Source organism: Loxodonta africana, chromosome 16, assembly GCF_030014295.1.
Source record: "Loxodonta africana isolate mLoxAfr1 chromosome 16, mLoxAfr1.hap2, whole genome shotgun sequence".
Classification (NCBI taxonomy): domain Eukaryota; kingdom Metazoa; phylum Chordata; class Mammalia; order Proboscidea; family Elephantidae; genus Loxodonta; species Loxodonta africana.
The window spans coordinates 47,420,591-47,708,948 of NC_087357.1; the positions used below are offsets into that span (position 1 = coordinate 47,420,591).

General features: G+C 39.8%; 2 protein-coding genes and 4 pseudogenes across 8 annotated transcripts; 1 reads left to right on the forward strand and 5 right to left on the reverse strand.

Moving 5' to 3' along the window:
- The first annotated feature begins 8,498 nt into the window (after positions 1–8,498).
- On the forward strand, positions 8,499–94,579 carry ATAD1 (ATPase family AAA domain containing 1). Of its 3 annotated transcripts, XM_023546950.2 has the most exons (11): positions 8,842–8,961; positions 13,751–13,862; positions 14,648–14,822; positions 23,709–23,807; positions 26,173–26,293; positions 52,894–53,094; positions 55,273–55,379; positions 66,728–66,817; positions 71,731–71,781; positions 85,701–85,834; positions 87,686–94,579. In XM_023546950.2, exons 3-11 carry the CDS (start codon positions 14,661–14,663, stop codon positions 87,804–87,806), a joined length of 1,086 nt encoding a protein of 361 aa, XP_023402718.1. In that variant the 5' UTR covers positions 8,842–8,961; positions 13,751–13,862; positions 14,648–14,660; the 3' UTR covers positions 87,807–94,579. The 3 variants fall into 3 exon arrangements, with proteins under 3 accessions (XP_023402719.1, XP_003409299.1, XP_023402718.1); XM_003409251.4 differs by lacking the exon at positions 13,751–13,862 and having other exon boundaries at positions 8,833–8,961; XM_023546951.2 differs by lacking the exons at positions 13,751–13,862; positions 85,701–85,834; positions 87,686–94,579 and adding an exon at positions 72,062–72,826 and having other exon boundaries at positions 8,499–8,961.
- On the reverse strand, positions 72,470–207,361 carry PAPSS2 (3'-phosphoadenosine 5'-phosphosulfate synthase 2). Of its 5 annotated transcripts, XR_010318101.1 has the most exons (13): positions 126,573–126,703; positions 123,355–123,472; positions 118,946–119,181; positions 118,133–118,271; positions 116,900–117,018; positions 116,665–116,778; positions 114,834–114,945; positions 110,694–110,899; positions 100,124–100,259; positions 98,749–99,017; positions 97,237–97,466; positions 79,261–82,495; positions 72,470–73,152 (listed from the first exon to the last, which is right to left on the reverse strand). XR_010318101.1 is itself a non-coding variant. In XM_064269607.1 (12 exons), the coding sequence occupies exons 1-12, from the start codon at positions 126,651–126,653 to the stop codon at positions 82,489–82,491; spliced, it is 1,767 nt and encodes a 588-aa protein (XP_064125677.1). In that variant the 5' UTR covers positions 126,654–126,703; the 3' UTR covers positions 79,223–82,488. The 5 variants fall into 5 exon arrangements, 4 of the variants coding, with proteins under 4 accessions (XP_064125677.1, XP_064125678.1, XP_010587432.1 ...); XM_064269607.1 differs by lacking the exon at positions 72,470–73,152 and having other exon boundaries at positions 79,223–82,495; XM_064269608.1 differs by lacking the exons at positions 72,470–73,152; positions 79,261–82,495 and adding an exon at positions 88,794–91,387.
- LOC135227923 (small ribosomal subunit protein uS14-like) lies at positions 117,025–118,125 on the reverse strand (annotated as a pseudogene).
- On the reverse strand, positions 132,329–135,295 carry LOC111750361 (diphosphoinositol polyphosphate phosphohydrolase NUDT4B-like; annotated as a pseudogene).
- A 13,730-nt stretch (positions 207,362–221,091) lies between the features above and the next one.
- Positions 221,092–222,181, reverse strand: LOC100661426 (alpha-endosulfine-like; annotated as a pseudogene).
- An 11,353-nt stretch (positions 222,182–233,534) lies between these two features.
- Positions 233,535–233,741, reverse strand: LOC100659989 (short transmembrane mitochondrial protein 1-like; annotated as a pseudogene).
- Between the last annotated feature and the right edge of the window lie 54,617 nt (positions 233,742–288,358).

Here is a 288,358-nt window from a genome sequence, read left to right on the forward strand (position 1 = left end):
AAAAACAAACCAAAAAACCATTGTACTTTCTTACTTTAAACCAAAACCAAACCCATTGCCGTGGAACTGATTCTGACTCACAGCAACCCTACAGGACAGAGTAGAACTGCCCCGCAGGGTTTCCAAGGAGCAGCTGGTAGATTTGAACCACCAACCTTTTGGCTAGCATCTGTAGCACTTAACCACTGCATGACCAGGGCTTCATTTTTTTACTTTAGACACCACTTACTTAAACTGTTTACTTCTTTACTTCCAAAATCCCAAGGAAGTGGGGGAGGCTCCTTGAGCAACAACATGATGATAGACTATAGAAAGCTAGTTTACCTAGCGTCTGTGGGATTAAGTGAAGGATGGATTGGAATGTGGAAGGTGGGGCACGGTCTAGCCAGAGGTTCAAGAATATCTAGACGGAATTCTAAAGCTGCTTTTAGCCAGTTGAGAATCGTGAGCATCTCTTCAGCTTTTTGCATAATACCATAAGGGGAGAAAATACTGTTGGGGACTCAGCCTCTTTGTGTCCTTTCCCATACTGTCCTGTTTTCTGATCCCTTTCTTACCTGAGAAGCCAGAAGACATAAAGAAATGGGCGTGGGGCATGTCTCTGGCCCTGGGCCCTACTCAAGCATTCAAAGCTCTCAGAATGGTTTGAGTATTTAAACTTAATAAGCAGCAGGCCAGAAAGAAGAAAGGGCTTGTGAAACTCTACCAGGTATTCTATTTTGATGTTGAGTGGGACTTTGACCACCGCCAACTTAGTATAATTTGTTTCCTGCACTTTTGTAGCTCAAGTTACAGGCTTTGCTTTTTTTTTTTTTTTTTTCCGTATTATCCTTTTATTTTCTGGTTCCAAAAACAATGACAATTAAAAAAAAAAAAGTGGGAAAGGTGATTTTAATGTTGGCCTGCTAGTGTTTTGCTGCTGGGCCCATGTACGTGAAAGGAGAAGGTCTAGAAGATATTTCATTTTTAAACACCTGAAATTGGCAAGCTTTGCCTATGACTTTGTCCTTGGAAGGCAGTGCACTCAATCACTGGTCAAGATGTACCATTTCTTTTGCTTAGTAAACCTTTCTCATTTCTGGGAAAGTTTCCATGAGCTGCACATAGGAAATATTAAGAAAACATGTGTTGTGCTCAAATGAATTAAATTTTATATGAAGAATAGTAGGTTTGACGTAATGATAGCTCCTGAGGGCAATGAGAAGGTTGCAGTTTGCAGAGAAAATATAAGACATGCAAAGTCTCAACTCCTAAAATCTCAAATCTGGATCAGCAGCTCACTTTCATCCATTGAACTTATTTCTTTTGCTTGTGCAAAACCCACTCGGCAACATAAGCAAGGAAGTTTTTCACTAAACAAACAATGAATAGGGATGAGATATGAGACAAACCTCTAGCGTAAAAAAAAGAAAAAAATCAGCAGCTCTATGAGAACTTGCATTTTGGTAAGATGTTTTCATCTTTAGAGCTCCATGACAGCAAGGACTATAACCTTAATAAATGGCAGTTATTAAACAGATGAGAATAACAGCCAACATTAATGATGACCTTCAGTGAACTGAGAAGTATCTACATAGCTATTTTCACGGATTGATCAATAATTTAAATTTAATTGTCTTCAGGTCATAAGGTGGAATTTTATAGGTTTTATACAACTATCATAAATGGCTATAAGTCTCAGCCAGATGTCATGGTTGAAAACTTCAGAGGTGATGTTCTCACACAAGCACCAGAGAAAATATGAAGGAATCTTTGTACTTACAGACTTCTGGGGATGAGAGAATATCTCTTATTAGTATAATGAAAATATCACCTGAGGTATTACATGAACATATTTATTGAGCACCAAGTGTTAAATGCTAACATTGAGCTCAGAGCTCTGCATGCACTGTTTCATTTCATTCTGAATGCAACTCCATGGCATGTTTACTATTATTGTCCTCATATTAAAGATGAGGAAATTGAGGCTTAGAGAGGTTAAATAACTTGCCCAGTCATAGAGCTAGTAAATAGCAGATCTCAAATTAAGACCCCCATGAATACTGTGGAACCCTGGTGGTGCAGTGCTTAAAAGCTGAATTGCTAGCCAAAATACTGGCAGTTCAAATCCACCAGCTATATATAATTTTTTTTTTTTTTTTTTTTTTTTTAATATAGCTACTCCTTGGAAACCCTTTGGGTAAGTTCTACTCTGTCCTTTAGGGTCGCTATGACTTAGAATCGACTCGACAGCAATAGCTGTGTTTTTTGGGGCGGGGCGGGGGGGGGTATGGATACTGCTATCTATCACCCTGATGGAACTGGTCTCTGATTAACACTAACATACAGTGTTGTTTTTGTTAGGTCCCATCGAGTCAGCTCTGACTCATACCGACCCTATGTATGACAGAACAAAACACTGCCCAGTCCTGTGCCATCCTCACAATTGTTGCTATGCTTGAGCCCATTGTCGCAGCCACTGTGTCAATCCATCTCCTTGAGGGTCTTCCTCTTTTTTGCTGACCCTCCACTTTACCAAGCATGATGTCCTTCTCCAGGGCTGATTCCTCCCGATAACATATCCAAACTATGTGAGATGCAGTCTCACCATCTATGCTTCTAAGAAGCATTCAGGTTGTATTTCTTCCAAGACAGATTTATTCCTTCTTTTGGCAGTCCATGGTATATTCCGTATTCTTTGGCAATACCACAATTCAAAGGCATCAATTCTTTTTCGGTCTTCCTTGTTCATTGTCCAGCTCTCACATGTATATGAGGTGATTGAAAACACCATGGCTTGGGTCAGGCAAACAGTCCTAAAGATGACATCTTTGCTTTTCAACACTTGAAAGAGGTCTTTTGCAGCAGATTTGCCCAATGCAATGCGTCTTTTGATTTCTTGACTGTTGCTTCCATGGGTGTTGACTGTGGATCCAAGTAAAATGAAATCCTTGACAACCTCAATCTTTCTCCATTGATCATAATGTGATTTATTAGTTCAGTTGTGAGATTTTTTTTTTTTTTTTTATGTTGAGGTGTAATCCATACTGAAGGCTGTGGTCTTTGAACTTCAACAGCAAGTGCTTCAAGTCCTCTTCACTTTCAGCATGCAAAGTTGTGCCCTATGCATAATGCAGGTTTTAATGAGTCTTCTTCCAATTCTGACGGCCAATTCTTCTTCATATAGTCCAGTTTCTCAGATTATTAGATTGAATAATTACAGATTGAATAGGTATGATGAAAGGATACAACCCTGATGCACACCTTTCCTGACTTTAAACCATGTAGTATTCCCTATTCTGTTCAAACGACTGCCTCTTAATCCATGTACAGATTCCTCATGAACACAATTAGTGTTCTGGAATTCTTATTCTCTGCAATGTATCGATAATCCGTTATGATCCTCACAGTTGAATGCTTTAGCATAGTCAGTAAAACACAGGTTAACATCTTTCTGTTATTCTCTGCTTTCAGCCAGGATCCATCTGACATTAGTAATGATATCCCTGGTTCCACATCCTCTTCTAAATCTGGCTTGAATTTCTGGCAGTTCCCTATTGATATATTGCTGTAGGTGTTTTTAAATCATCTTTGGCAAAATTTTGCTTGCAGGTAGGACATTAATGATATTGTTCGATAATTTCCACATTCGGTTGGATCACCTTTGTTGGGACTAGGCATAAATACAGATCTCTTCCAGTCAGTCGGCCAGGTATCTAATCTTCCAAATTTCTTGGTATAGATGATTGATCACTTCTAATGCTGCATCTGTTTGTCGAAAGATCTTAATTGGTATTCCATCAATTCCTGCAGCCTTGTTTTTTGACAATCCCTTTAGTGCAGCGTGCACTTCTTCCTTCAGTACCATTGGTTCCTGATCACATGCTACCTCCTGAAATGGTTGAACGTTGACCAATTATTTTTGGTTTAGTGACTCTGTGTATTCTTTCCATCTTTGTTTGATGTTTCCTGCATCATTTACTATTTTACCCATAGACTCCTTCAGTATTTCAACTGGAGGCTTGAATTTTTCTTCAGTTCGTTCAGCTTGAGAAACTCCGAGTATGCTCTTCCCTTTTGGTTTCCTATCTCCAGGTCTTTGCACATGTCATCATAATACTTTGTCTTCTCGATCCACACTTTGAAATCTTCTGTTCAACTCTTTTACTTTATCATTTTCTTTTTTTTAGCTACTTGATGTTCAAAAGGAAGTTTCAGAGTCTCTTCTGACATGCATTTTGGTCTTTTCTTTCTCTCCTGTCTTTTTAATGGCCTCTTGCTTTCTTCATGTACGATGTCCTTGATGTCCACAACTTGTTGGGTCTTTGGTCATTAGTGTTCAACATGTCAAATCTATTCTTGAGGTGGTCTATGAATTCAGGTGGGATATTCTCAAAGTCGTACTTTGGCTCTCATGGACTTGTTCTAATTTTCTTCAGTTTCAACTTGAACTTGCACATGAGTAATTGATGGTCTGATCTACAGTTGGCCCCTGGCCTTGTTCTGACTGATTATATTGGGCTTTTATCTTCTCTTTCCACAGATGTAGTTGATTTGATTCTTGTGTATTCCATCTGGTGAGGTCCACATGTATAGTTGCCGTTCATGTTGGTGAAAAAGGTATTTGCAATAAAAAAGACGTTGGTCTTGAAAATTCAATCATGTAATCTCCGTCATTGTTTCTATCACCAAGGCCGTATTTTCTAACTACTGATCCTTCTTTGTTTCCAACGTTTCATTCCAATTACTGGTAATTATCAGTGCATCCTTATTGCGTGCTTGATCAATTGTTCAAATTTACACACCAACCTCTAAGGCCAAAGATGAAATATTTTGAAAATTTTATGCAATACAATATACAAATATGTATGTGCAATAATGTAATTATGATAAGTTAAATTGCTTTTATATGTCCTATTGTCTTAGGCTGGGCTCTCTAGAGAAACAAAATAACTAAACCCCCAAAAAGTATAAATATATAGACAGATTTATATCAAGGAAATGGCTCACATGCTGGTAGAGGTTGGAACATCCCAAGTCCGTGGATCAAGATAGAGGCTCCTCATGGTTCACGTGCTGCAGGGGCTGGTGAACCCAAGATTGGCAGGTCAGAGAGCAGGGCTCTTGTTCACAGGCTGTGAAGATCGAGGTATCCCAAGATTGACAGGCAAGATTGCAAAGCTTCTCCTGATTCACGTAGCTCCAGGGGCTGGCGCCCCCAAGATCAGCAGGTCAGAAAGCAGGGCTGTTGTTCACAGGCTGTGAAGATCAATGAATCCCAAGATCGGCAGATAAGCTGCTAGCTCAAGTCTCAAGAGCTGGAGGTCTGATGAACAGGAGGCAACCGCAGGATCCAGAGCAGGTAAAAGCCAGAACATTTAGTTGTATTTAGCTGCAGGCCACATGCCCAAGGAAACTCCCTTTCAATTGATTGGCTACACACAGCAGATTCTATCATAGGGGTGATCACGTATAAACACTGAGAATCATGGCCCAGCCAAGTTGACACACAGTCTTAACCATCACACGTATCTTCTGTAGGAAGGAGCTCTGCTGGTGCAGTGGTTAAGCACTCAGGTGCTAGCCGAAAGGGTAGTGGTTCAAACTCACCAGCCGCTCTGTGATAGAAAGATGTGGCAGTCTGTTTTCATAAAGATTTACAGCCCTGGAAACCCTATGGGGTGTTCTACTCTATCCTACAGGGTTGCTATTTGTTGGAATCAACTCAATGGTAATAGTTTTTTTGGTATCTTTGGGCCATTTGTCTTTCCTTGCCCACCCCCCCGCCCCCCGCTGACCCTCCTCACTCAGGTTAAATCTATAAGAATAGGACCTGAAAAGTCACATTAGATATGTCGCACTTGAAAAAAATTAACTATTTGTTGAGTACCTTATATGTCCCAGACATCCTCTTTTTTCAAGAAGTTCACATCCGATATGAGAATACAGAAACTTAAACCTCAATTATAATTTTGTGAGGTAAGTGCTATGCCATTGCTAAGTACAATGAATAGTGGGAGCCAACAGAAGGGGCACAGATTTTGGTGCTTAGAAAACAGAAGTTTCACATATGCTTCAAGGTTACAAGTTATTCTGTTTAATAGACAAAGGTGTGTGAGTGCGAGGGGTTATACAATCTTTATTTTTTAAATGTTATGCATCAGTACATGATATTTTTCCAAATACTTTCAAGGGCATTTTCCTAGAATCAGGTAAATGAGAGCAAGCAAGTGACCTACTTACAGCAAAAATTGCTTCAGGTTATAAAGGATGGGAAGTGGAGTACATCCTAGAAACCACAGCATCTGGTCTTGTTTTAAGCCTCATTCATCAATCTGCTTTTACAGGAATTGAGAATTAACATTTCAACCACTGTTTCTTCTATTTTGGCTGATGAATCCATATCTTTGTTATTTTTACCCAATTCTTCCCACCTCCTCCCTCATTAAAAAACAAACATATGGATGGGCATTTATGAAGATCCCATAGGAATCCTATAGAGATCATTCTTTCATCATTGCCTTAAAACTTTTGCTATTGTGGCTACAGTTAGTGTTAGAAATCTTTCCAAGCAATTCTCTGTTTTTGATCAACTCTGACTTCCCACAGATAGTATCACTTGAACAGTATATTTTCAGTATTGTGTTAAAAGTAAAAACAATATTGTAGATTTTAAATGAATACCTAAATTCTAAAAGAATTTTTTTTATATAGCTTTTTAAAAAAATATGCAGTAGACAGGAAAAAAAGGGTTATGTAGAAATGTAAGACTGGTTAGTACTATCCTGATAGCATGAGAAAATTACATATACACTCAATTTTACATTTACTCATTTTTACTTTTGTGCAATGTTTATAAACATTAAAGCATGGAAAGGAGATTTACAACATGTTCTTTAAACTTTGCTGTTGGCTCTTCCTTTTAGCTTCCTGTGCTTTTTATGGAATAGAGCTGTCAATTCATCTTCCATTTCTTCTGATCTATTGAAATTTTAATTTTGCCATTATTGTTGCCTTGATTCCATCTTATTCTTTCAACTGGAGCATCAAGCACTTAATCTTGGTTTTTCTCAGTCCTCTCATGGCTTCAGGTACAGCTTCATATTCTTGCTTTACTTTTCCACTCATTTTATTTAACTTGTCAACTATAATAAATTAAGATTACTTTTTCCAATGAAATATTTTAAAAAGAACCAAGGTTATCATGGCATATTACTACTATATAATTTTATCTGTTTGTTGAAGTTCTGCTCTTGCTGAATCATGAAGTGAATCATTTCTAGTGAGCAATGAACAGGGTCAGGTTTATCATATTTACTTCTCCAAAAATTTCAGATTTTTTTTTCTTCCAAAGGGATTTTATTCTAAATCATGAGGGTTCTCTGTTTGTTATCTGATGTATCATCCATATCCCAGCTGGCTTAAGGGTTCGGATGACCAGATACACCATTTGTGCTGGGACGATAGAGATTTTTTCAAAAATACTTCTAAAGCTATTACCAGGGTATTTTCTTGAAGTGTGGTTCAAAACTACCGATAACAGAATTATCTCAGATGCTTACGCAAATTTCAGACTCCTGGGCCCAATCCTAGAACAATTGAATGGTAGCTTCTAAGGCTGGGACTCATGAGCCTGAATTTTACCAAGTTGTCCAAGTGAATTCTACCCACAGAGAAATTTGAAAGCCCGTGACCATATCCTTTGCTGTGGAGTGGATTCCAACTCATACAACCCTACAGGGAAGGTTGGAACTGCCCCACAGGGTTTCCAAGGAGTGGTTAGTGGATTCAAACTGCCAATCTTTTAGTCAGCAGACGAACGCCTAACCACAGCGCCACCAGGGCTTGACCCCGCTCCATCCCCCGCCATGGCTGCCAAGAAAACTAACTATACCTCCATCCAACTAACAACCAATGCCTTAAAACCCAAAACAAACAAACCCATTGCCCTTGAGTTGTTTCCGACTCAGCACCTCACAGGACAGAGTAGAGCTGCCCCCATGGGATTTTCAAGGACCTGCTAGTGGATTCGAACTGCTCACCTTTTGGTTAGCAGCCGAGCTCTTAACTACTGCGCCACCAGGGGTCCACGATTACCCTAGCGGGCCACAAAAGTCTAAAGTTTTTTTCTCCTTTGGCAGTATTTGTATATTCAGGAGGCTGGCTTTCCGGTTTGCTTCCTTGGGACCTCTGGTGTCACGCCTCTCATTCTGGTAAGGGGTACCGGTTAAAGGAAAAGGAGAGTCATTGAAATGCAAAACCTGTTAGCAGATCCCCTACCATGTCCATACTACAAGGCTCCCCAGTCATTTAGCGGCAGGATTTTCAGGCGCCACCCCCCAGGTGTTTGTGCGCGCAGAAATGGGGGAGGAGAGTGAGCTCACCACAGAAATTGAAAGGCAGATGGTGAGAGATTGGGAGAGGGGCTGGGGAGAGGTTTGGCTATGCGCGCCTGCGCTTTGGCTAAAGGACAGACAGCAGAGTGAGATTTTGCTGGGGGAAAAGAGATGGCAAGATAAAGATCAAGGTGGAGTCGGAACAATTTCTTTCCGGGGGACAAACGTCCGCTCAGAGCATTTTCTTGTACTCTGAAGAAGGCTCCCCGATTTGTCAGGACAGCACCCACAGCCCGCGATCGGAGCGGGGACTTTATGTGATAAATGACGTCCTCAATGCGGTTTCTGAGACTCTGGAGCTAAACTCAGAACTTCGGCAAATGAAGCTGGCAGACACATGGGGTTACCCAACAGCCTCAGCCAAGCAAGTAGCAGGTTAAGGTGCGCGAACCCTCCCCCTCTTCCCCACAGTTCTAAAACCGGAAACGCCCCCCACCGGTACGCCGGCGGCCGTCGACCGCGCATGCTCAGTGTGAGATCCGAGCCGAGGTCCCCCGCCGGAAGCGTTCTCTCCTAGTCGGCATTTCCTTCCTATGCAAGGCCCGCTGAGGGCTCCAGTTAGTGCTGCTGCTGTTTCTGCCTCTGGGTGAGTAGCGAGTTCCCGCGGGGCCTTGTGGGACGGTTTCAGAATCCCGCTGAACTCACTCAGGGACCGGCTCAAATCCGGGAAGCCGAGTCGGGAAGGTCACCTCGCTATCCTCTCACATCCCACCTCAGTGTCGCCACCCAGCGACCTGCAGCCCGTAGCGTGGAGCGGATTAACTTCCAAGGGCGTCCCGGGCCTCACCATGGGTTTCAGGCAGGCCTGGGCCGTTAGATCTCCGGCGGTACTGCCCCAGGTTTATGCCATTCCCCAGGGAATCTCTGTAGGCAGCCAGGTACCTGCGAGACCTTGGAGTCGCTGTGGGCGACCTCAGATCCGGGGTCGTAGGCGAAGGCGGCGGAATGAAGTGGGCCTGATTGTCGCACAGGCGCTGCTACCACCTTGAGCAAAAGCGGAGGTGGTTCTTTCGGTTTGGGCACGCTTTCGCAGAGGATGGTGATGTTAATAATAACTTCACCAAAAGAAAAACTTCTTTGAGAAGATTGGCAGGCTTTCGTTGTCATAGACTTTATTCCTAGGGCCACGAGGTCTGCGAATCTGGAACTTTATGCTTGAGAAACTCTTTATAAAATACTGCAGTGAATTCGGAGAGAAACGCTACAGTTTTGAGTATTGTATTCTCGGCCTGTAACCTGTCGATAAGTTACTCACTGACGAGATAGTATGATTTGAAAGTTTTCCACCCTAATTGAAGAACTCTTTGAAAGTGAAACTGATATTGTTTATTTTATAAGCCAATTAACATGTGCCCGGGATATGTAGCTTCTAGTGAAGGCAAAATAATAATACCCTCAGTGTGCACCTATCCCAAGGGTGTGCTGTTTCTGTGCTTAGGGAAGACATCATGGGAGAAAACCAAACCCATTGTCGTCCAGTCGGATTCCTACTCATAACCAAAAAAAAAAAAAACCCAAACCCAGTGCCGTCGAGTCGATTCTGACTCATAGCGACCGTATAAGTGTAGAACTGCCCCACAGGGTTTCCAAGGCTAATCTTTACAGAAGCAGGGTGCCACATCTTAAAATGAAATTTAAATATTTTAATTACAGTGTTTTGCGGTGTTTCTTAGTTGTACATAGCACTATTTGTATGTGCACGTGTTTGTGTATTCATTTTCTTAATCCTGATGTTTATACAAGATCGAAATACATTCATTCCTGTGGTATGCTTATGCAGCTTTCGTTGTATATTCTGTAGTAATGGTATTGTTACTGTAAAGACTTTAACAGTGCAGATGTATCAATGCTGTGTGAATGATTGATGAGTTGTGAAAGTATATAAGGTTACAAGTTACAAAACAACTAGACGTTTCAGTTTCATTTTGGATTTTGAAGTCATTTTGAAAGATGGACTACTGTTTTAGAAGAGACTTTAGGTCTAGAATATTGTATTGCATTTAATAATTTCAAAACAGGAAAATGTAGGGTTAACAGGGTTTTGTGTCTAGACGTTTTTTATAGGATTAAAAATTGTGCCTATCTTGTTTGGGATGTACTGTTAACACACTTAATTATTCATGTAGTTCAGTAAACATCCAGTAGATGGCAGTTTTAGCACTACCGGCACCAACTTCAAATAATGAAAATATTTTATTAGAATATCACTAGTTTTCTCAGATTGCTAAATTAATAAAACCTTACTTTGCCTATTGGGTTTTTTTTTTTTAAATAATAGTTTGTTGTGTTTTAGATGAAGGCTTACACAGCAAGTTAGGTTCCCCTTTAACTTTTTTATACAAGTGTTCCCTGCCGTTGGTTATAATTTTTACAATGTATCAGCATTCTCATTATTTCCATTCTGTTTCTTTGTTTCCATTGATCTAGTTTTCCCTCCCTTTCTATCTTCTCATCTTTGCTGTTGGGTAAATGACCTTCTGGTCTCATATAGTTAATTGTTTAAGGAGCACTTAACTCATGGGTGATATTGTTTATTTTATAAGCCAATTATTTGACTGAAAGGTGATCTGCATAAATGGCTTCAGTCCCAAATTCAAAGGGTATCTTAGGGTGATAGCCTTGGGGTTTGCTCTAGTCTCTGTGGGTCCAGTAGGTCTGACCTCTTTAAGAATTTGAGTTTTGTTTTGAATTTCCTCCCATTCTACCCAGGTCCATGTATGGTGTCCCTGGTTAGAAGGGCTGGTAGTGGTAGCTGGGTACCATCTAGTTCTCCTGGGCTCAGGTTAGAAGAGGCTTTGGTTCATGTGGGCTGTTAGTCCTGTAGACTGGTTTCTTGTTTGAACCTTTGATTTCCTTCATTCTCTTTTGCGTCATATGAATAGAAACCAGTAGTCGTATTTTATATGGGTACTGACAAACTTTAAAGACTCCAGATGCTATTCACCAAACTTGGATGTAGAACATTATCATTGTGAACTATGTTAATGACAATTGACTGAGCTGTCCCCCAAGGCTATGATCCCAAGCCTTTTGACCCAGTAAACCAGTCCCTCAAGCTATTTGGATATGTTTAACAGAAGCCTCCTTAACTGTGCCCCCATGTGGTTTGTTATGTATGTGGATATATAGCTAGCACACACAGACTTGTATATACATATGCCTACAGCTACATCTGTACGTGTATATATGCTAAGGCATTTGACTGTGTGTATCATAACAAATTAAGGATAACATTGTAGAGAATGGGATAGATATGGATGCATATGTGTCTAGAAAGGCATATGCAAGTAAGTGCACACGCACATATAGGTGATGTTGTTCTGGTTCCGACTCATAGTAACCCTGTGCACAACAGAATGAAACACTGCCTGGTTCTGTGCCATCCTCACAATTGTTGCTATGCCTTAGCCCATTGTTGAAGCCACTGTGTCAGTTCATCTCATTGAGGGCCTTCCTCTTTTTCGATGACCCTATACTTTACCAAACATGCTGTCCTTCTCCAGGGACTGATCCCTCCTGAAAACATGTCCCAAGTATGTGAGATGTAGTCTCGCCATTCTCACTTCTAAGAAGCATTCTGGCTGTACTTCTTCCAAGATAGATTTGTTCATTCTTTTGGCAGTCCGTGGTATATTCAATATTCTTCACCAACACCACAATTCAAAGGTGTCAGATTCTTCTTTGGTCTTCCTTATTCCTTGTCCAGCTTTCACATGCACATGAGGTGATTAAAAACACCATGGCTTGGTTCAGGCACACCTTAGTCCTCAAGGTGACGTCTTTGCTTTTCAACACTTTCAAAGAGGTCTTTTGCAGCAGATTTGCCCAATGCAATGTGTCTTTTGATTTCTTGACTGTTGCTTCCATGGGTGTTGATTGTGGATCCAAGTAAAATGAAATCCTTGACAACCTCAGTCTTTTCTCTGTTTATCATGATGTTGCTTAACGGTCCAGTTGTGAGGGTTTTTGTTTTCTTTATGTTGAGGTGTAATCCATACTGAAGGCTGTGGTCTTTGACCTTCATCAGCAAGTGCTTCAAGTCCTCTTCACTTTCAGCAAGCAAGGATATGTCATCTGCATAATACGGATTGTTAGTGAGTCTTCCTGCAGTCCTGATGCCCTGTTCTTCTTCTTATAGTCCAACTTCTCAGATTATTTGCTCAGCATACAGATTGAATAGGTATGGCAAAAGGATACAACCCTGATGCACGCCTTTCCTGACTTTAAACCATGCAGTATCCCCTGGTTTTTTTCGAGTGACCGCTTCTTGATCCATGCACAGATTCCTCATGAGCACAATTAAGTGTTCCGGAATTCCCATTCTCTGCACTGTTATCCATAATTTTTTATGATCCACAGTCGAATGCCTTAGCATATATACATGTGTAGGTGTAGCTATAACAAAGTTGTATGTTACAGAATTTACCCAAGTTGTCACATTTTCTCATGTACTTTGTAATGTCTTTATTTACTTCGGTCAGGTTATGATGATGTTGGGTTATTTTCATCTAGAAAATGACACCACATTCCAACTGCATTTTCAGATTTGTTCTTTTGGAGTAAAAGACTACTCAGCTTTTCACTTTCTAAGAGAAATAACCATTTTTAGGACTTCTTGCTGATGGAAGAAAGTACATTTTGATTTTTTAAATGAGGAAGAGAATTTAGATAGGTGGCTTCTCCCCTTTATCTCAGTTTTTATAGTTATGCAATAATAATTCTACTGCGTGTTCCATGAATAGAGGAGTTGTAACTTAGCCATTTCTGTATATCTAGTAAACGGTAGGTGTTAACACAGATGTTCAAAAATGCTTTATTGAATGAATTAAATCATTTCATGTGCCTGTGCCAAAGTTTCTTCATCTGAAATGAAAGCTTTTAATTATTTAGTTAAGTTTAAGTGAAATTATGTTTGTGAAGTGAATGGCTTCTAGTATACGGAGAAGTGTGGAACCCTTGACTTTTTTTTTGGAAATCCTTGAAAAGCCTGGCAGCTACTCTGTTGGAGTGATTGAGTGGGAGGTTTCTTGCAGTTGGAATTTATCTGTTCAACAGATAATTATTGAATAGTCTTTGTTTTCTGTGACAGTTACAAAGATGGATAAAATATAAATCATATTGGTAAGGATTTAAACTCTAGTTGATTAGAATAGATGTTATCACATTAATTCAGTGATAAAAAAGCAACGTTTCTTAATAGGACTAAATGAATAAATAACAGAACATCGATATGATTTGGAAGGCTTGGTTGAGCAAGTAAAGTTGGTTTTTGAAGTTTGGGTTGAATTTGACTAATCCTAAGTGAATGGGCTCAAGCATAACAACGATTGTAAGGATGGCACAGGACGGGCAGTGTTTTGTTCTGTTGTGCACAGGGTCGATATGGGTCGGAGCCGACTCGACGGCATCTAACAACAACAACAACAGATGAATGGGGCGAAATGGCTCATTCAGGATACCAGACAAATGTGACATTTTCAGATGCCAGTGAGTACAGCTATTGAGAGTTCCTGTTGGGAAGTGGTGGGAGATAAAATGGTTGAAAATGGCTCTTTGGGGCTAGATTAGGATAGTTTTGAATGCTTGGGAATTTATTCTGAAATAAAAGGGAAATTTTTGGGTCTATGATTAGGGAGGAGTATAGCTCTTGGTTTTTGGGTTGGCTTTCTTCAGTTGGGTTAGTGTTACAGTCATTATTTTTCTAGATTCTCCAAAATAATTATTTAAAAGCTGCTTTAAAGTATAAATATCTTAAGATATTGATTGTGTTTTAAAAACAGAATTATTCTCTTCTTAAATTCTGTGAGCTCTTAGGGAAGTTCATTAAAAATTCTAACATATAAACTTCAGTTTTGAATTTGCCCCTTCAGGTATTCCAAGGAATGCTTTAAATGTGTTTGTTTAATTACATTTAAAAATACATTTCTTATTAAAATGAAACATGTTTTTAAGGTAGGTAACCTTGGTGGCATGGTGGTTAAGTGCTATGGCTGCTAACCAAAAGGTAGGCACTTTGAATCCACCAGGTGCTCTTGGAAACTCTATGGTGCAGTTCTACTCTGTCCTGTAGGGTCGCTATGAGTCGGAATCAAACTCAACAGCAGTGGGTTTGGTTTGGTTTGGAATGTTGAATAAGTCAAAATTGACTCGATGACAATGGGTAATGTTGAATTTGACTACAAGTCAGGTTTTCTTAGTTTAATTTACTTACCAGTCTTCTGGTTTTAATGAATACAGTCATAAATTAGTGACATTTCTGCTTGTTTTTTAAGGTGAGCAACCAAGATGGTACATGCTGAAGCCTTTTCTCGTCCCTTGAGTCGGAATGAAGTTGTTGGTTTAATTTTCCGTTTGACAATATTTGGTGCAGTAACATACTTTACTATCAAATGGATGGTAGATGCAATTGATCCAACCAGAAAGCAAAAAGTAGAAGCTCAAAAACAGGTATGATTGGAATGTTTGAAGGTCGTTCTTTTGTGACTAGCAAATGTTTTTCCACAAAACTAGGAATGTAGTAGAATTATAAATTGAGATGTTTGTAAGACCCATGTTAAAGTGTCTGCATATCACGTTTGATTTTGTTACTCTTAAAAAGTAGTAGTTTATCATGTTGTTCTTGACTATATAAGCGTCTTATCAGAAAAAGAAAGTGATGTAAGAATGAAAATAGTATTTTGTTTTGAATATCCTCATTAGAATATATTTGTTAGCTTATAAATGAAGGAATCTAGGTACAGTTTTTCAACACAGTAAACAAAGAAGGCATTTCTACAGTAATTGTGTACATTTTACTCTGTAACACTTCACATGTGACTAATGCTGAAAAGCTGTCAGTCTTAGATAAGACTTGTTAACTAAACTGAAATCTGATTATATTATTACTAAAAATGCTGTTAAGTATTAATATAAGTTGTAGTTTTTTATTTTTTCATCCACTGGCTCTTATGATAATTTCCTTAGTAGGATGATATATTTGTTTTGGTCTGTACTTGCCCTGTAGTGAATTACTCGTACTGTATTTTTACACAAATGAGGAATACCTTCTGTGTTCATTTGCCATTCATGCCCTGTTCCTGCAAGGTATTTTCATGAGCACACTCTGGTAAATTTTTTTCCACCAACATGTTAAAAAAAAAAATTGGCATACCAGTGTTTACGAAAATACTTGCAAGGAGAGGGCTTGATGACAAACAGATATAGAAGGCACGTATTATTTGCATAAAAATAATGATGTATAACCTTTCTAGCCATGGTCTTCTAACTCCACAAAAATGATTGGTTGGGGCTATGCAAATAAGGTGATCGTGACCCACCAAGGGAATTGGACAGCCTGCTAATAATGCAAATAAGGATTATGGAACCCTTGGCGGCGGGGTGGAGGGGGGTTGTGGGACCATGCAAAAAAGGTATATGGAAACTTTGGTGGGGATTGGTCAATTTTGCCATCCCGCTAGGTTTAAAAAGAGCCAATCCCAGGCAGCAAGAAGGAGGGACTTCACTACTATCAAGGAGAAGAGCCAGGAGCAGAATGCATCCTTTGAACCCAAGGTCCCTGCACTGAGAACCTCCTAGACCCAGGAAACAGAGCTGTAACACTGCGGAAGGTGCAAAATGGTGAGAAGCAGCAGCAGAGAAACAGCAGCAGCAGAACCAGGAGACCAACGCGAGAGAGTGCAGTGGGCTTCCTGGCCCATGGAGTGAGGCAGCCACAATGGCTGTGCCAACCCATGGAGTGAGAGAGCCTACCTGCCTTCAGACAGGAGGCTTCCTGGCAGAGCAGGGTACCTCTGGGCACTTGTTCGCAACACTAAATAGCTTTGTAACACTTGCCCGAGCAAGGCAGGGGCCAGCCTGAGGGGTCAGGAGAGGCCCACCTGAAGGGCATGGCTGAGAAGAAGCTGTCCTGATTGAAGAACTGTGTTCTGAGTCGTTCCTGTTACTTCCGAGTTCTGTTTGATCCTGAATTGTAACGTGCTGCTCCCTTAATGGTGGAGCCCTGGTGGTGAAGTGATTAAACTTTCAACTGCTGACTAAAAGGTTGGTGGTTCAGATACTCCTTGGAAACCCTATGGGGCAGTGCTGCTTTGTCCTGTAGGGTCACTGTGAATCAGAATTGACTCAAAGGCAATGGGTTTGGGTTATTTTTTTGGTACTCCTTAATAAACCTCGTAATCGTATGTTCTGTGAGCTCTGTGTGGCCATTGCAATGAGTTATTGAACCCCAGCAGAGAAGTAGAGAGTACTGTGGGAGAGATGGCTGGTTGTCAGAATTTGTAAAAAGGTTGGAAAGAGAAGGTATACCTGACCTCCACCTCATAGGTATCAGCTTTGGGCTGATGTTAATCTTGATTTTCTCTCCTTCCCCTGAAGTTAGGTGGGGAGGTCTGATGCCTCCATGCCGTTTCTATGCTACTCAAAAAATAAGTCTTTAAGTAGTCTTTCAGAATGTTCTTGCTATTTGAGCAAGGTGTTTATATTCATGAATTTTGGATTTCTCTTTGAGCTATGATTCTTGATTCATTCAGTAAGCATTTATTGAGCTCCTAGCAAATGGTTGGTGCCAAGGATAAAGGATGAACAAATTTTGTTCTTCTAAAAGGTATGGGCTAGTGTGGAAAATAAATGGCTGCTGTACAGTGTTATGCACAGCTCTTAAATTAGTAAAAAATGAAAGCCATGGTCTCATAAATACTGCAGTAAGTAGATAATCTGCAAATTCATTCAGACAGTTGAGTGTATAGTCCCTGAATTTGATTATTAGTTGACTCAAAGCCTAGATTGTGTCGTCATATTGATCATAACTCTCAGGAATAACTCTAATATCAGTCGTAACTCTCATTCTTAACTCTCCAGGAAGTCTGACCAGTGTAGTGTTTTTCTTTTTAAATTAATTTGATTAATCAGTTGGTCAACCTAAGTGTTTACATCGGTCAAAGCTACTTAACAGATAGCTTCTTTCCTCACCTGCATTACGAAAGTGAGTTTCAAGTTAAGACCAAGATGTTGATAAGTCGTTATCATTTTCAGCATCTTTAAAAGCAGGGGTTTGGCTTTTGTGGAAATACCACAGGTGGATGGCTTCAACAAGCGGAAGTTCATTCCCTGACAGTCCAGATTCTGGGTGTCAGCTCCAGGGCTTCAACAAGCAGAAGTTCACTCTCTGACAGTCCAGATGCTGGGTGTCAGCTCCAGGGCTTCAACAAGCAGAAGTTCATTCCCTGACAATCCAGATTCCGGGTGTCAGCCCCAGGGCTTCAACAAGCAGAAGTTCATTCCTTGCCAGTCCAGATTCCGGGTGTCAGCTCCAGGGCTTCAACAAGCAGAAGTTCATTCTCTGCCAGTCCAGATTCCGGGTGTCAGCTCCATGGGTTCAACAAGCAGAAGTTCACTCTCTGACAGTCCAGATTCCAGGTGTCAGCTCCAGGGCTTCAACAAGCAGAAGTTCATTCCCTGACAGTCCAGATTCCGGCTATCAGCTCCAGGGCTTCAACAAGCAGAAGTTCATTCCCTGACAGTCCAGATTCCGGGTGTCAGCTCCAGGGCTTCAACAAGCAGAAGTTCACTCTCTGAAGGTCCAGATTCCGGGTGTCAGCTCCAGGGCTTCAACAAGCAGAAGTTCACTCTCTGACGGTCCAGATTCCGGGTGTCAGCTCCAGGGCATCAGCAAGCAGAAGTTCATTCCCTGACAGTCCAGATTCCGGGTGTCAGCTCCAGGGCTTCAACAAGCAGAAGTTCACTCTCTGAAGGTCCAGATTCCGGGTGTCAGCTCCAGGGCTTCAACAAGCAGAAGTTCACTCTCTGACGGTCCAGATTCCGGGTGTCAGCTCCAGGGCATCAGCAAGCAGAAGTTCATTCCCTGACAGTCCAGATTCCGGGTGTCAGCTCCAGGGCTTCAACAAGCAGAAGTTCACTCTCTGAAGGTCCAGATTCCGGGTGTCAGCTCCAGGGCTTCAACAAGCAGAAGTTCACTCTCTGATGGTCCAGATTCCGGGTGTCAGCTCCAGGGCTTCAACAAGCAGAAGTTCACTCTCTGACAGTCCAGATTCAGGCTGTCAGCTCCAGGGGAAGGCTCTCTCTCTGTGGGCTCTGGAGGAAGGTCCTTGTTACCAGTCTTCCTCAGTGCAGGAACTTAAGGTCCAAAGGACACGCTCTGCTCCTGGCACTGCTCTCTTGGTGGTATGAAGTCCCTATGGCTCTGCTTGCTTTTCTCGTTTATATCTCAAAAGAGATTGATTTAAGATAGAACCTAATCTTGTAGATTGAGTCCTGCCTCATTAACATAGCTGCCGCCAACCCCACCTCATTAACATCATAGAGGTAGGATTTACAACACAGAGGAAAATCACATCAGGTGATAAAATGGTGGACAATAACACAGTACTGGGAATCATGAACTAGCCAAGTTAACAGATATTTTTGGGGACACAATTTAATCCATAACAGCTTTTAAACAAAGAGAATTTTTCAGTTTTTCTCCCCTTGGCTTCTAGGAGCTCCCAAAACACACATATAAAAAGCTAAATATAATATTAAGTAATATATAAATGAATTGTCGTCATTAAGCCTTTATTGAAAACTACATGTGGAATAGTGTTGTAAACATCAAGCATGTAAAATATAAGATAACACATCTTCCCTCATGCTCATGGTAGAGAAAAAAGACTTGCCCTTGATAATATAAATTACAATACCAAGTAGCGTATGCCAGTTGTCTAACGAATAGTGTAGATAGTTACTATGACATTTAGAGAAAGGAACAGTCACCAGTGATTGAGGCAGTTGAGGATGGCTTTATGAAAGACCTTGACGTCTAGGTTAGGAAAGGACAGTTTTAGGTAGAAAGAAAATCATAAGCATGGTGAGGGTAGGGATAACAAGACCTGTTAAAGGAACAGTAAATAGACTGGTTGGGTTGGAGTGGAGGACTTATGTAACTAACTAGTTAGTAGGACCGGGAGGGAGAGGTAAGGGATTAAATATCTGATAAAAAAAACTCTGAGTGTAAAGTCAGGGAACAGAGCTCTAGTTTTCCTTTTCTCAGTTTTTTAAATTCATTGGTGGGCGGACAGGCTGATAAGAAACGCCACAGTGTTTCAGCAGTCCATTGTCAACTCAGAAGGAGACATGCTCTTTGCTTCTAGTGTTGTCCCACTTCAGTAACTTACATGGGTTTAAAACGTCTAGAATGAAAAGATTGTCATGGGATTTGCTTGACCAGGACTGTAGCTTCTCTGTTAACCTTCCTCTTTTCCTTCCTACCTCCCTAGCCAACTATCGAAATGCTGTTGACCAGTTACAGACTTCTGTATTGGCCATGGTAAACTTTTAAACATTTTTGAGAAGGTAGATTATATGCAAAACAGTGTTTTAAGGATAATTTATCTTAAAGTGGTATATAGGTGGAATTGGAGTCAGAACAGAAGACTAGAAGTAAGATTAGTTGGATATAGATTGCAACAGCCTGGCAAAGACCTAGAAAAAGGAGTGGAGTTGGTGAAATAGACTCAGGAAAAAAAAAAAGTGAGGAAGGACCCTGCGATGATGTGGAAAGAAAAGAGAAAAAGACATCTTGCTTTTCTTTGTAATACCAATATGTTATGTTTGCAAGAATGTGAAACAATAAGAATGTCTGTACTGTTGGTGGGAATATAAATTAATACAACCATTTTGAAAGAGTTTGGCATTATCTTGTAAAGCTGAAAATGTGCATACCCAGTAACGCACTGCCGTCAAGTCGATTCCTACTCATAGCGACCCTATACGACAGAGTAGAACTGACCCATAGAGTTTCCAAGGAGCGCCTGGTGGATTCGAACTGCTGACCTCTTGGTTAGCAGCCATAGCACTGAACCACTATGTGAAAATGTGCATAGGGAGGGAATAATCAGAATTTGTGGGACTTGGTGAAGGCAGTAAGTATAATCTGAAAGTGCCCCAGAGGATGATTTGGTTATACTCTTCCTCACTTTCTTACCCACTAGTTGGAGAATCACTTGTATAAAGTCATCAAAGCCAAAGGAGGAGAAGGTTGCAAAAGAGAACTGGTCGTAAATGTTGTGTTATAGAATGGCCAAAGAGAAACAGAGGCCATGAAGAATGTAATCGGAAAAAGTGATCAGTCAGTTTAGTGGCCAGAAAATCATTAAGCTTGGAGAGAGCAGTTTCCATTCAATGGGAGCAGCAATTTGAGAAAAAGCAACATGGTCATTTGAGAATTTGCTGGGGGGGAACATAAGGAATAACAAGGAAAAGGCTAGTGGAGGAAGATGGGGAGAAGAGAAGATATATATATAGTGGATGGAGGTAAGTCCCAGAAGAACCGGGAGGGGTTAGAATCAGTAGTTACAAGTTCTTTTCTGAATAACGTGAAGGGGAGAGGTTGTGACTAAGTGTGCATGGATATGAAGGAGTTTGGGGGCCTGCTGAGGTAACTGTGATGACTGTTTAATGGGATTTAATTGTGGACTGTGGAGCCCCAGGGCATAGTTGAAGAAAGCGTAGATTTATTATGAACTCAAGTGCTACCTTTTTATTAACTTCTCAAGCATCACACAGCAGCTTGGTGGCAGATTAAGTGAATGGTGGCACTGAACCGGCATTGAGGATGGAGCTGACTGGCATAACAAGAAAAGACTTCTAAGGTTCTACAGAGGGCATGGTTAAAATAATGACTCTGTGTATTGCCAGATGGAAGATAATTTAATTGGAGAATAGAAAGGAATTGAGGAAATTGCACCTTGAAGGCAAGGATTAAGTGTGAATGTGGGAGAGGAGGAAGGTATGTCTGACTGATCAGAAAGGAAGAGCACTGTAAATTTAAGAGCTTAGAAATAGAACGTTCTGAGGATACTAGGTAATGGGTTTTGTTTTTTGTTTTTTTGGCAATCATTGGGGCCCATATGAGTTTAAAGTGCAGTTTTTAGATCAAAGGTAAAAGATGACATAGTTGCATTTAAACCTGGAAGTGCTCTTATACTGAATTAAACAGGGTGTTTGTAAATAATAGCTAGCCTGAAGCCAGGAAAACTTGCAGCCTTGTGAAAGGTGTGATATTTAATTGGCAGCGTGTGGAGAGAGGAGGTGGATTCCGCAGTGTTATATAGGGACAGTGATTTTCTGGGCGCATGCTGCTGCTGGGATCCCATTTGGTTGTAGTAGAAATTGAGAGGACTAAAAAGAGTTTTGATAAGTATATATGTTATGAAAGGTGGGCTTATGTTAATTGGGATGTAGAAAATCAGAGAATCTCCAGGTGTCCTCTCAGAGCTTTCAAGTGTAAGATGAATAACTTACACTTGATCTATAATGGGCATTAAAAATACAGTATTTTGCTTAACATTAATTAGATTATAATTTTCTTGAGATTGTGATTTAGTAGTCTTTAAAGGTCAGGAAAGTGTCACTCCAGTTGAGTAAACAGAATTTTTCATACAAAGGAAGTTCACATATCCTGACCTTAGTTTAGCTCAATGTTTTTCTAATTTTAGTCCTATAGTTACATTTTAGTGTTGAAAGTTTTATTTCAGTTATTTGAAAGAAGTAATAGGTGTAATTTTTTTTAAGGATGATACACTGAACCTTTAAAAACATGAACTTTCAACTGCTAGTTATTTTTAAGAGCAACCATCACAGAATGACAATGACCATTTGGAAGAGCTAACATTTGTTAACATCAGGAAGCCGTTGTGAACTGCTTTACCAACCAAGTGGCTTTACTGAAGCTAGATCTTAACAGACTGAGAAGCTGAAGTAAATAAGGAAATTGAGATAAAGAAATCAGTAAAAAACAGGTAGTGTTGCGTGGGTGGCCAAGGGAATAGATGGAAGTAATGAGGAAGGAAAAGCAACAAGAGGGAAAATAAAGGAGAAGAAAAAAACTAAGCGCAGTATCGTGTTTATACACAAGCATAGTAGAAAAGCACTACAGTACAAAGTCACCTTACCCAAAAACTTTCAGGTTGCTGTTGTTGTTAGATGCCCTCGAGTTGATTTTTGACTCACAACTGACTATGAAACAGAGTAGAACTGCCCCATAGGTTTTCTAGGCTGTAATCTTTACTGGGAAAACCCTGGTGGCATAGTGGTTAGGTGCTACGGCTGCTAACCGAAGGGTCCGCAGTTTGAATCCGCCAGGCACTCCTTAGAAACGCTATGGGGCAGTTCAGCTCTGTCCTGTAGGGTCGCTATGAGTCAGAATCGACGAGACGGCACTGGGTTTGGTTTTTTTTTTTTTTAAATCTTTACTGCATCAGATCGCCAGGTTTTTCTCCTGCAGAGCCGCTGGATGAGTTAGAACCACTAACTCTTCAGTTAGCAGCTGGGCACTTAACACCAAACCACTATGCCACCATGGTTTCCATGTGGTTCATATCACTTAAAATGTCACTAGGGTATGTCCCTATGATCAACATTTTTTTCCTAATCCCCTAACCAGTCTATAACTATAATGCTGTGTGATGCTAAGTTTCTTTTTACAGTAGTAATACCCCTGACACACACAGCAAGATCTTATATGATCAAAAAATGTGACAACAAATTATTAGGTAAACATGATCTGCCAGAGTACCCTCATTTCTAAAATGTTCACTTAATTGAAATTTGAATGTCATATGTAGATTATTTGGCATGTATAATGTTTGGTATACTCAGTAAATTTTATCTTATCATCATTTTCGTTTAATTGAAACTTTGGTTGCATTGCTAGAGCTCATAGATTTAAGCTATGATTAGTATATGTAGGTATACTCCTAATTCAGAATGATTTTTACGGTCTCCGTTTGCCTAGCCCCAGGAGTTGACTTTAATTAATTTAAACATTAAAAGGTATAGCATCTCAGAACAATTTGAAATTATTGTGTATGAAAACTTACTGTATATCCTCAGCTAATTTGAAGAAAGTTGGGTGCTTGTTTTGGATACTCTGGTGAAAAAACTGCAGTTGTACATTTCTTGGTATCCATAACTCATTAGTCTTTCATCTTGAGGTTTCACTGTACCTACCATGATATTTCTACTAGGAAAGATAAATCAGGCTGGATCCTAGAGTCTCACTGGAGCAGTGGGAGGCTTTGCACATAGCTCTTCAATCCTGTGCCCTGTATTCTCATTTCCCAAGAGCTGGCTTAAATTGCCCTGGTTTCTGTGGAGTGGGAGCCTCAAATCTTTTCTTTACCTGAGGGCTCATAGTGGGGAACGGTAAGATCAAGCGGCCTAGAATAGCCCTGGAAAATTCTTGTATGACTGTTCATTGCTCATCGGATTTCACAGGTACCTGTTTTAAAGTGCCAATATCTAAAAAGCAAACTAAAGGAATTTTTTCCCCCCCACTAGGCAGAAAAACTAATGAAGCAAATTGGTGTGAAAAATGTGAAGCTTTCAGAATATGAAATGAGTATTGCTGCTCATCTAGTAGACCCTCTTAACATGCATGTACGTATCTTAAAGATTCTTTTTATCTAGCATTTTGTGTCGAGGGTCCGTGTGACCTTGCCCCTGGTTCAGTGATTTACTAGGAGGAATCACAGCATGTACTCAAGGGTATGCTTTACTAAAGCGAAAGGATACAAAACAAAATCAGCAAAGGGAAGAGGAGCATGGAGTGTAGTCCAGAGGAATTCTGGCAGAAGTTTCTGAGAGTATTCTCTCAGTGGAGTCACACAGGAGGTACTTAATTCCTCCCACAATAAGTTGTGACAATGTTGTCTACCAGGGAACCTCATCAGAGACGCAGAGCCCAAGGTTTTTATTGGGGGTGTCGCGTAGGAACTCTCTACCTAGCATGTCCCAAAATTATAGACTCCTAGAAGGAAAACAAGTATTCAGCATAAACTGTATTGTTTACACAGTTTAGGCATAATGAGTTGTTCATATCAGAGAATGGTGGAAGCCCTCCCAAAATCTAACTTCCCAGACAACAGCCAAGGACCAGCCCTGCTGAAATTTGAAGTTGGGCACCTGTTTTGGATACTAGTCTGTTTTCAAAAGCTGGCCTTTCTGAAGATAGCAGTCTCAGGCCTGCTGTGTTAACTCTTTCTGTACACATTAGTTTGGTAAAACGTGTTATATTTGCCTTTGTGGCGTATAAAATGTACTGCTTTAAGTCATGTGGCTGTTTGATTTATGGAGTTTAAATCTAGATTTCCATGATGTGGTACGGTAGACAGAGCACAGGGTTCTGAATCCCAGTTTTTCTAGTTGTGACCTTGGCAGATGATTTCCTCTTTGGGTCTCAGTTCCCTCATGTATGATCCAGGAGTAATATAATAACACCTGTTTCATAAGAGTTCTTTTGAGGGTCACATTAATGTAATTTATAAACTAAGATTGTATGTAACTCTTTTGTAACAACAGGTATAAATAAATGTGCTAAAATACATTTATGTAAAAACTGAAACCAAACCCGTTGCCATTGAGTTGATTCCGACTCACGGAGACGCTATACGACAGAGTAGAACTGCCCAATGGGGTTCCCAAGTTGCGGCTGGTGGATTTGAACTGCCAGCCTTTTGATTAGCAGCCAGGTTCTTAACCATTGCACCAGCAAGGCTCCGTATTTATGTAATACATTAATGTTGTGACGTAAATAAGTGGATTCAAATATGACGTACCCAGCTCTAATTCTAGAACGTAAAAATCTACAGTGTCTCTTAATATCTGTGTTCACATGGACACACACACAGACACACACACTACAGAATTAAGCCTCTGTTTGAATTTGATTTTTAAATTACAATATCCCCTTCTTGAAGCTCTTACATATACGTATTCACTTCTGAGTAAGTATTGTACTAACAGACTCAGTTTTTGGTTGCAGCTACAGTGAAAGTAAGGTTATGATTTTTTTTTCAGGTTTAGCTGCTGGTTTGCACTCTTCCTTTTTATCATTCATTTTTAAAATTGTAAAGAAATTAAATCTGCTGTAAACTACTGCTGCTGATTGTCTCCACTTCCAGCCCGTTTACCGCGCTAGCTTAGAGCTAGGTTGATTTTCTTTTTTTTAAAACCTCCTTTCAGTTGGCTTATTTAGGGGAAAAAAAATTTTTTTTAAGTTGAACCAGAAGGTTTTCCTTGTTTAACAACTAAAAAAATAGTACATAATTTGTGAAGCCCTGGTGGCACAGTGGTTAAGAGCACAGATGCTAACCAAAAGATTAGCAGTTTGTATCCCTAGGAATCCTATGGGACAGCTCTTCTCTGTCCTATATGGTGGCTATGAGTTGGAATTGACTCGATGGCAACAGGTTGGTTTTTTGGTATGTGCCTATTTTAAGAGTATGTATTCCTTATTTACTCTTTGTAAAGATATTTTCTTAAGTTTTGACAGTTTTACTTTTGATTAAAGTTCAGAAATCCAATATGATGGGTGTGTGGACCTTCTAAAACTTATTTGTCTTATGATTGACAACATGTATGAAATGGGCACATTCCTGGTGAATTGTTTCCCATCACCCCGTGCTGAATTATTTGTCTGAGCTGATTCTCAATCTTGTTGCTGCATTTCCATCTCGTAAATAATGGAGTGAATTTCCTCCTCATTTGTCCCTGTAATTTTTTAGTGCCAAGCTTAGTGCTTTTTTAAATAAAAGGAATATTAAATTTTTTCCAGCTTCTTAGCAGTTTATTAATTTCACTATTGCTGTGAAAAGTCTTTACTCACATTAGTATACATTTAACATTTTATTATTAAAATAAATAACTTGGTTAAGTTTTGCCATTCTTTGAGTTTTTTGTTTTTGTTTTTTTATTTTGAGTATGCGTCAGTTGTGAAATTTATGTTGACCTTACCTTTTGCCAGGTTACTTGGAGTGATATAGCAGGTTTAGATGATGTCATTACAGACCTGAAAGACACAGTCATCTTACCTATCAAAAAGAAGCATTTGTTTGAAAATTCCAGGCTTCTGCAGCCTCCAAAAGGTATGGAAAAAGTTTAAATGTGCTAATGCATTAGAAATCTTGAGGCCATTGAAACGTTATGCCATTATAGAACTGGTTTTTGTGAAATCAGATTCTTAAAAAAATGCTGAGATCCAGTGAACTGTTTTCAATATAATAGTTTTTAAATAATTGTTTATTCTTCAGCTTCCCAAATTTACGTAAATTTTTATAGCTGCATGTCAAAATAATCCCATTTATTTCAAACCCATTTTTATTACTTCTAAGTAAATTAAAATTTGGAAAACAAGGTTAAAAAAATATGAAGCCACGATTCTTTTTGTTCTAACAATATTTTATTGGGTTTTAGGCAAAAGTTTACACAGCAAATTCGGTTCCCCTTTAACAGTTTGTATACAAATTGTTCCGTGCCATTGGTACAGTTTTTACAATGTGCCAGCATTCTCTTAATTTCTCCTCTGTTCTTTTTCCACTGGTCTAACTTCCCTTCGCCTCCTTACCATCTCATCTGTCCTTTTGGGTAACTGTTAACCCTTTGGTCTCATAGTTAATTGTTTAAGGAAGCACATTACTCATGGGTGATATTGTTTATTTTGTAATCAGTTTATTATTTGGCTGAAAAATGACCTGCAGAAATAGCTTCAGTTCCAAGTTCAAGGGGTATCTTAGGGTGATAGTCTTGGGGCTTCCTGTATTCTCTATTGGCCCAGTAAGTCTGGCCTTTTTTAGGAGTTTGAGTTTGTTCTACATTTTTCTCCCATTCCATCCAGCACCTTCTGTTGTGCCCCTGGTCAGAAGGGTCCATAGTGGTAGCTGGGTACCATCAGGCTCTTCGGGGCTCAGGTTTGAATAGGCTGTGGTTCATGTGGTCTATTTTCTTCTTCGAACCTTTGAACTGGTTTCTTCTTTGAACCTTTGATTTCCTTCATTGTCTCTTGCTCCGTACGAGTAGAGACCGAACTTGGATGTAGAACATCTTTGTGAACTGTGTTATGCCAGTTGACTAAGTTGTTCCCCGAGACTGTGGTCCCAAGTCTTTTGACCCAGTAAACCAATTCCGTGAGTTGTTTGGATATGTCTAAGAAGCTGCAATAACTGTTTGCCCTATGTAGTTTTTTATATATGTGGATATGTATGGAGCACACTCAAACATGTATACATATGCCTACAGTTCACACCTGTACCTGTATGTGCATTTACTCATATATGCCTTCCTGTACACAGATATGGTTCCATATCTACCTATATAACCATACACATATTTTTTGGTTGTTTTTACTGTTGCAAAATTGTGTATATTACAGCATTTACTGAGATTGTTCCTTATTCTCATGTATTACTTTTTTTTAAAATTGTATTTTAGATGGAGGTTTACAGAGCAAATTAGTTTCTCATTAAACAATTAATACACATATTGTTTTGTGACATTGGTTGCCACCCCCATGACATGTTAACACACTCCGCTTCTCAACCTTGGGTCCCGTTACCGCTTTCCTGTCGCCCCTTGCCTTTTCATCCTTGCCCCTGGGCTGGTGTGGCCATTTAGTCTCTTTTGTTTTATGGTCCTGTCTAATAGCTGGCTGAAGGGTGAACCTCAAGAGTGACTTCAGTACTGAATTTAAAAGGTAGTCCAGGGGCCATACTCTTGGGACTCTTCAGTCTCTGTCAGACCAGTAAGTCTGGTCTTTTTTTGTGTGTGTGTGAGTTAGAATTTTGTTCTACATTTTTCTCTAGCTCTGTCCTGGACCCTCTATGGTGATCCCTGTTAGGGCAGTTGGTGGTGGTAGCTGGGTACCATCTAGTTGTGCTGGACTCAGTCTGGTGGAGGCTTTGGTACTTGTCTCATGTATTTCTTAGTGTCTTTAGTTATCTTGGTCAGGTTGTGCTGACATCACCTATATTTGGAATTGCCTTTCATATCACCAAAAGTAACAAGTATCTGCTATCTGGAGAGTGATTCCCCTTCCCTTTCCCTCCTATCTCTAGTAACCATAGAAGAACTTTGCTTTCTTTGTACGTATCGATTGTTGACTTTTTATAATACTGAGACCATGTAGTATTTGTCTTTTTGTGATTGACGTATTCCACTCAGCATAATGTCCTCCAGATTCATCCATGTTATGTTTCACAGCATCCTCATTATTCTTTATAGTTCCATAATATTCCTTTGAACGTATGTACCACAATTTGTTTATCCATTCATCCATCAGTGGGCACTTAGGTTGTTTCCATCTTTTTGCTACCCTGAATAATGCTGCAGTGAACATAGGTGTATATATTTCTATTCAGGTCACAGCTCTTACATCATTAGGGTATATATCTAGGAGTGGAATTGCCGGATCGTAAGGTATTTCTACTTCTAGCTTTTTGAGGAAGCACTGTACTGTTTTCCATAGCGGTTGTACCATTTTACAATCCCACCAGCAATGTATAAAAGTTCCAGTTCCCCCACAACCTTGCCTGCTTTTGTTGTTTTGTCTTTTTTTTGCTCATTGCCATTTTTGCAGGGGTGAGATGCTATCTCGTTGTTTTGATTTGCGTCTCTAACGGCTAATGATCGCGAACATCTTTTCATGTATTTGTTGGCCATCTGAATGTCCTCTTTAGTGAAGTGTCTGTTCATATCCTTTGCCAGTGTTTTGATTGGATTGTTAATCTTTTTGTTGTTGAAGTTTTCTATATATTTTAGAGATTAGACTCTTACCAGATACATTGTTTTCAAAGATTTTTTCCCAGCCTGTGGATTCTTTTTTTACTTTCTTGGTAAAGTCTTTTGATGAGCATAAGTATTTACTTTTATGAGGTCTCAATTATCTAACTTACCTTCTGTCATTCATGCATTTTTAGTTTTGTTTGTTAGACTATTTATGCCAGAAATTAGGTCCCCTAGTTTTGATCCTACGTTATCTTCCAGGAACTTTATAGCTTTAACTTTAACGTTAGGTCTTCGATCCATTTTGAGTTAGTTTTTGTGCATGGCGTGAAGTATGGATCTGTTTTTTTTTCCTCCCCTAACTAAGACTTATTTTTGATGCTCACAATTTTAGTGATTTTTTTCCCCTCCTGGTGATCTTAATTATTTTTAGGTTGCAGTGATTCTTTATACAAAATTATCTTTGAGGAAAATTTTTCCTTATTCCTAGGTGATAATCATTTTGCAAGCCTTAAATTTCAGAAATTGTGAGTGCATATAACTGCGTTATTGATCATGCTTAAGCCTTGTTAAAGGCGAATCAGGTGTCCATTACGTGATAATTTATAATAAAATAAATGTGTGTTGTCATGGCTTTCAGATACAAACTCCATAGGATAGCTCCTATTTCCATCTAGTGGAAGTTTCTATTTGGTATATTGCCAAAGCTAGATATGTTTGCTTTATATTGCTTGTCAAGACTGAACTTAAACATTAGACACATTTTTCCAGAAAAAGGACAGACTTTTCATAAAAAGATATGAAATATCAAAGGAGTACTATGTATGTTCAAGTTGTAATGGCGTGTAATCCTATTGATTTTGCAGCTGTATCAGGAAAGTGCATTAGTTTATATATCAAATAATTGAATTAGATGCCTGTGCATTTTTATAAAGTAGCTATTTTTGTTTCTGTTAAGTAGAGGATTTCAATTATCACCAAAAATCACATGCTGTTTTTATTAACTAAGGCAACAAAGCTTTTTATTATATATTTCTTTAGTTTTTGAAACCACAGAGCTTCCTTATTTTTTTCTAACAAAAAGCATTTAGTTTGTTGTGATTTTAGTTCTTTCCTGTTCTCTTCTAGTTTGTTTATAGTCTGAACAAGAAAAAACCTTTCTCTTGTTTTCAGTTCTCAGTTTCACAATGTTAGTGAATTTAGGAAAGTAAAATGTTCTTTATATACTGTTAGAGAAAGCTCTTTTCTCAGCATTCATGTCTTAGTCCATATGCTTAAGTGAGTTTACTGATTGGACTTGATTTAAAGCCTCAACAAAAATCAAAAAAGCATAACAAAAACCAAAACGCGTTGCCGTTGAGTCAGTTCCAACTCATAGCAACTCTGTATGATAGAGTAGAACTGCCCCATAGGATTTCCAAAGAGCTGCTGGTGGATTCGAACTGCTGACCTTTTGGTTAGCAGCTGATCTCTTAACCACTGTACCACCAGGGCTTCTCAATTAGCACAGCAGATACCAAATTATGAAGAGGATACCTCAGCAGTTATGTATAAATCTGCTACTTATTTGAAAATGGAAATCCTGGTGGCATTGTGGTTAAGAGGCATGGCTGCTAACCAAAGGTTAGCAGTTGAGGCCCACCAGGGGCCTCTATGGGGCAGTTCTACTCTATCCTATAGGGTCGCCATGAGTTGGAATCAACTCGATGGTAGCAGATTTATGGGTTTTATTTGAAAACATTATTCTAAAACTGGAGATAGTTCTTATGTGTATGGTATTTTTACTCAAATAACGTACACATACTATGTTTTTTTGCCATCCTCGAGAAAAAATTTCCATAGCATGCTTTCTGGTGGGGGCAGGGTTGGCAGAAAGTATAGAACATGCATGTTATTTTCTTTAAAAAGTATTTAAAATTTTTTAAAGTTACATGGGTATCTTCTGGTATGTAATCTAAAGTTTTACCTTTTGGACTTTTTCAACTGTACGTCTTTGGAAAATTTTTTATCAGTAACAAAAGTTTGAAAAATCAGGGAGGGGTGGGAGAGGAAACACTAAATAGACAATAGATAAATGGCAGCTTTGGTCAGGGTTAAGACACGGTACTGGGGAAGCTGGCACAACTTGACCAAGGCAAGGTCTTGGAAGCTTCATAGACCCATCCAAACTCCCTGAGGGACTGAATTATTGGGCTGAGGGCTGGGAACCACGGTCTTGGGGGACATCTAGCTTAATTGGCATAACATATTTATAAAGAAATTGTTCTATACCCTACTTTGGTGAGTAGCATCTGGGGTTTAATGCTTATGAGCAGCCATCTAGGCTGCTCCATGGGTCCCACCCTGTCTGGAGCAAGGGAAAATGAAGAAAACCAAAGCCAAAAGGGAAAGATTACTCCAAAGGACTAATGGACGACAGCTTCCACCAGCCTGAGTCCAGCACAACTAGATGAGGCCTGGCTACCACCCCTGACTGCTCTGACAGGGATCACAATAGAAGGTCCCAGACAGAGCTGGAGATAAATGTAGAACAAAATTTTAACTCAGGAAAAAAAAAAAAAAAGACCAGACTTACTGGTCTGACAGAGACTGGAAAAACCCCGAGAGTATGGCCCCTGGACATCCTTATAGCTCAGTAATGAAGTCACTCCTGAGGTTCACCCTTCAGCCAACAATTAGACAGGTCCATAAAACAAAATGAGACTAAATGGGCACACCAGCCCAGGAGCAAGGACAAAAAGACAGGAGGGTACAGGAAAGTTGATAATGGGGAGCCCAAGGTCGAGAAGGGGAGAGTCTTGACACATCATGGGGTTGGCAACCAATATCACAAAACAATACGTGTATTAATTGTTTAATGAGAAACTAATTTGCTCTGTAAACCTTCATCTCAATTACAATAATAAAAAGTTTGAAAATTCATCGATTTACTTTTTGACCCCAACATAAATCAAATAGTGATATACAGAAGCAGAGTTTAAAATCAGTTACATGGCATACTTGTTCCATTTTTGAACAGAAGTCAGGTTATCTAGGTTAGAGTCATCGCTTTATTGCTAATTTTGTGTTTTCCTTATGTAATTATCTGCTGTCTAAGCTGAAAGCGATTGCTGCCTGTCTTAGTTATTTAGTGCTGCTGTTATGGATTGAATTGTGCCCCCCCAAAATGTATGTCAACTTGGCTAGGTCATGGTTCCCAGTATTGTGTGATTGTCCACCATTTTGTCATCTGATGTGATTTTCCTATGTGTTATAAATCTTACCTCTGATGTTAATGTGGCAAGATTAGAGGCGGTTAGGTTAATGAGGCAGGACTCAATCTACAAGATTAAATTGTGTTTTTTTTTTTTTAATAACTTTTATTAAACTTCAAGTGAACGTTTACAAATCCAATCAGTCTGTCACATATAAGTTTACATACATCTCACTCCCTACTCCCACTTACTCTCCCCCTCTTGAGTCAGCCCTTTCAGTCTCTCCTTTCTTGACAATTTTGCCTGCTTCCCTCTCTCTCTATCCTCCCATCCCCCCTCCAGACAAGAGTTGCCAACACAATCTCAAGTGTCCACCTGATATAATTAGCTCACTCTTCATCAGCGTCTCTCTCCCACCCGCTGACCAGTCCCTTTCATGTCTGATGAGTTGTCTTCGGGGATGGTTCCTGTCCTGTGTCAACAGAAGGTCTGGGGAGCATGGCCGCCGGGATTCCTCCAGTCTCAGTCAGACCATTAAGTTTGGTCTTTTTATGAGAATTTGGGGTCTGCATCCCACTGATCTCCTGCTCCCTCAGGGGTCCTCTGCTGTGCTCCCTGTCAGGGCAGTCATCGATTGTGGCCGGGCACCAACTAGTTCTTCTGGTCTCAGGATGATGTAGGTCTCTGGTTCATGTGGCCCTTTCTGTCTCTTGGGCTCTTAGTTGTCGTGTGGCCTTGGTGTTCTTCATTTTCCTTTGCTCCAGGTTGGTTGAGACCAATTGCTGCATCTTAGATGGCCGCTTGTTAGCATTTAAGACCCCAGACACCACATTTCAAAGTGGGATGCAGAATGATTTCATAATAGAATTATTTTGCCAATTGATTTAGAAGTCCCTGCAAACCATGTTCCCCAGACCCCCGCGCTTGCTCCGCTGACCTTTGAAGCATTCATTTTATCCCGGAAACTTCTTTGCTTTTGGTCCAGTCCAGTTGAGCTGACCTTCCATGTATTGAGTGTTGTCTTTCCCTTCACCTAAAGCAGTTCTTATCTACTGATTAATCAATAAAAAACCCTCTCCCACCCTCCCTCCCTCCCCCCCTCGTAACCACAAAAGTATGTGTTCTTCTCAGGTTTACTATTTCTCAAGATCTTATAATAGTGGTCTTATACAATATTTGTCCTTTTGCCTCTGACTAATTTCGCTCAGCATAATGCCTTCCAGGTTCCTCCATGTTATGAAATGTTTCAGAGATTCGTCACTGTTCTTTATCGATGCGTAGTATTCCATTGTGTGAATATACCACAATTTATTTACCCATTCATCCGTTGATGGACACCTTGGTTGCTTCCAACTTTTTGCTATTGTAAACAGAGCTGCAATAAACATGGGTGTGCATATATCTGTTTGTATGAAGGCTCTTGTATCTCTAGGGTATATTCCTAGGAGTGGGATTTCTGGGTTGTATGGTAGTTCTATTTCTAACTGTTTAAGATAACGCCAGATAGATTTCCAAAGTGGTTGTACCATTTTACATTCCCACCAGCAGTGTATGAGAGTTCCAATCTCTCCGCAGCCTCTCCAACATTTATTATTTTGTGTTTTTTGGATTAATGCCAGCCTTGCTGGTGTGAGATGGAATCTCATCGTAGTTTTAATTTGCATTTCTCTAATGGCTAATGATCGAGAGCATTTTCTCATGTATCTGTTGGCTGCCTGAATATCTTCTTTAGTGAAATGTGTGTTCATATCCTTTGCCCACTTCTTGATTGGGTTGTTTGTCTTTTTGTGGTTGAGTTTTGACAGAATCATGTAGATTTTCGAGATCAGGCGCTGGTCGGAGATGTCATAGCTGAAAATTCTTTCCCAATCTGTAGGTGGTCTTTTTACTCTTTTGGTGAAGTCTTTAGATGAGCATAGGTGTTTGATTTTTAGGAGCTCCCAGTTATCGGGTTTCTCTTCATCATTTTTGGTAATGTTTTGTATTCTGTTTATACCTTGTATTAGGGCTCCTAGGGTTGTCCCAATTTTTTCTTCCATGATCTTTATCGTTTTAGTCTTTATGTTTAGGTCTTTGATCCACTTGGAGTTAGTTTTTGTGCATGGTGTGAGGTATGGGTCCTGTTTCATTCTTTTGCAAATGGATATCCAGTTACGCCAGCACCATTTGTTAAAAAGGCTATCTTTTCCCCAGTTAATTGACACTGGTCCTTTGTCAAATATCAGCTGCTCATACGTGGATGGATCTATGTCTGGGTTCTCAATTCTGTTCCATTGGTCTATATGTCTGTTGTTGTACCAATACCAGGCTGTTTTGACTACTGTGGCTGTATAATAGGTTCTGAAGTCAGGTAAGGTGAGGCCTCCCACTTTCTTCTTTTTCAGTAGTGCTTTGCTTATCCGGGGCTTCTTTCCCTTCCATATGAAATTGGTGATTTGTTTCTCTATCCCATTAAAATATGACATTGGAATTTGGATCGGAAGTGCGTTAAATGTATAGATGGCTTTTGGTAGAATAGACATTTTTACTATGTTAAGTCTTCCTATCCATGAGCAAGGTATGTTTTTCCACTTAAGTATGTCCTTTTGAATTTCTTGTAGTAGAGCTTTGTAGTTTTCTTTCTATAGGTCTTTTACATCTTTGGTAAGATTTATTCCTAAGTATCTTATCTTCTTGGGGGCTACTGTGAATGGTATTGATTTGGTTATTTCCTCTTCGGTGTTCTTTTTGTTGATGTAGAGGAATCCAAGTGATTTTTGTATGTTTATTTTATAACCTGAGACTCTGCCAAACTCTTCTATTAGTTTCAGTAGTTTTCTGGAGGATTTCTTAGGGTTTTCTGTGTGTATAATCATGTCATCTGCAAATAGTGATAACTTTACTTCTTCCTTGCCAATCCGGATACCTTTTATTTCTTTGTCTAGCCTAATTGCCCTGGCTAAGACTTCCAACACGATGTTGAATAAGAGCGGTGATAAAGGGCATCCTTGTCTGGTTCCCGTTCTCAAGGGAAATGCTTTCAGGTTCTCTCCATTTAGAGTGATATTGGCTGTTGGCTTTGCATAGATGCCCTTTATTATGTTGAGGAATTTTCCTTCAATTCCTATTTTGGTAAGAGTTTTTATCATAAAGGGGTGTTGGACTTTGTCAAATGCCTTTTCTGCATCAATTGATAAGATCGTGTGGTTTTTGTCTTTTGTTTTATTTATGTGATGGATTACATTAATGGTTTTTCTGATATTAAACCAGCCTTGCATGCCTGGTATAAATCCCACTTGATCAGGGTGAATTATTTTTTTGATGTGTTGTTGGATTCTATTGGCCAGAATTTTGTTGAGGATTTTTGCATCAATGTTCATGAGGGATATAGGTCTATAATTTTCTTTTTTTGTAATGTCTTTACCTGGTTTTGGTATCAGGGAGATGGTGGCTTCATAGAATGAGTTGGGTAGTATTCCGTCATTTTCTATGCTTTGGAATACCTTTAGTAGTAGTGGTGTTAACTCTTCTCTGAAAGTTTGGTAGAACTCTGCAGTGAAGCCGTCCGGGCCAGGGCTTTTTTTTGTTGGGAGTTTTTTGATTACCGTTTCAATCTCTTTTTTTGTTATGGGTCTATTTAGTTGTTCTACTTCTGAATGTGTTAGTTTAGATAGGTAGTGTTTTTCCAGGAATTCATCCATTTCTTCTAGGTTTTCAAATTTGTTAAAGTACAATTTTTCATAATAATCTGAAATGATTCTTTTAATTTCATTTGGTTCTGTTGTGATGTGGTCCTTCTCATTTCTTACTCGGGTTATTTGTTTCCTTTCCTGTATTTCTTTAGTCAGTCTAGCCAATGGTTTATCAATTTTGTTAATTTTTTCAAAGAACCAGCTTTTGGCTTTGTTAATTCTTTCGATTGTTTTTCTGTTCTCTAATTCATTTAGTTCAGCTCTAATTTTTATTATTTGTTTTCTTCTGGTGCCTGATGGATTCTTTTGTTGCTCACTTTCTATTTGTTCAAGTTGTCAGGACAGTTCTCTGATTTTGGCTCTTTCTTCTTTTTGTATGTGTGCATTTATTGATATAAATTGGTCTCTGAGCACTGCTTTTGCTGTGTCCCAGAGGTTTTGATAGGAAGTATTTTCATTCTCGTTGCTTTCTATGAATTTCCTTATTCCCTCCTTGATGTCTTCTATAACCCAGTCTTTTTTCAGGAGGGTATTGTTGATTTTCCAAGTATTTGATTTCTTTTCCCTAGTTTTTCTGTTATTGATCTCTAGTTTTATTGCCTTGTGGTCTGAGAAGATGCTTTGTAATATTTCTATGTTTTGGACTCTGCAAAGGTTTGTTTTATGACCTAATATGTGGTCTATTCTAGAGAATGTTACATGTGCGCTAGAAAAAAAAGTATATTTTGCAGCAGTTGGGTGGAGAGTTCTGTATAAGTCAATGAGGTCAAGTTGGTTGATTGTTGTAATTAGGTCTTCCATGTCTCTGTTGAGCTTCTTACTGGATGTCCTGTCCTTCTCCGAAAGTGGTGTGTTGAAGTCTCCTACTATAATTGTGGAGGTATCTATCTCGCTTTTCAATTCTGTTAAAATTTGATTTATGTATCTTGCAGCCCTGTCATTGGGTGCGTAAATATTTAATATGGTTATGTCTTCCTGATCAATTGTCCCTTTTATCATTATATAGTGTCCTTCTTTATCCTTTGTGGTGGATTTAAGTCTAAAGTCTATTTTGTCAGAAATTAATATTGCTACTCCTCTTCTTTTTTGCTTATTGTTTGCTTGATATATTTTTTTCCATCCTTTGAGTTTTAGTTTGTTTGTGTCTCTAAGTCTAAGGTGTGTCTCTTGTAGGCAGCATATAGATGGATCGTGTTTCTTTATCCAGTCTGTGACTCTCTGTCTCTTTATTGGTGCATTTAGTCCATTTACATTCAGGGTAATTATAGATAAATAAGTTTTTAGTGCTGTCATTTTGATGCCTTTTTATGTGTGTTGTTGACAATTTCATTTTTCCACATACTTTTTTGTGCTGAGACGTTTTTCTTAGTAAATTGTGAGATCCTCATTTTCATAGTGCTTGACTTTATGTTAGTTGAGTCGTTACGTTTTTCTTGGTTTTTATCTTGAGTTATAGAGTTGTTATACCTTTTTGTGGTTACCTTATTATTTACCCCTATTTTTCTAAGTAAAAACCTAACTTGTATTGTTCTATATCGCCTTGTATCACTCTCCATATGGCAGTTCAATGTCTCCTGTATTTAGTCCCTCTTTTTGATTATTGTGATCTTTTACCTATTGACTTCCATGATTCCCTGTCATGTGTATTTTTATTTTATTTTTTTTAATTAATCTTAATTTGTTTGTTTTTGTGATTTCCCTATTTGAGTTGATATCAGGACGTTCTGTTTTGTGACCTTGTGTTGTGCTGATATCTGATATTATTGGTTCTCTGACCAAACAATATCCTTTAGTATTTCTTGTAGCTTTGGTTTGGTTTTTGCAAATTCTCTAAACTTGTGTTTATCTGTAAATATGTTAATTTCGCCTTCATATTTCAGAGAGAGTTTTGCTGGATATATGATCCTTGGCTGGCAGTTTTTCTCCTTCAGTGTTCTGTATATGTCGTCCCATTCCGTTCTTGCCTGCATGGTTTCTGCTGAGTAGTCAGAACGTATTCTTATTGATTCTCCCTTGAAGGAAACCTTTCTTTTCCCCCTGGCTGCTTTTACAATTTTCTGTTTATCTTTGGTTTTGGTGAGTTTGATGATAATATGTCTTGGTGTTTTTCTTTTTGGATCAATCTTAAATGGGGTTCGATGAGCATCTTGGATAGCTATCCTTTCGTCTTTCATGATGTCAGGGAAGTTTTCTGTCAGGAGTTCTTCAACTATTTTCTCTGTGTTTTCTGTCCCCCCTCCCTGTTCTGGGACTCCAATCACCCGCAGGTTATCCTTCTTGATAGAGTCCCACATAATTCTTAGGGTTTCTTCATTTTTTTTAATTCTTTTATCTGATTTTTTTTCAGCTATGTTGGTGTTGATTCCCTGGTCTCCAGATGTCCCAGTCTGCATTCTAATTGCTCGAGTCTGCTCCTCTGACTTCCTAGTGCGTTGTCTAATTCTGTTATTTATTGTTAATCTTTTGGATTTCTACATGTTGTCTCTCTATGGATTCTTGCAACTTATGAATTTTTCCAGTATGTTCTTGAATAATCTTTTTGAGTTCTTCAACAGTTTTATCAGTGTGTTCCTTGGCTTTTTCTGCAGTTATCCTAATTTCATTTGTGATATCATTAAGCATTCTGTAAATTAGTTTTTTATATTCTGTATCTGATAATTCCAAGATTGTATCTTCATTTGGGAAAGGTTTTGATTCTTTTGTTTGGGGGGTTGGAGAAGCTGTCACGGTCTGCTTCTTTAAGTGGTTTGATATGGATTGTTGTCTCCGAGCCATCACTGGGAAACTAGTTTTTCCAGAAAATCCACTGCGTCCAGTCCAAATCCCTGCGGGACGGTTCCCCGGCTCGGACGCTGCTCTTTCTGCTCCAAGACCAGTCACTGCCTCCCGGGGACTTCTCCTACCGGCTGCGTCCCACGCCGCCTGTGGAACCGGCTGGTCCCCCTCCTGGGGTTAGTTCAGGAGGGTGGAGCAGGTCTCTGTGCTTGTGCAGTACCTGACTGGTACGCTGGCTCCAGGCTCTGGAAACAATCGCTGCTTCCCCGTATTAGTTCGTTCTCCGTCTCTAAATCTGTGTTTGTTGTTCAGGGTTCGTAGATTGTTATGTATGTGATTGATTCACTTGTTTTTCCGTGTCTTTGTTGTAAGAGGGATCCGAGGTAGCGTCTGCCTAGTCCGCCATCTTGGCTCCGCCCCTTAAACTGTGTTTTATGTCAATCTCTTTTGAGATATAAAAGAGAGAAGTGAGCAGAGAGACAGGGGGACCCCATACCACCAAGAAAGCAACATTGGGAGCAGAGTGCATCTTTGGACCTGAGGTTCCTGCACTGAGAAGCTTCTAGACCAGGGGAAGAATGATGACACGGACCTTCCCCTGGAGCTGGTACCTTGAATTCAGACTTCTAGCCTCCTACGTTGGTGGTAGGAAGTCCCTCTCCTCTGCTCATTTCTCTCTTTTTATCTCAAAAGAGATTGACTCAAAATACAACCTAATCCTGTAGATTGTATCCTGTCTCGTTAATATAACTGCCTCTAATCCCGCCTCGTTAACATCATAGAGGTCAGGATTATAACACAGAAGATTACATCAGACCACAGAATGTTGGACAACCACACAGTACTGGGAATCAGGGCCTAGCCAAGCTGATACATATTTTTGGGGAACACAATTCAATCCATAACACTGCCTCGCATAAGCTACAGAAAGATAATTTGAAAATGGATTGTTGTGCACTATCCATTGCAGCAAGTGAGGTCAGTACTTAACCAATAAGATCACATAAAAACATTGTTCGAGCTTTCTAATGCTAATTCATACTGTCAGACCACTAATTGATTACAGGGACCATAAGATATTGGTAGCTGAGTAAAAAATATGAACTTTTTCCCCCAAATATTTAAAAAAAATTACAATAGTTACAATTCCATTTGAATACTATTCTGCTCCCTCTCTAAACTTTGTGAATTCGGCAATTATTATTGTGGCACATTAGATTTATATTTGTGAGCTTTATCATATTGTTCCATGTTTTGCTGAAATCTTATCAGGTTAAGCTGAGGAAACTAGTTAAAACATTGCACAAATAATAAAGTAAAATGTCTCACATTCATTTGTGGAACCACTCATTTATCAGCCTTCATAAAAATTAACACTCAAATTTAACTGTGTTTAAAATTAATATTTAAGGAAAGGAGATTGAAAAGGTGCCACTTTCAAATAACGGTACTAGTCACTGATAACAAGTCAGATGAATCTTAGTGAAATTAAATATATTCTGTACAGAAATGTAATTAAAAGAGTTGAATGAATACTTATAAAGCTAACGTCTATGTAACAACAACCAGGTAAAGAAATGAACATTGACAGCTCCTCCTGTGTAGCTCATATGCGTCACAGTTCCATACTCTAGAAGATTATGAAATCCGAAAGCTTTCATTGCATATTGAATGGTCAGGCATGAGTAACTGCTCAGTTACTAACACTAGTTAACTGCTGAGTTAGTAGCCTTAGTTGTAATACATGAAGAAAGAGTTTGAAAACTTACTCCTGCTTAGAAGTACCAGAATTAAACTAGTGGGAATAAAATATTCAAAGTAGTAAATGAATACTGTGAAACAAATATGACATTCTAAACATACCATGTAAGTTTACAAAGTGATGGTGCAGCTGCAAAGTCAGCAAAATATGAAGGCTTTTGCAGCTATAGTTCTAAAAGCCCTGAAATTCAAGTAATATGTGCATAAAAGTTTGTTAGTAGATCTGAATTCCGCATGAAATTATGTGATCAAAACGATGAATATAATAATTCCAGGCTTTTGCAGTCATCCCATATGTTTTCAGCTTCATGTGAATTAAATGGGATTAGGTTTCTCTTCATAGTTTCTCAAGAGCCATTTAAAAGAAGTGTCAGAAGGAGCTTCAGGTTGTAACTGACTTAAATAAAATTTAATCACCTGAATAATTGTAATTGAAAATTGCAAAGACTTGAAAACAGTAACGTGTACTGGTAAACCTTATGAATTTAAATTTAAAATTCAGCTTTAGAAAAATTTAGTTTAAATAATTAAACTTAGTAATCCATTGGTGTTATAACTTGAATCTTTAAGGGGGGAAAAAAAAGACCTGTAGAATAATCTACGTGTATATAAAAAAATAAAAGTGAAGAAGTCACTGTGAGGACTAAGGTATGCCTGACCCAAGCTGTGGTATTTTCAGTCACCTCATATGCATGCAAAAGCTGGACAGTGAATAAGAAAGACTGAAGAATTGATGTCATTGAATTTGGTGTTCATGAAGAATATTGAATATTCCATGGACTGCCAGAGGAATGAACAAATCTGTCTTGGAAGAAGTAGAGCCAGAAGGTTCCTTAGAAGCCAGGATGGCAAGATTTCATCTCTTGTACTTTAGATATGTTTTCGGGAGGGACCAGTCCCTGGAGAAGTACATCATGCTTGGTAAAGTACAGGGTCAGTGAAAAAGAGAAAGACCCTAAATGAGATGGATTGACATAGTAGCTGCAACAATGGGCTCAAACATAGCAGCGATTGTAAGGATGGTGCAGGACCTGGCAGTGCTTCCTTTTGTACAGTAGGGTCGCTATGAGCTGGAACTGACTCAACCACGCCTAACAACGAGGAAAAGTTTGACCATTATTTTGAAGAATTTAATGTGAACATATTTGCTGTTAGATCTCTGGAAACAAGCTTAAGTTTCTCATTTAAAAAATTTTTTTTAAAGATTTTTTTAGGCTTGCTTTTTTTTTTTTTAATTGTCCTTCAAGTGAAAGTTTATAAACCAAGTCAATCTCTCCTACAAAAACTTACATACACCTTGCTATATACTCCTAGTTGCTCTCCCACTAATGAGACAGCACACCCCTTCCCTCCACTCTGTTTTCCTGTCCATTCGGCCAGCTTCTAACCCCCTCTGCCCTCTCATCCCCCCTCCAGGCAGGAGCTGCCCACATAGTTTCATGTGTCTACTTGATCCAAGAAGCTCACTCTTCACCAGTATCATTTTCTATCCCATAGTCCAGTCCAATCCCTGTTTGAAGAGTTGGCTTTGGGAATGGTTCATGTCTTGGACTAACAGAAGGTCTGGGGACCAGGACCTCTGGGGTCCTTTTTAGACTTGGTCAAACTGTTAAGTCTGGTCTTTTTAAGAGAATTTGGGGTCTGATTTTTTCCCCCCCTATTTTTTTATTCCACTGCTCTCCTGCTCCCTCAGGGGTTCTCTGTTGTGTTCCCTGTCAGGGCAGTCATCAGTTGTGGCCAGGCACCATCTAGTTCTTCTGGTTTCAGGCTGATGTAGTCTCTGGTTTATGTGGTCCTTTCTGTCTCCTGGGCTCATAATTACCTTGTATCTTTGGTGTTCTTCATTCACCTTTGCTCCCAGTGGGTTGAGACCCATTGATGCCTCTTAGATGGCCGCTAGCTAGCGTTTAAGACCCCAGGTGCCACTCTACAAAGTGGGATGCAGAATATTTTCTTAATAGATTTTATTATGCCAGTTGCTTTAGATGTCCCCTGAAACCATGGTCCCCCAACCCCCGCCCCTGCGATGCTGGCCTTCGAAGCGTTCAGTTTATTCAGGAAACTTCTTTTAGTTTAGTCCATTTGTGCTGATCTCTCCTGTACTGCGTGTTGTCTTTCCCTTCACCTAAAATAGTTCTTAACTACTATCTAGTTAGTGAAAACCCCTCTCCCTTCCTCCCTCCCCACTCTTGTAACCATCAAAGAATATTTTCTTCTCTGTTTAAACTATTTTTCTAGTTCTTACAATAGATATATGATATTTGTCCTTTTGCGACTAATTCCACTCAGCACAATGCCTCTCAGATTCCTCCATGTTATGAAACGTTTCACGGATTCATCATTGTTCTTTTTTTTTTTTTTTTTTTTCCCTCGTTTTTCTGTTATTGATCTCTAGTTTTATTGCCTTGTGGTCTGAGAAGATGCTTTGTAATATTTCGATGTTTTGGACTCTGCAAAGGTTTGTTTTATGACCTAATATGTGGTCTATTCTAGAGAATGTTCCATGTGCGCTGGAAAAAAAAAGTATATTTTGCAGCAGTTGGGTGGAGAGTTCTGTATAAGTCAATGAGGTCAAGTTGGTTGATTGTTGTAATTAGATCTTCCGTGTCTCTGTTGAGCTTCTTACTGGATGTCCTGTCCTTCTCCGAAAGTGGTGTGTTGAAGTCTCCTACTATAATTGTGGAGGTATCTATCTCGCTTTTCAGTTCTGTTAAAATTTGATTTATGTATCTTGCAGCCCTGTCATTGGGTGCGTAAATATTTAATATGGTTATGTCTTCCTGATCAATTGTCCCTTTTATCATTATATAGTGTCCTTCTTTATCCTTTGTGGTGGATTTAAGTCTAAAGTCTATTTTGTCAGAAATTACTATTGCTACTCCTCTTCTTTTTTGCTTATTGTTTGCTTGATATACTTTTTTCCATCCTTTGAGTTTTAGTTTGTTTGTGTCTCTAAGTCTAAGGTGTGTCTCTTGTAGGCAGCATATAGATGGATCGTGTTTCTTTATCCAGTCTGTGACTCTCTGTCTCTTTATTGGTGCATTTAGTCCATTTACATTCAGGGTAATTATAGATAAATAAGTTTTTAGTGCTGTCATTTTGATGCCTTTTTATGTGTGTTGTTGACAATTTCATTTTTCCACATACTTTTTTGTGCTGAGGCGTTTTTCTTAGTAAATTGTGAGATCCTCATTTTCATAGTGTTTGACTTTATGTTAGTTGAGTCGTTACGTTTTTCTTGGTTTTTGTCTTGAGTTATAGAGTTGTTATACCTTTTTGTGGTTACCTCATTATATACCCCTATTTTTCTAAGTAAAAACCTAACTTGTATTGTTCTATATCGCCTTGTATCACTCTCCATATGGCAGTTCAATGTCTCCTGTATTTAGTCCCTCTTTTTGATTATTGTGATCTTTTACCTATTGTCTTCCATGATTCCCTGTTATGTGTATTTTTTTTTTAATTAATCTTAATTTGTTTGTTTTTGTGATTTCCCTATTTGAGTTGATATCAGGACGTTCTGTTTTGTGACCTTGTGTTGTGCTGATATCTGATATTATTGGTTCTCTGACCAAACAATATCCTTTAGTATTTCTTGTAGCTTTGGTTTGGTTTTTGCAAATTCTCTAAACTTGTGTTTGTCTGTAAATATCTTAATTTCGCCTTCATATTTCAGAGAGAGTTTTGCTGGATATATGATCCTTGGTTGGCAGTTTTTCTCCTTCAGTGTTCTGTATATTTCGTCCCATTCCCTTCTTGCCTGCATGGTTTCTGCTGAGTAGTCAGAACATATTCTTATTGATTCTCCCTTGAAGGAAACCTTTCTTTTCTCCCTGGCTGCTTTTAAAATTTTCTGTTTATCTTTGGTTTTGGTGAGTTTGATGATAATATGTCTAGGTGTTTTTCTTTTTGTATCAATCTTAAATGGGGTTCGATGAGCATCTTGGATAGATATCCTTTCGTCTTTCATGATGTCAGGGAAGTTTTCTGTCAGGAGTTCTTCAACTATTTTCTCTGTGTTTTCTGTCCCCCCTCCCTGTTCTGGGACTCCAATCACCCGCAGGTTATCCTTCTTGATAGAGTCCCACATAATTCTTAGGGTTTCTTCATTTTTTTTAATTCTTTTATCTGATTTTTTTTCAGCTATGTTGGTGTTGATTCCCTGGTCCTCCAGATGTCCCAGTCTGCATTCTAATTGCTCGAGTCTGCTCCTCTGACTTCCTAGTGTGTTGTCTAATTCTGTTATTTTATTGTTAATCTTTTGGATTTCTACATGTTGTCTCTCTATAGATTCTTGCAACTTATGAATTTTTCCAGTATGTTCTTGAATAATCTTTTTGAGTTCTTCAACAGTTTTATCAGTGTGTTCCTTGGCTTTTTCTGCAGTTATCCTAATTTCATTTGTGATATCATTAAGCATTCTGTAAATTAGTTTTTTATATTCTGTATCTGATAATTCCAAAATTGTATCTTCATTTGGAAAAGATTTTGATTCTTTTGTTTGGGGGGTTGGAGAAGCTGTCACGGTCTGCTTCTTTAAGTGGTTTGATATGGATTGTTGTCTCCGAGCCATCACTGGGAAACTAGTTTTTCCAGAAAATCCGCTAAAAAAAAACTGCGATCAGATCCCTATCAGAGTTCTCCCTCTGGCTCAGGCTATTCAGATGTTAATGAAGCCGCCTGCGTGCAGTCCAAATCCCTGCGAGACGGTTCCCCGGCTCGGATGCTGCTCTTTCTGCTCCAAGATCAGTCACTGCCTCCCGGGGACTTCTCCTACTGGCTGCGTCCCACGCCGCCCGTGGAACCGGCTGGTCCCCCTCCCGGGGCTAGTTCAGGGGGGTGGAGCAGGTCTCTGTGCTTGTGCCGTACCTGACTGGTACGCTGGCTCCAGGCTCTGGAAACAATCGCTGCTTCCCCGTATTAGTTCGTTCTCCGTCTCTAAATCTGTGTTTGTTGTTCAGGGTTCGTAGATTGTTATGTATGTGATCGATTCACTTGTTTTTCCGTGTCCTCATCATTGTTCTTTATCGATGCGTAGTATTCCACTGTGTGAATATATCATAATTTATTTATCTATTCATTTGTTGACGGGCACGTTGGTTGCTTCCATCTTTTTACTATTGTAAACAGTGCTGCAGTGGACATGGATGTGCATATATCTGTTTGTGCAAAGGCTGTTATTTCTCTAAGATATATTCCAAGGAGTGGGATTGCTGGATCATATGGTAGTCCTATTTCTAACTTTTTAAGGAAGCGCCAAATCGATTTCCAAAGTGATCGTACCATTTTACATTCCTACCAGCAGTGTATAAGTGTTCCAATCTCTCCACAACCTCTCTAACATGTATTTTTTTTTTTTTTATTGTGCTTTAAGTGAAAGTTTACAAATCAAGTCAGTCTCTCACACAAAAACCCATATACGCCTTGCTACACACTCCCAGTTACTCTCCCCCTAATGAGACAACCTGCTCTCTCCCTCCACTCTCTTTTCATGACTATTTTGCCGGCTTCTAACCCCCTCCACCCTCATCTCCCCTCCAGGCAGGAGATGCCAGCGTAGTCTCAAATGTCCAGCTGTTCCAAGAAGCTCACTCCTCACCACCATCCCTCTCCAACCCATTGTCCAGTCCAATCCATGTCTGAAGAGTTGGCTTCAGGAATGGTTCCTGTCCTGGGCCAACAGAAGGTCTGGGGGCCATGACTACCGGGATCCTTCTAGTCAGTCAGACCATTAAGTCTGGTCTTATTACAAGAATTTGGGGTCTGCATCCCACTGCTCTCCTGCTCCCTCAGGGGTTCTCTGTTGTGTTCCCTGTCAGGGCAGTCATCGGTTGTAGCCGAGCACTGTCTAGTTCTTCTGGTCTCAGGATGATGTAGTCTCTGGTTCATGTGGCCCTTTCTGTCTCTTGGGCTCATAATTACCTTGTGTCCTTGGTGTTCTTCATTCTCCTTTGATCCAGGTGGTTTGAGACCAATTGATGCTTCTTAGATGGCTGCTTGCTACTGTTTAAGACCCCAGACGCCACTCTTCAAAGTGGTATGCAGAATGTTTTCTTAATAGATTTTATTACGCCTATTGACTCAGATGTCCCCTGAAACCATGGTCCCTAGGCCCCTGCCCCTGCTACGCTGGCCTTCAAAGCATTCAGTTTATTCAGGAAACTTCTTTGCTTTTGGTTTATTTAGTCCAGTTGTGCTGACCTCCACTGCACTGTGTGCTCTCCTTCCCTTCACCCAAAGTAGTTCTTATCTAGTATGTAATTAGTGAATGCCCCTCTCCCACCCTCCCTCCCTGCCCCGTCTTGTAACCACAAAAGAATGTTTTCTTCTCAGTTTAAAGTATTTCTCAAGTTCTTGTAATAGTGGTCTTATACAATATTTGTCCTTTTACAACTGACTGATTTCACTCAGCATAATGCCTTCCGGGTTACTGTCATCTGCAAATGGAGATACCTTTACTTCTTCCTTACCAATCTGTATGCCCTTAATTTTTTTATCTAGCCTACTTCTTCTGGCTAGGACCTCCAGCACAATGTTGAATAAGAGTGGTGATAAAGGGCATCCTTGTCTGGTTCCAGGTCTCAAAGGGAATGCTTTCAGACTCTCTCTACTTAGGATGATGTTGGCTGTTGGCTTTGTATAAATGCCCTTTATTATGTTGAGGAACTTTCCTTCTATTCCTATTTTGGTAAGAGTTTTTAACATGAATGGGTGTTGGACTTTGTCAAATGCCTTTTGTGCATCAATTGAGAAGATCATACGGTTCTTGTCTTTTGTTTTATTTATATGATGGATTACATTAATTGGTTTTCTAATGTTAAACCATCCCTGCATACCTGGTATGAATCCCACCTGGTCATGGTGAATTATTTTTTGGGATATGTTGTTGAATTCTGTTGGCTAGAATTTTGTTGAGGATTTTTGCATCTGTGTTCATGAGAGATATAGGTCTGTAATTTTCTTTTTTGTGTGGTGTCTTTACTTGGTGTTGGTATTGGGGATATACTGGATCCATAGAATGAGTTTGGGAGTATTCCATCCTTTTCTATGCTCTGAAATGCCTTTAATAGTAGGGGTGTTAACTCTCCTCTGAAAGCTTGGTAAAACTCTGCGGTGAAGCCACAGACTAGGACTTTTTTTTTGTTCAGAGTTTTTTAATTACTTTTTCAGTCTCTTCTTTTATGGGTTTATTTAGTTGTTCTACCTCTGTGTTAGTTTAGGTAGGTAGTGCGTTTCTAGAAATTCATCCATTTCTTCTAGGTTTTCAAATTCGTTAGAGTACAAGTTTTCGTAGTAATCTGATTCTTTTAATTTTAGTTGGGTCTGTTGTAATATCGCCCATCTCATTTCTCATTCAAATTGTTTGCTTCCATTCCTGCTTTTCTCTTGTCAGATTGGCCAGTAGTTTTATCAGTTTTGTTAATTTTTTCAGAGGACTGGATTTTGGTCTTGTTAACTCTTTCAGTTGTTTTTCTGTTATCTATTTCATTTAATTCTGCTCTAATTTTTATTATTTGCCTTATTCTGGTGCCTGAGGGTTTCTTTTGTTGCTCTCTATTTGTTCAAATTGTAGGGATAATTCTTTACTTCGGCCCTTCTTTTTGTATGTGTGCATTTATTGATATAAATTGACCTCTGAGCACTGCTTTGGCTGTGTCCCAAATGTTCTGATAGGAAGTGTTTTCATTCTCATTGGATTCTATGAATTTCTTTATTCCATCCTTGATGTGTTCTATAACCCAGGCATTTCTGAGCAGGGTATTGTTCAGTTTCCAAGTGTTTGATTTCTTTTCCCTGCTTTTTCTGTTATCGATTTCTACTTTTATGGCCTTAAGCTCAGAGAAGATGCTTTGTAATATTTCAGTGTTTTGGATCCTGCTAAGGCTTGCTTTATGACCTAGAATGCTCCATGTGTACTAGAAAAAAAAGTATACTTGACTGCTGTTGGGTGGAGTGTTCTGTATATGTCTGTGAGATCCAGTTGGTTGATTGTGGCATTTAGATCTTCCACGTCTTAATGGAGCTTCCTTCTGGATGTTCTGTCCTTCACCGAAAGTGGTGTGTTGAAGTCTCCTGATATAATTGTGGAGCTATCTCACTTTTAAGTGCTGTTAGAGCTTGTTTTATTTATCTTGGAGCCCTGTCATTGGGTGCATAAATATTTCATATGGTTATATCCTCCTGGTTTATTGTCCCTTTAATCATTATGTAGTGTGCTTCCTCATCCTTTGTGGTGGATTTAACTTTAAAGTCTATTTTGTCAGGAATTAATCCCACTCCTGCTCTTTTTTGATTGTTGTTTAGTTGATATATTTTTTTTCCATCCTTTGAGTTTTTGTTTGTGTCACTAAGTCTAAGGTGTGTCTCTTGTAGGCAGCATATAGATGGATCATGGTTTTTTATCCATTCTTCCACTCTCTGTGTCTTTATTGGTGCATTTAGTCCATTTACATTCAGCGTAATTATGGATAGGTATCAGTTTAGTGCTGTCATTTTTTTGTGTGTTGTTGACAGTTTCTTTTTCCCACTTAATTTTTTTGTGCTGAGTAGTTTATATATTGTCTTTTCCTCTTATTTGTTGTATTTGATTTTGTTTGTGCTGAATATTTTTTTCTTGTAGTTTATTTTTATGAGTAGAATTGATAGTCCCCTTAGTGGTTACCTTAATATTTACTCCTATTTTTTCTAAGTTTAAACCTTTTATTTTTTTATATTGCCTTGTCTTCCTCTCCATATGAACGATCTGTGAGTACATTTCTTAGTCCCTCTTTATTGTTTTAATGTTGTCTTCTGTTGTATAATGATGTTATCGTCTCCCTGTTTTGAGCGTTTTTTTAATCTTGATTTATTTTTGTGATTTCCCTATCTGGGTTGACATCTGATCACTCTATCCAGTGTTCTAGTCTTGGGTTGATATCAGATATTATTACTTTTCTAACCAGAGAACCCCCTTGAGTATTTCTTGTAGTTTTGGTTCGGCTTTTACGAATTTCCTAAACTTTTTTTAATCTGAAAATGTCCTAATTTCGTCTTCGTATTTGAGAGACAGTTTTGCTGGATATATCCTTCTTGGCTGGCAGTTTTTTTCCTTCAGTGCTTTATATAAGTCATCCAACTGCCTTGTTGCCTGCGTGGTTTCTGCCAAGTAGTCCGAGCTTATGCTATTGTCTCTCCTTTGTTGGTGACTTTTCGTTTATCCCTAGCTGCTCTTATAATTCTCTCTTTATCTTTGATTTTGGCAAGTTTGATTATAATATGTCGTGGTGACTTTCTTTCAAGATCTACCTTATGTGGAGTTTGATGAGCATCTTGGATAGATATCTTTTCATCTTTCATGACATCAGGGAAGTTTTCTGCCAACAAATCTTTAACAATTCTGTCTGTATTTTCCGTTATCCCTCTCTGTGCTGGTACTCCAATCACTCATAGGTTATTTCTCTTGATAGAGCCCCACATGATTCTTAGGGTTTCTTCTTTTTTTTTTTTTAATTCTTTTATATGATTTTTCTTCAAATATATTAGTGCCAAGTTTCTTATCTGCAATCTCACCAGTTCTTCCTTCCACTTGCTCAGTTTTGCTCCTCTGACTTTCTATTGAGTTGTCTAATTCTGTAATTTTATTGTTAATACTCTGAATTTCTGATTGCTGTCTCTCTATGGTTTCTTGTAGCTTATTAAATTTTTGATTATGCTCTTGAATAACCTTTGTAATTTCTTCAACTGCTTTACATGTGTGTTTCTTGGCTTGTTCTGCAGGTTGTCTGATCTCCTTCCTGATGTCTTGAAGAGTTCTGTATGTTACTCTTTTGTATTTTGCATCCAGTAATTCCAGGAAAGCACCTTCATCCAGAAGATCCCTTGATTCTTTGTTTTGAGAGCTCGTTGAAGAGATTATGGTCTGCTTCTTTATGTGATTTGATACTGACTCTTGTCTCTGTTGCATCTATAAGTTATTGTATTTTAGTTTATTTCATGTTTGCGTACTATATCCTAGCTTCTTGCTTTGTTTTGTTTTGATATGTCCAAATAGGTTGCTTGAATGTGCTAGCTTGATTGTTTTCGCCTTTGAAGCTCTAACGTCCTGTCAGCAGATGGCTAGAGCTGTTACCGGGTGTATGAGCCTAGGAGTCCATTCTCTTTTCTTGTACGGATTCAGCTCAGGTGTCCAGGTAGTTGGTCATCAAGTGTGTGGTACAGGCTCTGTCCTACAGTCTTAGAGGAGCAGTGGGGATTGGTGTAGTTACTGGTATCTGGTTGCAGCAGGGGGTCACACTCTGAACAAGCCAGGGTGCTGACAACCATCCCCCGAGTGTCTGTGAGGAAAGCATGTCCCTGTTCCCTAGAGCATACAGGTGGGTGGGTTCTGCAATGGACTTTAGGCACCCAGTGCTTTTGGTTGTAAGGACTGGGGTGTACCAGTTATCTTTGGACCCCTGTTGCTTGAGGCTGGGTGACCTGAGTGTAGCCACCAGCCCATAGGCCTCTGTTGTGGGTAGGTGAGGACCCTGTTCAATAGGCAGAGTGGTGTTAAACGTCAAATACCAACCTCTTCACTGCACAGCTGAAACACTTGTATTCTGCAACAAGGGTCTCTTCTCATAAAGTAGGCCTATTCGGGTCCATGCAGAGGGGAAAGGTATTCAACATCCATGGACCGTTTATGCCTGTACAGGAGCTGCTTCTGTTCTGAGCTCCCCAGGTTAGTGGAGCTGGCAGGTTGTCTTTTCCCCAGTTGTGAAATTTATTCCTTCTCCAAGGACAGGAGAATGGCTCAGGGCACACAACAGGACCTACCTCAGGCCCAGGGAAATCGTCAGCCACTGAAGCCACCTTGGGGGCTGGGGGTGTGGTAAAATATACGCAAGTACTTAGCTTTTGCTGAGAGCGCCATCCTTCTCCGGTTTCGGAGGTGTGAGTAGGCTTCGCAGCTGGCTGTTTCTCCGGGGAAACTGCAGCCGAACATGCACCACCAGTCCACGGCTGTGCTACCGGGAATGGTGCCTGAGGGATCCCGACTATTCAGGTCCAGCAACTCCTCTCTGCTTCTGAACCATCTCTCCCTCTCCCTGCTCCTCGGTCCATTTTCTGTCTTTGCCTTTGATGTGCAGAGCTTCCAGCTTGTCATAAAAATAATCGTTTCACTTGTTTTTTTGGGTCTTTGTTGTAAGAGGGTTAACCAGAAGCGTCTGAGTACTCTGCCATCTTGGCCTTGGCTCTCTTAAAAAGATTTTTAATTTGAAATTTTATACACATACATTTTTTTCTGTCATACTTTGTATTTTTATTGTATAATATAAAAAAAGTTGTGCATCTTTCCAAATCCCCTCCAGTGTATCCCAACATGCTACCTGTAAATATTGTCATTTTTAAACGGTAATCTGTGAGAAAAGTCAGGAATCTCTGAATTAAGCAACTATTTTAAGAGGTTTGTGGATTACATTTTTTGGGGAGTCCTGTTCCTAGATGATTTATTTTTATACAGGGTGAAAATTTTAGTACATCATTTTAGTTGAGAAGCAGTTGGTGAGATTCCCAGGATGTTCCGGACCCCAACCTGCTTAGAACTCTTACATATTAAAATTACCTTAATTTGTATTCAAAAGGAAGCTGCTCAATGAAAGCTACAGATTAATAATAAAGTTTTGTTCCTTGGAAGTTAGAACAGAAGTGACTGGGTACTTCTCTCTTCCTTTTAAGAAGAAGTCATTATCTAGAAAAAAGCACATATATCGTTTTGGCTAAAACTTAAGTCTCTAAGTTTGCCACAGTCTGTTTTGAAGTTATCTGTCTTTTTTTTGGTTTTCAAAGTGAATGCTTTGCTAGCTTGTGAAGGTGGAGGGCCTTAGACTAATTTTGTCAACCGTTGATAGAGTAAGGTAAGTTTGGATATCAAGATAATAATCTTTAGTATCCTGAAGTGAACCTTTTCGTGAAGGTAGGCATAAGAATTCTGTAATCCCCAAATGCATGTCATCACTACCCTGAAATTAAAACGTGCAGTCTTTCTTTCTTCTAATTCATTAACTAGACTACTGGCATCACAATTTTTTCTTTAAATGTATTGGATTTCTAAAAAAAATTTTGAAACTAGTAACTATATACACGTAGTCCCTGACTTTTGACTGAGTTCCATTCCTACAACTCTGTCATAAGTTGATATGATGTAAGCGGAATACCTCTTTTTTTTTTTTAGTTGTATTGTTCTTTAGTATCAGTATCTTTATAAATCTTTATTTATTTTTGGGAATTGGCATGAGAATGATAATATCAAATTACATGCTTCAACAATGTATGTAGTATGTATTACTAACAACAAGATGTACCCTCATCCCCCCAAAAAAGTTTGCTTTGTTGTAACTCAAGTACATCGTAAGTCAGAGTCTACCTATATATATTTTTTCAAATTATTCTAAAGTTTATACACTAAAAAAAAATTTAAGAGAAGAATTGAACATTGGGAAAAATTTGAGTGTAGACACAGTTAATATATTGATTAGCACATAAACTAAAGCAAACATCTCATTCTCTTAAAATAATTACATAATAACATTTTGTGTTAATCTCCAGGTGTGCTTCTCTATGGGCCTCCAGGCTGTGGCAAAACGTTGATTGCCAAGGCTACAGCCAAAGAAGCAGGCTGTCGATTTATTAACCTTCAGCCTTCAACACTGACCGATAAGTGGTATGGAGAATCTCAGAAGTTGGCTGCTGCTGTTTTCTCCCTTGCAATAAAGCTACAGCCTTCTATCATCTTTATAGATGAAATAGGTATGTTATGTTTTCCATGTGAGCAGATTAAGAAGTCATTTTTAAAGATGGTATGTAGATAAACAGATTTAATTTTAACACTTATTAGGCAGTATTAATAAAAGAGATAGCCAACATTCTAATATGCTGTGTACTATTTTTTTATTGTAGAATGATCCATAGTCTGTTGATTTTCCTACTACTTAATAGACTGGTTTTTCTGCCTTTCCCTATTACAGACTATGTGCAGTGAGCATCCATGTTCACGTTTCCTCATGCACATATGTGCAAGAGTTTGTCCAGGGTACCAAACCAAACCAAAGCCAGTGCCGTCAAGTTGATTCTGACTCATAGCGACCCTATAGGGCAGAGTAGAACTGCCCCATAGAGTTTCCAAGGAGCACCTGGCAGATTCGAACTGCCGACCCTTTGGTTAGCAGCCGTAGCACTTAACCACTACTTGCCCAGGAGATACCTAGAAATAGAGCCATTAGGTTGTAGGATATGTCAACCTCACTAGGATTACCAGATCTTAAAAGTGGCTAAAACTGTTCATACTCCCACCTGTGTATAGAGGTTATAATTATCTACATACTACCTAAAATTAGTTTTTTCAGACATTGTCATTAATTTTTGTAAGTATTAAAGAGCATGAATTATTTTCTCATTTTAATTTGTGTTTCTTTGCTTACCTGAATCTGGGCATCTTTAAACAGATTGATTAAGCCATTTAGGTTTACTCATGGATTGCCAGAAACATTGATGATCCATAAAAGCTAGAAATAGTTCAGTTTTTATTTGAATTTCTTTGCATTTTCTTGGTAATTCTTTTTGATAATGATTATCATTGCAGGTATTTTCTAGACTGGCTTCTCTTCACTTTTCATTTGATATGATAGTTTTTAAACAGAAATTTAAGTTTAGTCACATTTGTCAGTCTTTTTCCTTTATAATTAATGCTTTTTCTGTCTGGTTTTCAAATTTCTTCCGTACGCCCATAAATATATATATATGTATATATTTGTGTTTATACATATATTTTTAACATATAGCATGAAGTAGGAACCTAATTTCATCATTTTCCATATGGACAGCTGAGCTGACTTGTAAAATAGACCATCCCTCCCTAAACTTTGTGATTCTTTTATATTTGTAGACTATTTCTAGATTTTATGGATCATCCATATTTTGTCCTGTTTCTGGTCCAGTGTAATGATTATTGCTTAAGGGGTACTGGGTTTCTGTTTGGGGTGATGAAAACTTTCGGAAATAGTGGTGATGATTGCACGATGTGGTGAATGTAATTAATGTCACCTAATTGTACACTTAAAATGGCAAATGTTTTGTTACATTTTACCGCAATAAAAAATTAAAGAAAAAAAAAATCAGTCAATCTTACAGTAAGTAATAAAAAGCAGTTCTTTCCTCAGCTGCGTTTAATCTCTCAACCATTTGGTTTTAATTCTATTAATTGTATTTGAACTCCACAAGTTCTGTTTGGTTCTTTTTCAGATTTTCTTTTTTCACAGCATTTCATGTTGATTGTAGATTATTTGGAAGACAGAGAATAACTTAATGGAGAAAATTACATTGTTTTTAATTACACCATTGAATGCTAACAAAAGTAGTTAGTATTTTGATTGTTAGTATTTCCTTAAAGGCTTTTTCACTATGTGGAACGTGTTAGCATGTATGTGTGTTTTAACGTTTTTGAGATCATTGTGCATAAATAGTTTTCTGTTCTACATGTTTTCACTTAATATTTGTGTTTTTGGAATTTTCCATAGTATTTTTGTTTATTACTAGGAAAATGTATGAAAAAAAAAAGATGTGCCCTTAAAAATAAGAACACATAGGGTTCGGATAACCTGGAAAGTTAGGGCCAGTGCACACAGACTTTTCCCAAAACTCCACTTGATTGTCTTCCAGCCTCTCAGTACCACATCCTTAATTTCTCTTATATGTGTCGACATAAATGTTTTTTTAGGAAGGGATTTAAAATTGCACGTTTTGTTTTAATTTGCTCAAAAAGTTTGTTAAAGGTTATAGTATACCAGAATAATCCCTGAGAAGGCATAATTAAACCCTTTTCCTTGTAATCTTTCGTAAAGTTTCTGCTTTTGATTAAATGGTTTGAAATGATCTGAAATGTGAATAATTCATTATTAATTTCTAAGGTTAAGGACTGTATCCTTCTAGATTCCTTTCTACGAAACCGTTCAAGTTCTGATCATGAAGCTACAGCCATGATGAAAGCACAGTTCATGAGTCTCTGGGATGGGTTGGATACTGATCACAGCTGCCAGGTACATGAGGAGAATCTTCCTTAAACTTCTGTTGTTGCTGTTGCTTTTAGTAGAAAATACAGGGGGTTACTTGTTACACTTGTTTACAAAAGTTTTCATAAGTATTTGTACTTAGATCCTTAAGTGACGAGGATATAAAAGAATATGATTTGTATAAATTTCATCCATTTTGAGGGCCTCATGTTTAACAAAACAAAACGTTCATAGATTGCGTAAATTGCCTAACTGCCTGAAACAAGTGCAACAGAGGAGGGAAAACGAGGGTAAAGGCCATCGTCAGAATTTTCGGAACTACTGTGCCAAGGAAGAGGAAATTAGTACTGGCAATGGTATTGTGCGCACGTTCAATTTTATTCTTCTTACTCTTCCCTGACTTTTTGCCACTATTTTATGTTTCATTTTTACTGTCATTCTTTTTTGGTCTTTACTCTCTGTTCTTAGGTCATGTATTTTCACTTTCTCTTTTTTGTTTGTAGCTGCAGCTCGCGCATCTTTCTCCATTCCAGTAAAAAGAACATTGTTTTTTTCCTGATCACTTCTTTTAGGGTTTAATTATTCTCCTTAGTAAACACCTTAGTAGTACAGATTATTTATTGTAGAAAAATATGAGATTCAAAAAATACAGAGGAAAATAGCATCCTAAATCTCACTACCTAGATAAAACCTCTTACCTTTACACACACACACAATTCCAGAATTGTTTCTACATCTTTACACTGACTTTTCCCAAAATGTGTTCAGGGGAATGTACCTTACTCTCATTGCAGAGTTATAATACATTTATAGGTACCCTTCCCTATCCACGTGCTTTCAGTTTTAAAAGTTTTGGTTCAGTTGGTCACAAGCTACTAGTTAGGTGGTGGTTTTTCAATCTTCTACCTCTGTTGGTTGAGGTTTTGCATATGTGTGCTTGTTTGTTTTTCCCTCTTCTGAATCCATTTCTGAGAGAGAAAATTCTTTGGGCCTGGGTTGAAGATGGATTTCTTTGAAATGATTTGTGTTTGTTTCTCTCAGGTTCCTAGGAGCACTACCAAGCCAGGGCTCATTTAAATTAAATTCTTGGCTTGAAGTAATGTGGATTTGGACTAAACACCCAGAGCTGACAGTTGTGTTTTCAGAGGCGATTACCTCCCCGCAACACCGAGATAAAATAAGACAGGCAGTCGTCTTTACAGTCCCATGGTGATGATAGAAGGGACCTCTCAGCTTTACTTCTCACTGACACTAAAGTGGAAATCCTGGTCGCGTAGTGGTTAAGAGCTGCTAAGGCTGCTAACCAAAAGCTCAGCAGTTCGAATCCACCAGGCACTCCTTGGAAACCCTGTGGGGCAGTTCTGCTCTGTCCTATAGGGACTGATATGAGTTGGAATTGGCTCGATGGCAACAGGTTTTTTTTTTTTTTTTTAAACACTAAGGTAGTAGCCCTTCATTTAGGTTTTCAGTTTTATACAAGGCAGTCTTTTATACTAGGCTTTGTCTCTTCCCTCTGAAAAGCTGTGAAAACCAAGTTCCCTTGTTTTGGCATATGCTGCCTGTTGTAGGTTGAATTGTGTCCCCCCAAAATGTGTGTCTACTTGGCTAAGTCATGCTTCCCAGTATCATGTGATTTTCCTATGTGTTGTAAATCCTACCTCTATGATGTTAATGAAGTGGGATTAGTGGCAGTTGTGTTAATGAGGCTGGATGAGTCTAGGAGATTAGATTGTGTTTTAAGGCAATCTCTTCTGAGATATAGAAGAGAGAAGTCAGCAGAAAAACAGGGGAACCTCCTACCACCAAGAAAGTAGAGCTAGGAGTGGATGTCCTTTGGACTCTGGGTCCCTGTGCAGAGAAACTTCCTAGAGCAGGGGGAGATTGATGACAAAGACCTTCCCCAGAGCCAATAGAGAGAGATAGCCTTCCTTTGGAGTTGGCACCCTGAATTCGGACTTCTAGCCTACTAGACTGTGAGATAATAAATTTCTCTTTGTTAAAGCTGTCCATTTGTGGTATTTTTGTTATTGCAGCACTGGATAACTAAAGACACCCTCAAAGAGAAACTCAGCTTTATTGTTCACTGTCTCCTTGGGCTCCCACTTTCACTTAGCTCTTGGCCTCTGAATATTCCATACTTAATTGCCAGGTGGATGATGTATTTTAAAAGATATTTAAAATATTTCATCCAGCATGTTTGTTTTTTCTGCCATGTGTTGGGAATGGAAGTGCTGTAGGGGAAAAACATCACAAAGTTTCATAAAACAAAAAGAAGGTTTTACTCGGCATATATTCAAAAAGACAAAAGTGGGAAGGGGACAAACATGCTGCCAGAGCTAATATCTGCCTGAATCCCAGGAAGGCGGTAGAATCATTGAAAGCTTCACGTTTTCACAGATTTGCTAGCAACTAAAAAAAAAAAAAAAAAAAAAAAATTTTTTTTTTTTTTTTTGTGGTCTTACATTTTGAATTGCCTCTCTTAACAATCCTTGGTATAGGTTTCAGTCAGGAGGGTCTTCATTGGTCCAACAAATTTCTATTCACTAAATGTTAATAGAAAAAGATAAGAGTGGAAAGTCTTGTGTTCTGTTTGATTGGTTTTATGTGAAAAGTTCCCTAAAAGATATTTTTCTTCCCTAAAAGATAATTTCTAAGATTGCCCAATCTATTGTCCTTATCTCAGAGCCTAGTTGTGTCCTTGTAAGTCTTTGTGGGCCTCTCTATGCTCAAGGACAGGGAATAATGATTCCAGCATTTTCTAAATCACAAGCTCTAGAACCGTTTTTTCATGATCACCTGCTTTAGATCTCTTGGAAAAGTGGTGGGAAAGTTCTTTCGTTGCTTTAACTGTAGTAGGTACTTTGTATTTTGTAATCTGTTTTTGCCTAACAGTATGTTTAGAATCACATCGTTCATCACTTATTAAAAATTGAACTGTAATTTCTTTAAATATTGATTCTTCCCCATTCCCTGTGTTGTCTCTTTTGAGAATGCTAACTGAATGAACCTTTATATTCCATGTCTTTTAACTTCTCTTTCATATCTTCCGCCTCTTTGTGCTGTAGTCTGGGTAATTTCTTTACCTCTTCTAATTTGTTAATTCTGGGTTCAGTCAGATCTCTTCTGCTATTTAACCCTTTAATTGAGCTTATTATTTCAATTATATTTTTTAATTCTAGAAGCTCTGTTAGACACTTTTTCAAGTCTATCAGGCCATTTAAAAGAAAATATTTTATTGTGTTTTAGGTGAAAGTTTACACAGAAAATTAGGCTTCCATTTAAAACTTTTATACAGATTGTTTTGTGACATTGGTTACAATTTCCACAGTGTGCCAAGGTTCTCATTATTCCTATCCTGTTTATTTTGTTTCCATTGATCTAGCTTCCCTGCCCCTCGTTGCCTTCTTATCTTTGCTTTTGGATACATTTTGATCCCTTGTCCTCATATAGGTGATTGTTGAAGGGAGCATGTTACTCATGGGTGGTATTATTTATTTTATAGGCCAGTCTATTATTTGATTGAAAGGTGACCTCCGAGAGAGGCCTCAGTTCTAAGTTCAAAGGGCCCCTTGTAGCGATAGTCTCAGGGTTCCTTTAATCTCTATTGGTCTAGTAAGCCTGGCGTTTTTTAGGAGTATCAGGCCATTTTTATTGGCTTTTGCTCATTACCCAGGTTTCCTATTGAATCAGAAAACTGGAGCCCTGGCATCAATTAGCTGTGTGACCTTAGCCAAATTATATAATCACTCTGTATCTGTAAACCAACCAAAAAATGCATTGCTGTCAAGTCAATTCTGACTCATGGTGACCCTATAGGACAGAATAGAACTACACCATAGAGTTTCCAAGAAGCACCTGCTTATAAAAGTGCCTGGCGTATATTAAATATTAAGTAAGTATTTGCAGCGTGGTATTTTGATTCCTCATTTATTCCTTTAAATATGTTAAACATAGTAATTTTATAGTGTATATTCAGTCATCCTGTCATCCTAATATATGAAACTTTCTACATCTGGTTCTGTGATTTGTTTGAATTTACGGTGGCTGTTGCCTTGTATGTTTTGTGACTTAGTAGGAAAACTCATGTAGTAAAACTTTGTGTATGAATTCCTTGGTGCCTTGGTTGAAGGTTAGTTGTTCTAGGCAAGTATTGTAGTTGCTTTCTGCCAGAGTTTTTCCCCAATACAGATAAATTCAGGCCCGAAATCCATGTTGACTGGCTACGAATTATGAAATCTCAAAAGTTTTGTGTACGTGTGTGTGTTTATATATCGCTATTCCAAGATCCAAGGCCTGCCTCTGCTCGATGAGTTTTCTAAGATTTAAATATTGTTCTCAGGGCATGAGAACATGAGACCTGGCTTCATATAGGGTGATCTCTCATCAGGTACTCTTTCCTATAAGATATCCGGTGAACACCCCACTCACTCGCTAGGATCTATACATGGCCATATTGTGTGTGGTCACTTCTACCTTTGCTTACCCACTTGAATTTATACATAGGCTTCACTGCTGACCTCAACTTACGTTTTTTTACCTGTTTGCATACTTCTGATTAATTTACTTGAGTTTTTTTTTTTCTTAATAATTTAACTGTTATTTTTAAATGTTTTTACCATAGGGCTTAAGGATCTCTTAAGTCCACCACATTGGCAGAAATCAAGTCTGAACTACATCACTCTCTAGAAAAAAACTAAGCCACATGTCCTCTTTTTGTATATCATCTTTATGAAAGTATAGCCTCATTATAAGTGAAAGTTCATCTTAAAATTTTGTTGAATGGTTAGAGAAAAAAGCACAACATAAAAAAGTTGTTGTTGTTAGGCGCCACTGATACAGTTCCGACTCACAGCAACCCTGTTTACAACAGAATGAAACAACGCCTGGTCCCGTGTCATCCTCACAATCGTTACACTTGAGCCCATTGTTGCAGCCACTGTGTCAGTCCACCTCATAGAGGGTCCTCTTTTTTGCTGACCCTCTACTTTACCAAGGATGGTGACTTAGTCATCTAATGCTTCCGTAACAGAAATACCACAAATGGATGACATCAACAAAGAGAAGTTTGTTCTCTCTCAGTCCAATAGGCAAGAAGTCCGAATTCAGGGTGCTGACTCCAGGAGAAGGCTTTCTCTCTCTGTCGGCTCTGAAGGAAGGTCCTTCTTGTTAATCTCCCCCTGGACTAGGAGCTTCTCTGTGCAGGAACCTAAGGGTCCAAAGGACTCGTCCTACTCCTGGTGCTGCTTTCTTGGTGATATGAGGTCCCCATGTCTCTCTGCTGGCTTCTCTCTTTTATATCTCAAAAGAGATTGGCTTAAGACACTATCTAATCTTGTAGATCTCATCAATATAACTGCCACCAATCCATCTTATTACATCATAGTGATAGGATTTACAACACATAGGGAAATCACATCAGATGATGAAGTGGTTGACAGCTGTATCATACTGGGAATCATGGCCTAACCAAGTTGACAGATAATTTTGGGGGGACATAGTTCAATCCATGGCATATGGTGTCCTTCTTCGGGGACTGGTCCCTCCTGATAACATGTCCAACATATGTGAGACATAGTCTCACCGTCATTGCTGCTAAGGAGCATTCTGGCTGTACTTCTTTCAGGACAGATTTGTTCATTCTTTTGGCAGTCCATAGCATATTCAGTATTCTTTGCTAACAATGATTCAAAGGCATCAATTCTTTGGTCTTCCTTATTCATTGTTCAGCTTTTGCATGCATATAAGGTGATTGAACACCATGGCTTGGGTCAAGTGCACCTTAGTCTTCAAGGTGACATCTTTGCTTTTCAGCACTTTAAAGAGGTCTTTTGCAGCAGACATGCCCAACGCAGTGCGTCTTTTGATTTCTTGACTGCTGCTTCCGTGGGTGTGTTGATTTTGGATCCAAGTAAAATGAAATCCTTGACAACTTCAGTCTTTTCCCCATTTATCACGATGTTGCGTATTGGTCCAGTTGTGAGGATTTTTGTTTTCTTTATGTTGAGGTGTAATCCATACTGAAGGCTGTGGTCTTTGATCTTCAACAGGAAGTGCTTCAAGTCCTCTTCACTTTGAGCAAGCAAGGTTGTGTCGTCTGCATAATGCAGGTTATTAATGAGTCGTTCTCCAATCTTGATGCCTCATGCTTCTTCATATAGTCCAACTTATTGGATTCTTTGCTCAGCATACAGATTGACTAGGTATGGTGAAAGGATACAACCCTGATGCACCCCTTTCCTGACTTTAAACCACAGTATCCCCTTGTTCTATTCAAGTGGCTGCCTCTTGATCTATCCACAGGCTCCTCATGAGCACAATTAAGTGTTTTGGAATTCCCATTCTTCGAAATGTTATCTATAATTTGTTGTGATCCACACAGTTAAAATGCCTTTGCGTAGTAAGTAAAACACAGGTAAACATCTTTCTGGCATTCTCAGCTTTCAGCCAGGATCCATCTGACATCAGCAGCGATATCCCTGGTTCCATGTCCTCTTCTAAATCTGGCTTGAATTTCTGGCAGTTCCCTGTCCATGTACTGCTGCAGCTGCCTTTGAATGATCTTCAGCAAAATTTTACTTGTGTGTAAGATTAATGATATTGTTCAAGAATTTCCACATTAGGTTGGATCACCTTTCTTTGGAATAGGTATAAATATGGATCCCTTTCTGTCAGTTGGCCAGGTACCTGTCTTCCAAATTTTTTGGCATAGGTGAATGAGCACTTCTAGTGCTGCATCTGCTTGTTGAAGCATCTCACTTGGTATTTTGTGAATTCCTAGAACCTTGTTTTTCGCTAATGCCTTCAGTGCAACTTGGACTTCTTCCATCAGTACCATTGATGCCTGATCATATGCTACCTCCTGAAATGGTTGAACGTTGATCAGTTCTTTTTGGTATAGTGACTCTGTGTATTTCTTCCATCTGTTTCTGATGCTTCCTGCATCATTTAGTCTTTTTCCTGTAGAATCTTTCAGTATTGCAACTGGAAACTTGAATTTTTTCTTCAGTTTGAGACATGCTGAGTGTGTTCTTCTCTTCTGGTTTTCTAACTCCAGCTCTTTGCATGTGTTACCCTAATAGTTTGTCTTCTTGAGCTGCCCTTTGAAATCTTCTGTTCAGCGTTTTGCTTCATCATTTCTTTCATTTGCTTTAGCTACTCAGTGTTCAAGGGCAAGTTTCAGAGTCTCTTTTGACATCCATTTTGGTCTTTTCTTTCTTTTTAATGACCTCTTGCTTTTTTCATGTGTGATGTCCTTGATGTCATTCTACAGGTCATTGGGTCTTCAGTTGTTGGTGTTCAGTGCATCAAATCTATTCCTGAGATGGTCTCTAAATTCAGGTGGGATATACTCAAGGTCGTACTTGGCTCTCTTGGACTTTCTCTAATTTTCTTCAATTTCAACTTGAACTTGCATATCAGCAATTGATGGCCTGTTCCACAGTCAGCCACTGGCCTTGTCTTGAGTGAGGATAATGAGCTTTCCCATCATCTCTTCCCATAGATGTAGTTGATTGGATTCCTGTGTATTCCATCTGGCAAGGTCCATGTGTGTAGTCGCTGTTCATGTTGTTGGAAAAAGGTATTTCTAGTGAAGAAATTGTTGGTCTTGCAAAAATCTGTCATGCATTCAATCTCCGGCATCATTTCTATCACCAAAGCTTTATTTTCCAACTACCGATCCTTCTTCTTTATTTCTAACTTTTGCATTCCAATCTCCATTAATTATCAGTACATCCTAATTATTAGATGTTTGATGAATTTCAGGCTGAAGAAGTTGGTTAAAAATCTTCATTTTCTTCATCTTTGGCCTTAGTGGTTGTTGGCATAAATTTGAATAATAGTCATATTAACTGGTCTTCCTTATAGGCATATAGGTATTATCGCTGACAGCACTGTATTTAAGGATAGATCTTACAAAGTTCTTTTTGACAATAAATGCAATGCCCTTCGTCTTCAAGTTGTCATTCCCAGCATGGTAGAACATATGATTGTCCAATTCAAAATGCCCAACACCAGCCCATTTCAGCTCACTAATCCCTAGGATATTGATGTTTATGCAGTCCCTTTCATTTTTGATGATTTCCAATTTTCCTAGATTCATACTTCATGTGTTCCATGTTCCGATTATTAATGGATGGTTACAGCTGTTTCTTCTCATTTTGAGCCATGCCACATCAGCAAATGAAGGTCCTGAAAGCTTGACTCTATCCACGTCACTAAGGTTGACTCTACTTTGAGGAGGCGCTCTTCCCCAGTCATCTTTTGAGTCCCTTCCAACCTGAGGGACTCATTTTCTGAGTCTCTGTATCAGACAGGGAGTGTATCAGACAGTTTTCCGCGGCTCTTCATAAGGTTTTCACTGTCTAATTCTTTTCAGAAGTAGACTGTCAGGTCCTTCTTCCTAGTCTGTCTTCATCTGGATGCTCAGCTGAAACCTGTCTGCCATGGGTGACCCTCCTGGTATATGAATCCCGATGGCATAGCTTCTAGCATCACAGCAACATGCAAGCCCACCCCCACCCCCCCGTGTGACAAATTCAAGTGTGGGGCATAGATAAGTTTAGGTGACATTAATGGAAACATTTCCTATTAATGTTTGTGATAAATCTAGTCAGTGGAGGTTGTCACATAATTTGGTTGCAAGTTGTCAAACACTAAGTATCTTCCAAACAGCGGTATTTAAAGTACTTAAAGAATTGCATAGTTAGTTCTTGTAAGAGAAAATATTTTACTACTATATTGTATCAAACTCTAATTTTCAGCTGTTTAAAGCATACAAAATAGAGGCAGTTGGATGAGGTATACTTCAGAGATACTTTCCCCAGTGTCCCAGAGCATAGTTGTGAGTGATATATAGCACAAATTATGTAATTCCTTATTACACTAACAGCAATTACTGTTTTCATTTGGACTAGTTTTGATTTGAGGGAACAAATAAAGATATGGCTTTTTAAAAAATTAAACTCAGGTAACATTTTTTCACCTTTTTTGTTTTGAGGGATGTAAAGTTGTTATTAATTTTGAATAATAGCTTCAGGCATATTCTTCTAATAGCTTCAGACATATTCTTCTATCTTACGAACTGGTTACTTTTCTCTAAAATTGCCTATTTTGTGATTTGATGGTATTCCATAGCCCAGTTAGCTTTCTTGTAAATATGATATGGTCAGAAAGAACAAAAGCAGTGACTGACCCAATTAAACCCATCACCACTACTAAAAACCTGAGTAGCTAAGAATGTAGTCTTTATCTTGAAATATATGAGGCAAAAAATAAAACAGCCTTTTTAGGTTATGGTCAAAGTTAAAAGTTTTTGAGATGTAAGTTTAGTTCTAATTATTTTTAAATGTCAAATGACAAAAAAAGTTTATCTTCGTATTTTTGTTAAAGATTTAAATAAACTCCAGTTTAACAACTCATGTCTGAAAGAGGCATTAATTTTTGCTGCTCAAGTACTAAATAGTTCCTGTTGCTTTACATTTTGAATTTTAGCTTATTTGCCCTGAGTAGAATTAATATGCGTGTAAAGGATATCTGTTTTGGCCCCTTAAAAGCACTCCTTAAAATTTGCTTCTTTAGGTGAAACCATGAGTGGTTTAAGTCACGTTTTCTTATCTGTTGTTATCCTATACATACTCATTTTTACCACGTTGCACTAGGTTCAGATTTCTTGGCCCGATTTCTGGCATTCCACGTTCCATGTAGTTGTTAAGTGCCGTAGAGTCAATTTTGGCTCATAGCGACCCCAAGTAGAATTGCCACATAAGGTTTTCTAGGCTGTAATCTTTACGGGAGCACATTGTCAGATCTTTCTCCGGAGGAGCCACTGGGTAGATTTGAACCGCCCATGTTTTGGTGCCACCAGGGCTCCTTTCCATCCCAGGAATTTTTTCAGTTTTTTGTTTGTTTTAGGCTGTTTGTTTACTGAGAATATTTCCCAAAATGCAGCCTACTTTTCAGGGTTTTATCTTTTTCTGATCCTGCCTCAACCACAGTATCTTTTGTGGTTTTGTGCAACCATATGTGTCCAGTCTTTCACAAGGTTCCATATCACTTTGAATCTCTCTTTTAATAATTAATATACTCTTTTGAGAAAATGTAGTTACTTATACTAGTTGTCTTACACATCAGTTCATTTGATTACTTTTAAGATTTGTTTCGTTTTACATGTGGTAGAAATTTTTCCTTTTTTAAAATTAGTTTTATAGTTGTAGAAAGTTAATAAAGAAAAAAGATAAGAGCATTAATATTTTGATTTTAGGATCAGTTAACCCAAATGCAAAAATTGCATTATGTTGTGGAGCTAACATTTCCCAAATTTGTATTTATAGTTTTTTCCCTCTAGGTGGCAACCTCTTACAGTTAATTGAAAGTAATCTGGCTCTGAGGCTGTGAAATATTATTAAATGTTAAGAGTAGAAGTAGGATATAAGACTTGGTGGCTATTATAACATGTCCTAGAGTTAGATTTCAGGTTATTTCAGAAATCTAAGACCTCTTGGGTCAAAATATAATAACATTAAAGAAATTTAAATTTGCATAGAATAGCCATAATTTCATTTGGATACTAGATGTGTGCTTTTTTTAGGTTATGCTGAAATATTGGCAATAATCATAATATTGAAGCCCTTCAGAAATTAACTGGTTTTATATAACTTTGTGCTCACTGATTTTGATTTTTGTTTTCAACTCTGCATTATTTATAATTAAATGACGTAGACCCAGAAGTTGGCAGGAGCAACTTCTTTTTTTTTTTAATTCCACCAAGCGTTTTGATATTTGCTTTTACTCTGTTGCTCTTATTTAAAGCTGGATTGCTCAAGATTTTATTTAGCATTGAGTATTTGCAATCCTGATAGTGATATTATGTGAAATCTAGAGAAAAAGTAAATTAAATGTATTACTATTACAGAATTCTCAGGCTAAAGGGGAAGTGATTTTTCTCAATATTATTATTAAAGGACTTGAAATATCCCCATATGTATATACCCAAAACATATTCCCAAACTATAGTATAAATGGCTTTTAGTCATTCAGTGTGTATTCATTAAAGTCATATTTTGCAAAATACAGTAGTTTTTAAAATTTTTACAGTTTTTTAGTAACAGTACTTGCAGCTATATAGTACCTATTTTTAGTCACTAGATGTCCAGTGAAATATACCAGTCTTTCCAGCTTTGCTGTTGTTAGATATGTTTAGGATTAACTTCAATTTATATCTGAAGATTTGAGCAATACTGGTTTAAAATCAGATTTCTTATAGGGGATTTAGTTTAAACTCTACATAATATTCTAGTACTCTAATTCCTAGTGATAAAGACCTAACAGGAAATTATTAGTAGATTTAATAGCTTGTGTTCTCTTTATGTATTTAGGTCATAGTGATGGGAGCCACTAATCGTCCTCAGGATCTCGACTCTGCTATAATGAGAAGAATGCCTACAAGATTTCATATCAACCAGCCTGTAGGTGGTCTTTTGTGTATGTGTGTGTGTTTTAGTTTATAGCACAAATTCGTTTTTCATTAAAAAATTTATACACCGATTGTCTTGTGACATTGGTTGCAACCCCTGCAATATGTCAACATTCGTCCAGGTTTCCTGTCCTTTCCTGCCGTCTTGGCTTTTCTTTTGGGCAGGTGTTGCCCATTAGATCTTCTGTAGTTGACTGAACTAAGAGTAAGAAGCACGATCCTCATGTATGTTATTGTTTGTTTTATAGGCCTGTCTAATCTTTGGCTGAAGAGCAGACTTTGGGAGTGCCTTCAGTTTGAGTTAGCAGGATGTCCGGGACTGTAGGTAGTCTTGATTGATACTGTAAACAGTTAAATATTTACCTTTTTACCAGCCTTTACTTGTGATACCAGGAAGGAAATGATTTTTTTTTTCCCTAGGACTTTACTATTTATAATAGGCAGGGAAGGAATAGGGCAAGAATCACTGTAATTGCTTCTTTGTCTTTCCCACCCTTCCTCACTTTTTTCCTAAGATCAGTGCTATTTACTTCTCTGTGACCCTTCAAAGTATGTAATTACCTCAAGTTGCCTAGCCATTTTAGTGATTAGGATATAGTAAGATAACGGAAAATCTAAATTATAGTTTTGGCTTAGCGTAGAATAAAATTAAGGGAATGAGGTTAAAGAATTGTTCTGTTCTGAAGGCTTGGCATGAGAAATGACTGGGATTCATTGGATTAATTTTTGGCAGTTATAAACTGCTTCCCTCTGTCAGGACTAATGATTAACCCATAGCTAAGATATCATTAAAACAAAACGAAACTGATAGGTCTGTCCGTTTGTTCTGCGGTGGCTTGCGTATTGCTGTCTTGCTGGAAACTATACCACAGATACTTCAAATACCAGCAGGGTCACCCATGATAGACAGGTTTCAGTGGAGCTTTGAAATTGATACAGACTAGGAAGAAAAGCATGGTGATCTGCCTCTGAAAATTAGCCAGTGAAAACATTATGGATCATAACAGAAAACGTTATTCAATTCACTTGCTTTGGGCATGTCATCAGAAGGGATCGTTTGCTAGAGGAGGATATCACGTGTGGTAAAATAGAAGGCCAGTGAGTTGGGTTGGTACAGTAGCCACAATGATGGACTTAAACAGGCTGGCACAGTACTTGTTAGTGTTTCGTTCTGTTGTAAATAAGGTCACCATGAGTCAGAGTTGACTTGATGGTAACTAACAATAATGAGATAGTACACATTAACTTAAGAATGTAAATGTGTTGGTGGTGTTGACCCAGGGCTACCTTCTTTATAGCATTCTTTTTAAAAATAATTAAGTACCCTTAAGTAGATGATTATAGACTATTGTTATCCTGTAATTTTTTCCCAGAATCTTCAAATCCTGAACTTTGCCTTCAGATTGAAGAAGAGGAAAAAAACAGGCTTTAGTAGTTGAATATACATTCCATCCGATCACTATATACCTGTATAGCCATGTACATGAGCTTTTGCTTTGTCATTCTCTTGCAGATTTTGAAATAAAAATATTCCATTTATAATCTAGATAAAAATCATTTCTCCCATTTATATTCTGTAACTGACAGTTTGTGGCAGTGAACATGGTTTCCTAAAGATTGTAGTAGCCTCTGTAAACTGACTCTTATCTGGTTCCTCTGGGGCTGTGCATATACTTAACCACTCCATTAGAAAATTTACCTGATAAATCAATGAAGATATTTTTTAACTTAATGTAGGAGGCTATAAAAATATTCAGCATGACTAGAACTAGATGGTGCCTGGCCACAGCCGATGACTGCCCTGACAGGGAACACAACAGAGAATGCCTGAGGTAGCAGGAGAGCAGTGGGACGCAGACCCCAAATTCTTGTAAAAAGACCAGACTTAATGGTTAGACTGGGACTGGAAGGATGCCGGAGGTCATGGTCCCCAGACCTGCTGTTAGCCCAAGACAGGAACAATTCCCAAAGCCAACTCTTAAGACAGGGATTGGACTGGACAATGGGATGAAAAATGATGCTGGTGAAGAATGAGCTTCTTGGATCAAGTAGGCACATGAGACTATGTTGGCATCTCCTGTCTGGAGGGGAGATGAGAGGCCAGGGGAGGCCAGAAGCTGCCCGAATGGACACGAGGAGAGAGAGTGGAGGGATGGAGTGTGCAGTCTCATTAGGGGGAGAGCAATTAGGAATGTACAGCAAGGCGTATGTAAATTTTTGTATGAGAAACTGACCTGATTTTTAAACTTTCACTTAAAGCACAATAGAAATTAATTAAAAAGAAAAAAAAGAAACAGATCAGATGATACATTGATAAAGAAAGAGAATACCTTATCAGAGACTGTTGCAAAATTAAAATGTGGTTCATACACATGGGGTGCGAAAGATGATGCGGTTTGTAATAGTGCGCTTGCCTGTTGAAAAAGAAAAGTCAAAGATGTATGAACAAAAACAAAAAGAGAATCCAGAAAGGGATGATAAACCAGGGTGTGTGCAGTGGAATGGAGAGAGAGAGAGAGAGAAAGGGTGCGAATGGGAGAACTAGTATAGAATTTAGTGGGCAGGGACAACCATTAGTCATGGGGGATTAAGGAGGAGAGAAAGAGAGATAATTTTAAGATTTCAAACTGAGATAACGCAAAGACTGGTAATGTCATTAGTAGAAATAGAAAGCATCGCCCAAAAAATGTGTGTATCAATTGGGCTGGGCCATGATTCCTACATTGTTGTAAATCCTGCCTCCTATGATGTCAATGAGGGAGGATGGGTGGCAGTTGTGTTAGTGAGGCAGGACTCAATCTACAAGATTGGGATGTGTCTTGAGGCAATCTCCTGCGATATAAAAGTGAGCAAAGCAAAGAGACAAGGGGACCTCATACCACCAAAAATCAGTGCCGGGAGCAGAGCATGTCCTTTGGACCCGAGGTCCCTGTGCAGAGAAGCTCCTAATCTGGGGGAAGATTGATGAGAAGGCCAACAGAAAGAGAATGCCTTCCCCTAGAGCTGATGCCCAGAATTTGGACTCTTAGCCTACTTTACTATGAAGAAATAAATTTCTCTTTGTTAAAGCCAAAAACAAAAAATTTTAGCATAACTAGTATCTATGAGTCGGAATCGACTTGACGGCACTGAGCTTGAGTGAGTATTTATTGAGTACTTATGATGTGTCAGATACCTGCTAGGCACTGATGAATGGTACATGGCCCCTGTTCTCAAGTGTATAGCAGGGAAGGCAGACACATAAATAATGTAAAAAGTGCTTTAAAAAGGAATGTTTAAAGAACTGTGAGAACCTGAGTTGATGATGAAACTTAATAATTCTGTCTGAGGAGTCAGGGAAATTTATAGAATCCAGCTGGGCCTTGAAGGATGGTAGGAATTTGGATAAGTGAGGGAAGGAAGGGCTTTCCTGCCAGAAGGAACAAAGGCAAGAAGGTGTAGAAGCTCATATTTAATGGTGAGTTTTTTTTATAGCAGTAGTGCAGATAGGGCATGGAGAGGAGGCTGAAAGGTAGACTGCAGCCAGGTATAAATGAACTGTATGCTTTGCACAATTTATATTTTATTTTGTAAGCAAGACAAAGCCATCAGAACACCTTTAAAGAAAATTCATTTTACCTCAGAGACTCTTAAGACAGAGATTACTGATAGAGTCTGCCGGTGGTCCGATAGAAAACATACTTTTTGATGTATAGACTAGAACATAGTAGGATACAACAGCGTGGAGAGAGCATTTATTAAAGCTGTAAGTTTAATATGTTAATCACGTGAGTTATCAAAATAGGGTGCGATGTGTTTTGTCAAGATCGTTATAAATTTGTATATGGTTACCATTGAAACTGGTATTTTGTAGCCCCCTTTCTATTTTTAGTGAAAGTACACACACAGTATGGGATAATTTTTTTCTAGTTGCATGTGATATCAAATGTATAACTATCCTTACCTTAAAACTCCTCTCCAAATTAAATGTTTATCAACAAATGATAGTAACTGGTAATTGTGTAACAAATTAACATTCATTGCCTAACACACTTGAATTACAGAAATAGCAGCATTTGTTTTTTAGATAATTTGATTTGATACTTACTGTAGCCAGCTCTGCTTTGTCAGTGTTTATGGGAATAGGGATGAGTCAAGCCATAATAATTTTAAAAAGCACTTAGTTTACTAACTATGTGTAAGATATTCTGTAAGAGGAGTTAACACACACAGTTTCTATTCTCTGGAATAATAATATGAGGCATCACTGAGGGGAAAAGCATATAGATATGTGGACAAACACACCATTAACACCAAGTAAAAATTTACTGATATAAAGTAGTGAACGTGCAAGTTGTTCGTTGAAATGGATGGAGCCGAGAGGAGTATTATTGCCATTTCTTTCAGTTACTGGTAAAAATTTTAAGATGGTGATGAGTTTTCAGAAGTTTTCTAAATAAAGAAAAGGAGATTTGTAAAGCTGTAGAGGAGAGACATATTCATAGGTATTTGTTTACTCGGTAAACATTTAAGGGTGTGTTATTTCTTAGTCATTGTGCTAGGCACTGTGGATACAGAATAAGAAGATGTAGTTCAATGGGACAAGCACAGACAGTTTCTCTAGAGTCTGGAATCTAGACCTTGATTTGGCCAGCAGCATCCTTTAGGAGGAGCCCTGGTGGTGCGGTGGTTAAGAGCTTAGATGCTTAACCAAAAGGTCGGCAGTTTAAATCCACCAGGCACTCCTTGGAAACCCTCTGGGGCAACTCTACTCTGTCCTGCAGGGTTGCTATGAGTCGAAATCAACATGACAGCAACGGATTTGGTTTTTTTGTTGTTGTTTTTAACCACTGGGAGGGAAGACATTGGAAAAACTAGTTCATCCTTATTTTTTTAAATGCTAACTGGAAATTATCCTGGTTTTAGGCTCTAAAACAGAGAGAAGCAATCCTGAAACTGATCTTGAAAAATGAAAATGTAAGTAGAAAATTATATTTTTCCTGCCCTGTAAATATGTTCATAAATCAATTTAGAGAGAAATGCAAAAGAAACTTGAGAATAATGTAACTTTGAATTTGACCTAAGTTGCTATAAAACTCCTGACTGTTCATGTAATTCAGTGTTGTTGTTAGCTGCTTTTGAGTTGGTTCCAACTCGGTCCTGCACCGTCTTCACAGTTGTTGTTATGCCTGAGCCCATTGTTGTTGCCATTGTGTCAATTCATCTCTTTGAGGGTCTTCCTCTTTTTCACTGACAGGGCTTTACCAAGCTTGATGTCCTTCTTCAGAGACTGATCCATCCTGATAACATGTCCAAAGAATGTGAGACATAGTCTCGCCATCAATAACTGTGACATATTGGTACAGTTGAACTAATTAGAGATAATCTTTAGGTTTTTAAAAAACTGTATGTTTTTGTACCTACAGGTTAAAATCCTCTTTGATATTTTTCAAACTTCTCAGGTTATAGAAAATACATTAATTTTTGTACAGAAGTATGTTTCTTTTAACCTAACTGTGATAGTTTTCAAGTCAGAATTTAGATTTAAGAAGATATGATAATCAGAATCTTCAGTAGCTTTTGTTTTTAAGTTTTTTAATAGGTAATACACTCACATGATTCAAAAATTGAAGCATATATTTTAAGTGGCATATAGGGAAAAATCTTGTACCTTTTTAAATTGCTGTTATACCTATACAGACTAATTAGAATATCCTCTATTCCCTTCCCCCTTTTTTTACATAAACCATATGAATAAACTATGCACACTGTTCTCTGAGTTGGTTTTTTCACTTATCTTTGAGGTCTTTTATATTAGCATATAATTTCCTTATCTTTTTTTTTAACTGCATAGGATTCCATTGTATGGATATACTATAATTTATTTAATCAGTGCCATATTGAAGGACATTCAGTTTGATTCTAATCTTTTCCCTATGATAAAAAATGCTGCATTGAGTAACCTTGTAAATATATCATTCCACACTTATGCAGGAATATTAAAAAAAAAAAAAAAACCCATTGCCATTGAGTCGATTCCAACTCATAGCGACACTATAGGACAAAGTAGAACAGCCCCATAGGGTTCCCAAGGAGCGCCTGGTGGAATTGAACTGCTGACCTTTTGGTTCCCAGCCATAGCTCTTATTACTGCACCATCAGGGCTGCCACAGGAATATTAGTACAATGAATTTTCCACAAAAGGAATTCCTAGGTCAAAGGATACGGTTTTTATAATTTTTGTGCCTGTCGCCAAATCTGCTGCAAAAGCAAAGATGTCACTTTAAGGACTGAGGTGTGCCCAGCCCAAGCCATGGTGTTTTCAGTCGCCTCATATGCATGGGAAAGCTGGACGATAAATAAGGAAGATGTTAGAAAAATTGATGCTTTTGAATTGTGGTGTTGGCAAAGAAAATTAAATATATCATGGACTACCAAAAGAACGAACAAATCCGTCTTGGAAGAAGTACAACCAGAATGTTCCTTAGAAGCAAGGATGGCGAGACTGTGTCTTACACACTTTGGACATGTTGTCAGGAGGGATCAGTCCCTGGAGAAAGACATCATGCTTGGTAAAGTACAGGCTCAGTGGAAAAGAGGAAGACCCTCAATGAGGTGGATCACGCAGTGGCTGCAACAATGGGTTCAAGCATAATGATTGTGAGCATGGTGCAGGACCGGGCAGTGTTTGTTCTGTGGTACGTAGGGTTGCTATGAGTCGAACTGACTCCATGGCACCTAACAACAACATTGCCAAGTTATACATGTCAGTTTATTCTTCTGCCAGCAGTATTAGAGTGCTTCTTTCCCTACAGTCTTGCCAACAGAATGTTACGGAACTTGGTGCCAATATGATAGGCAGAAAATGGTATCTCATTGTATTTTTAATTTGTATTCTTTAGGGATGAAATGAGTATAACATGTGTAAGAGCCGTTTGAATTTTTTTTTGGAAAATGGCTGCTCATATTCATCACCGTTTGTCTATGAAAATGTTCTTTTTCTTACAGACCTGTTGTTGTTAGGTACTGTCAGGTCAGTTCCAACTCATAACAACTCTTTGTACAAAAGAATGAAACACTGCCCGCTCCTGTGTAGTACTCACATGTGTTGCTGTGTTTGACCCCATCGTTGCAGTAACTGTAAATCCATCTCATTGCAAGTCTTCCTCCTTTTTTCTGACCCTCTGTAGAATTATAGGAACACTGTATTTATTAGGGATGTTTGCCCTTTACCTGTTACATGATTTAAAGACATTTTTTCCAGTTTGTTGATTTTACTTTTTTTTGTTGTTGTTTTATGGCTTCTAGGTTTTGAATCTAAATTAAAAAGGCATTTTCCACTTCACAGTTATGAAAGAATTTTCCACATTTTCCAAGCTCTTTCTACTTGTTTTTCCAAAACTCAATAACAAATATATTTGGATCACATAGTATTTCTCACTATCCCAAACTTAGTATCTAAACTCACTATTTGAATTCGCTGTCTAAACTAAGAAGCCAAATAGATTCCATAGGGAGGGATCCTTGCATTTCTATGGTTTCCTTCCTTCCTGGAACTACTGTTAACCCCCATGGCTAATTCTGCACCTCCTGTGTACTGTATCCACTTCCCTCCCTTCCTATGATTTTCCATCGTATCTTATCTGTAAATATTTAAGGTGTATCTCTTAAAAAAACAAAAAAGGTCTTCTGTTTTTAACATCCTAGTACAATTATTACATCTAACAAAATTAACAATAATTCAGTATTATCATTGCATATCTAATCAGGCTTTCCTAAAATGCTGTTTTTTAAAACCATTTGTTTGATGCAGGATCTGTGTGAAGTTCACACATTGCAGTTTATTAATATCTTTAAATCTCTTTTGATCTGTGAGTTCTATCTAATCTCTGTTCTTTTCTTTCAATTATTTAAAGAAGCAACCACGTTGACTTTGTCTAGATTTTTCCCCGTTCTGAATTTTGCTGATTGTGCTGGAAACAGTTGGTCCTCTAAAGTTATAATTGGATCTCTAGCACAATGTTGCATAAGAGCAGTAATAAAGGGCATCCTTGTCTGGTTCCCGTTCTCAAGGGAAATGCTTTCAGGCTCTCTCCATTTAGAGTGATGTTGGCTGTTGGCTTTCTATAGATGCCCTTTATTATGTTGAGGAATTTTCCTTCAATTCCTACTTGAGAGTTTTTATCATGAATGGGTGTTGGACTTTGTCAAATGCCTTTTCTGCATCCATTGATAAGATCATGTGGTTTTTGTCTTTTGTTTTATTTATATGGTGGATTACATTAATGGTTTTCCTAATATTAAACCAACCTTGCATACCTGGTATAAATCCCACTTGGTCGTGGTGAATTATTTTTTTGATATGTTGTTGAATTCTGTTGGCTAGAATTTTGTTGAGGATTTTTGCATCAATGTTCATGAGGGATATAGGTCTGCAATTTTCTTTTTTTGTGGTGTCTTTACCTGGTTTTGGTATCAGGGATATGGTAGCTTCATAGAGTGAGTTAGGTAATATTCCATCATTTTCTACACTTTGAAATGCCTTTAGTAGTAACGGTCTTAACTCTTCTCTGAAAGTTTTTTAGAACTCTGCAGTGAAGACGTTCAGGCCAGGGCTTTTTTTTGTTGGGAGTTTTTTGATTACCGTTTCAATCTCTTTTTTTGTTATGGGTCTATTTAGTTGTTCTACTTCTGATTGTGTTAGTTTAGGTAGGTAGTGTTTTTCTAGGAATTCATCCATTTCTTCTAGGTTTGCGAATTTGTTAGACTAATAACCTGATATGATTCTTTTAATTTCAGTTGGGTCTGTTGTGATATGGCCCATCTCGTTTCTTATTCAGGTTATTTGTTTCCTTTCCTGTATTTCTTTAGTCAGTCTGGCCAATGGTTTATCAATTTTGTTAATTTTTTCAAAGAACCAGCTTTTGGCTTTGTTAATTCTTTCAATTGTTTTTCTGTTCTCTAATTCATTTAGTTCAGCTCTAATTTTTATTATTTGTTTTCTTCTGGTGCCTGATGGATTCTTTTGTTGCTCACTTTCTATTTGTTCAAGTTGTAGGGACAGTTCTCTGATTTTGGCTCTTTCTTCTTTTTGTATGTGTGCATTTATCGATATAAATTGACCTCTGAGCACTGCTTTTGCTGTGTCCCAAAGGTTCTGATTGGAAGTGTTTCCATTCTCTTTGGATTCTATGAATTTCTTTATTCCATCCTTAATGTCTTCTATAACCCAGTCTTTTTTGAGCAAGGTATTGTTCAGCTTCCAAGTATTTGATTTCTTTTCCCTGATTTTTCTGGTATTGATTTCCACTTTTATGGCCTTGTGGTCTGAGAAGATCCTTTGTAATATTTCGATGTTTTGGATTCTGCAAAGTTTTGTTTTATGACTTAATATGTGGTCTATTCTAGAGAATATTCCATGTGCGCTAGAAAAAAAAAGTATACTTCGTAGCTGTTGGGTGGAGTGTTCTGTATAAGTCTATGAGGTCAAGTTGGTTGATTGTAGCAATTAGGTCTTCCATGTCTCTATTGAGCTTCTTACTGGAAATCCTGTCCTTCTCTGAAAGTGGTGTGTTGAAGTCTCCTACTATAATTGTGGAGGTGTCTATCTCACTTTTCAGTTCTGTTAAAGTTTGTTTTATGTATCTTGCAGCCCTGTCATTGGGTGCATAAATATTTAATATTTAATATGGTTATATCTTCCTGGTCAATTGTCCCTTTAATCATTATGTAGTGTCCTTCTTTATCCTTTGTGGTGGATTTAACTTTAAAGTCTATATTGTCAGAAATTAATATTGCTACTCCTGCTCTTTTTTGCTTGATATATTTTTTTCCATCCTTTGAGTTTTAGTTTGTTTGTGTCTCTAAGTCTAAGGTGTGTCTCTTGTAGGCAGCATATAGATGGATCGTGTTTCTTTATCCAGTCTGAGACTCTCTGTCTCTTTTTGGTGCATTTAGTCCATTTACATTCAGCGTAATTATAGATAAGTATGTGTTTAGTGCCGTCATTTTGATGCCTTTTTATGTGTGTTGTTGAGACTTTGATTTTTCCACTTACTTTTTTGTGCTGAGACGTTTTTCTTTGTAAATTGTGTGTTCCTCATTTTCATAGTATTTGACTTTATGTTTGCTGAGTCGTTACGTTCTTCTTGGTTTTTATTTTGAGTTAAGGAATTGTTAGACCTCTTTGTGGTTACCTTAATATTTACCCCCATTTTTCTAAGTAAAAAACCTAACTCGTATTGTCCTATATCACCTTGTTTTCCTCTCCATATGGCAGTTCTGTGCCTCCTGTATTTAGTCCCTCTTTTTGATTATTGTGATCTTTTACATATTGACTTCAATGATTCCCTGTTTTGAGCATTTTTTTCTTTTTAAAATTAATCTTAATTTGTTTTTGTGATTTCCCTATTTGAGTTGATATCAGGATGTTCTGTTCTGTGGCTTTGTGTTGTGTTGGTATCTGATATTGTTGATTTTCTGACCAAACAATTTCCTTTAGTATTTCTTGTAGCTTTGGTTTGGTTTTTGCAAATTCTCTAAGCTTGTGTTTATCTGTAAATGTTTTAATTTCACCTTCATATTTCAGAGAGAGTTTTGCTGGATATATGATCTTTGGCTGGCAGTTTTTCTCCTTCAGTGCTCTATATATGTCATCCCATTGTCTTCTTGACTGTATGGTTTCTGCTGAGTAGTCTGAACTTACTCTTATTCATTCTTCTTTGTAGGAGACCTTTTTTTTCTCCCTGGCTGCTTTTAAAATTTTCTCTTTATCTTTGGTTTTGGCGAGTTTGATGATAATATGTCTTGGTGATTTTCTTTTTGGATCAGTCTTCTATGGGGTTTGATGAGCATCTTGGATAGATATCCTTTCGTCTTTCATGATGTCAGGGAAGTTTGCTGCCAACAGATCTTCAACTATTCTCTCTGTATTTTCTGTTATCCCTCCCTGTTCTGGAACTCCAGTCACATGTAAGTTATTCTTCTTGATGGAGTCCCACAAGATTCTTAGGGTTTCTTGATTTTTTTTTAATTCTTTTATCTGATTTTTTTTTCAACTATATTGGTGTCAATTGCCTTATTCTTCAGCTCCTCCACTCTGCATTCCAATTGCTCGATTCTGCTCCTCTGACTTCCTATTGAGTTGTCTAATTCTGTAATTTTACTGTTAATCTTTTGGATTTCTGAATGCTGTCTCTCTATGGATTCTTGCAGCTCATTAATTTTTCTACTGTGTTCTTGAATAATCTTTTTGATTTCTTCAACTGCGTTATTAGTGTGTTCTTGTCTTTTTGTGTAGATTGCCTTATTTCATTTATGAGGTCATCCCTGATGTCTTGAAGCATTCTGTAAATTAGTTTTTTATATTCTGCATCTGGCAATTCCAGGATTGTATCTCCATTTGGGAAAGATTTTGATTCTTTAATTTGGGGAGTTGTAGAAGCAATCATGGTCTGCTGCTTTATGTGGTTTGATATCGACTGCTGTCTCCGAGCCATCTATAAGATATTGTAATGATTTATTTTCTATTTGCTCACTGAGTCTTGTCTTGTTTTCTTTCAATATACATAGATGGGCTACTAGATTGCGCTGTCTTGATTGTTGTAGCCCTTGAATGACTTATGTCCTGTTACCAGCTGGTTTGGGCTGTTACCAGATATATAAGCCTAAGAGTCCATTTACTATTCTTGAGTAGAATCTGATTTTGGGTCACCAAGTGTGTGGTGCAGACTGTCACCTATCCACCTAGAGGAGTAGTGGTGATAGCTGTGTGCACCAGATTCTAGTAGCAGCAGGGGGTCACACTCCAGGGGGGGCAGGATGCTGAGAGGCTTCCCCCAAGTGCCAGTGAGGTAGGTGTGTCTCTGTTCCTAAAGCACTTTGGTGGGTGGGCTCTGCAGCTGTACCTTAGGCACCCAATGCATGTACCTCTACAGATTGGTAGGTGTCACCATCCTCAGACCACTATGGCAGAAGGCTAGGTGGTCTAGGGGGAGCTTCAGCCCTCAGTTCCCCGTTGTGGGTCAGTGAGGGCTCTGTTGAATATGCAGAGATATCAGACCTGGGAAACTTGTCTTTCCAGTAATCCGTTAAAACAATTAGTCAGATCCCTATCAGAATACCTTTGCATTATAATAGCCACCTTGTTCCCTGTAGGGATGAAAGCCCAAGACTGTGGATCTCATATGCTTGGCTGGAGCTGGTTCTGTATTTTTAGTCCAATTTCGGGAAATCAGGGAAGGATTTTTGGTCCCTGGGTTTTTTGTAACTGCTTCTCTCAGGCCAGGAGAATGGGTTAGGAAAAGATTAAAAAAAAAAAAAAAAAACAAAAAACCACAGAGCACCTCACTCTCTGGCTCAGGAAATTCCAATGTTAATGAAGCCACCTGGGAAGGCGGGGAGGGATCAGATAGATAGGAGAGAATAGCACCCTGGAATATAGACAAAGTTACTTACCTTGCTTGGTGATGACTATTTTATCTGAGATTCCTGAGGGATGTGTAGCCTGTGTGCATTGGCTGGGTCAAGATTGCCCCCGAGGGTCAGGCCCGCGTCCTGTGCTTGTGCTGTCTCAGAAGCTGTGGTCAGTTCCTCTGCTCCCAGTCCAAAGCCCAGCACCAGACTTCCCTGGCTGGGACACCATACTCCAAGGTCCGAAACCAGTCGCTGCCTCCGGTGACTTCCCCTCCTGTCAGCTGCGTCACTGCGCTGCCTGCGTGCACTGGCTGGGCTTCCCCCGAGGTCACTTCTGGGGGCTAGGGCTGCATCCTGTGTTAGTGCTGTTTCAGGATGCCGTGCTCAGCTCCCCTGCACCCAGTTCAAAGCCCGGCGCCAAGGTTTTCTGACTGGGATGCTGGCTCCAGGCTCCGAAAACAGTCGTTGCTTTCCCGTAGTTGCTTGTTCTCAGTCTCTGTCACTCAGGTCAACTCTTTAGATCTGTGTTCGATGGTCAGGGTTCGTAGTTTGTCATGTATGTGATCAATTCACTTGTTTTTCTGAGTCTTTGTTGCAAGAGGGATCCGAGGTAGCTTCTACCTAGTCAGCCATCTTGGCCCCGCCTCGTCTTATGTCTTTTTACACCATCTCTACACTATTTTGGAAACCCTGGTGGCATAGAGGTTAAGTATGACTACTGTTAACCAGAAGGTCAGCAATTCAAATCCACCATGTGCTCCTTGGAAACTCTATGGGGCAGTTCCACTCTGTCTTGTAGGGTTGCTGTGAGTTGGAATCAACTCGATGGTAGTGGGTTTGGGTTTTTTTGTTTGTTTTTCTACACTATTTTAATTACTGAGGCTTTTTAAGTTTTAATATAGTAGGGCTAGATATGGGAGAAAGATGTGGCAGCCGCCTTCTGTAAAGATTACAGCCTTGGAAGCCTTATGGGTCAGTTCTACCCTGTCCTGTGGGGTTGCTGTGAATCGGAATCAACCCAAGGCAAAGGGTTTAGGGTTACACATCCCTTGTTGTGTGCCCCCCCTCATCCCCTAGTTATTTTTATTCATTTTTCTGTATAAATTTTAGAATCAATTTGGCTTATTCAGGAAAAAGCAAACATTAATATTTTCATTGGGTCATGTTCAGTTTTTAAATTAACTTAAAGAGAATTAAAACATTTTTGATGTTGAATCTCTCTACCCAAAAATATGTGCTGTTTCTGATTGTTCATGTCTTCCTTAGTGTCTTTCGTTAGTGTTCTAATGATTTATTTTTAAAAAATGTATCAAAAGAACATATATGCTCTGTGCAGAAGTTTAAAGAACCCAGCAAATTACAGAGATTGGATGAGTGGTTATTAACCATTTGAGGGAGATCACAGGGCCGAGTGTCAGATAAAAGTTATATAGTCTTCCCAAGGAAAACAACATATACATGTGAAATTTTTTGTACAATTTCAGGAAAATTTCTAAAACTTCCGTGGATTCTAGGTTAAGAACTTCTGTTCTAGATGAGAAATTAACAAATAACTTTTTGCCTTTTAATTAAACATTTAGTAACTGCCTTCAAAAGACTTTATGTAGTAGTAATGCAATTTAGATAAAACACACTTAATTGGTAAACCTTGGACAGAACAAGGGGCTTCTGAGTGGTTTAAAGTCAGGAAAAGTATGTGGCAGAGTTGCATCCTTTCACCATACCTATTCAATCTGTATGCTGAGCAAATAATCCTAGAAGCTGGACTGTATGAAGAACCAGGCATTAGGATTGGAGGAAGATTCATTAACAACTTGTGTCATGCAGACGACACAGTCTTGCTTGCGGAAAGTGAAAAGGAGTTGAAGCATTTCATGATAAAGATCAAAGACGACAGCGTTCAGTATGGATTACACTTCAACATAAAGAAAACAGAAATCCTCACAACTGGACTGATAAGCAACATCATGATAAACGGAGAAAAGATCGAATTTGTCAAGGATTTCATTTTACTTGGATCCGCAGTCAACACCCCCAGAAGCAGCAGTCAAGAAATCAAAAGATGCGTTGCATTGGGCAGATCTGCTGCAAAGGACCTCTTTAAAGTGTTGAAAAGTAAAGATACCACCTTGAAGACTAAGGTGTACCTGATCCAAGCATGGTATTCTCAGTTGCATCATATGCATGTGAAAGCTGGATGGTGAATAAGGGAGACTGAAGAATTGACACCTTTGAATTGTGGTGTTGGCAAAGAATATTGAATATACCATGGACTGCCAAAAGAATGAACAAATCTATCTTGGAAGAAGTAGAACCAGAATGCTCCTTAGAAGCAAGGATGGCGAGACTGCGTCTTATATACTTTGGACATGTCAGGAGGCCTCAGTCCCTGGAGAAGGACATCATGCTTGGTAAAGTACAGAGTCAGTGAAAAAGAGGAAGGCCCTCAACGAGATGGATTGACACAGTGGCTGCAACAATGGACTCAAGCAATCAACGGTTGTAAGGATGGCACAGGACCAGGCAGTGTTTCATTCTGTTGTGCATGGCGTCACTATGAATTGGAACCGACTCGACGGCACCTAACAACAACGATTGGTAAACCGTTAACAAGGGTAGGCATTAAAGTTCAGAGAAGAAGAGAAAGGGGATGAAATTATTTTACAAGTCCATTTGAATTGGGAGGATTATGGTGTGACTAGAAATTTAACAGCTACTAGAAGGCAGTTTTTTTTTTTTTTTTTAGAAGGCAGTTGTCGACAGTTTTGCAGACACCTCATGTTAACTGATACAGCTTTTTTAAAGTTTATTATATTGCCTGCCTGGAAGATTATAACCTTTCGAACCACATACATACGTGGTCTAGTGTAGATGTAGATGATGCTGATCGCATACATACAGGCGATGAACACACATGATGAAATTTAAGCTCTTTGTCTCATAAGCTAGCCCTACTTTACACAGGGTCTATTACCTTTTCACATTGAAACTTTTAAGGCATTATTCATCATGTCTAATTTAAACTTGATTTTAGTGTTCTGCTTTTCTTCTTTCAAAAACAATGTCTTCGGAAAGTCTTTTCAAATTATATTTGTCATGGGTGAAGGGAATTTTTAGCATTCTGTTTCTTATTCATGAAAGCACAAAGGATTAGTCTCTAATTAGTTTTATGATGCAAAATATGAATGTTCTCTGGATCATTGTTGAACATGGGAAAGTCTCATTTCCCACTAGTTTCTATTTATATGCTGAAGGCATAGTGTTACTTCATTAGAATCTGAAAGACATTAATTTTGTTAAAAGTTGCCTCAAGCCAGTAGCACACACATTTATTTAATAAAATGAGCACTATCGAGCTTATACATTACCGAGCAGGATACAGGTTTTTGATGGAAATGACAACCAGGCTTTTAAATGTTTTATGAGTTTTTCTTCTCTTAAGAAAAGAATGAAGCTTTTAAGAAATGATACTGTGTTTAGCTCTTTTACAATCCTTTATCGATAGATGCTCCTTAACATGACTTGCTCTTAAAAAGATAATGTAGTGATTTGGGCTTAAGGTTTATGTATAAGAAGAATTAGCATTAATATAATTTATACTCGATAGAAGTATCATACAACTCTAAAAGAGGTAGCTTTTTCTTCCCTCTTACGAACTAACCTGAATTTATTCATAGCATAGGAGAATAGTTAACAAGCATGGACTTTGGAGACCAACCTGGAGATTCTACATTCAGGCTTGACCGTTTCCTGCTTGTGTAACCGTGGGCAAATATTGTTTAGCTTCTCTGAGCCTTATTTTCCTAAACCGGAAATTGGAGGTAATGCTAACAATCTCATAGAATAATTTTGAGAATTAACTGAAATGATGTGTGTAAAGTGCTAATACTACCTACCCATTGCCGTTGAATCTTTTCTGACTCATAGCAACCCTATAGGACAGAGTAGAACTGCCTCATAGAGTTTCCAAGGAGCGGCTGGTGGATTTGAACTGCCAGCCTTTTGCAGAGGAGTCATAGCACTTAACCAGTATGTCACCAGGGCTCCATATAAAGTGCTTATGGTATTTGGCATATTAGCAAGTGTACAATCACTGGTAAATATAATTTAAAAACTGCATATAAATAAGTAATATCCTATCAAGGTATTTCAGAAGCCTATTAATTTATTCCAGTGTTACTCCCATTACTTAAAAATTTTTTTAACTTAGGACTTGCCTTCAAAATTGCCTCATGAAAACAATTCTCACTACTTCATAATTTACCCACCCGGCTGTTATCTAACAATAAAAAAGGATATTTTTAGAGTGCTTGCTATGTGCCAAGCATTGTGGTATACATTGTTTCATTTAATCCTTAATTTCTCTAAGGAGTACATAATAGTCCTATTTTACAGCTGAGAAGACTGAAACCCAGACAAGTTATATACTGTAATAATTTGTCCAGGGTCACACAGCAACAAAGTGACGGAGCCTTTCTCTTAACCATTATGGTATGCTACCTATGGTAAAATTTTACCTATGGTAAAATAATCTTGCTCCCCCAGTGATGGAAATAACCTCCTTTTCATTTTTCCCTTATGCTCTATTCATTCATCTTTGAAACTTTGTGATGGCTCGTGATCGTTAGAACCAGAATTGTGATGGTTAGAACATAGTGTATCCCAAAAAAAGTAGTAGTCAAAGGATGGGGTGGAGGTGTTGGTTGTTTGAAGGAGGAGGACTGTTTTTAAGCATCATTTGGCTTAATGTGGAAGGTCTTTTTAAGTAGTTTATTCATTTATGAATTAATTTATTTGTGTATATCTCGAACATATACACAAATAACCTTATATCCACCACCCAGATTTAACAGGTGATTTCAGCATATTACCACATTTGCTTCGCATGTTTTTTAATGAAGTACAGCCCCCGGTAGTTAATGTATATCAGTTCCATGAATATGTATGGATAGATACATAATACCTAATATACCAAAAACCAAACCCAGTGCCGTTGAGTTGATTCTGATTCATCCTCATAGTGACCCTATATATGAGTATGAGACCTAATATACCAAAAAGCAAAAACCTGTTGTCTTCGAGTCAATTCTGACTCATAGCAACCCTATAGGACATAGCAGAACTGCCCTGTAGGGTTTCCAGGGAGCAGCTGGTGGATTCAAACTGCCGACATTTTGGTTAGTAGTTGTGCTTTTAACTTTAACCACTGCACCACCAGGGCTCCAAATACCTAATATAGTAGGTTATTTCTATTCTTCAATTGTTGCAAACAGTAGAGAAATTTAATCATTGTATATGTCTCTCCTTATGTATACATGTAAGAATAGCTCCTCAGACACAAAAGAAGTACAAACTCCAAAGGGAATACAGAGGTCTCATTATTTTTATGTGAAAATGAAAATAATATTACCTGACAGGATTAAATGAGATAACATACATAAAGTGCTTATTATTAGCATATTGTATAGCATATTTAATACCTGGTCGTTAATTTTTTTTTTTTTTTTAGTTGATATAACTAAATTTTTTCTTGCTCATTTTCTCTTCAATTCCTAGTCTACAAATAAGTTTACTGTAATGATTATATTATCCCAAGCTTGGTATACAATCAGGACCATCACGTAATTGTCTTGACTATAAGTTGCATTTGAATTGTGGTATTGGCAAAAAATGTTGAATATACCATGAACTGCCAGAAGAATCAACAAATCTGTCTTGGAAGTACAGCTGGAATGCTCCATAGAAGCAAGGATGGTGAGACTACATCTCACATACTTTGGACATGTTATCAGGAGGGACCAATCCCTGGAGAAGGCCATCATGCTTGATAGAGGGTCAGCGAAAAAGAAGACCCTCAAGGAGATGGATTGACACAGTTGCTTCAATAATGGGCGCAAACATAGCAAGGATTGTGAGGATGGCGCAGGACCGGGCAGTGTTTCGTTCTGTTGTACCTAGGGTCACTATGAGTCAGAATTGACGGCACCTAACAACAGCAGCAGCAGCAGCAGTTTAGATTTGGGAGCAAAACTGTCAGTGCTGAACTAGTATTGAGGTAGTAAAATACCAAAGTACTACAGTTAAAATGTAAGAATTAGTGGAGTATGTTTTTTGTCCTGTACTTGGGTCTTAATGATGCAGTCTATTTACAAAATACGTTGAATGTATTATAGAAAAGTGACAACTCCATATCTTTCTGAGAGGTACCAGAGTGAATCCCACAGTGTTTGAATGCTTGTTCTTCCCCATCGCACCACGGTATATCTACTGAGACTTATTTTTTATTTCTGTCATGACAAATAATGAAAATTAGGTTTAATGTATCTAAACTCTTATGGTAAAAAACTTAGAGAAACTGAAATTTTTTTTTAATGTTTTGTTTCCCATACAGTTATAACATCTCTGACTTTAACAAGAGTGTTGGAAACTTCCTTTGCAGTATATTTGGTTTGTTTTTTAAGTGTGTTTTATATTTGTTTAAGGTGGATAGGCATGTAGACCTGCTAGAAGTTGCCCAGGAAACTGATGGTTTTTCAGGAAGTGATTTAAAAGAGATGTGTCGAGACGCCGCCCTTCTCTGTGTCAGGGAGTATGTTAATTCTACATCAGAAGAAAGGTATGTGTATTTAGAGTTGATCTCTAATATTTTTTAAAACCTTTTAGAACTTTTAGATTTTTTTCTTTTATTTTGCTTTTCTATAGCAACCCTGCTTATAGAAATAAAAGGTAAATGAGTTAGCAATCTCTTCAACTTAATTTATTGCCAGTTTTCTAAAGGAGAGTTTTGAAAATGAATGAGCACGTTGTCATCCGTAAATTTTACGTATGTAAATGTGGGGAGATCTGGGGAGCAGACATCAGCTTCTTAACAGTAATGTGTTTACTAAACAAAGAAACGATTTTCAGTGTAGCAGACTCCACATGAAACCAGTTTCAGATTATGGTGAGCTTGAGAAAATCTTGTACCAGCCTTATTCTAACAAAGATACTGGTGGACTGGAATGACTAGATAAGCCCTGATGTACCATCTCCCTTCAGGAAGATTCTCAACAGGCCCCCTTGCCCTGAACCACTAACTACTATACTGCATTTCTAAACCATTTTTCAGAATGTCAGCATTCTAATGAAGAACTCCTGTGACTCCTAGCAAACCTGTGTACCCTGGGGGGCTATTTTCAAAGAGATCTTCAACTCTTCTGGCTTTGTTTCTCAATCTCCCTTCCTCAACTCCCTGAGGCTTTCACTCCAGATGACGCCTATTTGTATATCATGTTAATATATTTAATTACAGTGTTTGTCATAGCAAGCTTCATCCAAAAAGTTTTAGTATTGACAGGTTTGCCCGAAAGTGCCCCTGTCAGCCAGTAGCTATGTATGCCCTGGTTCTGGACCTCATTGTTAGTATCCCTTGGACCCCGTTGTGGAGAGGTTCACTCCATTTATTTGTTGTCAGATTAATTCAGTGATTCTAGCAAATTAGTACTTTTTTTTTTTACCTTTTTAGCCAGGTTAATCTATGCTCCAAAGGTTTTTATTCTTGTGAATGAGATTAAATAAGTTTTGTTTAAGTAAATTATACTAATATTGAACAGTCCTGCTTTTCTGCTCTCCTCAAAGCCCTGTAAATTTTATCTTTCGATATGAAAAATCTGGCTTAATAGATTTGGGTTCTCATAACTTTTCCCCTGAATATTTTTTCCTAAGTGTCTATAAATTACAAAGGAGGCTTAATATACTGGAGTTCACGTTTGACGTTATTGAAGGGGGGGAATTTTCAATTCATCAAAAGCTAAACATGAACATATACCTAGGAATGCTGCTTTTTAATTCAAGTTTTCAGGGAATGACTTTTGATTTCTTGATGAATTATATTCCCATTTGGATAAACGAATACAACTTTATATAATATTTCCACCATATAGTAATATTCTGTATGTATATTCTTGGTGCGAAGTATTTGATTTTAGTTAGCACAGGTATGTTTATAGACAGCCATTTTAGCTTTCTACCTGTTGGCAGTAAATATGTGGTTGTTGTTTGTTCTCAACTTGATTCTGACTCAGTGATTCTATACGACAGAGTAAAACTGCACCGTAGGATTTCCTAGGTGTAATCTTTATAGGAGCAGATCCCCAGGTCGTTTCTCCCCCAGAGTCACCGGGTGGGTTAGAACCACCAACTTTTTGGGTAGCAGCCGAGCATTTAACCATTGTGCCACCAGGGCTCCTTATGAGTTGTATAAACCTAGATAATTCCTGGAAAAATTGTATGAAGCTGTTTATTGTGGTTATCTTGATACTCTTGCATGAGCAAGAGACTTCATTGTTACACTCTTTTGTACAATTGGGAAAAAATTTTTTTTTTTTACCTCATGTAATTAAAAAAAAAAAAATCTTAGTAAACTATTATTTTGGGGAAGTGTATTCTAAAGTTATTTAAATATCTGATGGGTTTATTTGCATTTTAGCCCTGATGAAGATGAAATCCGGCCTGTGCAACAGCAGGACCTGCATCGGGCAATTGAAAAGATGAAGAAATCAAAGGATGCAGCATTTCAGAATGTTTTAACACATGTTTGTTTAGATTGAGAGTAAAGATCATTTGTACAGTCAATGTGATCTAGTCTGGTGTGCCCTGTTACTAGTTGGTGGAAATAGAATGGAAGGAAGAGTGCTCTTCACATAGTGAGGGAGCTGAATGTTTATGACACTGGTTTTATACTCTGGATTCTAAGTTATTGAGATACAGTGGTTATATAAGTGGTATTACTACTTGTCAGAAATCATGAGGTGGAACAATTTAATCCAGCCCGAGAATGTGTGCTCGTGTTTGACCTCCTTAGCCATATATTGTACAGCCTTATAGCATAAGTAGCAAATGATTCATGGGTCATCAGTGAGAAATGCGGATGTGGTTAAGTGCTGGTTCCTAGATACATGAGTGTGTGTGTATTAAATGTATATATTCACACATTTTTTATTGATATTCTGTAGATACATTTGAATACAGAAACTTTTTTTTTTACCCCAACTACTGAGTCAAAAGTACCGAATAGTATATAGCAAAACTAAGATTTAAAGTTATGTCTGAAAGGTACAGTGATTCAGCCATTTTCCAGTTATTTGTTTCAGCCTTTTTTTAAGTTGAGGGTTTCTCTGTCTGCACCTGATTAGTTACAGTCAGCCACATCTGACTCAGATACTTAGATGTGACTCAGTTATTATGGTTGTGAGGATAAGCATGTAAAAATGTGTTCAGTGATCAGCATTGAATTGTTGTCAGGCAATCCTGCGATCAGTGCTGATTTCACATCTTTCTCCAAGCACCTTAAGTAAAGACATTTTTAAAATTTTACATTGACTTAAGTGAAGATGGATTGAAGACCTTTGAAAAAGAATGTATTTGAAAAACTCTGCCATTCAATACATTTATGTGACATCCTACCTTTCTTCAGTTGTCTTGTAACCATGGTTTTTTTTAATGTTATTTTAAAGCTGTATTTTGTTTAATTATGTCAAATATAATTTGGTCATCAAAAACGAAATGGTAGTTTCAAACAAGTAGCTGTTACTAAATGTGCTGAAAATACTCATTTTGTAACGTTAACTTTTACATTTTTCTTAGCATCTTATAAATTGTGCCCTAGTTAAATACAGCTGTACACATCAAAATTCTTATATTGTCCATGCCAGTTGATCCTATGTGAACTACATATGAAAGATTTTTTGTTTGAAATTCCATTAACCAGAATTCTGTTACAGACACTTAAAAACACAGGCTGAGAAAATGGCACAACACAGTTTTGAGGTGCCTTATGAATCGTCAGAAAGGTGAAATTATGCTTCATATATTTTTACCGTATTTCTTTAAAAACTCTGTCTTTATTCATGAGTTACAGGATTAATTCCCTGATAATAATTCTGTCACTAGAACATATTGGATAGTTTATTCTTCAGTTGTACTTTGAATAGTGGGGTGGGTAGAGGCTGTAGGAGAACACTTTGAATACAAAAAGCAAGTTATGAAAAATTGTGAAGATGTGGAAAATTCTAATGCAGAACATAAGATACCAAAAAAAAAATTGTCTCCATTTTTAATAACTATGTTATACTATTATTTTGTAAATGGGTAATAAAGGGATCCCTCTTTATTGATTTTTTTTTTCCTCCACTTACTCTTTGGTCTTTTTCAGTTATTTAAAAATTTCAGGGTTTCTTGGTTTATAAGCTGATGGCATATTGATTGAAAATAAGGGTTAATGTTTCTGTAGCTTTTCCTCATGTCCTTTCTGTTTATATCTTCACTTAAGTTAAGAATATCCAGTAGTACCCATTAAAAGAACCCATTGCCATTGAGTCGATTCCAACTCATAGCAACCATATAGGACAGAGTAGAACTGCCCCATAGAGTTTCCAAAGAGCAACTGAGGGATTTGAACTGCCGACCTTTTGGTTAACAGCCTTAGCTCCCTATAGCTCTTAACCTAAGTGGTAAATTCAGTCACTACCAGCATTCTCTGTTCAATGATACATTAAAGAGGAAAGTGAAGGGAATTTAATTAAAATATACAAATATATATGATACATCAGAGAAGGAAACTGAGGTAGAAGCAACTGATACCTTTTTAGAGTGGGTCACCATTCCTCCAATAAAGGTCGTCCTCTGCAATGTAAGCCTTTTGATAAAAGTTTACACAGGATACAAATAGTCTTACTACACTATTCTTCTATCCTCTGTTCAGTCTCTTTTCTCATTCCTCCTTGTCACCTGTCTCCAACCTTATTCCCCCTAATTTTGACCAATTTAGTCAAACCATTTGCCTCCTCTGTGAATCTACCCACGTTCTCTATTTCTTCTTCCAGGTGAAGTAGACAGTATGTATCACTTGAAATTCTTCCACAGAGATTCTCCTCTTTCACTGACCTTTAGGGCTGCCCTTGAAATATGATGTCCAGCTTCAGATTTGTGCTGACGTGGTGTGTGGCCATTTGTAAAGCTCCCCCAGCTGGTCACATGAAGCCATTAGGTATATGCTGAATGAACAAGTTGGCGTTGTAGAAGTATGAGCAACACGCTTATCAGTTTGTGTGGATGGGCCTTCAGGAACTGTTCAGTCATGTTCTATATGTTCCACTTCCACTTGGTGATGGCGTGCTGCTTGGCTTGCCCAGCGCGTTGGCTAGGTAGATCACTGTATACTACTCTTTACTTAATTTTTTTTTTTTTTAATTTTGTCCCAGGTATTCGGTATAAAAGAACAGTGGAACTGAAGTATACCTTACTTTTTGTGTGTTTTATTTCCAGAGAGTGCAAGGCGTTTCCTCTGAAAGGCAGGGTGAAGGGCTGATGATTTAGATTCCTCCTCAAGTCTAGGTATGCTGGATCTGGGCCACACCTTTAATTAGTGTTCACCTAGCCACCCTGGTTTACTCACCCCGTACCGTCCCATGCAGCAACCTTGTGATCTTGTCAGTATTTGAGCTGGGAGCGATTCAGATTGCAGGTTCAGATGTTGATGGTTTACCTTTATACTCAGTTGTGACGGCGTTCCGGAATCCAGTCACCATGAGAATGTATAAGACTATACCTCCAGCACCTTTTTTACTTCCGTTTTCTAGGCAAAATTCAGGGAAGGAGGATTGTCCAGCCAACAGTTTGTTTTTGCAGGTGTTTCCAGATTCCAGTCTGTCCCAGTAGTACACTATTTTGTCTGAGGCTTGGCTGAATTCTCCTCATACCTGTAAAGTCTCTCCATCTAGGTCAGGCCCACTCCCCTGTTCACTGTATCCAAACCTGGGAATCCATTCCCGGTATAACTGCTCTCTGCTTACCTCTGAAGGGCTTATTTCTCTCTGGAAGTCAGTTCACTAGGAATTCTTTTCATCAGCTGTTCTTTGCTAGCCTCATAGAAAAGTAGTATTTAATTTTTTCTGTTTTTTTTTTTTTTTTCTTGTTACTATGGGAGTGAAGGTCTCTTGCATCGTTTTACATTCTAATAGAAGCAGAAGTCCTAATACTCAACTTTTTTTAAGAAGTTGTGTGGGTATTTTAAGTCATGTAAAGTTCAGATCAACTTTATAGGTTTCAGTTCCACCTGTGGAGTTTATGTACATACACTGCATGGCAGAGCCTTGGGCAAATCTATTTCTCTTGGCTCTTGTTCCCTTATCTGTAAATAGAGATCATAATGTGTACCTTCTGAGATTATTTTCAGTTATATGCAAATGCAAGCTATAAAGTGAATATAGCTCTAGGTTATTGTGTCCTTTTCCAAGTCATCTCAGATTTATAGGGCTCATTTCCTTATCTCTAAAATAATGGAAATGCTGAAATAGACGTGCTCCAAGCCTCCATCCCATTTTTCACTAATCATACACTAGCAACAGTAGTCATTTTGATAAACAGATGTAGGGCCCTTAGCAATACTGACCTGACCATCATATAGCTGTGAGACTTCTGTCTGGGTGACTTTCTTAGCAGTATTACTGATAGGTGTAGGCCTTGGTAAACCGACCTTTTTTTGGGGGGGGGCACAAATTATGAAACATAGCGTTGAGTAAAGCATCGAGTAAACACTTGCATGTACCTGGTGCTTCTGTTTATTACACTTGCATATTCCCTTGGCTCTGTTGGAGCTGTAAGCTTTTCTTTGGTTGTTTACCTCATATACCCAAAGATCTAGCACTTTATAGAATTCTTTCTATGACTTGGGGATAAGATGGGGGATACATTCTCTTTAGGGGTTAGTGAAATTACTTTCTTACATAAATGCAGGTTTGTTTTGATAAATACATTTGTAGAGGCCAGTCTTTCAACTAATTTAAAATATCAGATCAATATTCAAGTTGTTTACATGGAAAGCAGTCCATTATTATTTCAGCCTACACTAAGCTGAACTTTATTTATGGAAAGGAAGTTTATGGAATAAATAGAAATCAAGATTTTTCTTTACCCATAAACTTGTATAATAGTTTATAAAAACGTGCACATAATGTCACTTTAGTAAAAGAGGTAGAGGACAGGTTTAAACTTCTGAAGTAAACTGTATTTAAGAACTTTAGCAAATAGAATGTGTGTGTTATTGATGCCAGTGATTACAAGTAGATTAAAAGACTTGTGCCCATCAGTTTGTTGCTTACGTATTTGGAGGTAATAAAACTACATTAAAAACATTTCTATAGTTTAGATTTTTTACTAATTGAGACAGGTCTTTTCTGCAGTGAATCCAAATTAGGAGGTCAAAGTGGAAACCCTGATGGTATAGTGGTTAAGAGCTATGGCTGCTAACCAGAAGGTCGGCAGTTCGAATCCACCAGATGCTTCTTGAAAACTATGGGGCAGTTCTACTCTGTCCTATAAGGTCGCTATGAGTCCGAATCGACTTGAAAGCAGCAGGTTAGGAGGATAGTGGGCTGGGGGAGGGGGACCTCAATTAGAAAAGGTAAGCCATTGCAAAACTACTAAGGACCTCTGTTCACCTATGAAGGCCTCATTTCTCTCAGTTCAGCAGACTTCTTGCAGCCACCATTTTTGGCTAACCCCTTAGAAAAATATTTTTATTTTGTCCAGGTTTTTCTTTTATTAAACCAAGATGTCCAAGCTTTAGCCAGTGCCCCACTTATTTTTAGTAATAATTTCAGTAAGATTACAAAATAAGAAAATTAGTCCTTTGGAGTGTGTATTAGTGAGTTGCTTGTATATTGTTTCCATCATTTGGTAAATGCGTACTTTGAGTGGCTCAATGATATGTAATCTTCACCAAAGAACTTAATTCATGCTAAGGAAGATAAGTGGTTTCTCTTTCAATATCTTTACGTAGTAAATTCTCAATAGTTTATACACGTTAGTGATGGGAAATGCTTCAAGGATGGAAACCTATAGTAGCCCACATCCCACAGCCAGAGCTGCACTGTCATTCCATTGAACGTTTAGACACAAGAACAACGATTGACAGATCTGGTGCCCATCTGTTGTCCTGATTAGCTCTAAGGAAAATGTTGAGCAGTACAAGACCTAAAAGTCAGGTCATAGAAAGGAGAAAGATGAGAAGAAAACAAAATACCAACTTGGTATTGTTAACTAACCAAGGTTTGTTTCTTCTTAAAGGAAAGATGGATTGGAAAAAAAATTGTGGCCTGATAAAAGTACTGATGTATCTATAAGGTCTGCTATTAACCTGGCCAAATGATTTGCTTCTGCTTTTTCAACAGGATTTTTTCACACTGCCCTGTGGCATCCTCCCTCAGCACCACTTATATATATCTTCATGTACTTAAACACACATTTCCTGTGCTAATTGGCACAAGGCTTCACTGAGTAAACTGGGGGGAGAAAGCAGGAGGACCTACAAGTGGCAGCTTTGAGTTGGCCATTATACCAGCTGTATTTGGGGTAAGGGCCAGTAGAAAAAAAATTGCATGAAGCCTTCAGGACAAAAGAGAGGGAGGGACTCAAGGAGAAAAATAAAACCTGAGAAACTCCTGTAGGTCATTGGAAGCACTGGTGGAAACAGGTATCCTTCCTTTCTACATGCGAAAATAGCAACTGCTGAGGCTGGAGGAGGTGTGGGGTTGCTGAGAGAAAAAAAAAAAACATGCACACACACACAACTGCTACTAAGTCAACCAGTGAAACTCCTGGGCAGGGGCTGCTTTGAGAACAAGATCTACTCCCTTGACAACAGGGAAGCAAGTTAGCTTCATCTCAAATGGCCAAAAAAAGTCAGATCCTTGTGCAATGAAATCCTGGGGTGAGGCATCTGAACCACGCTGTCACCTTTGAAAAGATCACTAGTGCTTGGCAGAGACCATGTGTCACATCTAGAGCACATTTGGTGAAAAATGACGTGAACATGCCATGAACAAGGGTAAGCAGCTTTGAAATTATGGTCTTAACGAGAGTGGCTGCAGCTGTTCATCTCCCATTACACAGACACAAAGCCCTCGCCAGTCACACGGCCAACCTACACTCCAAATTACTAGCAGAAAAGATAGCCTGCATTTTGAGAAATTTATTAAAATAAGGACAAGCATCAGTTGTACATAGAAATAGTCATTTGCACTGTGGTATTAGAGCAGAAGAGCAGTTTTAAATACATTTAAAAAATCACAAAATAACATTGGTTAAGGCACTAAATGCCGTCTCATGTTTTCAATTTCAATAAATACATTTGTTTAAAAAGGCAGTAGTGAATGCCTCCGATAAATACAGGCACTATAGTATAAAAGATAGTTTTTTGCTGTGGCCACTGTATATACTTTATTCTCAAAAGAACTTCCATTAGCTAAGATTCGAATTTTTTTTTAATAACTGAAAAGTATTAAAAAAAAAAAAATCACAGTTTTGTCTTTCTAGTTTAAGGCTCTTCCAGAAAGACCCATGTGTAAAAGGTGCTGTACCTTCATACATTCTGTGGCAACAATGAATTATGTAAAAAGTGCAAAGGATTGCCTCCCAGGGAATAAAAACATCAGAGGTCGAGTATCTCACAACAGCCTGAGTCTTTGGAAAAGTATTTTTTCCAACTGCAATAAAATTAGCTGGGATTAGAAAACTCGGGACCTTTCGATATATAAGAAGGCTGCTTTGTAAGTGCCCTTGTTCAAGGTGCTTTGTTTTGCAGCTGAGGGGAATCAGGCCAGCTCCTGTGTTGCGTGCTGTAGGTAGCACCAGGGGAGACAAGTATCTTTGCGCTAGTTCAGCACCACCATTAAAACCAGTTGCCGTTGAGTCTGACTCACAGCACCATATTACTTCCTCATCAAGCCAAGTCTGTGTTTTTGTTATAGTGCTCAGCAGCTCACAGTGCATGCGTACGTGACTGGCTGATGGTGTGAACCGTTTTTTGGTTATGGGGGACCTCACTGCTGCCAGATAAACCTAGCCTCTCCATAGGACACAATGACCACAGCAAAGAGGGAAAAAGTTAACTTTCTACAACATCGCCAGATGGTTTGAGCCCTGGGCACTCTAAAGTCACCATTTAATTGAAGTTACGTTATTCACAAAAGGCCGTTCTGACTTAATAGACAATATAGCTTTCATGGCGGAACTAGGTTGCATAGGTCTCAGATTAAATTCACATTTTCACATATTTGGTTTCTACAGTTTAGGTCTTAATTCACCAAAGAGATTGGGCAGTAAGGCTGTATATAGGCACGAGGTCAGACATTAGCAAAAATCTTGACATGAGGCACACCTCATATAGGGTGAGAAATCCCGTTTGTTTTTTCCTGATGAGTTGGACAGAAGAGGCTGCTCAACTGATTTATTTTACTACTGGTATATGCCCTTGGGAGAGTGCAGGTCGGCAAGACTTAAGCTAGAAAATAAGCTTTATTTGTTGGCAAGTAAACTAGACACATGGTAGTCAAAGCTTTGAGAAATCTGGGCCCCAGCTGCTCAGATGCTGTAGAAAGTACAGCTGATTTCATTCTGAAATGTATAAGAATATCGCTTCCACCTGGTTAAGATTTGGTCTCCAATGTCTTTTTTTTTTTTAAACAAATTTGACTTTAAATTATACAATTTTGACCTAGTTAGGAAATAGTAACTTTAAAATCAGTCACCAAGAAGCAATTGGATACAAAGCCATCTATCTAATCACAAAAATAGAAAAGAGAACCAAAGAGCACTTCAGAAAGAAACTCTGGAGCCAAAGGCATTCAGTTGTTCTTCTCCAGGGACACGTAGTAATCTGTCAGGACCTTCCATGCTTTGGGGGCCATGAAACCGTTTGGGGGATTTTCTCCTTCCCGGGCGAGCTTCCTCATACGAGTTCCTGAGATGAAGTCAAACTCATTGTGCCTGTCACAGGTGGCAACAAAGAACTCAGTGGAGGTAAATATCTATTTTAAGGATTCCTAGATTAAGTTATGAGTCCTTAGACCCACATTTCTAATTTCTGTAAAATATTGCATCTTCTTCCAAAAACGAGCATTTCACTAAGTCTCCGGTAAGGGAACTTGCAGAAGGGAAATAAGACCAATTGCTAGAAAAGTACATCATGTTTGGTGGAAGTAGAACCAATTGCTGTCAAGTAAATTCTGACTCATAGTGACCCTATAGGAGAGAGTAAAGCTGCCCCATAGGGTTTCCAAGGCTGTAAATCTGTACGGAAGCAGACTGCACGTCTTCCTCCCGAGGAGCAGCTGGTGGGTTTGAACTGTCACCCTTTCAGTTAGCAGCCAAACGCTTACCCACTGCACCAGCAAGGCTCCTCTGATAGAGGGTCAGGAAAAATGAGGGAAACCCTCAGATCGACTGACACAGTAGCTGCGACGATAGACTCAAACACATCAACAATCATGGAGATGGTACAGGACTGGCAACATTTTGTTCTGTTATACATAAGGTCTCCCTGAGTTAAGCTAACTGAACGGCAACAATCTATTCAAAATTTACTGTGCGCCTGTTCGGTTCAAGGGGACTATCTTAAGGCCAGAGACTATTTTCTCTGTCTACTCCTACGAGCTCTGAGCATGGTGAGCGCACTAAAAATATTCACTTAAATCTTTTTCTACTTTGACTTCCTTTTGCTTAATGTCTCAGGCACCCACTCCTTGCTCAAGGCATATATGTTGAAAGAGAAATATTTACTGAGCATCTACTATTTGCAAGGCACTATGCTACAACTTTCCAAAACCAAAAACCAAACCCACTGCCATCCAGTCAATTCTGAATTATAGCGACCCTATAGGACAGAGTAGAACTGTGCCATAGGGTTTCCAAGGAATGGCTGGTGGATTCCAACTGCCGACCTTGTGGTTAGCAGCCTGAGCTCTTAACCACTGCACCACCAGGGCTCCTGCTACAACTTTAGGGGATAAAATATGAAAGACTAGGTTTGATAATGGGGAAAGACTATCAATTCTCGACTCCATTCTCACGAGCCTCTGATTCCAGTGAGGAGCACGGGGAAATGGGCTGGACAGCCTAAGGTTTTCAAAGGTATAAAATTCTGCCCTACCATTACAGTTGTACAGATGCTGATGAAAGGATTTTCCTCTGGATACCTACCTTGCTGGATCATAGAAGTCCATGGCTTTTTTGGCTTTGTTGTAGGCAGCCACTCGGAATGGAATGATTTCTACAGAGGTAAGGCCAGGGGCCATGCTCAAGACCTTGGCTCCATGAGTGGGTTCATACAGGTCCTTCTTTATCTCAGGGTGGGGCATTCCTGCAGGGTCCCGGCCCACGATGTAGAAGTTGGCTCCCGCAATCATCCGGGCCCTGCAGTGCCACTGGACCTAGGAAATACCACATAAGGGACATGCTGGTTATCAGTGGCCAACTTTATGGGTCCCTGTTCACCGAGGCACCTTTAGGCTTTCAGAGTAATTCAGTGATGTGGTCCAGCTAAAACTGCAAGAAATGCAGAGGTGCCGAAGACTCTGTGCTGTCTCCTTCAGACCCTTGCTTGGTCATACTGGGTAGCATAGGGGCTTTTTAAAGATAAAATTTCCCCTTTTAGAACCCGATGTATTATTTTGTCATCTCCTCTCCAAACAGACTAAGCAGACTGGGAACACTCAGATCTTACTGTTCTTCTACAAGATTATGTGAATTATATTTTCCAGTTCCTCTTTATCCAGAATAAAGCACAGCTTAAAGGAAATTACAAACTCCAACATCTTATGATTGCCAGTAACGAGCTAATTACCTTTCATATGCAGACAATGATTCCACTTCAATACCACACTGAGAATTCAAAATGAACTGCCCTCTTTATAGCTCAGAAATACAAAAGATGGAGAGGGGAGTTGGGAGCCTGGAGCTGTGATCTGATTGAAGAGGAGTCATTAAGCTCAATTTGGGGCATTCCCAAGGGTTGGGCCCTTTCAATTCATCATACTTCTCACAAACTCACTCAAATCTACCACACTGGTGGTTTGGTGGGATAAAGAAAACTTCTGCTTGATTGGCTCGCTGTGTTATGATGAAAGGGAGACATTTCTTTAAAGGCATCTTCTCCCTCCCCATGTAGCTCACAGGACATGGTGATGCACTTAGAGGAACTGGAACTTCTGAAATTCAGTTAGACTAGATACAACTTGTTGTATAACCCAGTTAAGCTGCGTTATTCACCCTATTCACACACCAACTTCCATATTCTCAAAGGCAATATAGAACAGACTTGATTCGATGTTTCTAGCATTTTTACATAAACTAAACAGAAACATCGAGGAGCCCTGGTGCCACAACAGTTAAGCACTGAGCTGCTAACTGAAAGGTTGGTGGTTGGAACCTACCTAGTGGCTCTGTGAGACAAAGACCTGGCAATCTGCTCTCATAGAGATTACAGCCAAGAAAACCCTATGGGGCAGTTCTACTGTCAATGGGGTCGCTATGAATTGAGAACGGATCAAAGGGCACCCAACAACAGCAACAAATGGAAACATAATTATGATGGATAAATAGGAGTGACCAGAAGATTCTAAAATCTGTTCATACAAACAAAGGATCCTAGAGATTCATTGGCTCTTTTAAGTTTGAGCCTGCACTTTTGAGTGCCATGGCCCAACTGCTCACCTCAGTGGGGCCAGCATATAACATGGGAGATGGAAAGATGGCAACTATGGTTGACTTGGGATCTAGGACCCCTTCTTCGAGCACAGCTGCATGCTGCTTCATCCGCCAGTCCAGGGGCACATCGTCATCCTTGGTCCAGCCACCCAGAGGGTGTAGCAGGAGGACCGGGTGCTTGTAGCCCCTCTCCAGGAGCCGCCGGCGGGTGTCCTGCATCAACAGAGCATGGCCATTGTGGACAGGATTGCGCAACTGGAATGCGAACACCGCATCTGGGAAAGGAAAGCACAAAAGCCAAAGGAACACACATGTCACTTGACCATGAGAACGGCCAGAAAGATGGAGCTGTATCTATTGGTTAGTACATTCATTACATCTACCTGCTTTTGATTAGCAACTGAAGAGCACACCTGGGGCATTAGAAGTGCTAATCCAAAGGCACCAGCCAAAGCCAGACTGCTCAGACAGAGATAGAACTCTGAGGAAGGAAGCCCTAAAGGGAGAGCCTGATTCAGAAATGGAAACGTTTGTTGCCAGGACCTTTCCTGCAAAGGAGGGCTCAGACGGGGGTCAGCACTAGTCAGTCCTCTTGTGCCTGGCTCCAGTCTCACGCCCCAGCTGGGGGAACAAAGAGGAGGAACATTTTCTGGGGCCTGTGCAAGGCTTTAACAGTACACAGAGGTAAAAAAAAACAAAAAACAAAAAAACTTCACCTTCACTTTAAAGAAGTCTTCAAAAGAACTCTAGTGATAGACTTCTGAGAGCTTTAACTTCCTTTTCTGATTATGAAATGTAATTAGTATATAGTCATTATAGAAAACTTGGGAAATGCAGAAAAGCCCAAAATAGAAATAAAACCACCCATAATCCTATTGTTACTTTTTCCTCTTTCTTTTTCAAAATGGATGGAGTAAAAGGTGAAAATCTTCCCCTCCCCTTGGTCCAGTTGCATCCCCACGAGGTAGCCCCTGTCATCTGCAATCTGGTGCACACACTGCCATCATCTTGTGCTTCTACACATAAAAGTTGGCTGGATTTTAAATTTTATTATGTTTTCCAAAACAGGATTATGCTCTGCATATCACTCTGCCACTTGCTTTTGCACTTAGTGAGTACCCCTTGGGCAGCTTTCTGTGTCAGTGCATGTTTTTTATATATGAGTGTATTAACTGCTGCAGAGTATTTAATCTATGGGTATAGTGCCACTGTAAAAAACTGTTTCTGTATCAACAGACATATCAAATAGAAGATGTTTCCAGTTTAAGTACAAAAATGTTGGTTCCTGATATCCGTAATCCTTTAATCAGAAAGTATGTTTTGGAAGTGTTCTGAGGGTGGTAAGGAGTGTTACCAAGTGCGCCAGAGCCAGCCTACATACCAGCATTCATTTCTTTACATTTCTGTTTGAGCTCTAGAGGCGTCAGGCGGTATTGGTCCAGCCCATCATTCCACCTTATTCTCTCCAGCACTTGAAGGTCCCCACCAACCAGCCAATCACCGCTTTCCATCACCATCTAGAATGAACATTAATAAAGTTGGTAATGATTAATACTGATTTCTATATTATTTGAAACATTTTTCTATTCCTTCTGGATCAAGCTTGGGTTGTTGAAGATGCTAAACATCCTACAATGTACAGGACAGTCCCCTACAACAAAGAATGTCTGGTCCAAAATATCAATAGTGTTGAGGTTGACAAAGACTGGAGTAGAGACAGGTTGACTGTGAAAGTGACTTGGATGTGTTGGCATGGCTCTGTCTATAAGACCTGTGCTCAGGCAAATCACTGAACATGAATATGGTCCAGAAAAACTCACAACCTATACATTTGCTTACTCCGCTTTCTTAGAATGTCGTTGTGTTGTTGGGTGCCATCAAGTCGATTCTAACTCCTAGCCACCCCATGTGACAGAGTAGAACTGCCCCATAAAGTTTTCTTGGCTTTAATCTTTACGGAAGCAGATCACCAGGTATTTCTTTCATGGAGCTACTGGGTGGGTATCACCAACCTTTCAGTTACCAGCCAAACGCTTAAACATTCGTACCACCAGGGCTCCATTTTGCTCAGAATGAGAAGACAGATTAAATTTTGAAAGAGTACTAAAAACCAAACCCACTGCCATCGGGTCGATTCTGACTCATAGTGACCCTATAGGACAGAGTAGAACTGCCCCATAGAGTTTCCAAGGAGCGCCTGGAGGATTTGAACTGCCGACCCTTTGGTTAGCAGCGGTAGCACTTAACCACCATGCCACCAGGGTTTCCAACGCTGTGAGGGTAAAACCCCAAACCAAACCCAGTACCATCGAGTTGATTCTGACTCATAGCGACCCTATAGGACAGGGTAGAACTCCCCCATAGAGTTTCCAAGGAGCGCCTGGCAGATTCGAACTGCTGACCCTTTGGTTAGCAGCCATAGCACTTAACCGCTACGCCACCAGGGTTTCCTGCCACCAGGGTAACCCAAAACCACCCAGGGTAAAAAGGTAAAAAAAAACCAAATTCCTAGGAGTGCAGTAACTCATTTGGACGCTAGGGGTCTACCAGGTATGTTCTATTAATTGTTGAAGGCACATTGAACCAATTTGGTTTACCACTCAGCCTAAAAATTTACCTGTTTGAAGAGCTACGCTCAAACTGCTTTTGGCATCTCCCCCACCCCCCAACTGTGGTCCAGCTATCAGGAAGGGTGTCCTGTGGCTATACCTAGTTTCCCAGGCCTTTGTGGCCCAGAAGACCCTACCCCCTTGCAAGCCTTTTGTCAAAGGCAGGAGAGGAGCCACAGCTAGGGAGTTGGCAGAATTGGACACACTTGAACAAGGAACAGGCTTTGATGGAATCTAGTGAGGTAAGAGAAAGGGAGATTGGGCTTAGAATCACAGACAACAGAATTCCAAAAAGAGAGGATAAGCTGAAACACCAGGATGAAGACAAAGAGAGCTAGGGCAAATAGGCTCAAAGAGGGCAAGGAGAGGAAGATTTGAAATAAACAGCCTGGAGAGGAAGAGGGAAATGTGCAAATTGGGAAAAGAGGAGCAGCTAAGAGTAGAAAGATGCAAAGGTCAGATGAAGAAAGGGAGAGAAGTGAAGGGAAAGGATCAAAAGGAAGATAAGAAATGGTGGGTTCTCCTGGACCAAAGGAGAATGAAGAACACCAAGGACACAAGGTAATTACGAGCCCAAGAGACAGAAAGGGCCACATAAACCAGACTACATCAGCCTGAGACCAGAAAAACTAGATGGTGCCTGGCTACAACTGATGACTGCCCTGACAGGGAACACAACAGAGAACCCCTGAGGGAACAGGAGAACAGTGGGATCCAGACCCCAAATTGTTGTAAAAAGACCAGACTTAATGGTTTGGCTGAGACTAGAAGGACCCCAGTGGTCATGGTCCCCAGACCTTCTGTTGGCCCAAGACAGGAACCATTCCTGAAGCCAACTCTTCAGACATGGATTGGACTGGACAATGGGATGGAGAGGGATGCTGGTAAGGAGTGAGCTTCTTGGATCAGGTGGACACTTGAGACTATTTTGGCATCTCCTGCCTGGGGAGGAGATGAGAGGGCAGAGAGGGTTAGGAGCTGGCGGAATGGACATGAAAAGAGAGAGTGGAGGGAGGGAGCGGGCTGTGTCATTAGGCGGAGAGCAATTAGAAGCATGTAGCAAGGTATATATAAGTTTTTGTGTAAGAGACTGACTTGCTTTGTAAACTTTCACTTAAAGCACAATAAAAATTAAAAAAAACAAAAAGCAAATAAACAAAAAAAGAAAAGAAATGGTGGGTTCAGGAAAAGAAGGTCATGATGAAATGGTTCAGAGAACAGAATTGAGAAGAAGAAAAACTAACATTGTGATTCCTTCATGTACATCTATCATAGTCACAGGATTCTGGAGCTGTAAGAAATACTGGAGATCATGTGGGCTAAATGCCCTGTCAGATGAGAAGGCAGTCTTACAGAAGTGAGGTGGCAGAGTTCAAGAGCACACAGCTGTCTTATCAAAGCTAGGACCCACATCTAGGACTACTCAAAACCAGGGCCTTCTTCTCACAGCACCCGCTGCCTCTAAGCAGTGGTCTTCATGCTGACTTTTCAGCATTACCTCGACAAGATTGTCATCCATCCTCCACTGTCGCCATGTATTATGGCCTGACCCTGGGCTCGCTGCTGGGAATTTGATAGGAAACAAGACAAATGTGGTCCTTGATCTCATAGTTGGTAGTCTGAGTGGTTTGACAGAAGAGTAAATGGGTAATGACACCTTGATACCATAGGAAGTCATGATAAATAGGACAAGTACAAAGTGCACTGGGGGTACAAAGAAGGGCACTCAGCCAGGCTTATGGGGCATAGAGGAAGGGCTGACTTCTTCAAGGAGATAAAGGAGTAACTAAGTTGAGGAAATCCTGGTGACGTAGTAGTTAAGAGTTATGGCTGCTAAGCAAAGGTCTGTAGTTGGAATCTACCAGGCGCTCCTTGGAAACCATATGGGGCAGTTCTACCCTGTCCTATAGGGTCACTATGAGTTGGAATCAACTTGACGGCAATGGGTTTTAAGGTGAGGAGGCGGAGGTGGAGGGAAAAGTGTCCTAGGTTGAGGAACTAGCATGTGTAAGAGAGAGTATGATATAAGGCCAGCTCAGAAAGACTGGAGGAGAGAATATGTTGGGTGATGGTGAAGTAAGATGAAGTCACATCTTTACAAAGGTTCCCAAATAAAGATTGAACAGATCACTCTGGCTACAGAATGGAGAATGGTTTGGAGAGGAGTAAGGCTAGAGACAGGGAACAGATGAAACGGCCTCATCCAGGATAAGTTAGATTAGGAAAGAAGTGAACAAATTCTAGGAGGCCGAATTGTCAGGACTTGGTGATTGAATGAGTGAAAGGGAAGAAAAAAGGAAGAATGACATCTAGGTTTTAGACATGGGCCACTGCTAAATGGTGAAGCTAGAACAGGTCTGGGAAGAGGTTGAGTACATTGAGTTTGAGGTGCTCGCAGAATATATCCAGGTGGAGCCATACAGGAAACAGCTGGATATACTCCAAATAATCATTTAAGCAGTGGTTCTCAGTCTTAGCAGCACATAAGCGTCACTGAGTAGCTTTGAAATCCGCAATACCCAGGTCCAACCCCAAACCAATTAAATCAGAATCTGTTGGGCTGGAATCCAGTTATCAATAATTTATAAAGCCCCCCAGGTGATCCAACTGATCTAACAGGCCATATAGCCTTCACTGTGGAGCCAAGAGATAAGAAAACCTTCACTCCCATCCTTCTTCATTGGGAAGTCATATACTCTGATCTCTTGGTTTCTGCATCTGTAAAATGGCAGTAATGATCCTTAACTAGTTCACAAGAGTATTCTAAGAAATAATTACTATTTGGAGAAGCTTTGAGAGAGCCATGGATGAAAGGCAACCAGGTTTCTCCAAGCATTATTTTTACAAGTTGCACCTGCTCCTCTTCATGATTTCATCTGAGATCAGGTCACATGGTTCCAATTAGTTACCGGAGGGAGAGGACTGGGATGCCTTGAATGGAAAGTCAAGGGTGACTTCAGCCAAGAGCTATGTAACAGAGGCTGACCATTTCCTTGGTGACTCCCACCACTTTCCAGCAAATGTCATGCCCATGCCACATGGAAATACAAGAAGGCCCATGATTTATTTTAGAAGGCTTGAAGTTCTAAAAAGAAATCCACTTTTAAGGATTATCGTGAGTTTCCAAGGTGCTTTAAAAACAAACAAACAAAAAAAGGGCAGCAAAGAGTTTCTTTCCCAATAAAACCCGTGATTCATGCATCTAGTAAAAGCACCTCCAATAATCCAAGTATAGCACATACATGGCAAGTGGCCTTCTGGTTTATCCACGGCTCACTGCTCACCATCAGCTCACTGAGAATGTTCAGAGTTTCTCTAATGACGTAATGGTCCAGTCAGTGGCAACACTGTCAAGGCTACAAGTCACACCACTGCTCTTCCTGGCTTCTAAGAAATGCTGAGTTCCAACTGCTAATACACATTGCAAGACAAGATGAAAATAAATAATCACTTAAAAGCTCCCTCAGTTCTGTTTGTTTTAGTGCTGGTCATGTGTTATGTGGGTCTAGACACAAGACTGGGAATATCTGAACTGGCGTAATGAAAGGCCATTATTCTTTGGATCTGTGGGTAAAGATCCCAAATATATATGATTACTACCAGGAAAGGAATGGAACAAAGGCAAAATTACACCCAGAACGCGATATTCCTCAAACAGCTCTTTGTCTAGCAATTTTAAAGACTGATGGCCTCTTTGAGGAAAACCTTTCAGATGATTTTGATCTGGATGTGCCTTACATGAAGGTGATTATCTGCAGGAAGAACAGTCGTGTCTAATAAATGGGAAAATGGCTTTGCTTGCCCATTGGCCTCTTGTGCTCAGATAAAGAGGGCCCAGAGGCCACAAACAGGGAACTTGAAAAGGTCCTTCCTACACTGGAGTATTGAACAACTGAAAAAACAAAACATAACTTTGCCAAAAATTTCTGATGACGTTTACTCAAACACCCAATTTGCAGGGTCACAGGGCTGGAAGAGACCTCGGACTTTATTTTGAGTGTGGCCACTTCCTTTTTATGTGAGGCATTGGTGGTTCACTGGTAGAGTTCTTGCCTCCTATGTAGAAAGACCCAAGTTCAATTACTGTCCAATGAGCCTGGGGCCAGATTACCCAATAAACAAGGTACGCGTGGGCTTACTTGTGCATACTTACGAATCTGTAGTGAACAATTTCACCTGTTTTTCACCTGATCAACGATGTGGTAAAACCCATGTGAAATTGCACACTACAGATTCGTAAGTAAACACAAGTAAGCCTGTGCACACCTTGCTTAATGTAAGCCGATGCGTACCTTGCTTACTGATTAATTCACCCCTGGATGCACCTCGTGCACAGCCACCACATGTCTGTCATTGGAGGCTTGCATGTTTCTATGATGCTGAACAGGTTTCAGTGTAGCTTCTAGACTGAGATGGACCAGGGGGATCTAGGCCTGGTGATCTACTTCTGAAAATCAGCCAATGAAAACCCTAGGGATCACAATGGCCCCATCTGCAACCAATTGGGCAGTGTTACATTCAGTTGTGTATGGGGTTGCCATGAGTCAGGATGACTTGACAGCAGTTGTCAGCAACCTCCTTTTGTAAATGAAGAAACTGAGGCCCAGAGAGAGAATGTGCCTTGTCGAATCACACAGCTCTTTAGTCTCCTGGGCCTCAAAATGCTCTCTATTCCCATGAACTTTCTCATAGTTACTCCAGCTGGGGAATTTGACAAGTCAAATTAGTAGTATATGCCTTTCTTTATTTCATGCCTCGTCCTTCCCACCCTAACACTCTATTCCTGAATGAGGACTGACCTTTGCATTCAATGCAACATATTTTCCTTTTTGGAAAAGGAATCACACCCAGCAATTTCATAATACCCCCTCCATACCAACAAAAATTAGAAGTTACCAGGAACCTGAAGAGTTTTAGTCTATTTTGCCTTTAGGCAGACCCTAGATGTGCCTAATTACATGAATACTCTTCATCTTAAAAACAGTCATTGAAATTTTGACAACAATTTAAAAAATTTTCACTACAAAAGATCTGGATGTTCCCTTTGGAAACGCTGCCACTATCTGTGCTGGTTTCTGTTTACAGAAAGGATGTCATTGACCCCTAACTGGCTGTGAACTTCGAGTCCTGTTTCTAGTGGTTGGGCCCATTCTGTGTAAAGAAACTGATTTTCCTTGTATATTTCCAAGATGTACAAGGTTGTAAGTTCTGGCTTTGTTTCTGTGCATGGCTACTTCTTCTGTGAATCAAATTTATGATTTGGATTCTGTATGTGTGATGTTAGGGTAGATTATCTACCTGGTTCAGTTGTCTCCATTTAGCTAAGGGATCAGCCATTACATAATCAGAGGACTTGAGATCATTTAGACCAGTCTTCAAGTAGAGAGACATTTGTTTGCCTCTTTCTAAAAAGATTTCCCAAGGCAAAGCCTGCAAAACCTTCCTTAGAAAAATGCATTTTTCCATCTAGTCCCAGTTATTCTAAGTCCTTGGTGAAGGAAGTAAAAATAAATGTTTTTGTCCTTAGTTGAAATGGATCAAGAAAATCCTTCCGCAACCTTCCAGTAGGCTCCCTCGGCACCTTTTTTTTTTTCCTTCTTCTTTTCAAGTTTCTTCTCTCTCTTTTCCTTCCCTTCCTTTCTCCAGCCCACCTAGCCCCGTGAGCTGCATCTGCCCCTTCTCAATGGGCAGTGTTCCACTGCTCAGTGAGAGAACCACTGGCACACGGCCTCCCGGGGTCTGGGCCACTCCCGATGGCCAGCTCCTTTCCATGCCATATTTTTTGTTCTGTTTTTTTTCTCTTTTTTGCTTCTCTCTCTATCCCTTCTTTTCCTTTCTCCTGTCTACCTGGCTCCATGTGCCATCCCTGCCCCTTCTTGACAGGCCTTGCTGCACTACTTGGTTGGGGGGCCAATGGCACATGGCCTCCTTGGGTCTGCGCTACCCCCACCAACTGGCTTGCTCAGCACCATATTTTTTGGTTTGTTCTCTTTTTTTTGTTTGTTTCTTTTTTCTCTCCTTTCCTTTCTCCCCCACCTACCCCTGTGCACTACCTTCGCTCCTTCTTCAGGAGCTGTGCTGCACTGCTCGGCTGGAGAGTCACTGGTGCGCAGCCTCCTTGGGTCTGTGCCACTGTTACTGACTGGCTCCCTCAGCGCTATTTTATTTATTGTTTGCTCTTTTTCTTTTCTTTTTTTGTTGTTTCTTCTCTCTATCTCTCTTCTCTTCCTTTCTCTCACCCACCTGGCCCTGTGTGTCACCCCCCTCCCCGCTTCTTGGTGGGCTGTGCTATACTGCTTGACTGGAGAGCCTCTAGCACCTGGCCTCCCTGGGTCGGCATCACCCCCACAGCCTGGCTCCCTCAGCACCATATTTTTTATTCTTCTTTATCGTCCCCCTTCTCCCTTTTCCTTCTCCCTTCCACCTAGGCCCTGTGCTGCTTCCACCCCTTCCTGATGGGCCATGCTGTGCCATCCATCTGGCAAGAGAGACATCAGCTTGCCACTACCTCAATTCCACCCCACTCCCAATGACCAGCTCCCCCACCACCGTATTTATTCATTGTTGTTGTTTTTATTTTATTTTTGTTTGTTGGGTGGTTGGTTTCTTCTATTTCTTTCCCTTCTTTCCTTTCCTTTCTCCTGCTCACCTATTCCCATGTGCTGCCCACACCCCTTCTCAACAGGCCAATCCATACTGGTCAGCTAGAAAGCCATCAGCACATGGCCTCACCGGATCTGCCCCACTCCCACTTGCTGAACCCTACCACACCACCATTTTATTTTATTTCTTTTTCACTTTTGTTTTTCTCTCTCTTCTTTCACTCACCCACTTTAGCTCTGCACATCACATCCTCCCCTGAGCGGCATTGACATGGTCCCCCAGACCCTGCCCTGCACTGCTCCCCAGCCCTGCCCTGTCAGCCTCAGTTCATGCCACAAACTACTCATTCCTTCCCCTCCACTCTCACTGGACCAACCCTGCTGCACCATAGCTGAGTGACCTACCCTGCCCACCTGGACAAGGTGGTAAGTATCATGCCCACAGGCCAGTAAGCAACAAAACAAGCCTAGCCTACCTGCCCAAACATAAATAAAACAAAAAAGTAAGATGAAACAAACAAATCTACAATCAGTGAATAAAGAAAATAATTCCTGAATGTCCCAGAGAGAGCAGACAATATCAAAACATATTAAAAAAACAGGACAGGATGGCTCCAGAAAGCAACCAAAATAAAACACCAGATGACTTCAGGCAGAAGAAAAGGCACTGAACTACCTGATAGGAAACTCAAAACTCTAGTATTCAGGGTTCTCCAAGAGATGAAGGAAAATGCAGACAAAAAATAAGGACAAAATAGACAAAATCATGGAAAATACAGGCAAAATCAGGGAAAACACAGACAAAGCAATGGAAGAATTCAGGAAAATAATACAGGAACAAAATGTCAAAATAAACAATTAGAAATCATACAAAAACAGCAATTAGAAATTCAAAAGATAAACAAGATTTCAGAAATGGACAGTGCAATAGAAGGTTTTAGGAGCAAATCTGAAACAATGGAAGACAAGATTGGCAAAATTGAAGGCAAATCCTTGGATACCATTTTGTTTGAGGAAAAATCAAAGAATGAAGAAAAATGAAACTCTGAGAATGCTGTGGGATACAATCAAGAGTAAAAATTTGTGTGTGATTAGAGTTCCAAAACGGGGGGAGAAAATGGGAAACACAGAGAGGATTATTAAAAATTTTCTGACAGAAAACTTCCCTAATATCATGAAAGATGAAAAGCTGACTATCCAAGAAGTTCAATGAACCCCATATAGGATACCCAAAAGAAAATCGCTAAGACATGTCATAACCACACTCACTAAAACCAAAGACAAAGAATCCTGAGAGCAGCTTGAGAAAAACAAAAAGTCACATACAAAGGGGAAACAATAAGACTAAGCTCTGATCACTTGGCAGAAGACATGCAGGCAAGAAGGCAATGGGATGACATATATAAAATCTTGAAAGAAAAAAACTGCCAACCAAGAATAATATATCCTGCAAAACTCCTGCTCAAATATGATGGCAAAATTAAGACATTTCCAAAAAAATGGAAATTAAGGGAATATGTAAAAACCAAACCAAACTTACAAGAATTATTAAATAGAGTCCTTCAGTTAGAGACCAGAGACATCAGACAACAACCTGAATCTAGGACACAAGACAGCATCAGCTAGATACCAACCTAGGTAATGAACCTCTCAAGGATAAAACAAAACTAAAGATTTACAGCAGGGAACCAGAGAGGTTAATCCGTAAATGACAACAATGTCAGAACAATAAAAGAGGGAATAAATGATATAGGTATAGAACTTTCAAATGGAGAGGAAGTCAAGGCTATACCAAGTAATAAAAGACTGGTTTAAACTTAGGAAGATAGGGGTAAATTTCATGGCAACCACAAAGAAAGTTAATGAACCTATTCATCAAAATAAAGAAGAAAAACAAAGCCTCAGTAAACACAAAATCTACAAAAATGAAAGAAACAAACAAAAACAAAAAAAAAAAATCCACAAACAAAAGGAAGCCAGCACAGAAGAGGAGAGGAACAAAGAAAATATCAGCACCACAAAAAGAAAGAAAGCACTACAAAATGACAGCAATAAACTCATACCTATTTTTTTTTTATCAATAATCACACTGAATGTAAATGGCTTAAATGCACCCATAAAGAGAGAGAGTGACAGAATGGACTTTTAAAAAATAGGACCCATCAACATACTGTCTAAAAGAGACACACACCCTAGAAAGAAAGACATAAACATACTAAAAATCAAAGGATGGAAAAAATATATCAAGCAAACAGGAACCAAAAAAAAAAGAGCAGGAGTGGCAATATTAATCTCAGATAAAATAGACCTTACAACAAAATCCACCATAAAAGACAAGGAAGGACATTTATATAATGATTAAAGGGACAATCCACCATGAGGACATATCCATAATAAACATCTATATACCCAATGAAAGGGCTCCAAAATACATAAAACACATTCTAACAGCATTGAAAAGAGAAAGAGTACCACTATAATAGTAGGAGACTTCAACACACCACTCTTGGTAAAGGACAGAATGTCTAGAAAGAAACTCAGCAAAGACACAGAAGATCTAAAAGCCACAATCAACCAACATTATCTCATAGACATATATAGAACACTGCCCCCAACAGCAGCAAAGCACACATTCTTTTCCAACGCACATGGAACATTCTCCAGAATAGACCACATCTTAGGACACAAGGCAACCCTCAACAAAATCCAAGAAAATCCTTCCAAAGGTTTTGCAACTTACTTTGATATGCGGGTGTTTTTCAGACGTTGTCCCCCACACACGGGAGCAACGTTCCTCTTTTCTATGTTCATAGAATTCAGGATCTTTTAAGATAGCCACCCTCCGTCCACAGTACACCAGCGCAAACTCGCTGCACTCTTCCAGGTGTTTCTTATCATCCTCCGAGACAGGCAGTACGATGGGAATGCTCATGTTGATCACTCCATCTGTGGAAAGAGCCACGTGATGCATGAACACAGGACACAAGGTGCGCCATCCTTTAAGAATGACTCAAATGTGGACAATGCCCCTTCCAAACATTTCCTGCAAAAGGTATAAGACCTTCTTCTCTAGAGTCTGAGATGAGAAGTCCTTGAGGGGCTTCTCAATGCAGGAGATGGGGCAGTTGTGAAAAGTGGGTTAAGTTCTTTGGGACTGGGGGGGTGTCTCTTCTGGGCTTCATTTTTAAAGCTTGATTCTGACCTCAATACACTAGGGATCTTAAAGTCTTTAAAAACTCAAACAAAATAAAGTTCGGTAAAATAAACCAAAAACTTCTAGTCTTTCTTGAAAATTAACTTTTGAACAAAGTTGGGCATGTCTCTTATTTTAGTCTCTGTTTAGGCACTATCTATACTCACCAACATACTGGGGGAAAAAATTGAGACAATTAACATTAACCAATAGGACCCAAAAACTAGTCTTTCCTAATGCCGTTTGTTTGCTTCCATAAAGATTACAGCCTTGGAAGCCCTATAGGGCAGTTGTTGTACCCAGTCCTATAGTGTTGCTATGAGTCAGAACCAACTTGACGGCACACAGCAAGAAGATGATTGTTGCTGTTGGATACCACTGAGTCCATTCATAGTGACCCCGAGTGACAGAATAGAAATGCTCCATAGGATTTTCTAGGCTGTAATCTTTAAAAAAAAAAATTTTTTTTTTTTATTTTTTAATCTTTACAGGAGCAGATCACCAGGTCTTTTCCCCCATGGAGCCGTTGGGTGGGTTCAAACCGCCAACCTTTCATCAGTTGGTGGCTGAGCACTTAACTGTTGCACCACCAGGGTTCCTTGGTTTATGATTAAAGCTAATCAAGCCCACTCCATAGTCTAGTTGAGGGAAAAGGAGAGAGGCTAACAAAGGCTAATACCTTCAAGGATGCTGGTGTTCTAATTAGAAATCATGCTTTCTGTGGACTGCTTACTGACCACATGCTGAAAGAAAACATGCTGTTTGATTCCATTTATGAAGAGTGACCTGACCAAAATGAAGTAAAACATAATGCAAAGCAAAACACGGGTCAAGGTGCTGGAGGAAGCTTAGCCCTGCCTGCAACATGCCTGCAGCGCTGTCTTCCATCCATTATTCCAGGTTGAAATCCAAGGAATACTTCACTTTCCTGCTGCAATCGACTCCTTTGGTCCACTAGGCTCTTGCCCAATGTAGTTTCTGATCCAACCTTCACCTTGGCCTTGAGTGAAAATTCGAAATGAGAAAACTACACTCCCTGCCTCTGACAGGTCATTACGATAAAGGAGCTAATCTGTGAGGTGTTATGGAAAGGGGTTCTACCGAGTCATAATGCCAGCTGAACTTTTACACCTGTAACTGTAACTCCACACAGGTAGAGGCAGATTTATGGTGGTTCCCTCTCATCTTTATCAACTCTTCCAGTACACAAACTTATCCAACAACTTAATTCAGCCTTGAAACCTCCTTCAAGGCTTTAGATACTGATTTGGGCATCTAATCTTGTTCCTTTGTGTGCTTCTGCTCTGGTGGGAGCCGCCTTGGTTATTTTATTGTAGCATATCTCACGTTGGAAAAGAGTTACAGCATTGTGTTGTTTCAGCCACGGTAGGTTCAACAGATAACTTCCCACTCAACTGAATACTTTTGCTTTTGTTTTAAATAATTTTCAAGTGTTTTGTTTTAGCCTTGTTGATTCTGCTTATCTGTTGTTTGGAACTGTTACTATGCAAAAAATAAATTATTTTTTTATTGTTTAGGCTTTTTAATGAAGGGAAAATAATAATGAAAACAATATCAAAGATTAATGCTATCTTCAGAATTCTACCTTTTCATCCCGGTACAATGCAGAATTTTATAGTCACAGCAAATATGTGTTTATTCCCAGTTCTGTAACTGTTGATCATGATAGCTCCGAATTAAACTCATGCATAATCACACATCAGAAACAAATGAAGTACAATCATGCACAATCCAGCCAGGTGCATCCAGTTTAGATTGCATCTGAAGTTCATTTATGCTTAATCGATTTAAAATATTTAATAAACTCAATAGGGAAAAAAAAAATTCAGATTTGTGAAAAGGACCTCAACTCAACAGAGGTAGTGGAGCAGATTAGAAATTTAGAAAACCTCAGGGACAAAATGCGCAACAATCATTTAGGAGCAAGTTTACTTTTGCCGGCCAAATACAACATTATAAACAACAGCTGCATCTGATCCAGACATTTCCTGCTATTTGGAATCCAATCAACAGAAAAATGTAGTATTCTAACTGGTTGGATTGTGAATTGATACCTACTCCAAATGGTTAATTTAGATTGTTTTTAGTTACATTCTTAACCATTTCTAATTAATTCAACATATCTAATTATAATAATATAACTACTTGGAAAGTTGTTAAAGTACGTACCAAGATGGACCACGCCTAGAGAAACACAAACACAATTAAGAAACATGTTTTCAGCTCTCCACCAAAATAATCTTAAAACAACAATGTCAAGGAACGAATTCCTATTATGAAGCTTTATACAAAATAATATACAAATGTATTGAGCTCTTTGTTACTACTATTTTTAAAAATAGAGGATCTATGACACCAAATAGCTGGTGAAATCAGAATGTTTCTGACTGATGTTCAATACAACCCAAAAACATTGTTCAGATGATTATTAGTTTTTAAATAATTATGTCAATAGCCCCTCCAACTTCTGCAAGACGATGTTACAACCACTGTCAAATGGTTTCCAAACCAGGCTTTGGGAGAAGATGTAGAAGCAAAATGCTCTGGAATATGTATGTATTCCAGAACACCTACACACATGGAATACATGCATACGTACATTTGTTAGGATCAAATGAATAATGCCAGTGAAGTGCTATACAGATACAAGTCATTGTTGTTAAGCAAGCTATGAGTAAACCAGCTCTTCTTGGAATGCTATTTAATCTGAGAAATGAAAGTTTCAAGTTGTGGGACATTATCAATTACAGCCGTGGAATATGGGAGGAGGGCCCATTTTTATCAGTCTTTGAGTTTTGATTCTGGCTTTATGCTTCACTTTCCAGGCAGAGGCACAAAGCCAGAACACAAACATCTCTTCCAAGAAAGAACGTCTCATTTTTCTTCCTAAAACGTAGGGGCCCTTCTCAATAGTAAAAATTCAGTGTGGCTCTACTACCACCCCCACCCCCTTAGCAGACAAGTTCCATTTGAGGACCTCAGGCAGTTCTAGAAAGGAAATGATCATAGAAGGGTCCGGAAGTTTTCTGAATAACACATGCTTCCGACCTCAACCACGTCAGTTCTCTAAAAGCCATTCCGTTTGTGTCCAGAAAGCTCCCCTAATGTTCCCCTATTAGAATTTAGTGGATGAAGCCATCCTAATATATTTCATGTATGGCCATGAATATTGACACTTTAGCATCCACCAAAGGGAGCAGTTGCTGCAATAATAATCTCTGACAGAGGAACCTGGAGGGTGGAAGGCACCATAGGTGTGCTGAGCTCATCAATCCTGGCTGTCCCAGGATGGTCCCTGGAGGCCAGCAAGAGCGCTCTAACTGTCTGCTGTCTTATGAAAGTCAGGGACAGCAAAGGGCAGATGGAACTAAAACAGACTTAAATGTCTCTTGGTTTTGTATGACAGAAGAAAAAAAATCATTTTTAGTTCCTTTTTTTTTTTTTAGATTATAAATAATCAACAATCCTTTGAGTATAACCCAAAACCCTAAAAATGGAAGCTTATATATAATAGAATTGGACACACCATAAATGACCTAAATATTTTCACAATAAGATTTATGTACCATTTATTAACATTTCTTGTTTCTCCGCAGACTTCTGGGAAAGATTTTTTTTTTTTCCTTTAGTAATAAAGAGTAAGAAACAAACAAAAAAAAATCATACCATCTAGCAGAGTGTCAAAGTGTAGAACCTGCAAGTATTCCTTCTCCCGCATAAAACCCTTCAGGGGAGTGGCCCAGCCTTCACTCAAAACTTGGACCCACTGGAGATCCAGCTGCAAAACAGGAAAAGCTTGTGAATATTTCCATAAGTTCTGCTTTTCAGCCATCTGGCCTGGGGCAGTCCTTTCTTAATCAGTTGATAGGAGAATATAGAACCTTTTGTGTTTTAAGTGTTGCCATATGTTATGCTCACTCATGATCCAAGGGCCAGACAGATTTGGAGTTTGAAACCTTCCTAGAGGGGACTGGTAAAAAGATTTCAAAATGAGATGATTTATTATAACACTTTAGGCTGTATCTATCCCTTGCAAGTGAGTTGAAAATTCATTGTTTATCCTTTCATAAAAAATTCTGGTTTGGGTATATTCTTTTCACCAAATATACTAGTTACTGACCGAATTGGGCCACCAGTGCTTTTAAAAGTTCAAAATTTTTACCATAATATTGAAAGCCCTGCAAGCTCTGGCCCCTGGGGCCCATGTAGGGACCTCTATCTCCTCCCACTCCCCACCTGGGGGCCTATTCACTTACGTGGTTTCAGGGCTATGTTTTATCCCTTCTTTCTCCCCACCTGCAAACTACTATTCATCCTTTAAAACCCAGCTCATGGGTCCCTACTCTGAAGCCTTTCCTGTCATCTCTACAATGAAGAGAATTAATCACTAGATTCTTTGTAGTTCTTCTGTACCTTGTAGACCATTCTCTTATTGTAACTATTACACTACATGGCAATTATAATTATGTGTTTACCCATTTGCCTGGAGCACTGGGCACTCAGGATTTATTTTACAGAGTCGGGGTTCCTGTTTATAAATATCCCATGACTTATTAGAGTATGGGGTCTTCAAGAACTGAAGCAGGTTCCCTATTTGCTCTGCCTCTTATAAAACTCTCCAAGGCTTTAATGGATAATGAAAAGATACTGACAAAGACTTGATCACCTTGGATGGACCAACTAACACTAATCCATAAAAAGGCCGGGGCACGTGAAGGGCAGTTGGTCCCACATATTCAAGGTAGTAAAATCCATGCAACAAGGCTGTCTCTGTCTCTCCTCAGGCTGCACTGTCCTTGACGAGGGAAGAGTGGGTATTTGCTAAGTAGAGAAAGACCCAGGTATTCACATCTCTTTAGGTAAGAATTACTTTTTATTTACTTCAAATTCCTTCTCAATTGCCCAGAAGCACTTGTATTCTGGACAAATTGTATCCTCAGCTGCTGCCAAAAAATAATTACTGCCTGATGCCTACACTTTGGATAACCAAAGATATAATGACAGTTACACAAAATTATACAGAAAATACAGAATTTCTTTCCCAGTCTACCTCTGTACATGGCACTGACCAGCTGCCTCGTGGCAACTCTTTGTGAGAGATTTAATTGGAGAAGAGGTTAAAAAAAAAAAAATTGGCAAAAGTGAAGCGTTTTTCTAACAGACATTGCATTTTCCTTATTGATGCCTTCTTTGGTATTAAGGGTACTTGTAAACGCGCGGTATAAATCAAACCAAACCCGTTGCCGTGAGGTTGACTCTGACTCACGGCAACCCACGCGGGTCAGAGTAGAACTGCCTCAAAGGTTTTCAGTGGGTGGTATTTCAGCAGGAGATCACCAGGTCTTTCCTCTGTGGCATCTCGGGGTGAACTCGAACTTCTAACCTTTCGATTAGCAGCTGAGCGCATTAACTCTTTGCATGACCCAGGGATTTCCAAATGGATTATAGTGATCAATATACAGCTTAATTCTCCTTTGGCTAGTCTGCACCTTTTTACCTTAGTAATTGATAACGAAGGGAGAGTCTCAGCCTCAGCTCGAACTTGGTCAAGTTTGTTTTCCGGCACGAAGAGTTCATGGATGCCTTTGATTGTAGTGTGGGGTACAATGTTCTGAAATGAATCATAAATGGTAACAATTTGAAATGAAAACTATAAAAGGAATGTTTTAATAAATAGATTATCTATCATTACTTTATTAAATTAAAAGAAAGAAAAAGATAACCTCACCCACCTGCTCCTGCAGAAGTTCTACCACCTGCTGGATACAGTCACTCACTGAGGACAAATTGGTTTTAAGCACACGCTCTGGAGTTTCAGGTTTCTCATAGTCAGAATCAATACCAGTAAACCCTGCAAGGAGTAAGAGTGAAAATCACGCATGCTCAGACAGAGCAAGCCTTTTTTTTTTTAATTGAAGATTTTTTTATTTTATGTACAAAGAGTTTGCATTGTTTCCTTGTAGATGTCTTGGATAATCTATTCAAGGATGATCACTTAGTTCAACTTGTTATTAGGTGCCTTCGAGTCGATTTGGACTCCATATTACAGAGTAGCCCCATAGGGTTTTCCTGGCTGTAATCTTTACAGAAGCAGATTGCCAGGTCTTTCTCCCATGAAGCAGCTGGGTGGGTTTGAACCACCAACCTTTTGGTTAGCAGTCAAGCGCTTCACCGTTTGCATCAGCAGGGCTCCTTTAGTCCACCTTGATGAAGCCTATATCCTTTGCATACTGACGGAAATGCCAAAGGCACATTTTGAGGCCGTATTTCTGGATCAGACTGTGCCAGTTTGAGCACAATGTGGCAAGAGCAGGAACCCTGGCTGATCTTTCACGGGTGGCTCCAGTACAGCTGCTAGTGACTCATCTTGCTTTGAGGGGTGCACCAAGGCAAAAGGGCAGAACAATCTTTTTAACCAATAAAGCATAACACATGCTAAAATAATCTGTTAAACTGAGAATTCAGATTATAACAGAAAAGGTCAAACAGCCGTCCTTGACCTCTAGCCATAGGTAAGAAAATAGATAGCTGTATTTTCAATATGGAAAGTCCCCATGTTACTAAGAAAATCTGGTTAACTAAATCCAAGCCCTCTGCAGCTGATTAGCATTGGAAAAGACGACAAGAAGGAAAATCTCTGAAACGTATCCCTACGCATACTCACATATACACATCCATTTCAGTTCTCTGAACTTTACTGCTTATGGCTGAGGAGGGAACAGTTCTTTAAAAACTAGGACCTACATTTCAATAAGCCTATGGACATAATGAGTGCATTATCTATGATTCGATAAAAATGTATGTTCACTATACGCAATTTTGGAAAACAGTTTTTGAAACTTTTATGCAATTTTGAATAATACCACTTGAAATTTCAAACAGATTTTGAGCACAGAAGGGCAGAGAAGAAGGAAGAATCAGTAGCCTAAGCGACTAGCGAAGGAGCTGTCAGCTGGTTCTCATACCTTTAATCTCCCCAGCTCGGGCCCGTTTGTAGAGGCCTTTTACGTCTCTGCTTTCACAAATGTTTAGAGGTGCATCTACGAATATTTCAAAGAATGGCAGTCCTGCTGATTCGTGGATTTTGCGGGCATTCTCACGATCCTGGAAAAAGATATGTTTAGAGTGTAAGAAGATGTCTCACAGGAAATTCTCAAACAGACGGCTGTGTGCTCTGCTATTCAGTAGCAGTAAGATAAAACTTGGGGTTTTGGCTCTAAAGGATCCTAGTCCTTTAGAGAAAGTTGAGAAATATTGCTCTTGTAAACACAGCCCTCTTGGAGCATTGTATTCAAGGAATTGTGTCCAAAGCATATAATGTATTATTTGTAGCTCCCAGAAATTTCCTGTTTTAAAAGAATAGTGACACTCCACCTCAGTGAAGCCACCGTGAAACTACACATGTCCTGAAGCTTCAGCGGTGAACTAACTGTTCTTTCCAGAACTAAACGTTCTGCTTCTAACAAAGAGCTAAAATTACACAGCTGTTGCATGGTTCTTGTTTAACTTTTTATTCCTTTCAACTCGGGCCAAATGCTTTTTCTAATTGTGAACGTGAAAAGGTTTACGCCCTGGCGTCTGGAAGTGAAAGGAACTCTCTTCATATAACCAGTGTGCAACTGAGGAAATGAGGGAGGGAGTGAGAAAAGGAAGAAACAGTGGGGGAAACTGAGAGTATCACATTCCTTTGCACCCTTCCCTCCACCTGCCTCCTTTTCCTGGCAGTTTGAGAGCACGCAAGCAAGTTGCGTGTGCTGGGCATTGCCACATCACTTCACCTTTGAGAAAGGAGAGATGAAGCTGGTGATGCAGACCAGACCAGCATCAGCAAAGAGCTTGGCCACCTCGGCAATCCGGCGGATATTTTCTTCTCTGTCCCCAGCAGAGAATCCAAGGTTTTTGTTCAGGCCGTGACGGATGTTGTCCCCATCCAGGGAGTAGCAGGGGATGGAATGCGAGACGAGGTACTCTTCCAGAGCAAAACTTATTGTTGTTTTTCCCGCACCGGAGAGACCTGTTCAGGACACGCAAGACAGACCGACATTATCCCTGATTGTTTAGGATGAGAAACTGTGGCCTGACCCAGCTCTTGTAAGCGTAAATAATCCTTTATTTGCTGTTGTTGTTGTCGTTAGTCGCCATCGAGTTGATTCCCACTCATAAGGAACACATGTCTGCAGAGTAGAACTGCCCCACGGGGTTTTCAAGGCTGTGACCTTTCGGAAGCAGATCGCCAGGCCTGTCTCCAGGGGCACCTCTGGGAGGATTCGAACTACTAACCTTTGGGCTAGTAGTTATCTACTTAACATTTGCACCACCCAGGGACTCATGGGGCAGTTCTACAGTATCGACTTGACAGCAACTGGCAAAAACAGTCTTTCGTTAGCCAAATCAAAACCATCGAAATCTAGAAAAAGCATAATTAACTACAAGCTAATCCTCACATCCCTTTCAAATTCTGAAGTAATTATTTGTCTCCTATTAGGATTAGGGTTGCTATGAGTCGGAATCGACTTGACAGCAGTGGGTATTAGGATTGTAGCCTTTCAAAGCAAGTGGGGATCCTAATCATACATAGGGAGACTTGGGGGCTAGCTATGGTCCTCACTGTGTTCTGTTTTGCTTGTAGTGTTTTCTTCTTTTTTTAATTAAAATTTTTTTCATATGTGTTAAATATATATGTAACAAAACATTTGCCATTTCAACATTTTTTATATGTATAATTCAGTGACATTAACTACATTTATCATGTTTGGCCATTACCACTATCCATTTCCAGATTTTTCCATCACCCTTAATAGAAGCTCAGTGTCCCCTAAGCAATGAGTACCCGCAGTGTTTTAAAAATTAGAAAGTTGTGCATAAGAATGCAGACCCTGGCTTCTCTTGGAAAATCATAAGATCTGGAGTCAGTGGTCTCATATCCCCTCATGGTCCCCTCATGGCAACAATCAGCTGGAATGGAGGGAGACAGGCACCCCTGTGGACTGGCAGGCCTGCTTCTGTTGTGTGTCCTGTCAAACAACCATTTGACAACAGAGCCCACATTCTGTCCTTTTGACTTCAAGATTTTTTCAAAAGACGAAGCCAAAGAACCATCCTGAGCTATGCTGTGGATGCCTTTAGAGCTGGCACACACTCTTAGGTATTTAGAGTTTTTACCTGAGAATAGAGTTGCCATGTGCCTTTCACCATGGTTTCAAAGTAAAATGATTGTGAACACATGTTGTAATTTCTATATGAGGGAGAACATATGCCACCAGCCAAAATGACTTAAGAGCTCAAAATCTGAATTACCCTGGAAAACTAGCACTCCTAAAGATCTCTGAATCTGAAGAATATTCCATCATGCAAAACTGCTGTCAAGACAGCAGCAGAGCACAGTAAAGGAAATGGTGGGGAGAAAGACGAGAAGGCCAGAGAAGACAGGAGGAAGGAAAGAAAACAAAGATGGAAAAAGTAAGAGAAAGACAGGGATGAAGGACAGAGAGGAAAGGAGAATTGTGTGCGTGGGGGCGGAGCGGGGATGATATGCAAAAAGAAAACAGTTTCCATACTTTTAGTTATGCTTTAAAGTCATGCTCTTGGCCTTGACAGAGGATCATTAGAGAAAAGGCTACATGAAGAATGTGTCCACAAGGAATCTTTGCTAAATCACCCTTGAAAACATTGTTTATTGCATTCTTATGTTGTTCAACTTCACTTGAATAAAGATTTAGGTAATAAAGTCCTCTTAGAATTTATGCCAATTGTGGGATAGGGGAAAATGAGACTTGTGAAGCTCTGGTATGCTCTCATGCATCAGAAAATGAGAGAGAGATAGCCTTTCCTTCAATTTTGTTCAGCTCTCAGGAAACTAAGAGCTGAATCCTATTAAACTGGATTGCTGGCATACTTATTTTAATACACTGGATAACACTAATTACATTTACTGAGAACTTTACTCTGGGCCAGGCACTGTGCTAAGTGCATTTACGCTTTATTTCATTTAGTCCTACCTACAATCCTATAAGGCAGGTACTATCTTTATTCTCATTTTACAAATAAGGAAACTGAGGCTTATAAAGTCACCAGTTAATGTAGGTGGAGCTGGGACTCAAATTCGAATCTCTAGATTGGTAGTATTCAATTTCTTCTGGTCTGCCTGGTTAAGATCCTACCTCTTTAACTTAAGAATTAAAAAAAAAAAAAAAAAAATTAGGAAAAGATTTTCTCTTTTAAATTTTTTTTTTTTTTAAGAGTAAGAAAAAACAGCTGATTATTTCCTCTTCTCCCAGTTCTCTTTTTCTTTTTAAGGTTGTTCCACATTAGAGAAAATGGAGACTGTGTATGTATGCCCCAATACAAAATTTGCTCTCACCAGTAAAACACCTGAGGAAGGCAAACACACCAAGAGGGAAGCTTCTAGAATACAGCTACAAATCATGGTGAAAATCATGTCTCTCAGAGTGAGTTGGGGTAAACATTTCAGGAACAATGACTGGTGAACACTGCCTCTTAGAAGGTCATAGGCTCCTTGACCTCTGCCCGTCTTCTTTCTCGCTGGAGAATGTTGTTTTGATGCAAAAGCCCAGGAGTAGATGAAACCAGGAAACCAAAGGCAAGTACCACAGATACTAAACCTACGGAGGGTGTTATGAATTGCAGCCCCCCAAAATATGCGCTGGAATCCTAACCCCTATACCTTTGGATGGACTCTTGTTTGGGAATAGGGTTTTCTTTTTTATGTTAATGAGGCCATTATCAGTATAGGATGTGTCTTAAACCTAATCATTCCTGAGTTATAAAAAGAGCAGCTTAGACACAGAGGCAGTCACAAGCTGTGGAGATAAGACACCATGGTGAGGAGGGTCATCTACAAGCCAAGGAACCAAAGACTTCCCAGGGCTGCCTACGATGAAGAAACTGACACTCAAGACCCTGATCAGGACTTATAGCCTCCAGAACTGTGAGAAAATAAATTTCTGTTCTTTAAAGCCACCCATTTGTGATATTCGTGATATCTGTGTTATAGCAATACTACATAACTAAGGCAGACGGTAACAGAAAAAAAAAAAACTTGAAAAAGATAAGAGGAATGAGTCTGATTTGGGTAAGAAAGGGAAAGACTCAACTCAGAATAGCAAGAAAAGATGCAAGGCAGGTCCCTGCCTGCCACATTCTTGAGAATTATCTTCAAGTTACAAGATATTTAATTTATCTTTAAATCAACATTTGTGAATGGACAGTAACATATAAATTGATTGCATAACCAGATAAACATCTATTTGCGTCTGGGCTCATTTCCTTTTGAAATGTCATGTCTGTGAATGAACTTGGTTTTCCCTTTTGAGTCCAGGCTATGTCAGACTCATGTTCCCAGGGAACAACTTCCTCTACCTTGTACTCAGAATATAAGGGAGTCTTGGTTCTAATTTGGAAACCCTGGTGGCATAGTGGTGAAGAGGTACAGCTGCTAACCAAAAGTTCGAATCCTCCAGGTGCTCCTTGGAAACCCTGGGGCAGTTCTACTCTGTCCTGTAGTGTAACTAGGAGTCAGAATCGACTCAACAGCAATGGGGTTTTTTTTGGTTTTGGTTCTAATTCCAGTTCTGTCACTAACTCTTAGCTTTGACATTCTATGGCTATAAAAACACAACAAAACAGAGATTCATTTGGTCACCTCAATGGGAGCGAGCTATTTCTATATACAAGGGGCAATCATCAGCCAAATGGAAATCAGTAGTTTTCCTTCTTGCACAGATTCTTATGTTTTTTTACACTAAGTGGAACAGTCCCCTAGAATGTTAAAATATCAGAAAACAATGAAGAATATCTCTAAATATCCAAAACCTTATGGAAAGCCAAATGCTCAATGTCAAATTAGGAAAGCTACATTTATAACTACTCACTAATATGTTTAGACAGGAACATGAGAAGCTGAGAAGGAATGTCACAATCGACTTGTCCCATACTCTCATGCCAAAGAGAGAAAACTAAGGACTGGAGATATTCTGTGGCTTGATCAAAGTTTTATTTCTCATTGGTGATAGAGTTAGGTCTAAAAGCCAGACTTTCTACTACAGCTCTCAGCCTCACTCTAATGTAAAAATAAACATGTACTTTCCTTAGAATCATGTGACCTACTTCACATGTTAACTTTCAATTAAAAAAAATATATATATATGCACATAAAAACATGGCATACCTGTTAGCCAGACAGTACATCCTCGGAATCCTCCCGTTGTTCCAACCACCTGCCCTCTCTTGTTCCTGCTCACGTGGTGGGCCTGATAGACTACATTAGTGGATTTCTGCTGGCTCTCCTATAGAACAAGACAAGAGAAAGCACAATATTTGATTAATAAAATACATATTCTTCACTGGAGCCATATAAATCCATTTTAGCTTTTTAAATTGCAAAGCTGATATGTGAGAACTTACATAAAAGACATTTTGAAAAAATGAAGGCTTACTTTTGCCCTTCCTAATACATTTCTTTTTTCGTTTCTACAGACTATTCCAAGGATGTTATCTACATGTGTATATTTTTCATAGTTGTGAGTGTATGTCCTAACTTTATGCATTCTGCTTCTTTCACTTAATGTTATTCATAAGAATTTTTTATATAATATTCCATTAGTTCATATAACACAATTTACTGAATAACTTATAAAATTGTAATTCAATAACAAATTACACTAACAGTCTTTCATAGTTCCTCTTCTATAACTGGCATGCAGAGTAACATTCACTAATTGCAGTAATTTAGAATCAGACACTATTTTTAGAATAGCAACCGTGATCCTCCGAAAGCATAATTCGAATTAGATAATTTTTTGATGCTATGTAATAGTTCTGGCTCCACGATGTTTTAAAATTTCCGCTTTTGGGTAGTCCACAATGGTTTGGGAAGTGTCTTTGTTACTAGAAATGCATGTTCTGCCCCAAGATCTTACAGATTTGAACTGAAGACAAGTAGCAGCTGAGGAAATACTAGGGTAGGGCTGGTGGAGCCCCACTCTCCATAGAGACAGGGAGAGGCCCAGGTCACAGCGGTAGAGGGTTAAAGTCACTAACACTCCTTTCCCTCCGACCTGGACATCAGTGGCACAGAAAGCCTAGATCCTAAGTGGAGGTATAAGGCTAATTCTTCACAAGAACTGCATTCTGCCCCACTCTCCCAAGGATCAGTGTATGAACTTTCAATCTTTCAAAAAGCCCAGTAGAGAGAAGAACACATACTTTTGTGGTTACGAGGTGGGGAGGGAGGGAGGGCGGAAGAGGGTTATTTAATGATTAGTTAGTAGACAAGAACTACTTTAGGTGAAGGGAAGGACAATACTCAATACACGGAAGGTCAGCTCAACTGGACTGGACCAAAAGCAAAGAAGTTTCCGGGATAAACTGAATGCTTCGAAGATCAGTGGAGCAAGGGCAGGGGTTTGGGGACTATGGCCTAAGGGGACTTGTAAGTCAATTGGCAAAATAATTCTATTATGAAAACATTCTGCATCCCACTTTGAAATGTGGCGTCTGGGGTCTTAACTGCTAACAAGCGGCCATCTAAGATGCATCAATTGGTCTCAATCCACCTGGATCAAAGGAGAATGAAGAACACCAAGGTCACACGATAACTATGAGCCCAAGAGACAGAAAGGGCCACATGAACCAGAGACTTACATCATCCTGAGACCAGAAGAACTAGATGGTGCCCGGCCACAACCGATAACTGCCCTGACAGGGAGCACAACAGAGAACCCCTGAGGGAGCAGGAGATCAGTGGGATGCAGACCCCAAATTCTCATAAAAAGACCAGACTTAATGGCCTGACTGAGACTAGAGGAATCCTGGTGGTCATGGTCCCCAAACCTTCTGTTGGCCCAGGACAGGAACCATTCCCGAAGACACCTCATCAGACATGGAAGGGACTGGACAATGGGTTGGAGAGAGATGCTGACGAAGAGTGAGCTACTTGTATCAGGTGGACACTTGAGACTGTGCTGGCATCTCCTGTTTGGAGGGGAGATAGGCAGGTAGAGAGGGTTAGAAACTGGCAAAATTGTCATGAAAGGAGAGACTGGAAGAAGGCAGCGGGCTGACTCATTGGGGGAGAGTAAGTGGGAGTATGGAGTAAGGTGCATATAAGCTTATATGTGACAGACTGACTTGATTTGTAAACGTTCACTTAAAGCTCAATAAAAATTATTAAAAAAAAAAAAAAAAGCCCAGTAGAAATGAAAATGTACCAGAAAATGTACACTGGCTTGGAGGCTAATTCAAACATCATATGCCTTTATTTTGGCAGTAGTAAAATCAACCTAGTGAGGTGATCCTGATCCAAAACTCTGGCTGGAAGGTACATATCTGATGTATAAAGATGAGAAAGTGAGTCAGTAAGTACAGGTTCAGTGGACGTTTATACATATGTATAAAATACGTGATCCAAGAGCGGGAAAAAACCCATAATGGTGGCTAAATTAAAAAGCTGGGAGCTATTCACATGCCTTGGGTTTGGAAAATGAATTCCTAATGATAGCTGCTATTCAAGTTTCTGGACTGGAAAAATCTACAGAGCCTTTTGGGAGAAAAAGCACTAAGAAAGCACCAATATTGGTAGAACAAAACCCAGAGAGTCTTAGAAAACTCTGGGCCTCGTGTGGGCAACATTTATTCTGGAGCAAATCAACTGGTTAAGAGCTTGGCCACTATTCAAAATGCCAGCAGTTTGAATCCACCAGCCACTCCTTGGAAATTCAATGCAGCAATTCTACTCTGTCCTGTAGGGTCGCTATAAGTTGGAATCAACTCAACGGCAATGGGTTTAGTTTTTGTTTTTTGGGGGATGGGGGGGTTGGAAAAAAAATGGAGGATACAACTAGGGCTGTCTGGGGGCTCAAATGAGATAATGGCTATGCCAACCAAAAAAAAAAACTTGAGTAGATTCTGAACCTGCAAATGGCAAGGTTCGCTACAAGTGTGGATGCTGATGACTTTTAAACTAAAACCCGCTGCCATCGAGTCCATTCCGAGTCACAGGGACCATATAGGACAGAGTAGAACTGCCATAGAGTTTCCAAAGAGCAGCTGGTGGGCTCAAACTGCAGACCTTTCGGTTAGCAGCCAAGCTCCTAACCACTGCATCACAGGGCTCCTGACGACTATTATTTACTGTGAAACCAATAGGAGAGGGTCACTTCAGTAGCAAGTACATGGTTTAAGGATCAAGGAGGAAGAAGCTTTGGGCCAGCCTTGGAAGCTCAGAAAAGCAGTGCACACCAGGGGAGTGGGCCTGTTAGGGAGGCACAGATAGCAGCCAGTGGAGCCCAGTAAAGGGGCCAGTCGGGGGACCAGGCACCGTCAGTGTGGGAGGGAGACAAGAGGAAGGTGGTTGAGGGTATAGTGGGATCAGCTGGATTAAGTTACCTTTGTGGTTGTTGTTAATTGCTGTGGAGTAGATACCAACTCATGGCAACCGCATGTGGACTGAGTAGAACTGCAATTCATAGGGTTTTCAAGGCTCCAAAACTAGGCGTTCTGATCATCCAGGAAGCAAACCTGGTCAGAACCCAAGACTTGGAAGAGGCAGGATATAGTCCCAGAATGTGGCCGGTTAGACAGCAGGGGTGACTTGCACTACAGAGTTCATAAATGGGGGCAAGTTAGGTCAGTCCATGAGATAGAATGGCAGTGTTTCCTCCGAGTGAACAAATTCCCTGAAGGTAAACTGCATTCTTTGTACCAAGTGTACTTTATAGTCCAAGGATAATACTTAAAATTTTCTTTTTTTTCCTGTTTCCCTCTTAAGTAATGCCATTCAATTCAAGAATACTGTATCTGGTCCACAAATTAGTTCATCTGTTCATTCACTGATTATTTCAATAAATGTTTATTGAGCTCCTACTCCACGGCAGGAACCATCTTAGGTGCTGGGTGTTAAACAAAGCAGAATCCTTGGCATCATTTTAGGGGAGACAGACAGAAAGATGAAGTGCCTGAGGCTCCACGCCCCTGGGGAACGGGAGGGTCTCATACATAGATCTCATACAGAGGATTAGTAACTGTAGAGTACAGGTAGATAAAGAATACCTGCAACTCAATAAGAAAAGGAGAAATAACTCAGTTTTTTTTAAGTAGGCAAAAGATTTCAACAGCCATTTCACAGAGGAAGATATTAAGTAGCCAGTGAGCACATGAAGAAATGTTCAGTGTTATTTAATCAGAGAAAAGCAAATTAAAATCAAAATGAGTTGCCACTGTTAACATGTAAGGCAGCAAAGATGTGCTCTGATCCATTGATGGTGGAGGTGTAAAGTAGTACAACCATCCTGGAAAAGCACCTGGCATTTCCCATAAAATGAAGCCTATACCTCCCCTCTGACCCAGCAACTGCGGCTGTAGGTATTTACCCAAGAGAAATGAAAATGCGTCCACAAAAAGATTTGCATGAGAATGTTCTTAACTGTATTTGGTCCAAAACTAGAAAGAGTTAAGTGTTCATCAGTAGGAAAATAGATTAAAAAAAAAAAAACTATAGAATATTCATATGGAATACTGCTCAGCAATGAAAAAGGAACGGACTGCAGATACAAATGACATGGATGAATCTGAAAAACATTATGTGGAGTTCAAGAAGCCTTACACAAAAAAGTACATCCTGTATGATCCCATTTATACAAAGTCCCAGAACAGGCAAAATTAATCTAGTGATCTAAGAACAGCAGTTGCACGTGAACACCCAGCAGAACTTGGTCTGTGCAGATGTTTTTTTCTCTTGTTTGGCTATTTCTTCTCCGTACAGGCAGAGTTCCAGAATAAACTCCAGCCCTTGGTTATCTTCTGTGGGAACTGTGTTAACCAATACTGTTAATTGCCTCCCTAATATATTCTTGGTTTTTAAAAACAGTTTAGAATCCACCAGAAGGAATTCCTCTAACATAGTAATATTTAATAGTTGATCTCGGAACTTTTGGTCTTTATTAGCTGCATCTTAATCGTGGATATTTGTACAGATTTACTTTCACTACAGCAATGCTTACACAAGCAAACAAAATATTTTTGGATGACCTGGTACTGAGCTTTTGTTTTTTGCTCCTTATCTCAAATTCACCTGTGATTTTCAGCAAAGGCAAAAAAAAAAAAAAAAGGAAAATAGACACAGTTGTTTCAAAGGATATTGGAGCTGCAAAGGGGCAGGGCAGCCAAAAATCTTTCTTGCTGAAACCTTTACCCTCTTTGAAAGAACATATGCTGGTCTCAGTTTTTTTAGAAAGAAAGTGGATGTCAAAAAGAGGATACTCTCTATAGAAAACAGAATACATATTAACAAAAATAATACCTGAACAGCCTTTCTACCACCCTGCCTCCCTGTGTGTATAAACAGGTCCTCAGTACCTCATCCTACACTGTCGCTTAGCAGGAAATGGCCCAGAAACCAGAGTTGGTGGTATACTTCTTTTCTGGGTCCCTAAGGGACATTTTAACAAATCTCTCTACCTTCTTCTAGGTCACTGGCCCAGAAAAACTCCCTCCAGCATGCTCAGGAGCAGTATCAATGTGGGCTTTGGAGTCAAGCAAACCTGGGTTTAAAAACTGCTTCACCGCCTAATTGTCCTGTGATCTTCAGCAAGTTACTAACATCTCTCAACCTCTATTTTTCCCTCTGTAAAATGGGGATGAGTTTTTTGAAAAGCTTAAGATCATTACTGTATATAAAATATCAAACAAAATACTAGACACATGGTAGGATATTGAACCTGATGAGGCCCAGGTGGCTTTAATCTAACCTGCAGAAATGATGGTGGTTTGAGGCCTAATCACCCAGGTTTAGAAGTGTACTAGATTTGGGTCCACTCTAAGGCAAGTCTAGGAAGGTGGGGCTCATGGTCAAATCCGACAACAGATAGGGCAGCATTTTGTATGGGGTGAAGAGTTATTAGTATATTATTCTGCCTACCAAACTATATAACCCAAAGTGAAATTACTGAGTATTAAAAATTATTGTTGTTATTGTTGCAATTATCATTATTTTTGAACCAAAGCCCAACTGGAAAGTGCGCCAGTTTGAAGCCTCCTCATTCTACTCCAATCTTTCTACTCTAGTCCTACTGCCCAAAGTCATGGACCCTTTGTTACCAGGACTGGCAATGGCCTTTGTACCAAAGTCAGCTTTATGAGCTCACTAGAGTTCTGGCCCTGTCACATAGCCTAAGGTTGCACTGTGTCTCTCAAAGCTCTCTGCCAGGCCTCCTCCTCATTCCCATTGGTGGCACAGAAAGAGTGCCAATGGAACTCAGGGTGGAGTGGGGTAGGTCCTGGCAGAGAGCCTCAGCCTTGATTCTGCATGACCAGAAGAATCAATGTAGGGGAAGGACAGGTAGGGGATCACTGTGTGCCACCGTGAAGTGTTGTGAAAGGAACCACACTGGAATGAGTGAGCTGGAAACCTGGGGTCAGATTGTGACCTTCCCAGTGCTCAAAGGTCTTTTGAGGCGTGTCTAATGGCTTCAATAAAAAACGGGCAAGTGCCTTTTAATTCCCTCTACACATCCTGCCTCCCACAAACCTATCCACTTCACCTGTAATTACAAGTCCACTCTATCCTGTTTCAACCTGGCCCTCGCTGCTGCTGGGCTGGATTTCATTGCTCTCTTGCTGATTAAAACTGGTCCCAATCTCCACGCTCCTCAGTGTGCAGTCTGAAGATTCATTTGAAGATCTGTTTTCAGAACAGGGCAACCTCAATCATCGCCCTTGGTAGACCTTCACTTTCACATGCATTATCGCACTTATTGCTCAAAATCTGGGCATTGTGCCCCATTTACAGATCGGAAAACTACTGCTCACTGACGTCAGGGATGTGGCTGAGGCCCCACGAATCTGGCAGATGCAGGACACAGATCCAAGTTTCCTGCTGTGTGATCTTGGCCCTCTCTGTGCCACCGCTTCCTGGTCGAGGAGGTAGATCATGTATATACTAAGGGCTTTGTTACGACATAAAACGTAAACAATTGAAAAATCATTTTCACATCATTTTCATTACTTCACATGAGTAGCTTCAAATGTTTCATAATTACAAACACTTAATTTGCATTTTTTTCCTTTTGGGTTATTTCCTTGGGGTGTGTATTACTTTCCTATTGCTGCTGTAACAAGTTACTACAAATTTAGTGGCTTAAAACAACACAAATTTATTATCTTGCAGTTTTGTAGGTCAGAAGCCCAAAATGGGTTTCACTGGACTAAAATCAAAGTGTCAGCAGGGCTGCACTCCCTTCTGGAGGCTCTAGGAGAGAATCTGTTTTCTCGCCTTTTCCAGGTTCTAGAGGCTATCCATATTCCTTGGCTTGCGGCCTTGTCCATCTTCAAAGCCAGCAATGGAAATCTTTCTCATATCGCATCACCCTGATGTTCTCTCTTGCTTCCTTCTACTTTTGAGGATCCTAATGATTACATTGGGCCTACCCAGATTACCCAGAATAATCACCTCATCTCAAAATCAGCAGATTAGCAACCTTAATTTCATCTGCAACTTTAAATCTCCCTTTCTGTGTAACATAACCTAGTTACATTCTTCTGCCTACCACAGGGTATTAAACCCAAAGTGAAATTATTGAGTATCAAAAGTTATCAACCATTTTGAAGGTACCATTACATATTGCCAGTTCATTTTCCGGAAAGATAAAACAAGTTAGCAGCATGCCACAATACACTTATTTGAAAATATTCTAATTACTTTTGTATGTTTGAATTTTTACTGTTTTTTCCCCAGATTAATTTGTATTTATATCATTGCTAATAAGAATATGCATTTTCCATGTAATTATTTACTTATGATATTCATGTATTTGCTCCTTTTGATATTAATTACCTGCAATCTGGATAATTACCTCATCTATTGCCTACTTATATTGCTTCTTTTTTCTATATTTTGTATAATAAATTTTTATTAGTTAATATATTCTTTTTGTTCACTTGCTTTTCTTTTGATAGGTGCTTAATTATAATTCATATTTAAGGGCGTTTTATTTTAAACATATATGAAAATATTTCTATTGCCTTTGATGTCTTCCATTTTATCATTTCATAGCTAGGCGAAACATGCTCTTTAGACTTGAAGCTATTTTGACATGATTAAAATGTATTAATTTTTTTGGCCCATCTGAAATTTTGATATCATATGTTATGTTATATGGAAAAATTTTATTTCTCTTCCATTATTATATCCAATGATCTCAATATATGTTATATTATAATTCGTTTCCCTATTACTTTGAATATATTTTAATGGTTTGAATTTATTTCTGGAATTCTTATGTATTCTAATAAAGAAGTTTTCTGTTTTTAGTGTAGACACCTATGGTTTTGATTATTCTTTTGTAATATGTTTTAATATTTAGAAGATAAAAGCTCATTCTTTTAATTTTTTTCTCAATTTTAGAATATTCTAACTCACATTCTTCCACAGAAATAAAATTATTCAAGGTGTGTTGGGAATATGCAATGCCTCACTATGATTTTCTCTACTATCTTCTCCAATTCTCAAAGAATCTCAATGCCACAATATAGAAAAAGGAATCACTACTCAAAGATGTTCACAACAGTATTATTTAAAATTGTGAAATCAGAAACAACATTGTCATCAATTAAATAGATTATGGCCCATCCATATGGTGAATATGGACATCTTTATTTATTGACATGAAAATATATCGTGATATATGTTCAAATGAGAAAACAGGTTACAGAGTAACCTGTTAAGATTAATCTCATTTAAAAAAAATATGCATTTCCATGTATAAACCAAAAAAAAAAAACCAAACCCATTGCTGTTGAGTAGATTCTGACTCATAGAGACCCTATAGGACAGAGTAGAACTGCACTACATTAAAAAAAAAAAAGCCTAGAAAATATAGAACAAAACGTTAATTGTAATCATCTGGGGGCTTGGCAATTTTAGGTATTTATTTTTCTTTTTGTCTCTACATTCTTATTTTTCTACGTTAAACTTAGAAATAAATATTTTTTAAATACAAAGAATTTTTCAAGCAGAAAATGGTGAAGCCACAATGGTTTGATTCTTGATGTTGCAAGGGGATCACAGGTATGTGGACATAGGTGAGTTCTGAGATCAGTTACAGCCAACAGAGCAATAATACCAGCAAAAAAAAAAAAAAAAATGAAAAACAAACATTAGCCTGGGTGCCCTGAGAACAAATCTTTGAGTCAACTAGTCCTTCTAGAGAACATAATGAAGTACAGTAAGCTCTTCATAGACAACTTTTAAAGTACAGTACATTCTACTTGACTATGGTGGTGATTGTTTCTGGCATTTAATTACTTTATGATGAGAAAACAATCCCCATCGAGTAGATATTGTAGGTTTTCAAAATTGATATGCAAGTGGGAAACTTGGTTTCCTCTACCATACATTCTACTAAGCAAGGTATTACTCTTTACCTGCAAAGTCTGCATCAGATGTGTGTTACTCCATGGAGAATGGCTTTAGAGAAGGGCTTAAGAAAAAGGATAAAGTGGAATGGTTTCCAACCATCCCCCAAAACAGTATGGCATCCTGTCAAATATAATCTCGTATCAAACTCTCCTCCCAGCCAGTACTGTTCATATAGATCTTTAGGCCTTTTATGCCTAGCTCACGTCCAGTTTCTGGAATCAAATAAAATTCTGATCATCTTATGAAGGAAGAATATTTCTTTCATTCAAAAGATGTGATCACATCATAATAAAACAATGCCTTTTCTTCCCCAGCATACTTCAACTACAAATATCCTGTTTTAAAAAGCAGACTCAGAGAGTTTAATTAGATAGAGATCAAATATTGTCAAATACGTTTTCTTAAACTTGGAGTATGACAAGGTCCAATGTAATCAAATATTAAAAAAAAGGTCAAGATTCTTATACCAATTAAACAAGACCATGCAAAGCAATTCAAAGTGTACACAACAATTATTACCTACTTTTCAGTTTTGCTTCTTTACGCAATGATGTGATTGATGATAAAAAAAGAAAAAAAGGAATGACAGGTGCCTGGCTGGTGTTAGTAAATGCAAAAACTGATAATATATTTTAAAAAGTAGTTTATATTGAGGGAAATACGGTTCTAAGCTATTCTGCATAAGGAGAGGTTATAAAGTGAATTGTAAACTGAGCATGCAAAATCAAATTCCATTTTCATATGATGTTTTTACTTCTTATCATGTTAACAGTAAAGCAAAAAAACCAAGCCTGTTGCCATCGACTCACTTCTGACTCATGGAAATCCCATGTGTTACAGATTAAAACTAAACTCCATAGGATTTTCTTGGCTGTAATCTTTTTGGGGAAACCCTGGTGGCGTAGTGCTATGGCTGCTAACCAAAGGGTCAGTAGTTCAAATCCATCAGGCGCTTCTTGGAAACTCTATGGGGCAGTTCTACTCTGTCCTATAGGGTTGCTATGAGTCGGAATCGACTCGACGGCACTGGGTTTGGTTTTGGCAATTTTTTTCGGAAGTAGATCTCCAGGCCTTTCTCTCAAGGTGACACTAGATGGATCTGAACTGCCAACCTTTTGGTTAGTAGTCCCACGCAAACCATTTGCACCACCCAGGGACCTTTATGCTGACAATAGCTCCCTAACATTTACCAACTCTACAGTTACACATTGTATTAAAGTACACTTGTGTTACAGGGGAAATAACTATACCAGGTAGCCAGTGACAAAGTACCAGTTGTGAAAATTCAGACAAATGAGTTCACAAATTCCTGAAAGGAGCAAATTAAATCATTTGTCAAAAACAGTTATTGGACAACACAGAAAGGGGCCAAATCTAGAATTCACAAATTAAAATTGTGATCCTATGAAACAAGTTTTAGGATAGATGTAAACTTTCTTTAAGGCCAAGAACTATTATTTTCACCAATTTCTATCACAGAAGGATTTGTTGAGCAGGTTAATGTTGTGAATGTGCCAGCAACATAACTGTGTTGATCTAACTTTTAGAAGCCACCACTATGAAATAAATCCCATACAGATGTCCAATGGACAAGAATTTGAATGTTGTGAAAAAATGACAAACAAAAAACAAAAACAAGGGAAGAGTTTAAAAAAAAAAAGACATTTAAATAAACTCCACATGACTTTGCTGATTAAAATACTTCACACTACTAATTTTTGTTTTTCCAAAGCATCTGAAAAACATGAAAATTGTTGGAAAGGCCTACACCGCCAACTCAGTTTGCAAGCTTCATTCAACTGTCTGTCAAGGAAAATAAAGAAGCCTCTCTCCTCATAGGGAAACCCTGGTGGGGTAGTGGTTAAATGTTAGGCTGCTAACCAAAGGTTCGGCAGTTCGAATCCGCCAGCGGCTTCTTGGAAACTCTATGGGGCAGTTCTACTCTGTCCTATAGGGTTGCTATACGTCAGAATTGACTCGATGGCACTGAGTTTGGTTTGGTTTTTGGTTCTCTCCTCATAGGATTGTACATGGAGTTACAAGTCCTTTGGATTCTCCATACCTCACTCTAGATGGCAACCCAGAAATCTGTGTGGCGGTTACAAACAAGGTGGCCTTACTACATGGAAGAGGAGGGGCCATGGAGCTTTCATTGGTTGAGGAAACAACTCAACTTTGATTTTTCCAGATCTCTTTTTTTTTTTCTACAAGAACAGGTTTACGACGCTAGAGGACTTTGACTGCATCTTCTTTAAACCATTCTCCCTTCCTTCCCAGACCACAGAATCTTCCCAATCTTCTAATACTTCAGCGACTGTAAGAACACGATCATCTATGTTCTGTGTTTTCGGTCTTGGTTCTGTTCACATGCCCAGGAATTTGCCTAATTTCCCTTTGATTCCAGACTGTTGGTGAACTCGCTTACAGAGTCACCAGGCTTGTACTCTGGCTCCAGACTTCAGCTACTACTATCCAGGGGACCCACCGCTGCACACGCCGCCCCTGCTCGCTCCCGACGCACAAGCGCGCCGCTGCCCCTCGGCGCCCTCTGGCGCTGGGTCCGCGTCTGGGGACTCAGGAGCCGGGGTGGGTGGCAGGCGACCACGATGCCACGCAGAACCGAGCAAGCCCACACGCGGAGGTCGAAGCGCCGCCCCCCACCCCCGCCCCCAAACCGGCAGAGCGAATCCAGCATCAGCGGCTACAACTGCTGGGACCGGGCAGTCCCAGCAACTCACCCTCGCTTCTGATGTAACAAAAGTGCATTTTACCCCAAACTAACCATGAGAAACACACCAGACAAAATCCAGTAGAGGAGCATTCTACAAAACACCTGACCAGTACTCCTCAAAACTGTCAAGGTCATAAAAAACGAAGAAAGTTAGAAACTGCCACAGCGAAGAGGAAACATGACAGCTAAATATAATGTGGTATCTTGGATGGGATTCTGAAACAGAAATGGGACATTAGGTAAAAACTAAAGAAATCTGGAGAGAGTATGGACTTTAGTTAATGATGATGTGTCAGTATTGATTCGTTAATTATACTAACTTTTTTTTTTAATGTAATAGGGTAAACTAGGTGTGGGGTATATGAGAACTTTACTACCTTCTGTAAATCTAAGCGGTTCAAAAAAAAAATAAAGTCTAATTTTAAAAAGTGCATTTTACCACATCATGAAAACCTAAACATTTCACGATCACTTTGGCCTCTGCGTTGCTGATTCTTTATTCTTTTCGGTCATATTTCTCGAAAGAGCTGATGCCGTTATTTTACTTCTACTTTAAGGAATTAAAATTACCTGGAGTTATTTGGGAGCCCTGGTGGTATAGTGGTTAAGAGCTTGGCTGCTAAAGAAAGGTCAGTAGTTCAAATCCACCAGCCACTACTTGAAAACCCTATGGGGCAGTTCTACTGTGTCCTACAGGGTCATTGTGAATTGGAATTGACTCAATGACAATGCATTTGGTTTTGGTTTGAAGTTATTTGAGGAATCCTCTCACAAGCACAACATGGGGTAAAGTAGATGGAACAGAAGAATAAACGGGCAAGACATCGGTACCAAGTGTGGACATAGCCACATTGTTCATACACAACCTGTTAAAATACTTATAAATAAGATTTTGGTTTGAGTTCAGCCCTGGAGGGAGGCAGAGGAAACGCATGAGACCCAGCAGTGCCCTTTTCTGAGTCCCTGTGTGTCTGTCCAAAACAGAGACAAGATTAATCCTTTTTCAGCCCTATGTCCCCACACCTCCTATTATGAAAAATGTAGCCTTTAATTTTCTGTACTGGATTCTGAGTAAATAAAGAGAAAAGAGGGGAAAAAAAAAACTTAAACTTTTTGGAGGGGGATAAAACCTCAAGAGGACTATTCTGTTTTTGCTTCAGAAACAAGAAATTGGAAGAGAAGCTATCAGATGGAGTTTTATTGCAGGGCAAAAATGTAAATACTTTTGGATCAAATAAAACTGAAATCGTATCCTGTCCTGGAGTGGATCCAGGATGGAGAATTCCATGGCTGGAAGCTAGGAGCGCATGTGTGTGTACTGACTACTCCTTGGAACCTTCGGAAGGCTTACATACCTACAGATGCTCGTAAATCTTCACACCTGGATCTGAAAGCCGTACTGATAAGCAGATAGAAAGACAGTGAGGAATAAGGAAGTGTACAGACCATGGCTATGCTGGGGGTAGCAGTTTCCCTGACATGTTAGACTGAGATTTTCAAAATGTTTCCTTATGGAAAAGAGTTCGAGATGATTAAAATTTTCCAAGACCTCCCCACCAAAAAATAATTTCCAAATTAAACTTTGGAACATGACTAGCTCTTAAAATGACTAAAAGGGTTTATAGGACATAGTTCTCTCCTTCCTCTCTAATGAGAGATCATTGATCTATAAATCCTGTCAAGTTTTTCTTTATAATATCTCTCAGACAAGGATTTTTTTTTTCTTTCTCGTTTCCACTGTCAACACCTTGACTTAGACTCTTACTGTTGTGGTTTCTATGACTTCTGCTTTAGTATTCAGCCCGTTGCCACATTATGTGGTGAACAGGTCTTCAAAATGGTTTTCAGTCTTCGTCCTGAACTAGTCGCATCAATCTATATCATGCTCTGCATCAGAACTTGTTCCAGGTCCTCCTGCCTTCTAGTTTCTATGGCTTGTTTTCCATTTACAGCCACATTTCACTTGCCACCTAATGTTATGAACTGCTTCTTCAGCTCTGACTTTGCTTGTCTTCTTGACCATGACTTGGAGTTTCCTTCTGCCTACAATGCCCTCAGCTGCTGTGAATAAACATCCCCCCCCCCTTTTTTTTGTCTGGCCCGGTTCTTTAGACCTTGTTCCTGGGCACAGTCCCCCATGAACTCTGCTCCTTCTGGATCTCCTCAAGGTTGTGAAGGGTCCATCGTGTGTTATTTCCCTGTTGGACAAGAACCCTTTTACTGGTTCCCAACTCTATCACTTCTTCCTTCAGTTGATAATCATATTAATTTTCCCAAAACATCCTTAAATCGTGTTATTATTACATTAAAAACCTTCACTGGCTTCCTATTAGCCAAAGGATAAAGCCCTAATTTCTTAGTTTGGAAATTAAGGCCTTCCGCTAGCTGGCTCCATCTACCTTTTCTTATGCCTCTTGGTTGCAGAACCATTCCAGGCAACAGGTCTACTCATGGTTTCTGGAATTCGATTTGCTCTTTCTGTTTTCCTGCCTTGAAGAGATTCCTCCGTGCCCTGGACCTAACTCCTCCAGGCCCTGGACCTATCTACATATTACCTGTTTTTCAGGCCAGCACAAACCCCAAGGGCTCACTAGCCTTCCTTCCTTGATTCCTTTCCCTGAAACTTCCTGTAGACTTAGAGCTGTGGACTTACCAGGATGTTTACCACAAAAAGCCCCATGTTTTAGGCTTCAATGTCAACACTACAAGAGCCCTGGTGGTGTGGTAGTTAAACACTCAGCTGCTTACTGAAAGCTCAGCAGTTCGAACCCAACAGCCACTCGGCGGGAGAAAGATGTAGCAGTCTACTCTGTAAAGATTTATAGCCTTGGAAACCCTGTGGGGCAGTTCTACTCCGTCTTATAGGGTCGCTATGAGTAGGAATCAACTCGATGGCAATGGTTTTGTTTTGTTTTGTCAACCCTACATGTTGATTTCCTGACAGGATCCAGCTAGTAGCAGTAAAGTATAAAGGGAACAATACAGATTTTGAGGTTGGATAGTTTAAAGTATATTGGAATTCTGGTTCCACTAGAATCTTGAACAAATTAAGTGTAAACTCTCTAAGCCTTACAAAATGGTAGGATTATAATTCTTGCTAATGCTGACAAGGTTTAAAAAGAGCTAGCGGATGTAGAATATTTGGTCTTTTTTACATGTTCAGCAAATATTTGTTGAATGATTAGTAAATATTGTTGGTTGATTGACTGAAGAGGACATCATTAAGCAAACTCTGGTCCTCACCAGCACACATGCTTTTGTATCAGTACTCAATAATAGGACATGTTCCAAAATTTGGTTATGTTATGTGCCAAAGTCTTCATAAAAGACTTCTTGTGCCAAGTCTTCTCACATGCCTCACTACAGTACACAGCCAAAGAGGCAGTGCAAACACGAAAAAGAACAAACCTCCCATTCAAAAACGCCTTCGTAAAATATTATTTGAGCTTTATATCAAGGAACTATGCATAATGATTGTGATTATAGTTCTGGTGAGTTGCCCATATTCTGCGAGAATCAATATAGCTGATAGAACCCAATGCATTTCAGTTAGTCCTGAAGTAAGAGTTATCACCTAACTCCAGGTAAAATATTAAATGGGAGACTTATTTAATAAATGGCTTGAGTAAATTAAAATCAGCCACATGCACATTCTCTTAGCACAACCTGAAATGGAATATTTTACTATTTTTTCCTCCACTGGTATAACATAGGCATAAACAATCGGAAGATGTTGTTGTTAGGTGCCATTGAGCTGGCTCCGACTCATAGCAACCCTATGTACAATAGAACTGAAACACTGCCTGGTCCTATGCCATCCTCACAATCATTGTTATACTTGAGCCCACTGTTGCAGCCACTGTGTCAGTCTATCTCACAGAGGGTCTTCCTTTTTTTTGCTGACCCCCTACTTTACTAAGCATGATGTCATTCTCCAGGGACTGGTCCCTGCTGACAACATGTCCAAAGTATGTGAGGCATACTTTGTCTTGTCATCCTTGCTTCTAAGGAACATTCTGGTCCTACTTTTTCCAAGACAAATTTATTTGTTCTTCCGGCAGTCCACGGTATATTCAATGTGTTTTGCCAATACCACAATTCAAAGGCATCAGTTCTTCTTCAGCTTCCTTATTCATTTTCCAGCTTTCACATGCATATGAGCAAATTGAAAATATCATGGCTGGAGTCAGGTGCACCTTAGTCCTCAAAGTGACATCTTTGCTTTTTAACGCTTTAAAGAGGTCTTTTGCAGAAGATTTGCCCAATGGAATACATCATTTAATTTCTTGACTGTGGCTTCCATGGGCATTGATTGTGGATCTTTGACAAGTTCAATATTTTCTGTTTATCATGATGTTGCTTATTGGTCCAGTTTTGAGGATTTTGGTTTTCTTTATGTTGAGGTGTAATCCATACTGAAGTTTGTGGTCTTTGATCTTCATTCATCAGTAAGTGTTTCAAATCTTCTTTACTTTCAGCAAGCAAGGTTGTGTCATCTGCATAATGCAGATTGTTAATGAGTCTTCCTCCAGTCCTGATGCCGTGTTCTGCTCCATATAGTCCAGCTTCTCGGATTATTTGTTCAGCATGCAGATTGAAAAAGTATGGTGAAAGGATACAACCCTGACACACACCTTTCCTGACTTTAGACCACGCAGTATCCCCTTGTTCTGTTCGAATCACTGCCTTTTGGTCTGTGTACTGGTTCCTCATAAGCACAATTAAATGTTCTGGGATTCCCATTCTTTGCAATATTATCCATAATTTGTTGTGATCCACATAGTCGAATGCCTTTGCATGGTCAATACAATACAGGTAAACGTCTTTCTGGTATTCTCTGCTTTCAGCCAAGATCCATCTGACATCAGCAATGATATCCGTCATTCCATGTTCTCTTCTGAATCCAGCTTTAAGTCCTGGCAGTTCGCTGTCAATGTACTGCTGCAACCGTTTTTGAATGATCTTCAGCAAAATTTTACTTGTATGTGATATTGATAATATTGTTAAATAATTTCTGTAGTCTGTTGAATCACCTTTCTTTCGAGTGGGCACAAATATGGATCTCTTCCAGTCAGTTGGCCAGGTAAGCTGTCTTCCAAATTTCTTGGCATAGATGAGTGAGCACCTCCAGCGCTGCGTCCGTTTCTTGAAACATCTCAATTGGTAGTCCGTCAATTCCTGGAACCTTGTTTTTGCCAGTGCCTTCAGTTCACCTTGGACTTCTTCCTTCAGTACCATTGGTTCTTGACCATGTGCTACCTCTTGAAATGGTTGAACAGCAACAAATTCTTTTTGGTACAGTGACTCTGTGCGTCCCTTTCATCTTCCTTTGATGCTTCCTGAATCGTTCAATAGTTTCCCAGTAGAATCCTTCAATACTGCAACTCCAGGCTTGAATTTTTTCTTCAGTTCTTTCAGTTTGAGAAATGCCGAGTGTGTTCTTCCCTTTTCGTTTTCTAACTCCTGATCTTTGCACATTTCATTATAATACTTTGTCTTCTCAAGCTGCCCTTTGAAATCTTCTGTTCGGCTCTTTCACACAAATATAACATAGGCATAAACAATCCAAAGATAGCTAAAAAAATATATTTTATTGTGATCTGAAAGAGTCCTTCAGCTTGAAATACCTGAAATCACCATTCTGGAAGAGTACATTAAAAAAACTACCACGTGCAAATGTTGCTCATTTTCTGCTCCAGCACAATGAAACTTCACCTGCTCGACTGCCTGGTGAGGTGGATTCCTAAGGATAGGAAAGTTCACTCAACTCATCATGCTCTGGGGTAAACAGAGTCATATAAGTTTAGTTTGGCCATTCCTGTACAGTTCAAAGCCCTTGTTGTATGTATAATACTTTGATGATTCAACTAAGAGAACTCAAAAAAAGGAAAAGAGATCAGAAGACACAGTCTCCTGACTCTAGTCATTGTGAGCCCAGGGAAGGCTCTTGCCTCTTTAAGGAGGAGCAAAGCAAATAGCATTCATGAAACAGCCAGATTAGTACCTTCTAACAAATTCACTGTCCTTACTATTAAGAGTAAAGGACTTGAAATATGACCCCTGTGCTCATCGTTACATTGAAACTGATTACATGAATTACATATAAAGTGCTTAAAACAGTCTCTAATCAATATTCGCTATTATGATGATAATTGGCAAGAAAGTGTTTATCTTACCTGACTTTCTCCACTCTCTAAATAGTGAATCTGCACAGCCACATCTTCAGACTTCATCTCACCAGCTACCCTCCCCAATCACAACTTCTTGCACTGGGTGGACCACATGGGACCAACGCATAGGCACAGTCTATTAGGTTCTCTCTTTGGAATTTAATCTGTTATTAATTTCTAACTTCACTCCATCGTGGTCAGAGAATATACTTTGTATGCTTTCAATTTTTTTAATTTACTGAGACTGACTTTGTGACCTAACATATGGTTTATCCCGGAGAATGATCCATACTGCACTGGAGAAGAATGTATGGCGTGCTGTTGTTGGGTGGAGTGTTCTATATATGTCTATTGGGTCTACTTGGTTTATAGTGTCATTCCAGTCCTCTATTGATCTTCTTTCTAGCTGTTCTTAGGAATTTAATCTGTATAAAACAGACACCCAGTCAGTTATATGGTTGACCCTTAAACTAGAAATTCATATAGAATCTGGACTGGAGAGGGCAAATCAAGACACTGGGAGCAGAAACTACGAGCAGCCAAATAATCCCTAAAACAATGTCACTCTTCAGCTTGACCCCCACTGACTAGCTCACTCTTTCCTTAGCTTCCAGGATATTATTCTCTCCCAGTGCTCTTTCTGCCTTTTGGGCCCCTCCTCCATAGGTTCCTTCACATACACCGCTTCCCTCACCTCCCTGTAGATGTCAAGGTTCTCATAGTTGTTCCATCAGCACCCTCCTGCTCTTTTTCTGTCCACCCCTTGGTGACTCTCTCCTGTTCTTGAGACTCTGTCTACCATTGATAAGCTGTGAACTCCCAGATCTCTGTCTTCAGATATCCAAATGCCTAGTTGCATGGTCTGCCACAGCTACTCAAACTCAACATGATCCAAGTGGAATGCATCTTCCTGTCCTTGCTCTCTTTCTATAGTCTTCATCACTTGCAATGATTCACAATTCTCTCCATTACCTAAGCCAGGAGTTACTCTACAGCTCCTTACCCTCTTTTTTTTTTTTATTGTGCTTCGAGTGAAAGTTTACAGTTCAAGTTAGTTTCTCGTACAAAAATTTACACACACATTGTTATGTGGCCCTAGTTGCTATCCCTGTAATATGTCAGCACACTCCTCCTTTCCACCTCAGATTTTCCACGTCCATTCATCCAGCTCCTGTCCCCTTCTGCCTTCTCATCTCGCCTTCAGGCAGGAGCTGCCCATTTAGTCTCGTGTATCTACTTGAACTAAGGAAGCACGCTCTTAATGAGTATCATTTTATGTCTTATAGTCCAGTCTAATCTTTGTCTGTAGAGTTGACTTCGGGAATGGTTTTAGCCCTGGATTAACACACAGTCCAGGGGCCATGTCTTCTAGGGTTCCTCCAGTTTCAGTCAGACCATTAAGTCTGGTCTTTTTACCTTCATTAAAAAAAAAAAAATTAATCTATCACCAAGTCCTGTTAATTTAAGTTAGGAAGTACCGCTCAAACCATCCCACTATGCTTACTTAGGTAACTGCCTGTGGGAACCTCCCTGACAGGCTTCATACTGGGTTCCCTGTCTCTCCTCCAGGCCATCTTTCTCTTTGCCACCAGAGTGACATTGTCCTACTTAAAATCCTGCAGTGGTCCCTGCGGCTTTTTGGGCAAAGCCCACAGACTTTGTATTGGGGTCAAAAACCAAAACCAAACCTACTGCCATTGAGTTGATTCTGACCCATGGCGACCCCATGTGTTATAGAATAGACTTGCTCCATAGGGTTTTCTTGGCTGTAATCTTTATGGAGTAGATCACCAGGCCTTTCTTCTGTGGTGCCATTGGGTGGGTGCATAGTCCAGCACAAACTGTTTGCACCACCCAGGGACCTTATGTTGGAGTCACCACCTTCTTTTCTCAGCTGCCCTTGTTGGATTTAAAACTCCAGGAACCACACAAATGCTATGCACAAACCATTCTAGAATGAACCATTCTCTTCCCGTGCTTCTAAGCCTTCACTTGCATTCTCCTTGCTTGGAATGTTCTTTCTCTCACTTTTCTGCTTACTCATCCATTAAGGTATGGCTTAAACCTTACTTACTCTATGACAAAAAACCAAAACCAAACCCAATGCCGTTGAGTTAATTCCGACTCTTAGCAACCTTATAGGACATAGTAGAACTGTCCCATAGAGTTTCCACAGTTACTCTATGGCTCTGGCTAATTTTCCCACCTACAGACTGACTTAACTGCTTCCTCCTCTGACCCACAGTATCCTGTTTCTACTGATATCTGGTCTCCCAAACTTACCTAATCAAATGACTCTCCCTGGGCACTTGTTAACAGATTCCCAGGATCTTGCCTCATGAAATTCTGATTCAGTTGGTTTGGGATAGAGCCCAGGAAACTGTAGTTTGTTTTTTGCCTAATAAATTCCTCAGGTGATTTTAATGATTAGGCAAATTTAGTTAAGAAATCAAATGACGTGCTGCATTGGTCAGCAGTTAGCAAAAGACCTCCTTAAACTGTTAAAAAGCAAAGATGTCACTTTGAGGACTAAGGTGCACTTGACCTAAGCCAAGGTATTTTCAATCGCCTTATATGCATACAAAAATTGGACAATGAATAAGGAAGACCAAAGAAGAACTGACACCTTTGAATTATGATGTTGGCGAGGAATACTGAACATATCATGGACTGCCAGAAGAACCAACAAATCCATCTTGGAAGAAGTACTACCAGAATACTCTTTAGAAGTGAGGACGATGAGCCTTCATCTCATGTATTTTGAACATGTTATTGGGACAGACCAGTTCCTGGAGAAGGACTGTTTGGTAAAACAGAGGGTCAATGAAAAAGAGGAAGACCTTCAATGAGATGGATTGACACAGTGGAGGCAACAATGGGCTCAAGCAAAGCAAGAACTGTGAGGATGGTGCAGGACCAGGCAGTGTTTTGTTCTGTTGTACATAGGGTCGCTATGAGTCGAAACCAACTCAACTGCACCTAACAACAACAAAAACTGATACTAGAGAATTTATGTGGATTGTGGCTATTTGCTGATATGGCAGACTCCCTCACCGGGTGGGAGTGGGCTCTGTAGAAGCTGCTCTATTCACAGTTGTCTTTGGATCCTCAGTGCCGGGAACATTGTAAGGGTTTACTATTTATTGAATAAACATTAAGTATCTTCACTCAAAATAATCCGTCATGCCCATGACAGTTTGTAAAATTTGCTTAATTATTAAAGTGTCTATTATGGACAAAGGAAGAGGGCCAGGTATTGAGAAATGACAGTCTTGAAAGACCATGGGTGCGAAGGTGGTAGGATTGGGTAATAAGAATGGCAGAAATGTTTTCAAAATTGTGGCTGAGTTACAGATTTGAGGGCAGTACTAATAGTACTAACAGTGCTATTAGTACTGCCCTCAAATTAGTACTATTAGATGAATTCAACCATATTAATAAAAATCATGATGCAGAAAGACAGGCAATCCTGCCTTGGCCTCCACTTCCCCCAACTGGATATATGTATGCTCTCTTCAAGAAGCAGAACGGTAACGAAAGTTAAGAGCATGGGCACCAGAGTTAGAATGACCAGCTGCCTGTTGCATGCCCTTGAGGAAATTACTTAACCTCTCAGTTCTTTTATTTGTAAAATGGTTTTAATAACAGCCCCTGCCTTACTGGACTGTTAGGAGGATTAAGTGAGAAAACACACATAAAACAGCACAGGGCCTGCCAACAGTTAAGCCTTTGATAAATGTTAGCTAGAATAAGAAAAAAAGTTATTATTAATGATAATTAAAATGGTTATTAATAATCAATTAATTATAAAAACAATAATTAAGTTAATGATAATTGTTAAAATTATTAAGACAGCCCTAGGACTTTCCTCTGCCCAGTCTTCTCCTGCCATGAAACATGCAGTGCAGAAAGAAATCTAACTACAATGAGACACCATTTCACATCCACTAAAACTAGTCGCTGTGGAGTTGATTCTGACTCATTGTGACCCCATGTGTGTTAGAGTAGAACTGTGCTCCAAAGGGTTTTCAGTGGTTGATTTTTCTGAAGTAGATGACCAGGGCTTTCTTTTGAGGTGCCTCTGGGTGGGCTGGAACCGCCAACATTCTGTTTAGCAGCCTAGCACGTTAACCATTTGTACCGTCCACTAAAATAGTTACAATCAGAAAAACAGAAAAGAACAAGTGTTGGCGAGGATGTGGAGAAACTGGAACCCTTGTACATTGCTGGCGGGAATGTAAAATGGTTCCCTGCTGTGGTAAACAGTTTGGCAGTTCCTCAAACTGTTTAATTATCATATGTTCCGATAATTCCACTGCTAGGTATATACTCAAAAGAATTAAAAACTGGTACTCAAACAAACAAGGAGTCCTGGTGGTACCATGGTTAAGCCATTCTATGTTTTCTTCTAGTATTATCTCATTAACATTTAAATCCTTGATCTGTTTGGAGTCTTGTCTTTGCAAGATAAGGTAAGTTATGGGTCCCACTACTCAATTATTGTAACATCATGTAATGAATAATCCATCTTTTCCTCAGTGACTTAAAATGACTCCTTTATCATACCCTAAAGCTAAAGTCATATATATATGAGGGTAAGTCAAAAAGTATTGCTATGAGGATTCTAGTTCATACATGCATGGGTTTATTCCACATGAAATGTGTTTAAATATGTCTCTGATCAGTGCATGGCAGCAGACAAGTCTCTCAGTAATAACACTTGTCTCGTTAGGGTACCTTAAAAAAAAAAAAAAGGATACCTTTTTTTGCCATAGAAAAAAATGATTTTGAGGTTACGGCCAATATCAAATTTTTAACAAAACTCAAGTGGACATCTTTCCAAATCACTGAAGCTTTCCAACAAATTTATGGGAATGCTGCCCCACATAAAACAACAGTTTTTAGATAATCAAGCATTTTAAGGAAGGTCAGAAAGACCTCAAAGATGAGCCAAGAGAAGGAAGGCCATTCAGAAGATTATGGTGATGGTTTTTTGGGATTCCAAAGGGGTAACTTTGATAGATTTTCTTGAAGGACACAGAATGATCATGAGCGCTTATTATGAAGAAGTTTTCATAAAATTGAAAACTGCCTTGGTGAGGAAAAAGGCCAGGAAAGTTGCACCAAGGAATTCTTTTCTATCACAACGATGTGCCTGCTCATTCTTCGAGGGTAGCAAGGGCTGTCCTATGAAAATTTCATTGGGAAACCTTACCCCATCCACCCTACAGCCCTGATCTTGCCCCTTCAGACCTCTTTTTGTTCCCAAAACTCAAAGAACATTTAAAAGGAACACAGTTTGTGTCCTTCAAGGACTTCAGAACAGGAAAAATTATGGGTCAAAGCCCTGGAATGGGAGGCTCAGAAGAGGCATAGCAAACCCTTTCAGGAGCCTGATGCATGAGACTGGATTATTGCCAGGACTGAGGAGAGCGACACACATTCAAATTGGTTTGGCCAGCCACCATCTCTGAGCAGGGCACATGCTGTTTCCAACTGTACACAAAATTAGACGGGCAAAAGATTTGGTTGCTATGCAACGTGTACGCAGCCTTTGTTTTCCAAGAGGGATATTAAGTTTCTAGCAGGGCTTCAACCCATAATTTTTCTGTTCTGGTTCTGGTTCACTGAAATTTTAAAAATTCATGTCTGTTCTTGTGTCACTTCCTTAGCCATGCAGGACTGAATGGGAAGAACTAGTTCAAAGCCCTGAGGCAAAGTCTCCTTCCTTCAGTGCAGGCCAGCTCTGTCAGCATCTCTTCCCTGTTCAGGAGTTCTCTCAGCCCCTTGAGGACAGACTCCTCTCGCCCCTGAGGACAAGTTCCTCTTGACCCCCTTAAGACAGGCTCTTTTTGGCCCCCTCAGGACAGGCCTCCTCTCTTGGCTCTCAGCCCTTGGCCCCACTTGTGCCTGGCCTCTGCCCTTCTTGGGCAAGTGATACAAAGCTCTTTAGCTCTGTCAGTAAGTGTCTAGAGGCACCCCACTCCACTAGGAAGCCTCCTGACCGAAAGCACTCAACTCTTTTGCCTTTTGGGTTGGCACACCCACTGTAGCTACCTTGCTCTTTGGACTGGGAAGCCCATCACGCAGTCTCATGCCAGTCTCCTGGTTCTGCTGCCACTGTTTCTCTGCCATTGGTTCTCACGGTCTTGTTCTGTTTCTGGTGTAATAGCTCCTTCTGGGTCTAAAAGGTTCTCAGCACAGGGACCCAGGTCCAAAGGACCTGTTCCATTCCCAGTTCTTCTTTCTTGATGGTAATGAGGTCCCCCTTTTCTGCTCTGGGATTAGGTCTCTTTTAAGTCTAGAAGGATGGCAAGACTGACCAACGCCCTCATTAGGGTTCCAAACACCTTGTTTGCATGGTCCCACCCCGACGGGGGTTCCATGCATCTTTTCTGTATTAGCAGAAAGCTGTCCAATCCCCTTGGTGGGCCACATGCACCTTATTTTTATAGCCTCACCCAATCTTTGTATGTGAGTCACAAAGACTAAGGCTAGAAGGGCCATATTAGGTAATTCACAGCACCACATTAATCGTTGTGGTTTTATAATATATATTAACATCTGGTAGGCCTGGACCTCCATTCTCATCACTCTTTTATATTTTCCAAAGGTTTCCAGTCTATTCTGACACATTTATTTTTCATATAAACTTTGGAATTAGCTTATCTAGATCCAAAAATAACATTATCATTTTTTTATATTTGTAAATTACCTGAGGAAGAATTAACGTCTTTATGATGCTGAGGCTACTGACCCTCAAACACCCATTTGCACATTTCCTATTAAATTTATGCCTTAGTATTTTAGTATATACATATATATATATTTGGGTGGTATTGGAAATCTGGTCTTTCCTTCCATTATATCTTCTAATCTAGAGTTGTCAAATAAAAATATAATGCAAATCATACATGCAATTTTAAATTTTCTAGTAGCCATATTTAAAAAAGTAAAGAACAGGTAAAAATAGTTTTAATAACATATTTTACTTAATCCAATATATCAAAATATTATCATGTGAGAATGTAAGCAATATAAAAAATTAAGAATGATCTATTTTATGTTCTTTTTTTTAATATTAAGTCTTCAAAATCCAGTCTGTATTTTATACTTGTAGCACATCTCATTTCAGACTAGTCATATACCAAGTGCTCAGTGGCCACATGTGGCTACCATAATCTACAGTGTTAGTTCTAACTTGTTATTTATAGACATTTATTTTCTGTATATTAATTTTTACTCCACTATCCTACTAGGTTCTCTTATCATTGTGGTATTTTCCAGTTGCTTCTTTTGAATTTTTCATGTATACAACCATATCATCCACAAATATTAACTTTGCCTCCTCCTTTCTAATTTTATAACTTTTAGTTTCTTTTCCTTGTATAATTATGATGAGAACACTGCCAGCTCCTTTTTTATTACTCATCATTGAATAATAAATACATAAGTACAACCAGAATGCTCATCCCAGTTCCCACATCAGTTGTTTTAATAAATGATGTAATTATTATACTTCAAGGTGAGTTACTTGCTTCTAGGCAGTGTATTTTTCCTGGTGCCTTCTGAAATCTGCCACCACTGGGTCCTCTCAACAAACTCTATGGTTCTTCTTTACACTTGTCTCCACACTGCTTCTGCCAGATGTCACACATTTTGGAATCCAGATTTCATTGAAAATGGAGTTTGCAAGTTTGTTTTCACGTTTTTCTTGTTATTTTGTATATTTTCAGCTGAAAAAAGGGAAAGATGCTGACCTATATGGCTACGTTCCTCCTTCTTCCCACACTATACTCATCTCAACTGTTTTCATATTTCCAGGGCTCATTTCCTCTGGAAACTCTTCCCTGACCTCTCAAGGAGGCTCCAGTGTCTCTCATCTGTGCTCTCACAATATCCTGTGCTTCTAGCACAAATATGGAAATTAATTGTTTAGTACCTCTATTTGCCCCTACACTGTGTGCTCCTTGATACAAGCCCAGGTCATGGTAACCATTCTATCCTTAGTACAGTGTCCCTGCTTAGTAAGTATATTTTGAATGACTAGCAGGTTGGCCATTGTCGTGGATTGAATTGTGTCTCCCCCCCAAAATACCTGTTAACTTAGCTGAGCCATGTGTCCCAGTGTTGTGTGATTAGCCACCATTTCATATGATTTTCCTATGTGTTGCAAATCCTATCACTATGATAAAATGAGATGGATTAGTGGCAGTTATATTGGTGAGATACGTAAGATTAGATAGTGTCTTAAGCCAATCTCTTTGAGATATAAAAGAGAGAAGGGAGCAGAGAGACAGGGGGACCTCATGCCACCAGGAAAGCAGCGCTGGGAGCAGACTGTGTCCTTTGGACCTGAGGTTCCTGCGCTGAGATGCTCCCAGACCAAGAGAAGACTGATGTATCATAAGGACCCTCCCCTAGAGCTGACAGAGAGAGAAAGCCTTCCCCTGGAGCGGGCGCCCTGAATTAGGACTTCTAGCCTACTGGAATGTGAGAAAATAACTTCTCTTTGTTAAAGCCATCTACTTGGGGTATTTCAGTTATAGCAATACTAGATGACTAAGACAGCTGTGACCGTTTTGCCTGACCTCATTACCTGGATGTTGGGCTTGATGTGGTTGGTTATAGGATTATAAAAACGAAATATGTTGAAAGGTTTGAAGACTTGAAGCCTCTTAAGCACAGCATTTATATAGAAGGGCCCAGCTAAACTCTCAGTTTAAAATAGTTAATACTGTTACCCAAATTATTTAAGAATAATTTATTCTGTGACTTTTACTTATATAAAAAGCACTCAAATCCTCTTTTCCCCTCACTATTGCCTTTTAGGGACTAGCTATCAGGGTCTATTTGTTTGCTAGTTGTTTTTAGTAATTAACCGAAAGTAAAGGAGCCCTTTCTGAAAAAAAGTCTTAGGACTCCAATTTCTCTGGCTGTATTGCTGCTTGGATGCAACTAGTGGGACTGAATTTGAGCACTAACTAAGAAAGATAAAAGTTTTTTGTCCAGTCTTACAAGGAAGACTGGCTCAGAAAAAATGGTTAGATTTTTATTTCTTAGAAATTTCTATAGTTTTTCAGGTTTTTCCTCTAAAGAAGGAGAGAGAATACATAATCATAAATAGTATATTTAAGTTCTTTATAATCCTGAGATTTGATGAATTTATAACTCTATTAAGGTAACTTGGGTATTTTATCCTTACATTTTGAAAAACCATAAAACAAACCATAGCAATTAAAAGTTTGATATGTTTAATTTTTATATAGGAAAACATATATTAACTAGCTTTTGTATTTAAAGCTATTATAAATGAAGATGTTATCATGAGCTACAAATTTCTTAGAAAAACAATTTAGATCAAATCTACAAGAATTTTTACTTTACAGTAAAGCTCCAGGTAATACCTAATTAGTACATATCTATTTTCCCCTTGATCAAATTCAACCCTGTTAGAAGTATTAAAGATATATAACTTATTTGATTTCAACACTGGAACAAAATTTTGTACAGAAGACAAGAGACATAATGTCCAGTAGCACAGATTTAAATCAAATAATTGAAAAGATTATATCAAACTCCAATAAGACTATTGTTCACTTTCCAGCTCAATCACCACTTTTTTGAAGTGGGTGTAACCTTTCATGTATTTAGAATCTGAACCATTTACATAAGTGGGCTAGCCTAAAAAGTACTGGCATAAAAAAAACCTCAGACATATTGCCAGTTTGGTTTCAGACCATCACAACAAAGTGAGTCACATGACTTTTTTTGGTTTCCCAGTACATGTAAGTTATGTTTACACAATACTGTAGTCTATTAAGTGTACAATAGCACTATATCTAAAAAAGAATGTGTATGCCTTAATTTAAAAATACTTCATTGCTAAAAAATGCTAACCATCACCTGAGCCTTCAGAGAGTTGTAATCTTTTTGCTAGTGGAGCGTCTTGCCTTGGTGTCTATGGCTGATGAATGATCAGAGTGGTGGTTGCTGAAGGCTGGGGTGGCTGTGGAAATTTCTTAAAATAAGACAACAATGAAGTTCCTGCATTGATTGACTCTCCTTTCATAAAAGATTTCTCTGTAGCATGTGATGCTGCTAGATACCATCTTACCCACAGAAGAACTTCTTTCAAAGTTGGAGTCAATCCTCTCAAGCCCTGCTGCTGCTTTATCAACTAAGTTTGTGTAATATCTTAAATCCTTCGTTGTCATTTCAACAATGTTCACGGCATCTTCACCAGGAGATTTCATCTCAAAAAACCACTTTCTTTGCTCATGCATAAGAAGCAGCTCCTCACTGGTTACAATTTTATCACGAGATTGCAGCAATTCAGTCACATTTTCGGGATCCACTTCTAATTCTAGTTCTCATGCTATTTCCACCATATCTGCAGTTACTTCCTCCACTGAAGTCTTGAACCCCTCAAAGTCATCCATGGGTGTTGGAATCAACTTCTTCCAAACCGCTGTTAGTGTTGATATTTTGACTTCCTCGCATGAATCACAAATGTTCTTAATGACATCTAGAATGGTCAATCCTTTCCAGAAGGTTTTCAATTTACTTTGCCCAGATCCCTCAGAGGAATTACTATCTATGGCAGCTATAGCCTTACAAAACGTATTTCTTAACTAATAAGACTTCAGAGTCAAAATTATTTCTTGATCCATGGGCTACAGAAAGGATGTTGTGTTAGCAGGCATGAAAACAACATTAATCTCCTTGTACATGTCCATCAAAACTCTTGGTTGACCAGGTACATTGTCAATGAGCAGTAATATTTTGAAAGCAATCTTTTTTTTTTTTCCTGAGCAGTAGGTCTCAACAATGGGCTTAAAATATACAGTAAACCATGTTGTAAACAGGTGTGCTGCCATCCAGCCATCGTCGTTCATTTATAAAGCACAGGCAGAGGAGATTTAGCATAATCTTTAAAGGCCCTGGGAATTTCAGAATGGTAAATGAGCACTGAATACAATTTAAAGTCACCAGCTTCATTAGCTCCTGACAAGAGAGTCTAGCCTGTCCTTTGAAGCTTTGAAGCCAGGTATTGACTTTTCCTCTCTAGCTATGAAAGTCCTAGGTGACATCTTCTTCCAATATAAGGATGGTTTTACATTGAAAATCCGTTGTTTAGTGCAGCCGCCTTCATCAAGTATCTTAGGTAGACCTTCTGGATAACTTGCTGCAGCCTCTACGTCAGCGCTTGTTGCTTCACCTTGTTCTTTTATGTTGTGGAGATGGCTTCTTTCCTTAAACCTCATGAACCAATCTCTGCTGGCTTCAAACTCTTCTCCTGCAGCTTCCTCACTTCTCTCAGCCTTCATAGAATTGAAGGGAGTTAGGACCTTGCTCTGGATTAGGCTTTAGCTTAAGGGAATGCTGTGGCTGGTTTGATCTTCTATCCAGACCACTAAAACTTTCTCTGTATCAGCAATAAAGCTGTTTTACTTTCTTATCATTCATGTGTTCACTGCAGTAGCACTTTTAATTTCCTTCAAGAAATTTTCCTCTGCATCCACAGCTTGGCTGTTTGACATAAGAGGCCTAGCTGCCAGCCTATCTTGGCTTTTGATATGCTTTCTTCACCAAGCTTAATCATTTCTAGCTTTTGATCTAAAGGAAGAGATGTGGGACTCATCCTTTTACTTGAACGTGTAGAGGCCGTTGTAGGGTTATTAATTGGCCTGATTTCAATATTGTCATGTCTCAGGAAATAGGGAGGCCAGAAGAGAGGGAACGGCTGGTCGGTGGAGCAGTCAGAACACACAGAATATTTATCAATTAAGTTCACTGTCTTATATGGGTGTGGTTCATGGTACCCCAAAACAATTACAATAGTGACATCAAAGGTCACTGATCACAGATCACCATAACAGATATAATAATAATGAAAAAGTTTGAAATATTGCAAGAATTACCCACACGTGACACAGAGACATGAAGTGAGCACATGCTGTTGGAAAAATGGCACCAATAGATGTGCTCGACGCAGAGTTGCCTCACACCTTCAGTTGTAAAAAACTCCGTGTCTATGAAGTGCAATCATACGAAGTGCAATAAAACAAGGTGTGCCTGTAGATTAACCAGCTAAAATAAAAAATAAGATAGTATCAGTCACCATTACTGACTAATCAGTGATTATTAATGATTAATTATCTTTTCCAAGGTCTACTCCTCTTCTCTGGTGTTAATCAGAGGGGAAGGAACGGCTTGAGAGTTGTGGTTCTAAAAGTAATGACATCACGGAAGAACAGTATATGTTGTCTCAAGAGCTTAGAGTTTTAGAACCAGGTCTGAAATTGCAAAAATAATAATTTGTCAAAGTTTAGTTATTTTTTCCTTCAAGATCTAATACCTTATATTAAGAATGTACAGCTTACACTCACTACTTTGGAATTAATGGCAAGCAGCTTCATTGACTAGCATATGTGAGATACAGAATCCTAGGAGGGCGCTTGGAGGTAGGGTGTAAGGAGGACTACATGAAGACATTGTGGGGAAGACAAGACAATTTCAGAATAGAGAAAGGCTGGCTTCAGATATACTTAAAATGTTGCACCTTTATCAGTCAATGAGTAAAATAGCCTTTTTTGGGAAAAATGATATTCTCCTCCTGGCTGACATGGCTCACAGATTCCACAGTGGAAAAGAGTATCTGGATGAAAAGAATGAAGTTCACAGAGGTCAGGCTGCATGCTTAACTTTTACCAAATGCCTTTAGAAAAAAAAAAAAATTTTTTAAACCTATCTATACATTTTTTTTTATACATTTTAGGACCTATCATATGCAGCAGAACCTGCGAAAGCTGGAACCTGTGTAAGGTGGAAGCCTGTCAGAGAAGGAAAACTGAAATATTTTCCACTAATAGAGAGCGACAGAAAAGTGGTAAGACTGCACCATGTCAAAGGCGGAAAACTTGCGAGACCCAGGAAAACAAAGCAGTCCCATCGTGTTCCAGCTCTCATAGGTTTCGCTGTATATATATACATTTTTAACTACAAACACAACAATCTTTGTCATTAAAAAAAAAAAAAAGTCTTCTGTCTAGATTTGCAGGCTGCCAAAATTACTTCTTTTCCAGAGAAGGAACCAAGATGCATGATCTGCCTTCCTGAGCTAGGGGACATCTGCTCTCTGAGAGAAGGAAGCATAGACCTCCTCCATACATTCTCTCTTATTGTTACACTTGCAGATCCAACAAATTCTGCACTGTTCTAAGGTGGTCAGGGAAAGACGTGGGAGGAGAACATCACATGTCCTACTAAGATTGGAATTTGGGAGTAGGTAACCCTACTGGGGAGCCCTGGTGGTATGGTGGTTATGAATTCAGCTGCTAACCAAAAGGTCGGCAGCTGGAATCCACAGGCACTCTTTGGAAACCCTATGGGGCAGTTCTACTCTGTCCTATAGGGTCACTATGAGTCCGGATCAACAAGATGGCAACGGGTTTGGTTTTTTTTGTTTGTCTAACCTTGTTGGTCGTGCAAATGGCTAAGCGCTTGGCTGCAAACTGAAAGGTGGTGGTTCAAATCCACCCAGCTGCTCTGCAGAAGAAAGACCCGACAATCTGCTTCCGTAAAGATCACAGCCTAGACAACCCTATTCGGCAAGTCTACTCCGTCATATGGGGTTGCTATGTGTCAGAATTGACTTGATGGCACCTAACAACAACAAAATCTATTTATGCCTCTCCATTAAACCAAAGGGTCGGCAGTTCAAATCCACCAGGCGCTCCTCGTAAACTCTATGGGGCAGTTCTACTCTGTCCTATACGGTCGCTATGAGTCGGAATCAACTCGACGGCACTGGGTATTTCCATTCAGGAAAAAGGCCAGTTTTCTCTGAGATGGATGGCTAAGAAATGGCCTCCCATAACTTCCTGATATGTGGTTCCTGACACAAGGCTGCTGGAAAATTGACCTTTCTTTTTTTTTTTTTTAATAACTTTTATTAAGCTTCAAGTGAACGTTTACAAATCCAATCAGTCTGTCACATATAAGTTTACATACATCTCACTCCCTACTCCCACTTGCTCTCCCCCTCTTGAGTCAGCCCTTTCAGTCTCTCCTTTCTTGACAATTTTGCCGGCTTCCCTCTCTCTCTATCCTCCCATCCCCCCTCCAGACAAGAGTTGCCAACACAATCTCGAGTTTGACCTTTCTTTTTAATGTAAATCTGTAGTTCCTACCCAAATGTCTCTCAGAAAGCAACAGGAAGAAAAATGCATTTGTGAAAAATTTCTAAAATATCTAAAACATGAATTGGCCTTTCTTTTCCTATGAACAACAAAAGAAGGCTAGTCCTACCTCAATATAGGTCAAAAAAAGCAAACTACAACTTTTATTTATAAGGGTAGAAAACAAAACAAAAACCTGTTGCTGTTGAGTTGATTCTGACTCACAGTGACCCTATAGAAAGTGGAGTCTAAATGATTAACACCAAAGAGAAGCTCACAAAATGACATGTTAAACTCAAATAAATAAAGAAATAAACTCAAAGACATGCTTAATTCCCCTCACAAGACTAAGTTCAGCTTTTAAATATACATTTGAATTGGGGGCTCAGCTTGAGCCTACATAGGACTTACAGAGTTCAGACAGGTCAGGTAAACTAATGGGACCATCTAGAGGAGCTGTTACCCTAAGTACATAAGCCGGACCTAGGAACAAAGCTTTAGTCACAGGGTGGGAGGGATGAGTTTGAGTATGGCCTGGTGACCAGGATTTGTCTCCTGGTCTGGCTTCTACAACCTCGTATTTGAGTCCTTTGGAGGGACAGACAAAAGACAGAAACAAATCACAGAACTACCTTACTATAGTGCTAAGTCAGGCACTGGGATGTAACAAAGGGTGGAGAACATGGGCTCTCGAGTCAGGCTACCACGGCTCAAGGCCTGGCTCCACCAGACTACCTGTGTGACCTAAGGCAAATTACTTCCAAAGCCACATAGAACCTAGGAGTGCCCATCTGCAAAGTGGACACAATAATAGCACCAACATCACAGGGTTGTTACAAATACTGAAAGACACCCAAATGCCAATCAGGAGTGGCCTGTGTAAATAAACTGTAGTGCATTTATACAATGGGATACTATATAGCAATGACAATGAACAAACTACAAGGACACCCAATGAGGATGGATCTTATAATGTTGACAGAAGCTTGACACACAAGAGTATATACTGCGTGGCTTCATTTACCTAGCATTCAAAAAAAGGCAAAGCAAATAATATCAGTGTTTAAAGACAAGGCAGGCATTCTGAGATTGTGACTGTGTACCTGAACTCACAGTGGCCCAAGCCACTCCCTGAGGGCTTGTCCCAAGCATTAGGAGGCTGAGACAAGAGTCTGAGAAACATGGCCTCTCCTTGCCAATTACAACTGCAATGACAGCAAGCGCTATATTTAATCACGAGCCCCGTGGCTGCTTTCACACAGGCAGGCAAATGGAAAGAGACTTCTGCAACAATTACCCAGCCCGTCAAGCCAAAAACTTAGGTCCTGAAAGAAAAGACTAGAGTTTTTTTTTTCAAAGCAGGATTAACCTAATTGGCTGGCTTCATTTTCCATTGATCCTGTATTAAAATCATTGTGCAACTCTTTTTTTTTTTACTGCATTTTGTAGTGTGTACTGATACTAAGTGGCTAATTATTAATTTATATTTTACTGATACTATGTGACTAAGTAGATTCAAAATTGCTGTGTAGGCTATATACATCAATTCTCTACTTTTTTTCATAGTCTTTAGGATATGCAAGACATTTCATATGAATAAGTGGAAGATGCTTAAAATAGTCATTAGGAAGCCTGATGCTCTGACCACATATTTAAACCTCCATGAATCTACATGGAAGACAAACTATTTCTGCTGGGTCATCACGCAGTGATCTTGCACATTGATGCAAATTTACATCATAAAGCTCTGTTTGGTTCTTGTCAGGTGATGGAAACAGGGTGAAGGCTAGGCATATTCCCTTAGTCATACACAAGGCCCACATTGTTGAACTAATGCTCAAGGAATACTTGTGGATTCACATGGTTCTGCCCTTAGGATGTGAGGAGCTACACAGTTTGGAATATTCTCACTACTCTCAGAATCTCTGCGGGAAACCCAAACTGCATTTCAGGGCTTAAAATTCCCCTTGCCCACCATTCCCATTCCCTGGGGTTTGTGAAGAAGAGAAGCTTACAGACACTTCAGGCGTTCCACCTTTACATTCAGGGCAGTCAACGGCTCGGCTCTGCCTCCAAATCTCTCTACTGATCCATGTTTTCCTATACACTTCTCCTTCTGGTGCAGTCCACACCAGGTGACAGTGTCAGAGGGGGTGACACCAAAATGACTGTCTATAAAATTTTTGTGCAGTGTTTCAGCAGAAATTATTTTTTATAAAAATGTCCCTGTAGTAACTATTATAATAAAAACATTTTCCATAAGCCAGCTTACATGTATCAATATACCTACAAGGTTAAAATTCTATGCTAATTCAGTTTTTGAACCTTCTAATGCTCTCTGGTCAGAGCTGTCATTATTATCCAATTACAATGATGCTTCAAATCATGTGGTTTTATTTGCAGGCGCTACAAGGCTGCCGGTGTTTTCATAGTTGCTGATTTTGTCAAATTTTTGGAGTTTCAGCTACAATACTGTATTAGTTAGTATTTGTGAACCTGCATCAATAACTTCTTTGAGACTGAAGTAGTAATTAAAGGAAAAAAAAAAAAAATTGCTGTCAATTCTGATTCACAGTGACCCTACAGGCCAAAATAGAACTGCCTCATAGGGTTTCAAAGGAGCGGCTGATGGATAGAACTGGTGACCTTTTGGTTAAGGCCAAAAGCTTAACCACTGAGCCATGAAGGCCCCTCACTGCACCACTGGGGAAAGAAGGAGAAAAATAAAATAAAATAAGGCTTCTGCTGACTCACTAATAATATTGTAACTAATAATGCTGTAATTTAATGTAGAAAGATTTTACAAAATAATTTTGTTGTTAGTATTCCTATAACCTAAGAAATATTACATTTATGCAATTTACAACTGTATTTATCACATATTATTCAAGATAAAAATTGATAATAAACATTACTAAGGATTCTGCATAGTCTGCTACAGGAGGACATCCATGGCGGGGGGAGTGACAGCATGAGTTACCACACTGAGTGACCCCAACCCTAGTGATGCCACTGCATAATCCCCACCAATTACTACGTAGGGGAAGAGAAAAGGGAAGCATTGCAGTCACCCCTCACTTTATGTGTTCTGCATATCTTCTAGTATCAACAATGTCAGCAATACCTTCATTTGATGCAATGTAGTTAAACCAATTGCCATTTAATTACATTAAGCAAGTTGATTCCAACTCATGTTGCAGAATAGATCTGTGCTCCATAGGGTTTTCAAGGCTATGTCCTTTCAGAAGCAGATTGCCAGGCGTTTCTTCTGAGGAGCCTCTGGGCGGGTTTGAAACACCAACCTTTTGGTTCGTAGCCAAGTACTTATCCATTTGCACCACCTAGGGACTTCATAATTTAATCACCTCATATCTAATGTAATATAATCTAATCACTTTCTACAATGTAATCAAATGTAATGTGATCAATCAGCTGAGGTCATATCAGTGTAGGGTGGATACTAAACCTTATCACTTTCTGAGTTATAGAAAGACCAGACTAGACACAAAGACACACACACAGGGGAAGATGGACAACATGTGACAATCATCAACAAGCAAAGGAATGCTAAGGATCACCGCAGACGCCAAAAACTAGGAGAGGCTCACAGAAGGAATCCACAAGGTCAAGACCCTGATTTGGACCTAGAGCTTCCAGGGCTGGGAGAAAATAAATTTCTGTTCTTTAAAACCACTCACTTGTGGTATTTGGGGCCCTGGTGGCACAGTAGTTAAGCATTTGGCTGCTAACGAAAAAGGTCAGCAATTCAAATCCGACAGCTGCTCCTTGGAAACCCTATGGGGCAGTTCTACTCTGTCCTATAGGGTCTCTAGGAGTCAGAATCGCCTCGATGGCAACAGGTTTTTGATTTTTGGTTTTGTGGTATTTATGTTACAGCAGCACCAGGTAACTAAGAGAAAATTTGACAGGCTTGACAACAATGGTGGGAATTTTCTTCACTGTTTCATGTGTGCTTTTAGTGAATATTTTCTTTTTCTTTCGAACATACCTTTTTTGATGCCATGCTTCATAACTTTTCTCTAATACAAATATCATGGATAATTAGCACACACAGACTTTGCACCCTGAGGCTTTAACCGCAAAGCTCCAATTCAAGAATGCAGACAAACTTCCATTGACTTAAAGTGATTTTTTAGCCCTGAGAAATCCTCTCAGAGGATATATTTTTAAAGATGCCTTGATTGAATGCCAGTTATTAAATCTGCCCAAAAAACAAAGGTCTTTTTGGTTCAACTAGAAAAATCAGCCTCAGGGCTGTGCTGACCAGATTCTGTGCACCTACCTCACAAGCAGTACCTTTGTTGTTTTGTGCTAGCAAAACTATGGGGCGGGGGTGTGTATACTTTGCTCCTCTGTAAACCTACAGGATTGAGCTAACCTAGCAAACCTAAGCAAACAGTGATCTCTTTTGGACGTAACTATCAAAATAGAAACTTGGATTGGGTGAGCAAAAGTTTTAGTGTTTGTGTTTTCCCCCATGAGTTTTTCTTTCCTCTTCTTTCTGTCCTCCCTCCCTACCTTCCTCCTTTCTTCTTTTCCTACCGTATAAGGCATTTGTTAAGCTTAGATAAAAACATAAACTTGAATTGCTCCGAATGGACAATTAAATTATCATTTAATAGTCGTTTAGAAAGCATACGACATTTTCATTTTTTCAATGTGAAACTTCAATTTTGCTTACTCTGTTTTTTACATATATTTCATGTTTTTCTACAGTCAGGAGCCAAGATCAAGTCTGAAAACAAATATTTATTCAACTAATATTGGGTAAATAAATGTGGAGGATGAAATGTTGAAGACGAAATTTCATGACAAATAATTCATTCTGCTGCAGTGATACTGCTGGTTGGTGGGTTGTGCCAGATGTCATTACTTACGGACAGTAAGGGTCAACCCACCCCACTAGGGGCACTACAAAATCTGAGAGCTGAATGAGTGGAATGAAGTGACACTCAATTTCTCATCTAATATAACCAATTTGATTCCTATGAGAGCTCAATCAATAATGTAGATAAAGTTTGGCCAGATCAGCATTTCACAAACTCTGTTCCTCAGATTGTCCCTTGAGATAGTATTATGTTTTCCATGAAAAAAAAAAAAATTGGCATAAGCCAAATAAACTTGTGAAATACGAAAAAGGTTGCCAACAGTACCGACCTGACCTCCTGGTACAGGTTTCCTTTCTGTCTAGTAATGAAAGAGGAAAAGCATTATTATAATGGAAGAGTTGCTTTATCTTAATTTTTAGAACACTTCAGCTTTCAGTTTTGCCCTATTGCACATATAACGACGTATATGTAAAGCTATATAAACAAACCCTTGAGGAAGAATTACTAAAGGGCACTGATAACTTTTTGTAATGTGAAAAATCTCTCATCTTGTTTATTCTTTTGCAAATAAGCTATTTGGTTACTATATTAAGAATTTTGTTTAGTTATATAAAAAGTTACCACTTGGAAGGAGGAAGTAAGAAGAGGAGGAAAAGAGAAAGTACCTGTCAGTATAAAGAAGTTTTTAAAAAATCTTTTATGCCTTTATTCTGTGACAAAAACTTTGAGCTTCCCATTTACTGTCTCATTCAGAATCTTTTCAAATACTTGCATCAGTTCCAAATGTACAATTTTTGTCTATGATTGAGCCATACAGAATAATCCATTTTGACATTCTCATTCTAAAGGTAAAAACACCTCTGTCTGGTAGTTTCTTTATTCTGATCAGACTGTGGTAAGCATGGTTCAAAAATTTCAAAGCCAGGGCTAAGCTGTGTAATGCTCATGAATGTTGAAGTTGAACCTCAAAGATACATGTGGGTAAGTAAACTGTAGTATATTCACATGATGGAAAACTATACAACAGGGTTCCTTAGCCTTGGCACTCATGATATTTGGGGTCAGAAAATTCTTTGTTGTAGAGCGATGCCTGTGAATTGTAGGATGGTTAGCAACATAATCCCCCTTTTGTAAGAACCCATAAACTGTCTCCAGACACTGGCAAATGTCCCCTGGTGGGAGTGCAAATTACTGCCCTCAGCTATACACCCACCCACTACATTGAGAACCACTGCTAAACAGCAAAGAGAATGGACATATTCCAACCACACACAAACAATACGGATGACTCTCACAAACACTTTGGTGCAAAAGAAGCCATACATAAAAGAGTATATAAAGCAGGATTCCATTTATATAAACCAAACACAGGCAAAACGAACCTATGGGTTTAGAAATCAAGATAGTTAACTTAAGAGAAGGAGGTAGTGACTAGAAGGGGCTTCTAGGATGCAGGTAGTTTTCTGTTGCTTAATCTGGGTGCTGGTTACACAGGTGTGTTCATTTATGAAAATTCATTGAGCAATACCCTTAAGATTTATATATTTTTCCACATGTATATTATACTAAAATAAAAAGTTTAAAAATATGGGTCATTGCTGCAGCAAAAACAGGGCATTCAAGGTGAAGTGACTCCGGAGGAACACAGCACCTTTTGAACAGGATGCTAATTCATCCCTCCACAGACCCACATGTCTCGTTCTAGCCCACCCTGAAATATAAGACAAAAATCCACTGTGTTTGGTTGATGAATGAAAGCTTGTTCCCAGGGTACTATGTTATCCAGGTGCCAAAGCCGAAAAAGCACCCTCCCTCCCACCATTTTCAATTCATACTTACTGAACACGGCTCTAAAATTGATTTCAATGTGAAACTGAGCTAAAAAAAAAAAAAAACCAAACCCGCTGCCGTTGAGTCAATTCTGACTTATAGCAACCCTAAAGGGCAGAGTAGAACTGCCCCCATAGCGTTTCCAAGAAGCGCCTGGCGGATTCGAACTGCTGACCTTTTGGTTAGCAGCCGTAGCACTTAACCACTATGCCACCAGGGTTTCCGAAACAGCTAGAATGACATCAAATAAAGAAAGGCTCACTCTAGTGCTGAAGAAAATAAGTCTACTCCCCAAATCTCAGAGTAATACAGACACCCCTTTAGAATACCAAGGCGGAACTGGTGGCAACTTGAGTTGTCTGTTACAGTGGTGGAGAATGAATCAGTCACACTGATTCACTCACACTGATTCACTCACACTCTCACTCTGGTTGGGACTCCTCTTGACCAATAACTTGCCCCTGCTAAGGTTGAACCAGGTACAGGAGCGGAGTTTGTGGTCATAGTGACTTTCTATCTAAGCAGAGTTAGATGATACCAGACTCAGTCCTAATAACCTAGTCAATAACCTATAAATTTGCTCTCCACACGACATAGCCAAAAGCCCCAAAGTATCAGGAGTTACAATTAACCTTTAAACTTCATATATGCATATTTATGTATGCATGCATGTTTGTATGTATATTTACATGTATATTATATAATTACATAAATAAACAAATGGACAATTCTCCACAGGTCTCTTGTTTTCTCTGCATATCTTTTGAGTGGGGTGCCATTTATTCTAGACTATCTTTTCAAGGAAGTTTGTCAAGTTAACAGTGTTGGAAATTAGAGATAGTATCTCCCTCCAAAGTAAAGGGCTGACGCAACATTGCTTGCCATAAAAGATTCAGCTTCCTGAAGTGTAGGGTTCTGTCCTACAATGCAACTCACTGCTTGTGCAGGCATCCATCTTGAAGTGTCCACGTGGCCCCTATGGGAATTGGGGGTAATGGAAACTGACATGCATGCTGATGCCTATACTGCTTGCCGTGTCATGAGTAATAAAGTCCTTTGTCTCAGACCCAGGAGTCTCATGTTTTCTCCTATTATTCACAAAACTGTAGCAGACTACCTTGTTAGCTTACAAATAGGGTAAAATCTCAGATCCTTCACAGTTCTTGACTATATATACTGTCTATATACAGTTTTTAATTTTTTGCTTTTAAAAATTAAATCTCCTACCCAGCCACTCAATTCTTTTTACTGGAAGTAATACATCCACTCCTCACTTATCAACATGGTTAGGTTCCAAAGACTAAGTCATCATGTGAAAATTGGTGTTGTGTGAAAATGGAGGATGACTACATCAGATCACAAAATGGTGAATGACTATATCATTACTTAATGGTCAAACCCCTGAGAATCATGGCCCAGCCAAGCTGACACACAACCTTAAGCATCACAGCCGTTACTCCTGCCTCGCACCTTGGTGTTAGCTACTGCCAGATGTACGTTGTTAATGTGCAAAATAGTCATACAGGAGATTTTTTATTATTGTCATAATGCAAAATATCAGATAATGAGATAGTTGGTAAGTGAGGAGTGGTTGTATTACCATTAGTTTACTACAGTTTAGTTTTCTAAAGATAATTTCAAGAGGTCACCTACACATTTACAAATATATATGCATTTACTTTTTTATTTTTCTCCCAAATGTTACCAGACGATAAACACTTCTTTGTACTGTCCCTTTCTTAATAATATTGCTTGGAGATCTTTTCATATTGATACATTTAGAAGATACCTCAGTTTTTTCCTCATTCTTTTTTAACAGTTGCAAAGTAACCCACTGTATGGATATACTATAACAAAATAGTACACAGTATGTACTTACAACAATTCTCATGTTGATTAATATTCAAGTTTTTCCAACTTTTTGTTATTAAATACTGCCAAAAATATCCTTGCACATACATCATCTTACCCATTTGCAAGATATCTGTAGGAAAAATTTCTGTAATTTAAATTGCTAGCCAAAGAATATACTCTTTTTAATTTTAATTTTTATAGATATTTCCAAACATGCTTGACAGAGGTTCTACTAATACACATCTCCATTAGCAATATATGAAAGTAACAATTCCCTTACATCCTTGCCAATATAACATGTTGGCTAAAGTTTTTACTTATGCCAATCTGATAGGTGAACAATTATATTATATTTATTTTTAATATACCAGAAACCTAAACCCATTGCCGTCAAGTCAATTCTGACTCATAGCAACCCTATAGGACAGAGTAGAACTGCCCCATAGAGTTTCCAAGGAGCGCCTGGTGGACTCGAACTGCTGACTTTTTGATTAGCAGCTGTAGCTCTTAACCACTACACCACCAGGGTTTCCATTTTTAATATATCATATACATTATATAATACATATATATAAGATATTTAATTTGCATTTCTAATAATGAATGAAATTGAGCACCTTTTCATATGCTTACATGCCATTTGTATTTCCTTTTCTGTGAACTTCCACATTCTTTCTCCACATTTTTGTGCTGGATTGTTAATTTTTCAATATCGATTTACAGGAACCCTATGTATTTTGAAAAGTCCCTACATGACACAGTTTGCACTCATTTACTAACCTAAAGATTGGCAGTCCAAACCCACCAGTGGTACTGCAAAAGAAATACTTGACGATCTACTTCCATTAAGATTATAACCAAGAAAGCCCAAAGGAGCAGTTCTACCTGTAACACATAGGGTTGCCACGAGTTGGAACTGATTTGGTGGCAACAGGTTTGGTATTTTGGTTTGATATATTTTGGAAAATAGTCTTCTATGAGTTACAAATTTTCTCCCAGGTCATTGTCTTTTGCCTTTGTTTTCCTTAAAAAAATTTTTTTAGTACCTAAGAAATGTTTTTATATTAAAAATTTTTTTTTTTTTTTATGGCATCTGAGTTCGTATCACACTTAGAAAGGTTTTCCCCACACTGAGATTATAAAAGATTAGCCCATGTTTTCTTCTAGTAATTCCATGGTTTTATTTGTTATCCTTAAGTCTTTGTTCCTTCAAAGCTCTTCTTTCCAAAGTCAGTTCTTAAAATATACCAAAAAATGCTTACCTTTGTTCACATTGTAAACATGGCTTAAAAAAAAATTGATTTTTCAACTCTGTGATCATGTTTTATTTTCACTGTTTTGCATGTACAGACCTATGGCCTTAGATATAGAGTGGGTTCAAAGTGCAAACTACCTGCAGGCCCATAATATAAACCTTATATAATGTTGTTACCCTATACTGAGATAGTGGTTAGCTCACCAATAGCAGCTTGATAAAGGGATTCTACCCTACAAAACTTTGAAATTTTATTGCCTAGGGAATGAAGATAAGAGGCACATAGCTGCCTCTGGGAGCTAATTCATTTGCAGGTTCTCCATACTGTTGCTCCACAAAGGGTATGTGAGGGCTTGGTGTAGAATTTCCTCTTCCTTTTTATATCTACCCTGGTTACTAGATGCCAAGCCGCTTGCTCAAGTCATCCTGACGTGCTGTAGGTGAAATGTATTTTCCATCCTAATAGTTGTGTAGCAGCATTATAGGGAAAGGAAAAATGTTAATTTCTTTTAGAAATTAAATTTAGTCTTCAAAATAGCTGCAACCAAATTCACTTCAAAGTAAGGTAGAAGGAGAAAGAACATAAAAACGAGCTGCTTTCCAATAAACAAGCTATGGTACATACACACAACTGGATACTATGCAACGATGCAGAACAACGATGAATCTGTGAAACATCTTACAACATGGATTAATCTGGAAGGCATTACGCCTGGTGAAATAAGTCAGTAACAAAAGGACAAATATTGTATGAGACCACTATTATAAAAACTCAGAAAAGCATTACACACAGAAAGAAACAATCTTTGATGGTTACGAGGGAGGGGAGGGGTGGGGAGGAAAAAACACTAACTAGATCAGAGCCTGGTTTTGCAGTGGTCATGAGTTCGGCTGCTAACCAAGACGTCAGTAGGTTGAATCCACCAGCTGCTCTTTGGAAGCCCTATGGGGCCGTTCTACTCTGTCCTATAGGGTTCCTATGATTCGGAATCCACTCATCGGCAGCAGGTTTGGTTTGGTTATTTGGTAGACAGCATATAAGCAGTAACTTTGGTGAAGGGTAAGACAGTACACAATACTGGGAAAATCAGCACAATTTGACCAGGGCAAAGTCATAGAAACTTCACAGACTGAGCTACAGAGCTAAGGAATGGGGATCATGGTCCTGGGGAACATCTAACTCAACTGGCATAACCTCGTCTATAAAGAAAATGTTCTACATCTGAGTATGATGAGCAGTACTGTGCTCTTAAAAGCCTGAGAGTGACCACCTAAGATACATCTACTAGTCCCATTCTGGCTGGGGCATAGGAGAATGAAGAAGACCAAAGACACAACGGAAAGATTTGTCCATAGGACTAAGGGACCACAACTACTACAACCTCCACCAGACAGAGCCCAGAACAACTAGATGGTGCCCGGTTACCACCATGAACTGCTCTGGTAGTGATCACAATAGAGGGTCCCGGATAGAGCAGGGGGAAAACATTGAACAAAATTCAAATTTATACATACAAAAAAGACCAAGCTTGCTGGTCTGACAGAGGCTGGAGAAACGTCGAGAATATGGCCCACAAAACCAAAGAACCAAACCCACTGCTGTGGAGTCGATTCCAACTCATTGCGACCCTATTGGACAGAGTAGAACTGCCCCATGGGAGCACATGGTGGATTTGAACTGCCGACATTTTGGTTAGCAGCCGTAGCTCTTAACCACTACATCACCATGGCCCTCAGACACCTTTTTAACTCAGTACTGAAGTCACTCTTGAGGTTCACTCTTCTTTTATTGTACTTTAGATGAAGGTTTACAAAACAAACTAGTTCCTCATTAAACAGTTAGTGCACATATTGTTTTACGACATTGGTTGACAAACCCAGGGCGTGTCAACACTTTCCCTTCTCAGTGTTGGGTTCCCTATTACCAGCTTTCCTGTTTCCTCCTGGCTTCTAGACCTTGCACCTGGGCTGGTGTGCCCCTTTAGTCTTCTTTTGTTTTAGGGGCCTGTACAATCTTTGGCTGAAGGATGAACCTCAGGAGTGACTCCATTACTGAGCTGAAATGGTGTCCGGGGGCCATACTTTCAGGGTTTCTCCAGTGACTGTCAGGCCAGCAAGTCTGGTCTTTCTTTTTGAGTAAGAATTTTTTTTTTTTTTTTTAATTTTTATTGGCCTTTAAGTGAAAGTTTACAAATCAAGTCAGTCTCTCACACAAAAACTTATATACACCTTGCTACATACTCCCAATTGCACTCTGCCTAATGAGACAGCCCGCTCCCTCCTTCCACTTTCTCTTTTCGTGTCCATTTCACTAGCTTCTAACCCCATCTACCCTCTCACCTCCCCTCCAGGTAGGAGATGCCAACATAGTCTCAAGTGTCCACCTGATCCAAGAAGCTCACTCCTCACCAGCATCCCTTGCCAACCCATTGTCCAGTCCAATCCATGTCTGAAGAGTTGGCTTTGGGAATGCTTCCTGTCCTGGGCCAACAGAAGGTATGGAGGCCGTGACCACCAGGGTCCTTCTAGTCTCAGTCAGACCATTAAGTCTGGTCTTTTTATGAGAATTTGGGGTCTGCATCCCACTGCTCTCTTGCTCCCTCAGGGCTTCTCTGTTGTGTTCCCTATCAGGGCAATCATCAGTTGTAGCCGGGCACCATCTAGTTCTTCTGGTCTCAAGATGATGTAGTCTCTGGTTTCTGTGGCCCTTTCTGTCTCTTGGGCTCATAATTACCTTGTGTCCTTGGTGTTCTTCATTCTCCTTTGAGCCAGGTGGGATGAGACCAATTCATGCATCTTAGATGGCTGTTTGCTAGCATTTAAGACCCCAGACACCACTCTCCAAGGTGGGACGTAGAATGTTTTCTTAATAGACTTTATTATGCCAATTGACTTAGATGTCCCCTGAAACCACGGTCCCCAAACCCCTGCGCCTGCTATGCTGGCCTTCGAAGCATTCAGTTTATTCAGGAAACTTCTTTGCTTTCCATTTAGTCCAGTTGTGCTGATTTCGCCTGTATTGTGTGTTGTCTTTCCCTTCACCTAAAGTAGTTCTTATCTACCATCTAATTAGTGAATACCACTCTCCCACCCTCCCTCCCTCCTCCTTTTCATAACCATCAAAGAACATTTTCTTCCCTGTTTAAACTATTTCTCGAGTTCTTATAATAGTAGTCTTATACAATATTTGTCTTTTTGCAACTGACTGATTTCACTCAGCATAATGCCTTCCAGATTCCTCCATGTTATGAAATGTTTCACACATTCATCACTGTTCTTTATGGATGTGTAGTATTCCATTCTGTGAATATACCATAATTTATCCATTCATCCATTGATGGGCACCTTGGTTGCTTCCATCTTTTTGCCATTGTAAACAGTGCTGCAATGAACATGGGTGTGCATATATCTGTTCGTGTAAAGGCTCTTATTTCTCTAGGATATATTCCAAGGAGTGGGATTGCTGGATCATATGGTATTTCTATTTCTAGCTTTTTAAGGAAGCGCCAAATCGATTTCCAAAGTGGTTGCACCATTTTACATTCCCACCAGCAGTGTATCAGTGTTTCAATCTCTCCACAGCCTCTCTGACATTTATAATTTTGTGTTTTTTGGATTAATGCCAGCCTTGATGGAGTGAGATGAAATCTCATTGTAGTTTTGATTTTCATTTCTCTAATGGCTAATGATTGTATTTCCTCATGTGTCTGTTAGCTACCTGAATGTCTTCTTTAGTGAAGTGTCTGTTCATATCTTCTGCCCATTTTTTAACTGGGTTATTAGTCTTTTTGTAGTTGAGTTTTTGCAGTATCATGTAGATTTTAGAGATCAGGCACTGATCAGGAATGTCATAGCTAAAAATATTTTCCCAGTCTGTAGGTAATGTGGTTAAGTGGTACGACTGCTAACCAAAGGGTCGGCAGTTCGAATTTGCCAGGCGCTCCTTGGAAACCCTACAGGGCAGTTCTACTCTGTCCCATAGGGTCGCTATGAGTTGGAATCGATTCGATGGCACTGGGTTCTGGGTAGGTAATTTATTTATTCTTTTGGTGAAGACTTTGGATAAGCATATGTGTTTGATTTTTAGGGGCTCCCAGTTATCTAGTTTTTCTTCTGCATTCTTAGTAATGTTTTGTATACTGTTTATGCCATGTATTAGGGGTCCTAACATTATCCCTATTTTTTCTTCCAAGATCTTTATTGTTTTAGATTTTATATTTAGGTCTTTGATCCATTTTGAGTTAGTTTTTGTGCATGGAGTAAGGTCTGGGTCTTGTTTCACTTTTTTGCAGATGGATATCCAGTGGTGTAGCGGTTAAGTGCTATGGCTGCTAACCAAAGGGTTGGCAGTTCGAATCTACCAGGTGCTCCTTGGAAACTTTATGGGGCAGTTCTACTCTGTCCTATAGGGTCACTATGAGTCAGAATCGACTCGACGGCACTGGGTTTTTTAATCCAGTTATGCCAGCACCATTTGTTAAAAAGACTGTCTTTTCCCCGTTTAACTGTTTTGGGGCTTTGTCAAATATCAACTGCTCATATGTGGATGGATTTATGTCTGGATTCTCAATTCTGTTCCCTTGGTCTATGTGTCTGTTGTTGCACCAGTACCAGACTGTTTTGACTACTGTGGCTGTACAAGAAGTTCTAAAATCAGGTAGAGTGAAGCCTTCCACTTTGTTCTTTTCGGTATGCTTTACTTATCTGGGGCTTCTTTCCCTTCCACATGAAGTTGGTGATTTGTTTCTCCATCATATTAAAAAATGTCATTGGAATGTGGAGCAGAAGTGCATTATATATATAGATGGGTTTTGGTAGAATAGAAATTTTTATAAAGTTAAGTCTTTCTATCTATGAGCAAGGTGTTTTTCCACTTATGTAGAACCCTTTTGGTTTCTTGCAGTAGTACCTTGTAGTTTTCTTTGTATAGGTCTTTTACATCTTTGGTAAGATTTATTCCTAAGTATTTTATCTTCTTGGGGGGGCTACTGTGAATGGTATTGATTTGGTGATTTTCTCTTCAATGTCCTTTTTGTTGGTGTAGAGGAATCCAACAGATTTTTGTATGTTTATCTTGTATCCTAATACTCTGCTAAACTCTTCTATTAGTTTCAGTAGTTTTCTTGAGGATTGGTTAGGGTTTTCTGTGTATAAGACCGTGTCGTCTGCAAATAGAGATAATTTTACTTCTTCCTTGCCAATCTGGATGCCCTTTATTTCTTTGTCTAGCCTAATTGCACTGGCTAGGACCTCCAGCACAGTGTTGAATAAGAGTGCTGATAAAGGGCATTCTTGTCTGGTTCCCCGTCTCAAGGGGAATGCTTTCAGACTCTCTCCATGTAGGATGATGTTGGCTATGGCTTTGTGTAAATGCCCTTTATTATGCTGAGGAATTTTCCTTCTATTTCTATTTTGCTGCGAGTTTTTATCATGAATATGTGTTGGACTTTGTCAAATGCCTTTTCTGCATCAACTGATAAAATCAGTTGATTCTTGCCTTTTGTTTTATTTATATGATGGATTACACTAATTGGTTTTCTAATGTTGAACCATCCCTGCATGCCTGGTATGAATCCCACTTGGTCATGGTGAATTATTTTTTGGATATGTTGTTGAATTCTAATGGCTAGAATTTTGTTGAGGATTTCTGCATCTAAGTTCATGAGGGATATAGGTCTGTAATTTTCTTTTTTTGTATTGTCTTTACCTGGTTTTGGTTTCAGGGATATGCTGGTTTCATAGAATGAGTTTGGGAGTATTCCGTCCTTTTTTATGCTCTGAAATACCTTTAGTAGTAGTAGTGTCAATTCTTCTCTGAAAGTTTTGTAGAACTCCGCAGTGAAGCCATCCAGGCCAGGGTTTTTTTTTCTGTTGGGAGCTTTTTGATTACCTTTTCAAGCTCTTCTTTTGTTCTGGGTCTATTTAGTTGTTCTACCTCTGTTTGTGTTAGTTTAGGTAGGTAGTGTGTTTCTAGGAATTCATCCATTTCTTCTAGGTTTTCAAATATGTTAGAGTATAATTTTTCTTAGTAATCCGATATGATTCTTTTAATTTTAACTGGGTCTGTTGTAATATTACACCTCTATTTTCTTATTTGGGTTATATGTTTCCTCTCCTGTTTTTCTTTTGTCAGTTTGGCCAATGGTTTGTCAATTTTGTTGATTTTTTCAAAGAACAAGCTTTTGTTCTTGCTAATTCTTTCAATTATTTTTCTGTTTTCTATTTCATTTAGTTCTGCTCTAATTTTTATTATTTGTTTTCTTCTGGTGCCTGAGGGTTTCTTTTGTTGTTCTCTTTCTATTTGTTCAAGTTGTAGGGGTAATTCTTTGATTTTGGCCCTTTCTTCTTTTTGTATGTGTGCATTTATTGATATAAGTTGGCCTCTGAGCACTGCTTTCGCTGTGTCCCAAACATTCTGATAGGCAGTGTTTTCCTTCTCATTGGATTCTATAAATTTCTTTATCCCATCCTTAATGTCTTCTGTAATCCAGTCTTTTTTGAGCAGGGTATTGTTCAGTTTCCAAGTGTTTAATTTCTTTTCCGTGCTTTTTCTGTCATTGATTTCCACCTTTATGGCCTTACGGTCAGAGAAGATGCTTTGTAATGTTTCAATGTTTTGGATTCTGCTAAGGCTTGCTTTATGACCTAATAAGTGGTCTATTATAGAGAATGTTCCATGTGCACTAGAAAGGAAAGTATACTTGGTTACCATTGGGTGGAGTGTTCTGTATATGTCTATGAAGTCAAGTTGGTTGATTGTGGCATTTAGATCTTCCATGTCTTTATTGAGCTTCTTTCTGGATATCCTGTCCTTCTCTGGAAGTGGTGTTTTGAAGTCTCCTACTATTATTGTGGAGCTGTCTATCTCACTTTTCAATGCTGATAGAGTTTGTTTTACGTATCTTGCAGCCCCGTCATTGGGTGCATAAATATTTAATATGGTTATATCTTTTTGGTATACTGTCCCTTTAATCATTGTATAGTGTCCTTCCTTATCCTTTCTGATGGATTTAACTTAAAAGTCTATTTTGTCAGAGATTAATATTGCCACTCCTGCTCTTTTTTGATTGTTGTTTGCTTGATGTATTTTTTTCCCATCCTTTAAGTTTTAGTTTGTTTGTGTCTCTAAGTCTAAAGCGTGTCTCTTGTAGGCAGCATATAGACGGATCTTGTTTGTTAATCCATTCTGCCACTCTCTGTCTCTTTATTGGTGCATTTAGTCCATTCATATTCAGCATATTTACGGGTAGGTATGAATTTAGTGGTATCATTTTAATGTCTTTTTTGTGTGTTATTGACAGTTTCTTTTTCCCACTTAATTTTATGTGCTGAGTAGATTATCTTTATATATTGTCCTTTCCTTGTATTCATTGTTGTCGTTTTTTTTCTGCTGAGTCTCTATTTTTTTCTTGTATTTTATTTTGATGTGTAGGATAGTTTGTCTCCTTTGTGGTTACCTTATTATTAACCCATATTTTTCTAAATTTAAACCTAACTTTTATTTCTTTGTGTTGCCGTATCTTCCTCTCCATATGGAAGATCTATGACTGCATTTCTTAGTCCCTCTTTATTTTCTCAATGTTTTCTTCTTTTACATAACAACATTGCTGTTACCCTGTTTTGAGCATTTTTTAAATCTTGATTTATTTTTTTGATTTCCCTGTCTGGGTTGACTTCTGGTTGCTCTGCCCAGTGTTCTAGTCTTGGGTTGATACTTGATATTATTGATTTTCTAACCAAAGAACTCCCTTTAGTATGTCTCGTAGTTTTGGTTTGGTTTTTACGAATTCCCTAAACTTCTATTTATCTGGAAATGTCCTAATTTCACCTTCATATTTGAGAGACAGTTTTGCTGGATATATGATTCTTGGCTGGCAAATTTTTTCCCTCAATTTTTTATGTAAGTCATACCATTGCCTTCTTGTCTGCATGGTTTCTGCTGAGTAGTCTGAGCTTATTCTTTTTATTTTTTTAATAATTTTTATTGGGTTTTAAGTGAACATTTACAAATCAAGTCAGTCTGTCACATATAAGCTTATATACACCTTACTCCATACTCCCACTTACTCTCCCCCAATGAGTCAGCCAGCTCCCTCCTTCCAGTCTCTCCTTTCGTGATGATTTTGTCAGTTTCTAACCCTCTCTACCCTCCTATCTCCTCTCCAGACAGAGATGCCAAAACAGTCTCAAGTGTCCACCTGATACAAGTAGCTCACTCTTCATCAGCATCTCTCTCCAACCCATTGTCCAGTCCCTTCCATGTCTGATGAGTTGTCTTCGGGAATGGTTCCTGTCCTGCGCCAACAGAAGGTTTGGGGACCATGACCGCTGGGATTCTTCTAGTCTCAGTCAGACCATTAAGTCTGGTCTTTTTATGAGAATTTAGGGTCTGCATCCCACTGTTCTCCTGCTCCCTCAGGGGTTCTCTGTTGTGCTCCCTGTCAGGGCAGTCATCGGTTGTGGCTGGGAACCATCTAGTTCTTCTGGTCTCAGGATGATGTAAGTCTCTGGTTCATGTGGCCCTTTCTGTCTCTTGGGCTGAGCTTATTTTTATTGGCTCTCCTTCATAGGTGACTTTTTGTTTAACCCTAGCTGCTCTTAAAATTCTCTCTTTATCTTTGGTTTTGGCAACTTTGATTATGTCTTGGTGACTTTCTTTTGACATCTACCTTATGTGGAGTTTGGTGAGCATCTTGGATAGATATCTTCTCATCTTTCACAATATCAGGGAAGTTTTCTGCCAACAAATCTTCAATAACTCTCTCTGTATTTTCTGTTATCCCTCCCTCTTCTGGTGTTCCAATCACTCATAGGTTATTTCTCTTGATAGAGCCCCACGTGATTCTTAAGGTTTCTTCATGTTTAAAAAAATTCTTTTATCTGATTTTTCTTCAAATATATTAGTGCCAAGTGCTTTATCTTCAAGTTCAGAAATTCTGTGTTCCACTTGCTCAAACTGCTTCTCTTTCTATTGAGTTTTTTAATTTCTGTAATTTTATTGTTAATCTTCTGAATTTCTGATCGCTCTGTCTATGGATTTTCCAGCTTATTAAATTTTTCATTATATTCCTGAATAATCTTTCTAATTTCTTCAATTGCTTTATCTGTGTGCTCCTTGGCTTGTTCTGCATATTGCCTCATTTCTTTCCTGATGTCTTGAAGGGTCCTGTACATTAATCTTTTGTATTCTGCCTCTGGTAATTCCAGGAAGGCACTTCCATGTAGAAGGTTCCTTGGTTCTTTGTTTTGAGAGCTTGTTGAGGTGTTCATGGTCTGTTCCTTTATGTGACTTGATATTGACTGTTGTCTCCAAGTCATCAATAAGTTATTGTATTAGTTTAATTTATGTTTGCTTACCATGTCATAGCTTCTTGCTTTGTTTTGTTTTGATATGCCCAAATGATTTGCTTGAGTGAGCTAGCTTGATTATTTTCACCTTTGGAGCTCTGACGTCCTGTCCCTAGATGGCTAGAGCTGTTACTAGGTATATCAGTCCAGGAGTCCATTCACTTTTCTTGTATGGATTCAGCTCAGGTGTACAGGTAGCTGATCATTAAGTGTGTGATACAGGCTCTGTCCTACAGTCTTAGAGGGGCAGGGGTGATTGGTGTAGGTGCCAGTTTCCGGTTATAGCAAGAGGTCACACTCTGAACAAGCCAGGGGTTTGGGAATCATCCCCCATGTGTCTCTGAGGAAACCTTGTCCCTTTTCCCTAGAGCATGCAGGTGGCGGGCGGGGGGGCGGGTTCTGCAGACAGACCATGGGCACTAACGTTTTTGGCTGTAAGAACTGGCAGGTACCAGTTATCCTTGGACCCCTGTTGCGGGTGGCTGGGTGACCTGAGTGGGTGACCTTAGACCCCTGACGTGGGTAGGTGAGAACATTGTTTCATAGGCATAGCAATGTCAAACATCAAACACCCACCTATCCGCTGCATAGCTGAAATGGTTGAAGTCTGCAAACAAAGGCCTATTCTCCTGAAAGAGGCCCACACAGGTCCACGCAGATGGGAAAGGTACTCAAATTCCACGAACCATTTTTGGCTAGACAGGAGCCGCTCCTGTCCTGAGCTCCCCCGTTTTGTGGAGCTGGCAAATTATCTTTTCCCCAATTGTGAATTTATTCCTTCTCCAAGGCTGGGAGGATGGCTCTAGGTGCTCAACAGGGCCTATCTCAGGCCCAGGGAAATCAACAGCCACTGAAGCTGGCTTGGGGGCAGGGGGCGCAGTAAAATACACTCAAGTACTTAGCTTTTCCCAACAGCACCATTCTTCTCTGGTTCTGGAGGTGTAAGTAGGCTATGTGGCTGGCTGCTTCTCCCTGAGGAAACTGCTGCTGAATGCTAGTATCAGCCCACCACAGCCACTCCCAGGAATGGTGCCTGAGGGCTCCCCGCAATTCGGGTCCAGTAACTCCTCTCTGCTTCTGAGCTGTCTCTTCCTCCCCCTGACCCTCAGTTTGTTTTCTAGGCTTGCCTTTCATGTTCAGGGCTCCTACCTTGCCATAAATATGCTTACTCCACTTGTTTTTTCAGGTCTTTGTCGTAAAGATGGCTCTCTGGAAGCATCTGTCTATTCTGCCATCTTGGGTCCGCCTTGAGTTAGAATTTTTTTCTACATTTTTCTCCAGCTCTGTCTGGGCTGAGGCTCACTCTTTAATCAAAAATTAGGCCAATAATAACAAACGTGAGGGACATGCATCATAGTTCAATCATGTTTATGAGACTGATGGGCATACCAGCCCAAAAACAAAGATAAGAAGGCAGGAAGGGACAGGAAAACTGGACGAATGGAAACAGGGAACCTTAGGTGGAGAAGGAGAGAGTGTTGATACATCGCGGGGTTGGCAACCAGTGTCACAAAACAATTTGCGTATTAACTTTTTAATGAGTAACTGATTTCCTCTGTAAACTTTCACCTAAATCACAATTTAAAGAAAACAAACAGACAAGATGCTCTCCAAAGAAAAGAACTGTAAAGCAGAAAACTGGTCCGTATTTAAGAACTGCCAGTAGCTTAATATTTGAGTCATCTAATTTTTTCAATTGCATTCAGAACCAATAATCTCTGTGAAGATAAGTGCTACGCAAAGCAACATATTATTAATTTTTTAATCTAATGAGATAAATAAGATGGATCAAAATATATGATGAGATAAACCAAGGCAAGAAATCTATTAGCTTGGGTAGAAAAGGTACAAAGATTATAAATTAATTTAATTCAGTCCAGGTGATTTTGATAGATATGAAATATATAGATGGACATCATTTCTGTCCATGAGATACTCATCTATTTCTCCTAGAAACATTAGGTTTACACTGACAACCCACAGAGGAAAGGCAAGCCCATTTATTTTAGGGTACTTTCAATGCAGGTCCTTAATACTTAAGCTCATCAAATGTGACAAGGGAATTCTACGTGTATTCCCATAGGAACATACCAGATTAAACTGTGAGGTCTGGAGACTTAAAGAATCAGGAATCACAAACTACTTATAGAAATGGGCTACTCTCTGAACTGTAGTATTGGAGTGGGGTAAATTTCCAGGAATAAACAGTCACCACCTCCAAGAACAGCTAAGAAAGAATGATCTCCACATTATTCCAGAAAGCTGTCTGCTCATTAGGAAATGGTAAAACAGGATGAGGATGACAAGTTTTTAAATATTCCAGCTGTATTCAAAGGAGGAGTTTGGCAGTATGATCACAGGAGACTGCATTAGCTAACACAAACTAGTAAAAGGCCTAATATTCTCGAAAAGGATCTGAAATGCGCAAAGAGCATCTGAAGTGGAGAAAACCATCTGTTACTAAGTAGCTGGTGGTCTTCAGGTGTGTCACAATGCTCCCGTTTGTCCAGTGAAGGAATTAAGCTAGGCCTGGAGTCTCTGGGTGGTGCGAATGGTTAATGCTGGCTGCTACTTGAAAGGTTGGAAGTTCGAGTCCACCCAGAGGTGTCTCAGAAGAAAGGCTTGGCAATCTAATTCCCAAAAAAAGCCACTGAAAATGCTTTTGGAGCATAGCTCTACTTTGGCACGCAGGGGGTCACCATGAGTCGAAGTCACCATGAGTTGGTGGACCATGAGTTAGATGGCAGCTGATTTATTTTCATGGTTCTCAAGCCTGGCTGCACTAAAGAACCTACTGGCAAGTTTTTAAAGACTTCCACGGGCCCTAGGACAGACGAATTAAACCTTATAGGAGGAATATGTGAACCTCTTAAAACTGTAGTAAAAATTGTGCATGCATGTGTGTGTGTGTGTTCATATACACTCTAGCACACATTTTTTTGGGAAAAGATCTTTACAGGGGCTTCTTATCCTTTTTTGAGTTGAGAACTCCTTTGGTAGACTATGAACCCTTTCTCAGAAAAATGGTTTTAAATGTATAAAATAAAACATAAAAGATTATAAAGAAAAAAATGAATTATTGTTATCAAAATGTTTTTTTAATTATAGTATAATAATAAATATGTTTCTTTATTAACATATTAAATAACAACATCTAGCTATGAGTCTAACTACCTCAATTTTGTAGCAAGGAAGAGAGCAGATATTTTGAGATATCTGAACAGTGTAATGTGATATGAAAAATATCTGTGATTTCATTTGGGACATAAGTACTACTAATACTACTGTGGTATATTGCCTATATTAATGATTGAAAAAAGTGCTAACTTTCTGTTATATCCGTTGCTGACATGTCAATTCTGACTCATAGCCACCCTACAGGACAGAGTAGAACTACCCCATAGCGTTTCCAAGGCTGTAACTCTTTACATAAGTAGACTGCCACATTGCCACATTGCCACATTTTTCTCCTGCAGAGCAGCTGATGAATTCAAGCCACTCGCTTTCCTTTAGCAGCCAAGCGCTTTAACCACTTCCTCATCCAACTTCACAACTCCCCTTGTGTTCTCTGGAGTCCAGATAAAAAACCTCTGATCTGGGGTTTTATCAATCATAAAACCTCCTCCAGGAAGGGCGGAACATTAGACCACAAAGCCCTCAATGAGCACTCTATGGACTGTTTCAGTAAGGGCCTGCAGACATAGGTGAAGGGCTCTCTGAGGTGGGCCATAATGGAGAGCTCTATGAAGTTTCAGAACTGAAATTCAAATGAATCCTATTTTAATTTTATACATATTTTTAAAATATTCTACATAGTTCCTAAAAAAATGTACTGAAACAAGATATATAAAACATAACAAGCTCATGAATCAGAGTGGTTGAGAAAAATAAAAGCAAAGAGAAAACAATCTAGGTACATAAAATAAAATGGCACCAAGCGTGAAGCTGGTACAAAAAATGAAAGTGAGCCACAAGTTTGCTTCTGAATTTTCTGGCAGTCATCTGGTAGAAGAAAACATGGACAGCCATGGAATTCAGAGTTTCCAAAGGATATTTAAAAAAAAAAATTTTAATGCTCAGAAAAATATAACCCTTTTTCTTACTAAGGCCAGACAGATTTTATCCCAGGGATCTTTATAAAGAGAATACTACACGTTGTAATGAACAATGACCTCAATAATATCCTTTCAGAGACTTCAATGCACCACTTTCGGTGAAGGATAGGACATCCAGTAAGAAGATCAATACAGACATAGAAGATCTAATTTCTACAATCAACGAACTTGATCTCGTAGACTTACACAGAATACTCCACCCAACAGCTACAAAGTATACGTTTTTTTCTAGTGCACATGGAACATTCTCTAGAATAGATCACATATTAGGTCATAAAACAAACCTTTGCAGAATCCAAAACACCGAAATATTACAAAGCATCTTCTCAGACCATAAGGCCGTAAAAGGAGAAATCAATAACAGAAAAAGCACAGAAAAGAAATCGAATACTTGGAAACTGAACAATACCCTGCTCAAAATAGACTGGGTGATAGAAGACATTAAGGAGGGAATAAAGAAATTCATAGAATGCGACGAGACTGAAAACACTTCCTATCAATAACTCTGGGACACAGTGAAAGCAGTGCTCAAGGGCCAGCTTATATCAATAAATGCACACATACAAAAAGAAGAACGGGCCAAAATCAAAGAATTAGCCCTACAACTTGAACAAATAGAAAGAGAACAACAAAAGAAACCCTCAGGCACCAGAAGAAAACAAATAATAAAAATTAGAATTATGCTGAGCGAAATTAGTCAGAGGCAAAAGGACAAATATTGTATAAGACCACTATTATAAGATCTTGAGAAATAGTATAAACTGAGAAGAACACATACTTTTGTGGTTACGAGGGGGGAAGGGAGGGAGGGTGGGAGAGGGTTTTTTACTGATGAATTAGTAGATAAGAACTGCTTTAGGTGAAGGGAAGGACAATACTCAATACACGGAAGGTCAGCTCAACTGGACTGGACCAAAAGCAAAGAAGTTTCCAGGATAAACTGAATGCTTCAAAGGTCAGCGGAGCAAGGGCGGGGGTTTGGGGACCATGGTTTAAGGGGACTTCTAAGACAATTGGCAAAATAATTCTGTTAGGAAAACATTCTACATCCCACTTCGAAATGTGGCGTCTGGGGTCTTAAATGCTAACAAGCGGCCATCTAAGAATGCATCAATTGGTCTCAACCCACCTGGAGCAAAGGAGAATGAAGAACACCAAGGTCACACGAAAACTAAGAGCCCAAGAGACAGAAAGGGCCACATGAACCAGAGACCTACATCATCCTGAGACCAGAAGAACTAGTTGGTGCCCGGCCACAATCGATGACTGCCCTGACAGGGAGCACAACAGAGAACCCCTGAGGGAGCAGGAGAACAGTGGGATGCAGACCCCAAATTCTCATAAAAAGACCAGACTTAATGGTCTGACTGAGACTAGAGGAATCTCGATGGTCATGGTCCCCAAACCTTCTGTTGGCCCAGGACAGGAACCATTCCCGAAGACAACTCATCAGACATGAAAGGGACTGGACAGTGGGTAGGAGAGAGATGCTGATGAAGAGTGAGCTAATTATATCAAGTAGACACTTGAGACTGTGTTGGCATCTCCTGTCTGGAGGGAGGATGGGAGGATAGAGAGAGTTGGAAGCTGGCAAAATTGTCACGAAAGGAGAAACTGGAAGGGCTGACTCATTAGGGGGAGAGCAAGTGGGAGTACGGAGTAAGGTATATATAAACTTATATGAGACAGTCTGACTTGATTTGTAAACGTTCACTTGAAGCTCAATAAAAGTTAATAAAAAAAATTAGAGCAGAACTAAATGAAATAGAAAACAGAAAAATAATTGAAAGAATTAGCAAGAACAAAAGCTGGTTCTTTGAAAAAATCAACAAAATTGATAAGCCACTCGCCAAACTGACAAAAGAAAAACAGGAGAGGAAGCATATAACACAAATAAGAAAATAGAGGTGTGATATTACAACAGACCCAGCTAAAATTAAAAGAATCATATCAGATTACTATGAAAAATTATACTGTAACATATTTGAAAACCTAGAAGAAATGGGTGAATTCCTACAAACACACTATCTACCTAAACTAACACAAACAGAGGTAGAACAACTAAATAGACCCAGAACAAAAGAAGAGATTGAAAAGGTAATCAAAAAGCTCCCAACAGAAAAAAAACCCTGGCCTGGATGACTTCACTGTGGAGTTCTAAAAAACTTTAAGAGAAGAATTGACACCACTACTACTACAGGTATTTCAGAGCATAAAAAAGGATGGAATACTCCCAAACTCATTTTATGAAACCAGCATATCCCTGAAACCAAAACCAGGTAAAAAGAAATTAAAGACAGCACAAAAAAAGAAAATTACAGACCTATATCCCTCAAAAAAAAAAAAAATAAATAATAAATTTTTTTTTTTTTTATATCCCTCATGAACTTAGATGCAGAAATCCTCAACAAAATTCTAGCCATTAGAATTCAACAACATATCCAAAAAATAATTCACCATGACCAAGTGGGATTCATACCAGGCATGCAGGGATGGTTCAACATTAGAAAACCAATTAGTGTAATCCATCATATAAATAAAACAAAAGGCAAGAATCAACTGATTTTATCAGTTGATGCAGAAAAGGCATTTGACAAAGTCCAACACATATTCATGATAAAAACTCGCAGCAAAATAGGAATAGAAGGAAAATTCCTCAGCATAATAAAGGGCATTTACACAAAGCCATAGCCAACATCATCCTACATGGAGAGAGTCTGAAAGCATTCCCCTTGAGACGGGGAACCAGACAAGAATGCCCTTTATCAGCACTCTTATTCAACACTGTGCTGGAGGTCCTAGCCAGTGCAATTAGGCTAGACAAAAAAATAAAGGGCATCCAGATTGGCAAGGAAGAAGTAAAATTATCTCTATTTGCAGACGACACGGTCTTATACACAGAAAACCCTAACCAATCCTCAAGAAAACTACTGAAACTAATAGAAGAGTTTAGCAGAGTATTAGGATACAAGATAAACATACAAAAATCTGTTGGATTCCTCTACACCAACAAAAAGGACATTGAAGAGAAAATCACCAAATCAATACCATTCACAGTAGCCCCCCCAAGAAGATAAAATACTTAGGAATAAATCTTACCAAAGATGTAAAAGACCTATACAAAGAAAACTACAAGGTACTACTGCAAGAAACCAAAAGGGTTCTACATAAGTGGAAAAACACCTTGCTCATAGATAGAAAGACTTAACATTATAAAAATTTCTATTCTACCAAAACCCATCTATATATACAATGCACTTCTGCTCCACATTCCAATGACATTTTTTAATATGATGGAGAAACAAATCACCAACTTCATATGGAAGGGAAAGAAGCCCCGGATAAGTAAAGCATTACTGAAAAAGAACAAAGTGGAAGGCTTCACTCTACGTGATTTTAGAACTTCTTGTACAGCCACAGTAGTCAAAACAGTCTGGTACTGGTGCAACAACAGACACATAGACCAAGGGAACAGAATTGAGAATCCAGACATAAATCCATCCACATACGAGCAGTTGATATTTGACAAAGCCCCAAAACAGTTAAACGGGGAAAAGACAGTCTTTTTAACAAATGGTGCTGGCATAACTGGATATTCATCTGCAAAAAAGTGAAACAAGACCGATACCTCACTCCATGCACAAAAACTAACTCAAAATGGATCAAAGACCTAAATATAAAATCTGAAACGATAAAGATCATGGAAGAAAAAATAGGGACAACATTAGGAGCCCTAATACATGGCATAAACAGTATAGAAAACATTATAAAGAATGTAGAAGAAAAACTAGATAACTGGGAGCTCCTAAAAATCGAACACCTATGCTCATCCAAAGACTTCACCAAAGGAGTAAAAAGACTACCTACAGGCTGGGAAAAAGTTTTTAGCTATGACATGCCTGATCAGCACCTGATCTCTAAAATCTCCATGATACTGCAAAAACTCAAATGCAAAAAGACAAATAACCCAGTTAAAAAATGGGCAGAAGATATGAACAGACGCTTCACTAAAGAAGACATTCAGGTAGCTAACAGATGTATGAGGAAATATTCATGATCATTAGCCATTAGAGAAAGGCAGATCAAAACTACAATGAGATTTCATCTCATTCCAACAAGGCTGGCACTAATCCAAAAAAACACAAAATAATAAATGTTGGAGAGGCTGTGGAGAAATTGGAACACTTATACACTGCTCGTGGGAATGTAAAATGGTACAACCACTTTGGAAATCGATTTGGTGCTTCCTTAAAAAGCTAGAAATAGAAATACCATACGATCCAGCAATCCCATTCCTTGGAATATATCCTAGAGAAATAAGAGCCTTTACACGAACAGATATATGCACACCCATGTTTATTGCAGCACTGTTTACAACAGCAAAAAGATGGAAGCAACCAAGGTGCCCACCAACGGATGAATGGATAAAGACATTATGGTATATTCACACAATGGAATACTACGCATTGATAAAGAACAGTGAGGAATCTGTGAAACATTTTATAACGTAGAGGAACCTGGAAGGCATTATGCTGAGTGAAATTAGTCAGTTGCAAAAGGACAAATATTGTATAAGACCACTATCATCAGAACTTGAGAAATAGTTTAAACTGAGCAGAAAACATTCTTTCATGGTTATGAGAGGGGGGAGGGAGGGAAGGTGTGAGAGGGGCTTTCACTAATTAGATAGTAGATCGGAAGTACTTTAGGTGAGGGGAAAGACAGCACACAATACAGGAGAGGTCAGCATAATTGGACTAAATGAAAAGCAAAGAAGTTTCCTGAATAAACTGAATGCTTCGAAGGCCAGCGTAGCAGGGGCAGGGGTCTGGGACCATGGTTTCAGGGGACATCTAAGTCAATTGGCATAATAAAATCTATTAAGAAAACATTCTGCATTCCACCTTGAAGAGTGGCGTCTGGGGTCTTAAATGCTAGGAAGTAGCCATCTAAGATGCATCAATTGGTCTCAACCCACCTGGCTCAAAGGAGAATGAAGAACACCAAGGACACAAGGTAATTATGAGCCCAAGAGACAGAAAAGGCCACATGAACCAGAGACTACATCATCCTGAGACCAGAAGAACTAGATGGTGCACCGCTACAACCGATGACTGCCCTGACAGGGAACACAAGAGAGAAACCCTGAGGGAGCAGGAGATCAGTAGGATGCAGACCCCAAATTCTCATAAGGCCAGACTTAATGGTCTGATTGAGACTAGAAGGACCCCAGTGGTCATGGCCCCCACACCTTCTGTTGGCCCAGGACAGGAACCATTCCCCAAGCCAACTCTTCAGACATGGATTGGACTGGACAATGGGTTTGCAAGGGATGCTGGTGAGGAGTGAGCTTCTTGGATCAGGTGGACACTTGAGACTATGTTGGCATCTCCTACCTGGAGGGGAGATAAGAGGGTGGAGGGGGTTAGAAGCTGGCGAAATGGACACGAAAAAAGAGAGTGGAGGGAGAGAGCAGGTTGTCTCATTGGGGGGAGAGTAAATGGGACTGTGTAGCAGGTGTATATGGGTTTTTGTGTAAGAGACTGACTTGATTTGTAAACTTTCACTTAAAGCACAATAAAAATTATTTAAACAAAAAAAACAGGGGCTGATTGGATTTGGCCCACGGACTGTAGTAGTTTGTCAACCCCTGGTCTACAGGATCAAGCTGTTCCCCAGATATTTCCTTGATACTTGTATCCTTCTCCTTTCTTAGGTAATAGCGTTTTCTACATTTTATATGCAACTATAGATGAAGCCAAACAGGCTGCTATCACGTAGACAGATGTGACTCAGAATTTTTATGTTCCATGGAAATAAGATTGTAATCCAAGATGAATTAATTGCAAAGAAATGGTTTAGTCCCCAGTCTCTTCATTAAAATAAACACACACACACACACACACACACACACATACACACAGGTAGAAACACTTGAATATACAACTTTCTCTATTTCAAGGATCATGTGTTAGCTTTTTAGGAGCATATCAAAAAATATGTATTATTATCTCTGACCAAGATCACAACAGATGGTCACAAACAGAGCAGGAGAAAAATATAGAACAAAATCCAAATTCATAAAAAAGCCCAGACTTACTGGTCTGATACAGACTGGAGGAACCCCTGAGACTGTGGCCCTTAGTCACCTCTCTAACTTGGAACTGAAGCCACTCCCAGAGATCACCTTTCAGCCAAATAATAGATAAAAAAAAAAAACCCAACCCGCTGCCATCAAGTCAATTCCAACTCATAGCGACTGTATAGATAATAGACAGGCTTATAAAATAAACAATAGCACACACGAAGAAAGTATTCCTTAGAACAATCTACTATAAGAAACCAAAAGGGCAGCATTTGCCCAAAAGCAAAGATGAGAAGGCAGGAAGGGGCAGGAAAATCAGATGAATGGAAACGGGGAACTCAGGATGGAAATGGGGAGAGTGGTTGCGGATTGCAACCAATGTCACGGAACACTTTGTGTATAAACTATTGAATGGGAAATCAATTTGCTCTGTAAACTTTCACCTAAAGCACAATTAAAAGAAAATAAAGTATTATTAGCTGATCCACTTAATTCACGTGTTGTAGTATTTACAGCACTAGATCGCCCAGTGAAAATGAGGCTATACTGTGTCTCAGAGCACACAGTTAAATTGGTGCAATCCCAATAAGCACCCTTCTTTACAGATTTCATTCACACATCCCTGAGCTGCTGTCTGTCCTCAGAGACAAAACAAAGAACTAGAGGCTACTGAACTTGGGAAACTTGGTGTCATGGATTGAATTATGTCCCCCTCAAAATGTGTGTATCAACTTGGTTAGGCCAGGATTCCCAGTATTGTGTGGTTGTCCTCCATTTTGTGATTGTAATTTGATGTTGAGAGGATTAGGGTGGGATTTTAACACCACCCTTACTCAGGTCACCTCCCTGATCCAAGGTAAAGGAAATTTCCCTGGGATGTAGCCTGCACCACCTTTTATCTCTCAAGAGATAAAAGTAAAGGGAAGCAAGTAGAGAGTTGGGGACCTCACACCACCAAGAAAGCAGTGCCAGGAGCAGAGTGCGGACTCAAGGTCCCTGCATGACGAAGCTCCTAGTCTGGGGGAACATTGATGAGAAAGCCGACAGAGAGAAAGCTTTCCCCTGGAGCTGACACCTTGAATTTAGACTTTAAGCCTACTTTACTGTTAGGAAATAAATTTCTCTCTGTTAAAGCCATCCACTTGTGGTATTTCTGTTATAGCAGCACTAGATAACTAAGACACTTAGATTGTCTCTACTATTTCACTGGCTCAAAAGAATGCTCCGGGCAATTTATCTCACCTCTTTATTTTAGTGCCCTCATCTAGATTTGGAGCCGCTTGGAAACCCTGCTGGCAGAGTGGCTAAGTGCCACAGCTGCTAACCAAGAGGTCAACAGTTCGAATCCACCAGGCACTCCTTGGAAACTCTATCGAGCAGTTCTACTCTGTCCTATAGGGTCGCTATGAGTCGGAATCAGCTTGACAGCACTGGGTTTTCTGGAGTTGGTGGGTGGCGGTAAAGGGTTAAGCACTCAACTGCTAGCCAAAGGTTGGTCATTTGAACTCTCCCAGAGGTACCTCGGAAGACAGGCCTGATGATCTGGCTCTGAGAGGTCACAACCTTGAAAACCCTATGGAGCAGTTCTACTCTGCACGCTTGGGGTCATCATGAGTCGGAATCAACTTGACAGCAACTAACAATGACATCATCATTTAGGTTTTGTAATTCTTAAAACTGCCCATTCAGGAGAGCTATTAGGATATTTAAGATTTGATGAATAAGCCTTGATGAGCGTAAGGAAAGAAAGGTATTATTGCATACCCAGAGGAACTTGCTATAATACATGAAGGTGGTAATTGCCCCCATGGAAACACACACCAAATCAACTCTGAAATGTATAACTGTATTCAGAAGATGCTCAAAACCATACAATTAAAGTTTTTAACACAGGTTTGAGTCTCCCCTTACCTCCGTCCTAGCCCAGTGAATGCCCTATGGTAGGCTGTGTTTCGTTACTCCTGTGTATTTTCTTGATCTACTTTTGCAGTTGGTTCTGGTAATGAGGCTGTGTATATGCCACAGGATCCTTGAGCCATGAAAGATTAAAATTCTGTGCTGAGCTGTGGAAATGCCAATGAAACCTCTAGTACATCCCGAGAACAGGCCGGCAGCTTGTGGGGCTTTGGGAACTTGTAACTTATGAATGCTCGACTGTGCAGCACTCGCATAATGAACAAGGAGAGGTCTAGAGTTACATGTAAGTCACTGCAATTATTTCTAAGGACACTTATTCTTGAGTGTATGCATTCACCCACTAGAACACTGCAGCTTTGTATTATTAAGGTGAAATGTTGGGTTCGATTCCAAAGACTACTGTTCTAAAACTGGCTGCAGAGCCTCATCAAAACTAACATTTATTGCCTTTTAACAGCATTTGCTAAAATCCACATTTTCTAAGGATTATACAACATTCCAAAAGGCCCATGAGGAAAATTACTTCCAAAATGACCACATCACTTTTTAGTTTTTTCACTGCATTAATCTGTACCTATGAAAACAAAATTAAAGCGTGAATTTAAATAATGAGAAGAGTCTTCATTCTCACAGTCTTAGTATGCATTCATCTACTACATTAACTGAAGAAAAAAAGAATGATTGAAAACAGTGCACATATAGTTAGAAGGTAGCCAATTCCAGCTCTTCCACTTACAACTGTGCATCCTACAGCAAGTTGTGCAAGCCCTTTAAGCTTCAGAGTTCTCAACTATAAAATGGGGATAATCACAACAACTACTTCATAGGTTATCGTGAGGATGAGATGAGATACTGGATGGACAGTCCATGGCACAGACCTGACCTCTAGTAGGTATTCGATAATATTGGTTCCGTTCCCTTATTTGGGGAGCCCTGCTGGCGCGGTGGTTAAGCATTCTGCTGCTAACCAAAAGGTTGACAGTTCGAATTCACTACCAGCTCCTTGGAATCCCTATGGGGCAGTTCTACTCTGTCCTTTAGGGTTGCTACGAGTCGAAATCGACTCGGAGGCAATGGGTTTCCCTTATTTGGGGGATCCAGTTAATCTACAAATGCCTTCCTGAGTCCCCAAATTAAAAAAAAAAAAAACAACCTAACCCATTGCCATAGAGTCGATTCTGACCCACAGTGAACCTACAGAACAGGGTAGGGCTGCTCCACTGGGTTTCTAAGGAGTGGCTAGTAAATTCAAACTGCCAACCTTTTTTTTTAGCAGCCGAGCTCTTAACTACTATAATGTCAACAAGAATTATGAGTATAGTGTGATGTTTAAAAGGCTTCTTAAATCACAGCCTCAGCACTGATAAGAAAATGAAAGAAATCAGGGTATTTACGATAACACAGATTTCTCCACTGACTAACTGTGGCTAACTGTGTAGACGTGATACATCCTTTTGACACATTTTTGTACCCAATGTGTCTCATACTGTGAAGACACAAATTATGTGATTCAATTTCCATGCAATTACCACTACTCTCTTCATTTAAATAACGTAACTACTCTCCAGTAAAGGACTTCAATTTCACCACTTGCAATTACACTCAACCGGTGTTGCTGTCCTCAACTGAGAGTGGGTTCTGTTCTCTTTCACAGTGGTCTTCTCAGAATCCAGGCTTTCCTCGTGCCCTACCACTGAGCTCTAGCCCAGGACTGCTGAAAACTTGGGCTTTCCTGACCTATGATAGAATGAGACAACTTCCCAAACTCTTTCTTCCAAACATCATGGACGGTGCCTCATTCTACAGTCCCACAATTTCTAGGCATTCTTCGATGGTCCCAATGAGATAGAAGCACTATCTGGTTGCCAGTATCCCTAAAAGTTTTGACCTCCAGTTGGGTGGAATTTTTATCATGCGAAAAATGCATTGGTGGCCTAGGTTCCTTATAGTATCTACAAATCATAGTTACAACTTGGCTTAAGTATTAGCAGCTTTAGTGGAAACAAATCTTTCTGCTTATGTTTGTGTAATTCCCACACCTGTTGAATCTGAGAACAAAGAAAATTTATTTTTCAATTTTTCACCTTATGTCACCATAAGAAAAGAAAAAAATGTGTGTGATAGTGAGGGTAACATGCATTTACTAGTTTACTCTTTTTTAAAAAGTGCTAGGGAATTTCTCTAAATAGAATTCATTATTATTATCCTGAGATATAGCAGTAGGTAGCTGCCAAGATATTTTACAAATGAAGCAATGATACATCACTAGCTACCTAATGCAGCTGTGTTTGCTCCTTGGTGTTATCTCGTTCCTTCTATAAAATAAACAACTTATTAACCATAGAGGAGTTAATCAGAATTTAGGCTCTCCTTTGGGTAGCTCTCTACAGACTGACTTAGTTAAATGAGTCCCCTTCAGACCGTTTGCTCACCAACTTGCTTCATGAGATGGTGAGGACTAAATGAGTTAATGCACAGGAAACACTTGGAACACTGCCTAATACTAAGGCACTGTAATAAGTGCTCTGTAAATGCTGGTGATAAATAGATCACAACAGAGTAACAAAATATGCTCTAAAAAGTGAAACTCCTAATGAAAATGCAAATGCCACAGTTAGAATTTTAACTCTTAGTTTTATTTGACTCCTTCTTACCCACATGGCTAATTTAAACACAATGTTGCTGTTTTTAGGTGCCATACAGTCAATTTCTGCTCATAGCGGCCCCATGCGACAGAGCAGAACTGCCCCATAAGGTTTTCTTGGCTGTAATTTTTTTTTTTAATTTAATTATACCTTAGGTGAAGGTTTACAGAACGAACTAGTTTCTCATCAAACAGTTAGTACACACATTGTCCTAGGACATTGGTTAACAATCTCACAACACGTCAACACTCTTCCTTTTCAACCCTGGGTTCCCCATTACCAGCTGTCCTGTTCCCTCCTGCCTTCCAGTCCCTGTGCCCAGGGCTGGTGTGCCCCTTTAGCCTTGGTTTATTCCATGGGCCTGTTCAATCTTTGGCTGAAGGGTGAACCTCAGGAGTGACCTCGTTACTGAGCTGAAAGGGTGTCGGGGGCCATACTCTCGGGGTTTCTCTAGTCCCTGTCAGGCCAACAAGCCTGGTCTTTTTTTTTTTGAGTTAGAATTAGGCGTAATCTTTATGGAAGCAGATCGTCAGGTCTTTCTCCTGTGGAGCCACTGGGTGGGTTTGAACCACCAACGTTTTGGTTAGCAGCACTTAACCATCTGTGCCACCAGTGCTCCTTTTATGCACAGTCGATAAATGCAAACAAATTTATTTTGTTTTTTAATTACTGAAAATACTGTCATATTAGTGACCCACTAGCCCAAGAGCTGTAATTACTTATGTAATTTAGGAAAAGATTCTATACCGGGACTCGGCAATTTAGATAGATTTACTGAGCAGAACCACACAGCCACAGTGATAGATTTCATAGTACTTCATAAGTACCGTGGAAACAATGGAAATGGACAGATTTAGAGAGAGAACTGAGAGTTCTGAGACCTACAATGAGAACTGAGGCTTTAGTGTATAACTGACCTTGGTTCATCTTTGGCCTAACACAGTCTTATCTCAATTACACGCTATGCCATCACTGTTTCTGATGAAATGATTAAACCATTGGAGAAGGAAGAGTGGATGAGGCTGGGGTAGGGAGAATAGGTTGAATTTTCTCAAGAGAAACAGGTTGTCCGATCAAAACTACTTCAAAATGGTAAAATTGTATTTTTCAGATACTCCTCTTTTGTCTGTGTTTTCTATCTCCAGAATGTTAAAGCGCTAAAAGTTAAGTCAGGGTGTAATCATGACTCAGCTGGGAGATAGTGTTTGTTTTATTTAAGAAAATATTTCCTGGTAAATTAAACAGCTGTAGAAAGTGAGTAGGGCCACTTTCAAAGGTAATAAAGAGAAAGGTTCTAGGTGTGGTGTTAGGTGATCAGACCTTCCCCTTAGCAGTGGTATCACCAACCAGCCGTGAAGATGGCCATGGGCCTGAGCAAAGCTCTTAGATGCTGAGTATCAACTGTAATACAAAGGGCTTGAAGAAAATGAGCTCTTAATTTTCCTTCCAGAAGTAAAATATTAAGATTCTTTAAAAACATATTTTTTTTTTTAAATAGGGTAGCCTGAATGAAAAGTAAAACTTTTAAAAATTTCACTTAGTAGAAAAAAGGATTTAAAAATAGCTGAATCTGTGGGGAATGTTACAGATTTTGGCCCCAGGCCACTGTAAAACTTAAAGGTTAAAAGACTGATAGAACATAAAAGTTGTAGTGGGATCTTTCAATTAGAAAAAATAAATGATGTGTTTAGTACAAACTTAAAGGCTGATTTTGAATGGACTCATAATTAAAGAATCTAAGGATTTAGGAGCTATAGTGCATTATGAAAAGTACAGCTCCTGGTTTGGTCATTCAATAACTATTTGTTGAGTGAATGCAATGAACAAACACCTAAGCGAGAATTTTGTCAGGAACTAAAAAGGGAAAGGATTTTTGAGACGTTAAGGAAAGCAAAATAATATACAATGGGACTACCAGGGAAGACTAAAAATTTAATTAGGATTTTTAATGTTCGAAAAAATATGAAGGGAAAAGTGATTACTAATGTCTTACATTGCCAATTTTGCTGAGAATTGGGAATGACTGGGGAAGTGTGTAGATGAAGGATGTACTTGTGGATAAAATCTTAGACTTCGTTGTAGGTGGATAAGCTCTTAGACTTCATCGTAGGTGGTTTAAGTCGATAAGTAAAATTTGAAAATGATTTTAAAAGCACACATCAGACATAAATTAAAAGAAAAATAAAATAATTACAGTATTATTAGAATGGATGTAGGTACTTGGTGGATAAAAAATTAGTATTTTTTCTCTAATAACCAAAATATACATAAAACTTCAACAACTTAATAACAAAAAGACAAATAGCCCAATCATAAACTGGACAAAGGACTTGAGTAGACTTTTACCAAAGAGGACATACAAACGGCCACTAAGTACATGAAAAGATCTCAGTGTCATTAACACGTGATTTGCATCAGAGAGATGCAAATCAAAACCACAATGAGAAACCATTTCACTCCCACTAGGATGGCTAAGATAAAAATAAAAAAACAGAAAATAACGAATATTGGCTAGGATATGGGGAAATTGAAATCTTCATCCATTGTTAGTAAGAATGCAAAAGAGTACAGCCTTTGTAGAAAACAGTGTGGTGGTTCCTCAAAAAACTAAAAATAGAACTACCATATGACCCAGCAATTCCACTCCTAGGTATATACCAAAAGACTTGAAAGCAGAGACTCAAAAAGAGACTTCTATACCAACGTTCACTGCAGCACTATTCAAAATAGCCAAAAGATGGAAACAACCTAAATGTTCAACAACAGATGAAGAGATAAACAAAATGTGGTACATACAAACAATGAAATACTACTCAGCTAGTAGGAGAAAGGAAACCCTGGTGGTGTAGTAGTTAAGTGCTACAGCTGCTAACCAAAGGGTCAGCAGTTCGGATCCGCCAGGCGCTCCTTGGAAACTCTATGGGGCAGTTCTACTCTGTCCTATAGGGTTGCTGTGAGTTGGAATCGACTCAACAGCACTGAGTTGGGTTTTAGTAGGAGAAATGAAGTCTTGATACATGTTACAAGTGAAATATTATTATTATTATTATTATTATTCTGAGTGAAATAAGCCAATCACAAAAGGACAAATATCTTATGACCTAACTTATATAAAAAGGTAAGGAAAGGCAAATGTATAAAGACCAAAGTTTATTTAGAGCTTACTAGGGGCAGAAAAGGATTGAAGTTGTCAAGGACTTCATTTTTCTTGGATCCACAACCAACACCCATGGAAGCAGAAGTCAAAAAATCAAATGATGCATTGCATTGGGCAAATCTGCTGCAAAAGACCTCTTTAAAATGTTAAAAAAACAAAGATGGTACCTTGGTGACTAAGGTGCGCATGACCCAAGCCTTGGTGTTTTCAATGGCCTCATATGCACGTGAAAGCTGGATAATGAATAAGGAAGACCGAAGGTGTTAGAGAAGAATATTGAATATACCATGGACTGCCAGAAAAATGAACATATCCGACTTGGAAGAAGTATAGCCAGAATGTGCCTTAGAAACGAGTATGGTGAGACTTTGTCTAACATACTTTTGACATATTATCAGGAGGGACCAGTCCCTGGAGAAGGACATGACGCTTGGTAAAGTAGAGGGTCAGCAAAAAAGAGGAAGACCCTCAACAACATGGATTGACATAGTGGCTGCAACAATGGGCTCAAGCATAACAATTGTGAGAATGGCACAGGACTGGGCAGTGTTTCGTTCTGTTGTACGTAGGGTCGCTATGAGTAGAAATCGACTTGATGGCACCTAACAACAACAAAAGAGCATTATGGTTTTTTAAAAACTATGTTTATGGGACCAAATTGACAACAGCAACTGGAAAGATTAGATAGGAAACTTAGGGGACTGTGAGTTTATGTTAATGAGGAGGGACAACTCAGAAAAGGAAAGTGAAAAGGGTTGCACAACTCGAAGAATGTAATCAATGTTACTAAATTGTACCTGTAGAAACATGACTTGGTGTATGTTTTGCTGTGTATAGTCTCAACAACAACAAAATAAATAAAATTTTTAAAAAAATGAACTGAGGGGAGAAAAAAACATTTGACAATGTACTCTGTTGGAGAGGCTGTGAGGAAACAGGCACTATCATGTAATGCTATTGGAAATGTACAATGGCAGAACCCTGCAGGAGGGGAATTTGAAAATATCTAGCAAAATTATATATGCATTTACCCTTTGGTCAGCAACAAATAAATTCAAATTGAGGGACATTTTACTAAATGACCTATTTAAAAAAAAATTATCGTTGAGTCAATTCTGATGCATAGTGACCCTATAGGACAGAGTAGAACTATCCCATAGGGTTTCCAAAGAGCAGCTGGTGGATTCGAACTGCTGACCTTCTGTTTAGCAGCCGAGCTTTAACTATTATGCCACCAGGGCTTCAAATGTCCTATACTCTTCAAAAATGCTAATGTCATGAAAGAGAAAGGTTGAGGATTCATTCCAGATTAAAAGAGACTGAAGAGACATGAAGACTAAATGTGATGCATCGTCCTGGATTGGATTCAGAAAGAGAAATTAAAAAAAAAAAAAATTTATAAAGGACATCTAGAATTTATCTCAAAGATATACTAACAATAATTACAAAAGAGTGTATACACAGAGTTATTGATGGCAGAACTGAAAGCAAAAGGCTGGAAACAACCCAAAGTCCCTAAAGAGCAGACTAGGTGAATAAGCTATGGTACACCTACCAATGGAGTACTCTGCAGCTAAGAACAGGAAAGAGGATTATCTGTACATACTGCTATTGACCAACAGAATTTATTACTAAAAGAAGCCAAGTGCAGAGTAATGTGTCCTGTATGCAAGCTTATATCAAAAAAAGAGATATATTTGCTTTTATATATGTTTTTAAAAATGGAAGGAAAACCCGAAAATTAGTAAAATGGCTACCTAAAGGGAAAACAGGGAACAGGTGAAAAGGATAGGGATGGGTGCTAAATTTCTCTGGGTTTGCTTGTGGAACCATGTGACTATTATTCAAAATTTTAAATCAAAATGAAAAAATGCAACCTTAAAATTTAAAGCAAAATGGGAGAGAGGGTGGGAGAGAGGTATTCACTAATTAGATAGTAGATAAGAACTACTTTAGGTGAAGGGAAAGACAGCACACAATACAAGGGAGGTCAGCACAACTGGACTGAACGAAAAGCAAAGAAGTTTCCTGAATAAACTGAATGCTTCGAAGGCCAGTGTAGCAGGGCAGGGGTTTGGGGACCACGGTTTCAGGGGACATCTAAGTCAATTGGCATAATTAAAAGCTATTAAGAAAACATTCTGCATCCCACTTTGAAAGTGGTATCTGGGGTCTTAAACACTAGCATATGACCAGACTTAATGGTCTGAGACTGGAAGGACCCCCGTGGTCATGGCCCCCAGACCTTTGACTGCCCCAGGACAGGAACCATTCCCGAAGCCAACTCTTCAGACATGGATTGGACTGGACAATGGGTTGGAGAGGGATGCTGGTGAGGAGTGAGCTTCTTGGATCAGATGGACACTTGAGACTATGTTGGCATCTCCTGCCTGGAGGGGAAATGAGAGGGTGGAGGGGGTTAGAAGCTCACGAAATGGACACAAAAAGAGAGAGTGGAGGGAGAGAGCGGGCTGTCTCATTAGGGGGAGAGTAATTGGGAGTGTGTAGCAAGGTGTATATAAGTTTTTGTGTGACTGACTTGATTTGTAAACTTTCGCTTAAAGCACAATAAAAATTATTAAAAAAAGAAAAAAATTAAAGCAAAATGAAACAAAACACATAAGTAAATATGTATTGAATTGATGGCTTAACCACATAAAGAGAAATTATTTTAAATGATTTACAATACAGTAATTTGACCATATAGCTCTAGCGGGATATATCCTGAGGCAAAAAGAACTGGAAAAAATAATAGTGAACTATTCCTATAATCATATTGCTAGTAATAAAATTTGTACATAATTAAGTTAATGCTGTTGAGAACTAATATTTACAGTCTGAACAAAGAGATTGAAATATAAAATAAAAGAAGTTGAGAAACAACCCTGCACTCCTAAATTTGAATTGAAAATATTTGCATAGACTCATGGTACATTAGCTCTGAAAAAAAAAAAAAGAGTATTTTCTAACTCCATCCACTGAAAAAGCTGAGAAACAATGGTCAATCAATTAGCAATCAACATGTTAGCATACACACTGGGGTGTCTAAATACCACTTCCCACTTACAAGGAATCAATCTCCGTGGAGAAACGATAGTTACCACGTCTGGGACAGAAAATACACAAAATCAGCCGGAAATACCTGCTTCTGCCAAAAACTGAGGAAAATTTCAAACACTACCAGAGCACGAAGGAGCCAAATGAAATTGGCCCCCATTGGCTGAATCTGGAACAATTTGAGCCTCAAAATAACAATAGTAACATCTTACTGAATAAAATAGGAACCCATGCATATCTAGTGATAATAAATAAATAAGAAGGGAAAGCTCTTCCTTATAGCAAAATGCTAATAAATGCAGAACTGAGAGTGAAAAAGCACCATTTTGCAACCATAACAGGAATATTGGATTCTAACTTACTAAAACTAGCAGCTGATAGTTTGATGAAGAAAAGGATATCAATAAGGTTTCAAAGTATCTCCCCATAAATTATTTACCAGTTGTAAAGAAAAAAATTATAGCTGTAGAATGGAGCACACTCTATGTTAACCAAGTGGTCAATATTAACTTCACTATTCTGGTTTCTATTGCTGCATAACAAACTACTGCAAAACTTAGTGTTTTAAAGCAACAATTTATTATTACCTTTCATGGTTCTGTGCCTCGAATGGAATCAGTAGGATCTCTCATGCCATTGCAGTCAGATGTTGGCTGGGGCTTGGTTTATCTGAAGAAAATTTGGTTTAACTGAAGAAAAGATGGCATCTTTACTCAAATATCTGGTGGTTGGGATGGCTAGAACTAGGGGCTGGCCAGGCATCCTTCTCTCCAAGTAGCTAACCTGGGCTTCCTCACAGGTTGGTGGTCTCAGGGTAGTCGGACTTATTATGGTGGCTGTCTGTCCTCAGAGTGAGCATTTGAAGTGACCAAGCATTCCAAGAGGGCATTCTAAGACACCAAGGCAGAAAGTTCGAGGTTTCTTAAGACCTAGCATGAGAAGTCACTTCTGCCACATTCTAGTGATTACATGAAAATCACTGGGCAGTCCAGATTCAAGGAGAGGGGACTACACAAAACCATGTGTAGATATGGTTCACTGAGGGACTTGAAGACTAGCTATCAATTGTGACCAATAGGCATCAACCAATATCATGTGCCTCCGGATACAATGCACTGAGGACACTACAATATTCGCATATTATTCTTGCCAAAAATGTATACCTTGAACCTGATCATAAGGAAACATGCGGTAAACCAAAATTGAGGGACAGACTACTAAATGGCCTATACTATTCAAAAATGTCAATGTCATGAAAGAGAAAGAAAGGCTAAGGAACCATTCCAAGTTAAAGAAGTCCCAACAGACATGGAGACTAAATGCAATCCATGGTTCTGGATGAAAAAAAAAAATTGTCATAAAGGGCATTATTGGAACAATTAGTAAAATTTTAATAAGGTCTGTAATTTAAATAGCATGCATCAATGTAAAAATTTCAAACTTTGACAATTGCACTGTGAATATTTTTATTCTTAGGAAATATATGAAATGTATAGGAGCAAAGAGGCATGTTGTCTGCAACTTAATCTCAAGCAAATTAGGGAAAAAAAATCAGTATTTTTTTGCAACAAGACATTAAAAGCAGGTTTTAAGCAGATATTAACTCGGCATAGAAACAATCACTTTTAACGATGCCACATATGATTTAATACGTTTATGTAACTGTTTTAGAAAAGCTTTATAATGGATCACAGGCTATGCACTTTTACTGCCAAAAATAAATATTTGGTGCTAGAGAGACTGAGCTTGTCATAGTATGTTGTAGTCATGCCTCCACAATACCAGCTACAGCAAAATCAACTTCAGGAGTAAATTTGAAATGCGGAAAGTGTTGCTGATAAGATATTAAAGGAAGTCACATCTAACAGATGGAAAGACATTTTAGATATCATGTGTCATCAGAGGCAAGTTATATTTTGCATTTTAATACAGTGGCTCTTTTGGAGAGAGAAAAAAGATTTTTATCCTGTGTATCAATTTACCTTAAAAAAAAAAATACTGTATGGAGATCAAAAAGGCAGGAAAGGGCAATAAGATGACCAAATTTGTAACAAATTCAATGCTTATGATCTACTAACTAACCCTCCTAAAAAGGGTTATTTAATCTTTATTAGGAGTCCCTGGGTGGTGCAAATGGTTAACATGCTTTGCTACTAATTGAAAGGTTGGACATTCAAGTTCACCCAGAGGCACCTTGGAAGAAAGGCCTGGCCATCTACTTCCAAAAAATCAGCCATTGAAAATCCTACAGAGTAGTTTTACTTTGACACTGGGGTCACCATGAGTCAGAACCGACTTGATGGCAACTGCTTACTGGTTTATCTTTATTAGAAGGAAAAGGAACTTAGATGCCAGTGTGAGTCTGCGGAGGTGTGTCTTGCTCCTGGTGCTAGGCTTGGGGGAGTCCAAGCCCATTGCGGTCAAGTCGATTCCAACTCATAGCAACCCAATAGGACAGAGTAGAACCACCCCATAGAGTTTCCAAAGAGCACCTGGTAGATTTAAACTACCAACGTTTTGGTTAGCAGACCACTATGCCACCAGGGTTTCCGCTTGGGGGTGAGGATGCCAAATAGCTCTAGGGGATCTGAAAGCAGAGGGCACTTGGGTGTGCTTCTGATCTCAGATTCTAGAGGGGAAGAGGCATGGATGGACATCAGCAGCCCTTAGGCCTCCTTAAAGTCCCAGCATGGTCACATCAGAGCAGAAGACCAGTTCCCACACTCCTGGGAGCAGCAGGATGTATCCAGGACCTTAGCCAGCCCCACCAAGTTTCCCATAGCCCCAGAGCTGCACAGGAATAGCATAATGATCTCAGGATTGGATGAAGCAAGGGAAGTTGCTGAACACGAAGGGGCCTTTCAGACAGTAACACACTTGAACTGGACTGACATGGAGCGCTAGACAGCACAACACAGAGGGTGCTGGCACAGGCAGAGGCCACCAAGACAAGGTGAGCACCCCCCACCCCAGGACTCCTTAGTGCTTTTTAGGGGGAGGGGAAAGGATTATATTAAATTAAATATTTCTGTCTCGTGATCTGACTTAAGTTCATTTGTTCTTAAAGTACACGCTTTATAAGAATGATATGAGGGAGGTGGTAAAGGTACAATATGAAATGTTAATCATACATAGGAATCGAGAAGACACAAAGATTTACATTCCTGCAAAAGGACAAATATTGTATAAGACCACTATTATAAGAACTTGAGAAATAGTTTAAACTGAGAAGAAAACGCTCTTTAGTGGTTACAAGAGGAGGGAGGGTGGGAGAGGGGTATTCACTAACTACTTGGTAGATAAAAACTACTTTAGGTGAAGGGAAAGACAACACACAATACAGGGGAGGTCAGCGCAACTGGACTAAAAGAAAAGCAAAGAAGTTTCCTGAATAAACTGAGTGCTTCGAAGGCGAGTGTAGCAGGGCAGAGGTTTGGGGACCATGATTTCAGGGGACATCTAAGTCAATTGGCATAATAAAATCTATTAAGAAAACATTCTAGAGTAATTGGAAGTGTGTAGCAAGGTGTATATGGGTTTTGGGGTGAGAGACTGACTTGATTTGTAAACTTTCACTTAAAGCACAATAAAAATTATTTAAAAAATAAAAAACAAGAAAACATTCTGCATCCCACTTTGAAGAGTGGCGTCTGGGGTCTTAAACACTAGCAAGCAGCCATCTAAGATGCATCAATTGGTCTCAACCCACCTGGCTCAAAGGAGAATGAAGAACACAAGGTAATTACCAGCCCAGGAGACAGAAAGGACCACATGAACCAGAGACTACATCATCCTGACACCAGAAGAACTAGATGGTGCCCTGCTACAACCGATGACTGCCCTGATAGGGAACACAACAGAGAACCCCTGAGGGAGCAGGAGAGTGGTGGGATGCAGACCCCAGATTCTCATAAAAAGACCAGACTTAATGGTCTGACTGAGACTGGAAGGACCCTGGTGGTCACGGCCCCCAGACCTTCTGTTGGCCCAGGACAGGAAGCATTCCCGAAGCCAACTCTTCAGACATGGATTGGACTGGACAATGGGCTGGAGAGGGATGCTGGTGAGGAGTGAGCTTCTTGGATCAGGTGGACACTTGAGACTATGCTGGCATCTCCTACCTGGAGGGGAGATGAGAGGGTAGAGGAGGTTAGAAGCTGGTGAAATGGACACGAAAAGAGAGAGTGGAGGGAGAGAGCAGGCTGTCTCTTTAGGGGGAGAGTAATTGGGAGTATGTAGCAAGGTGTATATAAGTTTTTGTGTGAGAGACTGACTTGATTTGTAAACTTGCACTTAAAGCACAATAAAAATTATTAAAAAAAAAAAAGTTAACAAAGATTTACGTTCCAGCAATGGAGGTTTAGGTTATTCAGACTCATCGTTTCAGTGAAAATAACTAAAAACCCTGGTTATAATATAAATTAATCTAATTAAAAATATCAAATAACTGACAAGATAGTAAGAAACTGCCAGACCAAAATCTGGGGGAAAGCAGGAACACAGAGTAGTCACCAAGCAGGGAGCCACTTCTGTCCAGATAGGTACAAATTTGAATCGATTTTGACAACCTCACTGGCAGTGGTAGAAAAGAAATAAAAGTCTAAGTAAGGAGAATACGAAGGTCTTCCTCACATTAGCTGGGGCTCCAAAGGTCCACAGCCTAAAAATAACAGTGAACCAGACAGAATAAACCCACCCCTGCCTTGGGAGACTGCAAGGACAGCAATCTTGGCTTGGAAAGTGTACTTAAGGGGGTGGGGCTCCTCAGAAGTTGTACTGACAAGCTGGCTCTTGTGTGCAAAATAGCAACCTAAATTCACATCACCTAGGTGGTCTAAAAGGCCCTAAGTCATGAATTTAAGTTAAAGTGGTCCCAGACTGCTAGTGCCGCAACGCACCTGGTAGAAACAAAAGCAAATCCTCCCTGCAAAAAAGCCATTCATCCTAGGCCTCAGCAGTAATGGCAAATACTCAGTCAAAAATAACCAAGCACACAAGAATAGACAGATAAGAGAGGAGAGAGTGGATAGGGTCTAAGAAAAAGAAAGATCCTAAAAGCAATTTCATCCTCAATGAATTTTGTAGCCATTTATTCACTCACTTTTCAATAAGCCTTTATGGAGTACCTACTCCAGGAGCTGAACATACATGCCATTTTAGCTGTCACATGAACGAATCACCCAGAGGCTGAAGGGTCATCTGAGCTACCACTATATTCATGTTTATACCTTTCGTTTCTTAGTTCTTCTAAGACTTCCAAACACAATGACCGAGTGCTCATTACTATTTAGTGATGGATTTTGAAATAAGCAGTGATCTTCTAGGACTGAGATTGACATCATTGCTTCCTTTCACAGACTTTCATTCCCTAAAGGTTCTGTGTTTGAGCTAAGCCTAATTATCCCCTAAGCAAACCACAGAACCACCTGCATTAATAGAAAAGTGATGAAAGACAAAGATAACTGTTTCAGAGATGCAAAGGCCTGAGTTAACTGTAATCAAGCTGAAGTTAATGATCTGATACAAGCTGATGATCTGATAAACAAAGACCTTAGAATAACACAGAACATGAATCAGAGGGCATTAATTTTAAGATAGACCCAGAAACAGATGAAGGCACAAGGACATTGGAGAGAAGTTAGTCCAGTGTTTACTTAAATGGAGATTGTCTTGCTTGGTCATCAAAATTGTTGGCAAAAACTTGACATCTGGGCTACTCTGGTGCATATACACTAATCAACCTTTGTCTTATATCCTTCTTTTCACAATAAGGGTTCAGATTGACACCTCTATGCTTCTGCATTTATTTGCCCTTATTAAATATTCTGGTGGTTGTCATTTACTGAGCCTTTGGAACTGTCTGACCTATTCTTTCTTTTCTTACTTGCCAAACCATAGCAATTTGGCGTAACAATAATAATAGCAGCTACTATATGATATTGTTGTTAATTGCAACTGAGTGGGCCCTAACTCCTGGTGATCCCATACACAGTGGGATCAGACTGTTATGATCCATAGGGTTTCCTTTGCTGATTTTTGGAACAAGATTTTTTCCTAGTCTGTCTTAATCTGGACACTCAGCTGAAATATGTTCAGCATCATAGCAACATGCAAGAAGCCTCCACTGACAGGTGGTGACTGCACACAAGGTGCACTGGCCAGGAATTGAACCCATGTCTCTCTCAGGGAAGGCAAGAATTCTACCACTCACTCTTCGGGAGCAAGGAAGAATGAAGATAACTAAAGATACAAAGGAAAGATTAGTTCAAAGGACTAATGGACCACATCTACTATGATCTCCAGCAGACTGAGTCCAGTACAACGAAATGGTGCCCAGCTACCACCATTGACTGCTCTGACAGGCATCACAATAGAGGGTCCCGGTCAGAGCTGGAGAAAAATGTAGAGCAAAATTCTAACTCAAAAACAAAGAACAGACTTGCTGGCCTATCAGAGACTAGAGAAACCCTAAGAGTATGGCCACCAGACACCCCTTCAGCTCAGTAATGAGGTCACTCCTGAGATTCACTCTTCAGCCAAAGACTGAACAGGCCTACGGAACAAAACAAGACTAAAGGGCCGTACCAGCCCTGGGGGAGGGACTAGAAGGCAGGAAGGAACAGGAAAGCTGGTAATAGGGAACCCAGGGCTGAGAAGTGAAAGTGTTGACATGTCATGGCGTTGTTAACCAATGTCATAGAACAATGTGTGCACTAACTGATGAGAAACTAGTTTGTTCTGTAAATTTCACCTAAAGTACAATTAAAAAAAATAATAAAATAATGAAGAAAAAAAAAAAAAAAAGAACTCTACTACTGAAACAACACTGTCCTGGGATGCTTACTTTGGGCCTGGCACTGTACAGGACACTTTTTAGGAGTTATTTCCTCCTTACAACAATTATAAAAGACAGGTCACTATGACACACTCATTTTACAGAGGAGGAAACTATGGGCAGAGAGAAGTTAAATCCTGAATCAGAGGTTTAGAGGGAGCAAAGGCATGAGCTTCAGTGTTAGAGAGACCTGAATTCAAATCCATCTCTGCCCCTGGCATTCTCCTTCTCTAGACATGAGGCTCAGTTTTCTGGGATGAGGTCTACTCAGCATGAAAAGAAATAAAGCATGACTGAGTGCCTGTTTTCTCAGAAACACTTGTTTCTCCTTCCTCACGGTAGTTGTTCATCCAGAAATTCGTGTCTTGCCTTAGGTAGTGTCTTCAAATAGTTTTAAAAGTAGATACTTTCAGGAAAATAATACTGTACAGAATTTTAAAAATAATAAAAAGTTTGATAATAACTTACATTTATGGAGAGCTTTACAGTTTTGAATATCCCTTCATTCCTTCCCAACCATGGACTTATTAGATCCTTTAGAAAGTAATGCAATATCTCAGTTGATTTTTTTAGATTGAGTGTCTCCAGGCCATAATACTGTTGTCTGTGGGCCTTGAAGAATGCTAATCCAGGAAATGACACAAGAAGGACCAAGCCTTTGCCTTCCTTTCTTTGCACTTGGCTGGAGGCAGTCTGCCTCTTTCCTTGTTCTGGGTATCTGTGTATAGTTAGGCAGGGTTAGGGGTAAGTCAGTGGTGGGAGAGAGGGATACGACAGGTAGCTATGTCTTTGGTTTCCATGGTAAGGATGCTATCTTAGCTATCCAGTGCTGCTATAACAGAAATACCACAAGTGAATGGCTTTAACAAACAGAAATTTATTTTCTTACAGTTTAGGAGCCCAGAAGTCTGAATTCAAGGTGCCAGCTCTATTGGAAGGCTTTCTCTCTCTGTTGGCTCTGAAGAAAGGTCCTTGTCTCTTCTGCTCCTGGGTGATCTTCATGTAGCTTGGCACGTGTCTTCTCCCAAACCTCCTTTGCTTGATTGTTTAATTTCTTTTATATCTCAAAAAAGATTGACTCAGAATAACCCTACACTAATCCTGCTTCATTAACAAAGTCAACCCATTCCCAAATGAAGTGATAACCACAGGCATCAAAAACCCATTGCCATCCAGTCGATTCCAACTCATAGTGGCCCTATACGACAGAGTAGGGTTTCCAAGGAGCAGGTGCTAGATTCGAACTGCCGACCCTTTGGTTAGCAGCCAAATGCTTAACCACTGCGACACCAGGGCTCCTAATGTACAACACATATTTTGGGAGGACATAAATCAATCCATAACAACAGATGCCTAGCACAGGAATATGCTACATTCCTTTATAAGTTTTTTTTTTTTCTCAAGCTTTTGAGAAAATCATCCTACACCCATTCATTTAAATCAAAATTTATTCTTCCTAGAGTGATCTGAACTGAAAGGCTATATTCATCCAGAGGGTACGGCAAAAATGTCTAAGAAAGATATACCTACCCTAGTATACCACCTAGCACACAAAGGGGGTACAACAAGTATTTGAAATTACTGCAGTAGGTACCGTGTAACTTGACTGTGCTCTGTGATAACAGAGAAAGTAACAAAACAATTCTTTACAGCCCCTAGTAAGCTCCGCCAGCCTCACTTCCAGGTTAATTCCAGGTCAGCAAGACTCACTTCTCAAATCATTGATTAGTTCAGAGGTCTATCACAGAGGCATAGCTAAGTTATGACAGGTATGGCACATGTCCTGGGCACCATTTGAAGGGACAAGGGGCCACCACCAAGCAGTTTCTGTTAACCCAGTACTTCCCAAAGTCCTTCCTCAAACATGGCAGACACAGAGGTTAGCAGGGGGGAAAGAGGGGTCTGTTAACCCAGTACTGCCCAAAGTCCTTCCTCAAACATGGCAGATACAGAGGTTAGCAGGGGGGAAAGAAGGGGATGCTTGCCTCTGAGCACAAGTCCAAGGGGGCACCAGATGAGGTGCAGAATAACACTCTGAGGTGCCACAAATCTGAAAGGCGCCTGACTGAGGAAGCTGGACAAGACGGGATAAGGCGTTTCTGTTGATAAGTCGCAGCTATCAACATCTATTCATCTTGAAGTGGGGGCATCACAACTTAGGTTGCCCCTGGGGTGCTCGAATAGGGGGTGGGGCACACAACTTGGAGATTGCCCCTGGGTGCTCATTACCCACCCTATGGTCCTGCAGGGCCACAATTTCACCGCTTGGTGTGGGCGTTATTTTCTGTAGATATGCCTCTGTGCGGACATGTTTTGACATGCAAGGTTTCAAGAACATTTTGAGTCAACCTTTAAAACTTGAGAGAGTTCATATGCCTTTACAGCTGATTTGCTTTACCCAATCTTGCCTGCCTGGCCCTTTGGCGACCTTCTGTTGGTGCTAGATTATAACTGTGTTGGCTAAATAAAAATGCAGATGTCCTGTTAGTTGTTTGAGGTGTTCATTTAATCCTATTCAGAACCCTTCATTATATAGTCTGGGCCTGAGAATCTGCTTCATAACACACACACCCCAAAGAGAAAAATAGAAGCTTCCAAATGTGTAAGTACAAAGACCAAACCCTCTCACTGCCTCTGAAAGAGCAGTGTTCCCCTCATTGGTTTATAAAGTACCTGTTGGCAAACCCAACACTTGGCTGACTCTTGCTGACCAGAGGCAAAAGTGGGAAAGACCACCCATCATTTCCTTTAATGCCTGACAAAGCCCCCAGAGAACTGGGAAGGGACTCTTGATGTGAGCAGGAAGGTAAGGATTAAAACCCTACTGATATAAAAAAGCCATTGCCACAGCAGCTTGTCACTTAGAAGACGCCATTCAGGATTTTACAGAAATTAATCAAATGCAATAGGAATAAAGCATAAGTGATTTTCTCTTAACAATAAAATATTTTAAAACATAATACGATACCAAGAGTCTCTCACTTTAAAATTACCCCTAAAAAAGGCAGCTGGTCCTGACTATTCTCCCACCCCAAGTGGATGCTGCCTTCCTCCTGGACCCTCCTGCTGGCCCAGTGTGGTCCCCTGAAGCCAAAGAGCTCCCTCCCCTTTCCCTTGCTGCTCAAGCAGACACTTCCAAATTTTGCATGACCCCTCCATTCTCCTACCCCACTTCTAGTGTTTTTGCCAACTTTCCTCCAGCCGGCCACAAATAGATCTCAAAGGTATTTCAGTAATTAGCATGATATGATAATGTAAGTTATTATTTACTATTGTAGTAATAAGCATTTATTGGGCACCTACGGGTTTACTGGGTACTAAGTGCCAAGCACAATTCTAACTATCTGAGAGAGTTCATTCCATTCAATGACCACCACAATCATGTAAGGCTTGCCATGTGATAGTTAAAGATGAGTATTCAGTAGCCAGACCGCTGGTCAGGATCCTATGGCTTACCCACCATGTCTGGGGCCGCCCAAACGCTGTCTACAAGTCTCCTTCCAGGGCTTGAGTCCGTGACGACTACCTTCATTTGTAAGACTGCAAAAATTTTAGGAGCCTGTGCTGCTAAATGGGCCCCTGGTAGCACAGTGGTTAAGCTTTGGCTGCTGACCAAAAGGTCTGCAGTTCGAATCCACCAGCCGCTCCATGGAAACCCTATGGGGCAGTTCTACCCTGCCACATAGGGCCACTATGAGTGGGAATCGACTCCACCGCAACGGGTTTGAGTTTTGGTTCTCTCTGTGCTGCTAAATGGGAATGGAACTTTGTCCTTTGACGTGCCCTCTTATTTCACCTTAAGGAGCCCGTCCAGATTCATACTGAATAAAACTGAGCCTTCTCAAAAGAGTCCCCTCATCTTAATTCGCCAAGCCGAGCGCGCGCGCGAACACACACACACACCCATTACTGAGCTCCAGGGGCTACCGGATGCCACCAGGGAGCTGAATTAAGCTAGAGGGTTAAATTCTACCAGTGTAGAAATGCAACTTCCTCCAGCAAACGTAGATAATTGCAGTTTCCTCTGTGAAAGTCTGTCATTAGAGCCCACTCCAAGGAAGTTTCATGGACAAAACCCCAATGATTGTTCCCTGACGTGTGCCCAGCGATCAGACCTGGCAGAACGGGTGACAGCTCAGCCCACCACCCGCTCGCCTCGCGCTGAGATCCTACCGAAGAAAAGGGGGTCTGGAATAGCTCTTGGAGAAGAAAATTTCCTGTTTCTGGTCCTTCCTCTTGGTCGGGACCCATGTGCAAGCTCGGAAGATCTGTCTATCCTGGACATGAGGACCCCAATGAACGAAGGTTCCCAGAGGGGCTGGGCAGGAAGGGATCGCCTGGCGAGGGCTGCCCCCGGGAATCCCCGACCCAGCCTCGCCCTCCTACTCTCCCGCCTCGGCTCCTTCCTTTTCCTCCTCTTCCTTTTCCCAGCGCCCGAGCCTCGGTGCCGGGGCTCGGTGCCGGGGCCGCTCGCCTTCCCAGGGCGGGTGAGGGTAGGACCCAAGTGCCCCAGGGGGTAAGTGCTGCAAGGTTGGGGAGGGGCAGGCGACCCGAAGCCTACCGTCTTCTGCTTCTTGACCCCCGACATGCTGGCTGGCTAGCTGCGGAGGTGCCCGAGGCGCTGGGACTCCGAGCGCGGGTCCTCAGAGACCGAGGGACGCACGGATGGCGTTGGCCGAGGCAGAGGCTGCTGCGGGACTCCAGGGAAGGAGGTATAAAAAGGCTCCGAAGACACGTCGCACTTCCCTTGACCAGCCCCTCCTCTTTACTCCTCCTCCCGCCGCGCTCCTCTCCGCCCCATCTGCTCCGCCAGCAGCGCCCAGCCCCGGGGACCCGGCCGCCGCCTGGGCGGGGTCCTGGGGCCGGCCCTCCTCTGTTCGCGTCGCACAAGCACGCTCTGCCAACCTGGGTCGGACACAGGATCTTGCGGCCGGAGGGCAGACTGACACGCCCGGCTCCGAGCTTAGGGTCACGTTCTCCCTCGCCCTTCCTACGCCGGGTGGCTCCCAGAGCGCCCCCTCCCCCCCACGCCCTACCCACCCCCGCGCCTTTTCAAAGAAGCCTTCCTGGCTCTGGGACCCAAGAGGTTAGCAGGGAGGCTTTGGTTAATTAAGGGCAAGGATGCTCGAACTGCCAAGCTTGTTGACATGGTCTTCACAGGGCACCAACCCCGCCCCCACCCCCCACCCCCCGCCGCAGCACGTCTTTACAAATGAGGCAATCGAGGCACATGCCCAAAGCTATATCCCCAAATAAAAAAACCAAAAACCAGACTCGTTGCCGTCGAGTCGATTCCGACTCATAGTGAACCTATAAAACAGTAGAACTGCCCCATAGGGTTTCCAAGGAGCGCCTGGTCATTTAGACTGCTGACCTTTTGGTAAGCAACCATAGCTCTTAACTACTAAGCCACCAGGGCTTCTACGTACCCAGTAAGGAGATTCAAAGCCAGATCGTCACCCTGCACAGTCCAAGCTTGCTGCACCAGCATCATCACACATGATAATAACACCACTTGCTTGGGCCCTATGAGCCAAGCATGAAGTTAAGAGTTTTGACGCTGGCAATATTATCCTCTTGTTACAGATGAGCTGGCTGCGGCATTGCTCTCCTCACGAAGTCAAGAACACAAGGCTAGCCCAGGAAATGGCCAATGATAGCCCAACAACTTGTTTCAGTCATCTCAAAAAGTATCCCCAACATGGGGGGGGGGTGAGGGGGGGGGGCGGGGGGAGCCCGGTGCACAGGGACTTTGGTAGGAGAAAGAAGAGGCACAGGTTCACACAGTTATGCCCTATGCCCCAGGTCTCCAACCTCCAAGGCATTAGCAGAGGACCAAAGGAGAAAACTGTCTTGAAGAACCCAAATGTCAGGGACAGGCAGAAATATGGAGAGAAGCCATGCTTAGTAACAAACACCTTTAGGGCAGTTACTGGGTGTCATACTCCTTTGTTCTTTACTGTTTGCACAATGCCACAAACTGACCAATATGACAGAACCTTCAAAGAAACAAAGACGACACAGAAGGGCCATATTTCTCATTCCAAACTTGGCCATCCTTCTGTGAAAGGGCTAGTTATTTTAAGGAGGCTAGGAAGGGAGCATTTTTTTCATACCTTACTGTACTTCTGGAAGGGAGGTGAGGGTGGGGACTTTCTTACCTATGGAAGACTACCAGCTTTCCAGAGAGATACCTGGAGACCTGACTGTTCACTGACCATCCTTCTTCACCGGAAGATGAGAAAAAGAAATAAATCAGAAGTCAGGAACTTAAAAGGCAGCCTACATGTTTGTACGGTTTTGATACATCAGGATATTTACTTTCTTACTCATTTTGAATATATGAGCTGCCACAACTCCCTTCAAATGGGAGCAGCTAGAGGGCAAATACTCAGTTTGAGTTTCAGTTCTACAAACAAGAATATTTTGAATTTATGTGAAGTTTAAACAGCAATGTGAAGTTTAAACAGCAACATACTGTTCTTATTTCATTGGAAAAATTCTTTTATATCAGTTCCAATGATAGTTTGGACCTTGCCCGATCCTGCCCTGGGAGAGAAGGTAAATTAAGTGTGGACGGAGAAATAGCAATTTGCATAACTGTTGTGTTTTTTCAAGTTGCCCCTAAAAAGCCATGTTCTTCAAACAGAAGGAAGTGAAGGGCTAATCCCTAAGGACTGCTTCCTGGAAAAGAAACATGATTGTTTACACCTGGGTTTTGAGCTCACTCATCCAGTTTCCCCATCCTTGTATTACAAACGAGCAATGTAAAACTAGGAGCCAGGGCAGGATTAACCAGAAACCCATGTGAAATTGGTCACTACAGATTAGTAAGTAAACACAAATAAGCCTATGCTTACCTTTCTTATTGGGTAATCCATCTCTGCTAGGAGCCCTGGCACTCACCAAAAGGTCAGCAGTTGGAACCCACCAGCCATTCTGTGGGAGAAAGACATGGCAGTTTGCTTCCATAAAGACTTACAGCCTTGGAAACCCTATGGGGCAGTTTTACTCTGTCCTATAGGGTTGCTATGAGTTGTAATCAACTCCATGGCAATGGGTTTAGTTTGGTTATAGAACACTGGAGACACCTCCCCTGGATGCTCATTCCAAAATCCTGCTACATTGCTCCCTAGTGACTGTGATGCATAAACTCTTAAAGAGACCTAATAGTTGAACCCTCCTGTACAAAAATAGGAAACCCTGGTGGTGTAATGGTTAAGTGCTATGGCTGCTAACCAAAAGGTTGGCAGTTTGAATCTGCCAGGCGCTCCTTGGGAACTCTACAGGACTCTGTCCTATAGGGTCATGACTATGAGTCAGAATCGACTCGATGGCAGTGGGTTTGGTTTTTTGGTTTTGTACAAAAATAGGTGCCCTCCTGGCCTAGTGGTTAACAGCTAAACTGCTAACCAAAAGCTTCATTGTTTGAAGCCACCAACCGTTCCTTGGAAACCTTTATGGGGCAGTTAGGGTCGCTATGAGTCGGTATCACTAACAGCAATGGGTTTGGTTTTTGGTACAAAAATAATTTGTCAAGAAGCACTAAGTGAAGGTCTTGTATGATCTAAACACTCTTCCCAGGCACAGGTACTACCAAGATGAACAAAACATAATCCCTGCCTTCAAGACATTCACAATCTAGTGAAGGAGACAGACTATCTCCTTCCCCCCTGCCCCAGGATCATTTCCATATAATACATGATTAAAAAAAAAAAGAACAGGTAAAAATGATAGATACACACCTTAGCCTTAGCCATTTTATTTTGACTTAAAATACACGCACAAGTCACCAATATTTTGATTTGAGGCCAAGAGCTTCCATTTTGGTGTAGGTCTGCTGACGGGAGTTCCATAAACTACTCTCATAATGCATCTTCAATAATTTCCAATTTGAGGTTCTGCAACATGGATTTAGAAATTAAGGGGATTTAAGAAGCAATCTGAGTAGAGATTCCATCAAGATTTTTACACCTCCCCACCTTTGTCTGTTGTCTTGCCTACACCTAATTCAACAGTACAATTTTTTAGCAACTTATCTTTCCAAAGCACCCATCTATTTCAATAAAAAACAACAGCTCTCTTTATTTCACTCATATACTATTCTATTAAATCACATCTAATTAAATTACTTAATTACACTAACATTTACAACTGGAATACATAGGTGTTGGAACAAACACAGTGGATCTCAGTAAGCACACAGTTAGGGGTGGGGGTTCAGACGTGTTTGGGCATTCCAGAATTCCCCTCTGTGAACATTCAATTTGCGAAAGCATGGGTTAAATTGGCCAGTCAGTTAAGAGAGGATATTGCGGCAACACAGAAAAGGGATACCCGGCTCAACTTTGGAAGGAGGGAGAATGGAGAGCGATGTCAGATTTTGGGAAAATGACACGAACTGACAAGAAAGGTAGGATTTTGCCAACCTACACTCCCCAACTTAACCAAAAAGTCGGCAGTTCAAATCCACCAGGCGCTCCTTGGAAACTCTGTGGGGCAGTTCTACTCTGCCCTACAGGGTTGCTATGTGTCGGAATCGACTCGACGGCAATAAGTTTTTTTTATAGGTAGGACCCTCCCCAATGCAGGGTGTGTGTGTGTGTGTATAAATTAGAAGACATAAGTAAAGGCGGGGAGATACATGAAATAACGTAGTATGTTCAGAAAATTATCTGTCTTGTTGATTGTAGGAGATGTAACAGAAGAGTGGGGGAAGTTGTAATAGAGGACATGTTGCATACAATCAGGCAGCAACATGATTTCCCACACTCTCTTCTGCCTTCAGGCCCTTCCGAGTGCTTTAGCCATGTGGCTGGTCTTCCATTTGTTTACTAGTCATTATGCGACACTTCCAGTGTCCAAGGATGAGAAGACACTGCCCAAGGAAGGTATCCAAAGTCTGGCAAAGGAGATAGATATAAATCCAAAAATTCCAAAGAGAATGTGTTAAGTGCTGGAATAAAGGAATATTCATAGTAATAAGGAAAGCACAGAAAAGGGGAAAATGACTGTTAGACTATAAGACTCCCATGGATGGTGATATTTAACCTGAGTTTTTAAGGATAAAGGGAAGCTAGATAGGAGGGTCATCTGCCAAGATTGCCTGGGCTGATGTCGCCAGCTACGGGAAACATCCCCTTCTTTTCCTGCCACTCACTGTGCCTGCTCCCTAAATGACAGCCCGATGTTATACCAACAACACTGGTCCTATCACCAGAGGGCTGCCCAGAGAGCTTAGGAGCCCAGAGGAAAAGCCCATGCTCCCAGGTCATACTCTTCTGCCTTTCAAATCATTTGGCCATTTCTTGGGTGGAATCCAGTCCAAAGTTCCTGCTTACTCTTTGTATTAGTTTAAAAGAAAATATATTTATTAGAATACTCACACATTACACGAAATGGAAACAACTAGTGTATTCAGCGAAAGTCAGTCCAAAATGCAAGAAACTTCAGCGAAAATAAATTACATTTGATTGTTGTTATGTGCCATTGAGTCAATTCATACTCATAGTGACCCTGTATGACAGAGCAGAACCCTGTCCTATAGGGTTGCTATGAGTCAAAATCGACTCGACAGCAGCAAGTTTGGTTTTTGGTTTGGTGGCACAGTGGTTAAGCACTCAGCTGTTGACAAAAAGGTTAGAGGTTTGAACCCACCAGCTGCTCCTTGGGAGAAAGCTCTAGTAGTCTGCTTCCATAAAGATTTACAGCCTTGAAAACCTTATAGGGCAGTTCTGGTCTGTCCGATAGGGTCGCTATGAGTTGGAATCGACTTGGCAGCAATGGGTTTGGTGGGTATGGGTCTTTAATTACGGTAGGATAAAAATATTGCATTTAAAAACAACTTAGGTAGAGTTTTAAATACTCTGTTTTCTGCAAAATTGAGAAATGTGGTGTTATAATTAATCTAATATAATAAAGAATATAATAGATATTATTCATGTATGACAAATGTGAAAAGTGAGCCCTGGTGGCACAGTGGTTAAGAGCTTGGCTGCTAACTAAAGGGTCAGCAGTTCGAATCCACCAACTGCTCCTTGGAAACCCTACAGAACAGTTCTACTCTGTCTTATAGGGTTGTTATGAGTCAGAATGGACTCGACTGCAATGGTTTTTTTTTTTTAAATAATTTGAAAAGAATTAGAATATAATATTTTGTGAATAGTTTGATTTATTAGTGGATTCTAAACCTTCTGGAAGGATTTTATAAATTTGGCCAGTCATGTCATGCAAAGATCAACAATAAAAAGCCAACCTGATTCAGATCTCTCTCTCTTTCTCTCTCTGAGTGTGTGTGTGTGTCTTAAATAAAAACATAAAAATGTTTAATGGTCCCTAGCTTATGGCCCTCAGCCTCCTGAAATTATTGTGATAGTTTATATGGATAATGTTAAGAGTGAGAAACTAAGGAACAGGAATTGACAGATTCCTCTGAGTGTACAAAAACATCCACAAAGGTCATTGACCAATGTGAAATGCATCCAAGAACAAATAAAAAGAAATAATGTGGAGTCAGGTAATCATAAAATTGCAAACCCACTCTGGGATAAGACAACCGTGATAACCATGAAGCCACTGAAAGTTTATCTGGTGCAAAAAAATTAACTTTAGACAATTTAAATGAATGGGGACCATAGAAACCACCTAGTAGTAACCTGGTGTCAGTTGATCTAAGAAAGGAGTTTCAATCAAACATGTTGAGACTCATAAAACCAAAAAAAAAAAAACCCAAAACTCATTGCTATCAAGTTGATTCTGACTCATAGCAACCCTTTAGGAAAGAGTAGAACTACCCCACAGGGTTTTCAAGAAGCAGCTGGTGGATTTGAACTGCCAACCTTTTGGTTAGCAGCCAAGCTCTTAACCACTGCACCACCAGAGCTCCACGTTGAGAGTAGCCAATGGTTATTTTTTACTGTTTCCTCCTCTTCTTCTTCTTAAAAGCCGCACTATAACTATCCTGGACTGAGGCATTTGTTTTTCAGAGACAAAATTGTCTCCCTGTATGCATACAGAATAACTGCTGGAATAAACCCTATATAGTTCCATTTATTTGTGCTTTGATTTTTTCAAATAATATTAAACACCATCTGAAAAGGTAATAGTTTTACACAGATGACTGTTTTTCAAATGTATATAGGTACTACAGTGAAGAATAAAATGCATATTCACTTAAAATGTTATCAAATGCCTTTATTGATCCTCATATATACTAGTATTTTCAATATTTCAATATTTCAAATATTAACAATACAACTTCTATCATAGGGATATTGGCAGTCTCCAAAAGGTTGAAAACTATTGCCTCCCCCACCCCCTTGGGTTAGGTTTTTTTGTGGGCTGTCTTCTTTTTTTAAAATTTCAAATACTGAAGAAGCCCCCTGGGCTCCGTTGGGCTCCCCACACTCATGATCCCTTTTTTCCCCACCCACTGCCCTCCTCCCCACAGCAAATCTAGTTAAAGAGGACAGCACATTTTTATGAACAATTAACATGGATTCTCAGCTTGCTCTGCAGAACCAGAGGAGCTGTTTGCATCTGTTACATTTATTTATTTACTGCGATTTAGGTGGAAGTTTACAAAGCAAATTAGCTTCTCTTTCAAAAACTTATATACAAATTTGTTTCATGGCACTGGCTGCAATCCCTCATTGTGTCAGCACTCTCCCCCTTTCCCTTTTCACTCTAGGCTTCCGCATGTCCATTCCTCCAGTTTTCCTGTCCCCTCCCACCTTCTCGTCTTTGTTCCTGGGCGGGGGTGGCCCATTTGTTCTGGTACACTTGATTGATCTAAGAAGCACGTTCCTCAAGTGTGTTATTGTTTGTCTTATGTAATTCTTGTTAAGTGCTGTCCAGTCGGCTCCAACTAATAGTGACCCTATGTACCACAGAACAAAACACTGCCTGGTCCAAGGCTATCCTTACAATCGTTGCTATGCTTGAGCCCATTGTTGCAGCCACTGTGTCAATCCATCTGAGGATTGAGGGTCTTCCTCTTTTCCGCTGACCCTCTACTTTATCGAGCATGATGTCCTTTTCCAGGGACTGATCCCTCCTGACAACACGTCCGTAGTATGTAGGACGCAGTCTCACCATCCTTGCTTCTAAGGAGCATTCTGGTTGTACTTCTTCCAAGACAGATTTGTTTGTTCTTTTGGCAGTCCATGGTATATTCAATATTCTTCGCCAACACCACATTTCAAAGACCTCAGCTCTTCTTCAGTCTTCCCTATTCATTGTCCAGCTTTCACATACATATGATATGATTGAAAATATCATGGCTTGGGTCAGGTGCATCTTAGTCTTCAAGGTGACATCTTTGCTCTTCAACACTTTAAAGAGGTCCTTTGCAGCAGATTTGCCCAATGCGATGCAACTTTTGTTTTCTTGACTGCTGCTTCCATGGGTGTTGATTGTGGATCCAAGCAAAATGAAATCCTTGACAACTTCAATCTTTTCTCTGTTTATCATGATGTGATTTATTGGTCCAGTTGTGAGGATTTTTGTTTTCTTTATGTTGAGGTGTAATCCATACCGAAGGCTATGTATGATCTTTGATCTTCATTAAGTACGTCAAGTCCTCTTCACTCTCAGCAAGGAAGGTTGTGTCATCTGCATAACTCAGGCTGTTAATAAGTCTTCCTCCAATCCTGATGCCCCGTTCTTCTCCATATAGTCCAGCTTCTCGGATAATTTGCTCAGCATACAGATTGAATAGGTATGGTGAAAGGACACAACCCTGACACACATCTTTCTTGACTTTAAACCACTCAGAATCCCCTTGTTCTGTCTGAACAACTGCCTCTTTATCTACGTACAGGTTCCTCATGAGCACAATTAAGTGTTCTGGAATTCCCATTCTTCCAAATGTTATCCATAATTTGTTATGATCCACACAGTTGAAGGTCTTTGCATAGTCAACAAAACACAGGTAAACATCCTTTTGGTATTCTCTGCTTTCAGCCAGGATCCATCTGACATCAGCAATGATATCCCTGGTTCCACATCCTCTTCTGAATCCGGCCTGAATTTCTGGCAGTTCCCTGTCGATATACTGCTGCAGCAGTTTTTGAATGATCTTCAGCAAAATTTTGCTTGCCTGTGATATTAATGATATTGTTTAATAATTTCTGAATTTGGTTGGGTTACCTTTCTTGGGAATAGGCATAAATATGGATCTCTTCCAGTCAGTTGGCCAGGTAGCTGTCTTCCAAATTTCTTGGCCTAGACAAGTGAGCAATTCCAGCACTGCATCAGTTTGTTGAAACACTTCAATTGATATTCCATCAATTCCTGGAGCCTTGTTTCTCACCAATGCCTTCAGTGCAGCTTGGGCTTCTTCCTTCTGTACCATTGGTTCCTGATTGTATGCTACCTCTTGAAATGGCTGAACGTCGACTAAATCTTCTTTTGATGCTTCCTGCATTGTTTAGCATTTTCCCCATAGAATCCTTCACTACTGAATTCGAGGCTTGAACTTTTTCTTCAATTCTTTCAACTCAAGAAACGCTGAGTGTGTTCTTCTCTTTTGGTTTTCTATCTCCAGCTCTTTGCGCATGTCATTATAATACTTTATTTTGTCGTCTCAAGCTGCCCTTTGAAATCTTCTGCTCAGTTCTTTTACTTCATCATTTCTTCCTTTTCTTCAGCTACCTGACATTCGAGAGCAAGTTTGAGAGTCTCCTCTGAAATCCATCTTGGTCTTTTCTTTCTTTCCTGTCTTTTTAATAACCTCTTGCTTTCTTCCCATATGATGTTCTTTTTTTTTTTTTTTTTTTGGTTTAGGTGAAAGTTTATAGCTCAAGTTAATGTCTCATAGAAAATTTATACAGATTTTGTTATGTAACAGTAGTTGCAATCACTCCCCCTTTCCACCCTGGTTTCCCGTGTCCATCAACCAGCTCCTGTCCCTTCCTGCCTTCTCATTCTGCCTCGGACAGGAGCTGCCATTTGGTCTCATGTATTTTTTTTTTAATCTGGTTGAACTAAGAAGTATACTCTTCATGAGTATTATTTTATGTTTTATAGTCCAGTCTAATCTTTGCCTGAAGAGTGGGCTTCAGGAGTGGTTTTAGGTCTGGGATAACGGAATGTCTGGGGGCCATGGCTTTGGGGGTTCCTCCAGTCTCAGTCGGACCATTAAGTCTGGTCTTTTTACGTGAATTTGAGTTCTGCTCCACACTTTCCTCCAGCTCAGTCAGGGGCTGTCTGTTGTGTTCCCTGTCAGGGCAGTCATTGGTGGTAGCTGGGCACCACCTAGTTCTTCTGGTCTCAGGCTGCTGGGGTCTCTAGTTTATGTGGCCCTTTCGTCCCTTGGGCTAATATTTTCCTTGTGTCTTTGGTGTTCTTCATTCTTTTTTGCTCCAGGTGGGTTGGGACCAATTAATGCATCTTAGATGACCTCTTGCAAGCTTTTAAGACCCTAGACACCACACACCAAACATTTTCTCAATAATATTTGTTATGCCAGTTAACCTAGATGTCCTCCGAAACCATGGTCCCCAGACCCCAGCCTCTGCTACTCTGTCCTTCAAAAAGTGTTTGGTTTGATTCAGGGAATTTCTTAGTTTTTGGTTTGGTCCAGTTGTGTTGATTTCCCCTGTATTGTGTGTTGTCCTTCCCTTCACCTAAGATGATTCTTGTCTACTACCTAGTTGGTGAATTACCCTCTCCTTCCTTGCCCACCCTCGTAACCATCAAGGAATGTTTTCTTTTGTGTTTAAGCCTTTTTTTGAGTTCTTATAATAGTGGTCTCATAAAATATTTGTCCTTTTGCGACTGACAAATTTTGCTCAGCATAATGTCCTCCATTTTTTTAATGTCCTCCAGATTCATCCATGTTGTGAAATGTTTGTAGGATTCATCATTGTTCTTTATCATTGCATAGTATTCCATTGTGTGTTTGTACCATAATTTGTTTATCCATTCATCTGTTGATAGGCGCCTAGGTTGTCTTCATCTTTTTGGTATTGTGACCGGTGCATGTGAACATGGGTGTGCAGATATTCATTTGAGTGACAGCTCTTATTTCTCTAGGATATATTCCAAGGAGTGGGATTGCTGGAAGGTATGGCACTTCTATCTCTAGATTTTTAAGGACACACCAAATCAACTTCCAAAGTGGTTGTACCATTTTACATTCCCACCAGCGGTGCGTGAGTGTTCCAGTCTCTCCACAACCCCTCCAACATTTATCATTTTGTGTTTTTTGGATTAGTGCCAGCCTTACTGAGGTGAGATGGTATCTCACTGTAGGTTCGATTTGCATTTCTCTAATAGCTAATGATCGTGAGCATTTCCTCATGTATCTGTTAACCACCTGAATGTCTTCTTTGTGAAGTGTCTGTTCATATTCTTTGCCCATTTTTTAATTGGGTTATTGGCCTTTTTGTTGAGGTTTTTCAGTATCTTGTAGACTTTAGAGATTAGATCTTTATGGGATGTGTCATAGCCCCAATTTTTTTCCCAGTCTGTAGGTTCTCTTTTTCCTCTTTTAGTGAAGTCTTTTGATGAGCATAAGTGTTTGATTTTTAGGAGCTCCCAGTTATTTAGTTTCTTTTCTGGTGCTTATGCATTGTTAGTTATGGTTTGTATTCTGTTTATGCGATGCATTAGGGCTCTTAGCGTTGTCTCTATTTTTTCTTCCATAATCTTTATCGTTTTAGATTTTATATTTAGGTCTTTGATCTATTTTGAGTTAGTCTTTGTACATGGTGTGAGGTATGGATCTTGTTTCATTTTTTTTTTTGCAGATGGATAACCATTTATGCCAGCACCATTTGTTAAAAAAACTGTCTTTTCTCCATTTAACGGACTTTGGGGCCTTGTCAAGTTATCAGCTGCACATAGGTGGATGAATTTACGTCTGGTTTCTCAATTCTGTTCCATTGCTCTATATATCTGTTGTTGTACGAGTACCAGGCTGTTTTGACAACTGTGGTGGTATAATAGTTTCTAAAATCAGGCGATTTTAGGCCTCTCACTTTGTTCTTTTTCTTCAGTAATGCTTTACTTACACGGGACCTCTTCAACAATGTTGTTTTTTAAAGGACAAGAAAAAGCAGCGAAAATAAAATGTGCAATATGATCTTGTTTTTCTAGAGCAAGGAAAAAATATCTAGAGAGACAGGGATGCACTTGAAAGCCTGGAAGGACACACACACATTGTGAATGGGAGTGTTCTCTAGATGATAGAGGGAAGACAGGTGGTGTTTGGTCTTCAGCTGCCGCATTTTCCAAGATGAGCGCTTCTCAGGGCATCAGGTGGCTTTAAGCAAGGAGGGGAGGTTCACTAGTCCAAGGAGGGAGGTTTGGCCCATGAGTGACATACTCTCTGGTAGGCAGAGACCTTGGACAGGGTTCCATGGGACAGGGATCCCTACTAAATACCCTGAGCAATTGTTGTGCTGCCTGCAAGGATGGGGAGCACCCTTCCCAGCCCCAGGACCACCTGCCATGCTGACTGCTGGGAAGCTCCCCCTGCCACAGGTGAGGCTAGTGGTCCCAGCCTGGGTCCTGTCTCTCTGATCCAAGGGCCCAAGTTGTGCCCCCCACTCCTGCCTCTCTGAATGGGGGCACTAGGAAGAGGTGGCAAACCTCAAGGATGGGTAGGTCTGAGACCAACCTCATACCCTGGTAGTCCCCCGGTCCCTAATGGCTATCTATGGGCCAGGTAGATACCCAATGCTCATCCCAGAGCTGGCCCCCAAACCCTACTGGCCATACATACCCCTCCCCCCACCAATGCCCTAGCCCAGGCCTGGCCCCTTGTCCATGAAAGGCTCTGGCCCAATGGCTGCTCTGGACTGTGTCCACATACGGAGCTTGTGAGGCCTGGGGAGCAGGCTGCACTGTAGCATGGGGCCTGCAGGTAAAAATCATCAGCTGTGCTCCCCTGCACACCTTCTGGAGTATGCCACCCCCCAGAGCATCTGAACAGGTGCCCATATGATGTTCTTGATGTCATTTCACAACTTGTCTAGGCTTTGGTCATTAGTGTTCAACGTGTCAAATCTATTCTTGAGATGGTTCCTAAATTCAGGTGGGATATACTCAAGGTCATATTTTGGCTCTCGTGGACTTGCTTTGATTTTCTTCAGTTTCAACTTGAACTTGCATATGAGCAATTGATGGTCTGTTCCACAGTTGGCCCTTGCCCTTGTTCTGACTGATGATATTGAGCTTTTCCATCATCTCTTTCCACAGATGTAGTCGATTTAATTCCTGTGTATTCCATCTGGTGAGGTCCATGTGTATAGTTGCTGTTTATGTTGTTGAAAAAAGGTATTTGCAATGAAGAAGTCATTGGTATAGTAAAATTCTATCATTCTATCTCTGGCATTGTTTCTATCACCAAGGCCATATTTTCCAACTACTGATCCTTCTTCTTTGATTCCAACTTTCCCATTCCAATCACCAGTAATTATCAGTGCATCCTGACTGCATGTTCGATCAATTTCAGACTGCAGAAGCTGATAAAAATCTTCAGTTTCTTCATCTTTGGCCTTAGTGCTTCGTTTATAAATTTGAGTATAGTCTTATTGGCCTGCCTAAACTTTGGCTGAAAGGTGAACTTTGGGAATGGCTTCAGTTCTGAGTTAGCAGGGTGTCTGGGGGCCATAGTCTCAGAGGTCCCTCCAGTCTGTCAGCCCAGTAAGTCTGGTCTTTTTTGTGAATTTATCATTTGCTCTACATTTTTCTCCTGCTCTCTCCAAGTCCCTCTGCATCTGTTACATTTAGATGGACAGTTTTTCTTTTATCTGACACTCGTTCCCTGGCACATCCAAACAAACAAGGCATTTTCTACAGAGCTGGATTAGAACCCCTCATCTTCCTCCCCTTGATATCCACCCCACACCAGCCACTTGGTTAAGAAGGAAGGTAGTCAGTAATGATGTTTTTTATCAACTCCAAGCCCGATTCATATTCTCCCAAGCCCTCACCCCACCTAGGATAATGAGTTCTCGGGGCGATCTCTAAATTGCGAGCCCCTCTCTCCCCCCAATTTCAAGATGAATAGAGGTTAATAATGGCAATGCATCAGCAGACATGCCTTCCCCCATCTTCTCCCCTCTTGTCTGGCTGCCTCTCAGTCAGGCACCTTTCATATTTGTGGAGCCTTGGAACGTGATTCTGCTCCTCGTTTAGCACTTCCGTGGACTTGCACCCAGGGGCAAGTCCTCCCCTCTGTCCCTCCTTGCTATGCCTCTGACCCTACCTACCCTCACAACCCCACCGCCAGGATTTCATTGAGATTTCTTCCAGCAGTTATTTGGAAGACAGGTAAAACGAAATAGGTTCAAGGTCTCAGTGCTCAACCCATGGGCTCCATGCACCGGAATACCCATGGGCAGGGACTTCTGCCTCTCCAGCCTAAGCCCAAGCCACCTCCTGACCCCTGGCTGCCAGAGCAGAGAGGGGCAGGAGCCAGCACAGGATCTGGTGGGAGCCCAGGCAGTATCATTCAACTTGGCCACCTACAAGCTTGCTGGTAACTTCTTTGGGGGCAGATTCTGTGGGGTGGGAATGTGGTCACTGGTTGTGATCTGGTCCTACGCTTGGCAGCTGCTTATTCTTCATCTTGGCTTTGGCTATGTTGTAGTCTCCTGAGTCAAAGCACTTTTGCCCTCTCTGGAGTCTCTTCATGAGGAAGTTGAAGCCTCCGGGCCTTTGTCCTGTTTTTGTTGTTGTTAGATGTGGTGGAGCCAATTCTGACTCAAAGCCCTTCCATGTACAACAGAAAGAAACACAATCCTTGCTATGTTTGAGCCCATTTTCGCAGCCACTGTGTCAATCCATCTCCTTGAGGGTCTTTCTCCTTTTCACTGACCACTCTACCTTACCAAGCATGATGTCCTTCTCCAGGGAATGGTCCCCCCGATAACATATTGAAAGCACGTGAGATAAAGTCTCACCATCCTTGTTTCCAAGGAGCACTCTGGCTGTACTTCTTCCAAGACAGACTTGTTGGTTCTTCTGGCAGTCCACGGTGTGTTCGATATTCTTTGCCAACACCATAATTCAAATCCATCAATTTTTCTTTGGCTTTCCTTATGCATTATCCAGCTTTCATATGCATATGAGGTAACTAAAAATATCATGGCTTGGGTCAGGTGCACCTTAGTCGTCGAAGTGACATTTTACTTTTCAACCCTTTAAAGAGGACTTTTTCAGCAGATTTGCCCAGTGCAATATGTTGTTTGATTTCTTGGCTGCTGCTTCCATGGGCAATAATTATGGGTCTAAGTAAAATGAAATCCTTGACAACTTCAATCTTTTCTCTGTTTATTATAACTTTGCTTATTGGTCCAGTTGTGAGGATTTTTGTTTTCTGTTGAGGTATAATCCACACTGAAGGCTGTAGTCTTTGATCTTCATCAGTAAGTGCTTCAAGTTCTTTTTGCTTTCAGCTTTTGTCCTAGGCTTGGATATTTGGCCTTTAGCTTTGCCTCCTCAGCTAACTCAGAGAAAATACCGTCTTTTTCCTACGTGCCCTGCCTCTCCTCACTGGTCTCCTCCAAAGGGCTCTCCCCTTTTGTTTCTGGGACATGGTGGGACCAGACCGTGCAGTGTAGGGGGCCTGAGAAGTCCAATGGAGAAGGGAAGGGAAGGGAAGGGAAGGGAAATGGGAACAACTTGTGCTGCTGCTTGGGCTCCTGTCACTCAAGAACTATTACCTTTTATAAATAAAATTGTTGTATACACTGCTAAAATAAACTCATGATTGAACCTTGAAATTCCTTTATGCTTAAAATCCTATCTTTTCTTCATTAAAGAAAAAATTACACATTTGTTTTTCTTTCCTTCACTTTTAGTCTAGAAAGTCAATTCTTCTTTGAAGAGGCGAAGTTCTTCTTTTGAAACCCCAGAGATTTTCAAACTTTGTTGTACATTATAATCATTGGGGAAGTACCAAAACGAAAAAACCAAACCCATTGCTGCTGGATTGATTCCGACTCAGTGTCCCTACAAGGACAGAGTAGAACTGCCCCATAGAAGTTTCCAAGGAGCATCTGGTGGATTCAAACTGCCAATCCTTTGGTTAGCAGACTTAGCCCTTAACCACTACACCACCAGGGAACTGCACACCTAGTTAAATCAAAATCTCTGGGAATGGTCCCAGGAATCGATAGTTTTTAAAGTTTCTCTGTGATTCCATTGTGCAGGTAAGTTTGAGAATGTTTTAAATCATTGGTTTCAAACTTCAGGGTGCATCAGAGTCACGCAAAGCCTTCTCGAAAGACAGACTGCTGGCCCAGTCCCCACTCCAGAGTTTCTCATTCAGTAAGTCTAGAGTAGGAGTCCTGGTGGCACAGTGGTTAAACACTCGGCTGCTAGCCTAAAGGTCAGCAATTTCAACTTCCCAGCCAATCCTTGTGAGAAAGGTGTGGCAGTTTTCTCTCCTGAAGATTATAGCCTTGGAAACCCTATGGGGCAGTTCTATTCTGTCCTATTGGGTTGCTATGAGTCGGAATTGACTGAACGGAAATGGGTTTCGTTTGTACAGGCCCTAGATATAAGCCTATATATTTATATGTGCCTAAATATCTCACCCACACATTTTAATTTTTTTTATAGGAAATTTAGAAAAACAGAAAGAGAAGAAATATGTGCACTAGGGAGGCAACCTTGGATATATTCTTAAAAATCATCCCATAACAGTGATAAGATGTTTACCTTAAAGGGTCATTGGGGAAGGAAAAAACTTTGCTAAGGGTTCCCAGCTCACTGATCATTACAATCATCTGGGAAGCTTGACAAAAAAAAAATCTGTTGCCTGGGCTCCCTTCCCCCCAAAGCAATCTACTGCCCTCTGGGATGGGGCTTGCGGCAGAACATGTTAAACATTGCTGATTCCAGTGTGTGGCCAACAACTTCAGCGTGCACAAAAATGTACTGCCATGCTCGTGAAAATGCACATTCCTGAACCCCACCCTCGGAATTCCTGTGTGAGATCACTTAGCTTTAATTCTAGCTGAGGGTTTTTAATATATGTTTGGTGACTTTTCTTCTTAAAAGTTATTTCATCAGAGTTCTTTCCATTTCTCTAAGGGCTTTAGGCTTTAGGACACCAAAACCAGAAGACTCTCTGGTTGTATTTTCTATTTTCCGACCTGAGCCCAGAATAATCTTGCTTGAAGGGTAGAGAGTTAAGGGGGGAGGGGGAAATATTAGCTGTGAAAATCAGTTCACATTTAAAAACTGTTGTCTCATCACACCGATTTTTTCTAACACTATTTACCGAATAATAATTAATCTGTTCTTCTCTTGGTTTGTGGTTCTTCCTCAATCATGCACAAGGTTAGCCAGCAGTGGCCACCCCTAGACATTGTTGTTACGCACTGGGGAGTCAATTTTTGACTCATAGAAACTCCATGTGACACAGTAGAACTTGACTTGATGGCACACAACAATGACAACCTTTACAGGAGCAGATTGCCGGGTCTTTCTCCCATGGAGTCATTGGGTGGGTATGAACTACCAACTTTTCGGTTAGCAGCCTAGGGCTTAACCATTGTACCACCAGGGATCCTTAGCCATTGCTGAGTCTGCAGCTACTACCCACATGGAGCCCATGTGAGAAGCAGTCCTACTACCAATTAGTTTGGAATCCTTTTGCCCATTTGCCCTTCCAGACAAATTACGGAATTATTTTATTAAAGCCCTCTAAAATCTTATAAAGGAGCCCTGGTGGCACAGTGGTTAAAGCGATCAACTGCTAATCAAAAGGTCAGTGGTTCGAACCCACCAGCGGCTCTGTGGGAGAAAGATGTGGCAGTCTGCTTCCCTAGAGATTTACAGCCTTGGGAACCCTAGGGGTCACTATGAGTCGGAATCAACTCAACAGCAATGGGTTTGGTTTTCTGGAGTTTTTAAAAAATCTTATAGAGCTTTTTATTAGAATTGTTAGCAAAATAAATAAATTATACACTAATTTGGAAAAAATTGCGATAAAGTTTAAGTTTCCTTTCTGGTACATGCTATATCTCTTTATCCAGGTTTTTTGGTTTCTTGGATCTCATACATATCTTGCTAAAGTACTTCCTATGGAATTTCCCTCCCCACCCCTCTTCTGTCATTCCTGGTTGGGAGGAATGTTATAGATTTGGGGATATTTATCTTACATACAGTTACTCTATTGAACTTTATGAATTATTTATTTAAAATAGTAAAACTATACTCCTTTTTTTCCTACAAAATTAATTCAAATCACATTCTGAGAACCAAAGTGGCCTGGAGGATTAAATCAGAGGTAGGTTGTTGAAGGGTCCCTCTGGGTAAGGATGGAGAGGGTGGTATTTACTTCCAAGGGTGATCAGCCTGAACAGGGCTCTTACCCACCAATGATCTTTCACCAGCTCCCTGAGGTACGATACATGAGTGGGCCCGCTCCACTGGAAAGCTGTGAACAGGGAATACCAAGAGAACACAGGCTTGGAGTCAGAAGACCTAGATTCATATTTTTTTATGCGTCTCCCCTTGATGATGTTTAAGGGTGGCCATGGGACCTAAGCTAAACACATTAGGGTAGCTCCGGAAATGGGTATATGATCTACACAGAACTGATCTGAATCCTTTTCCTGGATTTTTCTGTTGGAGCCGTGAAATGAGCCCTTCTCCTTCTGAGTTAGAAAGTGTCAGCACGGTATGTAAACCGAGAGTTGCTAGTAGCCACGTCTCCCACCATGTTGAGACACCTCAGAGAATGATAAGAAGTGAAGGATGAGAACTAGTAATGTCACATTCCTAGTCTCTGCCTCAAGTTTCCCAGAACTTCCCTGGTTCCTAAGATTCTTGGGGTACTATGAGTTACTCCAATAGCCTTCCAATAAATCCCTTCCCAGCCCTGTTTATTTTGACTAAGATAATTTGAGTTGGGTGGTTTCCCTTGGGAACAAAATAGTCCCAACTTATAGAATAACCACCTTTTAGGACCACTGAGAAAACTGAATGAAGGGATGCAGGTGGAATATACAATATGGTGCTAAGCATATGCTTTAAAAAATCTACTGAATGTGAACTGAATCAAGCGTGGTAATCTAGAACTGCCTTTACATTTATAACAACTCCTGGTTTCAAGGCTGATAGAAAACTTCAGTATAACTGTAGATTTATTTCACATTTTCTAAAAGCATAAAATAGAAATGATTTAAATCCTGAAAAAAATTTGAAGATGCTCCAAAACATGGAAAATTAGTGACATTTTCAGGCTATCATGCAAGTAGCTTTCAGCTAGCTTTAGAGTTGCCAATTATTGTAGATTATCTTATTTATTGTAGTTTATATTAATAATACTTTAGAACATATTAAATCTATGCTTCCTTTGAGGTGTAGTTTTAATGATATTCTGTGTCCAAATGTTTCTGCTCCTTCTAACTTTGCTTCAATTTTGCTCATTTTATTTTATTGCATTATTTTATTACAGATGACATTTGCTGCTTCTGCTCATGCTCCATGTGACATCATAATTTACATCCAATTGTTTAATTAGGTTGTCAACTAGACTGCTTGTGGGTCTTTTATAGAGTTGTTCTCTTTTAAATTTTTTGACATCTGGTCACCATGACCAGAAAAAAGCATTATCTGGCAAATAAGGAAGTCATATCCATTTCATTTGTAGCCATGATCTCTAAAGTTAATGTGGGGCTGAGCTTGAAAAAATCTACTCTGGAATGTATGTTTAATGTCCCCTTTCAGCTTCCAGCTCCAACTCTGTGGTTTCAAACAATCAGGGTGAAGGCCTAATGGAACACACTATTGGGTCACACAACAACATGGAAAAATCTCAAAAATATTTTGCTAAGTAAAAAAATAAAAACCAAACCCCAAAGAGTATATACTGCACGATTCCACCAAACAACATTTTCGAAAAGAGCAAAACTACAGGGAGAGAAAACAGATCAGTGGTTGCCAGTGGTTGAGTGTGGAGGGAGGGTTTCATTTCAAAAGTGCAGGATGAGGGAATTTTAGGGGTAATGAAACTGTTCTGACTCTTATGACTGGGGAGGTGGATATCTGACTTCATGTGTTTGTCAGACTTACAGAATTGTACAGTACAAAGAGTAATTTTACTGAATATGAACTTAAAAAAAACAGTATGAGGGGAGCATACGATATAAAATACCAACTATAACAAATGAACACAATGTATTATAAATGAATAACATGGCCACACTGAAGGCGATGGTAAAGAAAAGATAACCTAAGTTACTTAAAAACAAAAAACAAAAACAGTATTTTGACTGGATACTGTAAGGCGAAAGACAAAAAAGAACTGTCCACAGATACTGTCCTCTGACTAGAAAATTTGATTTTCACTGGAGTATGGGTTAGCAATTCTGAAACTACATGTATACTGTTGCTGTTGCGTGTCATCTTGAGTTGATTATGACTCATGTTGTAGTTGTTAGGTGTATTCGAGTAGGTTCTGACTCATAGCGACCCTATATGTACAACAGAACAAAACACTGCCTGGTCCTGCACCATCCTCACAAACATTGTTATGCTTGATCCCATTGTTGCAGCCACTGTGTCAATCCACCTTGTTGAGGGTCTTCCTCTTTTTCGCTGACCCTCTACTTTATCAAGAATGATGTCCTTCCTTCTCTAGGAACTGATCCCTCCTGATAACATGTCCAAAGTATCTGAGAAGTAGTCTCGCCATCTGTGGTTCTAAGGAGCATTCTGGTTGTACTTGTTACAAGACAGATTTGTTCATTCTTTTGGCAGTCCATGGTATATTCAATATTCTTCACCAACACCACAGTTCAAAAGGTGTCAATTCTTCTTCAGTCTTCCCTTATTCATCATCCAGCTTTTGCATGCATATGAGGCGACTGAAAACACCACGGCTTGGGTCAGGCGCACCTTAGTCTTCAAGATGACATCTTTGTTTTTGAACACTTTGAAGGGGTCTTTTGAGCAGATTTGATTTTTTGACTGCAGCTTCCATGGGTGTTGATTGTGGATCCAAGTGAAATGAAATCCTTGACAACTTCAGTTTTTTCTCCATTTATCATGATGTTGCTTATTGGTCCAGTTGTGAGGATTTTTGTTTTCTTTATGTTGAGGTGTAATCCATACTGAAGGCTGTGGTCTCTGATGTTCATCAGTAAGTGCTTCAAGTCCTCTTCACTTTCAGCAAGCAAGGTCATGTCATCTGCATAACTCAGGTTGTTAATGAGTCTTCCTTTAATTCTGATGCTGCGTTCTTCTCCATTTAGTCCAGGTTCTCGGATTCTTTGCTCAGCATACAGATTGAATAAGTATGGTGAAAGGATACGACCCTGACGTACACCTCTCCTGTCTTTAAACCACACAGTATCTCCTTGCTCTGTTCAAATGGCTGCCTCTAGATCCAAGTACAGGTTCTGCATGAGCACAATTAAGTGTTCTGGAATGCCCATTCTTTGCAATGTTATCCATAATTTGTTACGATCTGCACAGTTGAATGCCTTTGCATAGTCAATAAAAGACAGGTAAACATCTTTCTGGTATTCTCTGCTTTCAGCCAGGATCCATCTGACCTCAGCAAAGATATCCCTTGTTCCACGTCCTCTTCTGAATCTGGCTTGAATTTCTGACAGTTCTCTGTTGATACACTGCTGCAGCCACTTTTGAATAATCTTCAGCAATATTTTACATGCATTTGTCAGTTTGTCGTACTGTGGTGGCTTGCATGTTGCTGTGATGCTGGAAGATATGCCACTGGTATTCAAATACCAGCAGGATCACACCTGTGGTGGACAGGTTTCAGCTGAACTTCCAGACTTAGATTAGGAAGAAGGAACCAGTGGTCTACTTCTGAAAAGAATTAGACAGTGAAAACCTTATGAATAGCAGCAGAACATTGTCCAGTAGAGTGCCAGAAGATGAGTCCCTCAGGTTGGAAGGTACTCAAAAGCTCCTCAAAGTGGAGCTGACCTTAATGACATGGGTGGAGTCCAGCTTTTGGGGCCTTCATTTGCTGATGTGGCACGACTCAAAATGAGAAGAAATAGCTGCAAACATCCATTAATAATCAGAACATGGAATGTATGCAGTAAGAATCTAGGAAGATTGGAAATCATCAAAAATGAAATGAAACGCATAAACATCAATATCCTAGGCATTAGTGAGCTGAAATGGACTGGTATTGACCATTTTGAATCAGCAATCATATGGTCTACTATGCCGGGAATGACAACTTGAAGAGGACGGGCACTGCATGCATTGCCAAAAAGAGCTTTGTAAGATTTATCCTTAAGTGCAACACTGTCAGTGATAGGACAATATCCATACACCTACAAGGAAGTCCAGTTAGTACAATTATTATTCAAATTTATGCACCAACCACTAAGGCCAAAGATGAAGAAATTGAAGTTTTTACCAACTTCTGCAGTCTGAAATTGATCAAACATGCAATCAGGATGCATTGATAATTAATGGCGATTGGAATGTGAAAGTTGGAATCAAAGAAGAAGGATAAGTAGTTGGAAAATATGGCCTTGGTGATAGAAACAATGTCAGAGATTGCATGATCGAATTTTGCAAGACCAATGACTTCTTCACTGCAAATACCTTCTTTCAACAACATAAATGGCAACTATACATGTGTACCTCACCGGATGGAATACACAGGAATCAAATGGATGACATCTGTGGAAAGAGGTGATAGAAAAGCTCAATATCATGAGTCAGAACAAGGCCAGGGGCTGACTGCAGAACAGACCATCAACTGCTCATATGCAAGTTCAAGTTGAAACTGAAGAAAATTAGAACAAGTCCAAAGAGCCAAAGCACAACCTTGAATACATCTCATCTGAATTTAGATGCCACCTCAAGAATAGATTTCATACGTTGGACACTAATGACCAAAGGCCAGACAACTTGTGAAATGACATCAAGGACATCACACATGAAGGAAGCAAGAGGTCATTAAAAAGACAGGAAAGAAAGAAAAGACCAGAATGGATGTCAGAAGAGACTCTGAAACTTGCTCTGGTACGCCAAGTAGCTAAAGCAAATGGAAGAAATGATGAAGTAAAAGAGCTGAACAGAAGATTTCAAAGGGCAGCTCAAGAAGACAAAGTAAAGTATTATGATGACATGTGCAAAGACCTGGAGACAGAAAATCGAAAGGGAAGAACATGCTCGGCATTTCTCAAGCTGAAAGAATTGAAAAAATTCAAACCCTGAGTTGCAGTATTGAAGGATTATATAGGAAAGATATCAAATGACACAGAAAGCATCAAAAGAAGATGAGAAGAACACACAGAGTCACTATATCAAAAAGAATTGATCAATGTTCAGGCATTTTAAAAGTAGCATATAGCGTTATGATCAGGAACTGATGGTATTGAAGGAAGAGGTCCAGGCTGCACTGAAGGCATTGGCAAAAAAACAAGGCTCCAGGAATTGATGGAATACCAGTTGAGATGTTTCAACAAATGGATGCAGTGCTGAAGTGCTCACTTGTCTATGCCAAGACATTTGGAAGACAGCTACCTGGCCAACTGACTGGAAGAGATTCATATTTATGTCCAATCCCAGAAAAGGTGACACAACTGAATGTGGAAATTATCAAACAATATCATTAATATTTGGCTCACAGTGGCCCTATAGAACAGAGTAGAACTACCCCATAAGGTTTACTAGGCTGTAATCTTTATGGGAGCAGATTACTAAGTCTTTTCTCCTGTGGAGCCACTGGTGGGTTGGAACTGCTGACCTTTCAGTCAGCAGCCAAGCAATTATATAGGTTTTAACACATTATACTAGGTTTGAACAAATAAGTAAATATATTACAAACAATTACAGCCTACTTTCTTACTGTCAGTGAAAGAAATTACAAATAAGGATGAGGGATACTAGAATTAACTGGTGGTGTTGGATTAGAATCAAGAGATATCGATATGAACTCAGTTTTTTATGTACATGCATATAGACAGACACAGAAATAGGTGTGTGTATATGACACTAGATCTGTCTGCTGAGAGAGTCTAAAAGCAATGACATTCTAGTAGCAATGAAAATACCTAGTTCCCAGATCTTGGTTTCTAAATATCATTTTCCAATAAAAGGAACCAGTTCTACTTGGAGAAGTGGTTGGTTCCAGGCAGGGGAGGAAGAATACAAGATGAGGCTGGTGCATCTGCTCGTGCCAGATTAAGAAATTGCTCAATAAATAAAAAAATAAAAACAAAAAAATGAGGGCATGCCAAAAGGGTCAGCCTGCAAGAATTCTCAATGGCCAAAGCTGGACCAATTTAAGCCACAGAATATATAATGATAATTACATATTGAGTTTAATTATAATGCATAGAAAAAAAAAACAACCTATTTATGAGTCCATGCTGATTGTCTTAGTTATCTAGTGCTGCTATAACAGAAATATCACAAGTGGATGGCTCTAACAAACCGAAATTTATTCTCTCACAGTCTAGGAGGCCAGAAGTCCAAATTCAGAGTGCCAGCTCCAGGGGAAGGCTTTCTCTCTCTGTCAGCTTGGTCCTTACCATCAATATTTCCCTGGTCTAGGAGCTTCTCAGCACAAGGACCCCAGGTTCAAAGCACACACTCCACTCCCCGCGCTTCTTTCTTGGTGGCATGAAGGTCCTCTCCTCTCTCTTCAATTCTCTTTTTTATGTCTCAAAAGAGACAAACTCGAGATATAACCTAATCCTGTAGATTTGAGTCCTGCCTCATTAACACCATAGAGTTTAGGATTCATCAAATAATCACATCGGATTACAAAATGGTGGACAATCATGGCCTAGCCAAGTTGACACATGTTTTGTGGGGACACAATACAATTCATAACACTGATATAAACAAAAACTAGTGGACAAAAGTTCAAGAAGAAAAAGGTTATTTAGATAGTTTCAATATCTCTTCCAAAATATTTATTAATTAGAAGAAAATTAACTTTAAAATGGAGAAATCTCCCAGAAACAACCTTAACCATGTGATCTAGGTTAACATATCAAGTATAAAAACATATCAGCATCATGTACTTCCTGATATGATGCACAGGTAAGAACGCATAACTCTATGGTATTCTTGCCAAAAAAATGCAGAACCTCAATCCTATCACAACAAACATTAGACAAACTCAACCTGAGGACATTCTATAAAATAACCATTACTCTTCAAAACGGTCAGTGTCGTGAAATACAAGGACAAACTGAGGAACTATCACAGATTGAAGGAGACTAAGGATGTGCGGAAAACCCTGGTGCCATAGTGGTTAAGAGCTACAGCTGCTAACCAAAAGGTTGGCAGTTTGAATCCACCAGGCACTCCTTGGAAACTCTATGGGGCAGTTCTACTCTGTCCTATAGGGTCGCTACGTGTCAGAATCAACTTGAAGGCAATGGGTTTATTTATTTATTTATTTTAGTGGAAGGATGTGTGGTGGACAGACTTTAAGATGGTCCTCATGATCCCTTTTCCTGATATTCTTGCCTTTGTGCAATCTCCTCCTCTTGAGTGTGAATAGGACCTGTGACTTTTTTCTATCCAATGGATAGAAGCTTCCACAAACCCTACGGACTCAAGGAAATGAATTCTGGCAACAACCTGAGGAAGCGTGGAAGCAGATCTTTTCCCATTTGAACCATTAGATGAGAACCCAGTCCTGGCGGGTTGATTGCAGCCTTGTGAGACCCTAAGCAAAGGACCCAAAGCCATAAATTCTGATCCACATAAACTGTGAGATAACAAATACATGTTGCTTTAAGCTGCTGAATTTGTAGTAATATATTACATAGCATAGAAAACTAATAGAGAAGATATGACAACTAAATGCAACATGGGATCCTGGGTTGGATTCTAGAATACAAAAAGGACATAAGTGGAAAAATTAATGAAACATTGATAAAGTCAGTAGTTCAGACCAATGTTAATTTGTTAGTTTTTTTTTTTATCATTGTACTATGGTTATATGGAAACCCCGGTGGCGTAGTGGTTCAGAGCTATGTCTGCTAACCAAAAGATCAGCAGTTCAAATCTACCAGGCACTCCTTGGAAACTCTATGGGGCAGTTCTACTCTGTCCTGTAGGGTTGCTATGAGTCAGAATCAACTCGATGGCAACAGGTTTGTTTTTTAATGGTTATATAAAGTAACATCAGGGAAAGCTGAGTAAGGGGTAAATTGGAACTGTCTATACTACTTTTGCAACTTCTCTGTAAGTTTAAATTTATTTCAAAATAAAAAGTTAGTAAAAGTGTATCACTAGCACTTCTTTGCTACTACAATCTTAGTAAAGGTCATATTTTATTTCATTTTTTGAGGCCCAAAAGGAAAATAACAGGTTGTTGTTGCTGTTGAGTTGATTCTAACTCATGGTGACCCAATGTGTTCAGGGTAGAACTGCATTCTGTAGGACTTTCAAGGCTGTAACCTTTCGGAAGCAATTTGCCAGGTCTTACTTCTGAGACACCTCTAGGTGTGTTTGAACCACCAAAATTTCCTTTAGTAGTCCAGTGCGCAATGCTTTGTACCACCCATAGAAACAAAAGGTAAAAAAGAGGGAATGACTAAAAAGCATGTGACCCCTTTTTTAATTTTAATTTCCCTGAAGTAACATCATTTATTACCAAACGGTTACCAAGCACCTATTATAACTGCTGTAATTGTGAAATTAGCATTATTTGTATCTGATCAGCTATACAAAACTCATCAAATTTTCTTTTGGAAAAAGGTAGTAGAAATCCCAAAGTGCAGACTACTAATTGAAGGTCATGTTTACTAATCTAGCACCATAATTCAGTCTCAGGATCCCTCAAGCATCTGAAAAAGGGTGGGGAGGAGTGAGGATGTGAGGAAGTTACAGGGAGCTAGCTCTTAACTGGTGGCTCCATTTTTGCTCTAAGGCAACTCAGGGTCCAGCAAAGTATATCCTCGAGGAGGCTGCTGCTTTCATTCCAAGGTGAGGCAGCCCTCAGGAACAGCTGGATCAGTGTATCCACAGGCAGTGGAGTCACTATATGAAGTAGGCAGCTTCTTCTTGGCCTCAAAGTCCTTAATTTCTTTAAGTTTTTTGGCCAGGTTTGGTATGTCATAGTTCTAAGCCAGATATATTCCAAAGATGTTGCCAAAAGTAAATCCAAGCAGGAACTGGAGCATGACGTTTGTGGGGAGGGTGACGAGGCTTGAAGGGTGATTGCAGGTCCGAAGGCCTGTCTGAGCCTGCCTCCCCAGCCACATGCATCCACTTTTTAATGAGAAAGAGACGTTATGAGTTGAAATTAATTATGCTGTGAGTGGGGAAAGGGTTTATCAAGTGCCCTTAGCTTTGTCACATTCCTCCTGACTGCGGAGAAAGGAGGGCAGGTGTTATGGATTGAATTGTGTCCCCCCAAAATATGTGTCAGCTTGGCTAGTCCATGATTCCCAGTACTGTGTGATTGTCCACCACTTCATCATTTGATATGATTTCCCTACCTGTTGTAAATCCTACCTCTATAATGTTAATGAGGCAGGATTAGAGGCAGTTATGTTAATGAGGAGGACTCAATCTACAAGATTACGTTGTGTTTTAAGTCAGTCTCTTCTGAGATTTAAAGAAGTGAGTAGAGAGACATGGGGACCTCATACCACCAAGAAAGTAGTGTCAGGAGTAGAGCGCTTCCTTTGGACCCGGGGTCCCTGTGCAGAGAAGCTCCTATACCGGGGGAAGATCAATGACAAGGACCTTCCTTCAGAGCCAACGGAGAGAGAAAGGCTTCATCTGGAGCAGGCGTCCTGAATTTGGACTTCTAGTCTACTAGACTGTGAGAGAATAAATTTGTTTGTTAAAGTCATCCACTTGTGGTATTTCTGGTATAGCAGCACTAGGTGACTAAGACAGCAGGGTAGTAGGGAAGTGTCAGGTTAGATGTAGCTTCACACCCAGAACTAGGTCTTTCCACTAGCCCAGGACAGATTGCCATGAAGGGGGCCAGGCGACTATCTTGAATATGGAGGAGTCACAAATTTGAATGTGAAGTGGGACTCCATTCTATTTATTGTGCAGTTAGAAAGAATCCCTGTGGCCACTAGCTTTGAACTGTAAGCTGGACAAAGTAGGCTACAGGGCTGTCCTGATATGGCAAAAACTATAGCAATGAGTCAATTAGCTGACTTAGTTTACTAAATTACGGAAAGAATTCAAATGTGGGGCTTTCTAGGTGTCAAATTCAGCTGTCTCTTAATCCTTGGGCAGGGGTGATTGCTGCCAGAGCTATTTAATTCTACAAAAAACTACAAATCCCTTCCTGGGATTGGTGATACCAGTATCAGTTGCCCTCAGTCAATTCCAACTCATGGCGACCCCCATATATGTCACAGTAGAACTGTACTCCATGGGATTTTCAATGGCTGATTTTTCAGAAATAGATGGCCAGGGCTTTCTTCCAAGGAACCTCTGGGTGGACTCAAACTTCCAACCTTTCAGTTAGCAACCTAGGTGAGAGACTCCGAGACTGCTGATGTTGTTGTTGTTAGGTGCCACTGAGTCAATTCCAACTCATAGTGACCTTATGTACAACAGAACGAAACACCGCCCAGTCCTGCGCCATCCTCACAGTCATTGTTATGCTTGAGCCCATTGTTGCAGCCACTGTGTCACAGGAAATATACATCCTTCATATATGTGGTAGACAGCCTCTGGGATGGCCCCATGATCCCCACCTCCTGGTATTCACACCTTTGTGTAATCCCCTCCCCTTGAGTGTGGGCTGACAAGTGATTGGCCTCTAAGACATATAATATGGCAAAAGTGATAGGATGCACTGCCAAGATTAGGCTACAAAAAGACAAACATTCATCTCCCTCACTCTCTCTTTCTCTGCCTTTTTATGAGGACAGCTGCCATGTTGTGAACTGCCTAAGAAAAGGCCCACATGGCAAGGGACTGATGTCACCAGGCAATACTCCGAGATGACCTGGGGCCTGCCAACAGCCACGAAAGTGAGCTTAGAGATGGATCTCAGTCAAGTCTCCAGATGAAACCACAGTCCTGGCTGACACCTTGATTACCGCCTGTGAGTGATCTTTTATGCAGAAATACCCAGCTAAGCCCTGCCTGCATTCCTGACTTACAGAAACCGAGATAATGTTTGTTATTTTAAGCAGCTATATTTGTAATGCAGCAATAGAAAACTAATGTGATATACATGATTGCAAGTAAAATGGGATGTCGTTCCCTCCAATTCCAGATGAAGCAAGGAGCTGTGAGTGTTTGATTGACTCTCCGGGTTTGCCAAGACCCTTGTATAAAGAGCTTCATCTGGATTCCACCGAGTCGGCACTCTCACCTCCACTCCATCCACCATCCCTGTGTGGCCTGAAACAGTATCTCAGTTCCTGTTTGAGGGCTCTGATGTCCCCCCTCCTCCACCCTTCAGGACAATCTAGTAACTGTTCAAATGCATCAGATTGTGTACTTCAGGTAAAAGCATCCTCCATTAAATTGCTCAAGTTACTCCTCTTGCCCTCTGGGCAAGTTGTTATCTCAGTTCTACATTTCCCTGCACTCCTGGCAATTTCATTTGTATGGCCCTTTCAGAAAAACAGCTAGTTTTTTCAAAACTGGGGTTTAAAATATAGAATTTTTTTTTCTTTCTTGAACCAAGGCATCACATTCATATGAGTTATGAACCAAGCATGTTTCCATATTATTTTAATAGTTGAAGGGAATGGTGTGATTTTAAACTTGCAGCACTTTCAGGGTACGTAAACTTATAGAAGAAATAGCAGCAGAGTCAGAGCTCTTGTAAAAGTTATACCAACAATATTCATTCCATCCTGAAACCTTACCACTTTATGAGGTACAGAGAAGGCTTTAACAAAAGCAGATCCTGGTACCCACCAGACCAACCAAACCCACTGCCCTTGAGTCTATTCCAACTCACAGCGACCCTATGGGACAGAGTAGAACTGCCTCATTGGGTTTTCAAGGCTGCAAATCTCTTCAGAAGCAGACTGCCACATTTTTCTCCCATGGAGTGGCTGGCAGGTTTGAACCACTGACCTTTTAGTTAGCAGCCAAGTTCTTTAACCACTGCGCCACCAGGGCTCCTGATTCCGGTACACTCCTATTAAATCAATTATTAAATGCTTTCATTGGTACACAGTCACTACCCACTTCTCTGTTCACCTTGGTATGTGAAATTCTTGTTCCTACCAAAATGAGTCAGCCTAGATAGGGATGTTTTCTGAGCAGAGCTGAAAATAAAATGTTCATAAATTGAACATGTATGTACTTGCATCACAAAAAAGGCACCTGTGTCTAGTAAAACGTAGGAGTTGTGAAATTATTACATCTAAACATTGAAAAGTTATTCTAATATCCTAGAGAAATAAGAACCAACACACAAATAGACATAGGCACACCCATGTTCATTGCAGCATTGTATAGCAAAAAGATGGAAACAACCTAAATGCCCATTAACAGATGAATGGATAAACAAACTATGGTACATACACACAATGGAGTATTATGCAACGATAAAGAACAATGATGAATCTGCGAATCACCTCATGACATGAATGAATCTGGAGGGCATTATGCTGAGTGAAATAAGTCAATCACAAAAGGTCAAATATTGTATGAGACAACTACTGTAAAAATTTATGAAAAGGTTTACACACAAAAAGAAAATATTTTTGATGGTTATGAGGGAGCAGAGGGGTGGAGATGGAAAAACACTAAATAGACAATAGGTAAGTGGTAACTTTGGTGAAGGGTAAGACAGTACACAATACTGAGGAAGCCAGCACAACTTGTAGGAGGCAAGGTCATGGAAACTCCAGAGATGCATTCAAACTCCCTGAGGGACAGAACTGCTCAGCTGAGGGCTATGGAGACCATGGTCTTCAGGGACATATAGCTCAATTGGCATAACATAGTTTATAAAGAAAATGTTCTACATTCTACTTTGGTGAGTGGTGTTTAGGGTCTTAAAACATTGTAAGCAGCCATCTAAGATACTCCACTGGTCTCACCCTGTTGGGAGCAAGGGAGAATGAAGAAAACTAAAGACACAAGGGAAAGATTAGTTCAAAGAACTAATGGATCACATGTGAGTCCAGTACAACTAGATGGTGTCTGGCTACTACCACTGACTGCTCTGACAGGGATCACAATAGAGGGTCCCGGACAGAGCTAGAGAAAATTGTAGAACAAAATTTTAACTCACAAAAAAAGACCAGACTTACTGGCCTGACAGAGACCGGAAAAACCTTGAGAATGTGGCCCCCAGGCACCATTTTATCTCAGTAATGAAGTGGCTCCCGGAGGTTCACTCTTCAGCCAAAGATTAGACAGGCCTATAAAACAAAACAAGACTAACGGGGCACCACAGCCCAGGGGCAAGGACTAGAAAGCAGGAGGGGACAGGAAAGCTGATAATAGGGAACCCAAGGTTGAGAAGGGAGGGTGTTGATGTGTCGTGGGGTTGTTAACCAATGTCATAAAACAGTATGTGTACTAACTGTTTAATGAGGAACTAGTTTGTTCTACTAAAGCACAATTTAAAAAAGTTGTTCTAATAGGAAGCAATTATTGTAACTCATTTGTCACACTGCAGGTCAGACGATGCTGACTTAGGTAATAGATTCACACAAGGTACAAAAATACCAAAAAATGATGGAGATATGAGGACCTCTCAAAGGGATTACATAGTGTGCTTTTCAAATAGCTTTGGAAAAAATCATCTGTGGGATTCTGTAAACTTTTCCCTGCCTAAAAAAAGTTCTCAAATTTAGCCTTAATTATCCATTCCATTCCTTAACCCACTTGGCCTTGGGCACATTTCTTCATATTAGAATTCTGCTGAGAAAGCACCAGTTTTATCCATCCCCGGTCTAATGCTTAGGTTCTTTTACAACTACAAATTCCCAAGATGGTGCAATGAACCAAAAAAAACAAAACAAAATCTGTTGCTGTTGGTAGATTCTGACTCATAGTAACCCTATAGGACAGAGTAGAACTGCCCTATAGGTTTTCCAAGGCTATAATACTTATGGAAGCAGACTTCAACATCTTTCTCCCATGGAGCCACTGGTGGGTTTGAACCACTGACCTTTCTCTTAGCAGTCGTGAGTTTAACCACTGCGCCACCAGGCTCCTAGGTGCAACAAAGGGAGATTGAATTGCTAAAATTAATCTGTTGTTTTAGGCCCAATACCTAGTTGGCTAAGTCATGACAATGAAGCTGATGCACTTTGCACTTAATGCGGCTGTAAGTGCTTTACATATATTATCTCATTTAACCTTCACAACAACTTATGAAGTAGGTGATATTTTTATTCCCAGTTTATAGAAGAGGAAATAAGGCACAAAGTGGTTAAGCTGAGTAAATGGCTGAGCTGAGATTCATACCCAGGCAGTCTGATTCCAGACTCCATGCTTGTTGTAACCGCTATGCATGCTGCCCCTCAAGTACCTCTTTTTGCAATTAAAAAAAAACTTAAAGAGAATAATAAAATGTTCACTCATTTGAATTTATTGGTACAAAATTCATTCTGTATAAGGGAAAATAGGAGCTTAAGTGATTTCAGAGAATATATCATTGTTTATATTAATTCTTAAAAATAAATTGTTTTATGATTTCTTTTAAATACTCCAACAATGGGGATGGACCCCCAGCTCCTGACTATGTTTTCAGATGGAGGGCCTGCTAGGGAAGGGGCATTTGTATTTACTAGCTCCACTCACTTAGGTTCATAGGGTGAGCTATAAAAAAAAACTTGTTCTCTGGAGTAGGTCTAACGGGTCCTTGAAAGGGTGTTCATAATGTGAATTTGCTTAGCCAACTTTTTATTGGAGATAGTGTTTTTGCGATAATGTCTTCAGCCCTGCCCAGGCTGAATAATCAGACATTTCATATCAGACGAATCCAAAGGAAGGACCTTGGCTTTCATCAAAAAACAGGCCCCAGAGCATTCTCTTGATTAGACTTCTTTCCTTGCTAACTTCAAAGGAATAGGGAACAGACTAAACGTTATTTAAAAATCATAAATATTCTCTCTTATTGGCCAGGATAAAATATTCTTTACATAGATTCTTTTTTTTTTTTTTTTAAATAATGTTTTATTGTGTTTTCGGTGTACATAGATTCTTGTAGATTCAACAAAAACTCTGGAAAGTTGTAGAAGCTCAGCAAACACATGATTCCTTTCAGCCTTGCCATTGCCTTGTGGTGGGAGAGCGGATGACCCTGTCACTTCACTTTTTCTTCATCATAAAAGGGATTTAACATCCTTGGCATTTCCCAAATTCACAGGAGGGGAGCAAGTTATGATGTGGGAACTTGCTGAGCTTAAGGGTGATGTAACCTCTTTCGGTCAAGAGGTTTGCAATGTGGTCTTGGCTACGCCTAGAGACAGAAGCAAGGCTCAGAACACTCTCTTATTTCTTTTCTTTCTTTTTTAAACAGCTTTATTAAAATATAATTCATACACCACAGAATTCACCTACAGTGTATAATTCAATGGCTTTTAGTATATTCATAGAACTATGCATCCATCACCACTTACCTACTCTGTTACTCAGTGATGCCTCTTAATAAAACACAGATAAAGCAAAAAATAAAAATAAATGACTAAAACACAGCAGAAGCAAAATATCCTCATTAGTAACAAAAGACTGTAACAACTTAGATGCCCATCAGTAGAGGAGCAGTTAAGAAAACTATGGTGTACCCTTATGTTGGAATACTACAAATTGGTTAAAGAGAACAAGGCAGAGCTATCTGTTCATTATAATATGGAACTCTCACAGAGGCACATCATTAAGTGAAAAAAAAGGTGCGTAACAGGTATATTGATCCTACCATTTGTGCAAAAAGGAAAAGGGGAGCCATGGAGATAAGTACATATACCTGTTGCTGTCCAGTAGATTCCGACTCGTAGCGACCCTATAGGACAGGGTAGAACTGCCTCATAGGGTTCCAAGGCTGTAAATCTTCACTGGAGCAGCCTGCCACATCTTCCTCCCTCAGAATGGCTGGTGGGTTTGAACCGCCGACCTTCGTTTAGCAGCCAAGTGCTTAACCACTGCCACCAAGGCTCCTTAAGTACATTAAAACAAAACAAAACAAAACAAAAAACCTGCTTCCGTCCAGCTGATTTCGACTCATAGCAACCCTAGAGGACAGAGTAGAATCCACAGGGTTTCCAAGAATCACCTGGTGGATTGGAACCGTTGACCTTTTGGTTAGCAGCTGTAGCTCTTAACCACTACGGAGGCCACCAGGGTTTCCATGCTTATATTTGTATCGCATATCTCTGGAAAGATAAATAAATGTTTAGCAGTGGCTGCCTCTGTGACAGGGGATCAGGGATAAAAGAAAGACTTTTCACTGCATGCTCTGTACTGTTGGGATTTTTTCACATGTGATTTTATTACATTAAAAAAATTCTAATCAATAGGCAACTAAAACTACTGCATCTCACCTGTATTAGAGCAGAGTGGTGAGTAATAGAGTTCCTATGGTTCTTTGGTTTTCTTTTCATTTTTTTTTTTTGGCAAAGGAGTTTTACAATCATTAAGTAAAGTAGCCCATATTTGAATTGGAATATTTCCCACATACTATTAGGAAAGTGTTCCAAACAGTTTTTCAGAGACAAAATATAAATCAGTTAATAATAGCACCTGGATTGGAACTTAGACTTACAATGGTCGTGCTCACGTTATATTAATAAAATAGAAATTCTTACTTGCATCTAAGAAAATGAATGCATAATAAATGTTGAAGAGGAAAATGATTCACAAAATGGTTTTAAATAGTAGCTAAGGTTAAGCCAATTATTTGAAAAACCATGGTAGCCAGAATTTATAATCACAGAAAACATGAATCAGGAGTGCACCTGGGTGACCAGAATTGGATGGTGTTTAAGTTTCTCTGTGAGAAAAAAAAGTAACTGTTTGCATTGGCTCTTCCTTCATTCTACAAGCCTTATTAAGTCCCTTCTCAGATGACACGAGACATTGCGCAAGGTGCCGGAGTAAGAATGGAGGTACAGATGGCATTTTTCCTTGCCCAGAATCCCTTTCCCTCTTTTCTGGTGATAATGCCTTGATTTTCCTTTGGGAAACCACTAGCTTCCCAGTCTTGGTTCGTGTGGTTTCTTCAGGAGAGGTTAGCCTTGAACCCTACCCCCCATGACCACTACCAACCACAGAAACAGGAGGGGTACATGGTATATTTTAAGGCCCTGGCCACCGTGCTGTGCACCGTACTAAAAGAAAAGCAATCCTGCAACTTCTGTGGAACCATTGGGAAGCTGAAGCTCTCCTTCCAATGAAGTCCGAAGCTGTGAGAGTGTGAGCCCGAGGCTGTCAGAAACCTGACAAAGAAGTCAACAGAGGCAAAAGCTGAGTGGAGCTGGAGTTGGACTCTGGATGCTATTGTTCGGATACTTAGATCTAACTGTGCCTGAAGTAGATCCACCCTTGGACTTTATAGTTTTAGGAACTAATACATTTCCATTTTTGCTTACATCAGTTTTAGTAATGTACTAGTCACTTGAAACCAAAAGACTACTGACAAATAGAAGAGATATAAGACTATTCCTACCCCTCTCCCCCCACCCCACACAGTGCTCCAGTCCATTTTGGAGAGGCAGACACATAACATTACGATGGGCGATATGACAAGGTATGTGCCTGGCACTGTGGAAACATTGACAAGATGTAGATAATGTGGTAAGACATCTTAGAGTTTATCTGCACTAGGGTTTTATTTTTAATCCTCTCATAAAAAAGGAGACTCTGAGGCCCAGACATGGAATCACTCATCCAAGAGATGCAAAGTGAATTTTTAATAGCATTTTTTTCCTGATTACCAAAAATTATACATATTCACTGTAGAAATTTGGGAAAGACATGGAAGGCCAAAGAATAAAATAAAAATGACCCACAATACCCATCAACCAATGACATCAGACATCCACTGTCAACAATTTTAGTTAATACCTTCCTACCTTCATGAACTCTTTACTAATTTTTTTTTTTTTACAAAAATGGAATTACACTGTTTTGTAATCTGTTTCTTAAATTTAACACCACATTATGGACATATCCCCATGTTATTAGATACTCTTCTACAAAATATTTAATTGGCTCTATGATTTATTTGGGGCCCCCTGCGTAATACAGACAGTTAAGCACTCTGCTACTAATTGAAAAGTTAGTGGTTCAAATCCACCCAGGGGCACCTCAGAAGAAAGATCTGGCAATCTAATTCTGAAAGATCATGGCCATTGAAAACCTTATGGAGCACGGTTCTACTCTGCATACATAGGGTGAGTCAGAATCAACTCAATGGCAAAAGTAAATAAATAAATAACTTATTTACCCTCCCCCCTCATGTTGGACATTTAGACTCCTTCCAGATTTTTATTATTTTATGCAACACAGAGATGATTATTCTTAAAGATAACTCTTTGTGGCCCTCCTGCTTTCTTAGGACAAATTCCTATCCATGGAATTGATGATCAAAGAGTTCACATATGTCATAATAAAAGCTCACATTTCAATTTTAGGCCAAAAAGATGAATATTTTACAGCACACACTTAACCTTTACTAAAAAAAGAAGGGGTAAAAAACTCAAGTCTGCTGCATACAAGAAGCTAATGTATTATAATTATAGGGGCTAGCTTACCAATGAAAAGGGAGAGGAAATAATTTTACTGAGCCAGGAAGCCTGTCTTCTGAGAGCAGAAGAAGGGCACAGACACACAACTTACACCTGTTAATGTAGGAACCATGGTGGTGCAATGGTCAAGAGCGCTCGGCTGCTAATCTAAAGGTCTGCAGTTCGAACCACCCAGCAGCTCCATGGGGAAAGACCTGGCTATCTGCTCCCATAAAGATTACAGCTTAGAAGACTCTATGAGGCAGTTCTACTGTTACATGGGGTCGCTACGAGTTAAAATCAACTTGATGGCACCCAATAACAACCCAGTAATATGTAACATGCCTTGGAGTTTATTAAGGTATTAACACCTTTGTTAAGATATTAAGAAGAAAAGTTATAAACATTAAGAGGGCTCTCTGCCTTTAATCCCTCCTTCTTCAAATCTGTCCACTATGCTGCCCCAAGAGTCACTGGCCCAAAGCACCAATCAGGTCATTCCACATCCTTGCCCAAACCTTTCCATGGCTGCCTACTGCCTCCTGGCTGAAATTCTTTACCATGGCATTCAAGCTTCTTAGGGTCTAACTTGCAAGCCACATTTTGAGTCCTGTCTTCCCCTAGTCCCCTGTCCCAATGCATCTAATGATGGAGACATGGCCAATGTTCACTGAGGGGACCCTACATGTGATCTGCTCTGTGCTTTTGCCCACATCATTCCCATTTTCTGGAATGACATTCTCCCTCATCTCTACCTATTGAAACCCTCAAGGCTCAAATTTTCCAAGATTGCCCCAGAAAACTCTTCTCCTGATTTGTGTTATATTTGACTGAGAGGCACTGACGACCCCAAAAAACCTGTTGTCGTCGGTCGATTCCGACTCATAATGATCATATAGGACAGAGTAGAACAGTCCCATAGGGTTTCCAAGGAGTGCCTGGTGGAGTCAAAATCCCTAAACTTCTGTTTATCTAAAATGTCCTAATTTCGCCTTCATATTTGAGAGACAGTTTTGCTGGATATAAAATTCTTGGCTGGCAATTTTTTTTCCTTCAAGGCTTTATATATGTCATCCCATTGCCCTTCTTGCCTGCATGGTTTCTGCTGAGTAGTCTGAGCTTAGTCTTATTGATTCTCCTTTGTAGGTGACTTTTCGTTTATCCCTAGCCACTCTTGAAATTCCCTCTTTATCTCTGGTTTTGGCAAGTTTGGTTATAATATGTCTTGGTGACTTTCTTTCTTTGGGATCTACCTCGTGTGGGTTTCGATAAGCATCTTGGACAGATATCTTTTCATCTTTCCTGATATCGGGGAAGTTTTCTGCCAACAAATCTTCAACGATTCTCTTTGTATTTTCTGTTATCTTCCCCTGTTCTGGTACTCCAATCACTCGTAGGTTATTTCTCTTGATAGAGTCCCAAATAACTCTTAGGGTTTCTTTATTTTTTAAAATTCTTTCATCTGATTTTCCCTCAAATAAGTTGGTGTCAAGTGCCGTATCTTCAATCTCACTAATTCTGACTTCCGTTGCCTCAGTTCTGCTCATATGACTTTCTATTTAATTGTCTAATTCTGAAATTTTATTGTTAATCTTCTGAATTTCTGTTTGCTGTCCCTATGGACTCTTGCAGCCTATTAAATTCGTCATTATGCTCTTCTCTAATCTTCTTAAATTCCTCTAACGCTATGTCTGTGTGTTCCTTGGCTTGTTCTGCATTTTGTCTGATCTCCTTCCTGATCTCTTGAAGAGTTCTGTGTATTAATTTTTTGTATTTTACCTCTAGTAGTTCCAAGAAATCCTCTTCATCCAGAAGATTTCTTGATTCTTTGTTTTGGGAGCTTGCTGAAGCCATCATGGTCTGCCTCTTTATGTGATTTGATATTGACTGTTGTCTCTGAGCCATCAATAAGTTATTGTATTTATTTTGTTTGCTTACTGTGTCCTAGCTTCTTGTTTTGTTTTGTTTTGATATGCCCAAATAGGCTGCTCAAGTGATTTAGTTTGATTATTGGCACCTTTGAAGCTCTAACATCCTGTTACCAGGTGGTTAGAGCTGTTACTAGGTATATGAGCCCAGTAGTCTGTTTACTTTTCTTGTATGGATTCAGCTCAAGTGTCCAGATCACCAAGTGTGTGGTACAGGCTCTCACCTACAGTTTTAGATGATCAGCGGTGATTGGTGTAGGCACAGGTATCTGGCTGCAGTAAAGGGTCACATGCTGAGCAAGGTAGGGGACTGACAACCACCCCTGAGTGTCTGTGAGGAAAGTGTGTCCCTGTTCATTAGAGCACCTAGGTGGGCAGGTTTTGCAGCCATACTATGGGCACCCAAGGACTGGGAGGCACCACTTATCCTTGGACCTCTGTTGAGGGTGGCTAGATGGTGTGGGTGAAGCCAGCAGTCCTCAGGCCTCTGATGTGGGTGGGTACGGACTCTGCTTAATAGGCAGAGCAGTGTCAAATGTCACGAACTTGCCTCTCCACCATATAGCTGAAACAGATGAAGTTAGACTTCAGGTATATACTCTGCTGTACTGTGCCAATGAGGGCCTACACTGCTGAAATGGGACCACACAGGTCTATGCAGTGGTGAAAGGCATTCAAAGTCTGTGGACCACTTATGCCTGTGCCTAGGCAAAGGATCTGTTTCTGCCCTGAGTTCCCAGCTTAGGAGAGCTGACAGATTATTTTTTTCCCATTTGTTAATTTGTTCCTTCTCCAAAGCCAGGAGGATGGCTCAGGGCACACGATAGGTCATACTTTTAGCCCAGGAAAAGCGGCTATCACTGAAGCTGGCTTGAGGCCCAGCACAGAGTGGGAAGGGGTCAGTTAAATGGAAGAGATTTTTTTCCAAAGGGGTGATTTTTGGTCCGTGCAGTAGATTAGATGCAAGTACTTATCTTATGCCAAGAGCGCTGCTTTTCCTTGATTCTGGAGGCGTGAGTGAACTCTCCACCGCTTGGTCTCTCCTGATGTGGAAAACGCATCCCGAATGCCACTGCTTGTCTTACCATGCTCGCACCAGCAGATTCGGCCTGCAGGGTGCTGGTTCCTTCCAGGTTAGGTCTGGCAACTCCTCACTGCTTCTGAACCGTCTCTCCCTCTCCCTGCTGCTCAGTCTGGTTCCTCAACTTTGCCTTTGATGTTCAGGGCACCTAGATTGTCATATATAATTGATTCCCTTGTTTTTTCAGGTCTTTGTTGTAAGAGGGACCACCGGAAGCTGCACCTGGTGCTTTCAAACTGCCAACCTCTTGGTTATCAGCCAAGCTCTTAACCACTCTGCCCCCAGGGCTCCACTGGTGACCATGTGCATGGTGAACTCCTTGAAGGCAGGGCCATGTCTTGTTGAGCTTCTCCTCTGCACACATAGGATGTCAACCAGCTCTGTGCCTTGCACATGCATGTCACCAAATAAATGTTTGTGGAATAGTATTTTCAGGCATTAAAAAAAAAAAAAACAGCCAAACCTGTTGCCATGAAGTCAGTTCTGACTCATGGAGACCCCATGTGTGTCAGAGTAGAACTGTACTCCACAAGGTTTTCAATGGCTGATTTTTCAGAAGTAGATCAGGCCTTTCTTCCGAGGCACCTTGGTGGACTTGAGCTTTTAACCTTTAGTTGTTAACCAAGTGTGTTAACTGTTTGCACCACCAAGTGACTCTTTTCAGGCATTAAAATCATGTAAAATGGCACAAAGTTCATTAATCTAGCAGGATTGCATTTAATTGAACTATTATCCTTCATTGGAGCCCTGGTGGTGTAGTGGTTAAGAGCTATGGCTACTAACCAAAAGGTCAGCAATTCAAATCCAACACCCACTCCCTGGAAACCCTATAGGGCAGGTCTGCTCCATCCTATAGGATTGCTATGAGTCAGAATTGACTTGAGAGCAATGGGTTTTGGTTTTTTTTTTTTTTAAATCCTTCATTATGTTATACTATATTGACCATTCTGTGCTTTATTTCAGCCTTCCTAAGCAATCAAAAAGGGACTGATTATTGGTGGGTGGGGTGTTATTCGCATCAATTTCTACCTTGAAATACAGTCTTTCAGCATTTACTGGCAGTGTGGAATTCTGTGTTACACGTAGAGAGCTCCTGAAAACTGATTTGAAATTGGACGTTATAGTTTATTTCAAGGAAATGTGAATAAGAGTTGTACTAAAAAAAAACTGGACTAAATAAATGTATTTCTGTTTTCCCGTCACTCACTTCAGTATGCACACAAACCTGTGGGTCAAGTGCAGTCCAATGAATCTCTAGTGTACAACTGATGAAACAATTTTGAAAAGGGCTTTAGAACAGCTTGGCTTGGTGCTGAGACCTCAGGACGAGATGAACCAAAGGAGCCTTGTCCAACTGTTGAATTGCTTTTTATGCACTTCTCTTAGCCAGAAGCGACTGAATGGTCACTGTATTTCTTTACCCACTGTGGGTATGACCGAGGTTGACAGCAGATATTTGCCAATAAATAAATCTCTGGTACATTCCCTAAGCTGTCTCAAAATGTACGATGTGCAGAAATGCAGGCACATTCAGAATTTTGTTGTTAGGTGCCGTTGAGTTGGTTCTGACTCACAGCGACTCCATGTACAACAGAATGAAACACTGACCAGTCCTGTGCTATTCTCATAATTGCTTTAGCCCACTGTTCCAGACACTGTGTCAGTCCATCTTGTTGAGGGTATTCAGAATACATGGGTTTAAATAAAAGTTAGAGGTGTCATTTGAAATTGTCCCAGTATGAGTGGCACATTACATTCATTGCAATTAGAGGCCTGAGGACATCTTTCACAGGTCACTTATGCTCACCCATCACTTGTCGTTTAGGCTTTGAGCTGAATACTGGGGTGCAGAGATGAGCCAGACACCACCCCTGTCCTTACGGTGCTCACAGTGCAGTGGGGGACGCAGACATCTATATAAAGAATGGAATTCTGTGTAACCAGCACAATCATAGAATCGCGCAGAGGTGACAGAGAGAAAAACTGGAGGAACTCTGGGGCAGGGCAAACAGAAGGTGTGACACGTGAACTGTGTTGGAAGGATAAACAAGGCTTGGCAAATGGGCAGGGAGCAAAGGGCAGTGCAGGCAGATGGAGCAGTGTGTACAGAGGCATGGTGGCATGAAAAATCCTGCTCGGTGTAGGGAATTAGCAGTGATTCAAGGTATTACCGTGGAAACATAACGTGGAAGGTGGGGGACAGGCAGCAGGTGAGGCTGGTGAGAAAGGAAGGTCTGAGGTCACAAAGGATGTGGACACATGGGTGGAGGACATAGACTTGTTTCATTGACAGTGCAGGCCAGTAAAAGATCTTAAGCCAGTAGTAACCAGATTTGTGCTTTGGAAGCACCACTCTGTGGGAAAGGAACTACTGGTGCTTGGTAGTCTTGATTTGCCCCTCCAGATCCACTGTCCACTCTCTCAATCTGCTCTGTGCACTGGGGGCTGAGCTCTACAGACAGCATCAAGGGGCTCCCTTCCTTCCAGCTTGACTGGACTTGGCTAGCGGCAGGCACTGAAAGGCAGAGAGAGAGGTTAGGTATTTATTGCCCCATCTCCCTCTCCGCCAGGCACGGAGTTGATACTGGCTGTGATCTTTCATGCAAGGCTGTTGTTCTATCGGGCAGCTCTGCCCTTCCTGGACAGCTCTCTCCTGGTTCTGGTAGCTGCTTCCTCTCCTTGGCCTTAGATATAAGAGTAGTAACATGTTCCTGTTGTTGCTAACCCCGCGCTGCTTCCCCATCCCTTGCTGGCTTCCTTCAACCCTGCCCACAACTTTGTAAATGGTCCCTTCACTAGACTCTCCTCAATAATTTCATTTCAGTGTACGATTTCTTTCCTGTCAGGATCTTGTCAGTTACTTCATATCACCTAAGAGTTCATAATCTTAAAAAATAATGTGTGGCCTAATAAGACACAAATCTTACCTTGACTAGACTGTAAGCTCTATGAGGGCCTGGATCATCACTTTGTTTAGTGATCTATGTGCCTGTTACATAGTAGATGCTCAATAAATATCAACTGAACGAATGAACAAGTGTATCTTCAGCTTAGGAAAACAAACTTTAAAAATTCATAGGGAAGACGTATGAATCATGGCTAGAATCCCCAAAAGAGAATAATGTGCTCAACAGGAATGAAAAGTTCTAAAAATGTACTACATATGTAGCTTTCTGATAAGGGAACATTATTAAAAGGACATGCACAACAAAAACCTAAAAGCCTCAAGATGTGTTGCCCAATTAAGGACAAATCCCAGCAACTGGCATACCCCTGACAGAAAAGTATAGGAGACTATAACCCAGATTGAGTGGAAATGCCAATGATGACAGAAGGATCACATCAGAGCAGTGTTGGAACAAGAGGCAGAAAAAGGAATGGCTAAAGGGGGCAACGGAATCATTCAAATACCATTTTTCAGTCTGTTTTCCAACAAGAGTCTTCAGAATGGAGTGTGGAGAGCTCTCATGATAAGGAGGGAAATTGATGCTCCAGGTGGTAAGAAGAGAGTGAGGGCAAAACCAAACCTGTTGTCATTGAGTCGATTCCGACTCATAGCGACCCTATAGGACAGAGTAGAACTGCCCCATAGGGTTTCCAAGGCTGTAAATCATTACAAAAGCAGACTGCCACATCTTGTTCCTGTGGAGCAACCAGTGGGTTCGAACTGCCTACCTTTTGGTTAGCAGCCTAGCACTTTAGCCACTATACCACCAGGGCTCTTTAGAGTGAGGGCATCTGTCCATTTTAAAGCTCATTCTAGTCCTCAGAAAACTGATAGACCAAAGGCTGAAAGAAATGGCAGATGTGACTTTAGAGATGACTGGTCATCTCTCTCAAATACTGCCCCTCTGCCTGGAACAGCACTTGTAGTAATAATAGTAATAGCCATCATGATTATAGTTAAGATACACTGAAAGCTTACTGAGGACAGGTACTTTTCTCAGTGTTTCACACTCATTAACTCATTTGATCCTTACAACACCGTGATGAGGTAGGTATGATTACCATTCCCATTTGGTAGACAAAGGAGTTGAGGTAAAGAGAGGTGAAGTAATTTGACCAAGTCCAAATCTGGGCAAAAATTTGATAAATAGAGAAAGAAGGACTTCTCTTCCTAAATTGCGGAAATGGCTTAGATAGGGCTCCTCAAGCTATAATGTGCATATCTATAATCACCTGGGAATCTTGTTGAAATGTAGATTCTGATTCAGCAGATCTGAGGTAGGGCAAGAGATTCCACCTCCCTAACCAGCTTTCAGGCACTGCAGATACTGGTCTACGAACGACACTTTGATTAGAGCTTGGTTCCCAAGTACTAGCCATATATGAATAATGTGGGGGTGCTTTTAAAAATTACTGATTCCCAGAACCCACTTAAAACTTACTGAATAGAGTCTCTGGTGCGGGAACTGGGAATCCGTATTTCAACAAGGTGATTCTGAAGGACATCCAGGTTTGCAAAGGCGTGATCTGGACGAACTAAATGTCAATTTGAATTGGCCTATTATAAAGTGTTTCCTGATAACACTGTAGCTGATAGCAAGAAATTGGAGCTAAATGATGATAATCAGGACATTCAGAACTGGTTGGGTAACTACACCCAAGAAATTTGTCAACCCAGAGGCCATTCCTTAGGTAATCTGACCATGCCCTAGGCAAGATAAATAACAGTGATTTAGATGAAATCAGAAAGTAGCACATCATTTGTAGATGGTAAAAGGTTGGGTAGGAAAACAAATGTGATTGATAAAAGAAAATCAAGATTTACAGGAGCCAAGAAGCATTTGGCTGCTAACCAAAAGGCCAGCAGTTCAAATCCACCAGCTGTTCCTTGGAAACCCTACAGGGCAGTTCTACTCTGTCCTATAGGGTTGCTATGAGTTGGAATCAACTCGAGGGCAACAAGTTTGGTTTGTTTGTTTGTTTGTTTTTTCAATAAGCTGAGATGCTGAGCTAAAAGCTATAGGATTAGAAGTAGACATAATAATGTAAAATCCTACATCCAAAATCATAAAATTAATTGCAGAAGTAGATGATGGAAAAAAAAATCTGATAACTGATGATATAAAAAGGACCTGAAGAGTTTAGTTGATGACTAATTTAATATAAACTAACAGTATTTTAACAGTATAATGCAACTACTCAAAAACATCTCAAGCAATCTTAATCTATATTAACAAAAAAAAGGGCACCCAGAACAAAGAAGGTGACAATCTTAGGGCACCCTGTCTGGTCAGAGCAGAGCTGGTATACTTACTATATTCATGTTAGGATGCCATGTTTTAAGAGTTGGCATTAGACTTTGCCCTGTAAAGAAAGATAGGCTGGTAAAAGGTTTTTAGATCACGGCCATACAGCATGGGTTAAAAAAATTGATACTACCTTGGAAGAGAGAAGACAAGGGAACACTTGTGCCCCATATAAAAATATTTGGGAATTTGAAAGCAATGATCTTGTTTTAATAGCTTCAAAGGGACAGAAACAGGATCCAGGGATGGAAGCTGCAGGGAGGCAAAATTTTAGTCAGCATATATGGAAGAACGCTCTAAGAACTGACCTGATTAATGGTGGAATGGAAATCATGATGAAAGATCCAACTCCATGTTCCTAAAAGTGTTCAAGGAGCTATACTGTAAAAAGGATTCTTTTCACGTCCTGGAGGCTCTGTTAAATGACCTCTTAAATACTTACAACTGAAAATAAGTCATGATGTTGATAATGTGTAGAAAAAGAAACATTCATATGTTACCAAGGGTTTGCTTCATCTCCCAATGGGTTTTCCTTTTCCTAGTTCTCAAAAATAGAAATAATTCTGTCCAGATTTAAAATCCTTGTTTTAAGGTGGTTTGATATGTCTGAAATAAAGTATTGGGATAAGGTAGAAAATTCATTGCTTTATTCAATAAATATTGATCAATCACCTAGTATTGATAATCCCTAAAAATGACAATGGCTAACACATGTAGTGCTATGTGTCAATCGTTGGTCTAAGCACCAAAAAAAACAACAAAAAAAGAACAAACCCATTGCCATTGAGTCAATTCCAATTCACAGGGACCCTATAGGACAGAGTAGAACTCCCCCACAGGGTTTCCAAGGAGTGCCTGGTAGATCTGAACTGCCAGCCTTTGGGTCAGCAGCCATAGCTCTTAACCACTACACCACCAGGGTTTCCGGTTTAAGCACAGATTGCTCCATTTAACCATAACTATAACCCTATAAACAGGGTGGTAGTATTATCCCTATTTTATAGATGAGGAAACTGAGTAACAAAGACATTAAACAACTTGCCTGAGATTACACAGCTAGTGAGGGGGAGAGCCAGGATTCAAACCCAGGGACGCTCTTAACATTATACCAAACCACCTTTCTTATAGCGCATAAGATATAGCCTCAGGGTCTACTATCACAACAATTTTAGGGGTCCACGAAAATGTTTTAATATCTTTTAAAATTAGAAGAAAAAAATGAACTTTAGGTCAAAGAAAAAATTTTTTTTCCTCACACCAGAAAAAAGTGAAAATTTTAGGGCCTGAGAACATCTCTTATGGTGGGAGGGGCCCAGGAAGGCAAAGGGCTTAAACCAAAACCAAACCAAACCCATTGCTGTCAAGTCCGACTCATACCAACCCTATAGAACGGAGTAGAACAGCCCCATAGAGTTTCCAAGGAGAACATGGTGGATCTAAACTGCCAACCTTTCGGCTAGCAGCTGTAGCTCTTAACCACTACACCAGCAGGGTTTCCGCAAGGAGCTTAGGGCCTAAGAAAGTTAACACGCATCCTTGATAGTCCTGCCTGCAGGGAAATTGCAAAATACTTTTTCCTAGAAAGGCGGTATTTCAATTAACTCAGCTAGTGCTCCTTTATCCTTTGAGCCCTGTGAGAAGGAGGGGAGCAGTGAGGAAGACATTCCAGGTGCAGGGAAGAACATGATCAAAGGCACGGAAGCAGCAGAACAAGGGGGATATGAATCCAGTGTGGTTGTGGGGAGATTAGTGAGGCAGGTCAGAAATGGTTCATTCAGTCTCTTTGCTGGAAGAATTGGGCCCCTAGAAAGTAGTGAGGAAAGACAGTTTGAGTTAGGGCAAATGAGTGCAAAATTCATTTTGTACTGGAGAAGACAATCTTGTCAGGAAACGGAAAGGATTTCCATAGTGACTGGGTGCACAGAGCCCTGGAGGTTGGAAGCCATCCAAGCTGCTTGTCAGGAAAAAAACGTTCACAATTGGGCTGGAAAGTGAGTGGAAGGGTGACAGTGGTTTTGCAATGAAGATGCAAAAGACTTCCTGGAAACAGAAATAATGTGGGTGAGGAAGGATATCTTCCAGAGAAATTTGCTCTGTTCAGCGGGTAAAATAATCTAGATGTTAAGGCCCTAGAGCACACACACAATGGAAAGTTTGAGAACTGTCTGGAGTTAACAATGCAAAAGATCAGAAAAGATGAGGATTTTAGGCCCAGGCTTTAAAATCTCTGTTTCTGCTGTACTCAGTTTTCCAGTTTAATAAGCATTTCCTCACAGAAAGGAGCCCTGGTGGTGCAGCGGTTGAGGGCTCCGCTGCTAACCAAAACGCAGGCAGTTGGAACCCGCCAGCTGCTCCGTGGGAGAAAGCGGTGGCAGTCTGCTTCTGTCAAGATTTATAGCCTTGGAAACCCTGTGGGGCAGTTCTACTCTGTCCTATAGGGTTGCTATGAGTCGGAATGGACTCCACTGCAACGGGTATTCACGGAAATTTAAAGGAGAGGAATAATACTATTGAAGCTCAACGAATGCTAACGGCAAGTGTTTTTGAAAGAAATATTTTCTTGGTAGGAGTACCTACCCTCACACAGGACAAGAGGGGCCCCCGCTCCAGCTCTGCCCTTTCAGGGGTCCCACACTTAAACGTACTTCCTTGGAAGGCTCTAAATTCCCTTCCGTCTAGAACTTGGGTTCGGATTGCCGTGGCTTTAGCTCCACTTCCTGCCCTGCAGAGGGTTCTCCAGCCCTCTACCCTATTCCCTTTGAGTCAACCAGATGTCCTCAGGAGCTGTGGGCCTTGCCTCTATGTAGTCTTTTCAGGAACCTGTGGCCTGGCCCCAGTTCTGGATGGGTGGACTGAATTGCCCCTCCCTGTGTTTTTTCATAGGATCATTTGAGGTTGGACCTGGGACCACCAGAATAGTGCTGGGTGACTAAAAATAAATTAAAAAAAAATGTCTTTACTGAGATATAATTCACAACCATACAATTCACACACTTAAAGTATACATCAAATATTTATATAAAAAATATTCGCCTCAGCCCTGCATATCCTAGGAGCAGCCTTGCTTATAGATCAGCAATATTGAAATATACATGCGAATGAAGGCAGAACTGGTTTTTCCACAATTGAAAGTGAAGCTGGTTGAACTTCTACAGGACAGGACACAGTTTGCGTGTCTACGGATAATAATTATGTTGCATTGATATCAGTTATCTACAAATTACAGTTATTAAGATTGCTCCCATTAGTCTCAGAATCATATAACCCAGAGGGGTGACCTCTAGAGTCTGGACAATGGGCAATTTTCCACTGATGCTCAAAGTTCTGTCCTTGAGCCATATTTTTCTACGCCTGCCTTTGCCTGAGCACCTACAAGCCTGGGCTTCCTCCTAGTATGTACTGCAGAGTGTCTTCCGGGGGCTTGCTTGTCCCAGGCCTAGCCAGCCCCCTCCCAAACAAGCCCTTCTTCTCAGACTCTCGTTGCTTGTGCTAAAATTCAATATAGATATTTCTTATTTACTACCCTTGCCTCTTCAAAAGCAGAGTAATTGCATAACTAACGTGCTTGTGTAACTGCTTCCTCCTTCTCCCTTGTTACCAGCCAAACATCTGAGGGGAGAGGATCGAGAGGCTGTTCATCTTCTGTTGTCTCAATCCGTATCTATCCTCCACAGGAGGCCCGGGTGGCAACAACATGCTCCAAAATCCACTGTCCTGAATGATCCGAGGCTGTACTGCAGGAAGGAATGGTTATTAGCAGACAAAACACAGGCAGGTATATAATTCCAGGTTCCGTGAAACAATACAGATAGAGTTTAGGAGTTAAGTCTTGGAATTTTTCTCAGTTCTGGAAACTTCGATTTAGCCAACTGAAACTAGCCCAAGTTTTTCTGGCTCAGGTCCCACTCACCCCAGTGGATGAAAAGTCTCTTGAATTCTTAACTACCTCTCAGTTCATGAGCAGAACTCTCTTTTGTAGGCCTGATCAATAAGGAGACCGGGTCTTTGTCAGGAAAGCCAGTCCCTGACAAATTCGTAGTTTTGGGGCTGAGCTAAAATGATACTTTCTCCTGTGACCTTTTCCTGGCCCTCAGTTGGAATGACTCCCTCCTCCCTTTATGCTTTATAAAACTTTGCTGCTGAGCTAGAGCACTTAGCAAAGTCTGTTTTCCTTCACTAGATTCTGAGCTCCTGCCTTATTCATCTTTGTAACCCCTGTACAGCCTAACCCAGTGCAATATAACTACTGTAGCCTAATCTGGTGCAATATAACTACTGTAGCCTAATCTGGTGCAATATAACTACTGTAGCCTAACCCAGTGCAATATAACTACTGTATTAAATTACCTGGAGCTTTGAAATAGGCAGAAGACTGGTTGGAGTAAGAAAAAGACACTGTCGGGACAAATTTCCTTTAGACCTAGTCACTGGGTTTTCTGTAAGAATTATGGATTCTAAGAAAACACAGGGAAATCATCTTTAAACATGTGACACAATTTAAAGAAATGCTTTGGAAAAAGCAGCCGATGGATGATCCAAAATCTTGGGGCTCAACTCATGATTTCTACAATCGATGTCTTTTTAAAAAATAATTTTACACCTAGAGAAAAATGTAAACTCGTTTAAACTTGATTTCATTCTACAAAAGTCGGCTATTTATGTTTGTTAGAACATAATTTCCTTATAATCACTTTTTAAGTATTTGTTCAAGAGTTTAGAAGATAGTGAGGGTGATCAGTCAATGACCACCCACAGGTTCAGTTTGAAAGTTTTGTTATTGCTAAATCATGTGATTCTTAAATTTGCACAAAAAGATAATGGCATAAGATTTCAGTCCCATCCAGTGTTCTCCAAAGGGAGGTGAGTGCACCTGCCACAGGGTGGAGGAAAAACCTGCAGGGAGTACTTCATTTTAAGTAATTGTGGATGTACCCAGGTGCACCTAGTACGTCCTCATGTGGGCTCCTGGCCAGTGCACCTCAAGCATAGCCACCACTCCCCTGTCAGTGGAGGCTTGTGTGCTGCTGTGACGCTGAACAGGTTTCAGCCAGCCTTCTAGACTAAAACAGACCAGGAAGAAAGACCTGGTGATCTACTTCTGAAGATCAGTCATGAAAACCCTATGAATCACAATACCCCAATTTCATTACGCTTAGGGTCACCATAAGTCAGGGGCTGACTCAGCAGCAGCTAACAACAACAACAACAGCGACTCTCATAACGTGGTTGTTGCTGTGTGCCACCGAGTAGATTTCGACTCATATTGACTCTATATGACAGAGTAGAACTGCCCCATATGGTTTCCTGGGCTCTAATCTTTACGGGAGCAGATCACACAGCTTGAAAAGATTTACTGAAAAGAAACCATACGTTGAAGGGGATACTAATGTAAACATAAGTGAACAACAATAAAGTTGAAGAGCTGATGTTTCTCACTCTTCCTAGGACAAGCTTTCCAGGAAGAAATTAAGTCCTCTTTAAACAAAAATCTTGAGCTATGGAAAGATTATTTTGCAAATGAATCTTTGGAAATGTTTTCATTATCCAGCAGTTTTTTTGCACCATTACAAAAATATTAAAATTAATATAAAAATTATACCTTTTAAATATTGTTTCACTTTTCAAAACTTGATCAAACAATTTGCTAACCTGTTTAAAATTTTTTCCAAATGAAGAGTTTCAGTGAGTTTTTTTTTTAAAATATATTTTATTTTATTGTGTTTTAGGTGAAAATTTACAGAGCAAATTAATTTTTTATTAAAAAATTTTACACACAAATTGCTTTGTGACATTAGTGACATTAGTTGCAATCCCCATAAGGTGTCAGCATTTTCCCCCTTTCCCTTTCCACCCTGGGTTCTCCGTGTCCATTTGTCCAGTTTTCCTGCCCCTTCCTGCCTTCTCATCTTTGATTTTGGGCAGGTGTTGCCCATTTGGTCTCCTGTACTTTGATTGAACTAAGAAGAATGTGTGTTATTGTTTGTTTCTAGGCCTATCTAATCTTTGGCTGAAAGGTGGACCTCAGGAGTGGCTTCAGTCCTGAGTTAGTAGGGTGTCTCTGGCGGGCATATTTCTCCCACTCTGTCTGGGACCTTCAACTGTGATCCCTGTGAGAGTAGTTGGTGGTAGTAGCTGGGCACCATCCAGTTGTTCTGGGCTCAGGCTGGTAGAGGACGTAGTTCATGTAATTCATCAGTCCTTTGGACTAATATTTTCTTCGTGTCTTTTGTTTTCTTCATTCTCCTTTGCTCCGAACTGGATGAGACTAATAGATGTATCTTAGATGGCCGCTCACAAGCTTTTAAGACCCCAGACGCTACTTACCAAAGTCGGATGTAGAACATTTTTTTTTATGAACTATGCTATGCCAGTTGACCTAGACGTCCCCCAGGACCATGGTCCCCAGCCCTCAGCCCTAGTAACTTGATCCTTCAAGGTATCTGGATGTGTCTAGGAAGTTTTGTATCTATGTGTTAAAAAAAGAAATCCAATACCTTCCTATCAGTTTATTAAAATAACTCACAGACATCAGAAAAGATGGAAAGTCACTAGCCAGATCTTCAGCCAAAACATTTGCATAGTTGGAGGATGTGATAGAAACTATTAGTAAAGGTGGCCAATGATGCATTTCTTTTCCTATTTGATCTATGAGTCTTTGTGAGTTATTATTATTTGTTTTTATTGTGCTTTAGGCGAAGGTTTATACAGCAAATTAGTTTCTGATTAAACAATTAACATACATATTATTTTGTAACTTTGGTTGCCAACCCCGCAGTGGGTCAACACTCTCCCCTTCTCAATCTTGGGTTCCCCATTTCCATTTGTTCACTTTTCCTGGCCCCTCCTGCCTTCTTGTCCTTGCCCTAGGCTGATGTGCCCATTTAGTCTCATATACATGGTCGAACTATGTGTATTATTGTTTGTTTTATAGGCCTGTCTAATCTTTGGCTGAAGGGTGAACCCCAGGAGTGACTTCAATGCTGAGTTAAAAGGGTGACTGGGGGCCGTAATCGCAGGGTTTCTCCAGTCTCTGTCAGACCAGTAAGTCTGGTCTTATTTTTAAGTTAGAATTTTGTTCTACATTTTTCTCCAGCTCTATCCAGGACCCTCTATTGTAACTTCTATTAGAGCAGTCAGTGGTGGTAGCCAGGCACCATCGGGTTGTTCTAGACTTAGTCTGGTGGAGGCTGTGGTAGTTGTGCTCCATTAGTTCTTTGCACTAATCTTGCCCTTGTGTCCTTGGTTTTCTTCATTTTCCCTTGCCCTAGGTGCCGTAGGACAGTAGATATATCTTAGAACGGCCACTCACAAGCTTTTAAGACCCCAGGTACTACTTACCAAAGTAGGATAGAACATTTTCCATATAAACTATGTTATGCCAACTGAGTTAGATGTCCGTCAAGACCTTGGTTCCTAGGCCTCAGCCCAGTAACTTGGCCCCTATGGGAGTCTGGATGTGTCTATGAAGCTTCTGTGACTTTGTCTTGGTCACGCTGTGCTGACTTCCCCAGTATTGTGTACTCTCTTACCCTTCACCAAAGTTACCACTTACCTATTGTCTAGTTAGTGTTTTTCCCTCCTCTCTTTTCCCTTCCCCTCTTAACCATCAAATATTGTTTCTTTCTGGGTTGTTATGGATTAAATTCTGTCCCCCCAAAACATGTCAATTTGGCTGGGCCATGATTCCCAGTATTGTGTGGTTATTCTCCATTTTGTCATGTTAAAGAAGATTAGGGTGGGATTGTAACACTCTTACTAAGGTCACATCCCTGATCCATATAAAGGTAGATTCCCTGGAGTGTGGCCTGCACCACCTTTTACCTTACAAGAGATAAAAGGAAAAGGAAATGAGCAGAAAGGGGAGACCTCATACCACCAAGAAAGCAGTGCTAGGAGAAGAGTGCATCTTTTGGACCTGTGGTTCCCTCACAGAGAAGCTCCTAGTCCAGGGGAAGACTGACGACAAGGACCTTTCTCCAGAGCCAACAGAGAAAGCCTTCTCCTGGAGCTGATGTCCTGAGTTTGGACTTCTAGCCTACTAGAGTGTGAGAAAATAAATTTCTTTTTGTTAAAGCCATTCACTTGTAGTATTTCTGTTACAGCAGCACTAAATAACTAAGACATGGGTGTAAACCTTTTCATGAGGTTTTATAACAGTGGTCGCATATAGTATTTGTCCTTTTGTGATTGACTTATTTCACTCAGCATAATGCCCTGCAAATTTATCCATGTCGAGAGATGTTTCGCAGATTCATCACTGTTCTTTATCGCTGCGTGGTATTTCATTGTGTGTATGTACCATAGTTTGTTTATCCATTCATCTGTTGATAGGCACTTAGATTGTTTCACCTTTTTGCTATTGTGACTAATGCTGCAGTGAACATGGGTGTGCATATGTCTATTTGTGTGACAGCTCTTATTTCTCTAGGATATATCCCTAGAGTGGGAAATAATCTTATGAGTGGGATTGCTGGATTATATGGTATTCTATTTCTAGCTTTTAAAGGAAGTGCTGTATCATTTTCCAAAATGGTTGTACCATTTTGCATTGCCACTAGCAGTTCATAAGAGTTCCAATCTCCCTGCAACCTCTTCAACATTTGTTATTTTCTGTTTCGTGCCAGTAGTGTTGAGGTGAGACTGTATCTCATTGTATTTGATTTGTATTTCTCTAATGACTAGTGCTCTTGAGCATTTCCTCCTGTGTCTGTTAGCCACCCAAATGACTTTGGTGAAGTATCTGTTCATATCCTTCGCCCATTTTTTAATTGGGTGACTGTCTTTTTGTTGTAGAGATGTTAGATTTTCTTATAGATTTCAGAGTTCAGACCTTTTTCGGATGTCATAGGCAAATATTTTTTTCCCAGTCTGTAGGTTCTCTTTTTACTTTTTTGGTCAAGTCTTTTAATTGTTTAAGTGTTTAATTTTTAGAAGATTCCATGTATCTAGCTTATCTTCTGGTGTTTGTATGTTATTAGTTATGGTTTATATCCTATTTATACCATATATTAGGGCCTCTAGCATTGACCCTATTTATTCTTCTATCATTTTTATAGTTTTTACATTTAGGGCTTCAATTCATTTTGAATTAGTTTTTGTGCATGGTGTGATGTATGGGTTCTGTTTCATTTTTTTACAGATGGATATTCAGTTTTGCCAGCACCATTTGTTAAAAAGACTACCTTTTCCCCATTTAGTGGACTTTGGGCCTCTGTTGAAGATTAGGTGACTGTAGGTGGATGGATTTACTTCTGGGTTCTCAATTCTGTTCCATTGGTCAATGTGTCTGTTGTACCAGGACGATGCTGTTTTTTTAAACAATTTTTATTGGGCTTTAAGTGAAAGTTTACAAATCAAGTCAGTCTGTCACATATAAGCTTATATACACCTTACTCCATACTCCCACTTACTCTCCCCCTAATGAGTCAGCCCGCTCCCTCCTTCCAGTCTCTCCTTTCGTGACGATTTTGCCAGTTTCTAACCCTTTCTACCCTCCTGTCTCCCCTCCAGACAAGAGATGCCAACACAGTCTCAAATGTTCACCTCATACAAGCAGCTCACTCTTCGTCAGCATCTCTCTCCAACCCATTGTCCAGTCCCTTCCATATCTGATGAGTTGTCTTTGGGAATGGTTCCTGTCCTGGGCTAACAGAAGGTGTGGGGACCACGACCACTGGAATTCCTCTAGTCTCAGTCAGACCATTAAGTCTGGTCTTTTTACAAGAATTTGGGGTCTGCATCCCACTATTCTCCTGCTTCCTCAGGGGTTCTCTGTTGTGCTCCCTGTCAGGGCAGTCATCGGTTGTGGCCGGGCACCATCTAGTTCTTCTGGTCTCAGGATGATGTAAGTCTCTGGTTCATGTGGCCCTTTCTGTCTCTTGGGCTCATAGTTATCGTGTGACCTTGGTGCTCTTCATTCTCCTTTGATCCAGGTGGGTTGAGACCAATTGATGCATCTTAGATGGCCGCTTGTTAGCATTTAAGACCCCAGACGCCACATTTCAAAGTGGGATGCAGAATGTTTTCATAATAGAATTATTTTGCCAGTTGACTTAGAAGTCCCCTTAAGCCATAGTCCCCAAACCCCTATCCTTGCTCCGCTGACCTTTGAAGAATTCAGGTTATCCTGGAAAATTCTTTGCTTTTGGTCCAGTCCAGTTGAGCTGACCTTCCGTGTATTGAGTATTGTCCTTCCCTTCACCTAAAGTAGTTCTTATCTACTAAGTGATCAGTAAATAACCCTCTCCCCCCCTCCACCCCCCGTAACCACAAAAGTATGTGTTCTTCTCAGTTTATACTATTTCTCAAGATCTTATAATAGTGGTCTTATACAATATTTGTCCTTTTGCCTCTGACTAATTTCACTCAGCATAATGCCTTCCAGGTTACTCCATGTTATGAAATGTTTCACAGATTCGTCACTGTTCTTTATCGATGCGTAGTATTCCATTGTGTGAATATACCACAATTTATTTATCTATTCATCCGTTGATGGACACCTTGGTTGCTTCCAGCTTTTTGCTATTGTAAACAGAGCTGCAATAAACATGGGTGTGCATACATCTGTTCGTGTAAAGGCTCTTATTTCTCTAGGGTATATTCCGAGGAGTGGGATTTCTGGGTTATATGGTAGTTCTATTTCTAACTTTTTAAGGAAACACCAGATAGATTTCCAAAGTGGTTGTACCATTTTACATTCCCACCAGCACTGTATAAGCGTTCCAATCTCTCCGCAGCCTCTCCAACATTTATTATTTTGTGTTTTTTGGATTAATGCCAGCCTTGTTGGAGTGAGATGGAACCTCATCGTAGTTTTAATTTGCATTTCTCTAATGGCTAATGATCGAGAGCATTTTCTCATGTATCTGTTAGCTGCCTGAATATCTTCTTTAGTGAAGTGCGTGTTCATATCCTTTGCCCACTTTTTGATTGGGTCGTTTGTCTTTTTGTGGTTCAGTTTTAACAGAATCATATAGATTTTAGAGATCAAGTGCAGGTCGGAGATGTCATAGCTGAAAATTCTTTCCCAATCTGTAGGTGGTCTTTTTACTCTTTTGGTGAAGTCTTTAGATGAGCACAGGTGTTTGATTTTTAGGAGCTCCCAGTTATCTGGTTTCTCTTCATCATTTTTGGTAATGTTTTGTATTCTGTTTATGCCTTGTATTAGGGCTCCTAAGGTTGTCCCTATTTTTTCTTTCATGATCTTTATCGTTTTAGTCTTTATGTTTAGGTCTTTGATCCACTTGGAGTTAGTTTTTGTGCATGGTGTGAGGTATGGGTCCTGTTTCATTTTTTTGCAAATGGATATCCAGTTATGCCAGCACCATTTGTTAAAAAGACTATCTTTTCCCCAATTAACTGACACTGGGCCTTTGTCAAATATCAGCTGCTCATATACAGATGGATTTATATCTGGATTCTCAATTCTGTTCCATTGGTCCATGTGCCTGTTGTTGTACCAGTACCAGGCTGTTTTAACTACTGTGGCTGTATAATAGGTTCTAAAATCAGGTAGAGTGAGGCCTCCCACTTTGTTCTCCTTTTTCAGTAACGCTTTACTTACCCGGGGCTTCTTTCCCTTCCATATGAAGTTGGTAATTTGTTTCTCCACCACATTAAAAAATGTCACTGGAATTTGGATGGGAAGTGCATTGTATGTATAGATGGCTTTTGGTAGAATAGACGTTTTTACTATGTTAAGTCTTCCTATCCATGAGCAAGGTATGTTTTTCCACTTAAGTAGGTCCTTTTTAGTTTCTTGCACTGGTACTTTGTAGTTTTCTTTGTATACGTCTTTTACATCTTTGGTAAGATTTATTCCTAAGTATTTTATCTTCTTGGGGGCTACTGTGAATGGTATTGATTTGGTGATTTCCTCTTCGATGTTCTTTTTGTTGATGTAGAGGAATCCAAGTGATTTTTGTATGTTTATCTTATAACCCGAGACTGCCAAACTCTTCTATTAGTTTCAGTAGTTTTCTGGAGGATTCTTTAGGGTTTTCTGCGTATAAGATCATGTCATCTGCAAATAGAGATAATTTTACTTCTTCCTTGCCAATCCAGATGCCCTTTATTTCTTTGTCTAGCCTAATTACTCTGGCTAGGACCTCTAGCACAATGTTGAATAAGAGCGGTGATAAACGGCATTCTTGTCTGGTTCCCGTTCTCAAGGGAAATGCTTTCAGGCTCTCTCCATTTAGAGTGATGTTGGCTGTTGGCTTTGTATAAAAAAAAAAAAAAAAAAAAAATTTTTTTTTTATAGATGCCCTTTATTATGTTGAGGAATTTTCCTTCAATTCCTATTTTGCTGAGAGTTTTTATCATAAATGGGTGTTGGACTTTGTCAAATGCCTTTTCTGCATCAATTGATAAGATCATGTGGTTTTTGTCTTTTGTTTTATTCATATGGTGGATTACATTAATGGTTTTTCTAATATTAAACCAGCCTTGCCTTGCATACCTGGTATAAATCCCACTTGGTCATGGTGGATTATTTTTTTGATATGTTGTTGAATTCTATTGGCTAGAATTTTGTTGAGGATTTTTGCATCTATGTTCATGAGGGATATAGGTCTGTGATTTTCTTTTTTTGTGGTGTCTTTACCTGGTTTTGGTATCAGGGATACAGTGGCTTCATAGAATGAGTTAGGCAGTATTCCGTCATTTTCTATGCTTTGAAATACCTTTAGTAGTAGTGGTGTTAACTCTTCTCTGAAAGTTTGGTAGAATTCTGCAGTAAAGCCGTCTCGGCCAGGGCTTTTTTTTTTTTGTTGGGAGTTTTTTGATTACCTTTTCAATCTCTTTTTTTGTTATGGGTCTATTTAGTTGTTCTACTTCTGGTTGTGTTAGTTTAGGTAGGTAGTGTTTTTCTAGGAATTCATCCATTTCTTCTAGGTTTTCAAATTTGTTAGAGTACAATTTTTTGTAATAATCTGATACGATTCTTTTAATTTCAGTTGGGTCTGTTGTTATGTGGCCCATCTTGTTTCTTATTCGGGTTATTTGTTTCCTTTCCTGCATTTCTTTAGTCAATCTGGCTAATGGTTTATCAATTTTGTTAATTTTTTCAAAGAACCAGCTTTTGACTTTGTTAATTCTTTCAATTGTTTTTCTGTTCTCTAATTCATTTAGTTCAGCTCTAATTTTTATTATTTGTTTTCTTCTGGTGCCTGATGGATTCTTTTGTTGCTCACTTTCTATTTGTTCAAGTTGTAGGGACAGTTCTCTGAGTTTGGCTCTTTCTTCTTTTTGTATGTGTGCATTTATCGATATAAATTGACTCTGAGCACTGCTTTTGCTTTGTCCCAGAGGTTTTGATAGGAAGTGTTTTCATTCTCGTTGCATTCTATGAATTTCTTTATTCCCTCCTTAATGTCTTCTATAACCCAGTCTTTTTTGAGCAGGGTATTGTTCAGTTTCCAAGTATTTGATTTCTTTTCCCTAATTTTTCTGTTATTGACTTCCACTTTTATGGCCTTGTGGTCTGAGAAGATGCTTTGTCATATTTCGATGTTTTGGATTCTGCAAAGGTTTGTTTTATGACCTAATATGTGGTCTATTCTAGAGAATGTTCCATGTGTGCTAGAGAAAAAAGCATACTTTGTAGCTGTTGGGTGGAATGTTCTGTATAAGTCTATGAGATCAAGTTGGTTGACTGTAGCAATTAGGTCTTCCGTGTCTCTATTGAGCTTCTTACTGGAAGTCCTGCCCTTCTCCAAAAGTGGTGTGTTGAAGTCTCCTACTATAATTGTGAAGGTGTCTATCTCACTTTTCAGTTCTGTTAAAGTTTGTTTTATGTATCTTGCAGCCCTGTCATTGGGTGCATAAATATTTAATATGGTTATATCTTCCTGGTCAATTGTCCCTTTAATCATTATGTAGTGTCCTTCTTTATCCTTTGTGGTGGATTTACCATGGTCTTTTTTTTGACTAGCTGTTTAGTAGGTTCTGAAGTCAGGTAGTGCAAAGCCTCCTACTTTGTTCTTCAGTAATGCTTTACTTTTCCAGGCCCTCTTTTCTTTCCATATAAAGTTAATGATTAGTTTTCCCATCTCATTAAAGAATGCTGTTGGTATTTGGATCAGGGAATTGCATTGTATATGTAGATTGCTTTGGGTAGAATTGACATTTTCACAATGCTAAGTCTACCTATCCATGAGCATGGTATGTTTTTCCATTTATGTAGGTCTCTTTTGGTTTCTTGCAGTAGTGTTTTGTAGTTTTCTTTGTACAGGTCTTTAAATTTCTGGTTAGATTTATTCCTAAGTATTTTATTTTTTCAGGGACTATTATAAATGGTATTGCTTTCCTGATTTCCTTTTCATAGTTTTCTGTATTGGTGTATAGGAATCCAACTGATTTTTTAGGGAATTGTCTTTTCAGCTGTGACATACATTAAGAATCAAATATAGATCAGTGGAATAGAATCAAAGGTCCAAAAGTAAACCCACACGTTTATGGCCAGTTCATGTTTGACAATGGTATTGTGATAATTCAACAGCGAAAGAATAGTCTTTTCAAACAAATGTGCTGGGAAAGCTGATTATCCATAGGCAAAAAAATGAAGTTGAACCCCTACCACATACCATATATAAAAATCAAGTCAAAATGGACCAAAGTCCTAAATATAAGATCTAAAACTATAAAATTTTTAGAAGAAAACATAGGTATACATCTTCATGACCTTGGATTAAACAACTTTATATATATATATGTATATATATATATACCAAAATCACAACTAACCAAAAAAAAAATAGATTAATTGACCTTCATCAAAATTAAGAACCTTTGTGCTTCAAAGGAAACTGCCAAGAAAGTGAAAAGACAACCCGCAGAATGGGAGAAAACATTTGCAAATTATATATCTGAATAAGATTTAGCATTCAAAATATGTAAAGAACTTTTACTATTCAACAATAAAGACAAATAAATCAATTAAAAATGGGCAAAAGATTCCCGAAGACAACTCATCAGACATGAAAGGGACTGGACAGTGGGTAGGAGAGAGATGCTGATGAAGAGTGAGCTATTTATATCAGGTGGACACTTGAGACTGTGTTTGCATCCTCTGTCTGGAGGGTGGATGGGAGGGTAGAGAGGGTTGGAAGCTGGCAAAATTGTCACGAAAGGAGAGGCTGGAAGGGCTGACTCATTAGGGGGAGAGCAAGTGGGAGTATGGAGTAAGGTGTATATAAACTTATATGTGACAGTCTGACTTGATTTGTAAACGTTCACTTGAAGCTCAATAAAAGTTAAAAAAAATGTGCAGAAGATCTGAATAGACATTTTCTCAAAAAAAGATATATATATGACCCATAAGCACATTAAAAGATGTGTGTTGTGCATTGAATTGTGTCCCCCCAAAATGTGTATCAACTTGTCTTGGCCATGATTCCCAGTATTGTGTCCACCATTTTGTAATCTGATGTAATTATCCTATGTGTTGTAAATCCTAACCTCTATGATTTTTTTTTTATGATGTTAATGAAGCAGGATTAGAGGCAGTTATGCTAATGAGGCACGACACAATCTACAGGATTAGGTTGTATCTTGAGTCAATCTCTTTTGAAATATAAAAGACAGAAGCAAGCAGAGAGGAGAGGGACCTCACGTCACCAAGAATGAATAACGAGAAGGGGAGCACATCCTTTGGATCCAGGGTTCCTGTGCTGAGAAACTCCTAGACCAGGGGAAGATTGATGACAAGGACCTTTCCCTAGAGCCAACAGAGAGAGAAACCCTTCCCATGGAGCTGGCACCCTGAATTTGGACTTCTAGCCTCCTAGACTGTGAGAGAATAAATTTCTGTTTGTTAAAGCCACCCACTTGTGGTATTTCTGTTATAGCAGCAGTAGATAACTAAGACAACATGCAACATCATTAGTCATTTGACAAATGCAAATCAAAACCACAATGAAATACCATGCCATAATCATTAAAATGGCTATAATAAAAAAGGACAGTAACAAGTGTTGGCCAGTGTCTTAGTTATTGGAACTGTGGTGAATTGCTCAAGGGAATGTAAAATGGTGCAGCTGCTATGGAAAAGATTTTGGCCGTTCCTCAAAAGATCAAGCATAGAGTTACCATATCATTCAGCAATTCTCTTCCCAGGTATGTACACGACAGGATTGAAAACATTTGTTCACACAAAAACTTGTACACAAATGTTCACAGCAGCATTATTCACAATAACTAAACAGTAGAAACAACCTAAATTCTATCAACTGACAAATGGATAAACAGATTGTGACATGGCCGTCTAATACGATATTGTCAGCCAAAAAAGAAGCAAAGTACTGATATATGCTACAACATGGATGAACCTTAAAAACATTATGCTAAGTGAAAGAAGACACACGTAAAAAGCCACATGTTGTATGATTCCATTTATGTAAAATGTCCAGAATAGGCAAATCCATAGAGACAGAAAGTAGATTAATGGTTGCCAGGGGCTGAGAGGAAGGAGGAATGCGGAGTGACTACTAACGGGCATGATGAAAATGTTATAAAATTAGATATTTGTGATGGTTCCATAACTTTGTGAATATACTAAAAACTACTGACTTATGTACTTTAAAAGGGTTAATTTTACATTATGCATATTATATCTCAATTTAAAAAGACAAGAATAATACAGCACTGTAATTAACTGAACTAGCCCAAAACTTTAAATCTCAGTATTACAGAGTGGCAAATAATGATTTTTTTTAAAAAAAGAATTATTTTTAACCATATTGCTCTCGTTAGCAAAAGGAGTGGTTTTTTTATTTTTACCAAATAAAACAATTTAAACATACTTTTAAGATAGTTTAATCTTTGTCTTATCCTTTAAAATTTAATTCTGGCCTGTTTTATATTGTACATAAAATATTAATACAGTAGTACAGGAATATAAAGAAACCCTGGCGGTGCAGTGGTTTAAGTGCTCAGCTGCCAACTGAAAGGCCGGCAGTTTGAGCCCACCAGCTGCTCTGTGAGAGACAGATGTGGCAGTTCGCTTTCATAAAGATTTACAGCCTTAGGAACACTATGGGGGCAGTTCTACTCTGTCCTATAGGGTTGCTATGAATCGGAATCGACTCAATGGCAATGGGGCAGGGATATAATTTCTAACTGCATAAATACGTTTGAGATTTATGCTCAAGGTGTTTTATTGACAGGGACACAATTAACAAAGGTTAAAGGCCACTGCTTTGATGACTTGTTAGATGGTAGTCAGAGAAAAAAATAATTCAAGAAAATTGATATAAGAAAATAGCAAGAGATACTGACAACAAATTTTAGTTTATATTAAGAATACAGGGGTAATTTGTGTACACGATTAAAATAAAAACAATTTCAGGGTCCCTATTGGAAAATTCTCTTAAGTTTTACACAACTTACAAGTTTTAACCCACTTTCATCCTTGATCATGTGGTAGCAACTTGGTACTAAGCAAATTTCCAGTCTGTGTCGCTCCACAGAAGAGGTCCCACTTTACACACTGTGTACTAAAAATATATCTTTGAGAAGCATAATGTTACAGTTCTTTTTTCAGTCATGTCCCTGACTGCTAGCCAGGTGCTGGCACGATTTACGAATTCGGCTGGTACCACAGACATCGTCTGGACCAGCATCCAATTTCTTTTCCCCACTTGTCCTGGAAAAAGACAGTAGTATCCCTGTAGTCTGTGATCTGTCTCTTCAAATGTTTGCCTGACCTCATTATCCAGAACACTCTATAAATGAAGTCTGCTACACAGCACTGAGTCTGTGAAGGGATGGGATACTCCCTTGAAAGTGACAAGGCAAAATAGAATGATCCGTCTAGCCAGCCTTGGAAAATGCAGTTGCCAGGTTGCCCTAGCCAGTATTTTCCAAGGTTGCTATTGGTTTAAAGAAAACATATGAGCAATGTGCTGGCTACAATCCTCTTTTCCTAAAACCCTGCTATGAACACTTTTCTACAAGAACCTAAAGCTGAGAGGAAAGTCAGCCCATTTGCTGGCTTACCTGCCCACTAGCTGTTCTTTAGGATGTGCTTTATACTTTATAAGCAGCCATTGAGCTGACAGCCAGGTTGCACCTACCACCCCACAGTACCAGCTAGTTGACCTAAAGAACTAATGTCCTTCCTTTTGGTAGGACATTGTGAAAAGAACACCCAGATGGATAACTTGTGTTTGAATTCCAGGTCTTCCACTTAATGGCCTTGGGGAAGTCACTCAACTTCTCTGATTCTTGGTTTTCTCATCCGCAGAAGTGATGTATGTGTCTGTTCCAAGCCTAGAGGTTTTGTCTGCTTCTGATTATGGGGTGGCAACTTGCTACTAAGCAAATTTCCATTCTCTGTTGGTCCACAGAAGAGGCTTTACCTTATATACTATGTACTAAAAACATGTTACATTTTGTGATGGTTAAGATTGTGTGTCAACTTTGGCTGGGCCATGATTCTCAGTGTTTTTATGTGATTACCCCCATGATGGGATATGCTGTAAGTAGCCTATCAGTTGAAAGGGAGTTGCCTTGGGTGTGTGGCCTGCATCCAAATATAAGTGAACATTCTGGCTTTTGCCTGGTCTGGATTCTGCAGCTGCCTCCTGTTTGTCTGACTTTGAGTTCTTGGGACTTGAGCTAGCAGCTTATCTGCCAATCTTGGGATTCATTGATCTTCACAGCCTGGGAGCAAAAGCCCTGCTCTTCAGCCTGCCCATCTTGGGTTCACCAGCCCCTGTGGCTACGTGAATCAGGAGAAGCCTCTATCCTGATCTACAGACTTGGGATGTTCCAGGCTCTACAACTGCATGAGCCGTTTCCTTGATATAAGTCTCTCTTTATATATTTATATGCTTTACTGGTTTTGCTTCTCTAGAGAACCCAGCCTAAGACACAGTTCTTTCTTCAGTCATGTCCCTGACTGAAGCCAGGTGTTGGCACAATTTACCAATTCAGCTGGTACCACAGACACTGTCTGGCAGTGTCCAATTTCTTTTCCTCACTTGCCCTGGAACTGCCAAGTGAACAAGTTCAGGCCAGCTTGCTGAAGAACAAGAGACCACATGGAGCAGAGCTGATTCGTTCCAGCCAAATCTATCCCCACCAGCCACCTTACTGATGCCCAAATGTATAAAAGCACTCAGCCAAAAAACAAAAGAGCTGACTACTAATACACAGCAGCTGACTGCAAATGCATGCATGAGTCCAGCCACAACCAGAAGAACCCTGAGACAATCACTAGATCTTGAGCAATAAGAAATGGTCACTGTCAAGTAGGATTCATACCAGGTATGCAAGAATGGTTCAACATCAGAAAATCAATCAACACAATCCACCACACAAATAAAAGGAAAGAATCATATTATCATCTCGACTGATGCAGAAAAGGCATTCAACGAAGTCCAACACCCATTCCTGAAAAAAACTCCCAATAAAATAGGTATAGAAGGGAAATTTCTCAACATAATAAAGGGCATCTATACAAAACCAACAGCCAACATCATCCTTAATGGAGAGAGGCTGAAAACATTCCCCTTGAGAACAGGAACAAGATAAGGATGCCCTTTATCACAGCTTCTACTTAACATTGTGCTGGAAGGTCTAGATAGAGTAATAAAGCAAGAAAAAAAAAATAAAGGGCACCCAAATTGGTAACGAAGAAGTTAAACTGTCCCTATTTGTGGATGACATGATACTATACATAGAAAACCCAAAAGACTCCACGAGAAAACTACTGGAATAGAAAGATTCAGCAGAGTAGCAGGATACAAGATAAACATACAGATATCAGTTGGATTCTTACACACCAATAAAGAGAATGATGAAAAAGAAATCACAAAAACAATACCATTTATAAGAAAAAAAAATTTTATTTATTAGAGTCCCTAAAAAAAGAAAATACTTAGGAATAAATCTAACCAGGGAGGTAAAGGACCTATACAAAGAAAACTACAAAACCCTACTGTAAGAAACCAAAAGAGATCTACATAAATGGAAAAACATACCATGCTCGTGGATAGGTAGACTCAATATTGTGAAAATGACAATTTTACCCAAAGCAATTTCAAATAAAATGCAATCCTGATCCAAACACCAAAAAAATTCTTTAGAGATGGAAAAACTAATCATTAACTTTATATGGAAAGGGAGGAAGCCCTGGATAAGTAAAGCACTATTGAAGGAGAACAAAGTAGGAGGTCACACTACCTGACCTCAGAACCTACTATACAGCTATGGTAGTCAAACAGCCTGGTATTGACACAACAACAGATACATTGACCAGTGGAACAGAATTGAGAACCCAGATGTAAATCCATCCCCCTGCAGTCACCTGATCTTCAACAAAGGCCAAAAGTTCATCAAATGCAAAGACAGTCTTTTTAACAAATGGTGCTGGCAAAACTGTATGTCCATCTTCAAAAAAATGAAACAGGACCCATACTTCACACTATACATAAAAACTAATTCAAAATGGATCAAAGAACTAAATATAAAGCCAAAAACTATAACGTTCGTAGAACAAAAAGTAGCATCAACACTAGAATCCCTAATACACGGCATTAACAGGATACGAACCATAATCAACAACACACAACTCCAGAAGATAAGCTAGATAACTGGGATCTTCTAAAAATTAAACACTTATGCTCATCAAAAGTGTTCACCAAAAGAGTAAAATGAGAACCTACAGACTGGGAAAAAATTTTTGGCTATTACAAATGAGCCAAAGTTCTAATCTCTAAAATCTACAGGAAAATCCAACACCTCTACAACAAAAAGACAAATAATCCGATTAAAAATGGGCAAAGGAAATGAACAGACATTTCACCAAAGGAGACATCAAAGTGGCCAACAGACACATGTGGAAATTCTTGTGATCAGTAGCCATTAGAGAAATACAAACCAAAACCACAATGAGATACCATCTCACCCTGGCATTACTGGCACAAATCAAAAAAACAGGAAATAACCAATGTTGAAGAGGCTGCCAGCAGATCGGAACTCTTACGCACTGCTGGTGGGAATGCAAAATGATACAACCTTTTTGGAAAACGATATAGTGCTTCCTTAGAAAGCTAGAAATAGAAATACCATATGACCCAGCAATCCCACTCCTAGGAATATATCCCAGAGAAATAAGAGTCGTCACACAAGTAGACATATGCACACCCGTGTTCATGGCAGCATTGTTCACAATAGCAAAAAGATGGAAACAACCTAGATGCCCATTAACAGATAAATGGATAAACAAACTATGGTACATACACACAATAGAGTATTATGCAATGGTAAAGGACAAAGATAAATTTGTGAAGCATCTCATAACATGGATGAATCTGCAGGGCATTATGCTGAATGAAATAACTCAATCACAAAAAGACAAATATTGTATGAGACCAGTAGTATAAAAACTCATGAAAAGGTTTACACACAAAAAGAAACAATTTTTGATGGTTACGAGAGAGGGAAGAGGTGAGAATGGAAAAACACTAAATAGACACTAGATAAGTGTAACTTTGGTGAAGGGTAAGACAGTACACAATACTGGGGAAGCCAGCACAACTTGTACAAGGAAAGGTCCTAGAAGCTCCATAGACACATCCAAACTCCCCGAGGGACCAAATTGCTGGGCTGTGGGGACCACGGGCTCAGGGAACATCTAGCTCAATTGGCATCACATAGGTTATAAAGAAAATATTCTATATTCTACTTTGGTGAGTAGCATCTGGGGGTCTTAAAAGCCTGTGATCAGCCATCTAAGATACTCTACTGGTCTCACCCCTCCGGAGGCAAGGAAGAATGAAGAAAACTAAACATACAGGGGAAAGATTAGTCCAAAGGACTAAGGAACCACATCTGCCACGGCCTCCACCAGACTGAGTCCACTATAGCTAGATGGGGTCAGCTATCACCACTGACTGCTCTGACAGGGGTCACAATAGAGGGTCCTGGACAGAGCTGGATAAAAAAGTAGAACAAAATTCTAACTCACAAAAAAAGACCAGCCTTATTGGCCTGACAGAAACTGGAGAAACCTTGAAAGTATGGCCCCCGGATACCCTTTCAGCTCAGTAATGAAGTCACTCCCAAGGTTCACTCTTCAGAAAAAGATTAGACAGGCCATGAAACAAAACAAGACTAAAGGGGTATAATAGCCCCAGGGCAAGGACTAGAAGGCAGGAAGGGACAAGAAAGTTGGTAATAGAGAACCAAAGGCCGAGAAGGGAGAGTGTTGACATGTTGTGAGGTTGTTAACCAATGTCATAAAACAGTACGCGTCCTAACTATTTAATGAGAAACTAGTTTGTTCTGTAAACCTTCACCTAAAGCACAATTTAAAAAAAAAAAAAAAAAGTCATTGTTTCAACCCATTGAGTTTTGGGATATGTTGTTATACAGCAATAGATAACTGATACAGCCTATAAAGTACAAGATACTGGACTGACATTTAACCAATTATTTTGTACTTCTTCTGTATTTAGTCCCATGCCCATACATGATCGTTCATTGAGAATCTCATGGTAATCCCATAAAGTTTTTCTTTTTTAAATTTGTGTATTTGTTCTGTTTTTAAAATAATGTGGCTCTTCCCTAACTGAATAATTTAGAAACCAAACCAAACCAGTTGCTGTCAAATCAATTCTGACTCATGGAAACTCCAGCTGTGTCAGAACACAAATGTGGTCCATAGGATTTTCAATGGCTGACTTTTAAGAAGTAGACTGCAAGGACTTTCTTCCCAGGTGCCTCTGGGTGAACTCAAACCTCCAACCTTTTGGTTAGCAGCTGAGTGGGTTAACCATTTGCACCACCCAAGTCCTTCAAGAATAATTCGGAAGTTTATCTAATCCTAGAATATCTGTTTTCAACCTGACATTAGCCAGGTCCATCATGTTGCCAGAACCAGAAGGAGACTTACCAACAGGTCTTGTAAGAGTTTACTGTGGACTTTGGGCAGGTCTGTTTTTGCTATCTTTACCTTCTTCCTACAGCACAGTACCTGCTGTGTTTGACCTGCTGAGTTGCATATTTAAATCTGCCAGGGCAAACCTGGTGGTTCTTTTCAAGAGTGTAGTAATCTCAGGTTTCTGAGCCAAGCCATGAAACATCCCTAGTCCAAAGTACTCAGAAAGCTTGAGTCAGTTCTACAATCACTTATGGAAAACACTAAAACTAACTAACCATTTACAGCTGTATGTATAATAAAAGAATCTGTTAGAAATAACTAGGTTTCAAGGAGCTAATTCACTTTACAGACAGCAAGGAGAAAGTTGGATGATGGGTACGTTTGATTTTCCCAGTCTTTAAAACAAACTTTTGAAAAGCTATGCTCTAAGCTGGTACCTAAAGCCAGTGGTTCATACAGCACAGTGATTCCCTGAAATAGACGAAAGGTGGAAATACATTCAACATACACCCACCATTTACACTGTACAAGAACTTTTTAAACAAAATGTAATTTTGAAATATCACTACTAACTTGAATTTGTGGTTCCAGCAGGATTTAGAAAATATTTTTGCTGATTCATTCGGCATGAAAGGTTTTCCCAAAACACAATCCAAATCCACTGGTAAAACAGGTTTTCCAGTGAACAAACAAATTTTGATAGCAGCTCAAGTTGTAATGCAAAGCAAGTTCCCTGCTTCATGACAAATCTTTTTTCTCTGGGATGACATCTCGACAGAACAATTCTTCAGAAGACACATAAAAAACAGAAAGTACCTAAGGCTGTCACTTAACACTATGATTTAGTGTTAGCAAAACCTATCACTCTTTATAAACTGATACAGGATATAAGTTACCCAAACAGTCCATAAACTAAGAAACTCCTAGAAAACTAAATAATTCAGTGTTTTTCTATCTTGCTCCACAATGTTTCAAAGTTGTCAGACAAAATTCTCCTTTATAAATGATTACTTTCAAAATGTTCTATCTCTGAAAGATGGGACAAATCAAATCTTAAGGAAAACAAGCTTCACAGGGTGAAATATGACTTGGGGGCTGTTATAGATTGAATTGTGTTCCCCACAAATGTGTGTCAACTTGGTTAGGCCACGATTCCCAGTATTGTGTGGTTGTCCTCCATTTTGTGATCTGATGTAATTATCCTATGTGTTGTAAATCCTAATCTCTATAATGCTAATGAAGCAGCATTAGAGGCAGTTATGTTAATGAGGCAGGGCACAATCTACAGGATTAGGTTGTATCTTGAGTCAATCTCTTTTGAGACATAAAAGAGAGATGCAAGCAGAGAGGGACCTCATACCACCATGAAAGAAGAGCCTGAAGTGGAGCATGTCCTTTGGGTCCCTGCACTGAGAAACTCCTAGATCCAGGGGAAAATTGATGACAAGAGCCAACAGAGAGAGAAAGCCTTCCCCTGGAGCTGGTGGCTAGAATTCAAATTTTTAACCTCCTAATCTCTCAGGGAATAAATTTTTGTTCATTAAAACCATCCACTTGTGGTATTTCTGCTATAGCAGGACTAGATATCTAAGACAGGGAACAAGGAGAAATGAAAAGTATAATTAGCAATGATTAAATTATCAAAGCAACAGTACATTTTATTTTTGCAAAATTAGCCTGAAATAGGATGCTCTGGCATTAGCAGGCCTAAATGTTCGCCTCACCTAATCAGAACCAGTTGCTTCCTGTTTTGTTTTGTACCGTATTGAGCAATAATCAAAGAAAACTTGAGGCTTCTAAATGTAGTCTTGAGAAACCCCAGTTACCTAGTTCTCACAGTGGAGCTCGGGTTGCAAACTAGAATTACTAAGGGGGAAAAAAAATTAAATCTCTTTCAAATTCAAATTACAACTTTACCTGATTATTGATCTGGGATTTCAAATGTTAAAGACCAAGTCTACTCTCACTTGTTATAACTGGTTTTGTATCATTGCGTAGGCTTCAAATTGTGCACCTCTGGCTGCCAAGAGTCATGACTGTTGTGAATTGTTATGTTTGTTGTTTCAGCCTGCCTTATCATAATATTTCATCTACAATCTTTTGAGCACAATAAATAGTTCTTCGTTTATATGTCCTTCTGGCTTTTTATCGGGGTTTGAAGGGGAGAAAAAGGAAAATAGCTTTCCAGTTCTTCTCTAGAGAAGTATACTTTCATACAACTGTTTATAAGTAGGTAAAACATTTTAGAAAATCCCCTATTTCATCTTCATGTGACATTTTGAGAAGATAGAAAATAGAGAAGAGAAAAAGGTGTTCTTATTTCTACCTCCGCCAAAAGCTTCTACCTCTTGGGACATTTATTTCAATTTAATACATTCATAGACAAACTTTCATTGTTCAATATCTACAGATATGGGGATAGGAGGCAAGCTATCCAATGAGGATATTCTCAATATCCTCAGAGAAGGAAATTTAGATGGGAATAAAGCCATAAATTAAGAGAAAGTCTGGAACCAGAACATTCACTATGGCTCTAGAACCAACTAGAAATATTAAAATGAAAAACAGCTATAGAAATTTTAAAAAATGAGCTTAATAGTAGCTTCCTTACTGCTGAAGAATGAATGAGTAAACTGGAAGGTCAAATAAAAAAGGTAAAAGCAATGAGGACAGATCCAGACACTTTAAAATACATCTAATCAAATGTCAGCAGCAAAGAATAGAAATAGTAGTGAAGTAATATTGAAGAGATAATGGCAGGATTGTCCCAAAACAGAAAGCAAAACGTGAACTCTCAAATTGAAAATTCCCAATAAGTACAAAACAGAGTAAGTTAATCAAGTAAAATTTCAAAGTTTATTTAAATTCTTTGCCCATTTTTAAATTGTCATTATTTTTGAGTTATTAAAAGTTCTTTATGTATTCTGGATAAAAGTCTCTTAACAGATTTCAAATATTTTTTTCCATTTTTGCGGGTTGTCTTTTCCCTTTGTAGATAGTATCCTTTGAAGCTAGTGGGTCTAATTTTGTGCTAATAATTTTGTGTTCTTTTTCTTAAAGAGGGCCTTCCAAACTATGTAACATTCAGTCCCTTAAAATCTGAATCTGCTGTTGCCAAAGAACTATATTTTTAAAAACCCAGAATAAGGGTTTATTTTTGGTTAAACCTACTAGGCTGTGTATGACATGGCCACCGTGCATAGAGAGGATGAACATTTAAATGAGGAAATTATGTCTGAGCAACATACTGGAGTAGGGGTGGGCATGAGGGGCAGTAGAGGGAAGAGAGGACTGAGAGTCAGAAGGTCTGGACCTAGGTCCCCCATACTGCTACTGACTTCTCACGTGGCTTTGATCATTCATCTCTCAGTGCACCCATTCATAAACTTCTACCTTTGTGATTTCTTAACAAGTCTGAATAAAATAGTTCATAAAGGAGTCATGTGACTGAATATATTTTCCAAAAATTTCCATAGCAATAGCTCCCATTCCACCTGTTTTTCTTATAATGTGACTTTGACATTAATCCCATCAAGAAGCGGCGTCTATGTTCCCTCCACTTGAATCTGCACAGCCCATGAAGATGGTGGAAGTGATGCGTGATTTCTGAGACTCAGTCATAAAAGTTGATATAGCTTCTACCTGATTCTCTGGGGACATTAGTTTTTGTAACCCAGCCAGAATACTGTGAGGAAGCCTAGGACACATGGAGAGGCCATGTACAGGTGTTCTGACCAACAGCCAGCATCGGCCACCAGATGTGTCACTAAGGAAGCCATTGTGGTGACTCCAGCCCCAGCCACTGTCTCACAGCAACTACATGAGAGACTATGAGAATGATGAGACATAATAATACAATGGTTACTATTGTTTTAAGCTACTAAATTTTGAGGTGACTTATTAAACAGCTATGGATAACTTGCACAAGTCACATTATTTCTTTCAGGCAGGCCTATACCTGATAGCATGAAGGAAAGAGGGAAAAGAATAAATGTATAATAACAATAATAAAAGTAATAATAACCATTTATTGAGCATTAATTACATTCCAGACTCTCTGTTTACATTATTACTTCATTTCATCCTTACAGTAATCCTATGAGCTGGATATTATTATCCATGGGGTTATATAAGCAGAAACTGACACTCAGACAGACCTAATAATATTAGTTATTACTTAACTAATAAGTCATAAGCAGACTTATGTTTGAGTCCTACTTTGCCTTAAAAATCCATGCTTTTTCTATTGTATGTAATGCTGCTCTTCACACATATATACCTACACTCACACACTTACATACGTATATACAGACAAAACTATTCTCAAAGCATTCTGTCTTTGCCCTAGGTCTATTAAAATGCATTTTTCAAAACTTAAAAATTTTTAAAATATACAGCTTGATAGATTATCACAAAATGAATCCACCCATGAAACCATCACCCAGGTCAGGACATAGAACATTAACATCACCCCAGAGGTTCCCTTTGGGCCCTGTCCTCATTACCCCATTTCCTGGAGGTAACCTTAATCCTGACTTCTAACCCCATAGATTAGTCTTGCTGTTTTAAAAAGTTTATATGAATGCATTCATATAGTTCATATTCTTTTTTGTGTGTGATTCATTCATTCTGTTGTGTTAGAACTTTGCATTCTTTATTGTAAAGTATTCTACTACATGAGTATACCACAATTTAGTTACCCGTTCTACCACTGATGGGCAATTAAAATGTATTTTGATTTCACTTACAAGGCATTCTCACCAATATATGATCACAGGTCGTATTTTTATTTCATTTTTTAAAAAATTTTATTTTGTTGTTGTTGTTGAACATATACACAGCAAAACATACACCAAACAGTGACATTGATTACATTCGTTGAGTGGTACAACCATTCTCACCCTCCTTTTCCAAGTTGTTCCTCCGCCATTAACATAAATTCACTGTCCCCTAAAGTCCCTATCTAATCTTTCGAGTTGCTATCTTCAATTTGATCCCACACAGGTAGTTCTTAAAAGATCATAATGCTCAAGGCAGACATTTTTTACTAGTTAAGCTAAACTACTGTTTGGTTTTAAGAAGACTTCAGGGGATATTTTTGGTTTAAGGTTTAAAGATTATCTCACGGCAATAGTTTCAGGAGTTCAACCAGCCTGCATGGCTCTAGAAAGTCTGGAGTCTGTAAGAATTTGAAATTCTGTTCTGCATTTCCCCCCTTTTAGTCAGGATTCTTCTATAGAATCTTTGATCAAAATTAAATATGTTCCAGTTAAAAAATGGGCAAAGGAAATGAACAGACACTTCACCAAAAAAGACATCTGAGCAGCCAACAGACACATGAGGAAATGCTCACGATCACTAGCCATTAGAGAAATGCAAAACAAAACCACAAGGAGATACAATCTCAACCCAGCACTACTGCCATAAATCAAAAAAATAGGAAATAACAAATGTTGGAGAGACTGCAGGAAGACTGGAACTTTTATGCACTGCTGGTGGGGATGCAAAATGATACAACCATTTTAGAAAATGATATGGCACTTCCTTAGAAAGCTAGAAATACCATACTATCCAGCAATCCCACTCCTAGGAATATATCCTAGAGAAATGAGAGTCACCATATGAGCCCTGGACACCCTTTCAATTCAGTAATGAAGTCACTCCGGAGATTCACCCTTCAGCCAAAGATTGGACAGCCCCATAAAACGAGACTAAAGGGGCACACCAGCCCTGGGGCAAGGACTAGAAGACAGGAGGGGACAGGAAAATAGGGAACCCAAGTTTGAGAAGGGAGTGTGTTGACATGCCATGGGGTCGTTAACCAGTGTCATAAATCAAGAGGTGTACTAACTGTTTAATGAGAAACTAGTTTGTTCTGTAAACCTTCATCTAAAGTACAAAAAAAAAAATCGAATATGTTGTTGTTATTAGGTGCCATCGACTCAGTTCCGACTCACAGCAACCCTATGTACCACAGAATGAAACACTACCATTCTCACAATCATTGTTATGCTTGAGCCCATTGTTGCAGACACTCTGTCAATCCATCTCATTGAGAGTCTTCCCCTTTTCCACTGACCCTCTACTTTACCAAGCACGATGCCCTTCTCCAGGGACTGATCCCTCCTGACAACATGTGCAAAGTATGGAAGATGCAGTCTCACCATCCTTGCTTCTAAGGAGCATTCTGGTTGTACTTCTTCCAAGACAGATTGTTCGTTCTTTTGGCAGTCCATGGTATATTCAATATTCTTCACCAACACCACGATTCGAAGGCATCAATTCTTCTTCTGTCTTCCTTATTCATTGTTCTGCTTTCACATGCATATGATGTGATTGAAAATACCATGGCTTGGGTCAGGCACACCTTAGTCTTCAAGGTGACAACTTTGCTTTTCAACACTTTTAAGAGGTCCTTTGCAGCAGATTTGCCCAATGCAATGCATCTTTTGATTTTTTGACTGCTCTTTCCATGGCTGTTGATTGTGGATCCAAGTAAATTGAAACCCTTGACAATTTTAATCTTTTCTCTGTTTATCACTATGTTGTTTGTTAGCCCAGTTGTGAGGATTTTTGTTTTCTTTATGTGGAGGTGTAATCCATAAAATGAATATAGGTTTTAGATGGCATACACAAACATTCACTTCTATTAAAAAAAAAAAAAAATCAGAATGTATGTTTCTCTGATTTCTCATGTATTTGAAATGAACAGAACTTCGACTAAAATGTGTTGTTTCATAGGTTTTAAGGAAAAGTAAGATAATATATCATCAAGTCATTTGAACCAGTTGACCTTTCCTTATCCAATGTCAGACAAGTCTTTATAGTTGTCTTTGTTCATTCATTTTTTTTTCACAACTATTGTTGAGTGTTCATTATACACTCTGCACTATCACCTTCCAGGTTATATCCACATGGTTCAGGAGAGCCTACATTTAATGGACATATACCTGTGTACCAGAAGCCATGCTAGGCACTTTACATGTTTAGTTTATCTATTTGTATTCTTATCCTAGGACAGAAGGTTGCCATGCAAGCAAAATGGCACATATAGTCCCCAAGGACTTTTCACAGATTTTATATTATTATGTTTATCTAAAGTCCTGTCATGAGTTATATAAGCCAATTCCTTGATTTAAAAAAAAAAAAATATGTTATTTGCTGCTCACACAAATATTTACATCTGGTTTTTTGTTTGTTTGCTTTTTGCTAGAGGAGGGGTCCTTTTAGAAACAACAAATGAATAGTGATAGATCAAAATGCTGATTCTACATATTAAATCAAATCAGGAATATCACGTTTTTCTGCTCAGAAACTCAGTCCAAGTTCTTATATTAGTCAGACTTCTTTTCATTAGAAACATAACTCTAACTCATTCAAAGAAGGGACCTATAATCAAAGCAGAGGTTGACTATCAGACTGAACGTAGGGCAGAGATGCAGCAAGACCTCGGGAACAACCAAAGTTGTTCTACCAAGGTTTACTGAAAAAACTGCATGTAGGAAAAACTTATCCGTCGGATTCGAACATAGTTCCATATATAGTTACCTTATCCTGGCATGCCTTCAGTGACGTGCTTGATCTCAGTCATGCATCAGATTCACATACAGAATTAAAAAAAAAAAAAAGGCCTGGGCCCATCCCTAGATATTTGGACCTGAGGACCCTGGAGTGAGGCCTAGACAGCTGTTTTTTTCTTTTGCCTTTTTTTTGTTTTGTTTGACGTTCAAGGGATGATTCTGTGCAGACATGCATGAAAACCAAGCGCACTTGTTCCATAAATATTGGGTGCCTACTGAACGTCAGGCAGCAAGCTGGCCAGTGGTTCCTAGGAACACAGTAGTGATAAGATGAACATAGCACTTATAAGACAGACACAGCCTCTGCCCTCGTGGACCGTGAAGAGACAAACCAAAAACAAACAAAAAAATATATATACATATCATTTTATTTTATGTATCATTTAGTTTTTTAAAAAATTTATTCATATAGTGTGCTTTAAATGAAAGTTTACAAATCAAGTTAGTCTCTCATACAAAAAGTTATACACACCTTGCTATGTACTCCTAGCTGCTCTCCCCCTAATGAGACAGCACATTCCTCCTCTCCACCCTGTACTCTCCATGTCCTGAATGGTTGAATACCAGCTCCTGTCCCACTCTTCCTTCTCATCTTGCCTCCAGACAGGAGTTGCCCACATAGTCTCATGTGTCTACTTGAGCCAAGAAGCTCACTCCTCACCAGTATCATTATATATCTTACAGTCCAGTCCAATCCCTGTCTGAAGAGTTGGTTTGGGGAATGGTTCCAATCTTGGGCTAATAAAGGGTCCGGGTGCCATGACCTACAGGGGCCCTCTAGTCTCAGTCAGACCTTTAAGCCTGGTCTTTTTAACGAGAATTTGAGATCTGCATGCCACTGTTCTCCTGCTCCATCAGGGATTCTCTGTTGTGTTCTCTGTCAGGGCAGTGACTGGTGGTAGCCGGGTACCATCTAGTTCTTCTGGTCTCAGGCTGATGTAGTCTCTAGTTTACATGGCCGTTTCTGTCCCTTGGGCTCATCTTTACCATATGTCTTTAGTGTTCTTCATTTTCCTTTGCTCCAGGTGGGTTGAGATCAATCGATGCATCTTAGATGGCCACTTGCTAGCATTTAAGACCCCAGACACCTCTCACCAAGTGGGATGCAGAACATTTTCTTAATACATTTTGTTATGCCAATTGACCTAGATGTCCCCTGAAACCATGGTCCTGAAACCCCCATCCCTGCTACTCTGGCCTTGGATGCGTTCAAACCAAAAATACTTAATAAATTCATTTTAAGCTGTAATAAGTGTTAAGAAGGAACAGCGGACTGAGACAGTAACAGGAAAGAATGCTTTTTGATAGGATTGTCAGGGAAAGTCTTCTTGAGAAGGTGACATTCAAACTGATTTTGTGGAAGAAAAATGGGCTTTGGGGTCACATAGACCTAAACTTTTTAGGACTACTGGAAGCATCTGAGCAGAATTTATATAAAATACTTTGCTCAGAGTCTGGAAAATGGCAGATGCTGTGATGATGATGATTTTTCTGCTCAGCTGAATCTTCTTCCTTTAAGGCCCATTTCAGACGAGTGTTCCATTAAACCTTCCTTGGTGAATCCAGTCCATACTGATTCATTCATTCACCAAATATTTATTGGGCTTTTTTATTGTGTGCCAAGAGTCCCTGGGTGGTACAAACAGTTAACATACTCTGCTAACTGAAAACCTGGAGGTTCAGGTCCATCCAGAGGTACCTCGGAATAAAGCCCTGGTGATATACTTAAAAAAAAAAAAAAAAAAAACAGCCATCGAAAGCCCTATGGAGCATAGTTCTACTCTGACACATACGGAGTAACCATGAGTCAGAATCAACTCGATGGCAACTGGTATTGTGTTCCAGCAGTGTTCTAGGTATGAGGGATACACTGGGGGTCAGATCCAGCCTTCACAGAATATATATTCCAGGAAATGACTAGAGTTAACAATGATCTATCCTCTCTTCTTTTCCAGACTCAATAGGCTTGTATATCTTGCAGGGTATGGGCCATATCTTATCCTTTTTAGAATCCCTCCCCACAGTTCCTGGTGCTAAGTGTTCTGTAGAGTGCTAGTCTCAGCAACCTTTTAGCTAGTCCAACATATACCAGCCACTCACTAGCAAAGGAATCTGAGGCTTGGCAGTGCTATTAGGGGAGAAAAGAGTAAATGTAGAGTCTGACACATTAAGGGTCCTAAAGACATCCTTATGCCTCGAAAAAAAGGCCAGCAACTATATGGCTCCAGTCTGCTGAAAAGCTCTAAGTTGTAAAGTACCCAAACTCAGATCCTGTTGGTATGGCCTTTAAACAAATGGTTCATATTAACTTGATTGTTTTTGTTGTTGTTCACTGACTTGAAGAAAATTCTATTTAAAAGAATATGTTACCAATCCTGGAGAAGCTTCTAAATTTGTAACATTATACGCTTCACTTTCCTACCACCTCTTCCACACGTATATGCGCACTGACATACACATACATGTAAAGCCTTCTCTTTTGCTTCAAACCTCCTATTTCCTCCAGGCAAAAAAATATCCAAATCAAAAAACCCAAACCCATTACCTTCGAGTGGATTCCGACTCACAGTGACCCTAAAGGACAGAGTAATAGTGCCCCGTAGGGTTTCCAAGGAGCAGCTGGTGGATTCGAACTGCTCTTTTGGTTAGCAGCCATAGCACTTAACCACTGAGCTACCAGGGCTCCAAAAAACAAAAAAAAATTCAGCACACCAATGACTTAATGAGTTACAGTTTACTTGTTATTAGGGTTGCTAGGTAAAATAATACAAGGTGCCCAGTTAAATTTGAATTTCAGATAAACAAATAATTATGTAGTGTAACTATGTTCCATGCAATATTTGGGACATGTTATTCTTGTTAGGTGCCATCAAGTTGGTTCTGACTCATAGCAACCCTTTGTACAGCAGAACAAAATGCTGCCCGGTCCTGACCCATCCTCACAATCATTGTTATGCTTGAGCTCATTGTTGCAGCCACTATGTCAATCCATCTCGTTGAGAGTCTTCCTCTTTTTCGCTTACCCTCTACTTTACCAAGCATGATGCCCTTTTCCAGGAACTAACTCATCCCTCCTGATAACATGTCCAAAGTATGTGAGATGTAGTCTCACCATCCTCACTTCTAAGGAGCATCATGGCTGTACTTCTTCCAAGACAGATTTGTTCATTCTTTTGGCAGTCCATGGTATATTCAATATTCTTTGCCAGCACAATTCAAAGGTGTCAAGCTTTCTTCAGTCTTCCTTATTCATTGTCCAGCTTTCCCATGCATATGAGGCAATTGAAATGCCATGGCTTGAGTCAGGTGCGCTTTAGTTTTCAAGGCGACATCTTTGCTTTTCAACACTTTAAAAAGGTCTTTTGCAGGAGATTTGCCCTACGCAATGCATCTTTTGATTTCCTGACTGCTGCTTCCATGGGTGTTGATTGTGGATCCAAGTAAAATGAAATCCTTGACAACTTCAATCGTTTCCCCATTTATCATGATGTTGCTTACTGGTCCAGTTGTGAGGATTTTTGTTTTCTTTCTGTTGAGGCGTAATCCATATTGAAGGCTGTGATCTTTGATCTTCATTAGTAAGTGTTTCAAGTCCTCTTCACTTTCAGCAAGCGTCATCCACATATCGCAGGTTGTTATTGAGTCTTCCTCCAATCCTGATACCCCGTTCTTCTTCAAATAGTTCAGCTTCTCAGGCTATTTGCTCAGCATACAGATTGACTAGGTATGGTGAAAGGATACAACCCTGATGCACGCCTTTCCTGATTTTAAATCACACAGAATCCCCTTGTTCCGTTTGAATGACTGCCTCTTGACCTATGTACGGGTTTCTCATGAGCACAATTAAGTGTTCTGGAATTCCCATTCTTTGCAATGTTATCTATAATTTGTTATGATCCACATAGTCCATAAAACACAGGTAAACATCTTTCTGGCATTCTCTGCTTTCAGCCAGGATCCATCTGACATCAGCAATGATATCCCTGGTTTCACATCCTCTTCTGAATCCAGCTTCAATTTGTCAGCTCCCTGTTGATCTACTGCTGTAGCTGCTTTTGAATGATCTTCAGCAAAATTTTGCTTGGGTGTGATATTAATGATATTGTTTGATAATTTCCGTGTTCAGTTTTATCACCTTTCTTGGGAATAGGCATAAATATGGATCTCTTTCTGTCAGTTGGCCAGGTAGCTGTCTTCCAAATTTCTTGGCATAGACGAGTGAGCACTTCCAGCACTGCATCCATTTGTTGAAACATCTCAATTGGTATTCTGTCAATTCCTGGAGACTTCTTTTTTGGGAAATATTTATACAGGAAAAAAAAAAAAAAGTTGTTTAACTGAAATTCAAATTTAACTGGGCATCTGTATTTTTATTTCCAAAATCTGGCAACTCTAGCTGTTATTAGGTCTTTACATATGCTATCTCTTGTAACTCATAGAAAACCACACAAAATAAGAATTATGCTAATTTTACAAATAAGGAAACTGAGGCTCAGAGAAGGACAGTAATGCTCTCAAGACCACAGAGCTGATACAAGGTAGAGTCAAGATTTGAAGCTAGATGTGTCCTAATACAAAGGGTTTGTTCTTTACATTTCTTAAGAGAACCAATAATTGCTATAATTGTTAATGTTCAGGGCTAGATCAAGAGTCTTAGAGTTTTATAATTGTGAGCTTCGTGGGAATGACATTCCCTAAACACAGCTCTTCACCCTGCTGAGACTTGGCACTATCTGCCCGTTTTCACCATGTGAATACTACTCAGCTTTCATGGCTTGGCTCAGGGGTCACTTCATTGAGAAGGCTTTCTCCAACTGCCCCAGGAAGAGCTAACCATTCTATTCCTCTGTTACAACACTTGCACAGTGTATTGCAACGACCTTCTTAGTATAGGGATCAAGATGCAAGTGGACCCATGGTAAGTGCTCAGTAAAGGTCAGAATGATGAAGCCCAAATTTTGGGCATCAGATTGAGATTAACTCTGATAAAATATGTATTAGATTGCTAATTAGGAAACAGTGGATCTCCTGGCTCCCTTTAAAAAATGTCATCAGAGAATGGATATTAAAAACTAACCTCCCTCCCAGAGATGGGGCCCTGGTAGCGAAGTGGTTAAAAGCTCAGCTGCTAACCAAAGGTTGGCAGTTCGAATTCACTAGGTCCTTGGAAACCCTAGGAGACAGATCTACTCTGCCCTGTTGGGTCACTATGAGTCAGAATCGACTGGAAGACAATAGGTTTGGTTTTTGGCTTAGTAATTCCAGAGATGGATGAGAAAATTGTAGTCTTTTACGATTTAACTTGGGAACAACCCTCCCAATTACATTTTTTTTTTTATGATCTTGTTTTGCTGCAACCTTTAACAGAATAATACTTATATTATTGCACAGTTATCTTGAATGGAGCATCTGAGAGTGAATCAGCTTTAGTTAATATTCATAAATATCTGGATGGGGGGGGAGGAGTTAAGGAAGTTTGAGCTTCACCTTTCTAGCTCAGGAAAGTTCAAAGCAGTCTTTTTAAAAAGCTGATTTTGTTTGAAAAATAAATCATTTTACACTCTAAATGTAAGATACATGAAAAATAAAGATATATGGATTTGGCATACAAGAATGTTATTCCTTAAAAGTGTTTCCTTGAATATATTCCAGAGACTTTTTTTTTAATCATCTGAAAGTGAATTATAATTCTGGTGAATACAGGGTTTCTCTGTGTCTTTCCTCCTTCATAGATAGACACTAGTGATTTCCAAGGGTATCCAATTAGTTTATTGAAAAGAAATGGTACTCTAGTTCCTTGGCTACCTATTTGTCATTCAGAACTAAAATCATTTTTAGTGCCATAAAAGCATTATTTCACTGAGAACAGAAACACATCCATTCCCTCTTGTTTCAATCCATCCTACTATAACCAGCTCTTCAGACCTTTCAGTGAAACATTCCAGATAACAATAATTATCGGTCAATGCTCTTTCCAAAGCAACATTTAAATGCTACAAAAGGAAGCTATTTATATATGTTTTAGATTTATGTAGGGTTGACAAACTGGGAAACAAAGATTTAGATCATTTTTTTTAAGACAAATAATGATTAGACCCAGATGGCAACTATCTTTAGTAGGAAGCACAAAAGGATAAACCACTCACTCAGGAAAACATCTAATTTATTCTTTTATGCTGAAGAGATGATTGACACAGTTTGGCGTGTTGCTTAGCTCCCCATGTACTGGCTAAAGGTATAGGTTGCGAGGCTATCCCAGACATTAACCCTACAGTGTGGGCAATGTTCTGGGAGGCAGAGAAACCTTCCTTACCAGCAGAAGCAAACTCTCGTGTGTGCCAGCCAGGCTGGGCTGCAGTAAGCACACTGTTGGCTGTCCCTCAGAATGTG

Bases quoted from the DNA above. Each gene is read 5' to 3' on its own strand.
- ATAD1 (XM_003409251.4), top strand. From the start codon at position 14,661: ATGGTACATGCTGAAGCCTTTTCTCGTCCCTTGAGTCGGAATGAAGTT. The intron at 71,782-85,700 runs GTAAGTAGAAAA...TATTTGTTTAAG, and splicing joins TGATCTTGAAAAATGAAAAT to GTGGATAGGCATGTAGACCT. The intron at 85,835-87,685 runs GTATGTGTATTT...TTTGCATTTTAG, and splicing joins AATTCTACATCAGAAGAAAG to CCCTGATGAAGATGAAATCC.
- PAPSS2 (XM_064269606.1), bottom strand. From the start codon at position 126,653: ATGAATTGCAGTTCTACTCAGTCCACATGCGGTTGCCATGAGTTGGTA. The intron at 99,018-100,123 runs GTATGTAGGCTG...TTCCTTTCCCAG, and splicing joins ATGTAAAGAAATGAATGCTG to ATGCGGTGTTCGCATTCCAG. The intron at 97,467-98,748 runs GTGAGCAGTTGG...GGTATTTCCTAG, and splicing joins TATATGCTGGCCCCACTGAG to GTCCAGTGGCACTGCAGGGC.